This window comes from Aethalodelphis obliquidens, unplaced genomic scaffold (assembly GCF_003676395.1).
Source record: "Aethalodelphis obliquidens isolate GAN/ISIS:26980383/991018 unplaced genomic scaffold, ASM367639v1 scaffold3, whole genome shotgun sequence".
NCBI classification, from domain to species: Eukaryota; Metazoa; Chordata; class Mammalia; order Artiodactyla; family Delphinidae; genus Aethalodelphis; species Aethalodelphis obliquidens.
Window position 1 is genome coordinate 15,540,653 of NW_020837947.1, and position 288,358 is coordinate 15,829,010.

The 288,358-nt window shown below is 39.4% G+C and overlaps 8 protein-coding genes, 1 long non-coding RNA gene and 1 pseudogene across 18 annotated transcripts; 7 read left to right on the forward strand and 3 right to left on the reverse strand.

Annotated features, from left to right (window-relative positions):
- The first annotated feature begins 1,999 nt into the window (after positions 1–1,999).
- On the forward strand, positions 2,000–3,566 carry LOC113607830 (retinoic acid early transcript 1E-like). The gene is given in 2 exon segments (XM_027083545.1): positions 2,000–2,993; positions 3,255–3,566. Coding segments are annotated over 2 exon segments (705 nt in total). The 5' UTR covers positions 2,000–2,600.
- Positions 3,567–14,139: 10,573 nt separating this feature from the next.
- On the forward strand, positions 14,140–79,624 carry LRP11 (LDL receptor related protein 11). Of its 6 annotated transcripts, none has more exons than XM_027083617.1 (8): positions 14,143–15,091; positions 20,755–20,912; positions 34,740–34,881; positions 39,330–39,455; positions 40,316–40,522; positions 53,980–54,075; positions 67,548–67,642; positions 79,239–79,624. In XM_027083617.1, exons 1-7 carry the CDS (start codon positions 14,458–14,460, stop codon positions 67,604–67,606), a joined length of 1,422 nt encoding a protein of 473 aa, XP_026939418.1. In that variant the 5' UTR covers positions 14,143–14,457; the 3' UTR covers positions 67,607–67,642; positions 79,239–79,624. The 6 variants fall into 6 exon arrangements, with proteins under 6 accessions (XP_026939424.1, XP_026939418.1, XP_026939400.1 ...); XM_027083599.1 differs by lacking the exon at positions 79,239–79,624 and adding an exon at positions 68,305–68,487; XM_027083608.1 differs by lacking the exon at positions 79,239–79,624 and adding an exon at positions 68,310–68,487.
- Positions 20,920–33,108, forward strand: LOC113607907 (uncharacterized). Its single transcript, XR_003428138.1, has 2 exons — positions 20,920–21,504; positions 31,916–33,108. It is a non-coding gene; the product is annotated as an uncharacterized LOC113607907 (long non-coding RNA).
- On the reverse strand, positions 62,721–109,445 carry PCMT1 (protein-L-isoaspartate (D-aspartate) O-methyltransferase). 3 transcript variants are annotated; one of them, XM_027083637.1, is made up of 8 exons: positions 109,039–109,445; positions 90,457–90,561; positions 89,206–89,237; positions 79,684–79,788; positions 77,502–77,622; positions 75,224–75,309; positions 71,397–71,613; positions 62,721–63,513 (listed from the first exon to the last, which is right to left on the reverse strand). In XM_027083637.1, exons 1-7 carry the CDS (start codon positions 109,346–109,348, stop codon positions 71,434–71,436), a joined length of 939 nt encoding a protein of 312 aa, XP_026939438.1. In that variant the 5' UTR covers positions 109,349–109,445; the 3' UTR covers positions 62,721–63,513; positions 71,397–71,433. The 3 variants fall into 3 exon arrangements, with proteins under 3 accessions (XP_026939438.1, XP_026939437.1, XP_026939442.1); XM_027083636.1 differs by having other exon boundaries at positions 71,444–71,613; positions 109,039–109,295; XM_027083641.1 differs by lacking the exon at positions 71,397–71,613 and having other exon boundaries at positions 109,039–109,282.
- A 2,157-nt stretch (positions 109,446–111,602) lies between these two features.
- NUP43 (nucleoporin 43) lies at positions 111,603–124,007 on the forward strand. Of its 2 annotated transcripts, XR_003428129.1 has the most exons (9): positions 111,603–111,759; positions 112,072–112,194; positions 112,846–112,923; positions 114,287–114,467; positions 115,761–115,896; positions 116,922–117,073; positions 119,089–119,211; positions 119,333–119,609; positions 122,173–122,276. XR_003428129.1 is itself a non-coding variant. In XM_027083631.1 (8 exons), the coding sequence occupies exons 1-8, from the start codon at positions 111,640–111,642 to the stop codon at positions 122,400–122,402; spliced, it is 1,143 nt and encodes a 380-aa protein (XP_026939432.1). In that variant the 5' UTR covers positions 111,603–111,639; the 3' UTR covers positions 122,403–124,007. The 2 variants fall into 2 exon arrangements, 1 of the variants encoding a protein (XP_026939432.1); XM_027083631.1 differs by lacking the exon at positions 119,333–119,609 and having other exon boundaries at positions 122,173–124,007.
- A 4,629-nt stretch (positions 124,008–128,636) lies between these two features.
- On the reverse strand, positions 128,637–139,424 carry LOC113606344 (translation initiation factor IF-2-like; annotated as a pseudogene).
- Positions 129,187–170,794, forward strand: LATS1 (large tumor suppressor kinase 1). Of its 2 annotated transcripts, XM_027083564.1 has the most exons (9): positions 129,190–129,298; positions 130,147–130,267; positions 142,802–143,275; positions 147,571–147,718; positions 153,110–154,623; positions 157,336–157,918; positions 160,326–160,508; positions 160,714–160,820; positions 166,914–170,794. In XM_027083564.1, the coding sequence occupies exons 3-9, from the start codon at positions 142,934–142,936 to the stop codon at positions 167,421–167,423; spliced, it is 3,387 nt and encodes a 1,128-aa protein (XP_026939365.1). In that variant the 5' UTR covers positions 129,190–129,298; positions 130,147–130,267; positions 142,802–142,933; the 3' UTR covers positions 167,424–170,794. The 2 variants fall into 2 exon arrangements, with proteins under 2 accessions (XP_026939355.1, XP_026939365.1); XM_027083554.1 differs by lacking the exon at positions 130,147–130,267 and having other exon boundaries at positions 129,187–129,298.
- Positions 170,795–179,717: 8,923 nt separating this feature from the next.
- Positions 179,718–215,254, forward strand: KATNA1 (katanin catalytic subunit A1). The gene is made up of 11 exons (XM_027083657.1): positions 179,718–179,971; positions 185,824–185,998; positions 187,359–187,516; positions 193,306–193,486; positions 204,944–205,065; positions 206,708–206,813; positions 208,024–208,182; positions 213,172–213,298; positions 213,823–213,957; positions 214,332–214,458; positions 214,899–215,254. Exons 2-11 carry the CDS (start codon positions 185,837–185,839, stop codon positions 215,095–215,097), a joined length of 1,476 nt encoding a protein of 491 aa, XP_026939458.1. The 5' UTR covers positions 179,718–179,971; positions 185,824–185,836; the 3' UTR covers positions 215,098–215,254.
- Positions 215,255–216,895: 1,641 nt separating this feature from the next.
- GINM1 (glycosylated integral membrane protein 1) lies at positions 216,896–236,054 on the reverse strand. Its single transcript, XM_027083665.1, has 8 exons — positions 235,903–236,054; positions 231,447–231,506; positions 231,180–231,276; positions 225,733–225,884; positions 225,027–225,183; positions 224,350–224,483; positions 222,819–222,982; positions 216,896–217,632 (listed from the first exon to the last, which is right to left on the reverse strand). Exons 1-8 carry the CDS (start codon positions 236,020–236,022, stop codon positions 217,521–217,523), a joined length of 996 nt encoding a protein of 331 aa, XP_026939466.1. The 5' UTR covers positions 236,023–236,054; the 3' UTR covers positions 216,896–217,520.
- A 9,988-nt stretch (positions 236,055–246,042) lies between these two features.
- On the forward strand, positions 246,043–279,698 carry PPIL4 (peptidylprolyl isomerase like 4). Its single transcript, XM_027083679.1, has 13 exons — positions 246,043–246,198; positions 251,095–251,162; positions 251,250–251,314; positions 251,881–251,998; positions 252,597–252,739; positions 253,247–253,343; positions 254,093–254,209; positions 258,552–258,676; positions 260,167–260,233; positions 265,422–265,533; positions 268,266–268,362; positions 273,122–273,269; positions 278,900–279,698. The coding sequence occupies exons 1-13, from the start codon at positions 246,129–246,131 to the stop codon at positions 279,149–279,151; spliced, it is 1,479 nt and encodes a 492-aa protein (XP_026939480.1). The 5' UTR covers positions 246,043–246,128; the 3' UTR covers positions 279,152–279,698.
- The last annotated feature ends 8,660 nt before the right edge of the window (positions 279,699–288,358 follow it).

Below are 288,358 nucleotides of genomic sequence, written 5' to 3' on the forward strand. Positions count from 1 at the left end.
TTGCTAGAGAGAGTGGGTGGTGCCCTGCCCCCTCTGACTTGTCCTGGCCTTGATCACAGACGACATAGAAGGGCGGTGAGATTCATGGAACCGAAAGCGGGGAGGGGCAGTCGGAAGAATAAGTTAGATGTCCGGTGCCATGCACTTCTATTTATTTATTGTATCTATTTATTTAGCTGGACTTGCAATGAACGCCACCCAAGAACGGCTACCCTGTGGCCGCTGCCAGGTAGGTGGGGAGGAATGTCTGATTAGGAAGCGTGGGAGGAGGGGCGGGGAGTAGTAGAGTAGGCGTGGGGGGCGGGGCCAAGTCCTAGGAAATAGGGTGGAGCCGACCCGGAAGTCAGCCGGCTTCCGTGGGAAAGGCGCAGTGCAGTTGTAACCTGTCCTCTCTGAGCGGCTCGTGGCGAGTAATTGGCAAGAAGTAGCTGTCGGTCTCCAGTCCCGGGTCCCCAAATCCCGCCCAGGTTGGCAAGAGGAAGGAAGCTCGTGGTCGCCCCGCGTCCCCGTCCCTTCTCGGCGCAGAGACCTCACTCACCCGGCTCCGCGGCCCGGGTCCTCCCACGTCTCCCAGAGGCTGTTTGTTCCCGGCCCCGCGAGCCTCCCCGGAGCGCGGGAGCTCGGCCCGGGCTCCTCTTTGTAGCCGCGGCGGGTCCCGCTCCCCGCGACGCCGCTCGGGACGCAGCCGGCCGAGCTCTGGCCGAGCCGGGGGGGCGGGACGTCGGGGAGACAAACATTCGAGAGAAGACTGAGGGATTCAAACTGAAAACCCCGAGGAGAGAGTTTTCGGAGTCTTCTCTTGTGCTTGCAAACAGCGACAGTCTCAAGCTGGGAAAGCAACGTTGGGTAGACCGGGCAGGCGAGGACCGCGCCCAACCGATCGCAGGCGCTCGGCCCGGGAGACGGGTGAGAAGGGAAGGAGTGCGCGGCGAGTAGACCCCACGGCGGGTCCCCCAAGGGTTCAGTCCTATCCCGCCATCCCCAAGCCACCACCCCTGAGACCGCTGTGTTTAGGCAACTGCGCGGGGGATGGCCGGGGCGAAGAGGGTGGGGTGAGGGGAGAGATGTGCAGGACGAGGAGAACTGCCAGGCAGGAGAGGCTGGGGACTGATGGTCGATAAGAAAGGAATGAAATTCCTGCACCCTTGCTCTGAGCTTGTTCCTCCAGTGGCCTTGGAGGAGTTTGCAAGGTGCAAAGAACAGAAGCTAGTGATAGCGTCCCAGCTTTTCTTGAGTCTCGGCTCCAACAGGACGGTTGGACTCTATTGCGCATCCGCCTTCGGTGATAGACCAGGTGCGCTCTGCCTGCAGCTAGCTTGATTAACACTGGGGTGCACTTGGTGAGAGTGAATCTTAATCATTAAAGAGAAAGTTGGAGAGGTTAGGATGCAGACTGGAGGTGGGAGAAAATATGGGAAGAGGGAGGGAGAGATGAGAAAGGGAGGCAAAAGAGGCAGCGGGGAGAAGGGGGAGAGGAATTTCGTTGGAAGGTTAGAGGAGGAAGTGGTTGGTGGAATGAGGGAAGAGGAGATCATAACCCCCAGCAGTTTTGCTCACGCCACAAAAGGGGTTTTTTTTGGGGGGGTGAAGGGGGTAGGTTATTTAAAGTGAATTTTTATTTATTTATTTATTTTATTTACTCTTGGCTGCGTTGGGTCGTCTTTGCTGCGCGCGGGCTTTCTCCAGTTACGGCGAGCGGGGGGGCTACTCCTCGTTGCAGTGCGCAGGCTTCTCATTGCGGTGGCTTCTCTTGTTGCGGAGCACGGGCTCTAGGCGCACGGGCTTCAGTAGTTGTGGCGCTGGGGCTTAGTTGCTCTGTGGCATGTGGGATCTTCCCGGACCAGGGCTCGAACCCGTGTCCCCTGCATTGGCAGGCGGATTCTTTTTTCTTTTTTTTTTTGCGGTACGCGGGCCTCTCACTGTTGTGGCCTCTCCCGTTGCGGAGCACAGGCTCCGGACGCGCAGGCTCAGCGGCCATGGCTCACGGGCCCAGCCGCTCCGCGGCATGTGGGATCTTCCCGGACCCGGGCACAAACCCGTGTCTCCTGCATCGGCAGGCGGACTCTCAACCACTGCGCCACCAGGGAAGCCCTGCGGGCCTTCTTTTGCTGATACTGCTGCCGATAGAACCCAGGAAGACTCTGGGCATTGAGCATCCTGGGATCTAGGGACCTGGCTGGGGATGGGGAGGATGGGAGGAAGGCAGGAATGGAAAGGGCTCCACAGTGGTAGGCACCTGTCCACAGTGCTCTTAGGATGGTGAGGGTGTGGTTTAGCTGGACTGGCTGCCCCAGAGGTGTGGGGACCCCAGCCTAAGGCAGGGTGCCTGACCTGTGCTTGTGTGGCAGCTCTCCCTCTCCTGCCAAGTCCCACCTCCTACTCCAGGAAGCCTTTCCTGATGACCCGGGACCCATCGTGAATGTGGCATGTGTCATCCTATGGTGTCTTTTTTCCCTTTTTTTAAAAAGTCCTGTCTGTTCAGATAGATTTTAAGTCCCTGGAGTACAGACACTGTCTTGTATTTTTGGTACCTCAACAGCTGGTACATGACGCTAAAAAGATTTGTCAGGTAAATCCTCCTAAGTGCGCCCAAGGGGTCCATGGTGGCCTCAAAGTGTTTCATTAAACCTCAGACAGTTAAAGGTGAGGCAGGACTAAGGACGCGGCAGATGGAGGGGGTCTGGGATGGAGACCCCTCCCTCTGCAGCCAGGCCCCTCGTGGGGAATCTCCGGGGACACACCTGTGTTTTTCTCTCATGGATGCTTACTCTCTCTGCCTCGACCTCACTGTCAGAGCTCAGTCCAGACCTGGACAGCCCTGGTGTGAAGTCCAGGGCTCAGTGGACACAAAGCCTTTCCTCCAGTATGACAGTGACAGAAACAAGGTCAAACCTTTGGGTCTCCTGGCGGGGGAGGTAAATGCCACCAAAGCATAGACAGAATTGAGCCAAATGCTGGGAGAAGTGGGGCAAGAGCTCAGGATGGTCCTGCCTGTAATCACACTGGCCAAAAGGGAGACCAGGGGTAGGTATGCGAAGCGGGTGGGTAGCTGGAGACAGTCAGCAAGAGAGGGGAAGGAGCAGAGCACGTGCAGGGAAGGAGCTTCGTGTGAAAGAACGGAACACGGTCCAACCTGAGAGACCTGGTGGACCTGATGGGCAGGAGAGGGCAAGTCATGGACAGAAGAGCACAGGCCTCTAGATGTGCAGAGACACACTTGAGCTACGGGGGAGGACGGACTGTGGACAGTCCAGGATGCTTCTTTGTGTAGGGGCACAGATCCGCCCACGCTGCAGGTCAAGCTGTGTTGTCAGCACGAAGCAGAGCGATGCACTGGTGCATCCTTGCCCTTCAGCATCAGCAGACACACAGCCCTCCTTGAAGCGATGAACGTGAACCAGACAGTCATCACTCCTGGAGCCACAGGGGTCAAAGAGGGGTGGGAGAACAGCCAGGAACTGCCAGAGTGTTTTAGGAAGATCTCAGTGGGAGACTGCAGTCACTGGTTTAGAGAATTCCTAGAACACTGGGAGAACATGCTGGAACCAGAGCCCATGGGTAACTAACTGAGCAGGGTGTGGAGGAGATGGTAGCTCTCTTCAAAGGTCTAGTGCCTTCCCTGTGTGAATGTGAGCACATATGTGTGTGCAATTGAAAATATGGTGGATGGATAGAGTGATTGATCTCTTGGTGGACTTCCTGTCTGGAGAATCAGTGACAGGCATAGCATAAGATTTCCCAGCATCCTCCTTTCCTAGCCCACCTCCCTCAGCACAGGAAGGAGCCCTCTTCCCCATTAACCAATGACCCAGTCCTCCGGCACTGGTAGATGGTCCCCAGATCTATATACGTATTGTGCTTCCAGGCCTTCTCTCCTTCCTGTTGTAGTGATCCTTTAACCAGCTCAGATGTCACTTAATGAAGCCCTCACCCCTCCCCAGACAGAATTCAGCACCCCCAGATGTGTCCTCCTCAAAAAGGACTCCCCACAGTAAACAGGGCCACCTGCATGATAATCAGATGGACACTGGCTGTCTCCCTCAGCAGTAATATGAGCTCCGTGAGGACAGGGCACAACCCCTGTTCATCTTTCTATCCCAGTGGTTTCACATAATGGGTCAGTAACTTTGTAGGGGGGGACATGTGCTGTCTGGGGACAGTAGCTGCTGAGGAAGGTGTATTCTTAGGTTTCACACGGCTTTTGCTGTATTGTTTGTTTTAGAACCACCATTAAACGCCCCAAATAATGACCAGTCTGCATCTATCCATTAATTGAATGGATCATCCCATTGATTTTCACCTGCTTCGTCCTAATTGGCTTCATCGTCGTGAAACTTATGAAGAAATCAGGGACCACAGCCTGTGAGAATCAGGCTGGCCTCTGGCTCCTGGGCCTATCATGTTCTGGTAAGGACTTGGGAGAGGTGAGCCACGGGTCTCACCCGAGCACCTGTCCACTGATCCATCTCTACCTAGAAATGCTGCACTTTCTCAGTCTTGGGCCCCCACACTTCCCAGTAGGGCTGGGGATTACTCTGCTGTTGGGGTAGAAGAGGCTGGTATGGGCAGCAGGACAGTGCAGTGAGGGGAGGGGAAACCAGGCATCCACTCCTGTGGGGGGGAGGGGGCGGGCCGGGTCTAAGATCTCAAAAGGCTGTGGCGGGGGCGGGGGGTGTTGTCTCACTGAGATGGTACCCAGGGTTCCCCCATCCTCTGATGAAAACATTTTTTGTTCTCTGATGATAGAGTGATTTAGTTCAACAATTTACCTGATGTTCTAACAGCTGTTCCATCATCTGATGTTTCTTCCCTGGACCAGGAGAAGGTGGAAATGTTAGACCAACCCTTGGTGGAAAAAACTGACCCTTGATGACAGTCTGGCTGCTGATCTAATAATATTATCTTCTACTCAGAGGTGGGTTTACCGAGAAGGTAAAGAGCCCCTTGCTTTCCACGGCTGTTGATGAGCTCTTACGGCCACAGTTAAGCGGAAAGGAAACATGTCCAACCACCTTCCTGTACCTTTGGGAGGAGCCTCTCCACTGTGTCTCATAGGCCTTCCCGTCAAAGGGAGGGTCAGCCCCTGAAATAAAAGAGAGCTCTGTGTGCCCAGTTGTACCGGGCCGTTACCTAACACAGTGCACAAAAATGCACTCAGAATGGACAAAAGACTTAAATATAAGACCTAAAACTGTAAAATCTTAGAAGAAAACACAGGACAAAAGCTTCACGACATTCGATCTTGCTATGATTTCTTGGACATGACACCAAAGACACAGGCAACAAAAGAAGAAAATAGACAAATTGAACTTCATGAAATGTAAACATTTTGCACGTGGAAAGATAGTATCAAAAGAGTTAAAAGGCAGCCCACTGAAAGGGAGAAAGTGTTTGCGAATCATATGTCTGATAAGGGATTAATATCCAGAATATATAGAAGACTCCTAAAACTCAACAACAAAAACACAAACAACCTGATTGAAAAATGGGCAAAAGACTTGAACAGATATTTCTCCAAAGAAGATATACCGTAGGCACATGAAAACTGCTCAACATCACTAATCATTAGGGAAATAGAAATCAAAACTACAGTGAGATTTCCCCTCACACCCATTAGGATGGCTTCCATTAAAAAAAGAGAAAATAGCAAAGAACATAACGAGGTTGTGGAGAAATTGGAAACTTTGTGCATTTTTTGATGAGGATGTAAAATGATATAGCTGCTGTGGAAAACGATATGGCCATTCTTCAAAAAATTAAAACTAGAATCGCCGTATGATCCAGCGATTCCACTTCTGGGTATGTACCCAAAAGAACTGAAAGCAGGGTCTCAAAGAGATACCTGTACACCTATGTTCGTAGCAGCATTATTCACAATAGGTAAAATGTGGCAGCAACCCAAGTGTCCACTGATGGATGAATGAATAAGAATAATGTGTTATGTAGACACAATGGAATATTTTTCAGCCCTAAAAAGAAGAAGATTCTAAAAACAAAGAAAAGAAGAAGAAAATTCTGACATGCTACAACAGGGATGAACCTTGAGGATATTCTGCTAAGTGAAATAAGCAAGTCACAAAAAGACAAGTACTGTGTGATTCCACTTATATGAGATACTTAGAGTAGACAAAATCATAAGATAGATTTTATGAAAATAGAAAGGTTGCCAGGTGTCAAGGGGAGGGGGAAATGGGAGTTAATGTTTAACGGGTACAGAGTTACAATTTTACAGTGATAAGATCTATGGAGAAGGATGGGGGTAATGATTGCACAGCAGTGTGAATGTGTTTAATATCACTGAACTGTATACTTAAAAATAGCTAAGATGGTAAATTCTGTTATGCATATTTTATCACACAGAGAAAAATGTTAAGGGTGTCCACAGTTCCTGGCTCATCCCTGGTGCTGCATTCCTGGCAGCGAGCCTCTTTCCTGACCCCTCCTACAGGGCTCTGAGTGAACCAGTTTACAGCAGGACTGGCTCCAGAGAGAGGTGACGCTAAGATGATGATGAAGTGGGTGTCCACGGCTGAGCTGTGTTGCTAGGGTAGGGAAGGGTGGAGACAGCTCAAGAGTACCTACAACAGGGAACTGAAAATGTGAGCCTGGGACCTTACCTGAAGCTGGAAGATCCCTGTTCCTGGTGTGGGTTCCCCAATAGGTCTCCCTGGTCTTCAGAGCCTGAGAAAGGGGAGGAGATTGTGTGACTGATACTTTGCCTGAACTCCCAAAACTTTTGGCAGCCGGGACTTCCATGGTGGTCCAGTGGTTAAGACTGCGCGCTGCCAATTCAGGGGGCCCAGGTTCGATCCCTGGTCAGGGAACTAGATCCCGCATGCCGCAACTAAGCCCGCATGCAGCAACAAAGATCCCATGGGCCGCAACTAAGACCCAGCGCAGCCAAATAAATAAATAAATAATATTTTAAAAAAAGAACTTTTGGCAAGGACTGGAATTAACTCTTGGTGGAATGGAAGAGAAAGATGGTACTAGTCAGTGAACAGAGAGGTGATGGGAAAACAAAAGAAGTGACTCTCTCCCTGAAGAGGTGAGGAGGCCGGCTCTGGGCTGAAAACCTCTGTGATCTCTCTGGCCGGCCTCACAGCCTCACGTGGAGAGCTGCCCTCCCCACCCCAGACTGATGACAGCAAGGCACTGCAGTCTCTCTCTTCAAATATTCATACTCCCAGCCCCAGAGCCCTCCTTCCTAGGTCTTATTTTCTCAGGCCCTGGGCCAAGGTTCTCTTCTGGTGCTTCTGCCGAGGCCTCCTTAAATGAAGAGGACAGAGAAACCTGGAAGACCCTTGTCCCCACTCTGACTCAGACCCAGGTCTCTCCCCTCCGAGTCCTTCCCCTGCCTCCACCTCAGGGTTCATAAAGCTGCTGGAGCCTTTCACTCCGGTCTCTGAACAGTGAGGCCACCCTACACAGGCCATTCCATTGGGGAAAATGGAATAGGGGAGTTGGCACAGCCTCTGGGTTCAGACTCTGGCTGTGCTCTCACAGTAAATGATCAAAGGCTTAACTCTATCATTTTAGGCTTGTCGCTTTAATCAGCTGGAACGTCTCCCAGCAGAGCTGAGCTCCTTACAAGGAGCTGTGGGGTGTGGTCTGAGATCTGGAGAGACTTGGAACAGGCCAACCATGTCATGATGTGACCCAGGTCGCCTCAGCTTGGAGACACCAACAGGAAGCAACACACAACTGGTGTGAGTCACTTGTGTCCCTAATAGCTGAGGGCCTTGGCTTCTAGCCATTGCTCTCTCCCCTAAGACTAAGAGGAGCTGCGCACCCCAAGCCAACGTCAGAGGGCGCCATCGGCCAGGCTGCGGCTTGACCTGTCACAGCTGCTCCACTGGGCCCATCCGGAGCTTCCAGGGTGTCCAGAGAGATTTCCCCCCGAATTATCCCCAACTTCACCCTCTCTGCTGATGCTCATCCACACTCATCCGCAGCGGTGCTTCACTTCCTACCTACGTTACATGTCATACTGTCTTCCAGAGCTGCAAAGTAAATAACCATTTTACTGAAATAAAAATCGAGCCACCGGTGCTTTGTGACCGCCTGGAGGGGTGGGACAGGGAGGGTGGGAGGGAGGGAGATGCAAGAGGGAAGAGATATGGGAACATGTGTATATGTATAACTGATTCACTTTGTTATAAAGCAGAAACTAACACACCATTGTAAAGCAATTATACCCCAATAAAGATGTTAAAAAAAAAATCGAGCCAAAGTCAGAGGTGCCCATCCCTCCCCTCACCACTCCTTTCTGACTGTGACCTGGGTAGGTTGGCAGCCTCACTTAACCTCAGTTTCCTCGTCAGTCGCTCAGGGAGAGAAGCAGGACACTCTCACTAAGCAGTGAGGAAAATGATCACATTTGCAAAGCACTTGGTACCCAGAAGATGCTCAACAAATATCAGTTCTCTTCATTGATTGGGGAAGGCTTCAGTTACTTTTAAAATCTCCATGAACGCCCAGAGAGAAGCCCTCTACTCCTCTTCTGACTAGAGAACCCCAAAGCTCTCCCTTTACAGAAATTCTGATTTCCTTTCCTTCACTATTTTTCCTTTATTCACCTTGGTGCTTTTTCTTCTTGGTGGACTTGAAATACATTATTGTAAATATCATATTTTAAAATACTAAATATGCACATGGTAACACAATGCACTGTTTCTTTGTGCTAATAGTAGCTTATATTTTATTTTTTTAATTAAAAAGTTTTATTGAAGTATAGTTGATTTACAATGTTTTGTTAGTTTCAGGTGAATCACTGAGTGATTCAGTTATGTATTATATATATATGTATATATACCATATACGGATCTATATACCATAGAGATTATATGTATATATACCATATACCAATCTATATACCATATAGATTATTACAAAATATTGAGTAGAGCTCCGTGTACTGTACAGTAGGTCCTTGTTTTATCTATTTTATATATAGTAGCATGTATATGTAGTAGCTTACATTTTAAATGGAAACTCTGAGCTCAACATAAAAGAGACATAGGAATTTTTTTTTTTATTGGTTGTGCCACATGGCTTGTGGGATCTCAGTTAATGACCAGGGTTTGGACACGGGCCATGGCAGTGAAAGCACGGGATCCTAACCACTAGGCCACCAGGGAACTCAGGAAATATTTTTTTTAAATTGAAGAAGAGTTGATTTATAATATTGTGTTAGTTTCAGATGTACAGCAAAGTAATTCAGTTAAATATATATATATTTATATAACATACAGTAACATAATGGAAAATCTGAAAAGCTATATATACATTATAGATATATATAATTTATATATAGTTAATATATAATGCATTTATATTTAGTTTTTTATATATATGGTTTTTCAGATTACTTTCCATTATAGGTTATTACAAGATATTGAATATAGTTCCTGTGCTACAGAGTAAATTCCTGTTGCTTATTTATTTTATATATAGTAGTTTATATCTGTTAATCCCATACTTCTAATTTACCCCTCCCCTGGAAATGTTTTTTCTGGTCACCTTTTCTCTCATCCCTAAGCTAGATAGGAAAAAATTTTTAATATCTTTTAAAAATTAGCAAGTAGGGCTTCCCTGGTGGCGCAGTGGTCGGGAGTCCGCCTGCCAATGCAGGGGACGCGGGTTTGTGCCCCAGGCCGGGAAGATCCCACATGCCGCGGAGCGGCTGGGCCCGTGAGCCATGGCCGCTGAGCCTGTGCGTCCGGAGCCTGTGCTCCACAACGGGAGAGGCCACAACAGTGAGAGGCCCACGTACAGCAAAAAAAAAAAAAAATTAGCAAGTAAATAACACTTAAAATTTCTTTAGTTGTTAAACACAATTGGTTGTATTTTACATTCTCCATTACCTTACTACACTGTCCATCTTTGCCAGAACTCTTCTCACTGTTTCCTTGGCAATCCCTGTTTGCCTATGTATAATAGTTTCTAAAAATAGGGGTACCTGCAAAACAGTCTTTCCTTCCATTGCGGTTTTCAAACATATGTATTTCCCACCATAAACAGAGAAACAAACTTAATATAGGTTATAGAAATGCAATTTTCCCTTTAAAAAAGGAAGGAGAGTATGTATATTTTTAACAAATGGGATTCCACTGTGCACACATTGCTGCCTCTTCCGTGTGTCACTTAATGATGTATCTGGGAGATACACAATGCAAAGTATTCCACAGCATGATTATACCAAAATGTATTTAACCAGCTCTCACTTGTGTAGATTCAGGGTGCTTCCAGCTATTGCTTTTGCAAAAAAAATCCTGCAGTAACCATCTATACATACATCTTTCCAAACTTGTGTGAGTATATTTGCAGAATAAATTCCTGGAGATAGAATTACTGGGAAAATGAGTGTATTTTTAAAACAATTTCAAAATTGACCAAATATTATAAAATGTGAATCCTTAGTTTGGCAGAGTATGGAGGAGCTTTAGTCAGCAGAAGTAAAAACTGGTCCTGGAGGATATTTTGGCAAGCCATGTGAAAAACCTTAAAAATGTCCAACCCTAACCTACAGACTATAAGTTAATAAATTTCTGTTATTTTGAGCCACTACATTTGTGGTAATTTGTTACAACAGCAATAGAAAACTAGGCAGACATTATCAAAGGTGCTCAGACAACACAAATGGACAAAAGCCAATCTAACTTTCAAAAGGTAGATTTTGCAAAACTTGTACCTAAGAACAATCCTGGACAAGATTCTACAAATAGCTTTTAAGGGCCTATTTGGAGAACTCTGACAGGAAAACCGTGCTCATCAGTATGGTAAGGTAAGTCGCTTACTACATTTTCCAAGCAGTAGTACCCATCTGTTTAACTTGGTGTTGTAAACTGGGAAGTATGAGAATACGACGTACTGCAGCTCCAAGCTACTTGACAAGCTCTCATGATATGTTTGCAGAAAAGATGGAGAAATCCAGCTGAGAAAGAGCACCTGGGTGGATTGATAACCTAATAATCATAGTCAAAGGGTTCAAGTTAATGAATCCATGTTAACCTTGGGGTAAGTCTTTAAAGTGGGGTGCCTCAACACTCCCTCCTTGGCCTTCCCAGAGTCCATAATTTAAATCAGTTTCTTGGACAAAGACATAAGACAGGCTCGTCACTTAACAGATGATACAAAGCCAGATGGAATAGAAAGTGTTAGGTTTCAGGATCAAGATCTAAAGGCTTCATGATAGGATGGATGGATCCGTGGACGGAGAGCAGGGCAAATAGCCAGCAGTTGTGGACCCTCTACCTCGTGCTTGCCATTGTGGCAGGTGCTTTCACTTAATCCTCATGACAACCATGGGAAGTAAGGTTATGCAATTGTTTCTGTATTATAGATGAGTAATCTGGGGCTTGAAGAGAGTAGGTGGCTTGCCCCAGGGTCACAGTGCTTTTAACACTGTTGAATTCCGCAGGCAGTTTTTAAATATATGAAGGACCATCACTTGAGAGAAAGTATAGAATGCTCAAAGAGACGTCAAGAAAATGAACTACAAAAAATGCTTGGAAGCTACAAAACAGATTGTAACTGAATGTAAGGAACAGAGTTCTAGTCAAGAGTTAAGAGTTGCCCAAAGATGGAATCGCCTGGATGTGTGAAGCCTTGCATTCCCAGCCAGGATAACATGGTACACAGTGTGTGAGGGTGTGGTAACTCAATGATCAGTGTTTGTGTAGAACTCAGAACATTTACTGGCATCCAGGCACAGCCCTTTTTAAAGTGTCTCTTAAATTTGCAATAAAAGTGAATAGAAGTGTTTACGCAAACGCTAGGCATTGCCTTAGTCAAGTAGAAGATAACTTCTGGGGCCTCCCCCCAGCTCCCCATCACTGCGTTTCTCTCATTCTGCCCTCCATGGGGGAGGGAAGGGAGGCCGCGCTCACAGCCATGCTTGTACCTCATGACCTCTGTACCTTAGTAACAGCACCTGGGGGACACAGGACCCAGCTGGACTCATCAGAACCTCTCCCAAGCCTGACAGTCCATGGGCTCAGTTTCTGTGCGTTGCCGGAAATTGAGGTGAGGTAATCTCAGGCTTTGCACATGGAGGGCAGAAAATGCCAGACCCTGAGAGAATCCTGTGACCAGAGGGGTGGAGATGCAAGACTACCTGGCTCTGAAGGAAGAAGTAGCACCTGGGGACCAGCTGCTCTGGGCTGAGGGCCTCCACCCTTGGGTCCAGGCCCTCCTTCTGGCCCGGCTGCTCTTCCTGCCCTGCCCGTGAGTGACACGTCTCACATGCCAAAGCACTGTGGCCCTTATTCCTCATGCCACAGTGAAATGGGTTTCTGTTGTTTGCAATGCACAGAGATTTTACCAGGACAGCCCTCCATCACTCAGCTGCAAAAAAAAAACAAGCCCGTGCAGAGCATCCAAGGAAGAGGCCAGGGAGGCGCCCAGGGGAGCCGCTGGGCCTAGAAAGTCAGGCAGCCCCTGCCTTCACTTGCTCGCTCTCTTGGCACCGCGTGTAACCCGTGCTCTACGGGCCCCTCCTGCCTGCTCCCTGTGCCCCCTCTGCTGAGCAGCTTCTCTGCTCCATTGCCCCTCACAGGACTGTGTGGCTCCCACCTGGATTCCCAGCTCCACTTCCCTCACTGATTCCACTGTTCCTCGATTCTATGTTCTGTGTTCCTGGGAGACAGGGTCGATGGCTGGGCTCGGGCCAGGTGTTCATTACAGTTCCATCAGCAGTGGACAGGCTGGGTCACCTGGAAGCTGGGGCTGCCCCTCCAGGGATGCGGGCAGAGCAGATGCCGTGAAGGGGGTGAGGACGGGAAGGAATCTTAGTGTAATGACTGCTGACTCGCAGGTTGTAGGAGACTTAGGCTTCAGCTGGTTGCACATCTTCTAATCTTGTGGAAACTCCCTTATTTCTGTGGGGCCTGGTTTTTTTCCTGTAAAGTTAAAAGGTGGAACAAGAAATAATAATTATCATTTATTGAGCATCTTCCACGTGTCAGATGACCTTGTAAGGATTTTACACGCACTAGTTTAACTTATTGCCTGTAAAGCATTTAAGACAGTCACTAGGATGATGATCTCGTTCCAACCTTCAGTAAATTGACATATAATGTGCAAATCTCAATTTGCTGAACTTGTACCCTTAATGATCTTATGAAACAGAGACACATCTCCACCTATTCAGATCACAGTCCTGACATTTGTATCCTCACATAAAAAGTCTTCTGTCCATTCATAAGGTTTTGACGTTTAGGCTTTCAAATCAAAGATATTCTATTTCCAAAAAACTGAAAGGAGAAAGAATTAGCATATAGAGACACAATGTCCTACAAATTACAGACATTTTTAAATGTAAAATTCACAATGTTCAAGTTTCTAAAAAAAAAATTCTGGATGTGCTAAAAAGAAGGAAATGTGATTCATAATCGTGAGAAAAATGTCAATAGAAACGGACTCAGAAACAAACAAGATACAGAAGCTGCTCACGGGTAGCTAGAACTCTCAGGTGCAGCCTTCCCTGGATTGGACGTTTTCGTATACCTTATTAAGTCACGTAAAACACGATTCCTCTAGATCTTACACGACCTCAGCTGAAGGCCTCTGCTCACTCTGTAGACTGAACTCATCAGGTCCCCATAAGCGACTGTGTTCAGATTTCTAGTTAAGTTTGTGGAAAACTGAGTGAATGGGACTCCTAGTTGTGTATTTTCCCACAGCACTGCCCGCCTTCTGTTACCCAAGTGCATTTTGGGGACCTAAGATGGAAACGATCAGGGGCGCCGGAGGTGAAGGACTGAACGTGGTGCCTGGTAGTTCCCCAGGTGAGCATGTCCCTTCGCTAGAGCCGGCCCTGAGGTCACAGGGATTTGTGGACACCCCTCCTCCCCTTCTCCCCAGGTGTCCGTACCCCTTTGAGCTGACAACTGAGCAGGTCTGGCTGGTTAATAAAGCCTGGCGCGCTTAGACACGAGCCCCGCGCAGATGCGGAGGGCTCCGGGCGCAGAGCCCAGCTCAGGGGCCGCTACCCGCCTACCAGGCTACTTTCCGGGTCTGCAAACAGGCGGGTGGGGGGGGGGCCCCTGCGAGCGAGGGGGGGCCGGGGGGGGGGGGGCTGGGCGGGGCTTGACGCGCCCCGCCCCCCGCGGCCGCTTTTCATCACCGGCTGGTGATCCTTGTCTAGGCTGCCTCATCCTCGCGGAGCTCGCGACGGCTCGGGGCAGAGAGTCGCCGGGGCGCCCAGAAGCCCCGGGAAAGGACGAGGAGCGGGGCCGGGCCGGGCCGGCAATGCCTCCAGCTGCTGCGGTGCCCGCCGGTGACCGAGCGCCCGCGGCCTCGGGGGCGCAGCTGGACCCCGGGGAGGCCAGGCTTTGAGGCGCTGGGGCCTAGCGCCCGCTGCGGCGGCTCAGGAGGGCCACAGGGCCCGCGCTCCCCCGCCTCCCTCGCTCTCTGCGGCCCCGCCTCGGCTCGCTTCCTCCGCCGCCGACCGCTATGGCCTCCGCCGCCCGGGAGAGCGCGGGCTCCGGGCTCCGGCGGTCGCCACAGCTCCCGGCGCTGCGCGGGCTGCTGCTGCTGTGCTTGTGGCTGCCCAGCGGCCGCGCGGTGGGGTCGCCCTCCGCGCCGCTGTCCGAGCTGCACGCGCAGCTCTCGGGAGTGGAGCAGCTGCTGGAGGAGTTCCGCCGGCAGCTGCAGCAGGAACGGCCGCAGGAGGCGCTGGAGCTGGAACTGCGCGCGGGCGGCGGCCCCCAGGAAGGCTGCCCAGGCGGCGGCGGCGGCGGCTACAGTGCCATGCCGGACGCCATCATCCGCACCAAGGACTCCATCGCGGCCGGCGCCAGCTTCCTGAGCGCGCCGGCTGCCGTGCGGGACTGGCGGCAGTGCCTGGAGGCCTGCTGCCTCGAGCCGCGCTGCTCCGTGGCCGTGGTGGAGCTGCCCCGCCGGCCCGCGCCCCGGGCCGCCGCGCTCGGCTGCTACCTCTTCAACTGCACGGCGCGCGGCCGCAGCGTCTGCAAGTTCGCACTGCACCGCGGCTACAGCAGCTACAGCCTCAGCCGCGCCCCGGAGGGCGAGCAGGAAGGCCTGGAAGCTGGCGCCCCGGCCACCGCCCGGGCCTCGCCGCGGCCGGGTAAGCACCCCCCTGGAGGCCGGGGCCGGGCCGCTTGGGTCCTGCTGTCGCTGCCCTTGCACCTGTTGGTGGCTGCATCTGGGAGACTCGCCCAGGCAGGGCCGCTGGGCCCTTCTCAGTCAAGTCAGAAATGAAACACCCTAGATCCAAGTTAACGTAACTTAGTTGCGGGCATCCAGAAGAGTGGCTTTGATTTCCCATCCTAGGGATGGTTTCTGAGAAAGCCCAGTAGATTGAGCAGAAGCGGGCACGATGGGCTGCTTGTGGAATTTTTCTAAGCTTAGGGAGGTATGCTTATCTGAAAGGATTCGCAGAAATTCGATTTAATGGAGGAGAAAAGTTCAGGGGGAAAAAGTCTATTTGAATCTCAGAGGTTCTTATGAGGAAGGCATGGTTTGTGTCAGGTAAATTACAAGAGCAAAATCTAATTAGCTGCCGGATTGCTCATAGCGCACCCTTATTTCCTGGCTTGGCTCTCAGGATTCATGATTCCAGCTAACGTTGCTTTCATCAGATAAAAATAGGAAGAGAAATGTGTCAGGTTATTTTGAAGTGGGTCCAGCTGATTCCCATGCACTATGGTTCTCTTTTTTAAAGAGGTAAAAGAAGGGACTTGGTTTGTTGAAAACAAAGTTTAAGGCACCTCTCTTTTGAAAAGGAGCTAAAAATGATGCTTTTCATTGGATGGTTTTACTTTCTGGGGATGCTCAGGATGAGAAGACCAAAACAGGGGGAAAAAAAAAATGTAGCAGTTGGAGATTAAGGTCCCTGAGGGAATAAAACCTCGATTGGGCCTACCTGTGGTCGGCTCCGAGTGTTTGACTGCACTCTGTTGCTGTGTGCTTTATGATAACACAAGACTGAAACCATAGCAAGATTAGAGGGGCGTAGCCTCTGGAGTCTTCATGACCTTTAGGTCCAAAGAGAAGGGTCTGGAAATCTGTGTCCACAGTGGCCCACCTCCCTTCCCACCTCCAGGGGAATAAACATCAAAGGTCACCCTGCAACTGCTCAGCCTTGAGGCAGACGCTGGGAAGGACCCCAAAGCTTTCTCCCTGAAGTGGAGGCAGGAGGTACTTTCACCTGGACCCTCACCAGCATCTCAGCCCGCCCATGGGTGTTACACGCACATCCATCCTCTGCCCAAGCAGGGACTCAAAGATCCCAGCACCAAAGAAACAAAATCCCTTTCCCTTTATCTCACTGCACATCTGGAAGAGACCAACATTGCCAAGGAGAGCTTTCTTATAAGCCCGGGGAAACCAAAAGGAAATTAAACAAGGAAAGAATATGCCCATGGGAGAAAGAAACTTTAGTTTACTGTAGAAGTTTCTGAATCATTTTTTCTTCTACTTTGTTTCTTTGGCCTTCCCTTCCCTGGGGCCAGTTTGTCTAGGAATTCAGTTTTGTAGATGTTCAGAGGTACACACAGATGACCAGTGGGCTTGGTCCTTATTCTGGAAGAGAACTGCCTTGCTCACAGTTCTTTGGATCTCCAGTAGTATGGACACATGGAAGGGTGCTTCTTAGCCCAGTGCGCCAAGAAACTGTCTGCAGGTAGGGCAAACGTTACCCTACCCAAATGTCCTGTGTTTTCCCTGCCCAGATTGTTTAACCTCCTGAAGTTCTCTGTGCTTCTGAGATGAAGTTTTTCCTTCTTGAGTGTTTTTTATTTTTCTGAATCTTGTGAGCATGTGTAGTTTAAGGCCAAAGGAGCATGAAAATGGTTTAGAGAAGCTCTTGCAGAGAACTTGTTAGGGGTGCATTTGAGGTGAATAAGATCGTGAGAAAATGGTGGAGGGCCAGGTGGGATGGGACAGCACACATTTATAGTGGACCCCATCAGCCCTGTTTGTTGCTGATGTTCATTGTTAGATGGCAAGCACTATTAACAAGCTCCTTAGACAAGTGAACTCACTCTGTCCTCACAGCACCCCAAATCTAGGTTCTTCCATAATCCTCAGTGTACTGGAAGGCTTGATGAGAGAAAGTAACCTGCCTGAGGGTCTCATATCACCTAAGTTGTGGAGCTGTGTGTTGTGAGCTGTGTTCTGGGCCAGCTGGAATGTTTTTCACCAGCAGCATCGGGCCGCCTGGAAGCAGAGATGCCCTTGGTTGGGTTTCGAGGGTGGCACTGACTAGGTGGCTGCAGGGGATGATGGAAGAATGTGCGAAGGAGTGGAGGATGCTTAGAGAGGTGTGTTGAAATGACAGAATCTGCCTGCGGTTGCATGCCAAGGTCAGGGCTGGGGACTTGAGGTCCTGAAACCTGGGTTTGAGAGGCAGCTCTTCTACATGAGGGTCCCTGTTCATCCTCTTAGGACTTGAGTGCTTGCCTTGCCTTCCAGCCGGGCTGTCATGACGATCAAGGCTGGACATGCTTTGTGAATTATAAAGGTGGCATTTTTTTAGGAAAATGATCCATGCTAAAGAAAAAGTATGAGCAAAAAAGTTTATTATAGCATTATTTATGATGGTGAAAAAAATTGGCAACAAAATGTCCAGTAGTAGAGGTTAGGGAATCAAAATGACAACTGTGAAGTTTATGTAGTGACACAGGCAATGGTAGGATATATGAATAAATATCAAAAATAGAAAATAAATTAGTAGGTTAAATTCAGGATGTAACTTTATATTTACTGTAACCAGAATACACATCCAGTGCCCCCAAAGTATAGTGGAAAGGACAGAGCCTTTCAGTTTGACAGATCTGGGCTGACATCTGAACTGACAAATTTATCACTTGTGTGGTCTTAGGCAACTAAGTTGGCCAGTCTGACCCTAGTTTCCTCATGAGTGTGATGCAGATGACAACACTACCTCAGAGACTTGTGAAAGTTCAGTGACTTCACGGCTCAAAACACTAAGCATGGTGCCTGGTACAAAGAAATCACCCAACAAATGGTAACTATTAATTATTATTATCAGCAGCTCAGATGGAGAAGACAAAGAGTACACACCAGAAATGATAATCATGTTGGGGTTGTGAATCATTTTTTCCTAACGTGTTGCAATTAAGAAAAACACACAATGGAAGTAAAAAGACCACAAAAGCCAACAGAAAACTCAAGATGGATTTTAACCTGTAGTATCTAAGCCTCTTCCCTTAGTCTGGCCCTTCTTCCATATCCTCAGCCTCGCCTGTATCATTTGTACCCATGCAACAAGACCCAGATGCCAGACCTCTTCCTTGCCGTTAAGGCGTTGGTCAGAGCAGCGTGTTGTAAATCAGCGTAGCTAACGGTATACTTCTCTGTATAAAATGCCGCCTTGATATGCTCCATCAAAATTGGTATGAGTTTTACTTCGCCTCTGTGGATCTTACCAAGTGTGCTTAGTCTTCAAAAGAAATCAGTGTTTCCATAGTACTTAACATTGGCTTGTTCCATTTTTCTAACAAAAATTCCAAGTTACATTTAATCTTGTTCTTCATCGGCAAGTCAAATTTTTTGAATGATAGCACACTCCTTTCCTCCTCTCCTCATTTGTTTATTTTTAAGACCTGTTTCTGGCTTAAGCCAGCTTTGCCTGGACTTGAACTGAGGAGGAAATATAGCTCTATTATTTCAAATACAATGACCAATTTAGAGGGTATGAGGATTTCAACTGTGTTCATAAATCATATCTTTAAGTTTACCTAAAGAAAAGTATCAATAAATGACTAACGCGATTATTTTTTTCTTCCAGGAGGGCCAGGATTAGTTTTATAATATGTGGGATATTTCAGGGCTTACCTGATTTTTCCATCTTAAATCTTTCTTGGTTAAATCTTTAAGGGCCTAGGACTTCACTGGCGGTCCAGTGGTCAGGATTCCGCACTCCCACTGCAGGGGTGCACGTTCAGTCCCTGGTCGGGGAACTAAGATCCTGCATGCTGCGCGGCGCAGCCAAAAAAATTTTTTTGATTAAAAAATTAAGAAAAGAGAAGAGAGTGTGAAACCTTAGTGGAAGGTCAAGAAAAAAAAAGAAAAATTAAAAGCAACATTTAAAAAAAATCTTTGAGGGCCTAAAAATATATTATTAGTATCACTGCTGTTTATATCATATAGGTGTATTTTTGTTTACTTAAAAAGGTATTTTAACATAAATTTTAAAACAAATAGCTGCTAATTATAATGTATTACTGCTGAATTATAGGATTCGAGAATTATGGGACTCCTCTGGCTCTCCAGTGGTTAAGACTCTGTGCTTTTGCCGCAGAGGCCATGGGTTCAATCCCTGGTCAGGGAACTAAGATCTACAAGCCACACAGCGCAGCCAAAAAAAAAAAGGTTCCGGAATTATAAAGTGGTAAAACATTGTGTGGAAAGTGATGAACCTTCCAGAAGCAAAGGAAATTCTCTATAAAACTATAAAAGGGCCTATTAGTAATGCAGTTGTCATCTCTCTCTCCTTACCTGGGAGGAGCAGAATAAAGTCAACAGGCACTGGATCTTTGCTCAGGTGGAAAAAAGCAGATCAAGTGTCTTCTAAGGCAGGGGTCGCTTATGTGGCTGATTTAATTCAGTTACTAGTCCTCATTCTTTTAAATGACTGTAAAAATGGGACTCACCTTCTCAGTGGACACATGTACCCTTTGGCAATAGCAAGTGTGCTTATTCCATGTAAACTAGCTCATGAAAAAAAGAAAGTCATCTCTCTTGGAGGCTCACAGCAGCATTCTCATTCAGAAGAGCCACAGCTCTAAGACCTGCAAGCCCCTCATGTCCTCTGTTGCTGGGCGTTGAGAGGAGCGATAGATGAGAAGATAGAGCTGCACAGGTAGGTCAGGTAGGTCTCTGAACATCCCCTGAAGCAAGGAAATGACCCAATCAGGTTAGCATTCCGGAAGAGTCCTTCCAGCTGCAGTAACCACCCTTTGTTGCCTAATAAGAAGCTAATACGATTGCTGCTAGCCCCAAACCTCAGGCACTGGACGTCTAGATTGGCCCTTAGAAGTTTACTTGGCAGGCAACTTCGGCTGCGCAGAAAGAGACCAATGTCTTAGCAACATCATTCAGAATAAGCTAAGGAAGTCCAGGCCAGAATTCGGACCAAGTTTTGGAGCTGGAGGAGGGAGGAAATAGTGGATGCCAAAAAAGATGTATTACAAAAACCTGTAGGGTTTTTTTTCCCAGCTAAATTACTAAGTTTCTTTAAAATATATGTGCATTTGCGTAAGCTTACTAATAAGATGCTTAAATCTGTTAAAATATTCACAATTCTGCTCTTAGAAATATTTTCTGTATCTAATGGCTTCTATCAGTCACCACTGGAGCAGCTGTCAGTCACGTATTAATATTTAGTGAACACCGTGAGCCTTAAATTTAGTACCATGAAGAACAAAAGGTAAATACATACTCGTTCGCTATTTCAGGATATCTCAAACTCTGTGCCGGCTTCTCTTATAAAAACTAGTTAGAAACTGTGAACCTCTTGTGGTTTCCTAGATGAAAAATTGGATTCCAGAAAATTTCTATGTGAGTTTTATGTGAATCCAAGAACTTGCCTTAACTTTCCAAATTTAATGTATTACATTACAATGAAAATAACTTTCAGTTACTATACATCCTCTTGGCAGTTCTTTGCTGGACTACATCTATTCTAGCAAACAAGTTACCTCTCAATAAATTAGAAAAAAATAGGGAACATATGTCTTGTGAATTATTTATTTTCTTTCACAGAAAAGGACGAGCCTCCACTTAGCAAGGCCGGGCAAGATGTTGTTTTGCATCTGCCCACAGATGGAGTGATTCTGGATGGCCGTGAGAGCACAGACGACCACGCCATCGTCCAGTATGAGTGGACACTGCTGCAGGGTGACCCGTCAGTGGACATGAAGGTAATTCATGTCGTAATTGTAATGAAAACTAATGTTTCAGTGCAGTGGTCTTTCTACTTAGGTTCCCCAAATGTCTGTAAGTTGGCAGAAGTGCAAAATGGAGAAAGCATAAAAATGATTGTTGAAAAAATGTTATATGAATTTACTTTTCTACTGAGTTAACAGTGATCCTGACCATGTGTTTTGTTTTTATTTATTTATTTATATTTTGGCTGAGCCTCGTGGCTTGTGGGATCTTAGTTCCCCAACCAGGGATCGAACCTGGGCTCTCAGCAGTGAGTGCATGGATTCCTAACCACTGGACCACCAGGGAATTCCCTGACCATGTGGTTTGAAGCTTCCCCTCGTTCTTACTGCTTTTTTTTTTTTTTTTCCGGTACCAATAAGTCTTTATTCATTGTATTTTCCCAAGGAAAAGAAGGGGAAGGGAAAAGGGTCAGCATGTGTGTTACAAAATGATAGCAAATGGGAAAGGAAGTACCTGGCACAGCAAAATCAACCAACAAATAAACACTGCCCAGATGGGGTCGCCAAAGCCCAAGGGGGCTCAGTCTCCTGCAGTTCAGTAATGAGGGGAAGGGATGAAGAACAGGTACATGCTTTTCTACCCTCCCTCCCTCCCCATAAATTCAAGATTTCACACAAAGCTTTGGTTTCTAGCAGTAAACATGGAGTTACGTTCGTCTCCTGTTAAACAATTTTGTGGCCACTTTGACATAAGTTTCTTGCACCTGCATAAAAGTTCCTGAGTGACTTGGCTATACATTCATCTTTCCTTTCGTGGTCTCCCAACCCCACTTTCTACATGGAAGACCCCCTCATTGCTCCTCTCTACCCTAGGATTAGAGATTAAAGTAGGTTTTAATCCATCCAAAGACAGCAGTTTTTTGGCATGAATCAAATCAAGGAATGGTCATGACTCAGGAGATTGAGAACAAGGGATGGTGAGCTCTTAGCTTCTTCAGGATTTTTGCACAAATCATTTAATCACAGACACCCCACAAATTAAATGTATAGGTGTCTGGATTATTTTTGGGGAGGGCATGAAGGGGGAAAGAAGAGGGGGTAGGAATACAGTTCTTGCTGCTTTTTTGTTGACTTCTCCAGAACACAAAAATGCTTCAAGGAAAAAGACTCCTGCTTTGTTTTATTGACTCAGATTACTTTAAAAAGATTTTTTATGTCTTTTTTCAGTTCAAATCCAAGTAGAAAATTTGAAAACTACAAAGGAGCATAAAGAGGAAAATAACAGTAGAATGAACTTATTCTTCACATGATCCAGAAAGCAACCATCTTACCTCGCGTTAGGCCTGCCTGAGATAGTTGAGTTAATTAAGTGAGGTGGGGTTTGGAGTCAAGGGCTCCTATTCAAGCTCTCCTCACTGATTTTCATCAGGCTTATCTGGGCTGGAATTGCTGCCGATGGGAATGTGCCACTTACCCAGTGGCTGCCTGTACACAATTAAGATACAATTGACATGTAACATTATATGAGTTTCAGGTGTATAGCACAGTGACTTGATATATGTATATCTGATGAAATGATCACCACAGTAAGTCTAGTCAACATCTGTCACCACACATAGTTACAGTTTTTTTTCTTGTGATGAGAGCTGTTAAGATCTACTGTCTTAGCAACTTTCAAATATACAAAAGTGTTATTAACTGTAATCACCATGCTTGCTGTACATCATATCCCATGACTTATTTATTTTATAACTGGAAATTTGTAACTTTTGACCTCTTTCACCTGTCCCTTACCCCATGCCTCTGACAACCACCAATCTGTTCTCTGTACCTGTGAGCTTGTTTTTTGGGGTATTTTTGTTTTCTTAGATTCCATAATAAGCATAAGGTCATACAGTATTTGTCTTTCTCCGTCTGGCTTATCTCACTTAGCCTGATGCTCTCATGGTCCATCCATGCTGTTGCAAATGACAAGATTTCCTTCTCTTTCTTTACACACCGTATCTTCTTTATCCATTTATCCGTTGATAGACATTTAGGTTGTTGCCATATCTTGGCTATTGTAAATAAGGCTGCACTGAACATGGGAGTGCATATATCTTTTCGAATTAGTGTTTTTGTTTCCTTTGGATAAATACCCGGAAGTGGAATCGCTGTATCAACACAGGGGGTCTTGAGTCGTGAGGACAGTGGCTTTTTATTAACCCTGCCAGGACCCTTTGTAGTATTTCCTGGCTTAGGCAGATAAACTTCATCCAAATCACTGCAGTCAGAGGAGGTGGGGAAAATCTGTGTTGGTTTGCCAGGGCTGCCATAACAAAGCACCACAGACTGGGTGGCTTAAACAACAGAAATTTCTCACAGTTCAGGAGGCTAGAAGTCCAAGATCAAGGTGGCTGCAGGGTTGGTTTCTTCTAAGGCCTCCCTCCTTGGCTTGTAGTTGTCTGTCTTCTCCTGCCTGTGTCTTCACAGGCTCTTCCCTCTGTGCGGAAGCACTGACTTCTGTTTTCTTGGGACAAAGACAAGAACAATAGTCAGCTAGTCCCTCAAGACTAATTTAAACACACTGCCTTACCCAATGATTAGGCAGTCTTAGAACTGGACCAGACCCTCGACCAGCATCTTACCCAGCCTCCTATCCATACAAGAGCACCTGCCTTCACATCCCTTCCAGTGGTCATCCAGTCTCTGCCTGGTATTTCCAGAGATGAAAGCTCATTGTTTCACATCACGTCGCATGACATCTTCAATCAGCTCTAATTGTTGGGCCAGTGGGCTGTTACTTCTATGCACTGGTGTTGAATCTTCTTTTTGGAAAAGCGCTGAACACATCTTTTTTTCTGTGTATCAGCCGTTAAAGTTTTTTTTTTTTTTAAATGAGTGTCACCACTTGGGATGGTCTTCTCAGAACTAAACACTCTCAATTCTTTCAGATGTTCCTCATATGAATTGAGTTTTAGACTGTCCACCATCCAGCCTTTTTTGGATTATCTCAGATTCATCCGTGCCCTCCTTAAAATCGGACACCCCTAATTGAAACCCATACATAAACTGTGGTTCTTCCTGACACAGATATTACATCCTGTGATCCAGACATTGTCTCACTTCTATTAATGAAGATTCATTTACATAAACTACCTTAGTAGCTGCTTCACACCATAGGTTCATGTTGAGTTTTCCATTAGCAGGATCACCTAAAACCTGCTTCATCTTTCTACATGAACTGCTGTCCTGATGGCCTCCCCCATCCTGTGTTTGTATAATTGATTTACTGAACCTGAGTGCAAGACTTTATGGTTACCCTTTTTATATCTCAGTGATTGGGTTTTCAGCTACAACAGAAATAATTTTGAACTTTGAGGGTCATCCATCATATTTATTATTCTTCTGTGCATGTGTCAGCTGCAAAATTAATGTATCTTTACTGAAATCTCTGAGAACTAAGATTGATCAGGAAAGGTGCCCGGGCAAGCCATGGATCAGCCTGCAATGAGAGTTCCCTTGAGATGGACGCCGACAATTAATTAATTGGCACTCGTGGGATATATTTGTTCAAGCAGCTTCAAATCTGTCTCTATTATCATCTAGCTTTTCATAGTTGCTACTAAAGGCTCTACTCTGTAAACAATGAATTATATATATAAATGCTGAATAGAAATAATGCCGATGATTCAGTATTTAATTTATTGAAGATATTTATAAAGAAGTAACAAGATTAGGCATTTCTTATAGACTTTTAGGGCTGACTGTGATGCCATCAAGAGGAAAATGTGTGGGACTTCCCTGGTGGTCCAGTGGTTAAGACTCCGCACTTCCTCTTCAGGGGACACGAGTTCGATCCTTGGTCGGAGGAACTAAGATCCCGCATGCCGACCGGCGGGGCCGAGGGAAAAAAAAAAAAAAATTAGAGGAAAGTGTAGACTAATTCCCCAGCCAAGTGTATAACGGCGATGGCAGATAGACCTAAAGCTATAAAGCCAACATTTAAGTGACAAAGTCTGCAATAGAGGAGTCATTTGCTATCAAACTGCAACTGTCTTATAATGGTGTACATTCATGAATGCCCCCAAAGTTAACTCAACTCTCATTGGTCAGGCTTTCCGCTGAGTGCCTATCCCAACCCCTTCTTGAGCCGTCCCCTCTCCTCCTCTTCCCTTTTCTCCACTGTCTGCAGGGTCCTCACCTCCTTCTCTCATCTTTGGTGGTAGAACAGTCAGCCCTCCCTTTGTTTTGGGATACTTTAAGACCAGGTTGTAGGACTGTCCTTTCACATCCAAGTGACCCATTCAGATATTCAGAAAACAAAAATCAATGAGGTTCTCACCCTAAAAGGAATTATGCTGCCAGCTTAATTATGATCAAATTAATTGCTAACCTTTTTTAGCATCTAGTGTGTGTCCAGTACTGTACTAAGCACTTGTTTTTTTTTAATTTTTTTGGCCACGTGGCATGTGGGATCTTAGTTCCCAGAGCAGGGATCTAACCTGCACCCCCTGCATTGGCAGCGCAGAGCCTTAACCACTGGACCGCCAGGGAAGTCCCAGTACCAAGCACTTTAAATCGACTAAACATATGGGAAAGCTCATGTTCTGACTTGGTTTCCTCATTTATGAAGAAAATGAATAAGAGAGATGATTGGTCAGAACCAAGAGGTTCTGATTTTTTTTTTTGGCCACACCCAGCAGCTTGCTCTATCTTAGCTCCCCAACCAGAGATTGAACCCGGGCCTCTGCAGCGAAAGCGCCGAGTCCTAACTACTGGACCACCAGGGAATTCCCAAGAGGTTCTGATTTTAAAGTCATATATTTTCTGCCCTCTAACAGGATATTCTTCATCTATTTAACTGGGTATTATTAATCTATAATACACTCTTAAATGTAAGAAGACACATTTTTCAGGTAGTCCATTAGATGTCACTGAGTTTGATAATACATGTAAATCTGAAGTCAGAATGTAAAATATGATATTTAGGAACATGATAACAGAGTATGAGGACGTTCAGGGAGATTTGAAATTCATAAATCTGTAGATTGATTTCCATTCACCAGATGTGGAAAATTAAACTGTCTTAGAATACCATGTGTAATGGAAGCTTACTAAAGGATGGGTATTGTTTACACCAGTAACTTCATTATTAACTGAAAACCAGTTGCACATCGGTGTGCCTGCTGTACACACTTAATTTTTAAAAACAGATAGGTGTATTATCATCCACACTGAAACATGTTTGGGAATGAAAGGAGGTGGTATTAATAATTACACCAGGACCACAGAGATAAACTGAGACTGTCCTGAGCAAACAGAAACATGGGTCCTTCTTGATAAAACCCAAGTTCCATGAGACTGGATGGTCTATATTTCATCTCCCAATTAGTCTCCTTTTTAGACCACCCTCAACACATTAACGTAGTATTTTAAAACTGAGCCTTAGAGAAAAGGTTTTCTGGGCACGGAATATAAATAGAAAGAAGAATACTGGCTTTTCGTCATAGGGAAAGAGAACGCAAAATAAATGTTGAATTTCAAACTGCCTTCTGTCTCACGTAGGAGATGTTTTGTCATTTACTCCTCCTCAGTCAGTTTCCCTGGATATAATTTGGGTCAATACTGAAAATGCTCACAAAATGAAAGAATCATATACGTTAAGGAGATGATTAAAAAACGTATTGAAAGACTTTATAAAAATTTAGTAAGCAGAATTTTCAAGGCAGCCTGGTTGTTTAACCAATACACAAAGTACCAGAGAACCTACGGTGATCTTTGAAGATTAAAGGCTAACTGCATCTGTCTCCTGTTTTTCACCTATGATTGTTGATAACAGGTCAAAGATATATGTAAAATCTATAATATCACAGCAGAATTTATAAGGATTATGAAGGATTTCTTTAGAATTCTTTTCAGTGGGGGACTGAGTGATGGGTGGAAAAGGGATTTCAATTGTCTGGGATGCTGTCAGGATTTCTCCCCCCGCCTCTTTCCCTCCTCTCGTTCCTCTCTTCCTTCTTTCCTTCCTCCTCCCTCTCTTCTTTCTTTCTTCCTTTCTTGATATTTTTTCCCTTTCTCTCCTAAAGTCTAGAACTATACTTTGTACTTACTAGGTTTCTAATAGTACTTGCTAAGTTGATTGGTTCCTTTTTTAAAAGTGATTGACTATTTTGCTAACCTTTCAAAAAGTGCCCTTTTAAGCCTCAAGTTTTTATCATCCTTTCTAGCAAGGTGGGCAGGACAACATCTTTCTGCACTCTGGCCTCATATTGATGTTAGGAAGAGCTGCTAAGTGTTGTCTAACAATTACTTTGCATCTCATCAAGGGAGATCCTAGACACATATCACCTTTTATTTTTTCTTGGCTATTGGACAGTATCTAGTCTTCATGAAAACAAAATGTAAATCCCTTCAATAAAATTTATCCTAGATATTCGAGGCCATGGGGTGGGGTGGAGGAGAGAGGGTGTAGACTGTAAATTTTAAAAAGAAAGAAAAATGATAAGTAAGTAACTGAGAAAGCTTCGTATCACATTTCAACTATTTCCTTCCTCCCTCAGTGAGTCAGTTTAACAGTGAATGAAAGAGATCAAATAGGTAATACTTCTAGCACAGCTTCTACTTTGCTTTGTTTTTTTTAAATTTATTTATTTTATTATTTTATTTAATTTAGTTATTGTTTCTGGCTGCATTGGGTCTTCGTTGCTGCGCACAGGCTTTTCCCTGGTTGTGGCTAGTGGAAGCTACTCTTCATTGCAGTGCGTGGGCTTCTCACTGTGGTGGCTTCTCTTGTTGTGGACTACAGGCTCTAGGCACGCGGGCTTCAGTAGTTGTGGCACGTGGGCTTCAGTAGTTGTGGCTCGCAGGCTCAGTAGTTGTGGTGCATGGGCTTAGTTGCTCCGCGGCATGTGGGATCTTCCCGGACCAGGGCTTGAACCCGTGTCCCCTGCATTGGCAGGCAGATTCTGAACCACTACGCCACCAGGGAAGCCCTGCTTTGGTTTTTGAATCCTCGCTTCACCACTTCCTCTGTGCAAGATGGGAATAACCAAAGCCCTCCTCTCAAGGTGTTATTACTGGGATAAAAGGAGGTAATGCAAATAAGACCCCTGGAACAGTGAGCAGCACATAGTAAACAGTAAAAAAAGTACGTTATCATTCAATTTATTCTGAGATCATCTTTCCTTTGATGGTGTCCATGCCGTCCCTGGTAGCCTTGTCTTACACCCAGGCGGGCTGTGTTGGTGCCTGGGTAATGTTCTCTTAAAGATTCTCCCAAGGAACCCCAAACTCCAAATACTTATTCCATGTGCTCACCAGTGCCCAGAAGGCCTTTAATAGGGAACAAAACCTCACTCCTCCAGTGCCTACAGAGGAAACCCTTCAGAGTCTGGTCTGAGTCAAAAAAGGACTTTTTAAAAAAATGTATTTTTTTGACACTGAAAAACCAGAGGGTCTAGTTGTTTGCTGGAGGTGAGAGCAGAAGGAGAAGCAAAACAGCACCACACCCCAGGGCACCAAAACGGATCGGAACCTCTGCAAACTTTCACCTGCGTCACTGCCCATCAGTTATTTTATTCACCTGAAGCTTTGAATAAAGGACAAAAAGTTATGGCAGCCCACAGAACATTTTTGAGACACAGAAGATTATCAAGGCTGCAAATTTCCTGAATAATATCTGGGGATAAGTTGGTGCATATGGGGCTTCCTTGGTGGCGCAGTGGTTAAGAATCTGCCTGCCAATGCGGGGGATGTGGGTTCGAGCCCTGGTCCGGGAAGATCCCACATGCCACGGAGCAACTAAGCCCGTGCGCCACAACTACTGAAGCCAGCACGCCTAGAGGCCATGCTCCGAAACAAGAGAAGCCACCGCAATGATAAGCCCGCACGCCGCAACGAAGACCCAGTGCAGCCAAAAATAAATAAATTTATTTTGGGGGAAAAAAAAAAGTTGTTGCATACGAATGAATATTCCGTTGTGGCCTTAAGTATTTCTTTGTGTCTTGCTTCAAGAATTAAGGGTGTGGACTTCCCTGGTGGTGCAGTGGTTAAGAATCCGCCTACCAGTGCAGGGGACATGGGTTAAAGCTGTGGTCTGGTAAGATCCCACATGCTGCGGAGCAGGTAAGCCCGTGCACCACAACTACTGAGCCTGCGCTCTAGAGCCTGCGAGCCACAACTACTGAGCCCACGTGCCACAACTACTGAAGCCCGCGCGCCTAGAGCACGTGCTCCTCAACAAGAGAAGCCACCACAATGAGAAGCCCGCGCACCACAACGAAGACCCAACGCAGCCAAATAAATAAATAAAAATAATTTTTTAAAAAAAGTGTAAAGAAAAAAGAATGAAGGGTGTTATTTGTCAGGGAAAAAAACACAGCAAATCCTAGGACTTACTGCACCAATTAAGCAGGAAGACACTTGAGAGCATAATAGATGAATAATTCATACCAGTTGTGTTTCAGAATTAACCGTGAGCCTTGATGTAGACTGCCCTTTAAGCATGAATTCCTTTCACACAATAGCTCAGGGCCTTGAATGTTTAACTGCATTTTTTTCTTTAAGAAAACTACTTATAAGGAAATAATGAAAAATAATCTCCCTGGGAAAAAAAGCACGTACCTCATGAAAAATAAATCTGGGTAAATTGAGAATTTGTGAAAGCTCTATTCCAATAGCAACAGAAGCTTTGAAGTCTTTTTCCTGTTCAGAAACACTCAGCTTCCCAGACAATAAATTTATAGCACAATAGGCTTCCAGCGTCACAGGAATCTGCAGTCAGTCTGGGCTTTCAGGTCCCCTTGGGTTTAAACCTGACTTCCTGTTACTGTCCCTTCAAAGGTCCTGGCACTTCTATTTGGCGGTGGGTTGTAGGGTGGGGATGTGGGCGGGAGAAGCACTTTTAGAGGTTTTAAAGGACTTTGCGTGTATGAGGAAGTATCTTGCTTTTTCAGACCACAACAGCTAGCTGGTTTGTGTATAAGCTGTGACTCAGTGCTTTCTAGGAAATGATTCTTGGAATAAGGACCTGAAAGGCCTAGAGCTCTGCTAACTTGGAGGTAGAATTCTACAGTGGCTACAAGCATGGAATTTGGAATCATATGGCCTGGGTTCAGACTCAGTTTTGCTAATTCCCTTGTGGGGTGAACTTGGGAAAATTACTTCATTCTTTAAGCCTCAGCTTCCTCAATTGTGAAGAAAATAATACTACCTGAGAGTGTTCCACTGGGGGTTAAAATGGGAAAATGCAAATAAACTGCTTAGCACATTGCACAGCACAGAATGAGCACTCGTGGAGAGGTAACTATTATAGCTAATTCTAAACATCTTGGGATGTAAACTATTTGTGGGGTCTCTTTGACCAATAGTTTAACTGAACTACAGTAAGAATGAATTTACTCACTTGTATATAAACAAACAAACAAAAATTATGAGAGCCTTCTACTGGCAAGGAGCAAGGGAGTAAGGCCCTATGAAGAATTTGTAGGGTATTTGCCCTCAGGGAGCTGCCTCCCATTGAGGAGATTAGATGTGCCCCTAAATAACGATAATACCAAATAGAAGGTGGCAAGGCCAAAAGAGAATGTAGATGAAGTGCCCCTGGACTTCAGGGGGAGGGAGAGATTATAATCTAGCTGAGGGACATCAGAGAAGACTTTGCAGGTGCGAGCCCTGTGGTACCTGTCTCTGTACTCTTAATATTTTGACAGTAGGACTCATATCGACGTGAAAATTTCGGATTGAAAAGATCCACATTCTGTAGTGCAAAAATTTTGAACATGTGTGAGGGCTTTCAAGTTCAATGTATATCCTCTGATTACAGTAACCTAGGACCATGAAAATCAGTATCCTTTTAAAATGAGAACCAGGTTTGGCTTTCCCTGGAGGTCAGTTGCCCATTTGCCCAGTGGTCTGTGCAATAACATACTTTTACAAACTTCCTTGGTTTGGAAAGAAGGGAAGGGCAGTCGGAGAAGAAGCAAGAGGGCAGCAGTGCTGATCTTCTGTCTGTAGAAACTGCATATGGCCACAGGTACAAGAAAATTGGCTCACGCCCTCAGGGAATGTCCTGCTCTTGGTGGGAAGGATGGGAGCTTTAGTGTTACTCTCTTTCTCTGCTCTTGTTCTAGCTCTCTGTCATCTTCTTTTATGTCATTTGCCATTCTGTTCACTCTTTTGTTCATTCATTCATCAAATATTCATTAAGTTTCTAGTCTTAGAACTTAGGTTCGAAGACTGCTGGAGGTAAGAAGAGGAATAGGGCTTCCCTGGTGGTGCAGTGGTTAAGAATCCACCTGCCAGTGCAGGGGACACGGGTTCAAGCCCTGGTCCGGGAAGATCCCACATGCCGCGGAGCAACGAAGCCCGTGTGCCACAACTACTGAAGACCGTGAGCCACAACTACTGAAGCCCGCGTGCCTAGACCCCATGCTCCGCAACAAGAGAAGCCACCACAATGAGAAGCCCATGCACCGCAACAAAGAATAGCCCCCGCTCGCTGCAACTAGAGAAAGCCCGTACGCAGCAACGAAGACTCAACTCAGCCAAAAATAATAAAAAAATAAATTTATTTAAAAAAGAAATGCATAATAAGAAAAAAAAAGAATAACACAGAAGTAAAACATGGTTGGGTTGTAACAGGAAGAATAGGTTCCCTTTTCCTCTCTGTACTTCTAGAGGCTTCTAACCATGGCTGGTTTTATAAGTGGAGCGCTATTTACATCACACATTTTGAGAGAATTTGAAAAGTAGGAGAAAAGCCCCAGTCCAAAAATATTTCTCCCTTTGATTCCTGAAACCTCAAGATAAGCAATGTAATTCTGTCTTAATTACTGCCTTTTTGGTTCTGTTCTTTTGAGAATGATCCTCCTCTGGTGAGGATAAGAGAAATCCCCAACTCCTGAGGAAACGCTCTTAAAATCACCTTCCTGCACAATTGGGAAAGATGGGTACATCAGAGTTTTTTGTGACTATGATCTAACTCCATTCATTTGAGCATATATAACTAGGAAAGTACAAACAGTTGAATTCATTTTGCTTCTTTTTTACAGAACTTTGGGTCATATTCATGATGAAAAGTAAATAGAAAAAGGAACATGTAACTGAAGAACAGAACCTAAGCATGTTCACCTGAAGTATCTCGACAGCTGTGGTGCCAGTTTATGTTCTGGCCTCTCCTGATCAGGACAGCTGCCCTGTGTGTCTCCTTCACTCTCTGTATGTGTGCAGGGAAATGGCGTTGGATTATAACAAGGATCGTAAAGGCCTTCAAACCGCTATAGAGCTCTCATCCGGTTTTGCAAGTTGGATTAGTTGACACAAGGCAGAAGGCTAGAATGCGTTTGGGTTCATTGGTTCAATGGAGTTTCTTACTGAAATATTTTGTACCACGTTATCTTGTCACTACTTTGTAACTGACATATGCCCAATGCCTTATATACTTTAGAAGCAATTATGGGGGTAGGGGAATAGACAGGTAGTACTCATTTTGTAACTCAGTATATATAATAATCATGTATGTATGTGTGTGTGTGTGGTATATAAATAAACCCAAATGTGTATTCCTCACCACTAAATTACTATTTTAGGGAGGTGCAGTTGAGCCAGAATAGCAGTGAATTATACATTGATTTAGCCAGAGGCCAGCCATCAAAGGCTCTGTTACTGCTGAACAGGAGATCTTGGGCAGAGATTAGAAGCTCTTTGTTTTATTAAAGGTAATATCTCTCTCCAAGTTACAAATTGGGTATGTTGCATATACATTTATGTGTGTGTGTGTGTGTGTGTGTGTGTGTGTGTATTTTTTATCCTGACACTTGGGAGATGTTTGTAAAATACTTTAAATCCTTTCCAGTGCCATATAAATGTGAGGAGATGTCCAAAAAGATGACCTGGTGCTTGAAGGGAAAACGTCCGTCTTACAGTTCTATATATTCTAATATCTGATTTTGAGGAAAGATAGCATTTGTTAGCCAAATAACTAAACTGAAAAGGGCCAGGGAATTAAAAGTACAAATTACTATGTTTGAAATAAGTAAGCTACAAGGATATATGGTACAGCACAGGGAATATACCCAACATTTTATAATAACTATAAATGGAATATAACCTTTAAAAATTGTTTGAGTCACTGTGTTGTACACCTGAAACTTAACCTGAAATTGTAAATCAACTATACCTCAATTTAAAAAAAAAAAAGACATGCCAAGCTGTGTTATGAAAGGGATTAAAAAATCAAATCAGATTAATGTTTTATCTCTTATGGCTTCAAAACCTGAAAGTTTTCTGCATCCAGGAAATAAAAACACAGAGGGAAAAAAATCTTGAAATGATGAAATCCAAAAATCAAAGTGTTTACTTCCGTTTCTCACTGGCTCTGGGAGACTTAAGGTGAAACAGCAAAAGCTTTAAACAAATTACTGCAGAAGAAGGGGAGGGGAGCCTTTTGTAGAAGAAATTTCACAGGAGATTAATAGGACCTTATTGACTTTCTCAGTTATCAAAATAAGCCTCAAAGACCTTGGTATTAAGTTACTGTACTTAGTTTCTGCTCATAGAGGCAGGGCCTGCAGATGTGGACTGGTGCCGAACGCAAAGCCCTCTTCGGAGGCCCTTCGGGCAAGATCCATTCTCTGTCAGCAGCTGTCAGCATCTCCCTTTTCTGTTGGTGTCCAAATCCAGCAGCTCTCAGAGCTTTCCCACAGAGACAGTTGATCGTCATTACACCCATGGATAGCCGAGCCGCAAAGTCTGACAGAGCTATCCTTCCCCTATAAGCAGATTTTTCAAAAAAAAAAGGCACCAGGGAGGGGATATTTAATTTGAAAAGACCTAAATTTGAGTGCACCCAAGATGTTGAAGGTGCTTACCATGGTCTGGATCTGGATACGGTGTTTCCTGCATCAGAGAAGAGGTGCCTAGGAAGGCTAGAGGGAGACATCCACAGCCCAGGTGGCGGGACTGGCCCCTTAGACGAGGGATGCTGTGTCCTTCCAGACCCAGCGTTGGAAAGAGGCTTCCCAGGGAAGGCACGGCCCGCAGAGGTTTAGTTTGACACAGGCATGCTGAGTGTTGACACCCAGGAGCCTTCCCAGAGATATGACCGGGGCCTGGGTGAGGATGTCTTGCATGGATGGCCCCCACAGCCTCCAGCCTCAAGGCTTGCCCGGTCTCTTAAAATCTCCATTAACTTCATCTCAGCCTCACTCCTGTGGCCACACTCAGCATCCCCCTGTCGCACCCACCTTAAATCCCTACTCTGACTCAGTCCTACTATCTACCCTCTCCTCTCATACACCCAGGTCAGCACACCCCAAGGCTGCTGGCCTTCGGCAGTCTTAGGTCTACGTTCTGGCAGACAAGCTGGGACAGAAGACAGAGCTTCTCTCTCACACCACCCTGCTCAAGGCTGCAGGGCTTCACGTCAGCATGCTCCAGTGTGGTCATCATCTGCTCCCATGTTTCCAGGCATTCCTGTCTAAGTCCCAAGAAACGATAAACAGTGGTGTCACCTGTCGCATAGCTGCCACCTCGCACAGCCTGCCTGACTCTGAGCCAGAGGCTCCCCTCAGCCTGGCACCCCTGTGGCCATAGGAGAGGTCATAACTGACCCTTCCAATGCAACCATGTGGATGGGCGTGGGAGGGGAAGTTTCCAGGAGAAAGGGGGTGTCAGGCCCCAGTCCCACCGGAGCTCAAGTCTTCTGACCAATCTGCCAGAATTGTGTGTGATTAGTATTCTGCAACCTTGGACCAGGAGTGGAGAAGTGGGTCAGGGGACTGCTTCAAGGATGACATTGATTTCCAGTTCAGGATGATGCTGGACTCTGTGCCTCAGGTTCTTAACTAAATATGATGTTTCCTGTTTGGGTATCAGGTGCCTCAGTCCGGAACCCTGAAGCTGTCCCACCTACAGGAAGGGACATACACCTTTCAGCTGACGGTGATGGACACTGCTGGGCAGAGGAGCTCTGACAGCGTCTCGGTGACCGTGCTTCCCGTGGCCTTCTCCACAGGAGGTGAGAAGAAAGCCCTTCCCTCACATTCACAGTAGCCAACAGAAACCAGGTTATCAATGGAAGCATTGGTATTAAATTGGCATTTTATATTCTGACTGTGCATTACAGGGGCCCTTTCATTTTATTTTTGCTGTTGTTGAATGGGAAAATCTTTACTAAAAATATGATTGCAAAAATAGGCTGCATTGTATTTTGGGCTAAGTGACACTGCTGAATTGGGGCGGGGGAGCACTCCACACTCCAGGGGATGAGAGTAGGCTGTGTGAGCCACGGGGCCCGAGAGATGCTCCATCTTTCCGTGACTCAGTTTCGTGAAAGACATCTGGCTTTTCCAGGAGAGGATTTAAAGGAGGGTGGTCTATTTGATATGTATGTTCAAAGTATGCAGCCAAGGAGTACATTGAAAACAAATTAAAATATATGCATGCATGTGTCAATTTAAAAGGACTATTTAAAAACTGTCATGGACGCTTTACACAGATGCACAGATACGTTAATAACATAGCTCGACATATATATAATGCTTCTCACGTTCTGTTGCCCAATGTAAACTCATTTCTCTCATTTACCTGTTTCTTACTTTCCCAAACATCTACATTTCTAAGATTAGCTCATCAAGTTAAAAAAAAAAAATGTATATGGAACTCAGCAGCACTAAAGATACGGGGGTATGGCAGAGGGAAGCCCTCCCCCCAATTCACTCTGGAGAAGTGCTGAGATAGTGTATGTGTGAGGGTCCTGTCACTCGGTCAGCGGATGCCTTCCCAGCATCTGCGGTGAACGGGAACTGTGTGCAAGGCAGTGGGCGTGGCTACTGCACTCCACAGACCTGATCTCTGCCCATGTGTGGTGACCCTTCACTAGCCATGGCTCTAGCAGACTTGTAGCCTGTCTCCTACATCCTTGATTCCTCAGTGTTTAGATGGTAATCGAGCCAGCAGTTGGGAGAATAAGAATAAAAAGATTGGATTTACTTGTACTTTGACTGATCTTCCATCAAAGACATGGGTCAGTGTGCATATTGGACATGAGGAAGGAGACTTTAGAATCCTAAGAACTCCGCCACCTTGATAATTTGCCTTCCACAAGGATACAGCGTGTTAGGAACATTCACAATTAGGTTGGCTGACTCCTGTCCAGCCAAGGTTTAAGCTGACCATGAGGAAGGAGGGGTGACCGCCAATGGACAGGCCAGACCCCAAACTCCAGTGCACTCACCGCAGCACCGTGAGTCAGCCACGGGGAGTGAGCCCGGCCTGCAGCCCGACCCGCATTCAAGCAGTCCTTGCTTGTTGACTTATTGCAGCTGCACCAAAGAGCCAGTTACCCAGAACCTTGGAAAGCTGGCCATGTGCCAGGGCCGCTGCAAACAGCTGAAATCATCAGCAGTGGAAAACTCCTGGGCCCTGAGGGCTGTGCTCCCGGGAACAGGGCTCCCTGGGCAAGGAGCCAAGTCAACTGCTGGTTCTGGGAGAAAAGTGCTCCTGGGAAGCTGTCATCCCCTGCAGAAATTAGAAAAGGGTTGTTTTTATACAACTGAGGTGCATGGGAGGGAGAAACGGCTTGAGCTCATGGAGGCAAAGGGCTGACACCTCACCAGCTGCCTGTTGCTCTGGTTTACTTAGGCCAGTTTTCTGGGGCTCCCAAGGCCAGTTGCCAGTTGTACATTTCTGGCCTTTCTCAAGATGACGATAAAGTGTATTTGAAGCTGCAGAGAGTGAGTGATGTGATTCACCTTTGGTTACTGAAAGGCCAGCTGGGTATAGGTCTTACGTATGTAACTTTATACAGAAAATAAAAAGAATGCTATTGTATTAACTGCTGTCTGGAATCACTCACTGGTTAGACTGGAATAACAAACTATGAATTAAAGTTAATAAGATACTACATCGACACATTGAAAACAAGAGGTGGGGATTGAGAGAGTTTCTATTCCCTCTATTATATATACGCATCTTATGGTTAATGGCTAGCTTTCATGATAACCAAGGGTGACACCTTCTGGGGTAAACAGACAAGCACATACCCCTGCTTCTGTGATAAGTTGGTTCAGTTTTGGATATAGAGGCTGCATGTTTTCCAGCTCTGCAAAAAATAATCTATTCACAGAGCAAGCCAACAAACACCTCTAAGATGATCCAGATATGTGGTCTCCATAGAGAATCCCCAACAGACAGTCAAGACATTATTAAGATGGAAAAGAAAATACCAGAACTTATCTATTTTAATTATTTAATTAATTATGGCTGCATTGGGTCTCTGTTGCTGCGCGCAGGCTTTCTCTAGTTGCGGCGAGCAGGGGCTACTCCTCATTATGGTGCGCGGGCTTCTCATCGCGGTGGCTTCTCTTGTTGTGGAGCACGGGCTCTAGGTGCACAGGCTTCAGTAGTTGCGGCACGTGGGCTCAATAGTTGCGGCTCACAGGCCTAGTTGCTCCGCGGCACGTGCGATCTTCCCGGACCAGGGCTCGAACCCGCGTCCCCTGCATCGGCAGGTGGACTCTCAACCACTGCGCCACCAGGGAAGCCCCAGAACTTATATTTTTATTAATTTTTATTTTGTACGATGTGTAATATGCTAATATGGTGGCACATGCTTAGGATTTATAGGTTGGAGATAGGTGTAGTCAGACAGGCTTGGAGACCACTAATCTAGAAATAGATGGGTAGGTTGGAGATAGGTATAGTCAAACAGGTTTGGAGACCACTAATCTAGAAATAGATGGGTAAATTACTAATATGGATCTAGCTCCAAAACTACCAAGGAGTCAGGAAAGCCTCGAGATAGTTAGGATTTTCATGTCATGAGTTTAAGAAATGTAAGCAGAGGCTGCATCCTGCTTGGTGTCCACAGAGTTTCCCTTTACTTTTCCTCCCAATCCCTTCCCTGTGTCCGAAGCAGATTCTCCTTTCTAGGCCCAAGTTCTCAGCCATAACTGCTGGTTTCCTGCGTCCTCTTCTTTCTGCCACCATTTCTTTTCTTCACCTCTTCTTCCTCCATAATCAAGGTATCTTCGAATTGCCTTCCACCCAGATGGACTCCTCTCCCAGCATTTTAATTGAACTTCTTTCCAGTAGAACGTTTCCAAGACTCTCCTGGGCGTGTATACTGTGCTCAGCCATTTGTCTCAGAAATACCATCATGTACCACTCTCCCATGAACTGAGATAATAGTCTAGTCCATCTGTCCCTGGAGAATTACAGAATCCTTAAGACCTACTTTTAGCCTGATACCTTTAGTCCACATCACTTGTGTCAGCAGTTGTTATGTAGCTAACAACTATAAAGTAAAGTTGGCTTAATCTGGAGTTGGGGGGTGCAGGGAATGCCTTTCAAGAAAATACATGTAGCTCTGAGGGTTAAAAACTCTTAAGAGCTCCAAAATGAAGGGAATTTCATTATTTGTAGAAAATAAATTCTCACCAGCTAGTAGCTGAAGATTCTGTTTATTCTTTACAGCACCATGGATCTATGGTGGCCAGCAAACAGGGTTCAATAGTAGAAAGTTGATCTCAGTAAAAATTATTACTTAGGGAATGTGAATGCAAGAATAGCACGTAGAAAGTGGTGTCTATACAGCTGATCACAGACACATGAAGGAAGGAGCCCAGCTGAACTCAGCCTAAATCACCATGAGAAAAATAAATGGCCAGCTGATACAAAAAAAAAAAAAAAGCAAGTGGTGTCTCTGCTAAAACACAGTCAGCCAAGTACTGTGCAAGGGGTGAACCGGTGTGAAGTGGCCTGCTGGGGAGCTGATGGACGAACGGATGAATGCAGAGTGGGTCACCTGAGGGAGGAAACCCAGGGCTGGATGGGGAAGACCAGAGCTGCTGCTTCTTTGTTCTCACCTCTAAAGTATCATTGCCTTAGAGAAGGGCCCTAAGACCAAGAGCCGGGGAGGGTGAAGGGTGAGCTGGGACAAAGTGAGAGAGTGGCATGGACATATAGACACTACCAAATGTAAAACAGATAGCTAGTGGGAAGCAGCCGCATAGCACAGGGACATCAGCTCGGTGCTTTGTGACCACCTAGAGGGGTGGGATAGGGAGGGTGGGAGGGAGGGAGACGCAAGAGGGAAGAGATATGGGGATGTATGTATATGTATAGCTGATTCACTTTGTTATACAGCAGCAACTAACACACCATTGTAAAGCAATTATACTCCAATAAAGATGTTTAAAAATAATAATAATAAATAAGCCGGAAAAAAAAAAAAAAAGACGAAGAGCCCATGGTGATTCCTAAGAATTAAGTCAGGAATGTCAAGAAGAAACCCCCTAACCTTCCCAGAATCTATTGCTCGAGCACAGACTGTTAGGTGTTCCCTCATTATCTGCATCTCTTTATCCAAATGCATTTCACTATATGTGTAGTCTCTGTTAATCTTGACACGGCAGAAGTCTTTTTTTCCTGCACTCCTGTGACTTGAGACTTGTTTATGAACAGGATGCTCGAATGTTTGCTCACGCTACCACTTCTTTTGTGATGACGGCTGTTGCATTGACATCACGCTGGCTTGCGATGGAGTGGAGCAGTGTCCTGATGGGTCTGATGAAGGTTTCTGTCAAAATCGTGAGTTGACTGCATCACATTTTGGGGTAGAAGGGATGTCTGTATTGTCACAATAAATGCAAACTCAGTAGTGCTCTTTTTCTGCCTTGTTTCAGGTATAACTTCATGTGAATGAGCTATGCCTTAAATTAAATGAGCATTTACTATGTCTTTAATGCGAGTTACAAATGTCAAATTTTGATATCACTTACGTTTTTAAGAGATTGTTTTCAATTTTCTACAAGATTCTTCCCCATGCTAAAAATGCTGTTTAGCATATGCTTTTTTAAAAACTGAAATGAGGGACTCCCCTGGTGGTCCAGTGGTTAGGCTGCCCTGCTTCCCATGCAGGGGGTGTGGGTTCAAACTCTGGTTAGGGAACTAAGATCCCACATGCTGCACAGCCAAAACAAAACAAAACAAAACAAAACCAAAAAAAAAAAAAACTGAAATGAGCTAATGTTTTCTGTTGATAGATTTTTTAGAAAATTTATGACATGAGGGTGTGGTTAGTCTGAGCTGTAAATCAGTCTTATAATGCCACGTGTATAAATGCTCACCGCAAGAAAGGAGGAAGAGCTGTGGAAAGTTTAATGAAGTACTGGTTTGAGCAAGGATGACAAATCTCAAAACCTTAGGTTTAAGTTGTGTCTTTGTCTCTTTCTTTATGTGAACTTTCAGAAAGCGAATTATTAGAAGAGAACTGATTACTCATTTGAAAACAAGAACAAATAGTTTTTTATGGGACTCTTGATATATCTTAGATGAATAAGTTATCATTCCCAAATGTCCATGACTTTAAATCTACTGGCAAATTTAGTGGTTTTAGCCAAAGTTCAGAAAAGAAACCCAACAACTGATAGTAGCTCTTTCACCCTCAGTGAGCCTTGACCGCAAGATGGTGACCCACACGGTTGTGGCACAGCCTAGACCCACCGGACCAAGCAAAGATGCAGGCAGGGGCTCCTTGCGGGAAAAGTCCCAGGAAGCCACTGCCCCAAAACAGCCACCTGCGTCATCAGCCATGGAAAAGAGGAATCATTCTGCCTTTTGGGGACCAGAGAGTCTCATTGATCCTGGGATGCCAGGTAAGGGCTTGAGGCAGATTTTCACAAAGAGTCTCATTTTCTATAATGACACTTGGCTCAAAATAAGGTTCTATTTGAAGAGTGTTAAGGAAATATCTTAAAGGATGGAGTTAAAATGAAGAATTGGGCCAAAAAGAAAAAAAACTTGACATTTTTTCTGATTATTTATAGTAAGCAACACCTACCAAATACGTTCATACATACGTACGTATATACATACTCCAGAGGTATCAATACATTTATCTGTAAATAAGTTAGAGTTTAAAAGTTTCAACACCTGTGTTAAGGAAACTAATGCCCTAAGTGTTAAATTTTAGGTTATTTTGAGGCGAAGCAGCATAACCCCTACCTATTTATGTAAATCCTCTTCACACCAAACAAGTGAATGTGAAGAAAATATTGTATTATGTTGAAATGGTTGCATGTGCTAATATCTCAGTATTATGCCTCCAATTTAACTAAATCATCTTTTGCTTTTCTAAAAATATGGCTAATAATATTTTAAAATTCATGCATACTCCTAAAGCATTACAGGATTCTGTTGTTTAACAGTTTTTTACACATTTATATTTGCTTGATTGTATGACATAGGAGACATACTTTCTGTATGCTTTTGTGAATGTGTTTCAGTACTCAAACTCTGCGTACATTTTACTGAAATAATCTGTCACTATTTCAATAACTACTTTATGAAACTTTTTTGTTCATTATAGAAGATACAGAAGTTGCAAATAATAAAAAAGGAAATAACTTAAAATACCACCCCTTTATTGATGACAACTTTTAATATTTTGGTATATTTCCTTCCAATCTTTTATCTACTTTGTAGATTTTATTTTATTTTTTATTTTTTTTCACACTTTACAAAGAGCATCCTTTATTGTGCATAAAAGTCACTGAGAAAAATAAGGATCAGAGTCACTGGGATTTTCAAAGAGATGAAATGCACATAAACATAAAAAGGAAGAAAAGCCATCAAATATGGTCTAATATTTCTGTTCTTTAGGAACTATTCTGTTTCTGTCCAAATCAAGAAAGCTACTCTAAAAACACTTAAGGAGGGCTTCCCTGGTGGCGCAGCGGTTGAGAGTCCGCCTGCCGATGCCGGGGACACGGGTTCATGCCCCGGTCTGGGAAAATCCCACATGCCGTGGAGCGGCTGGGCCCGTGAGCCATGGCCGCTGAGCCTGCGCGTGCGGAGCCTGTGCTCCGCAACGGGAGAGGCCGCAGCAGTGAGAGGCCCGCGTACCGCAAAAAATAAATAAATAAATAAAATAAAAATAAAAACACTTAAGTAGTAGACATTTTCGTTCCTATATATATTAAGTTCTCAAGGCATTTTGTCTTGTTTGATTTAAATTACATATCATGATGTGGTCAAAAACAGACATATTTCTATTTTGAATTTTGAAAGTTAGAAAGGTCAAATAATTTCCAAAAAGAAACAGGTCAATACCAGAGTCAGGGCTCATAATTAACATTTTACTAGTTCTCTGTCTCAAAATTTGACCATGAATGTTATCCATTATAAAATTTGAAAAAAATACAATTGCCTTAGGTTGTCCTATTTAAAAGTTAGATCACAAAAATGACTTGTAAAAATTGAGCATTGAGGATGAAATGTAAGATAATTTTATTTCTTCACATTTCTGCTCTTATAAGAGCCATCTAAAGTGAGTATTTCTACAAGTCTCCATTCTGACCAGGGCACGTATTCTGGATAATGTCTCTATACATATATCCACTGTATGGTTGTATAACTTACTATTGATTTAGCATTTATTTAAATGTAAGCAATAAAGTACTTTAAATTGTTATAGTCAAAAGAAAATCAATAAGTAATCACCAAAGAAGAATATCTGTTCTACCCCCTGAAACAATATATTGTCTATAAAATGTATTTATGTTAGAAATCGAAAACTTGAGATGCTCTGTCTCTTCAAAGCTTCCTGTAAAACAAATGTATTAAATTCTTACTTATATTTCCCAACACATGTGCATGCTCACATATAGATGCACATACAACATACAGATGCACATACAAGCATTCAATAAGTAAAGGGAAAAATCACCTAAATAATCACATAAGAAAGATCTTTTTAAAGCCCTCAGAATGTGTACTATCACTATACAGGTTTGTGATTTGTTAAAAATAGATCTAAATTCACCAAGTAAGCAAGATAACTTCATGATCAGTCTTCAGAATAGTTCTTAGAATTTAAAATTTCCTATAAATAAAATGACTTACAGATCTCTGTGTTACTCACATCACTCTGTTATTGGTCACATCAGTCATACAGTCAACTGGGTCATTCCATCATTGGATGACTTGAATAATTTTTTTTTTTTTTTTTATACAGCAGGTTCTTATTAGTCATCAATTTTATACACATCAGTGTATACATGTCAATCCCAGTCGCCCAATTCAGCACACCACCACAACCACCACCCCGGACTTTGTAGATTTTAAAGTGCTTCAATACAAATATGTCTACAAAATATCCTACAAAAGGCTTTTCTTTCAGACAGTTTAGGTTAAGTGCCCTACGGATGCCTGCTTTTGTTTATTCCTTGCTCATACTGCCACCTAATGGGAGAATTTTGCCACTCCTTCCAAACCTTGGGATTTGTTTGACTCCATTTTCTCCATATGGAAGGTTTGTATGGAGAAGACAGTCACCTAAGAAACAGAGTAAGGGGAGACCAGGTGTTTTGGGCAGCAGGGATGAAGTTGACAGAGAGAACAGAGTTCTCGGAGGCCACAACGGGTGAACTCTTGCTCCGTCACCGTGGACGAGAGGCACACATGAACTTGAATGAATTAGCTGAAGGCAGAGTGAAGACCAAAGGCCAGTCTCCTTCGTTAGGTTCTAGTCATGGCTCTGCCTTTTGAACCCTGAGTAATCGCTTCATGTCTCTGGACCTCAGTTTCCTCATCAGTTAATAAGAGCTTCAACCAGATGACCCCTAAGGCCCTTCTAGCCTGGTATCTGTTTGGGGGAATATGAAACGCCTGACGCCCACGCAGGATTCCATCAGCACTTGTCTGTGCTAGATATTGCTCTGTGATCCCAGCTTTATCTCCTGGGGGTTGAGGACTCAGCCTCAGAACCCTTTTGCAAATAATGCTCCAGGCTGCCACCACCGGTTAATGATAGTTGACACCCAATCTGAAATATTTTTGCATGTCTATTTTTTTTTTTTAATTTTTGGCCTTGCTGCATGGCGCAGCAGCATGTGGGATCTTAGTTCCCCGACCAGGGATCAAACCCGTGCCCCCTGCAGTGGAAGTGCAAAGTCCTAACCACTGGAGCGCCAGGGAAGTCCCTGCATCTCTATTTTTGTTCTTTTTGATAATAAGCCTTTGAAGGCTATGAAGACATAAAGAATGGAGTTTCACAGATGCAGAGAGATTAATATCCAGTTATTATTTATTCTATGTATTATTTTTCCTAATCACTAAAGTAATATGTATTTACTGTAGAAAATTTGGAAAATATAGAAAACTATAAAGAAGAAAATTTAAATCATCTAGCAAAACTCACCATTAACATTTTGTTGCATTTTCTTCCAGTTACTTTTACTTATATACATACACACATACATTTATTCACTTTTAACAAAATTAGGATATTATTTTTACAAAACTTTTATTTTTCTCGCTTATGAGTATTTTCATACGTTATTAAATGTCCATCAAAAACACAAATTTTGAAAGTCCAGGGTGGGAATTCCCTGGCGGTCCAGTGATTAGGACTCTGTGCTTCCACTGCAGGGGGCACAGGTTTGATCCCTGGTTGGGGAACTAAGATCCCGCATGCTGTGCGGCACAGCTAAAATATTACAAAAAAAAAAAAAGTCCAGGGTAAAGAAAGTGGGAAAGAAAGAATAGAACCTTGAAAGTGTTAGAAAGGGCTCCCACAACACATGGTTTCTGTTTGGACAACATCCCCCTTCTCCCTCCTCTTCTGTTATCCCTGAGACCACCAGACTGGAATCCCCAGCCTCCAATTTCATGTGATTTGAAATTATGTTATATTCAGCATAACATAGTAGACTTAAAAAATGCATTATTGTTTGTGACCTATGCCTGAGTTTTACAAGGATTATCAGCTAGTACAGTAAATATGAACAAGTTCATTTTTCTGCTGCTTCCTTCCCCCGCAGACTTGTGAGGATAAATAACACTTAACTCATTGAAGAGACGCTAAAGAGATACTAAGATTAATACTAATAATGTGTACAGAAAGTAATGAGATGCAGTTTTTCATGTATCACATTGGCAAAGGTGAAAACATAATAATAATGCTTATAAGAGTACAGAGAGGGAGATACTGGTGGTCCAGTGGTTAAGAATCCATCTTGCAATGCAGGGGATGCCGGTTCGATCCCTGGTCAGAGAACTAAGGTCCCACATGCTGCGGGGCCGCTGAGCCCGTGAGCCACAACTAGAGAGAAGCCCGTGCACTGCAATGAAGAGCCCATGTGCTGCAATGAAGAGCCCATGTGCTGCAATAAAAGATCCCACGTGTGCAACTAAGACCGGATGCAGCCAATAAATATTTTAAAAAAAAGAGATAGAGAGTATGGGACTTCCCTGGTGGCGCAGTGGTTAAGAATCTGCCTGCCAATGCAGGGGACACGGGTTCGAGCCCTGGTCCAGGAGGATCCCACACACTGTAGAGCAACTGGGCCCGTGCGCCACAACTGCTGAGCCCGTGCGCCACAGCTGCTGAGGCCCGCACGCCTAGAGCCCATGCTGTGCAACAAGAGAAGCCACCGCAATGAGAGGCCCACCCACTGCAGCGAAGAGTGGACCCCGCTCACTGCAACTAGAGAAGGCCCGCGCGCAGCAATGAAGACCCAACGCGGCCATAAATAAATAAATAAGACTTGACCTTTAAAAACAAATCTTTAAAAGAAAGAGTACAGAGAAGCAAGTCTCACATACTTTTGGTGGGGTTCAAATTAGTACAGTCTTCCAGAGGGCAGTTTCTGAAGCTTTGTGTGTATGCCTTGACCCAGTTATCCTGCCCTTGGGAATTTATGCCAAGCATGTCACTAAGGATGAAGTTAAGGGTGTGTGCGAATATGCAGTTCCACCAGTGAACCCACACTGCGTCCTCTTAGAACCGTCGGAGCGGATCACAGCGTCGCAGCGGGGCTTGCGCTTCCTTGGGATGCAATAGCACAGTGGCTGCGCTGTTGAAGATGGTTGCAGTTGCAGGGCCTGTTCCTGCATGGCCCAAGTCATCCATTCCCAAGGCTGTCTGTCCCCTTGTATATGACCCAGCCGAAGGAAAGAAATCTGGTTTCCAGCTCTGCAGAGTGCTAGAAAAGTGGCGGTGTATCCACCTTCACACTGAATCTGCTTTTTTGTTTGTTTTTGTTTTCGAAATGAGAATTCACGTTCAGCCCAGCAGGTTAGCCAGATTCTTTAAGGATCCGGATTAAGGCATGGAGTTAGTAGAACGCACAAGCTTCTGTGTGGAGGTGAGGGTTTCTGCCTGCACGTTCTCGGATTCCCATGCCAAATACGCCAAAGCCTCGCTGTTCGCCCTATCTCTGGAGGTAATGAGCAAGCAACTCCTACCTTTGCCTTACTATGGAAAGTATTTTATTCAGAGAGGACATTCTCACAAAGGATATTTAAAGGGATTTTTTCACATGCCCCGTATTTCATATTTTCATTCCGTTGAACTATCTTTATTCTAACTGAGAAACCATTTTGAAACTATATAGCAACACCTCTGGGAAGGTGGTATGAATGTGTTGAAGTCTATTAAGCTGAATAGTCTATTATGTTCCAACATGGTGGCAGGAATCAACTGGATTCTCAAATGAATGGAAATCCAGCTAAAGGAAATGTACTTATCACAAATGAAGATAATCAGATGGTTATTTCCACAAACTTATTTTGAAGGGAGTCATCCTCTTTTGTTGACCTACTCACTTGTTTGGACAATGTCATCTAATGAGCTATAATCAGCAGATGGCTTTAAGCATACGCAAGTATTCTGGGGCACTGAGAGAAACGTTGGTCTTGGAAGAGGCACCTCCTACCTTCTATGAGGTATCAGTCTAAAAGCTTTGGTCACTGTAGTGAGGACTACATAATTTTATTATTTGAAATCTATAGATGGTTTATATAGTAAATTCTGTTTTGTGACATCTGACCCACTTGGGTCAGTCCCAAGGAACCACTTGGTTTTAAACAAAATGACATGGTTTATTTTATCTAGAAGTTAGTTGAATACCTCCAGCATTCTGCTAGGATTAAAATATTAACCTCCAGCCAAATACAAAGATGTTCGTAAACACTGATAGTTTTCTTAGCCTGCCTCCAAGAATGAACTTGGGGCTCCTTTTAACTAATTTTTGACAAGCTGTAGAGGCTTTTTCAAGGCTGCCTAGTACAAACAATATGAAAACAAGCAAAGAGAATGCCAATGAGTTTTATGACTGTAATGAGGCCTAAATAACATTTCCAGCATGAGCAGACCAACTGTCACTGGTTAGCTGTGCTCTCGTCCTAGGACAATGCAGAGCATTTCCTGAAGAGAGCTTCCTCTTACCTGTTTTGCAGACATGCAGTGTGGTCTACCAGTGAATAGTGAGAAAGGACAATTCTGTGGTCTGTGTTAGTTGGCAGGGGTCACAGGAAGCTATAGAACATTCTGGAAGGGAGACCCATATAGTAGCCACTTTCCCTGCTGGTTTTCCAACTTCCCTTTGGAACATGCCTGCCTGTTCTATGGTGACTGAAAATGAAATTAAAATAGCTTCCATCCGGCTTCCAACTCTCTCTGTGAATGCATAGCTATGCGTGATAAACATAACACAATAGATCGTTCAGAAGAGGGGAAAAATAATTCCCTAACCCTTCTCAAAGGGTCATTACCAAAATGAATTATTTGCATAAGTAAATGATGGAATTTTCTTGTTTTGTTCTGACTGCTGTGTTGGTTAGAGCCTATGATAGGATGTATGGAGGTGAGGCATTTTTCTGTGCCATTCCATATGCTGATGTCTAGGAAGAGTGAATCAGGCAGTCTGGAAAATTATGGTCAGTTCCTTCAAGAATATGGAAAACAGAAATTCACATTTCAAATACCAAGATGGCAGGGCAAGTCCCCTAGGAAATTCTAGAGTCCATGACAGTTGTGTCTTCTGAAGTCTCCTGTGTACACTGCCCTCTCCCTAATACCTGATCTCTCCCAGATCCTGTATCACTGGCTTTCTCTCCCCAGGATATGAAGGCATTTAAGAAAATACTTTTCAAATGTGACAACTGAAGATTCAAAATGAATTGTATAGTCTTTTAAATGAACCCATCTCCAAGGCAAGGTCTCCTTTCCAAGAAAAATTAACCTGTTTCTCTACTGCATCCCTAGTAGAGCCTTGTCCCAGACCTTCCTAAGGAAATGTAAATTTGTGATTTTGCCTAGATTTGAGCATTAATTTGCTAAGATATGAGTAAATAAATATGGTATCGACTATAAGTTCTCAGAGCTGTGACTTTGAGAGCAGTATGGTTCAGTGGAAAAGCTCCTGCTTTGGATCAGTCCTGGGTTCTAATTCCAGTACCACTGATTACTAGCAACCAGGTAATAAACATCACTGAACTTCATTTCCTTACCTGTAAGAGGATAATATCTTCTCACAGTGTCACTACAATGAGATATTATGTGTAAATATAATTTATGTCTCTCAGTAACTGCTAGCACTATATGAATTTTTGCTAGAACATTCAAGTCCAGTGGCGAGAGAGCTACAAGCCTATAAGATCGTTAATTCAAATCAAAAATGGAAACAGTGTAGGGGTGGTCCCAGTCCTGAGTTCCTCTCCAGAATTAAGATGAACAATCTCTCATCTTCATTGGAAAGAGACAGAGGGGGGAAATTGTGAATGCAGTTATAGGCATACCTCGTTTTGTTGGAGTTTGCAGATACAGCATTTTGTACAGATTGATGGTTCATGGCAACTTTGCGTTGAGTAAGTCTATTGGTACCATTTTTCCAACAGCATTTGCTTACTTCGTGTCTCTGTGTCATGTTCTGGTAACTCTTGCAATATTTCAAACTGTTTTTGTCATTATTATTATATTTATGGTGATCTGTGACCAGTGATCCTTTTTTTTTTTTTAGTTTATTGGGTTTTTTTAAAAAAATATAAATTTATTTATTTTTGGCTGCAGTGGGTCTTTGCTGCCGAGCATGGGCTTTCTTCTAGTTGCTGCGAGCGGGGGCTGCTCTTCATTGTGGTGGGCAGGCTTCTCATTGCAGTGGCTTCTCGTTGTGGAGCACGTGCTGTAGGCGCACGGGCTTCAGTAGCTGTGGCACGTGGGCTCAGTAGTTGTGGCGCACGGGGTTAGTTGCTCTGCAGCATGTGGGATCTTCCTGGACCAGGGCTCGAACCCTTGTCCCCTGCATTGGCAGGCGGATTCTTCACCACTGCGCCACCAGGGAAGTCCGATCCTTTTTTTTAGTTGAAGTACAATTGATTTACAATGTTGTGTTAACTTCTGCTGTATAGCAAAGTGACTCAGTTATGTATATATATATATACATTCTTTTTTTAATATTTTTTTCCATTATGGTTTATCATAGGATATTGAATATTGTTCTCTGTGCTATACAGTAGGACCTTGTTGTTTATCCATTCTATCAATATATATAAAAGCTTACATGTGCTTACCCCAACCTCCCACTCTATCCCTCCCCCAACCCCTCCCCCTCGTCAACCACCAGTCTGTTCTCTATGTCCGTGATTCTGTTTCTGTTTCATAGACAGGTTCATTTGTGTCATATTTTAGATTCCATATATAACTAATATCATGTGGTATTTGTCTTTCTCTTTCTGATTACTTCACTTAGTGTGATAATCTCTAGTTGCATCCATGTTGCTGCAAATGGCATTATTTTGTTCTTTTTTATGGCTGAGTAGTATTCCATTGTATATATGTACTACATCTTCTTTATCCATTCATCTGTCGATGGACATATAGGTTGCTTCCATGTCTTGGCTACTGTGAATAGTGCTGCTTTGAACATAGGGGTGTGTGTATCTTTCTGAATTGTAGTTTTGTCTGGATATATGCCCAGGAGGGGGATTGCTGGATCATATGATAATTCTATTTTTTGTTTTCTGAGGATCCTCCATAGTGTTTTGCATAGTGGCTGCACCAACTTACATTCCCACCAACAGTGTAGGAGGGTTCCCTTTTCTCCACACTCTCTCCAGCATTTGTTATTTGTTGGCTATTCTGACTGGTGTGAGTTGGTACCTCATTGTGGTTTTGATTTGCATTTCTCTAATAATTAACGATGTTGAGCATCTTTTCATGTGCCTCTCAGCCATCTGTATGTATGGCCAGTGATCTTGATGTTACTATCGCAAAAAGATTTCGACTCACTGAAGGCTCAGGTGATGATTAGCATTTTTTAGCAATAAACTATTTTTTATTAAGGTATGTACATTGATTTTTTTAGACATGTGCTTTCGTACACTTAATAGACTACAGTATAGTGTAAAAACAACTTTTATATGCACTAGGAAACCAAAAAATTCATGTGACTCAGTTTATTGCAGTAGTCTGGAACTGAACCCATAATATATTCGGGGTATGATTGTATTTTATATTTTTCCACTGGATGAAAGACAAGCCAGTTAATCTTCTGAAAAGAATTGGAGACTGGTAAATTTTGGTGTTGTTATTTCTGGCTCATTATTTTTAAAAAATTAGACATGAGTTCTCAGCCATGTGATCTTTCCACTTTCATATTTATTACTGGTGACAGTACTCACTGAGTGCCCGTCATTGTGCACTCCTGTGGTCATTACAGCAACCTAATGATGTGTGCAGATCATTACCCACATTTTTAGATGCAGACAGTGAGGCACAGAGGGTTTAAGACTTCAGACAAGGTCACACAGCTAGTAAATGATGAAGCCAGGATTTAACTTAACAGTCTTATACCAGCTCCAGCGGGAGGATAGCTTGTGCAGCAAGCCTTGCTGTGTGCTCGAGGACCTTCTGTCTTAGCTACAGAGCCAGGAAGCAGCTACAGCTCCATTGAGCCCTGCTTGTATGTACTTTCTGTTAGGGCATTAGAAACACAGAAGGAGGAGATCCATGAGCACTGGAGTAGTTGGATTGGCTACTTGTAGGGCTGTACTATGACTTTCTGGGCCCTAGGCACTTCATGGGCCCCTTCCTCCATTAAAAATAATAATAATAATAAAAATATGTATATATATACACACACATATATGTATGTGTGTGTGTGTGTAAAATTACTGTGTTGGTATAGAGATGAATATGACATGGGCTGGATTCACTATTATATATTATTATTATATTCCTGTTTTTTGTGATTTTCTTTTTTTTTTTTGGCCACACTGCCCTTGGCAGTGAAAGTGCAGAGTCCTAACCACTGGACTACCAGGGAACTTTCCTGGTTTCTGTGATTTTAAAAGAAATTAAAGGGAATTCCCTGGCGATCCAATGGTTAGGACTCAGTGCTTTCACTGCCGTAGCCTGGGGTCAATACCTGGTCAGGGAACTAAGATCCTGCAAGCCTCTCATCGTGGCCAAAAAAAAAAAAAAAAAGGAAAAGAAATTAAAACCTTTTTGTGGGCCCCTAAAAGTAAAAGTGCCATGGGCCCTGAGCTCTGTGCCCATCGTGCCTAGGGGACAGGTCAGCCCTGGCTTTGCGATGGCTGTAGGCATTCAGTCATGCTCCAAGGTATGGGTAGAAAGAATCTGAATAAATGGAAAGCCAAGATTTCAATTAATGGCGTGAGCAAATGGAACTGGGAATGAAAATGGCTTAAGCAGGGCACCCCAGCTGCCCACACTGGTGAGTGCTTGTCCGGGAGAGAAGGCAACATGGAGAGCCTTGAAGATTTGACCAAGGGATCTTGCACGGGCTGAGTCAAAAAGGATAATAACAGAATTTAGCGACTTCCGTACCCAAAGCTAGTTGAGAAGGAACAGTACCGTCCATGCTAAAGCTTTCATCCACCCGTGACAAAATGAGGAAAGTAAGCACAGTGTAGTGAGTTTTTTATAAGGCTAAATTTATTCGGTTTAAAGAACTATCCTTTTTATGTATTAAATCCTTCATGATTTGGGCTTTTAGACATAGCCTTACTTTACAATGAAGTGAAGGTGATAGCCTTAGTAAATGGTCATTTCTTTTAATATCTTTACTTGGCAAAATTAAAAATTGACAACCCTAAATTGGCCCCTAAAATTATTTTGAATTTTCATTGGTCCACAAAATCCGAAGGTGTTGAAGTCACCTCGCCATGTGGACAAGAGCCTAACTTTACTATGGCCCCAGTGCGACGCCAGCCCTATCATCTAGATTCAATATTCCCTGTCCCCATCTTACTGGGACACAGGTGTCCACAGCCTCAGGGGACAGTCACTTTCGTCCATGGACTGAGGAGCTCAGCCACAGTAATAGCAGTTCCCTGGCTGGCTGTTTCCCCTTTGGCTCGTCCATGGTCACTGTCTTCTTTTACAGTCTCACCCCGGATGTTCCTCTTCTTTTTCCTCCCCTCCCTATTTGGGAGGGAGTGGGGTTTCCACCACTACAGTAAAGTAGACAAGGGTAGAAATCAATTTGAAAGATACATCTGGTTCTCTAGCCTGCAGGAAATTGCTTATGCCTTACGCATCCCTCTCCTCGTTGGGCTCGAGTTTACGAAGGAAGCCCAAATTATTGGCTGTATTTAGGCTGGCACGCGTGGTCTTTTAGAGGCACAGTAGAATGCAGTGAACCTGCCGTGGCCTTGGCCGCGAGAAGCGAACATGGGCTGATCTAACTGCACTGATGCTGAGGGAGTGGGACGAGTGGCCTCTGCAGACACACTCCAGTAGGAATGTCTGAAAGCAGAAAGGCCAGGGACGACGCTCTTGCAGTTCCCGAGGCATAAGTGATGGAGACCTAAGGCTGCGTGTGGCCGAGAGGCAGAAAAGAGGTCTGCCTGACGTGGTGACCGATGGGATGAAGGGCTGGGTGAAAAGGAGCATTAAGGATGCCGTAATGAAATAACTGTATCGACAGCCCCTTCTGATTAACAGCACTAACACGTGACTACAATGGTCATTTTAAACCATTGCTTTTTCTGGCTCTAGTAGGTATCTGGAATAACTCTGCAATTTTCCATTTTGCAGTTGATTTTGTGATCCTTAGTGAATTCATGTATACTTCTTATTACAAATTACCAAGGAATTTTAGGTGCTACTTTTGGTGTTTTTTTGTTTGTTTGTTTTTTGCGGTACGCGGGCCTCTCACTGTTGTGGCCTCTTCCATTGTGGGGCACAGGCTCCGGACGCTCAGGCTCAGCAGCCATGGCTCACGGGCCCAGCCGCTCCGCGGCATGTGGGATCTTCCCAGACCGGGGCACGAACTCGCGTCCCCTGCATCGGCAGGTGGACTCGCAACCACTGCGCCACCAGGGAAGCCCTAGGTGCTACTTTTGAATAGTCTTATTTTAGTTGCAGGTGTTATGAACATTTCTGTTGATGCCATATGAGTAAAGAAGCTTTAATTTTTTTTGTTTGTTTCTTCATAAAATTCCTCATGTCAGCAGATCATTTCCAGTTCCTTTCCATTAAGCACTATATTTTGCAAAAATCTCACTTGAAATTACACTACAGCCCGAGGGTAACTCCTTCATTACCATACTGTCAATATAATAAGCCCACAAATGCTATGAATTCCTAGATGGCAAATAGTAGAATGACACAGCCATGGCTCATCAGAACCTGAGATAAAAATCCTGAGATTTGATCTTTCTGTATATTTGCTCTCAGTAGTATAACTGAATAAAACAGGTAAACAGTTAACAACCTGTCATTAAATCAGAAGTGCTGGTTTCCACCAACAAGCAGTTAGACACACCTGAGTTTAAATCTCAGCCCTATGACCCACTGACTACTTGAATGAACCCAGGTAAGCGCTGAACCTCTCTGAGTCTGACCAGAAAAAAATGCAGCTGTTAATGCCTGCCAAGCAGCATTGAGGTAAGAAAGTGAAGTAGCATGTCTGAGTGCCTTATGTATGCTCACTGTTCATTTTCTAAAGGAAGACGTGTCTGGACTGTTTCTGCATTCCATGGTATAAAGTCCAAGTACCGTTGACTTCTCTAGCTGAAGTCTTTCCCTCCTTCTCTGGGTCGGGGAGGAAGTGCTGGGACGGTGTGCTTTTTCCCCCATCTCTGTCCAGTGGTTTTTCACTAGCCTCACACTCTGCTTTATTAAGTTGGTCACATTACTTATCTCGAGTTTTAGTATCAAACATAGGCCTGTGTTTATTGGAGAAATAAAGCCCGTAAGTCCTTTCTTTAAGTGCATCCTTAAAAAATAAATAAGGATCTGTTTTCATGTCTGTTCCCTGAAGTTTCTGATGTACCTTCAATATGTTTTATTTATTTTCCACAGATAGTGGTTCCTCAGGGAAGCACAGAAAAGAGGAAAATTATATTTTTGAGTCAAAGAGCAATCGACGAAGAGGGGAACACCCAGCCCCAGAAGCAGGTAAACATTTACCTTGGAAATTCATTGCAGAGCAGAAACATTTACAGAGCCACATATCCTGTAGCTGAGGTTATTAGATGAATCTGCAAGAGTCCATGATAAGAACAGGGATCTGTGGGTCAGAAGAACTAGTATATTCTCATCTCCTATATCATACTTCATCTTGGGACTCTTGAACTAGTATCTTCACATCTTTGGACCTCAGCTTCCTGGATAATCACTACAGTCCCGTCCAGGTGTAACATTGTGTGGAACGAGTGATGCTCAGGACATAGTGGTTAAGAACCAGATGCCAAGGTTCAAATCCTTCGTCCATCACTAACTCGATGACCTTGGGCAAGTTATCTTCTCTCTCTGGATCTCAATTTCCTCATTGGTCGATGAACATAGTAACTATACCTGCCTCACAGAGCTGTTAGGGAGAATAAACGGAACGGTCATTATAGAGCATGCAGCATATCGCTTGGCTCATGCAATAAGCCATATAAATGATGGCTATTGTGATTGTTATTTGTGATCAACAAGGGCAGAGGTCTTAGAGTACCCAGTTCTCTCTCCAAGTGCTCCAGTGACAAAGACGGAAGACAACAGGAATGGTGAAAGAGTGTAGGTGGTACAGGGGATATTTAGTAAGTGGAAGAAGAATACTGTAATTTCATAATTTGGGTTATTTTTAACTAGAAAGAAAATACTTTCAAGATAGTCCTGTAGAAAGGTAAGTTTTAATCCTAAATCTCATAAACTAATTAATTAGTAAAAGAAAATTTAGGAGAACAAAATATGATTATTAAGCTATGGATCTAAACATTGAGAAAACTTTCTTTTTACACTAGAAGTAGTCTTTGTAATATCTGAACAATAGTCAAGTATCATTTTTAAATAATAGATGGGTAAAATAACCCAGGTATCAAGTACCTAGGTGCTGTCCAGGCTGCTGGCCTGCTGGACTTAGCCTGTCCCAGGATGTTTGAATAAAAACACCCATCGCCTTTCGACATACAGAGAGAACCGGGCCTGCCCCTTACCCCCATGCCCAGATGTATCCAGAGAGCCTCAGTTCTGATTGCCCGGTGCCTGTCCTAATTGTTACATATTTGAGTGTCACTCCCAGTCTTAGGAACAGAATACCCAATTCATCCCCTTAGCTGGTTTCTAAGAAAACTATGGTGATGTGTTTTAGAAGGGGTTGGGAAATTTTAAATCTCAAATTACCTAAACTAAAGAACACTGAAGAAACTATGCCAACTGAGTATTTAAAAGTCAAGAATAATTTTCAGTATCCTAGCAAGTATTTTTTGGGAGACTTCATGTTCTTTGTCATCAAAGCATTAATCAGGAATCAGATTTGACAGTTCAGCAACCTCATATCTGACTTTGGCAAACAGAAAATTCCCCTAGATTGTATGCGGTTTTATTGTTGCCATAGCTGCCTCTGAGCCCCAGACTTGGGATTGGGGTCTTCAGCCACAACAGCTCCCTTCCCCTGCAGCCTAAACGCTGGTGTTTTCAACAAGTTGAACTCACTTAGAAGGGCAGCCTCTAATCATTCTCCTACCCTGAACAAGCAGAACTGGGTCTGGGTATTGGGTTCCAGTTGGTAAGAAATGGTTTGGGGTTCCCAGGGTTTCTTTGGGGGTTGACCAAAGTCTCTTTTTTTGTCCAATTCCTTTGTAACATATCCGTCTTCTGTGGCTAGTGCAGGAAGATGCAGGGGGAACTGGCACCCTCAGGTCCAAACTTAGCCCTTTCAAAACTTCTTTCCTCAAAGTCGCCATTAGGAAACTGGAATGTATGTGCCAGCTCTAGAATCAAATTATAGACTGTTGGTTTATCGCAGATTTTTATCTTTCATAATTCTCTACGGGAATACTGGCCTCGCCCAAAAGACTGTCTTGTACCAAGAGTCGCTAATGCAACTTCCTTATCCCACCCTCCTGAACCCAGACTGAACTCTCAGACTGTTCCTGAGAATCTTCTTCAGGAGTTTCACCTAGGATTCCACAAATAAACCAGAGGTTGAAATGCCATTAGTATGTACTCAGCTCCAGGCCCTCTTGTCTTGGAGAGGAGGCCAGCCATACCTGGGACTGGTTTTAAGCTCAGAAAATCAAAGCTATCAGGAGTGAACTTCCTCAGTTACTTACCCCCAAATGTAAACACGTGTCGGTACCCACCCTCTCTTCTTTTCCTCCAGCATTAAAGGAAAAGGTGTCCCCTCTTTCCAAGGTCAGTCTCTCCCCCTGACCTTGATGCAGCTCCTTATCTCCTCAAGTCTGTTTCTCCATCATTTATTAACTCCCAGTGTTTATAATCTCTACTGGTTCATCCCCCTAGATGCATTCAGATCTCTAAAAACATATAAAAAACAAAACAGCATCCCTCAGCCTTCAATCTCCCTGTAAATGAATTCCCAGTTGCTAAGTGCCGCGGCCTCTCCAGGCTTCACCTCACTTGACCTCTCCTTAGGATTTGATTCCGCTGACCACTGGCGTCTTGAAATAGCCTCGTCCCTCTGCTTCCAGGACTCCCTTCTCCGTTGGTCGCCGACCATTTCTCTGACCTGTCTCTTCCTGTGCTCCTTGGTCCTCCTCTTTGTCCGCCCTCTGAAATGTTGCTGCTCCCTGGGGCCTTGTCCCTGGCCCCCTTCTCCCTTCCTCTCTGGCGGTCTCACCCACTTTAGTCCCTGCAACCATCACCTTAACGCTGAAGGTCCCCACATGTTCAGGCCCAAATCATCGAAGAGCCTAGAGAAAATTCCACCTGGGTTGGCTGTTGGCATCTCAATTTGAAACTGTGGAAAAATAATCATCTCCCTCACCCACCCCAAGCAAACTCCATCATACATCTAAGTCACTCGAGCAAAGACCCTGGGGACCAGGTACACGGCCCACTCCTCTTTATAGCTGTACTTCATGTATATTCTGTCATAGCAACTGTAATACTTTATTGTATCTCTGCATGTAAATGTCTATCTACCCAGAATTGAAGTCATTAAAAAACAATCTCATTGAACTTTTGGAGAAGTGGTATACCACAGTAGTTCTGGAACAGTACTGTCTGGGGCCATATCCTGACTCTACCATACTGAGAGAAGTCAAGTCACTTAATTCTCAATGCCTTAGTTCCCTCATTTGTGAAATGGGGATAATAAAAGTACGAACTCATATGGTGGTTGTGAGAATTAAATTACTTAATCTATAAAGCGCTCTTTATTATCTTTGATTACCAGTGTCAGGCACATGACTGTTAATTTATGCAAAATGAATAAATAAATGGAAGAAAATGTTATGAAATCAGCTTATGCAATGGAGGTTTTTGCTCCTCTCGTTCCACCAGTTGGCAAGACCCCTGTAGCTAAAAATAGTTCCACCATATCATCTCCAAGCCTGGCCTGACTCCAGAGCAGATCAGACTAAGAATAGACCCTGCTGAGCTTGATAAGAAAGACTGATCTGGGGTACACACTGTTCCTTCCAGACTCCTGAAAGGCTCTAAAAGCTGCTTCTAGTCTAGGTGTCTAGGATCAATCCCACAGGGAAGAAAACCTATGAAGGAGAACTAGCGATTTTTTTTCCTCAAGTTTTCAATAATGGTTCTACTGGCTGAGAGTAGGTTCTCTGGATTTAAGAAACAAAAATTTCTTAAAGCCCTAACCAGAGCAAGAAATCAGGAGTTAGTCCATACTTATTTTAATGGTGAATGACCATGTATGAATCCATAGATGTAAGCTATGACTGCAATGAAGATATTCCCTGTGGTCACAATGTCTTTACAGTTGGATATAAGGGTAATCTGACTGCAACGTTTGTACCCACTGATGGCCTATAAATTTTACAGGAACCTGGTACACAGTTTGGTTTTAAGGAACTCTTGGTTTGAGACCTAGACCTGCAGCTTACAAGCTATGTGCTCTTGGGCCAATTACTCAATCTTTCTGCACCTCGGTTAATCTGCAAGATGGAGGTACTATAAGTACCTACTTGAGTTGTTCAGATTAAATACAACAGTGCATGCGCAGTGCTTATCATATAATGGATTGTGGCTGTTATTGGTATTAACCACTGACCTACCCTGTTCATTTCCGACCTTTGCACAGGTGCAGTGCTACCCCTGGCCCTGGGTTTGGCTATCACTGCTTTGCTGCTTCTCATGGTTGCTTGTCGACTACGGCTGGTGAAACAGAAACTTAAAAAAGCTCGTCCCATTACATCTGAGGAGTCTGACTACCTCATAAATGGGATGTATCTATAATAAGTGTAATTTAAATAGCTGAGGGCAAGAACATGTTTCACTTATAATTTGTATATATTTTGGGTTCTGATATTTATAACCTCTTCTGTTTTTTGTTTTGTTTGTTTTTAACCTCTTCTGTTTAACTAAGAAAACTACTGAAAACCCTGAAGATTCTGCAAATACTAAACCTTTGTTTTTAGTTATTGATTTTCCTTGGGAAGTATGTGAAATATTTTGAAATTTAGAGAGGAGTCCATATGACTACAGACTTTTACAAATCTAACTCTGATTTACATAAGCTGCCCCTAAAAACAGAAATTTGCAGTTAGCCAAGGCAGAAAATTCCGAGTCTCTAGAGGTTCCTGGGAAAGGCAGTGTTAACTCTTTCTAGAAGCCAGCCATTGGCACTTCATACCACCCCACTTCCCTCGCCCTGTGGCCCTCCCATTTCTCACTTTAAGCTTCCAGTGTTCTCCTTTCTCTTCTCTTCAAAACCTATTTCTGAGGATGGAGCTCAAGTGAGTGTACACCTTCAATGAGATGTTATCCACGGCAGGAATATCTAAGTTATAAACCTAATGAACAGGTCAGTAAGGCCTAGGGAAGGTGAATATGAGTTCTTCCGAATGCCTGACATCGTGTCATGTATGTGGCTGCTTCATTCTCCCAAAGGAGAATGACTCAGACTTTGAATTACAAATAGCTCTAACATGGTCATGGAAGCAGAGAACCTGGCAGGTCAAAAATTTTAACAGAAACCTAGCTGAGGGAAAAATGAGCAAGGAGGATGATTAGTTCTTGTATCTGCTCAACACTGCTCATTTATATAGTCACTGGTTTTCAGCATTAGTATGTGTTGATGGAAGAAAAAAACTGCATTCAAATTGAAAAACAGAACACTGAATGGATTTCTGGGTACAGCTTTTGTAAAAATGTCACGTGTTTAAGTATCAGCGGTTCTTCCATTCAGTGGAGTGATGCCATTTTTCCGTTATTTATTTAATGCTCTAAAATGTTACAATGTCCACACAGCTAGTGCCAGGCTTATGTACTCCCAGAGCATAAGGGAGTTTTGCACAAATTCATCTTTACAGAAAACCAGCATCTAGCTTAGCATCTTTTACCTTTTAATCTGTAGGATTTTAAAGGCATATTATTTCCACCATTGCTTAATGCTGGGACTATGCACATTCTAGAAATTATTCTACTGAGAGGAATGTATAATGTGATGTTCCTAGTCACATGTTTTTTGTTTTTACCATAAGTGGCAAATCTTTTAAAATACTTGAAAACCCTCTAGAAAACTATTTTTAGACTGAACCTGATGTAAGTTATTCCTTTAGCAAAGACTTAATTTGGGTCAGAGATATACATTAACAAATGGATAGTTAGTTCTAGGAAAACAAAGAAATTGGTTATTTTTATTTCCTAAGAAACTCAAGCATGAATTTTAGAATTGAGCAAAGATTTAAATTTCTCCTTAAGGAGTTTAGAGAAATGACTGTGTGAATGAACCTAAGATGTCTGTACTCTGTATGTGATGCTGTGCAGTTTGTTTTTCTATAGAAGGATGTCACCTATAGCCATATCCAATAAAATAAAAACTGATGAGGCATGCATCTTTCAGCACATCTTTTATACATGAAGAAACTAAACACAATTTAGTATTGCCATGGTGTTGAAACACTTGATAAAAGATGTCCCATATCTATATGTACAGTATTCTTTAATAAATTTTATTATATTCCTAAGCCTTTTTTTACACCTTTTAATATAATCATAGCTGCTAGTACAGATGGTCCCTGACTTACGTTGCTTCGACTTACATTTTTTTTTTACTTTATGATGGTGCAAAAGTGACACATTCAGTAGAAACCACACTTGGAATTTTGAATTTGGATTTCTTCCTGGGCTACTGATACACTTACTGTACATCCTCTCTCGTGATGCTGAACGGTGGCAGCATAGGTCTTTTTCCCTAGAAAATAATCCTTTTTACTATTGATTTAAAACTGATACAGTAGTGTTAACAGGGAAATTCTGCAGGCTCTTTGATCCATAAGGTAATTTCTAGGCAAAATCCTGACAGGATAATCACCTAAAAATTAAAATAAACAAATAATGCTGGCAAAACAGATTACTCAGTGTGAGGCAGTCCTTTAAAGGGCACAGTAAAAAGTGTTCAGGGCATGGAATTCAAATACAAATGTCCTCAGCTGCCCTAGGCTGTTGGACTGCTGCCTCTTATGCTTAAGGTGCCCTCAGTATTGCCATCACCTGCCCTTTGACCAAAAGTGTTATTCTGTGATGCCCATCCTACTGGGACACTCCACCCAAGTGAGAAAGAGTTCTTGAGACCCAGCAGCCATAGAACTTCATCTAACGTTAGGAAAGAAAAAGGAAAGGCAAGAAGGGAAAAGGAAGAGAAGAACAGGAAGAGGGGGAAAGAGAGAATGAGGAAGAGGGGAGGGTTTCACCGGCCCAGCACAGCACTCTGGAGGCACTAAGGTGAGGGAGCACTTCTCAGAGTCCTGGCCCCAGCAACACAAAGTCAGTTAAAAAGATAAAGCCTCGGGCTTCCCTGGTGGCACAGTGGCTGAGAATTCGCCTGCCGGTGCAGGGGACACAGTGAGAGGCCCGTGTACTGCAAAAAAAAAAAAAAAAAAAAAAGTGTAATCAACTTTTTTTTTTGAACAACGCAGATTTCAAAAATTAGGGCAATGGGATCTAAAGTATTTGTACAATGTTAATGTATACTTTTAACCCAGATGTCATTTTTAAATACTACTTGGGAAAGGGTTGACACCCTCGTTAGAAAATAGAATTCTTAATTTAATTCTTAATTGAGAGCTAGATTTGGCTTTAATAAAATCAAATCTGTAAAAATCACCTTGTTTCAACAGGACCTCACTAGACTGGAACTTTTAAAAATGTTTTTATTGTTGTCCTTCATATTATGTAAAGAAGTCCTTCTAATAAGGAAAAATGAAATGCTAAAATATTTTAGAAATTATGAATACTAAAGATTAAAGAGACGTTTCTTCTCTGACCAAAACATATATTAATTCAATTCTTTTCAAGAGAAAAGTTCATAGATAGAATTAAGATTCATTATTTCCATCTTTACACATTTATTGATGCTCCCCTAAAATCCATTCCTCTTTATTCAACATTTAAAAAAATTTTTTTTTTTTTTTTTTTTTTTTTTTGCCATGCCACACAGCATGCAGGATCTTAGTTCCCTGACCAGGGGTCAAACCCGTGCCCCCTGCAGTAGAAACGTGGAGTCTCAACCACTAGACCGCCAGGGAAGTCCCTAAAAATTTTAACTCAAAAAGTTTAAAGTCCAAGAGCAATGCTTGGCATAGCATTTGTCTGTACCAATCAGATGCCACTTGGTTTGTCTTACCAGATTTATAAACTGTCCCCTCAACCAGACTACAAACTTCTTGAGAGTAAGGGCCTTTTTCTATCCCCAAGACCTAACAAAGGGACTTACGTAGAGTAAAATGTTGATAATAGCTAGGAAGGATACAGACTAGTGAATAAGTTGAAGAATTAAAGTCCTAAAGAATACTTGATGTTTGAAACTACCGCCCGCAAATGACTGACAGAGTCCTGGATCAAAAGGGTTCATGGCCTGAGTCCAGAAGCAACACTAACAACAGCAAACTGAAGCCAGCAATGAATTCACAAGTTTTGGCCACCAACTAATGCAAGTTTCCTGTGCCTAAGACCCTGCCCAAGAAGAGACACTGGTAAAAACATGCATGCGTAATTTTTTTAAAGCCATTTTCAAAGAAGTAATGTTTAAGACTTTAACTTAAGATGTGGGGGGAGGTGCCTCATCCCCTCACGAAGGATCTATTTGCCAGAATCATACACACTTCCACACAGCAGGGGGAAGGGCTTTGCTGGGAGTGCTAGTTCTGCTAGCTCTAGAGCTTATATCTCTTCAAGTTCTAGAACCCTTAGAGAGACTAAGATCCTAATAGAAAGGTATAAAATTACAGCATTTAAGCAAGATCCCAACGTGTTACTGCCTTCTTAGAAACTCATTTTACAGTCGTTATATTAATAAATCTATTTATAGGTAATGGATGGGTTTTGGTAAATTTATCCTCAACCGTGTTCTTTCTTGACATTAAGTCAGTGCATTCATTCACCCTTTCATTCATTCAGCATTTATTGTACATCTGAGGCCCTGTGTTAAGCAAAGAAAAATAGTAAATGAGGTGTAGTTCTTGTCCTTGAGAAACGTAGTCACATTCCACAAATGTACAGTTAGATTAATGCTCTTAACCTGCTCAGATTTCACAAAATGGAGCATCAGAGAAACCACCTTTTTCTCTGTGATCTTGGCATTGTGTACCTGGTGGACACGCGATTCTTCTATGTTCAAACACCGCCAATGCCTTTCACTTTTAACTTTATTTGGCAAAGCAGCACTGCATCAACTGTTCAGTGACTAGGACGCAGCTTACACAGCATGTTAAATCCATATACATTATGAGCAGCAAATCAGAAACAGAAAAACAATACTGAGCTCCTAGAATTTTTAAAGAGAGAAAGGAAGAACTATGTCAGTTATGTCCAATCTGAACAGCTGAGTGTTTTAAGGGACATCACCTGTCATCTTCTTAAGTTTTAATATTTACAAATGCTTAGCTTTAAGGTAACAAAGCAGCCGATTGTATCTACAACATGCTATTCTATGACACCACATCAAAAGCTTTAAAAAGGAAGCTCATCTCTATTTTCTTAGTAGCATCTAAAATACACCCAAAAACCAAGAATCTTAACTTATGAATGGTGGTGTTACCTGATGCACAAAAGCAATCTGATAAATTAACATCTGAACAGAATTAAGTGTCTAAGAAAAGAAAAACCACTCCTCAAAATCAATTCACAAACTATGTTTTCCATTTTGCAGAACCCTTCCTTTTAACATTTAAAGTAAAACGTGGGCATGTTAAAGTAATAATACACAAATTTATATTTGCATCCTTCTACCAATTTGGCTTCTGTGCCTCTTTGAAGAATTAGAAACCTCACAAAACCACACATTTTCATGCTGAAAATAGTGTAAGAAAGTCCAACACAAGCTGTGATGCTGTTGATTTTCAAAAGCTTTGAGGACTGAGATGAGCAATCCACTGTAATATTATATACTGGTCAAGCTGATGTTGCTTTTACAGTTCGTCCCTGGTGGGGGAAAAGGAGAGAAATATATAAGTAGGAGTTACATATTACAAAACTTGGCTTTCTAATAGTTTAGATACAACTAATAAATCAGTAAAAATACACTGATCCCCAAGCATTATTAAAAACAAAAACAAAACTGAGCAAATGATCCAAGTCAAAGCAAAAATGGAAATCAGCCATTTCAGACATCCTTCGTGCTACTCCAGAATGAAGAATGAAAACTAAAGGACCTGAATTCTTTATTTTTTAATTCAAAAGTAACTTTCTTCCTTCAAGACCAAATATTCAGAGAAATGGTAACTTTTAGATCCAGGATCTTGCTAATACTATGTATTGTAAAATAATAACGAGTAGTTAAGAGTTCAGATAATTCTTTACAGCTACATTCACAAAATTGGACAAAAATTTAGTCTTTTGTTTAGGGTATCTGTTAGCAATTGTCGAGTGCGTCAATCTCAACCCAAACTCTTTGTGAGAAAACGCATCATCTGTAGGTATAATATACCTGTCAGCTGATTTCATAAGACAGCTTTATCAGCTCCAAAAGAAACCATTCGCTCAGCCAGGTGCAGCACTGTACCAGCAACTGCCAGTGAGAGGAAGGAAGGAAGAAAAATGCAGTCTAAAATAAATTGTATGGTATATAAATTATACCTCAATAAAGCTCTTAAAAGTGAAAAAATAAAGCTACCAGAAAAGCCTAAAAGCTTCTTATTTGAGGGTAATCTGAGTAACAAAAAACATTGTTAAAGACTCAAGTACTTTAGGAGTAAATAAGTATGACGTTTGCAACTAAATCTCAAGTGACTCAGGAAAAAATGTTACATATATGTATATATATAGAGAAAGAGGGAGTGAAAAGGAATGTGGAAAAACGTTAATAATCCATAACTCTGGATGAAGAGATTCAGGAGCTCTTTGTACTATTCTTGCAACTTGTCTATAATAAAAATTTTAAAGTTTTTTTAAAAGCTGTTAAAATAAATTTGAAGGGAAGGTAAATAAAGAGCTAAAATTTCCCAGGTAAGTGGTGAATTAAGGGATTATTGGCCAGTACAGTATTTTTTATAAAATATGAATTTTATAAATTGTGCAAGAAAATATTTTTAAAATGACTTCTCCCATCAGCTGTCTTTGTCATACAGCACTGGATTATCTGTTAAATGATAAGTTATCAGTTCTTGTTCCTCTTCTTCCAAATAATTTAAGTACTGTAATTCTCATAAAACAGCTTTTACTTAAATTCATGCAAGCATTAAAGTACTTAATCTTCAAAGAGTTCACTTGCAGAGTGCTCTATTCATAAATTAAATTCACTTGTGCTTTTTAAAATATAGATTAAAGATACTATTGTTGTTTTTTTAAATAATTTTACATTTTATTTACCTGTTGCAAGGCATTAAGGATTCTGTCAATAAATATCCTTATTGCCCAGCAATACAGTATATATCCTCTCCATTTAAAAATTTTTTTGAAAAGGGAAAAGGATAAAAACTCTCAACAAACTGGGTATAGAGGGAACGTACCTCAACATAATAAAGGCCACATATGACAAGCTCACAGCTAACATCATATTCAACGGTGAAAAGCTGAAAGCTTTTCCTCTAAAATCAGGAACAAGACAAGGATGCCCACTCTCGCCACTTTTATTCAACATAGTACTGGAAATCCTAGCCAGAGCAATTAGGCAAGAAAAAGAAATAAAAGGCATCAAAATCAGAAAGAAAGAGGTAAAACTGTCTCTTTTTGCAGATGACAACTAAAATTAGTTGTTTCTATATACTAATAATAAACTATCAAAAGAAAAATTAAGAAAACCATCTTATTTACAATTATATCAAAAAGAATAAAATATCTAGAAATAAATTTAACCAAAGAGGTGAAAGAGTTGTACACTGAAAACTATAGAAAGTTAATGAAAGACACTGAAGATGATACAAATAAATGTAAATATATTCCGTACTCATGGATTGGAAGAATTAATGTTGTTGAAATATCCATACTACCCAAAGCAATCTACTGATTCAATATAATTCCTATCAAAATTCCAATGTCATTTTTCACAGAAATAGAACAATCCTAAAACATGTATAGAACCATAAAAGACTCCAAATAGCCAAAGCAAACTTTAGAAAGGACAACAAGACTGGAGGCATCACACTTCCTGATTTCCAACTATATTACAAAGCTATAGTAATCAAAACAGTATGGTATTTGGCATAAAACAGACACAGAGACCAATGGAACAAAGAAATAAACCCATGCATATATGGTCCATTAATTAAGGAGCCAAGAATATACAACGGAGAAACAGTCTCTTCAATAAATGGTGTTGGGAAAACTGGAGAGCCACATGAAAAAGAATGAAACTGGACCCCTATCTTACACCACACACACAAAAATTAAGTCAAAATGGATTAAAGACTTGGATGTAAGATCTAAACTTATTGTGGTGATCATTTTGCAATATATACATCTATCAAATCACTATGTTGTACATCTAAAACTAATGCAATGCTATATGTCAATTATATCTCAATAAAACTGGAAAAGATCATATTGTTAAAAAGTGTTTAATGATATGGGACAATGTTGATGACATTTTATTAAATAAAAAGAGATTACAAAATAATGCTACCATATGATCTCAGGATTACAAAAGAGATTTATATAGATCTATGGATAAAAGAAGAAAAAATCTACAAAATGTTAATAAGAGGTTACCTCTAGATTCTGGGATTATGGGTGACTTTTATTCTTTGTATTTTTTTCCTATTTTTACAATGCATATACATTACTTTGGTAGTCAGGAACAGTATTGTTGAAAACAAATAGAAGGCAATTTATAGCACCCCCTCCAAAAAAAACGGAAAAGAAATTAAGTTTACAGACCTGAGTTTGTAACATTTAGGGTGCCAAAGAAAACCAAAAATTTGCTGCCATGGCAAGTATAACCTTGTCACATCCTAAGACTCCAAATTCCATTAACCTTATTAATTTTTCCTAATATTTAAAATTCTACATAACCATATTTTTCTTTATCTGACTTACATGCATAGATCATTTACAATAAAAGAGTACATCCTAAATTTCTAAAAAGGCTCTTTAAAATTGTATATATGTGTTAATATTTCATTAGATTAATAACTAAATATTTGTTACTTTATTGTATAATAATTATACATAATTTAATTATTAGGTTAATAACTCTAAGTTACTAACATTTAGTATTATGTATGCTTTATCAAGAACAACTGAAAATATGTACTACCAGGAAATAACAATCAAAATCCATGAACATTTTCTAATCAATGGGCTTTCTGAGGTAATAAAAGCTTTGTACAATTAACTTTGTACAAAGCATTATGAGAGACATAAAAAGAATTCCAAAAGCAACAGAATACATTCTTGCCTTTAAGGATGTAAAATATGTCATAATGCTGTAACACATGTAAAGAAATTTAAAAAGCACATTATAGAACAATATGGAACACAGGATCAGCTGGATATCCTAGGACCTAAACTGTCAATCCTAGAAATGCCAGTCAATTCATAACATTTTTTTCATGTGTACATGGCACTTTTAAGAAGACATCGATAGACGAAGTACTTATGGAATGAGAACCCTGAAACATTCCTCAGTTTCACAAACCAGAAATGGACTTATTCCTTTGACTCTTGTGGCTATTAAAAACAAAAATAAAATAAAACTTACCAGAAGATTAACAAAATGTTGATTTCTAGATAAATAAAATAAATATACTTGTATAAAATAAAATACAAATTTAGAAATCATTAAGTTTACAAAGCAACCAATACAACTATTAAATATCTATAGTCTTGAACATCATACTACAGATTCTAAGTCTATAGCCTATCTCTCTGACATTCTCTCCCCTTTTATTAATCCACCAAAATTGCAAGGAACATTTTTCCAAGTATAAGGGGACAAAAGTCTACATTCAAGTTTGGGGCTTTATTTGGCACTAGAATTCAGCAGGCCCACTAAGTTCTCTCTCTTTTTTTCCATCTAGTTTCTATCACACCTTCCGATATAAGACTGGATCTCACTCTCACAGAGCACTCCAACTAGCTCTGGATGCCTCAGTCAGAGAAGGATGGAAAGCTGGTGAGAAACAAGAGAATGTTCGTAAGAAAGCACTAGGATGAGTTCTTGAATTAATCCTGAAGAAATTCTGAAAGAACAGAAATCATCTAGCCTGGCAGGAAACTGACTAGGGAGCTTTTTGCATAATTCTCATGTGAGATGAGAAAATGTAGGCAACCCTTTTTAACCACATTCTATCCTTACCACCACTGCCTTAATTCAGGCCACCATCACTGTACCCCTGACTTGCTACAGATACCTCCTATTTCTGACCCTAGTTTTGTCCCTTTCCAATCTACTCTCTACCCCACTGCCAGAATTATCTTTCTGAAATGGAATTCTGATTGCTTCACTGCCTGGCTTAAACAATCCCTCCCTACCACCCTCAAGGCAGAGCCAACACACCACACTCTAATTGCCTGTTTGTCTTGTCTCTACTTGACTATAAGTTCCACGAAAATGGTCAGTTTCAAATTTACAGCTGTGTATTCCTGGCCCTAAAGCAGTGCCTACATAGTGGGCACGCAAACACTTGTTGAATTAATGATGTATTAAGAAGGTCCTCACACTGAAAAATATTTAACAAATTTAACAACAGAACAAATTGCCAAAGAAAAGTATTAGATGTTGCTTTTCCAAAGGCAATTTAAAATAAAGGCTTTTTTCTTTTTTTTCCTGTCTAGGACAGTTTACGCATAGATTAGCCTGACGGGGATAGAAATAGGGCACACAAAAACTAGATGTCCTCTCAAATCTATTCCACACCTAAATTTAAAAAGCAGCAGACGGGGACTTCCATGGTGGTGCAGTGGTTAAGAATCCGCCTGCCAATGCAGGGGACACAGGTTTGATTCCTGGTCCGGGAAGATCCCACATGCCGCAGAACAACTAAGCCCGTGCACCACAACTACTGAGCCTGCGCTCTAGAGCCCACGAGCCACAACTACTGAGCCCACGTGCCCCAACTACTGAAGCCCTTGTGCCTAGAGCCAGTGCACTGCAACAAGAGAAGCCGCCGCAATGAGAAGCTCACGCACCGCAATGAAGAGTAGCCCCCGCTCACCGCAACTGGAGAAAGCCCGCATGCAGCAACGAAGACCCAACGCAGCCAAAAATTAATTAATTAATTATTTTAAAATAAAAAGCAGCAGAGGTATTTGCTGTATGGGAGGAAAGGGGAAGGAAAGAGGTGGTGAGAGCTGACTTCAGACTACATCTGGCACAGGGCCTCTTCCTCTCTGACTTCCAGTTAATTCTGCCCCATACGATGCCCTGGCAGAGAGAAGAGGGCGGGAGGAGAGAAAACTGAGGTGATTCATAGATGTGGGAGTAGCTGCTTCCCTCTATCACTACAGCTCCTGTCAGGGACCACACCCCACCCCCGCTTCTGCTGTCCCTGCTCTCAGTGGGTTCTAGTAAAATTGTTTCCTTACCTTTAGGTCTAGAGTGGTAACAGCTTCCTACTATCACCCTGGGAACCCCTGGTCCCTGGGTATGTCACATTCTTTACTGGTTCCCATAACCTTTCCCATATTTCTTTGAATAGTCCCTTCATTAAAGTCACTTCAAAATCCTAGCTGAGCACACTTTCTGTTTCCTGCCTGTGACCTTGACTGATAGTTTATGAACACAAACAGAAATAGCAACTTAGGGTCTCTTAATATTTTAAGTTGACCGTTGATGTTTTACCCTTTCAAACATCCTATTTTCTAGTAATTTCTTTCAGTACAAATTTTTTTTTAATGTGGCAGTTGTTTTTTTCCGATTTCATTTCCAGATTTTGTTTTACCTTTATATTCTTTAAACTTCATGATTTACAACTAAGTAACTGATTATCTCTGTAATTAGAACTACATCTTTGGATATAGGAAAATGTGTTTGAACAGAAAATTTGCAATAGAAAAAATTAGAAAGTCATCCTAGTACAACTAAAGAAAAGTTTCCAATGATGCATACATGTAAAATTGCTCGATGTTTTAAAAAGTTGAAGGCCCAAAAGAAAACCAAGTGTATATATATATTTAAATATTTGGTAAATGATTGAACAATTGTCCATAGATTTAAAAATTATTCTAAATTTAATACAAATAGTTTAGTCTTATCAAGGGTAAAATACAGGTGTGTGGAAGCCTGAAGCTTATATAATTGGGTAAGGGGGGAACCTCTTTATGAAGGAAAACAAAAAGGTAGGCTAAAAATAAGACTGTGCATATAAAATTTGGTATAAGGCCATGAAGGACCCAAAGCAAGTGAGGGACCTGAAGCTTAAGTTTCATTAGCTTCAAGCTGAGTCCGCCTCTGGTTATAAAAACTAAAATCCTTTTTATAATTCCTTCATCATTAAATTATGGTACTAATAATGTGTATAAAAGGAGAAATTTTAAACTTATTAATGAAAATCTGAACTCTTACTTGATACCAAATTTCAGTAATTTCAATGATATGTCTGCCCCTTTTATACAGCAATCATACAATTATGTAGTTATGTAACCAGACTAGAAGCAAAAGGAACTTCGTAACTATATCTGATTCTAACTGACAAGACTGATAGCTTTTTAAAACTTTTTTTAAAGAAGTGGCTGTGCTCCAGTTAGAATTCAAAGAAAATAGCTATAACTACATTAGGTGAAGAATTAAAATGCAATTCCTAGTAAGGTATCCCAGCAATGGCCAATCAAAATTAGTCAAAAGTAAAACTCATTTTTGAACAAACTGAGTTAGATTCATTACCATTTTTGCCATTACCATTCATTCAAAAGGTGCCTTTCCTCTTTCCAGAAAACAAAACTGAGAGGTCTATTAAACCTATAATCACCAGTTTACTTATTAAGAAATCATCTTAAAATAAGCACCTCTGTCAAATAAAAGTAGATTCTAAAACAAGGAAGCAGTAAGGCCTTTCTTATTCTGGCATTTAATTTCAAGTAGACTTGGCTAATGTCACTCTTACTTACTCATCTCACTCCCTCCCACTGGAGAGAGTGGGAAGGGAAAGAAGGAAGAGAGGAAAAAGAGAAATCTTGGCTTCAAACGAAATATCCAGATTATGCTGAGACACAGAAACAAAAGTGGGTGTTAAGATGAGCCATGCTGTACTGAAGATTATGCTACATGCTGTTGGCCCTTTGGGAAGGTGTGTGAGACCTGGGCACTCACTTACAGAATCCCCTCCCCTCCCCGGGAACTTAGAGTAGCTTAAAAATTGGCCAGCCTGTTCTATAAAATGGTGGGTTTCTTCCTTATAGTGGTTCTGAAATAAGAGTGGAATGTAAAACAGGCACAGGTTGTCAGACGTCTATGAACCTGATTGAAAGAGAGAAATCAAGCTGAGAGGGAGAATGTCCTCTCTGGGATTCTGACACCTTCGAAAACTGGGACAAGAGTATCTTTTCCCTTCTTTCTCTTTACAACAATGGTATAATAGAGATGAACTGGGGCAGGAAATGATGACCCCTTCTCTTCAGATGACAGCCTTTGTTTCCATGACCGTACAACAGCTATAAAAATGAGTTGCAAATATAGAAACAGAGTGGCTGATACTAAAATAATCTTAGAAAGTGTGGCTGAAAGCCTCTTTAAAAAGAAAAACACCTTTGTGCCAACCAAGTCTCACCCCCCTTTCCCAAAGATGAGTTAAATCAAAAGGACAGACCATGCAAAACTTTTCTACATTTTTAATGTAGTGAATTTCTGATGTTAAAATGGAGCAGCACAAAGGTGACAACCGAAAAAGCAGCTCTTGTAGTCTAATCTCTTAAAATCCACACCCTTTCACCTTGCATGTGTGGAAGAAGAAAGAGCAGAAGATAAAATCACTTCCACCTGGACCACTGCTTTTCTTTATCTGTTAAAGGCACGTATATCACTCCCATCAGAGGCTTCATTTTGACACTGCCATCCTGGAGCTTGTCATACTGCTCCAGCATCTGGTTTCCACCTGCAGGACCAACTGGCAATATCAATCTTCCACCAGGCTTTAACTGGTCTATTAGCTAAAAGAAAAAGAAGAGCACATGTACACCAAGCTATAGATTTTATGTTAACAGTCATTTTACATCACTATACACAACTTTCAGTGTCCATGGGCAGAAAGCAGAAATGTACTTTATTTAGTACATACATACTTCCACTGTTAAACTTGTTACTCAATTACCCACTCACTCATTTACCTACCGACCTTCCCTACTACAGTACAAATGTTCTGACGACAGGGACTGTGTCTTATTCATCTTTGTGCCCTTAGCATCTAACACAGTACCTGGTACAACTGCAATGCTCAAAATGTTTGAGTTGAACCACATAATGTAGGACTATCCTCTTGGGAAGGCCAAAGGCAGAACAGGAAATTTCAATTCCTGTATGCCTATTTTGAATCTTTATAGTTTGCAGGGGAGGAGGGGAAGTGTAGAAAATCAGCAAGGAATCCCTATCCTATCTAAGAATTTAAGGCATCACTGAACCAAAAATAAGGGAACCTTGGTTTTATGACTGAATTTAGGATTACTGGCACCATGACATGACGAAGGAAGGTAGGGCTGGAGTCTCTGCAGCATTAGAACGAGGACGCCCTGTCAATGAAGAACCAAAACTACTCAGTGAAAGCCCCTCTGGTCAGAAAATTTTTAAGTCGTATGTCACAATTTGAATGTAGCCTGACAGATGACCACTGATCAAAAACAGTAAGGAAGAAACCTTACTTTGGATAGTATTATCCCAAGGAAGGGTGTCCTTAAATAAAATTTTTGTTGTCAGCAAGTCTACCTTATTTTTTCCCTTTTAATTTTCTAAATGTCAAGGTTTTTAATGAAAAAATAGCAGGCTTCTTCCCACTACTCCAGTCTTGCTCCCTAAATCCACTCATTTTAAATCCTTTCAGCTGTCTTCTTTCGTAGTGCTTACTTCTAAAGCATGTCTTTTTTTTTTTAACTGAAATATAATTGGCATATAAATAGTGTATTAGTTTTAGGTGTACAATATAAAGATTTGATATATGTATATAATGTGAAATGATCACCACAGTAAGTTTAATTAACATCCATTACCACACATAGTTACAGTTCTTTTTTCTTGTGATGAGAACTTTTAAGGTTTACTCTCTAAGCAACTTTCAATTATATGGTATAGTACTAGTGACTATAGTTACCATGCTGTATAATATTTCCTCTTTTATTTCAAATTATGTGCTAGATGAGGACTAAGCTCTCATACATAAACAGCTGTCCCTCGGTATCCAAGGGGGATTGGTTCCAGGACCTTACCTCTGATACCCAAATCCGCAGATACTCAAGTTCCTTATATAAAATGGTATATTTGCATATAACCTATATATCCCATATACTTTAAATCATCTCTAGATTACTTATTATACCTAATACAATGTGAATACCATGTACATAGTTACCAGGTGTGACAAATTCAAGTTTTGCTTTTTGGAACTTTGTGGAATTTTTTTTTCTGAGTATTTTCGATCCATGATTGGTTGAATCCTTGAATGTGGAACCCTCAGATATAGAGGGCCAACTGTATTCTTCTCCTTTCCCCCAATCCAACCAACATCATAATTTTTTATTAAAACCATTTTCAGTTATGACTGTGTAAATGTAATTTGCAGCTGAGCCAAGAGGTACCCAATGATTGTTTCCTTTCTTATATAATAGCTGTTTTCCCTACAGTTAAAAACTGAAGGTTTTTCTTTTTTCATTCCCTTAATTTTCTTTGTAACTGTTTCTAAATCTTGGTACCCTCCCAGCTTCTTAATGAAATTTTCACGCAGTCAAATCTATCTAATTAGTGCCTTCCTTTTTTTAAATTTTTTTTTAACTGCTCTTTTTTCTTTTTTGGTAGGCTCGCTTCTAGTACCTTCCTCCTCTGCTCTAAATCTGGACTGGTTATTCTCCAGGCCTGCTGCATAGCGTTCATACTGGGACTTCCTTTGCAATAATCCTGGAATCCTGGGAACTCTTACCACCTCTCTCTTGAACAAAATTTCCTACCTTCCTAGATACCATGGCTGCTTCTTTTCAGTTTTTCCTACTCTCTCTCTACTCCCTCATTTTTTGATGATATAATTAAAGCAATTCCTCCAGAAGTATTCTGTGAAACAGTATGTGGAATATTTTTAAAGACAGAGATTGAGATCGGCAAATCTAAAATTATCTTTATTCTATGTATTTAGTGACGTGTGTGGGTATAGAATTCAAGATTGGAAATCATTTTCAATTCAGAATTGTGATGGTTTGCCTCTGACTTGTTCATTCTGATGTTGGTTTTCTATAGTCTGATGCCTTTCTGATTACTGACCCTTCAACGGATTATCTATTTTGCTTTTCTGGAAACTTCTGGAATATTCTCTTTATCTGTAACATTCTGAAATTTCATGGTGATATTGTGGCTCTTTTTTTTTTTTTTAAATTCATGGTACTAGGCACTCAAAAGATCTTTTCAAACTATAGAATTATGTCTTTCAGTTCACAGAAATTTTCTTAGGCCTTAGGGCTAACTGTTCCTCATAAAGACTTCCAAGTAGCAGCCCCGTTATTCATTTATGACTTGTACACCTTTCTACATCATGCTAATACTTCAATTAAAATATGTTAAAACCACTGGTTTGGTCTTTTTTTCAAACAGATAACAGGGCCAGAGAAAATAGCTGATTTTCCTAAGGTCATTCAGCCAGTGAATAAAAAGTCAGTGACCAGAACAAATCCCCTAACTTTCAGCTTCTCATAACTGTCTAAACACACAAAAAAAACCACTTGCAGGTTGGGGAGTAGATGAGACTGGGCAGAAGAGACAGTGTCACTTTTAGCCCCTTGCCATCTAATCAAGAACCATGAAAAAATCACAGGTAATAGAAACCTAAGCCAAGGAGTATTCGGGCTGACGTAAGTTTATCAGAGGCTTACTAAAACGAAAACTCAATTTTGTACTTAAATATTTCCTTGACTATGTAACATATACTACTGGAATATCCTTCCCTCTCACTGCAACTATGCAAATCCTACTATTCTTTAAGATTCAGTTCAAATTCTATTCCTATAAGAAGTCTCCTTGACTATTCTATGCATCATACTCTCCCTCCCTTGAACTCCTACAGTACATATTTTGTTTTCCCTTCAGTATCTATCATATGCTGATACATGTATGACACAGCTCTTCTAGAACATAAGGTTTGTGAGGATAAATGTATGACAAATACTTCCTGGTCTTACCCATGCACCTAACACAGTCTTGCACATTCTGGTAGTTAACAATACACCAAGTGATTATCAGATCATCAACTCCAGAGGGACTGTCCCAGTTCTATTGGTGTACTAGTTCTTAGCCGAATCAAATAGTGCTTTAAATAAGACAGCCATGAGCTGGGGCTTAGCAATTTTCATGTTATTTATACAACTGTCTGCATATGAAAAAACTGCCTACTAACTGCAACTAAAATGCACAGCGTTTCTATTTTTAAAAAGTTGAGCATAATTATCAACCAAAAAGAAAAAGCACAACGTAACATAGATGATATTTTGAACATCAATAGAAGTCATTTCCTATAAATTTTTAAGAGCTTTATTTGAATAAAGCAACAAACACAGAAGAAAACCAACTCACTGCCTGGGGCACAACTGGGGCTGCAGCTCCTACATGAATAGCATCATAAGGGGCTTCTTCGGCATATCCCATTCTTCCATCCCCCACTGAAAGAAAAAAAAAAAGCTTTAAAAATCTGTTCAGATAGAACTACCCAGTGTGAAGAATTATAGGAGATTTAAAGCAGGGAAAGGATAGATTTTTAGATAAAAGATGCTGTGACAACTGGATATTCAAAGAAAAATTAGATACTTGGACCCCTACCTCACACATACACAAAAATGAACGTCACAAAGATCAAAGGTCTAAATGTGAAAAGTTAAAATGATAGTGCTTCTGAGAACTAATATAAGGACATATCTTCATGATTTCAGAGTGCCTTAAACAGGATACAAAAAGCACTAGAAAAAAATTGGTAAGTCTGACTACATTAAAATTAAGAATTTCTATTTATCAAAAAAGTACAGTATGAGAGTGAAAAGGCAATTCACAGAGTGGGAGAAGAGATTGATAATATGTACAACTAGACACAGGGCTAGTCTATAGAAGTCCTACAAATCAAAGAAAAATATAAGTAACTCAATATCTGAATAGGCATTTCACAAAAGAGGAAATCCAAATGGCCAAACATATGAAATAGTGTTCAACCTCACTGATTAATAGGAAAATACAAAATTAAAATCACAGAGATACTGCCATACATTAAGTGGGCAAAAAGAAAAATCTAATAATACCAAGTACTGGTAGAGATGTGAAACAATAGGAACCCTGATACATTACTGTTGGGAATGTAAGTTGTTTCAGTCACTTCAAAAAACAGTTTTTGCAGTATCTTTGGTCACCCTATGAACTGTAACAACAAGCCTAAAGAAATGAGTGCATGTATGATGAGTGTATATAAGCACCTGGACTTACGTACATTGTGAATATATCTCCAAATCAGAAACAGCCCAAAATATCCATCTACAGTAGCATTAATAAACAAATTCTGGTAATGTTCCTACAATAGAATGCTATACAGCAATAAAAATGAACTATATGCAAAAAGAAGGATGAATCTTACAGACACAATAATGAATAAAAGAAGTCATTCATCATAGAATATATACTGTATGGTTCCATTTAGCTGAAGTTCAAGATTAAATTAAACATCATTTATGGAAATGCAATTAGGTAGTAAATGCATAAAGGTAATAATACCACTAGGGAAAAGGGAGGTAGTCATGATGAGGAAAAAGCAAGCAGAGAACTTTCCAGGTACTAATAATGTTCCATTTCTTTGTTTTGTTTTGTTTTGTTTGCGGTACGCGGCCCTCCCACCGCGGCAGCCCCTCCCGCTGCGGAGCACAGGCTCCGTATGCGCAGGCCCAGCGGCCACGGCTCACGGGCCCAGCCGCTCCGCGGCATGTGGGATCTTCCCGGACCGGGGCACGAACCCACATCCCCCACATCGGCAGGCGGACTCCCAACCACTGCGCCACCAGGGAAGCCCCAACAATGTTCCATTTCTTGATCAGTGTGGTGATTAAACAGGTGTTTGTTAAGCTTCACATTTATGTTTTATGCATATTTTGATGTCTGTTATTTTTCACAATATAAAATGTACTCACATGGAAATATGTCCATGCATACTGCTGAATGGAAAAAAGCAACCTAAAGGACAATATGTAGAGGATGAGTCAATTTAAAAACCATGTGTGTGTGCAGTTTATTCATATGTACATTTATATGTCTAAAAAACTTCAGGAGGAAAAAATGGGGCTTTCTTTTTTATCTTACACATCTCTGCACTGTTTAAATTTTTTATATTCGACAACTGTTACTTTGATACTACTTCTTAAAAAGCAATGAAGAAAGAACTCAACATGGCATTTTCTGAAATAGTTAAGTCATATCACCCATGGTCAAGGTAGAACCAGTGTAACATTTTAGAGTAATTGCTTTTTCTTGCTTAGTACTTAAAAGTGAATGTAAAGGGGCTTCCCTGGTGGAGCAGTGGTTGAGAGTCCGCCTGCCGATGCAGGGGACACGGGTTTGTGCCCCGGTCCACGAGGATCCCACGTGCCGCGGAGCGGCTGGGCCTGTGGGCCGTGGCCGCTGGGCCTGCGTGTCCGGAGCCTGTGCTCCGCAATGGGAGAGGCCACAACGGTGAGAGGCCCGCGTACCGCAAAAAAAAAAAAAAAAAAGTGAATTTAAAAAAATGCAATAACTAGCTCTGAGTATTATTTAGCTTGCATGGGATTTTTCTGAAAATAAAAATTCTCCAGAGAGGAAATTTTTAAAGTTTTCTGATACTTACCAACCAGTTGCACTCTCCCTGAAGACAAAAGCATTGGATCATCCTTTCTGACATTATTTACTGAGTCGTCTACTAGCTCTTTAATGTGGTCAATTCCTATGACTTTTCCACTAGGCCCAACCTGGAAGTGAAAGAATAATTCAGTAGTTCACTGGTTTATTTTTCTAAAGTGTCATTAAAGTATTTCTTTATCCAAAGTCATATTCTGCAATGAGAAATCAGGACAAATAAACAGCTTAAGCCTCCAATTAGATTGTTAAACACTCAGTTTATTATAAATTATTTGGCAAATACAACTTTCTCAACTATAACCCTTAAATGAATAATGATACTTCAGTAATTAAGAAGCTAGAATAAATTACAAAAACTTGTAATACTAAGAAAAATGATAGCTTTCTTCAATTTCTAGTTTTTAAATCCAGGATCTTGAAGTGGGACTCATCTGCCAATATTAAATTGTACTTATTAGTGCAACCATTTTTTATTTAAATTCTATTTAAAAGTGTGACTTTAAATATTAAAATGTTACATAAAAAAATTTTTGTATAGGGATTTCTATACCTGATTCTACTGCCACATGTGGGGAATATAAAAATACATAAGGCCCCAAGTATAAATATTAATTGTAAAATAAATTTAACACAATAAAGACTCTGAAGTCAGACCGCCTGTGTTCACATCTAGGTTTCACCACTTACTTACAACTCTATAACCTTGAAAAGTTATTCCATCAATCAGGTTCCTCAACTGAAAAATGAGGAGGAAGGGGGTACACACCTCATAAATCATGTGAGGAGTAAATAAGAGAATACAGGAAAAGCACTGAGAACACAGACTAACACATGGTAAATGTGTGAAAAACACTGATTAGTATCAGTTCCAAAAAGATAACTCAGAAATCTAATGATATTTTAAAAAATGATTATGCCTCTGAAACCATAAACATGTCAAGTATAGAGAAGAAGTCATTAATTAAATACCATTTCTAGTATTTAGTTACATCCCATTAGTGAGGGTTTAACTTGTACAAAACAAGTCAAACAACTGAAAACAAGTATCTGAATCCTTATTGTGTGCCTGGCACTGCTCTGGATGCCTAGGATACATCAATGAAAAAAAATCAGACAAAATTCCCACCTCTCTGGAGCTTACATTCCAGTAGTCTGCCAATTATATATGCACAGCAAATTAAACGGATTCTAGTCCTAAAGGATCCATAAATCCTAACTTAACTAAACCATACCCTTCCAAGCTGGCCTACAGGTACAAGATTTTTCATAATCAACCTGATTTGATTATCTGAACACAGATAAACCTTTACTTCAAGGTGCCTGAGTGGGCCTCCAGACTTATACTGTGGATAGTCATTTACCAGATAAGCCTCTGATGATAAAAATCTGAAGTATAACAAACAACGCTTTTTTTTTTTTTTTTTTGCGGCACGCGGGCCTCTCACTGTTGTGGCCTCTCCCATTGCGGAGCACAGGCTCCGGACGCGCAGGCCCAGCGGCCATGGCTCACGGGCCCAGCCGCTCCTCGGCATGTGGAATCTTCCCGGACTGGGGCACGAACCCGTGTCCCCTGCATCGGCAGGCGGACTCTCAACCACTGCGCCACCAGGGAAGCCCACAACGCATTTTTATAAGAGCATTTTTCTTAATGTAAAAAAAAGCTCTCCTTCAATTCCAATAAACCTGTAGGAGTGTTTGGAAATCAGGCTGTATTCTGTTCTGCCAGGAGAGTACTTGGAAGATTGAAGTTTGGGAGCTACTGGTTGCTTTGTGATCACAGAGAAGAGCATATCGGAAAACGAAGCCAACATGTGGAGGAAAGCAAAGTCAAACCAAGAACCAGAGAGAAACCCATTGTCCATAACAACATTTGATCTTCTTCTGAATCCAGCCATACAAGAAGTCAGATATACCTCTAGACTCTTCCATTAAATTCCCTTCAAGTTCTGCCACTTTGACTGAATGTTCTGTCACTTCAACAACAAAAAGAAATCCTAGGTGATACATATTCTAACTGCTATCTTAATAGAATTTAAAAAGGAACATTTCTTCCAAACATATTCACTTTATGCATATATAGAAAACCTTCAAAAACTGCTAGAGAAAAAAATACACAGCCAAATCATATAATATGCTTCTGTTGGGGCCAGAATGGTAAATAAAGCTCTTACCATACGTGCAAAACATGCAGTAAGGATTCCACTTCCAGATCCTACATCAAGAGCTTTAGCTCCTTCATGCAATTGATCAAATAGAAGTTCTAGTGCATATGCATGCTGCCAAAAGAAAACAAAGCAAGTATTCATTTTTTTTCAAGACTCTATAAAGTATATACACCATGGCATACAAATAAAGTTGCTAACTTGTCACCAAGTTTTCTACTATTGTCATCTACCAAAACAATGAAAACATAACATATTATATACTTATATCTACACAGGAATTACGTATAAGAAAATTCTTGTTTGATTAAAATTCTTGTGTTTTAGATAAAGTGTTCAGTAATTTTAGATCTCCAGTGTGCAAATTTTTTAAATTTAATTAATTCAAAGTCAAAAGCTACAAAAAGATTTACAGTGAAAAGTCTGCATCTCACCCCTGTCCCCAAACAGTCTCACTCCCTAAAAGCAACTAGTGTTACCAGTTTCTAGTGATTTCTTCCAAACATATTCACTTTATGCATATATAAGCAAATACATATGCATTTATAAATTTATTATATCTTGAAGGAGGTTCCTTATCACTATTTAAACAGTGTGTTCACTCTTTCTTAAGGCTGAAGAGTATATTTTTGTATGAATGTATTTTAGTAATAAATATACCTGATGAGAGATATTTAAGTTAGCTTCAATCTTCTATAACGAGATAAAATAATCTTAAAATGTGTACCTGTAAGATAATGTAGTAACCTTTTTAATAATCTTATAAAGTATATCTACAGGACAAATTCCTACAAGTGGAATTAAGGGGGCCAAACGATATATATTTTTATGTTTACAGTATATATAAATGACAAATCAAATAAAATCATGTTGGTTATGCTTTGGACCAAACCAAGAAATAAAGGCTTCTCTACTCCATCCTCTTTATAAACTTACATTTTAGTGCTCTTCCAAAATATGAGGTTAGAATTAATAAATGTTATCTCAACAGCTGCCCTTAAATGCCTGGTATATTCATTATTAAAAATCATCAGATCCAGTAGCAATAAGCACATTCACTCTCAGATCTTGGTTGACAAAAATACATATCCATGAATCCATAGTGACAGTAAGTAAATACATCCTTCTATACATACATAAATGGAGAACAAGGAGAAAATGTTCTCAACTGTTTTTAAATATAGATGAAAAGATGAACTTAGAAAACTGCCATTTGGCAACCATTTCAGTAATAACTGATTGAGGCAAAAATCACAAATGGATGCTAAAACTAGTGTATTATCATTTGATGAGTAACAAGATATTTACATACTCTCAAAGTGTTTGCCCCAGACACTTATTAATTACAAAACGTTAAAGTAGTAACTTTACAATGGAGTTCAGAAGTTTCTTGGTGGAGAAACCTGATTGACACGACCTCAGTCAGATGATTAGAGTTAACATCACCAATAATGGGACACTCTGACATCACATGACATCTGCTAAAATACATCACTTCTGGGATTTTCCAGGCAAATATGCATAACTCATATCTAATCAAGAAGAAACATCAGACAAACCTAAATTGAGAGGCATTCTATAAAATAACTGGCCTATAACGTTCATAAACATTTTCAAGACCATAAAAGAAAAGACTGAGGGATTGTTCCAGATTAAAAAGACAAGGCAATTGAATGAAACTCCTGACCTGCAACTTTCTTTTCCTATAAAGGACATTACTAGAACAACTGATGAAATCTAAATAAGGTCTGTAAATTGGCTAAGTGTTTAATCAATGTTAATTTCCTGATTTGGACAACTGCACTATGGTTATTTAAGTGAATGTCCTATTTTTAAAGGTAAAAAGTATTCTGCCTACAAATTACTCCTAAAGAGTTCATAAAAAAGGAACTATATATATATATATATATATATATATATATATATATATATATATATATATAGGGAAAGGGGGGGAGAGAGAAAGAACAAATGATAAAACAAATGAAGTAAAATGATAACATTTGGTGAGTATGGGTAAAAAGTATATGGGAATCATTTGTACTATTCTTAGAACATTTCTGTAAGTCTGAAATTATGCCAAAATTTTAAAAAAAAATTTTTTTTAATCATCAGAAACAGGTAACATTCAAAATGGAGGACAGAATGGAAACTCCCTATTGTGGAAAACTAACTTAGGTGATAAAAGCTAGAATACTGGTTACCTTGAGGATAGAGGTTGACTAGGAAAAGAGGCCTTTCTGACAGAGGGAGCCTTTTAGGGTGCAGGAAATATTCTGTATCTTGATTTGGGTAGTGGTTACATATATGTACACACGTAAACGTTCATCAAGCTGTACACTTAAGATGTGTGCACTTTATTGTGTGTATATTATAATTTAATAAAAATTTTTTGAAAATACTGTTTATTCCAATCACTAAAAGTGGAGAATCAGACATTTATGTACCTCCTGATGTGATGAACAGAAGAACCATTAAGGAGTTTTCTTGAAAAGAAAAAAAAAGGAACAAGTTAAACACCGCTAGGAAACATTTAACCAAGTTCAGAATATGGGAAATTCTATAGGATAAATGAACAAATTTTGTCAATTAATAAATGGCATTTTAAAAAGGGGGACTGTTAAAATTAAAAGAGACTAAAAAGACTAAAAAAGGCTAAAAAGGTACAATGTAAGGCTCTTGTTTGGATCCTGATTTAAACAAATCAACTGTAAAAGAATTTTTTGAAACACCTGGCCAAGTTTGAACATGGACTAAATATAAGATAATACTAAGGAACATTGTTAGTCATGATATGGTATTGTAGTTGTGCTTTTAAGTCTTTCAGATATATACTATCTGGGGGTAAAATAATATTAGGTTTGGGATTGCTTTAAAATATTTCAGCAAAAGAGAAACAATTATATAAGACAAGATTAGCAAATTTTTGGTAATTACTGAAGTTGGGTGATGGCTACTTGAGGGTTCATTATATTATTCTATTTGCACGTGTGGTGCTGAAAATTTTCCATATTAAAAAGTTAAAAAGAAAAGATGTTAAGGCTATCTTTTCTCACAATTAACATAAAAAGGGGAGACGGCCATTAATAGATGTAGCCTCATATAATCCAAGGATTTTCAAACCATGTTCCAGAAAGTCATAAAGGTTCCCCAGAACCCTTTAGGAGTAACACACAAATGTAGACCGGTGGTTGGTGTGTTTGGTAAAAGGGTAACAGAGAAATAACTAAAATTTTCAATTTTTCATATAGATTCTTTTGCAAAGAGCTTCTTGCCTGATGAATGGAAACCACTAGTACTATGAAAAAGAATCCTGGATTAAGTGTTCAAAGTACTGGATTCTACTGGTTCTGCATTTATTACCCCTTGACTCTGGAACTTATTTTTAGCTCATTGTTCCTCAGTTTCCACATCATTAAAATGGAGAGAAAAAAGTTGTTCCTATTCTGCCTTCTCCATAGCAGTACCACTGTGAGCAAAAGTGATGAAGTATGTAAGTACTTTATAAATTCTAAAGGATTTACGAATAAAAGGTATAATGTTCACATTAATGAAAATTCAACCATTACAGCTCAGTGACCTGATGCTGCTATTCTTTAAGGTACTTCGAAGTCATTTGTAAAGGTAAAATTAACAGTTAATTGATCTTTTACTTCCATTTAGTGTATTTTTGGAAAAACTCTCTCTTAGGAATCTTGTATATAACTGTCAAATAATCAGTGGCTTCCTCTTTTGCTTGGTTAGAGAACAAAATGACTTGGTTAATCAAAAAAATCTAGTTACTACCCTCCTTTCCCTTTTCTCCTGGTATCCTGTCCCATCCATTCCCTTTCTGAACAAGTCGATCCTAAAGCCATTAAGTTGGGCTGAGTAAGGTAGTTGCCCATACCCAGGTGGCAGAGAGAGTAGCTGCAGTGTCCAGTTAGAAGTGTCAGAGCCCAAGCAGGATGAGGAGGGCATCTGTGTTCACATAGGGAAGCAGATCCAAACAGGAGTCAGAATCCAAGGTAGACAAGGAGGATTTCTGCACAACACAGTGGACCAGTGCCAGGTGTCAGACATAAATGATGGAGGACGGGGTGGTATGAGAAGGGTGGGGGGAGAAAGTGACAGCAGCGGGAAATGGGCTATATACAGTCAGATTGATCAAATAAATAAATATATCAAGGAAAAAGGAACCATGTTTTTCACTGTTAGAAGTTAAATATGGAAAGGGAAAAGACAGGAAACCATGCATACTGATATAAATAAATAAATAAATAGGGAAAAGACACATAATCTCAAAGGACCCCCTCACAAAATAATTATTAATTACAAGAGCCAAAAACAGTAACTCTACAGCGGAGAAGGCTGGCAGACACCACCTTAATCAAGTGAACAACATCAGTAATGGGACAAATCAAAATTGTATTGTGATACCATGTAATGAAAACCCAGCATCACTTCTGTGATCTTCCCACCAAAGAGGCATAACCTGAATGGAATCATGAGGAAACGCTAGACAGCCCAAACTGAAGGACATCAACAAAATAACTGGCCTGACTTCTTCAAAAGAGTCAAGGCCATGAAAATCAAAGAAAGGCTGAGGATCTGGTTCAGATCGAAGGAGACTAAAAGAGCAGTGATTCAGCACTGGATCCTTCTGCTATCAAGGACATCATAGGGACAACTGGAAAAACTGAAAACGAGTTTGAAGATTAGATGGTAGTAATGTGTCAATGTTCATGTCCTGGTTTTGATGGTTATGTTGTGGTTGCATAGCAGAATGTCCTTTGTAGGAAATAAACTACACCCTGAAGTATTCAAGAGTGATGGGGCATCATTTCAGCAACTTACTCCCAAAAGGAGTAAAGAAAGGTTCTTGACAGTGTACTCGCAACTTTCCCATAAGTTTGAGATTGTTTCAAAAATTTAAAAAATATCTGACTAACCTTATCTTTCTTTGATGCTTCAAAATGATACAATGGAATACTATCTCTGAATCATCATTATGACCATCAACCAGTGGAACAAGAAAGTGTTAGTTAATGAGGTTTCTATGAGACACATTGGATTAACTTTTACTGAGGAAACTACTGGGGACATTTTATTTAGTCAAAGCTATTGTTCTTAGACAAGAGGCTTAGCCCGAAGAATGGAGTCTCTAAGAGAGAGTTCGTGAACTTTTTTCAGGAAGAAGCTTTTATCGGATTTTTCAAAACGATCAGTATCCCCTGAAAGTTTAATAATTTCCATTAATACAATAACAAGTATCATATTTGTATGAAGTAATCAAAGAAACAAAATAACTCCTTTAACACCTGGGCTTTCCTAAGTCCAAAACTGAAAGGACTAGAAGGGACTTCTTTAAGGTGCCAATCCCTAATCTATAGGCAGTACTGTCCCAACTTAATTCCAAAAGAAACTCAGGAATTTTTTTTCAGTACTACATTTGCATAAGATTTGTTTTTTTAAAGAGGGGTATGCTAAGTTATTATTAAAGTCCCATTCAGATTTAAAATGTCAAAGCCTTCAATCACAATTATTAGCTTTTTACATGCTTTTATCACTATAGCTAATATTCTTCTGGATAATCCAGGCTCATTTCTAAATCTAAAAATTAATTTTTTTTAAAGTTCATTTTTATAATTATGAAAAATTTCAAACCCACAGAAAATACAATGAACATCCTTTTCTCCTCATATAGTCACCAACTATTTATATTGTGCCATACTATTTTACCAAACCACCTGAAAATATGCTGTGGACATAATACTACACTCCTAAATACTTCAGCATGTATCTGCCAAAAAAACCAAACTAGGACATCTTCCTTTGCAACCACATCACCATTACCACACTCAAGAAACTCATTAATTTAGTATCATCCAACATAAACACCACACTCAAATTTCCTCAGTTGTCTCCCAAATCTCCTTTACAGCTGTTCCCCCCACCAATCCATTCAAAGTTCATGCACTGCATGTGCCAATCTAGAATATTCTCCCCCAACTCTGTTCCATCCACCACTTTCCTTTGTCTATCAGAACACTGACTCCTTTTAAAAGACCTGTCCAGTTGTCCTACATAATACCACAAACATTCTAGATGTGTCAATTTCCTCACGGTTAGATTTAGATCAAAGAACTTGAGCAAGAACAGCACACAGGGCTTGCAGGGTAACTCCTACTGCATCACATCAGGATGCACATAACATTGGACCATCTCACTACTGGACTTGCCAAGCTCAACCACTCAGTAAATGTGGTAACCACTAGATCACTCTATTTTCAAGGCATATTTTTCTCTTTGTAATTAACAAGTAATATGTTGAATAATAATCTGAGACTACATGGATATTTCTGTTCCCCAACAACTTTCCTCTTAATGGTTTTAGATTAATTGATGATCTTTGCCTAATTCAATTATTACACTGATAATTACAAAGAACTGATTTTTAAAATTCTATTATTCTTTCCACACATAAGTGGTATTCTTCTGTTTTTCATTTTTTTCCCCATCTTGCTATTTTATTTTTAAATCCCTATGGACTCAGAGATTTTTGTTTCTGAATTCACTGTGCTATAATCCATTGTCTTCACTATCTACCATTTTTTGATTCTCAAATTGTCTCCAATTTGGCTTCTGGGAGTCTCTTTAAACCTACTCCTATGTCCTCCTGACATTACCCCATTAGCCTCTGAGTACTTCTTCACTTTCTGGAATTTAGTCACTTTTCCATGAAGCTCTAGTCTCTTTTAGCAAGAAATAGAATTTGGGGTTCAATATCTGGATGCTAAATATGTTCACTGCTACCAGGATGCCATTTCATGTTTTTCTGTAAGTAAGACTTTGGAAAATATTCCAGGGTTGTAGTTGCTTCCAAACCTGTGACTTTGAGGTTCATTAAATGCAGATACAGAAATGGTCAATAAGCACGTGAAAAGATGCTCAACATCATTATCACTGGGGAAATGCAAATCAAAACCACAATGAGATATCCCTTCATAGCTACCAGGATGGATAAAATAAATAAAACATACAATAACAAGTGTTGAGAAGGAAGTGGAGAAATTGGAAACCTCATACATTGCTGGCAGGGTTGTACAATGGTGCAGCCACTTTGGAAAATAGTTTGGCGGTTCCTCAGAATGTTAAACACAGAATTACCATATGACCCAGCAGATTCCACTCCCAAGTATATACCCAAGAGAACTGCAAACATTTGCACACAAAAACCTGTAAACTAATGTTCATAGTAGCATTATTCACAGTAGCTAGAAAGTGGAAGGAACCCAGATGTCCATCAACTGATGAATGAGTAAACAAAATGTGGTATATCCATACAAGGTAATATTATTTGGCAATAAAAAGAAATGACATACTGAAGCATGCTACAACATAGATAAACCTTGAAAATATTGTGCAGAATATAAAAAGCAGTGATAAAAGGCCACATATTGTATTATTCCATTTATGTGAAATGTCCAGAATGACATAGAAACAAAAAGCAGGTTAGTAGTTGCCAGGACCTGAAGAATCAGGGATGGAAACTGACTGCTAAACAGGTATAGGGGTCCTTTCTGAGGTGATGAAAATGTTCTGAATTGAGATAGTAGTAATGTTTGTACAACTCTAAACAGACTAAAAACCACAGAACTGTATACTAAAAAGGGATAAATTCTATCTTAATAAAGCTATTATTTTTCTTTAAAAATGCACCATTTGCCGTGGAGTTAGTGCCACGTCTCATTTGGTAGTGAACTGGACACTCAGCACCACACTTCAGAGAAAAGAAAAATTTCATGCAGTATTTCCCATTTATCTGAAAAATACCCCTCCAGGCAATTTCCCAAACATGTTGAGTACCAATTCTCTAAAATAACTTTTATTATTAAACGAATACTTCTATATAAATTTTTCTTTTTAAGTAGCACTTCAAAGCGTATTCAGGGATCTTAAGACTACAATTTTTTTGTTAATCATTAATTTCTTTGAATAGGTAATGCGTACAAAAACCATTCCTACTCCATAACTAAAAGAAAAACTCTAAATACTCTTCTGCACTCTACTTCTGTGATGTTTCTTGAAGATCTTGCCATATTCGTATTTACATAACTTTATTCATTTCACTTCACAGTATTTCACTGTATGGATCTACTATAATTTATTAACCATCCACTATTAGTGGACTATTAGTGATTACTGTTATTTTTTTGTTATTATAAATAATGTGTTAATGAATATCCTCAGTTATTTTGTACTTGTGCAAATATTTTATGGAATATCTTGAAATAAAACTGGAGAGTCTAAGGTATATTCATCTCACATGTTTTAGCTATTGCCAAACTGCCTTCCAAAAACACTACCAATTTACTTTCCCAACCAAAAAAATAATTTGTCAGTTTTCCTTTTCTAATACAAAGTAATAAACTTTTGATTTCTGATGATAGGAGAAAAATGGTACTTTATTGTAGTGCTAATTTGCAATTCATTAAATATAAGTGAAGATGACATCGTTTCATTTGGTTAAATGCCAATGTCATTTGTATTTCTTTTTCTATGAACTACGTTCTTGTACTTTACCCACTTCCTTTTGGGCTTAGTAGTATTTTACTTCTTAATATATAGGATACACACATACACATGTGTATATATGTATTCCATATATGTAAATATATGGATATTTGCCCTATACTGTCATATGTATTTCAAATATTTCTCTCAGTTTTTCCTCTTTTGATTTTGTTTATATTTTCCATCTACAGAAATCCAAGATTTTAATGTTTCAAAATATTGAATATATCAGGATTTTTAATGGCTTCTAGGTCTTCTGTTATATTTAAAAAGTCATTTTTATTAAATATTTATAAATACATTGCCTATTTTTTTCTTCTAGTAAAATTATTAGTTCACTATGAATATACGTGTAGAATTTATTTTGGTATAAAGAAGGCTTTAAGTTTAAATAAGAGTTTCTCCAACCCCAAATACTTGCAGAGAATCAGAAAAGCTATTGTTCTTTTCACCAAAAACCAACAGAGTACTGATTCAAATAACTGACATTTAAAACCCAAGAAAATTCGCAACAGATTAAAAGTGCTAAGTAACTTAAAACAGGTCCTTCTCAGAGTTATACAGCTTCATAACTGCTATACGTGACCAGTCCCTAATGAATTATCCAAATAAAATATGAAACATTATTCAACTTGAGATTTCTTTAATATGTCTATTATATTTTTAAAATATTCTCTCCCTTAATTAACACACCTCTAAGTAAATAACCTTTTATATACAATTTTTACATGATTAGATACTAATGACAACCACCAAAAACTTTAATGAGTTTCTACCAAAAAGAGTTCCTTCTACACATCTTGTATTAAGAATAAGATTATTCTTATTAATTAATTACCAATTTACATAACTCATAGATGACAAAACTGATATAATTAAAAGTTAAAAATGTTCTTTAAACCATTTTTACTGAAGAAAGCACTCTTAGAGGAAAAATGTGATCCATTGGTACCCAAATGACCAAAGTTAACTTACCATGTGTGGAGCACTGATTGTTGCTTGGAACCCTGCAAAAGAAGAAGAGAACTACTGATACATTCAACTGTAAAAACACATGAAATACTCCATGTAATTCCTTTTCTAACATCCGTAAGTTGTTTTTCATAATAATTATTTTCACTTTTATGGTCTCAAGAAATAAAACTTTTATTTTGTACTTTACAGTACTGTCATGCACCGTTAAAATTAGAAAATATAATCATGCCAAAGGCTAGCATGCTCAGTGCAACAGTCCCACTATTTCCAAAAATTTCTTCTCCCATATAGTTAGTTAAGGAAGAATTTCATTAAGTTGAGTTGATAAATTTATGATGTTTTTTCTTTAGATTTATAAAAAGAAAATAAGCTTCCATATATCACAGAGTATGCAACACCCTTGCAAAATTAAATTGCTTCATATTTTTGGCACCTTAAAAAAAACTAGAACTGGCAATCAGAGTAGCTTAAGAGACTAATAAGCTACTTCAATTTACTCTTTACACTATCAACTAATGTTAATTAAAACAATCTTTTCTCCATTTTTAGCTTTTAGTTTTTTCTTCCAGTGTTGCTTTCTCAAAACTTATTTACCTGCTTCTGCGTCTGAAGCAATTTTCACTGAGCGGTGGTAGCAGGTGCCTTCGGGGTTCAGAAGCTCCCCAGGATCTTCTCTGCTGACTGTTAGAGTGCTTCAAAAGAAGGCAGCACGGCAGCTGGCCCACAAAATCCTGAGGCACTTCTAAGCCTCAAAGGCGCCCACTGCCAAGGCTCAGCAGTTCAGCAAAACCTGCTTCAGGAGAAGGAGTTAAATATGGAACTTTCTAAAAACAAGCACAAACCAAAAAATTCAGGGCAAGTGAAGCAGAGAAGTCAGCAATAACTTAGTTACCCATTCCCTTTAATACTGATTTTTAAGATTGATGCTAATGCAAAACCAACCTTAGTCAACACTGAAGACCCTAAAGAAAACTCAGCACATAGCTTAAACTGTAAGTTTTCATTTAAAGTATGTTTTAAGAATATTTTTATAGAATTCTTATATGTATTGTTTAAAAAATAGAAAAGACACTTCATATATTACATCATTTTATTAAACTGGGTAAGTTTGGGATTATGAAACTTACTAAGGCATAAAACTCAAATTAGCAAGGTACTAGATACACATCTGGGTCCCAGCCTATTTTTACTTACATAGATTACAGAGTAAATGAGTAAAATTTGTGACGTTTTCAGAAATCCAAAGCTTACCTATTGATTGTGGAGAATCCATATAAGGGTTACACTTTGCATAGTGAGAGCGGTCTGTGGCCAGCATTACTTCAAATACTTTATCTGTCTTGATGATTCCATTTTCTGAAATGAATGAAGCAATATTTTAAGCTGGAAGTGGCATAATCAGAGATATTTTAGAATAATTATTCTGGCTACACTGTAGAGACTAGATTGGAAGAGAGCAAAATTGAAAGTTGTTGCAATGGCTCAGGTAATCACAACCTGGTCTTTAATAATGAAAGTAAGGATGAAGAAAAGTAGAAGGATTTGAGTTATATTTAGTAGGTAATGTATACCTGACTGACTAGATTTGGAGGTGGGAGGGGGGTAATGGTTGAAATGTTGATGTCATATACTGATTTGCAAAATCCTAGACAAGGATCAGAGCTAAGGAAAAAAAGGACAAGTTATTTATTCAGTTAGGAGCTACTGACCATACGCATAGAGATATATAGCGGTCAGTTGGATAAATGGATCTGGGGCGCAGGAGAAAAACCTACAACAGAGATATAAATTACTAGTTGTATAGATGGCAACTAAACCAATGGCAGTGAACTAAAGTGGCCAGGTAAGAATACACAAAAGTGTACATTTAGGAGAAATGCAAAGGAAGTAGAGCCTTCAAAGATTATGACAAGGAGCAGACACAGAGGTAGATGAAAATCAAGCAGATATACTGTTACAGAGCCCAAGAGAAACAAATTTTTCAAGAAGGAAAGCAAGGTCAATATGCTCTTCCCTCAGTGTCCATAGGGAGCTGGTGCCAGAACCCCAGCAGATACCAAAATTTGTGGATGCTCAAGCATCTTATATAAAATTGCATAGTTTTTGCATATAACCTACGCATCTCCTCCCATATACTTTAAATCATGGTTAGACTACTTGTAACACCTAATACAAGGTAAATGCTATGTAAATAGTTGCCAAACATGTGGCAAATTCAAATTTTGCTTTTTGAAATGTTATGGAACTTTTTTTTTCTTCAAATATTTTCAATACACAGTGGGTTGAATCCATGGAGATAGAATCCATGGGTATAGAAGGCTGACTGTATATATTTGCTCCCCCAACTATCAATTCTTTAAGATTAAATATAATGTTAAACTTCAATAACCCTTATTAACCATGCACACAGTAATTATTCAATAAAGGCGTTATTAACTCACTCAGTAAGTTTACTGTCTAATACATACCAGACACAGTGCTACATACTTAGGGTGATAATAAACAAAATAGCATAGTTCTTGTCCTTACAGCTCTAAAATCTGTAAGATTAAATGTATCAACTTGACTTTAACAATCCAGAAATAAATTTTTTAATCAAAACATGCTTTGCTTTATTTGGCTACACTATGAACAACTTTTTTTTTCAGATTTCTTTTTTTTTAATTGAGGTATAATTGACACACAACATTATATTAGTTTCAGATATACAACATAATGATTCAATATTTGTATATGTTAGAAAATGATCTCCACAATAAGTTAACATCTATTACCATACAGTTACAGAATATTTTTTCTTGTGCTGAGAATTTTTAAGATGTACTCTCTCAGTAACCTTCACATATGCAACAGAGTATCATTAACTACAGTCACCATACTGTACATCCCCATGACATTTATTTTACAACTAGAAGTTTGTATCTTTTGACCACCTTCACCCATTTTGCACCCCACCTGCCTCTAGCAGCCACTAATCTGTTCTCTGTATCTATGAGCTTGGTTTTTTGTTTATTTTTTTAGATTCCACATGTAAGTCAGATCATACAGGATTTGTCTTTCTCTAACTTATTTCCTTTCACATAATAGCCTCAAGGTCCATCCATGTTACAAATGACAAGATGTCATTCTTTCTTATGGATGAATAATACTCCATTGTATATATACATCACAGCATCCATATCTATTCATCCATGGATGGACATTTAGGTTGTTTCCATATCTTAGCTATGGTAAATGATACTGCAATGAACATGGGGGTGCATATATCTTTTCAAATCAGTGTTTTTGTTTTCTTTGGATAAATATGCAGAAATGGAATTGCTGGATCATATGGTAGCTGTATTTTTAATTTTTTGAGGAACCTCCATACACAGTTTTCTGTAGTGGCTGCAACAATTTATACTCCCACCAGTAGTGCACCAGGGTTCCCTTTTCTTCATAATCTTGTAAACACTTGTTATTTCTTGTCTTTTTGAGAACAGCCATTTTAACAGGTATGAGCTGACAGTACCTCACTGTGGTTTATGATTTGCATTTCCCTGATGATTAATGATGTTGAGCATCTTTTCATGTACCTGTTGGCATTCTGTATGTCTTCTTTGGAAAAATGTCTGTTTAGATCCTCTTCCCATTTATTTAATGGGGATTGTTTGATTTTTTTTGCTATTGAGTTGTATATACTTGGGATATTAACCCTTTATCAAATATATGATTTGCAAATATCTTCTCCCATTCAGTAGGTTGCCACAGCTATTTTAAAATGAGACTTAAGCATCATAAGAAGTTTAAAATATTTATGCAAATGAATTTAATGTATTCATCAACTGTGGAGCCTCCAGGTTCTAGAGGGTAATGGTGCCCACCAGAATCTGAATTTCTCCACATAGCCATTCAAAAACCACCTAAACCTAAGATCAAGAAGGGGCATAAACAAAACCACACATGACCCATGCCTTCACATTACTAGGACATAGAGAATATCCAGACTTCATATTACTTACCAGTAGAAAAATAAACAACACATTCCAACAAAGCTTCTGCTATTGCTGCAAGCCTGTGGGTATAGAAAGCAAAGGTAGGGACTGAAGTTTAAAAGACTAAGTAGAAGGAAGTAGGGAATGCAGATGAAGCACAGACAAAACTATTCCCAGAAAGAGAAACTACAACACTAAGTACTAAAATAGTGAACACAGGTCTGGGACTTAGAAGTTCACTGTACTGGCTACAAGGAAGGAACTTAAACATCAGTAGGCTAACAAAGGTCCCAATACCATTCAATGGCGAAAGAACAGTCTTTTTCAACAAATGGTGCTGGGACAACTGGATAGCCACATGAAAAGAATAAAGTTCAATCTTTACCTCATATCAAATACAAAAATTAACTCAAAATGGATCAAAGATCTAAACAAAGAACTAAAATAATAAAAATCTTAGAAGAAAATACTGGGGTGAGTCTTCATGACCTTGGATTTAGCAGTGGATTCTTAGATATGACACCAAAAGCATGAGCAATAAGAGAAAAAAAATGGATAAACTGGATTTCATCAAAATTAAACACTTTTGTGCTTCAAAGGACATTATCAAGAAAAAGGTAGGGCTTCCCTGGTGGCGCAGTGGTTGAGAGTCCACCTGCCAATGCATGGGACACGGGTTCGTGCCCCGATCTGGGAAGATTCCACATGCCGCGGAGCGGCTGGGCCCGTGAGCCATGGCCACTGAGCCTGCGCGTCCGGAGCCTGTGTTCCGCAACGGGAGAGGCCACAACAGTGAGAGGCCCGCGTACCGCAAAAAAAAAAAAAAAAAAAGAAAAATGTAACTCACAGAACGAGAGAAAAATAATTTGTAAATCATACAACTGAAAAAGAACTTTTATCTAGAATATATAAAGAATTCTTATATTTCAATGTAAAAGGACAAATAACTCAATTTTAAAATGTGCAAACGATCTGAACAGACATTTCTCCAAAGAAGATATACAAATAGCCAATAAGCACATAAAAAGATGCTGGACATCATTAGTCATCAGGGAAATGCAAATTAAAACCACAGTGAGATACCATTTCATACCCACTAGGATGGCTATAATCAAACTGTCAGATAATAACAAGTATTGCAAAAATGTGAAGAAATCAGACCCTTATGCACTGCAAGTAGGAATGTGAAATGGTGCAGCCACTTTGAAAAACAGCCTGGCAGTTCCTCAAATGGTTAAACAGAGAATTACCATAGGACCTAGCAATTCTACTCATATGTGTATACCCAAGAGAAGTGAAAACGTATGTCTATACGAAAACTTGTACACAAATGTTCACAGCAGCATTATTCATAATACCCAAAAAGTGGAAACAACCCAAATGTCCATCAACTGATGAACAGATAAACAAAATGTGGTATATATCCATACAATGGAATATTATTATGTCATAAAAAAGAATGAAGTACTGATTCATTCATCCTATTATGTAGATGAACCTTGAAAACATTATGCTAATTGAAAAACTCAGTCACAAAAGCTCGCATATTGTATGATTCTATTTAATGAAATTTCCAGAATAGGCAAATCTATAGAGAAAGAAAATAGATTATTGGTTGCTTATGGTTGGGGGAATAGGAGGGCAAAACAGGGTATCTTTCTGAGGTGATGAAAAAATTAGATGACCATGGTAGCGGTTGCACATATCTGTAAATATATCCAAAACCACCGAATTTTACAATCTAAATTAGTGAATTATATAGTATGGAACTGTACTTTAAATTTAAAAAAAAAATTTAGTGGGACCAGGGATGGCAAACACAAGAAGCAATGCTTCTGGGGGAGAATCATACAGGCAGGGAAAGGATGGTGCCTCTTGATATGGCAATGTAGGGAAAGAAGGAAGAAAATTAAGGATCCTACAGAATCAGAAGAGCAACAAGATATGCCAACTCCCCCCCTTTTCTCACCACTATTACCAATATCATTATCCATTAAAGAAACTGCAAGTCACTATACTGACAGAAGTGCTCTTGAACTGTGTCCACTAAATGCCTAAAAATAGGAAAAACAAACAAACAAAAACTCCAGTCAAAGCTACTATAAAAAGTGTAAAAAGAAAACAATACGCAGGGCTTCCTGGTGGCACAGTGGTTAGAAATCCACCTGCCGACAGGAATAAAGACACAGATGTAGAGAATGGACTTCAGGACACATCAGGGGTGGGAAGGGTAAACTGGGACGAAGTGAGAGAGTAACACTGACAGGTATACACTACCAAATGTAAAATAGATAGCTAGTGGGAAGCAGCTGCATAGCACAGGGAGATCAGCTCGGTGCTTTGAGACCATCTAGAGGGGTGGGATAAAGAGGGTGGGAGGGAGACGCAAAAGGGAGGGAATATTGGGATATACGTATGCATACAGCTGATTCACTTCGTTATACAGCAGAAACAAACAGAACATTGTAAACCAATTATACTCCAATAAAGATGTTAAAGGAAAAAAAAAAACAAAACGTGAACTACCTTTGGAGGCTAGAGATTAAAGCAAAATGACCGTTTAAAAAAAAAAAAAAGAGAATCCACCTGCCAACGCAGGAGACACAGGTTCCAGCCCTGGTCTGGGAAGATCCCACATGCTGCAGAACAACTAAACCTGTGCGCCACAACTACTGAGCCTGCGCTTTAGAGCCTGCGAGCCACAACTACTGAAGCCCACAAGCCACAGCTACTGAAGCCTACGCGCACCACAACTACCAAAGTCCGCACATCCTAGAGCCTGTGCTCCGCAACGAGAAGCCACCACAGTGAGAAGCCCGCGCACCACAACGAAGAGTAGCCCCTGCTCCCTGCAACTAGAGAAAGCCCGCACACAGCAACGAAGACCCAACGCCACCAAAAATAAACAAATAAATTAGTTAATTAATTCAAAAAAAAAAGAACACTGTGAGAAAGGGAATAAACTTAAAAAAAAAAAAAGAAACCAATATGCAAATCAAAACATTTCAGCTGGGGGGGTCCAGTGGTTAGGACTTGGCGCTTTCACTGCAGGGGGCCTGGGTTCGATCCCTGATTGGGGAACTAAGATCCCACAAGCCGTGAGGCATGGCCAAAAATAAAAAAATAGAAAACTATCAGACTAAGTCTCAAGGCCAAAAAAATCAAATTATCTAATAAGAGTTTAAAAAAAAGGCAACCATTAGCTTTCTTAAGAGTAACGTTCAAAGCAAAGCAAGAATGAAGCAGCAGCGTTTTCAAGAAATTCAAAGAAAGAAAGGGCAAGCTAACAATTAAAAAGGAGTAAACTGGGCTTCCCTGGTGGCGCAGTGGTTGAGAGTCCGCCTGCTGAGGCAAGGGACATGGGTTCGTGCCCTGGTCCGGGAAGATCCCACATGCCGCGGAGCGGCTGGGCCCGTGAGCCATGGCCGCTGAGCCTGCGCGTCCGGAGCCTGTGCTCCGCAACGGGAGAGGCCACAGCAGTGAGAGGCCCGCGTACCGCAAAAAAAAAAAAAAAAAAAGGAGCAAACTATTGATATTCCCAACAACATGAACAAATCTCAAGAGCACTAATCTCAGTGAAAGAAGCCAGGAGATTTTACACTATATGAGTCCATCTAATATTAAATTCCCGAAAAGTCAAAACCATAGTGTCAGAGGGCCAATCTGCAGTTGCTAGGAGTCAGGGGTTAAAGGAGGAGATTAATTGCAAAGGGCACGAGAAAACTTTGTGGGTGAAAGGAATGTTCTATATCAGAGATCAGCAAACTTCTCTTAAGATCCAGACAGTATTTTAGGCTTTGCAGGCCGTATAGTCTCTGTTGCAACTATGCGACTCTGCCATTGAAGTCCAAGAACAGCCACACACAAGACATAAATGAATGGGTGTGGCTATGTTCAAATAAATCTTTATTTCTAAAAACAGGCAGCAGGCCAGATTTGGCCTGTGGGATGTAGTTTGCTCACCCCTGTTTTACCTCATTAGGGTGGTGGTTACACACCTGTATTTGTCAAAAGTTTCAAATCATACTCTTAAAATTGGTGCGTTTTTACATAAATTATATCTCAATAAAGCTGATTTTTTAAAAGTATAAGCCAAGGATTTTATATGCAGCCAAAACTGTTCTTCAAATATCAAGGTTATAGGAAAAAAAGTCTTGAATGTGCAAGAACTCAGGGAATGCTGTACACACAAGCCCTTCCTAAGGAATCTTGTAGAAGATGTGCTTCATCTAAACAAGGGATTACTAGGGATACATCAGAAAAGGACACATATCCAATTTTAGAGCAAAGACTAAAATTAAAAGCGTGGATTGGTCTGCCTTCAGCAAGAATCCTGTCAAGTTATTTTAGCCAGAATCCCCCATTACCCCTGATGTTTCCTCTTAGTAATTTTCCACCCACTGATGCCCACCCTGCTCCTAGGCTATAAATCCCCACTTGCTCATGCTGTATTGGGAACTGAGCCCAGTTTTATACTGAGGTCTCTTTTCCCCTATTGCAATAGTTTCTGAATAACATGTTTTTAACTCTTTTTAAATTATTTTATACTATTTTTTAAATAGGTAATAGTTTTTTAAACTATTTTTTTAAAAAAACTAAAACGGTAAAGACAGTGATGGAATAATAATACTTAAACGTTATTTGTTCTGACAAAATAGAAAGAAGGCAACTAAAAACAATGGGAAGAGGAAAAAAAGGGGAAAGTAGAATTAGATCATTGAGTCATATAGGTGACAGGAGGAATCAAAGGATACCACTTAATACTGACTGACCAGACAGTAAATAGTTAAGAAAAGGTGGTTTAAGGACACTATAAAAGGTATAAATACAGACTCTCCAAATAACAAAAGAATATTTTAAAAAATCAGCAAACAAGGCACACCAACTAGAGAAACACTTAAATACTCACAGACTAGGTTATATTAATAAATCATCCGTCCATTTGAAAATATTATAAACTTTGGATTAATTAACCCAAATAGAAAGTACTGTTTCTACACAAATAAGCTTAGGCAAGCTACCTGTAAAGGTCATTAAAATAAAACAGTGAAAGCATTTTTTTTAAAGTTTTAAAAGCAGCGTAATAAGAGAGATATTGGACTTCCCTGGTGGCGCAGTGGTTAAGAATCTGCCTGCCAATGCAGGGGACACGGGTTCGATCCCTGGTCCAGGAGGATCCCACATGCCACGGAGCAACTAAGCCCGTGCACCACAACTACTGAGCTTGTGCTCTAGAGCCGGTGAGCCACAACTACTGAGCCCGCGTGCCACAACTACTGAAGCCCGCCTAGAGCCCGTGCTCCACAACAAGAGAAGCCACCGCAATGAGAAGCCTGCGCCCCACAACGAAGAGCAGCCCCCACTCACTGCAACTAGAGAAAGCCCGTGTGCAGCAACGAAGACCCAACACAGCCAAAAAATAAATAAATAAAGAAGTAAATTAAAAAAAAAAAAGATATCATTTACTAAATATTTGTCATGTGCCAGACAAAATCCTAAGCACATTACATACACTATCTTTTGAGGCAAGAACTTAGAAATTATGAAACAATCTTATGCTGTCTCTAACAATCCTATAAAGTAAGCACTATTATTACTCCATCTTACAGATAAAATTGAGTTCAGAAAGACTAAGTTGTTCCAGATCACAGAGCAAATAAGGGGTAGGGCCATTCAAATTGAGATGTTAGATTCCTGTTGACCAGTTCACTGTACTGCTACTACCATATTCAAATAGCTTAGTGACTTCTACTAATTCATTTCTCAAAATACTTCTTGAGTGGGTCATTTGCCCCGAATTCAATTCAAATTCCAGAGGGGTGATTCATAGACTCTCAAGGTCAGAAGGGTCATCAAGTCTAACTTCTTCATAAATTGGTACCACGATCTCTACTTGAAGAGCTGCACTGATGTGGAACAGTTCTTTGCACATTCAGATCACACTAATTATCAGAACACTTCCGTGTATTAAGAGGAAATCTCCCTCTTTATAACTCACTTATATAAACCTTTAGTGCTACGCTCTGCAGTCACAAAGAATATGCTGAATTTTCTATCCAACCAACACTTTTTACACACCTGAACATATCATGACCATTTCAAGCCTTATCTTTTTCAGGTTAAGCAGCCTCACTCAATACATCCAATTACCATCATATTCACTTACTCATTCTTCTCTAGATGAATATTTGTGACATCTAAAATCAAACACATTGCTATAGGCACATTCTAAAAATCAAGTAAATTAAAGAGATTACTTCCCTTAAGCTAGATAATATACATCTACCAAACTGATTTCTTACTCTACAGAGGGACACAGAATTTACTAAAAAACCCTAAATAGTTTTAAAAGCATGTCACCAGTCATTTATTAAGAAGCTGAACACATAAGGCTCAGGATAAAGCTTCCTTAGACCATTATTGGGTGGTTTCCAAAATTTTCACTACAAGGTTCTTATTATTTGCTTTTTCCCAGGATTCCATATTTTGAAAGATACCTAAAGCAAGCTATATTTACTAAGTTATTAAATCATTTTCCCGTTTTTGACAATCTGACATATACAATTGCCAGTGCCCTGAAATATTTCTAGCAAACAGCAAAGTAATTTAACATTTCACTTTGCATGTATAGCCTAATTATGAGTAAACATGCAATTACCATTAGGCTTTCTAAATTAGTGAACAGTTTTAAAACTACCCATGCCCAATTTTCCTGCACCCTAAGGACCAAAGATCCTAATTAAATAATTATAATAATGGCTAATGTTGATCCAAATATGCAATGGATCCAAATGAGAAGTTAGCAGAATTCAAAAAGGAGAATGCAATAGAATCCAAGCTATAAACCAAATAATTAAAAAAACTTGAAAAAATTAGAGCCACGTTAAGAAGGTATCTGTTCCTCTTCTCAACCTGAGAAGTGGGAAGGGTGAAGAGGGAGATAAATTCCAGGAAAAAGACAAAAATACTACACAAGAGTCATGATTTAGGTAAGAAGAAACTGTGACATGATTTCAAGCAACTGATAAAGTGTAAAAAAAGGAAAAACAAGGAATTCCCTGGTGGTCCAGTAGTTAGGACTTGATGCTTTCACTGCTTTCAATCCCTGGTCAGGGAATCAAGATTCACAAGCCATGCGGCCAAAAAACAAAAAGGAAAAACATTTGACTATTCCTCCTCAATACTAGAGGAGTCTGTGATATTAGAAACAAAGAGCAGGGAATAAACTCTTGCATGCTACATAGCTCAGCAAAGTATTGACCCAGTCATTAATGTTTGTGATGATGGTTATTAATTTTCAACACAAAAATCAACAAAATGAAGATTTATTTATTGCTCAGAACAAAATGAAATGCTATCAACTCTGACAATATAAAAGAGCCCCTAGGGGCTTCCCTGGTGGCGCAGTGGTTCAGAGTCCGCCTGCCGATGTAGGGGACGCGGGTTCATGTGCTATGGAGCGGCTGGGTCCATGAGCCATGGCCACTGAGCCTGCGCGTCCGGAGCCTGTGCTCTGCAACGGGAGAGGCCACAGCAGTGAGCGGCCCGTGTACCGCAAAAAAAAAAAGCCCCTAATAAGTTGGAAAATGAGTACCCTTTCTTACGAAGTGGAAGGGTTAAGGGATAGTGTCAGTTTATAAATTATGGAACAAAAAATTGAGGTTAAAGTATATTACTCAAAGTTACAAAGGTAACCACAATAGAGGAAGCAAAAATTACGGTATAATTGTATGTGGGGAAGGGAGTAAGTTTAGAGGGTGTAAATACTCCTCCATCTTGGCAAGAAGTCAGTAGATGATGTGTAAAGTTGATAAAGAAATAGCAGTTTAAGCATATGCTTTAGAGACTGAAGACAATCACCAGAAGACCCAAATATGTAGTTAAAAGTGTTCACTCGAGGCAGTCTGGGAGCGGGGAGGAGCAGGGCAAGCAATTGTTATTTTTCATTATAAACCCTTCTGTATTATTTTATCTTTAAACATGTACACATGGTCACTCGACTGAAAATTAATCTTAATTGTCCTAACCTTGTTATCACAGATGGATAGTACCTATAGAGATGTATACACAATGTGTATTTGCTCTAGTGAGCAAGATGTAAGATGTGGCAGGGACTCCTTTTCTTTTCTTTTAATTTATTTCATTTACTTATTTTTGGCTGCATTGGGTCTTCGTTGCTGCGTGCAGGATTTCTCTAGTTGCGGGGAGCAGGGACTACCTTCGTTGCGGTGCACCGGCTTCTCATTGCAGTGGCTTCTCTTGTTGCGGAGCACGGGCTCTAGACGCGTGGACTTCAGAAGTAGTGGCTTGCAGGCCCTAGAGTGTAGGCTCAGTAGTTGTGGAGCACAGGCTTAGTTGCTGTGTGGCATCTTCCCAGACTAGGGCTCGAACCCGTGTCCCCTGCATTGGCAGGTGGATTCTTTTTTTTTTTTTTTTTTGCGGTACGCGGGCCTCTCACTGCTGTGGCCTCTCCCGTTGCGGAGCACGGACTCCGGACGCGCAGGCTCAGCGGCCATGGCTCACGGGCCCAGCCACTCCGCGGCATGTGGGATCTTCCCAGACCGGGGCACGAACCCATGTCCCCTGCATCCGCAGGCGGATTCTTAACCACTGCACCACCAGGGAAGCCCCAGGTACTCCTTTTCTTTCACAGTGGTAGAACTGGGTGCATTATCTAGCCTCTCTGTAGTTACGTGTAGCCTTATGGTTAAGTTCTTGTCAATGAGAACACAGGCAGAAATTATGTATGCAACTTCAGATAATGCCCTTAAAAAGAATGTGCATTTTCTCCTTTCCCCATTTTTCTCCCCACCAGCTGGAATATGGAAAGGATGGAGGTAAACTATCTTCAACTTTGTAGATGAGGGAAAGACTTTAGGAAGCACAACAAGAAAGAAGGAGCCCAGGTCCTCAAGACCATGGAACCACCATATTAGTTCTGAACTGCTTATACTTGGATTGTTACAGGAAACAGAAACTTTCACTTTGTTTAAGCCATTGTTATTTTGGTCTTTATTACAGCAGACGAACAGGTACCCTAAAACACAAGGTATCTGTAAAATGAGATCAGTCTGAAGAACAGGATTGGGTTGGAGCGTGGCAACAGGTTGTAGAAGACCCTTAAAAGGCCTGAAAGCTAAGCAAGACGTGTTTACAATTGATACAGTAAGCAATAGAAGTCTAGGCAGAAAAGAGACATAACAGAGAGCAGTACACTAGGACAATCAGTATAATGTGTAGAATGAACCTGAGAGGAGAGAAATTGAAAGTGTGATGACCAATCAGACACTTGAAGGCATATCACTCCAAGTGACAACTAAGAACCCAGGCTAGGATAGTATCAGTGAAAATACAGTGAAAGGGATGACTATGAAAGGTATTTGTAATGACTGTTGAGTTAATTTGGGGACAGTCTGAAAGAATCAATAACTATTCCAAGACTTTTGATCTGGGAGAATAGAAGACTAGAAGCAATCCTGGCAGAGATGGAGAAAGAAGAGATCCTGTGCTGGTATGAAGCACTGAAAACACAGGTAAGAAAATAAGCTGCAGATGGATTTCAAGTCATGTAAAAACGTTCTCTAAATTTCTGTAAGTAACTTGTTACAAAGTTACATCTCAATAAAAGAAATATTACATAATTATATTAGTTTTATGACTTGAGTGGTTGTTAATCATCTACTCTCTATTTCTTCTCCACTAACAAAATGCCAGGGGAAACAATAAGAAATGAACAAAATGGTCCCCTTTTATTTCCCATCTAGAATGATTAGGTGTGATAAGAGGTTAAGTGGAGCCTGAGACACTCTCCATACAGAAAATCTGAAAGGGATTAGTTTTAAATTCACACTATAATCAAAGAAGAATTTTAAGTGATGTCAAGTTATGATAAAGCATATCATCTAAGACCAGAGATTATTCAAAAATACATCTTTCTCAGGGGGGATGGGTGATGAATTGGGAGATTGGGATTGACATACATACACTATTGATACTATGTATAAAATAGATAACTATGGGCTTCCCTGGTGGCTCAGTGGTTAAGAATCCTCCTGCCAATGCAGGGGACACGGGTTTGAGCCCTGGTCCAGGAAGACAGCACATGTTGCAGAGCAACTAAGCCTGTGCGCCACAACTACTGAGCCTGTGCTCTAGAGCCTGCGAGCCACAACTACTGAAGCCCGTGAGCCACAACTACTGAAGCCCGCACACCTAGAGCCCGTGCTCCACAACAAGAGGAGCCACTGCAATGAGAAGCCTGCGCACCGCAACGAAGAGTAGTCCCCGCTCGCCGCATCTAGAGAAAACCCACGCACAGCAATGAAGACCCAACACAGCCAAAACTAATATATAAATAAAATAAAGTAGGTAACTAATGAGAACCTACTGTATAGATCAGGGAACTCTACTCAATGCTCTGTGGTGACCTAAATAGGAAGGAAATCTAAAAAAGAGGGGATACATGTATACGTATAGCCAATTCACTCTGCTGTACAGTAGAAACTAACACAACATTGGTAAAGCAACTATACACCAATAAGAATTAATTAAAAAAATACATCTTTCTCTAAACCATTATCATTCTTAATAAATACATGTAATTAACTATCTTGACACTATTTCTCAAAGGAGGATGTTCCCTGCACTCCTCACATCTCTGACAAACTAAAACGTTATGCAAAACTCTAAAATATAGGTAACCAAAAGTTAACTTCTGTGGCTCTCTCCTAAAACACACCCACCCACCCACCCCCAACATACATATCCCACAGGTGATTTCATGCAAACCATGATGTGATTAAATTGACAGAATCTTGGATTTGGAAGGGTCCTGAGAGGTCTAGTATACAGTGAAAGCAGATGACAAATCTCTTCCACAATATCCCTTACAGTGAAATGGTCAACCATTCTTTGCTTCAACATATCCAGTGACAGAAAACACTACTTTTCAAAGCCAAATCTTTGACTGTTAGGATAGCTTTGTGAATACTTCCTTATAATGAGCCAAAATGTGCCTCCCATTTGTCCTGGTTTTACCCTCTACTACATGATTTCCCTCAAATATTTAAACACTACTGCTCTCTGTAACTTTCTCATTGCTAAATCAAACCACCTCCATTCTCATCAAATCATCATATAAAATGCTGATGCTCTTGTCATCTTGACCACTCTTGTCTGATAATCTTCGGTTTTTCACTGTTATGCTTAAAGCATGTTGGCCAGAACTAAGTGCAACACTAATAAAAATATGTGGAACAGCACAATGGAACTAAGATCACATTGAATAGAATGTAATACAACCTATTATGTGGATTTAGTGCTGCCCAATAGAACTTCTTATGATAATGGAAATGTTCTACATCTGCACTGTCCAGCAGGTCAGCCACTAGCCTCGTGTGCCTACTGAGCTCTTGAAATGTGGTTGGTATGACTGAGGAACTGAATTTTTAATTTTAGTTAAATTTAAGTAGACACATTGATATTAAAATTCTCCCTCAAAATCTTACCTATTAAATCTTATTCAATGCACTGTAAGTTTACTTACTAGTATATACCCATAAGACTGACTTGATATAAGTTAAAATGAGGAAGTATTTTCTGCATTCTAAATGAAGCCCAAATTTCTGAAAAAAAGTCACTTAGGATCTTATTACCTGGCTATCTTTGGCCCATGAATGCACATGATAAAACTAATAGAATATTCTCTTTTCCAGTATTTATGCTACTAGTTGATAAGAACTGACACTCTAAATAGAATAAGAATAATTTCAATTTATTTGCAGAGATAAATAAGGATACAAAAACTATAAATTATCATAATGCTTACAAATTTAAGTGCCTACTGAAGAAGGTCTCCACTTTAATGTCTTATAAGGAACTCAAACCAAACATCTCCCCAAATAAACCCCTGCTCTCCCACACTTCCTTGCATCCCCCCACCCCCCCAAAATCCCTGCTGCTCACTCGTTTCCAACTCAGAAAATGGCAAATCATTCCCATTGCCCAGGTCTAAAACCTTAGTGTCATATCCTCGACTGCAGTCTTTCTCCTACACCGCAAATCCAAATCTAGCACGTTCTATTTTCTCTGTCTAGAATGCCTGTTCCCCAGCTCTACCTGCATGGCTTGAATTTCTTCCCCGTCACCAAATCTTTACTCAAATGACACCTTAGTGAGGCCTTCTTGCCTACAACTGCAAACCTACTACGCCATATGCCCTATCCTCCTTCCTTACTTTGCCACTTATCATGTGAACATATATTTTATTTGTCTGCTCCCACAAGAAGTAAGCTACAAGAGAGAATAGATGTTTGTTTCTCATTGCTGTATCCCCAGCGTCTTGCATATAGAAGATAGTCAAATATCAGTTGACTGATTTGACAAATTCTATATACATTATACATGCAAAATGACACAATCAAGGATGCAAAGGAAATATAAGTAGAAATAACTGATGGATTAGGGTAGTGGACTGAATTTTTTTTACAAAAATAAAATAGGTAAAAGAACAATTGTTAGCTTTGTTTTAAGTGGCCAGTACAGCATTTGAAGTCTGTTAAGAGTTCACCTTCCACAAACACTCTGGCTTGGACATCCCTGCTCTAGGAGACCACCTCTGTCAAGCTCATCCGCTCCTGCCCCCTTCTTTTCCTTTTACCATGGCGTGAAATTATCCCAACAAAAGTAGAAAATAAACTCTAATATAAACATTACTTGAATTGTCCCATTCCCTGGAATAAGTAGGCTCACAGTTGTTTTGAATTAAGTTAATTTGTTTCATGAGTACCTTATCAGCCTATAATTATAAAATAATACTTTTCATTTCTAAAGACCTGTAATGTCCAACATGTGGCTAGTAGTTAAATTTAATTTAAATAATACAAAAATCCAGTTCCTCAGTTGTGCTAACCACATTTCAAATGCTCAATGCCTCATGTAGCTGGCGGCTATGGTACTGAACAGCACAGATACAGACATTACAAGCAGCTCTGTTGGGCAGGACTGCTACAGACTTTTTTCCTAAAATTTTATTTTAAAGCATAAAACTGATTCAACTACAACACTGGCAGGGTTTAATCTTGTAATTTTCAGTTCTCTATGTCAGTGATTCTCAAGTGTGGTCCCCAGACCAGCAGGAGCATATTACTTAGGAACTTGTTAGAAATACAAATTATCAAGAGCCCCAGCAATCTGTCTTAATTTGTTTTAACAAGCTCTCCAGATGATCCTGGAGATTTTGAAGCATGCTCAAGTTTTAGACCACTGTTCTCAGTCACTTAAGAGCATTTATCATCACAACATAAGCTATGAGACATTATGAGATGTACCATTAGAGTCTAAAGTACTCTGTAAATGATATATCAAGTATGAAATCATAAACAATCATTTCTATTATGCTTTATAAAAGAAAAGCCTCAGTAGGTATTTTCAATAAAATAATTATAATAATATTAAAATGAAACCAATCGTGAACTTTATTTCGTTAAAAAAAATTAAAACTAATTTGCTTCCTCTTCCAATTTGCAGACCCTTTTTCACTTCAATATCAGCATAATCACATTTTAATCTTTTTCTAAAGATTTAGTTAGAAGTCTTAGGAAGAATACACAAGGGTGGAATAACCTGTAAAGAGTGAGAAATTTTCAATTTGTGCCAACTGAAATTCTCCCTTGAACAAATATTACTGTTGTAACAAACTAATAAATAAAAATGAAATCTGGGGCTTCCCTGGTGGCGCAGTGGTTGAGAGTCCGCCTGCCGATGCAGGGGACACGGTTCGTGCCCTGGTCTGGGAAGATCCCACATGCCCGCGGAGTGGCTGGGCCCGTGAGCCATGGCCGCTGAGCCTCCGCGTCCGGAGCCTGTGCTCAGCAACGGGAGAGGCCACAACAGTGAGAGGCCCGCGTACCAAAAAAAAAAGGAATCTATTGGCTAGAACCAATTCAGCAAGAAGTTGAAACTAAAGTTGCACAAGTGTCACAAAAGAAGCTAAACAATTTGAGCACTCTTATTTCCTCTTACCAATCATAGCTCTAGTATAAAATGAAACATCCACAATATCAACATCCATGTATGTTAAATATTTCTCATTAAATTTTCTGATAGGAAAACATCCTTAGAAATTTCAGCTAAGAATAGTAATGCAATACATTAAAGTAACTACAAAACCACTGGGAAAAGATCTAGTTTTGGCTGACTACAAATTTGGCCCAGAAAGGAGAGACTTTAAGAGCCTGATTGATTACAATTTCTGCCACAGCCAAGTGTCTACTGCGATAACCTACAGGTGGAAAATTACTTAATCACAATTCAAGTACAGAATGTTTCAGGTGTGTATGCTGTACTAGCAGGCACTAGATCATTTGAAGAAATTTTATTAAAATATTTACAACATATTGAGCTGCTGTTCGATCCATGGGAACCTAAATCACACTTAATATTGTCTCAGCACATAAATTTCCACTTCCAATCAAATATCCTTCCATAAAGTGAATACTGGCAATGCTTGACAGGATTTTTTAAATCTAAACATTCATTACTAAACGCTAAGGAAACAAGTTTTAAATACTGGTTAAAAAAAAAGTCAAATGACTAATATTAAGTATTAATACTAACCATGTGCCAGCCAATACTATTTATTTCTCTCACTAATCTTGGTATTCCTAGTATAGATCCAAGCATATAATATATATTTAATTGGCATTTATGAAAAAAGGAATGATTATTAAATTAAATTGTTTGAGGATTCAAAGATACAAAAAAAAAAAAGCCCCAGCCATCAAGGAGGTTACAAATCGAATTAAGAAACATGACAAACACATGAAAAGCTAAATAATCCATAACAATTAAAAATACCACGTGGCAGGATTGTGATTATTTGCAAAGTCAGTGCAAAGAAGAGTGCTATAAATTCTGACCAGAGTGAGAGTATGATGGACTGCCGTCCTTCTGGTATCCCGACCAGACGGCGACACTACATTTCGATTAAAATAAGAAAGTGACACAGCACTGGTCCCACCCTAAAATCATCATCAGAGGAAGGAATACAATTACTAAAGATAATGGTGTAAAAAAACTTCCATACAAGGCTTTTAAAGCATATGGTAGCCCTGAAAAAAGTTTGAACGTTCCACATACACAATCGTTTCCTGGATCCCAGGACCTCTAAAGGCTCCTGAAATACGCTGTCCCTCAGGAAGAGCATCGCCTAGTTATCTCTTCCTCCGCCCCCCACGAAGCTTTCCACTGGACAGCCGCCCCAGAAATTTCTCCCAGCATCCGCAATGACATTACTTTCATCTCCCTCTCCCTCCCCTCGCCAGTATCAGACGGTGGCATCTCCCGCCAGAGGAAAAAACGAAGGGCGGGGGAGGCAGAACCGGGGAGAAAGCTTGCAGCTAGGTCGACTGATATGACAGAGGAGGAAGTGAGAAGACGCGGGGGTCGAGGGCGGGGTCCCCTTAGTTCCAGCCCAGTCTCTACGAGCCCTGGCCAACAGCCCACTCCCCAAGGCACGCCCCTCGCCCGCCGGACCCGGACAGGGAGGTGGCGGAATCGAGTGACAGCCCCACCACCTGTGCCGCGCCCCTTTCCCCAGGCCCGCGGGGAGACGCCTGCCCCTGCCCCACTAGCAGCGGCCCCTGACTCTTTCTCTCTAGTTCCCGTGCATGTCGCCGATAAGTGACAGGTCCCGGGGGAGGCAATCGCCAGCGCTTGCCGTTCGGGACCGCTGGTGCAACCGCGCGCCGAAGCCCTCCAGCAGGCACAGGGGTATACGGAACGTTCCGGACGGCCCAGGGGATCCGATTCAGGCCTGGCCTTCCCCAGTTGCCCCACACCGGGCGGGGGTGGCACTTACTGCGGAGGTTGTGGATTAGCTCCGAGTGGCTGGCGCCGCCGGATTTCCAGGCCATCGCTAAGCACACCCGGAGCAGGTACAGAACCACCTTCAGCGCGGCGACAGTGCCCAGCAGCTTCCCCAAGAGTGAGACCACCTCCCACACGGTCACCGCCCCGCTTGCGTCCCCGCTGTAGCCGCCGCTGCTACTGTCGTCGCCGCCGCTGCCGCCACTGCGCGCTCCCGGCATCCCCCGCGGCACGCATGCGCTTTGTGACGCCGCGCGGACTCGGGTGCGGCCGGGTGGGGCAGGAGGCGGGGGTGGCCTCATGCGCTGCCGCCCGCGTGAGGGGCCGCTGCGGCCGCCCGGGAGTGGCGGGTTGGTCCCGCTGAGTCAGCGCCACCAACACCGCCACCTCTGAGTGGCCTTTCTGAGGCCTCGGGCTGCGCAACGCCTCCTTGCTGAGTTTGTCCTGTGGTCAGGCGGGGTGGGCCCTGGCGCGGTCGGTGGTGAGCCTCACTGCGGCTCTGGTCACCGAGCGCGGTGGCGGGATGGCAGGGCGGACCTCATTCCGCTGCTGCCGGTGGCTTCGCAGTCGCAGCTAGATCAGCTGTTGAGAGCGGCGGGTCTGCTCCTATATCTGTCCAGATTGTTAGACGGTGGGCTTCCTTCGTCCTGCCTCACCCAACCCAATGAATGACTTAATATTTAGGTTGGTTGGAGACAGAGCTCCCTATGGTGGAACCTCGATAATCTTAATAGAACTGGAGGGCAAAGGTCTTCTCTAACCCGAGTACTCCAGCCTCTGGCTTGTGACAAGTACGTTAGTGTTTCGTTAGCAGAGACTTTGGGACCCTGATTTGTTCTCAACTCTAAAGCACAAATTCAGAGAGTGGAAGAATACCGAGACCTGGGGTGGGGGGGTGGAGCGTGGGGAATCCTTTGCTCCTTAGGACAGCGCACTTGGTTAAAAATACTACAGTATCCTATGGCGAATGTGTTATTCGCCCAACACAAGTGTGCGTTTTCAGCTATTTAAGCCTCACAAATTCCACCGTTAGACTGGACACCAGGTTTGTTGCTATCAGCTGTGCAAGACATTGAGTGAGAAGCTGACAAGGAACATTTCCTGTAGCATCCAACTTGCTGACTCCTGATCAGAACTGAGACTGGAAGAATCCAGTCACATTTAGTCCAATACACTTTTAAGGAAGGAAACAAAGCTATGTCAAGACATCGATGCTATGCGTCAGCAACAATTTTCGTATTCTAACCAGACCTTAGCAAATGTGGTATCTAGTCTACTTCCAATCCTAAATATACTTATATATTATTTCCCTGTGTTCTGCGATAATAAATGAAACAGTATTCTTTACTTCAATATTGGGAATAAAATTGTCAGTTTGGGACTAATAATTTTCTATTTCATTTCTCTGCTGTTCCCTAATAGTCTTCCAGTTAAAAACAAAACAAAACGACACCAGTCAGCTTTCAATAAGAACCTGAAAACTCTCTAAAGCTGACCTAGATGGACTGCATTTCCATGAGGTGCCTCCATAAGCTGTGGCTAGGAAATAGGACTGCCAATATCAGTTAGAAAAGAAATCATGGCCCCTTTTAAAGAAACAAGCAACACAGTTATGAATATAGTATAAAAGAGTTTTTTTTTTAAGATGAATAAGTCATACCTCTTGTATGTAATAAGATTTACATTCAAATTGGGGAGATTTGCATCAAAAGAAAATTAGCAACAGGGGGCAAAATATAAGTGCTATTAGTGGTCTAGATATTAAGGGACATGTTTATTTAGATCATCATGGGCTGGAGTAACAGGAAAAGATAGAGGAAAGAACGGGTGCTTGAAAGATGGGCAGGATTCTAAGAGGAATTTTTGTGAAAGCAGGGGAGAGTGTATCATAGGTCTAATCAAAAGCACGAAGGAACCTAAGGCTCTGATTCCTGAGCTGTCGACGTCACAATTAAAAATCATTCTTAATTATATACATAAATGAATTGAGGATGGTCACAGAGGCAATGGGAGTCCAAATTAGAACTGGGGTCCTCAGAATTGCAACCCCAGTTTCTGACAGTGTGTATTAACAACGTTGAAGAAAAGGATTTGTTTGGGGGACGAGGAGGGAGAGGTTTTGAATAACAAATTGGTACGTTGACGGACGTACTTCCAGGAGAATTTATGAATTTTGAATATTTTCTATGCGCGGTGAAATGCAAGACAATGTTTAGGTGTGGCTACTAGGTCGTTTCTCTTGCATTGATTTTGTTTTGGTTTTGCTCTTAAATTTGTCTTACATTGCAAAGTTATTGCACAAATGTATTGTCTCGGTGTTTCTATATCGTTTGCAGATTAGGAGCAGGTCCTACAGCACAAGAACGGGAAACACCCTTGCCTGGGTTCAGAGCCTCCTGGGTGGGGCAGGGCGTCCCAGCTACCTCCCACTTGAGGGTTGGTGGTTCGTTCCCGCACTGCCTACAGAGGAGAATTGGCTCTCTGCAGCCACCGTCCCTCGTACGGTCCGTTCCAATCAGGGCTCAGCGGGAAGGGGCGGGATTGAGTGGCGCGCTCTGTGCCTCTTGCTGTCCCTGGCCTGGTTGCTTTCGGCATGGAGGAAATTTATGCTAAGTTTGTGTCACAGAAAATCAGCAAGACCCGCTGGCGACCGGTACCTCCGGGGAGCCTGCAGACCGTGGAGACTTTCGCCACGGGCTCTTGGGACAATGAGGTACCCCCGCTCCCGGCCTGGGAAGCCCCTTCCTCCTCCTTCCCTCCTGGAACCGAGCCCCCGGCCGCCGGCGCGCGAACTCTCTCGTCTTCTGGCTCCTCTCGCCCTTCTCTGTCCCCCAAATGCACGTTTCAGGCTCGGTTGCCTTGTACCTCAGAGCCATCGATGGCCCCGTATCTCCTCTTTTTTAATGATTATCATTCCATTTGCCTGGGATGCTTTTAAAGCAAGGTTGATTGAAGGCAGGGCAAATTTTAATTTCGGAGAGTTTGACATATATTTCATCTCAAGATAAAATTTTCTGCTTTACAGGAAAATTATGTTTCACTGTGGTCTATTGGAGATTTTGGGAACTTGGACTCTGATGGAGGATTTGAAGGAGACCATCAGTTATTGTGTGATATCAGACACCATGGTGATGTAATGGATTTACAAGTAAGTCTGTGTAATATCCAAAAGCTAACTTTTAAAAAACTGAGAGTGATCTTTACACTTAGAGATGTAAAGGACCTTAAAGTTTGTCTAGTCTCACCCCAGGTTTACAAGAAACTGAGTTCCCTATAGGTCATGATTTGCCAACATCATATAGCTGCTTAATGGCAGAATCAGGACTGGGGAAGGGGATGTGGAATTAATCCTAGCTTGTTTGTTTGCCTAATTGACCATCTACTATCTGCCAAGCACCGTTTACATAAGTTAATTTCATTCTCATCGCATGCTTGTTGAATCAAATACTGTTATCTCTGTCTTAATGAGAACACTGAGACTAAGATCTTTGGAGCATGTACTATGTGACAAATACTGTGTAAGGCACTTTACATGTTTTTGCTTTTTGAGTTCTCATAACAGCCTAGCAGGGATTAGTTCTCTGTTTTGCAAGTTTACCAAGGCTTAGAGAACTTAACTTGGCCAGGGTCTCAAAGCTGGTAGTAAGTGGTGGGAATGGAATTTTGACTCTCACATTTTATTTGCTTAGCATTTATAGGCTCTTGGCATTTTAAAATTGTTATACTACTAATTGAGTCAAACAAATGGCTTCCTCCCTGCTAATATTTATGAATCTATAACAAGCAAGAATTTTCTTAGTTTTTTGACCAGGAAAGAATTGTAGCTGCTTCATCAACAGGATGTGTAACAGTTTTCCTTCACCATCCGAATAACCAGGTAAAGAACTTTTGTTTGAAATCTCAATTTGCATTTTAATTTTTTTTAGGAAGGTTTAAAGAAGACTGTACTTAATAATGACACAAATAATAAAGTTTTATAGTCTTAAAACATGGAGGGGAAAAATCATTGTATTACCCATCTTTTAGTAGATTAATTCTAGAACCATGTTTGTGTGATCCTTCATTCAAATTGGGGATCTCTTATATCCTCTTAGGTTAGATTTAACAATATGGTATTCTGGCAAGTACTTTTCCTGTAATTCTCTTTTAAGATCCTAGTCTGGTCTTTTGAAGAAAGAAAGAACATTTTCTAGCTCAAGCATCATGAGAGAGAACAGGAACAGCTACTTTGCTTCAGATAGAACCTAGGTTTCAATTGAAAGAGAGGATATACTATATGAAGGCTTGACATTTTTTACAATGCCTTTCTTGTGTGTGCCAAAGCCTTACTGCTGATCTTCAGAGCACAGTGGTAAGGGCAGTCCTTTAAAATAGGCCCTCTTGAAGTAAAAGTTTTAAGTTGCGAGAAGAGAATGCTTACTTAGATTTGGGGATTAATCAAGGTCATCTTACTAATAGGCATGCCTAGTAAATACAAGAGCCAGGTCTAGTTAAATATTTTTCTTTTTTTTTTTACTGTTTATTTCAGCAATGCTTTTATTTTTTATTTATTTCTTTTTTTGGCTGCGTTGGGTCTTTTGTTGCTGCGCGCGTGCTTTCTCTAGTTGCAGCGAGCGGGGGCTACTCTTTCGTTGTGTTGCGCAGGCTTCTCATTGCGGTGGCTTCTCTTGTTGCAGAGCACGGGCTCTAGGTGCATGGGCTTCAGTAGTTGCAGCACACGGGTTCAGTAGTTGTGGCTCTCGGGCTCTAGAGTGCAGGCTCAGTAGTTGTGGCGCACGGGCTTAGTAGCTCCACGGCATGTGGGATCTTCCCGGACCAGGGCTCGAACCCATGTCCTCTGCATTGGCAGGTGGATTCTTAACCACTGTGCCACCAGGGAAGTCTTAACTATTTTTCTTAATGGAGTCATTTGGAAAGCACTACGAGATTTTCTCTTAAATGTAGGCCAGCCCCCTTAAGAATTTAGAGTTGCCTTTGAACACATAATTACCTGATACCTAAAAACCATTTCTTTAGTTTGAGATAAGTTTGGGATGTTATTAAAAAGCGTTTCTTTTGAATCTAATCCGGTATATACAGAGCTTTAATGGAAGTAGTTTCTAGACCTTAATGCTTGGAAATACAAAGGGAAAAGAGTTACTATGTTTCTAGAAAGGTGTGAGACACAGTTTTAGTTGGGGAAAGCTCTAGTTTTTTGGAGCTTTGCTTTGATTAATCATAGCCTCATTTGTGACCTGTAGACTCTGTCAGTCAGCCAGCAGTGGACAACAGCTCATTACCACACGGGTCCAGGCAGTCCTTCCTGTAGCAGTGCACCATGCACAGGTGTTGTGTGCAGCAACCCAGAAATTGTCACAGTTGGAGAAGATGGTCGAATAAATCTCTTCAGAGCTGATCACAAGGAAGCTATAAGAACTATAGGTAAGAAAAATCCTATTTCTTTAGTCTATTGCATAGTAATTGAGCAGCTACCATGTGCTAAGTAAATGCAATGCTAGGTGTTTGAGGGATTTAAATATATACAAAGCAGGATCCCTTTATCAAGACAGTATGTTGATAAGGCCTGTATGAAGGAGTGACTAGAAGAAAAAGAAATTTGTGGAGAGGAGAGCCAGAGGGGATTAACAGATAAAGAATTGAGGGGCAGGTGGCAATCCATTTAATCTAGGTTCCAAACCATAAATAATACTAAAAGGTGGCACACCAGATAAAGGGAACAGCATGGAGGCAGGGTAAGACCATTCAGAGAATGACAGAAAGTGTAGTTTGACCTGACTTTAGATATTTGTATAGGAGAAGTAAGAAATGAAACAAGAAAGGTAAATTGTGGTCAGGTTGTGAAGAATCTAATGCACAGCTGTAGAGGTTACGTTTTGTTAGGTGGGCAACTACGGAGCCATTGAAAGTTTTTGAGCAAAGGGGTGATGTACCCCGTGTCATGCTTTAGAAGGATTATTCTAGTGTAGTAGTTCTCAACCATACTTTGCACAGGCTTGCCTGAGGAGATTTTTAACAGGCCATGACTGTAGACTTCCTAAATCAGAACGTCTGGATTGAGCCCATGAATCAGTGTGTTGTGTTGTTATGATTTTTAGTTCTGAGGAACACTATTTGTTTAGCTTTTAGGGACCACTGCCTGGTGGCAGTTTGGACGAGGGTCACAAAACAATTTAAGTGTATAGTAAATTAAGTGGTATAAGTTTAAACACACTATGAAAAGGAAAAGGACAGTTAAAGCAATCAGGAAGGACTTCATGGAGGAGAAGAGAGCTGATGAGGATAAAGATGTATAGATTTGAGATAAGTCAGCAGAATAATATAGGTCAGAATGAGCTCTGTAGGAAGCAATGGTGTTTGGCTCAATAGAATGGAGGTTCTGTGTTAAGCAGTAGAGGGAAGTAAAGTTGGATATAAAGGAACCTGAACAGCTGTCTCAGAAATGGAGGGTAACAACCTAAAGTGGAAATAGAGAAATAAGTGAAAACTTAGCCCTCCATTTGGAAAACAGTTCAGATGTCCTGTGAGTGATATAATTTTTCTATTAAAGGAGAGTCCATTTTAACATGTATATTATTGCATTTTTCTATAGAAATTAAACTGTGACTTATTTAAAATTTCATTTGTAATATTTCAATCAGTGGAGGGAATGCAATTTAAAATTTTCATGGAAAAGGGGGACCTGTTAACACACAATGCTGTTTTCTTCATTTGTAGACAATGCAGATAGCAGTACACTCCATGCTGTAACCTTCCTTCGAACTCCTGAGATTCTTACAGTAAATTCAATTGGACAGTTAAAAATATGGGATTTTAGACAACAAGGAAATGAGCCCTCTCAGATATTATCACTGTAAGTTTTGATTTGTAATTTCAGTAGTGTGACACAAATTTGTTTGACTGTTTATAGCAACTGACTTTAAACCATATTGTATTTTAATTGCATGCTAAGAGAATAATCTCTGACTAAATTTGATAAAGCAAATACAGTTGACCCTTGAACAATGTAGGGGGTTAGAGTCACTGACCCTCTATACACTCAAAAATCCCTGTATAACTTATAGTCAGCCCTCAATATACGTGGAATCCTCTGTATCAGAGGTTCCACATCCGCAGATTCAACCAGCCTCAGCTCATGTAGCACTGTGGAAAAGTATTCATATGTAAGTGGATCCATGTTGTTCAAGGGTCAGCTGTATAGTTGGATGGGCTTGATAGTACCATGCTGCGTTTGGTAAATATTTGTTGTATTGATTCAGAAGTTTATATTAATCTCTTCGAAGTTTATGTTATTTAATGGGGAACTTCTTTTTGCTCATCAAATGATTCTATTAATAGTGGGAATATTCTATTAATATATTAATAGAATATTCTATTCTACTAATAATACACTCTAGATGTGATTGGGAGAAAAATACAATCCAAGATATTTTTTTGAGCAGAAATCCCCTTTCTATGTGTGCAATCTTCTCTTCTCTAATTAGAAAATAGCATGTGTCAAGCTGGAAAAAAAGTTATATAAACTAAGCATTAAATAAGGTAGAGTAGAAGTAAGGAATATGCTGTTTAGTTGATATATAATGTCTTTCAAAAGCCAAGAAATGGAAATGTTTTGCATATCTTACCATCAAATTATCTTGTTCCTTATGTGTCCAAATTGAAGAGAGAATGAATAACTCTGGCTTTTAATTCCCCCTCAAAATTTTAATATTTAGAGATATATTTAACGTAGTCAGTTTTTTGACATGATTTAAGTTTAGCCAGTAGCTCCAGCCACAAAATTATCGTTTCGTTACTGGAAAGAAACAGGTTTCATAGGTTATTCAAAGATAAATTATACTTTACAACTGTGTGAAGTCATTGTATCTCCCATTAAAGGACTGGTGACCGAGTGCCACTCCACTGTGTTGATAGACATCCCAACCAGCAGCATGTTGTAGCTACCGGTGGTCAGGATGGAATGTTAAGTATTTGGGATGTTAGACAAGGTACAATGCCCGTGTCTCTACTGAAGGCTCATGAAGCTGAAAGTAAGTATTGTGGTGATACATAAGTTTTTGGTGTGTGAGCTATACAATGTATTATAAGCAGCTTTCCATAATGATACCTACGGATCATTCTACAGCAGAGTTTTTTACTGAATTGTATAAATTTATAATAATTAACTAATCCCTTTTTATTTGAAATTTACATTCTTTAACATGTTTGATTATTATACACAAAACCGTAGTGATTGTCCTTACATATTCATCTTTATGTGCTTCTTTTCTTAGGATAGTTTTTTAGAAATAGACTTGATGAGTCCAAAAGTTTGCATAATTTTAAAGCTGTGATTCATGTTGTCAAATTGTTCTACATAAAAATAATACGCGTTTATATTGCCACACCAGTATGTGAGAATGTACTTTTCCCATGCAAATGCAGGCTGTTATTTTTTATATTTGCTAATCTGTGTGTTCTTCGATTTATTATTGTACTTCTTTCTTTTTTTCTTTTAACAAGAACAAAAGATATAGGCTCTTGCCTTGTTTTTCATGTTTGTCATTTGATTTTGGTGGAGAGTTTTTGGCTGAACGGAAATTTTTCATTTTATCACCACGTCAGGGTGGATTATAGTTTTAAATTCTGACTTAAGAGAAGTTGGTATTAATGCTTCAGTAAAACTATAGAAGAGCAAACATTATACCAGTATTGCAACTTCTAAGTTTGTTTCACATTATTAATACTTTGGAAAGATAAATGATTTTTAAGATTATATTTAAGAAGCAAATAGAAACTTTTTCCCTCTTCCAGGTATGGCTATGTCCAGGTAAAAAGAATAAAAAGAAATAGGTGTGCCCTTAGAGCCTGTTGTTGCTAACCTAGTGGTAGTTAGAACTACAAACTTTCAGATCTCTTCTCACCAGCCCATTTTTAAACGCCAGCCTGTATTGTTCAACAAAACACACAGTATAGTGGCTTGTAATGTATTTTGAATTCATCTTGACTCTTGGCTAGAAATAAGATGTTTTATAGAGGTTTGTTTTCTAATTTGAAAGTATATAAATACATAAGAATCCAGATTTGGGCAGTCTGCTAATGGCTGTATAGGCTGTTTTATTTTACTTTGTTTTAATAAAACAGTATGAATGTACTTTACACAGGGACTCACCAGCACACATTCCTTTCCGGAGGAAGGTGACCTTTTTGTTTTCTGGCGTGTTTAATTGTGGTAACTGTCAGATTGAAAATGCCAGCTTGCAAACATGTGCCTTGCACTTTTTATGCTACACTCTGAGCACTTTCTATGCTGCCTCTCTAAGGTTACCTAACCCAGAATCACGAAAACCCTTGTTCACAGACTACTGTTTCACCTTCATGCTGCAGCTGTCTTCCTAAGACGTCCTGGGCAGTCCTTGGCTCCCAGATACCTCTTGGCACACAAAGTTCCCTTAAAGTTTAGAGCTTGAGGAGTCCCCAGTCCCAAGCTGGCTTCTTAAGTCTTTCATTTGAAACCGGATCCAGATTTTTGGAGCATTTCCAGGTTTTGGTTTGCTGGGAGCTAGTTGCTATTTCTGTGATACAGGCCAGAAGAATCCAGAGTCTTGGCATGAGCCAAAATTGGACTATGTCTCTTAGAAATTCATTTGTATTCTACTTTTATGGTCTTCTCTCTCTTTCCAATAATATAACCTTCATGTGTTAATGACACAGGAATTGAAAATAAGAGAACTTAACAATTTTCAAAAAATCTTTTCAGAATTATTCCATTGTCATACTTTTCCATAGAAAAATTGTAATAGGTCAAATGACTAGCATTTATTTTCATTCATTTGCTGGCCCAATACACAAGTAGATTTACTTGACTTCTTTGTCTTATCTACATGTTTTAGCCATTTGGAGAGTTACGTCTTTTCTTTGATCCTGAAGCCTTTGATTTTTATCACAGGCTTGGAGTTTGAAGGTGTGTGATGGAGGTTAATGGAAGGTGATGCCTAGAGACAGGGTTTTGATGTTTGTTCAACTAATCTACACAAGAATAAGCTTCTTGGTTCTTATCTTTTAGTGTGGGAAGTTCACTTTCACCCATCCAACCCAGATCATCTATTTACTTGTTCTGAAGATGGATCTCTCTGGCATTGGGATGCCTCCACAGATGTACCTGAGAAATCATCACTCTTTCACCAAGGTAAAAAATTTTAATGAAGATTCTTGTGTGTAATTTTATTATATTTTTAAATACCAAATTAGAAATTCTCGTATTTTTAACATTAAGGAATGACAAAATGTTTCCATTCTCTGGCTTCAAGGTAAATTCTAGTATCACAGGGCTTGAAATCTGACTGTCAGCTACTGACCACTGTACTGCTGATGACTAGAAATGCTGTTAGCTGGCTAACTTCGGACAGCCAGGGGTCTTGTTTGTGAGTACATTGTTGTGGGCCCTCATGCCATAGGATAGGCATTGACAGCTCTCTTATACTACATTGTCAAGGGTGTATGGCAAGACCAAAGTTGATCTTTTATGTATTAAGGTACTGGTTTCTCCTCAGACTAAAAGGCCCTGTCTCCTGATTAAAGACAGAGGTAAGTAAAGGTCAGCCAGAAACTATACACTTAAAATCAAGAGGTATTTTTGTTTCTGTTTTTTTGCATTTTCTAACCTTCTTGTTTTTGAGTTTGTCTGTGGTTCCAAAGTTTATTTGTTCATTCATTCAGCAAATGTTTATCAAGTCCCTACCACGTGCTAGGCACTCTTCTAGGTGTTAGAGCCCATGACAGTGAGCAGAAAAGCCTCGAGGCTCATAGAGCAAATATTCCAGTAGACAGTAAGTAAGATAGATAATGTCTCAGTAAAAGTCCCAGCAGAAAAACAGAAACTACCCTGGATTTAGAAGGAATTGGTTTCACGTGTGTTAGAAGAGCTAGCAGAACAAAAGGGAATGGGAGGGATGCTGGAAGAGCAAATAGCAAAAAAAGAGGAATGCCAGAAATCAACAGTTGTTAATACCTCTGCTGTACTGTTGGAAGTGCTGTCCAAGTTGGTTCTGGATCAGCAGAAAAGGTGCCACCTCAGCCGGGGCTGGAATTACAGGCTGTGTTGTCGTTGCCAGGAACCTGGAGCCTTTTCCTTCCCCCACCCAACCCCGTCTGCCTTCCAGTCACCCACAGTAGTGCCTTCCAGTCACCCACAGTAGTGCCTCCCATGGGCAGGGTCTGCCTGGAAGGCAGATGGCAAGGGAGCCTGGAAAAAGGAGTTTGTCCCTGCGAGACATAGTAGAGCACAGCAAAGTAGGAAAGGAGACAGCAAGAAGGAAAAGATCTGGACCAAATACCCTGATGCCTATGAAGAAGAGTGAAGAGAACAGGAGGATGAAGAATTAGCGGAGGAGGGGCCGCTTGGCAGGGAGAACATTTGAGCAGAGACCTGAGGAAGTGGAGGCACGAGTCACAGGAATGCGTGCCAGGTGGAGGAAACAGCCAATTCCAAGGGCCTGAGACAGAACAGCAAGGAGGCCAGTGTGGCTGCAGTTCAGCAGGCCGGGAGTGTGCGGAGGTGGCAGGAGCTGCGGAGGACTCTGCAGACAGGGATGAGGGCTTCAGGTTCTGTTCTGAATGTGACAGAAAGCCACTGGAGAATTTTGAGCAGGGGAGTGGGGTGATCTGTCTTACGTTTCCAAAGAATCACTTAGGCGACTGTGTAGAAAATAGACTGGGGAGAGGGATGGAAAAAGCAGAAGCAGGGAGACCAGGGAGGAGACTTAGCACAGTGGTTCTAATGTTAATTTTCACAGTATTCAAGAGTAATATAAAATATAGGAGCAGTAAAAGGTAAACAAAAACTAAGAAGGAAAAATCTGAAACATCTCCAGAAAAATTCTGGAGAAGTGTCGCATGTGTAGAGCATGCAGCACGTCTATGCTAATAACTGCATGTATGGAGAAACTAAGAATATTATTAGTTTCTAATAAATAATAAGGATTAGCTAAGCACTTGGTTTTTTATTTCTTCTTCCCCTACCCCCACTATCTTGCCTTTGAGATTTTACTGTTTGAAGAACCTTGGTTAGACTGGAAAGAGCCATTTACTATATTCTGTGCCTAGTATCGCAAGAACAATATTAGACACTGTGAAAAGGTAAAATAAATATAATCTATACAACCTGCCCTTAAGAAATACTTAATTTAGTTATGGAGAAGGGGGCATGCAAAGTTAAATCATACAAGAAGTGTTATAAAGTAGTAAGTTATTAGTGGTGCGTATAAGTGCTGAGGGTTCCAGAAGGAAGAGAAGCATGAACTAGAGTCATCTTCAAAGGCTTCTTAGAGAAGGAAGTTGAGTTGGGCTTTAAGAATCAGCAAGATTTAAACTCACTAATCTTTAAGCTTCAAGATATGAGGGACTTTGCCTTGTATTCCCAGCACTTAGCACACCGCCTGGCATAGAGTAGGTACTCAGCCATTTATTGAGTAAATGAAATCTGTCTGTATTTGATCTGGCAGAAAGTTGAAAGGAAAGAAAATTTCAAATGAAGGCTAAAACTGAAATATACTGCTTCTGCCCCCACTTAATCCTGCATTAAATGAAGAGCACTGTCAGACATAAAAGTGTATAATCTGGTAGTGTTCTTAAATTCTACTTTTAAGAACATTTACCTGAAATAAAGGCAAAGAATAAAAGGAGATCTAAAGCAAGTTGATTATATTTTTAGACATATAGAAGTAAATATATTTTTAGAAATATTCATGTAGAAATACATCCAGAAATTTTCATTTTTTGATTATCTAAGAACTTTGATTTCCATATATTATCTACATTTATTCTACTTGTCTTCTAGGCATTTTGGTACATTTCTGAGACTTTCCGTTAAAGAATAAACAGGAAGACAGGGTCAAAATGAATCTTGTGCTTTGCTGAAGATTTCAAGTTTCATAGCCATATTATCCCATGGAAATTTGAGTATTTAATATCACTGACTAAGCCTTTAGTCAAAAATGGTGATGTGTTATAATGGAATTATCAGCCAGTTATTCTTGAGAATTAAAACCAATATATATTCATCGCCTTTTTTAAGTATTAGAATTTCAGATGTTTACTAGTATAAAATTAGTCTTGAAAGAAGTTTTCACCTTTTCTTTTCTTTTCCCAGGAGGAAGAAATAGTACTTTTTTGTCTCATAGCATTAGTAACCAAGCTAATGTTCATCAATCTCTTATAAGCTCCTGGCTCATCACTGACCCTGCCAAAGACCGTATTGAAATCACAAGCTTGCTTCCCAACAGGACTTTGTCTGTGAACAGTTTGGATGTTTTAGGTCCTTGTCTTGTTTGTGGAACCGATGCAGAAGCAATTTATGTTACTAGACAACTTTTTTCATGAAGATACTAAAAGAGTTCATGTAAAACATACAGTTATAGCCTTTCAAATTCCAGCTTCTCTATGCAAATTTTTATTATTGGAAATTTGCAGGGGAAGCATCCATAAACTATTGTTAATTTTGATGCCCAGTTTCAGCCTTTGTTAGTTGAATATTCTTCTGTTAGTAGCTAGAGTCTGATTAATGACTGATGGCAAAAGAATTGGACCGTGTGGAAGAACATCAGAGGGATCCTTGTGCTGATAAATGCACTGCCTTCAGCACAATTCTGGACAGCTCATGGAACCAACTCTTCATTGTTGATGTTGCAGGCCTCAAAAATGTCAAACCACCAATGGGTTCCTATCCTTTTTATCAACGGTGTGTGGGGTATACCCCTCCCTGGTGGCCTTAGCTAGTATTTATTCTTTTTTACCACAAGTATTTTCTTCAGTTCTTCCACATTTTATTTACTTAATAATTTTTGTAAACTTTTTTCAGAAAGAATTGAGAACAAAAATGGCAAAATTTTTGTAGTGTTCAAATTTTTTTAAAGGTAAAAATGTTTTGACAGTTTCCTTTACTGGAATGGGTTTGAACAGAACTCCGTCAGCTCCTTAGACCCAACTTTATTTCTCTTGAAAAGAAAAAAAGACAAGTACATTTTTCCTAAGGATTTTTGCTTTTATTTAGTTTTACAACGTAGTTGAAAATTGCTGAATTGGACACTGTGCAGTAAGATAGGATTTGACATTGATAAATGAGCTGACTTACAAACAAATTTGATAGGTAACATGCAGAGACTAGTATGATGATGTGGTAGGAGTACAGAGTTTTGCCATCTTTATCTTTAATGTTAATGATGACCTAACATGCAGTGTTTTAAGACAATTTTATGATATTGTCTTTCTAAAGTTTGTTAGATTAAATGCATTATTGAACTGTTAAGACCTTAATGACAAATCACTCCTATTACACAATTGAAGTGTATGTTTATTTACTTTACAATTCCAACAATAATTACTATGAAGTTTTGTCTTTCCGTCCCAATAAATATTTGCAGTTTTTTTATGCCACCTTACCTCAGGGTTTTTTGGATTTTGTTTTTTGTTAACATTTTAAAATGGAATACATATATGCATCTGCTGTTTTATATATATTTGGCTCAAAAATATTTGACTGAATGGACTTGCCTCGCGGTCCAGTGGTTAATGCAGGGGGCACAGGTTCGATCCCTGGTCGGGGAACTAAGATCCCACATGCTGCACAGCACAGCCTAAAAAAAAAAATCGACTGAAGATAATTAGTAACTTTGAATTCCAAAGAATCAGAGAAGGAAAGAAAACGTTGCTGATAGGAATTCTTAATCTGTTTATAGTTTTATTGCTGGGGCTAATTTTTAAAACTTTCTGTTATTACAAAAGTCATTCATTGTAGAAAAGACAGTCAAAAGAAAATTGTAAGTACTTAATCTCAAAGAGAGACAATTCTTTTCATACTGTCTTCTATCCATCAATGTATATAGTTTTTCTGTAAAAAAAAAAGAAATATACATGTTATATTTGTAGATGCACATTCTCTAGCAGTCAACACGTGAATTCAATAATAAAAATATAGCTAAGAATTTTCCTCTGACTTTATATTTCCCTTTGTATGAATGTCTTGCTGCAGCCTAAGCTACAGTGTCCCTCTCTTCATCCGGTACAGGCATCCTCCCATTCTACTCGGCAGGCTAACATCTTTGCTTTGAATGGCCCAGAGTTGAGCTCATCACTGGAAGACCCTAGCTCCCAGGTGGCACATTTTCCGTGTACAGTGAATGGCAAACTTGTTGTGCCTCTGCTTCGATCCGTATTATCTGCTGCTGAAAAGTTTGAAGGTTACATGTACGTTGTTAGCACCCTTCTCAGTTTCCAGCAGCAATGTATACAATTTCCCTTGATCACTACAGTAAGTAATTGGTAGAGGGGGGGAACCAGACATACAGGCTTAGCATACTAGCTTGGAATGGAAACAAGTTTGAAGTTTGAAGCTTTGATTTGATTTAAGGGTATTTGTAACCATAAGTAGAAGGAAGTACATTTGAATAGTGTAACATTTTCTATCAATTGAAGAGTTCTGCCAGGCTTAATAAGAAACATAGAAACTTCTCTATCCTTATTGATAAATAAAACCCTAATTTATGAATTTGTTAATTCTCACTGCTTTTATTCATGAAACTATCAAATAAAATTTCTTTTGAGGGCTGTAGGATCTCAGAGGTGAAAGATATCTTGGAGGGCATCTCCATACTAAATTTAATCAACTTCCACAGCACCCCCAACAAATTATCATCCAACCTCTACTTGAAAATATACCATGATAAAGTTTCCCATTTCCCAATGTAGCCTCCTTGTTTGGATAGCTGTAATTGATATTGCATTATAGCAGGGTTTTAGTGTGTGAGTGGGATCCAAAACAATCGTATAAAAAAAGAATCATTATTCTGGGTTAATGAAATGATCATGTGAACCTATGAGATGGAACCAAACACCATTTTATCGAATTTGCATTCTGTTGGGGCACTTTACTATAAGGTTCAACTAAATAAATGAATTTTCACATACTGAACTGAAATTTGCTTCCATTTGTCTTCTTTTCTCAGGAGCCACAAAAAACAAATTTAATTCTTTTCATCATATATTCAAATGTTCAGAACTACGTATTGTAGCTTCTTTGGGGTAAACTTTTAAAATCCCTTCAATGGTTTCTTGTGGGCAAGGTTCCCTTCCCCACCTTTCTTGCCCTTCTTGGCTAAATCCTGCATACCTTTCCGGACTCCTCTTAGGTGTCATTTTCTCAAGAAAGTTCTCCCTGGCCTCTGACAATCTGGGCTAAATTGTACTCGGCATCAAAAGCCCATTGTGCAGAGCTTATATTGTGCTTACAGCCATTTGCTAAGCAGCCTGTCTCCCTCTACTGGACCACAAGTTCAAGAACAGGGCCCATGGCTTAGTGTTGTGTGAACAATGTTTAACACAGTATCTGATACATAGTAAGCCCTGAATTAGCCTGAATTGAACTAAACTCACAATTTTGTTTTCCCTTTAAAAAATAAAGGCCATCATTAAAGTGTGACTTCCAAAATGAATACTTTTCCAGTGGTGTCTGCCTTGCTGAGAGTATGACAGAAATCTGCCATCCTGGTTCTGGGTACAATATTCCTTTGTAATGCTGTCTCAGCTTATTTTACCTATTCTGATATTTGTTCAATTGACTGCTGACTAGTTTAACTTAAACCCTTAATTTTCACACCTGATACTCCCTAAACCATACCTCCCTATTCTTGAGTTAATGCCGATGATTGTGATTCTTACTATAGGTCCTTCCTGTTTAAGAAGACAAATTTTCTTTCACTTTAGGAAAGAGCTAACAATCACCTTTGAATCTTTTCTGCAGAAGCTGATCGTTTTCAGAATTGCCCAGCGTGCTCTCATCCCATTGGTAAGGAGATAGGTTAAATGGACTTAGGCCCACCTCCCAATTATCAGTGACATATGAATCATTGGTATTTGGCTACAGTTGTTGAAATATTTATAAGCCAACCTAACTCATTGACATTCTGCCACATTTATCTTGTTCATAAGGCTATGTGAGAAAACACCTGTGCTACAGCTATCATCCTATCAAAATTTTGGCATAATTGAAAAATTCCTTGTCCTTTGTGAATAACACTTTTATTTCACAGTACTGTGGAAACATCCTTTTAATAATCCATTTTAGAATCTTGTCTAAGAAGCATACTAAGTTCATGAGTGTATAGTTTATATCAAGCCTTCATTTAAATTTATGGTATCAATATGATATCTAGCTCAGACTAATTAGATGGTCTGAAGCAGTAGCAGTGCTCTTGTTTTACAGATAATGTAACCTGGGGGGAGCCAAACTATGATACGCAACTATTTAAACTATTTCATTGGTATCATTCTGAACCACAATTAATGTTAAGTGGCAACACAGAATAATTAAATAACAGCCTAGACTACAGTCATCTTAGCATCAAAACAATTACAACATTTCACTATATTAGTAGAGGGAGAAAACCACAAAGGGGGTGGGGGTGAGAGGAGAGAAGTAGAATGACTAGAATCTAGCTGATCAGGTAATAAACTTTAATTAATTAAAAATAAACTAATGGTCAATTCCAAACTGTCATGACTACTGGACTTTGGGGGAACAGTAGCTGACAGACCAGCCTAACATAGCCATCAGACATGCATCAACTGTCAAAACAATTTTTGTACAGACCATGGTTATAAGAAGCTAAATTGTAATTAATACTAGACTGTAAAATACTAGCTGCAACAAATCAAAACACAGATCTTACTCCTGCATAGTATGGAATCAACTTATTAGCCAGAGAGATCCTACAAGCAAGGATTCCCCAGTAGCAATGAGCACACCAAGAACCCAGATTTGGTTTCTAATACCATTCTCCAGTAAAAGGAACCAAGGCTCCTTGGAGGGGCAGGAAATAAACCAGATAGTTTGGAACATTTTGTAGTCCCAGAAAGGAAGAAAGTTAAGGAAAAAAAAAAAAACCACAATGATGGGAGTATGTTATAGGGACACAGAAGCTAACTGGAAGAGCTCCAATAGCCAAAGCTGGAACAATCTGATCAAAAACAATACCCAAACTATTAAATAAATATCCATGAGTCCACATTGATAAGAATAAGTGTTTGAAAAAAATGGATGAGAGACAAATCTGCTCAGAATTCCAAATAATTTGTGTAGATTCTCCACTCCCAAGGAGGTGGAACACAATTCACTCCTAAGTGTGGGCTGCTCATAGTTGAGAGCCTTCCCCTAAGACAGTGTGAATTCCTGGGAGAGCCTGTGTTCTCAGGACCACAGTGCTCTCCAAACTTTTTCCATGTGTGCTGCCTCTGTTCCTACAGTCATCCAAGCATGAGACTTGCCCCTTACATCTGTTGATAAAAACAAAATGAGACAACCTACTATACATAAAATAGATAAGCAACAAGGATTTGCGGTACAGCACATGGAACTACATTCAGTCTCTTGTAATAACCTATAATGGAAAATAATATGAAAAATACATATATTTAGAACTGATTCACTTTGCTGTATACCTGAAGCTAACACAGTATTGTAACTCAACTAACAAAACAAAAACCACACAACTACAACAAAATCAAAATATCCCTCTTCCATGAAGCACTGAAGAGTTGAACAGGCTGAAGCTGGACCAACGGTTTTCCATCACAGCAACACAAAGACCTCCAAACACAATGGCAGGTATTGCCATTCTCAGACATCAGCACCCTTAGTAGGCATTTTCCTGGTCTTTCACCTCCACCCACTCCCAGTCTCAGCCACGTTTCATCCTGTTGGTTGGTTCTTCTATCCTGAACATTCCTTCTCTCCTTTCCCTGCTCTTTTCTCCCCCTACTTCACAGGAGTAAATCTCTTAATATATAGAGCAATTCACTGAGGTCCTTGAATTATCTAGGAATTCTCCCAAAGACAGTAGTTTTTGGAGATGCCCATCTTTAGGTTTAGAGAGATGAAGAGCTTAAATAAAGAAGTTCTGAGGGTTGGTGACAGAGGTGACAAGGTTTAGGCGGCAGTCTGCTCTTCCAGATACATAATCCATGTACAAAGGACAAGCAAGCCCGTGAACATATTAGATTCATATAATTCATATTAATTTTGAGGCTGAAAGATACCCTGCAGGTTACTTAGTTCTCCAGCTGAAGAAAGTAAGACCTAGAGCTATTAAGTCAGCCACTTTGGGCCATGTCTTCTACAGACTCTGTGATTGTGGAATACAAATTTTCAACCAAGGGCTCGTGGAATGTAATCTTTTAACAGGTTTTCACATTTGAACTTCTGGATACAGTAGCCAGCAACTAATTCAACATCAGAAAAAAGTCTTAAAAAAATTGTCTCTAGTAAAAAAGGATGAGATATTTGAAAATACTAAGTATATATTTTCTAGAGGCAGAATTGGCAAAGGCGCTCTTTACAATGGGTGGGCGGTACCTTTAAACATCATAAAACCATTGATCCCATCCCAAACTTCTAATTCAATCTAACAAGAAATAAAACCTCTTCTCGCAGTCACCATTATCCCAATTACGGCAATAACGACTTCCTCTTCTACCGAGTCGGCTGACATTAAAAATCTCTAAACTCCCTAATCTGTCCTGGTTCGAGAATATACTAATCTGGCTGATTCAGAAACTACTTACGGATTTACTCGGGTAAAGAGTGCTAAGCAAAAATCAATTTATTTCAAAGCGTCTAGAAATCCCGAATCCCGATGTCCACAGCGAGGTTCTGAGAATTAAACTCCTCCAAATGCGCATCTTTTATCCTATATTCGTCCATAGAAAGAGTTCAACTGAAAAGAGATAGACAATGAAATAAATGAGTGGGCTTGGGATGGGGGGAACCTGACGCCACCAGCCGGGGCGAGTCACCTGAGCAGCGCAAGGCAGGGGCGACGCGGAGCGACGCTCGCAGACACGCAGAGAAACGAGCGACTACGGAAAGCGGGAGGCCGCAGGCGACGCGCTCACTCCCCGTCGCCGGGCGGGCCGAAGCCCCCAGTCCTCGGCCCCCGCGCAAGCGACGCCGGGAAATGCCCACATCCGGGAAACCTGCAGCGGAGTGCGGCGGCGGCGACACCGAGTGGAAGGCAAAATGGCGGCGGCGGCGGCCTGGTGCTAAAGGGAGAGCCAGGTCCCCGCGACCCCCGCGACGGGCCGCGCTGGCCCGCGGCAGTCCCCCGGCGTCTCTGCCCGCCCTGCCCCACCGGGGTTACTCGGAGTCCCCGGGACGGCCTCCGGCCGCCTCGCCGCCCGCCCTCGGGCCCGTGGCCGCTGTCCAGGAGCCCCTCTCTCCCCTGCAGGTAGGTCCGAGGCTGGCGTAGCGGGTAGGGCGCACTCTCTTCTCCCGCGCCGGAGTTGGCGGGGCGGTGGCCGCCGGGGCCCACGCCCATCCCCGCTGGCGGGGGTCCAGGGGCTGCTACGGACTGGCGGGCCGGGCCGGCCCGGTGCGGGCCCGACTTGGCTGGTTGCACGGACCTGAGCGGAGCCCTGCCCTGGGGAAGCGAGGGTTGGCCGCGTCCGGGGCTGGAGGAAGAGCCCCGGGCTTTGCGGCCTTGGAGGTTCAGGTTGGGCTAGGAAAAGCCGGTGTCGCCGGAGGCCGTGCGCGGACTCCCTCGCACCTCCACCCTTATCCGCAACACGCACGGGTCAGCGGTGTTCAGGAAGGAGGGAAAAGCGAAGGGTGGGAAAAGCGAAAGGTAGTTCTGAAGGAAATTCGCAGTAACAGAGACGCAGTTCTTTCATCCCAGAGGGACCCGATGCTGGATATACCTTGAAGAAATTCTCGGAATTTCTACTTACAGTCCACTGTAAATAGGGTACTGTTCATAGCTGGAAGGAGTAGGAGAGATGGAGGGATCTCTGTGGAGTAGGCGTGTGTATGTAAATACAGAAAAGGAAGGAAAGGAAATTAAGGGAACATTGTTTATTATAACTTCAAAAAGAATTTGTATCACAAAGAATGACTCTCAGGTGACTTGATTTAACCCCATTCTCCAATTGAAAGTTCTTTTCTAAGGGAAGAAAATGTAATGTCTGTTGACCCATGTGTTAATATTACTCAAAATATATCGTCATGTAGAAGTTATTCATAAATCTAGTGAGAAATAAGTATAATCTCGCACAAATAATATTGTTTCATTCCGGTTAGGGAAATGAATTTGAATCATGTGAAGCTTGAATTTGAATCATGTGAAGCTTGTCCGGCCTTTATGGATTATATATTGAGGATTAAGAATTTTTTATCAAATTTCCTCCATGTGGAAGAAACGGTAGGACATTATAATTGGAATGAATGTTCTCTGCTAAGGTGTCTACGTTTGTGATTTAACTCAGGTTATTTCTGTGATAAGTTGACAGACAGGTAAAATGAACTAGTTGATTCCCTAAGGCAGTGGAGGAATTTGACTGATTTAACAGTAAAAGAAGTAGCATTGTGTTCCTCTGATCGGCTGCTCCTGCAAGAAACTAGATCATGGTACATGCCAGGGAAGGCGCATTTTTTTCTATGCCTGAATATTTATTGAATATGACTTGCCACTCTTCAAAAGCAAATAATAAAATACTTCTGCTACATATTTTTGATATCATGTGTGGATATCCTTCTGTAGGTTGAGTTTTTGTTTTTGTTTTTAATGCTTCTCCTCGTTACTCTACGTAAATGTAGTCTAGGAACAGTTTCAGTTCTGGTTATTTAGTTTTTGTTCTAGATGTTATATTTACATTAGTGGGGGATTTTTGTAGACCGCAAAAGTTATTTAGTCATTGATCAACATTTTTATCAAGTAGAAATGGCAGTCATTTTTCAGCATGAAGATAAAATGTGATTGTTTTCACTTTTGATAAGTTAATTCTTAGAAACTGAATTGGAGAAGATGTCATCAGTATGCAGAGATTCTTGAATATTGCTGTATGAACAACTAAGACTATGGTGCTAAGACAGTACATATTACTGTTGCTATTCTTATGACTGATTTAGTCAAATTTTGAGACAGGCCATCTTTCTTAAAAACCTAATTCAGGGCTTCCCTGGTGGCGCAGTGGTTGAGAGTCCGCCTGCCGATGCAGGGGACACAGGTTTGTGCCCCGGTCCGGGAAGATCCCACATGCCGTGGAGTGGCTGGGCCCGTGAGCCATGGCGGCTAAGCCTGGGCGCCCAGAGCCTGTGCTCCGCAACGGGAGAGGCCACAGCAGTGAGAGGCCCGTGTACTGCCCCCCAAAAAAAAAAAAAAAAAAAAAAAAACCTAATTCAATCTAAGGTAACACTGTGAAATCTTCTATTGTAATGGGATCTATTCTTCTTCTAAGCTGGACAGTGATATTTGTTTGGACTCACATTTTCACATTTGATGAAGGTCTGAACTTTCTAAGAAATGGAGGTTTTGTCTTTTCAGTCTAACCAGTTTAAGTATCTCTTCAAAGAATGTGAGTAGTTATAATCCCTTAGGAAAACTCAAGATGTAGGTATGGTAAAAAGAGCCCTGGGCTGGTTCAGGATGTGTCAAGTCCATTCCTAGCATGATGTTGAGATGCCTAAATGGTCTTAGGCAGGACACATTACCTCTCTGGATCCATTTGCTCATCTGAAATTATAAATATATGTATGTAGATATATAGGTAGATATATAGAGATAGATATACCTATCAATCTATCTGTCTATATCTATATATCCCCAAGACACCTATGCTCTGTCAATCTGTGATCTAGTAGGAAAAATAAGTTTTATTTGACTGTGCAAAGTGCATTTGGAGTTCAGAGGAGGTTGACAGCTACCAGTTCAATGAAAACTTCAGGAAGGAAGCATTTGAATGGGACCTTCAAGGTTGGGTATAATTTCTACAAGAAGAAATATGGCAGAGGGGCTCTTCCAAGAGTAGTGAACAGGAAGAGTAAGAACATGAAAGTAGAGAAGCACAAAGTACATTAGCTGAGAGCAAGTAATTTGGCTTGGTTAGAATCTGGGTAAGATAGTGGAAAGAGTAAGAAGATAATAACTAACATTTATTGAGTCGGGCACTTATTCTAAACATTTGACATGCATTAAACTTATTTAATGCTTAAAATAACCCTATTTAAATAGGACTATTATTGCGCACATTTGAAGATGAAGGAACTGAGGCACAGCTGAGATCACAAAGCTATTGTAGTTACTGGTAGAACTGGGATTTGTACCCTGCTCTTTGACCCAGATCTCTGACTTTAACTAAGTTAAAGGAATCATTGAGGGTTCTGGAGTAGGGAGGTAGCATGATCAGAACTATGTATTAGGAAGACTCATCTGGCACCAGTGTAGCATGGGTTAAAGAGGTAAGCTGTTTAGTGTTGAAGTGTTCTTCTAAAAATTCTCTTTACTTATTAGAGTTTTCACATATCAGTTTCACGTTTGTTAATGCCAGTGTCAACCATACCTTGTTGGAGGGATTGTAAATTAGTATACCTTTCTGGAAGACAACCTGACAATAAGTATCAGAATTTTAAATATGCATTCTCTTTGACCCAGCAATTCCACTTCTCGGAATTTATCTTAAGGGAAATGCTCAATAATGGGTGCACAAGAATTGTTTTTTAATGGATTGTTTAAATGGTTACAACTCTGTAAATATACCAAAAACCATTGAATTATACACTTTATTATTTAGTCAGTTAGTTATTTTTGGCTATACCACCGTGCAGTATGCGGGATCTTAGTTCCCTCACCAGGGATTGAACCCGTGCCGCCTGTAGTGGAAATCCCAGCACAAGAATTTTTATTGCCACAGTTTTTATTAACTAATTTTTATATGTAGAAGGAATATGTGTATACATGTAAGCTATGAAGCATAGTAAAATGAACATCCATGAACTTACCACCCATCCTCAGAACTAGAATATTACCAATACAATTGAAGTTATCACTGTTTAAAACATTATTTATAATAGCAAAAATTGGAAATAACCTAAAGGACCATCAGTAGGGGATAGATAAGTTATGATACGTCTACATGATGTAATTCAATGTATAGTTATTTTAAAAAGATGAGGTTGAATTGTCATATTTCCTCAGTTCCAAGACACCATTAAGTCTAAAACAAGCAATCTGTTTAGTAACAATTTTTCAGGGGAAAGAAAATAAGCATGGTTTTTAACTAACCTTCAATAGAATACATTTATCCATTCAATTGTATACCATTCAGTTTTTTTGAGTCTTAGCTTTATTCACATTCAGAATCTAGAATTCTTCTGATTTACTTTGGGCTTTGGTTAGTTAACAGATAGCATCATGGTGGCGTGCTGCTTTTCATAACCCCAGTTAATTATCGTGAACCTCTTTATTGACTTTATGATTGAGTATATGATTTTGAGGCATGTCGAAGAATACTGGAGTTTTGTCTTCCTTTCCTTTTGCTTAAACTCTTAGTTTTGTTTTTTCTCCTGAGTTGAGTGAGTTATTGTTAGAAATTAAACAGCTTCTTCTGAAGGTAACTCAAAAGGTTTGCCAGGTATTTGAGTGCTTGTACTTCATAAAAGACTTTTACCTTTGAAAATTCAGTGATCTCACCTGAATTTGGCAGTTGTTTATGCCTTTAATTGCATTGTCTTTTTTTTTTTTTTTTTTGGCTGCATTGGGTCTTTGTTGCTGAGCCCAAGCTTTCTCTAGTTGTGGTGAGTGAGAGTTACTCTTTGTTGTGGTGTGCAGGCTTCTCATTGCGGTGGCTTCTCTTGTTGTGGAGCATGGGCTCTAGGCATGCGGCCTCAGGAGTTGTGGCTTGCGGGCTTAGTTGCTCCGCGGCATGTGAGATCCTGGACCAGGGATCAAACCCGCGTCCCCTGCGCTGGGAGGTGGATTCCTAACCACTGTGCCACCAGGGAAGTCCTGCATTGTCTATTATATGACAATTTCTGAGTACATAATGCTGCATTATAGTGGAATCTTTTTGAAGACATTTGAGCATTAATCAAGGGTCTAGATTCAACCATGTGGTGCTGCCAGTGAAAATAATACAGTTGAAGTGACAAGGAAATTTGGCCTTTTATTTATGGTCAGGTTAGCTACGTGTGTTGTCTGCTATTCCAGAACTCCACTTTGGAGCTGGCAAATTCCTTTTAATACTGATTTTAAGATATACTCAGTTTCAGAAATGTTAAAATGTGGAAAAGCATGTATCTGAGAATCAAGAAAACACTATACTTTATGTCCTAGGAAAACATTCATAGTATTATGTTATTCTTTTGCTAGCATGTTGGGCCCTAATCAGCAGTAGCTAGATTCACAGGTCCTATGGTCCATATGTCCAGTACTCTCTTCATCAGGTCCGGATATAGCTCCTCTTGGCTCAGAGACCTTTGAAGTTATCTTCGCTCTCTGTCTCCCACTCACTCACCACATTACACAATAGTAAAACAGGGACAGGAGGGCATAATAAGCACTACTGTTAGAAAAGGAGAAGAATGAGAAATAGCAATTGCTGATAAAATAGTTTTAAAACCACCATAGGCAGATCTTGTGAAAGCAACCAGCGCTGGAGGAAGGGGAGATTCCTTTACTGGACCTTGATTCAGTTGTCTGGGAGGAACTCCCTCATCCATTGTTTTTTGTAACTGTTGGCCATTGCTCTCCAAGAACCTCCTGGGAGTCCTTTTTCCTTAATCATCCTTGGTCACCTATGAAGTGTGAGCTTTGGGGGAATAGTCCGTCTTTGGAAGGTGCAAATCTTTCTTGACTAAGTTACTGCTCGTAGGAGTTGAGAGCCCAAGGGTTTTAAATTTTGAATAGTTGAAGGGTTTTTTAGTTTGAGCTTGAGTGGTTTTTCAAAAAAAAATTTTTTTAACAAAACAGTTTCCTCAATTTAGAAAGCTTCTGATGTGTTTAATTCCAGTCAGTTGCATGTGTCAGTAACCATAACCAAAGTTCACATGTGTTAGTAACCTCATCCAAAGATTTGAGAACTCCCATTTCACTTCTCACTTGGTTATTTGAGGGAAGGCCATACCCTTAACGTTGGTTTTTGTTGTTGTTTTAAACCACTGAGGTACTTTAATCAGCCAAGAAGTTTCAGTGGGCACCTGCGCTCAGAATCTTTTCATCCTACCTCTTCACGTTGGGGTCTAAAAGCGAGCTGCTTTTCCAGTTCTGCAAGACTTTAAATTAATGAACCCTTTCTGTCCCTTTCTATTTTTGTTTGCAAATAAGCTGCTTTTTTTCATGACCTTGTCATTTATTTGTATTGCTTTGCCAAATAGCCAGTAGCAGCCAGCATACGCTTCTAAGATTCTCTTTTCTAAACTCTTGTCATAGAACTACAAGTTCAGTAGGGTGTTTGTTACCTTGTGAGTTATAACAGGCAAACCACTTTATCAAGTATTTTGCCACTGTGAAACATGGTTCTCCATTTTTCCAGCCTCCAGTATCAGTTCCCTTGAAGCCCTCAACCTGACCACTTGGCCGTACTGGCCTACATTATAGCGGCACCTCACTTCTAGGTACCAATTTCTGTATTAGGGTAATGAGAGACTACGTATACAGATAGACAATGGCTAGATCATATATGAAAGTAGAACTCTGACCCACAGTCTTAGTAGCAATAGTCCCAAACAGTCAAGTCTTGGTCAGTAGATGCCAGCTTCTCTCAGGACCAACAAGAGGAAACCAAATATACTTCCCAAAACAATCACATAGGATGTCCCACTTTTAGTTAGCTGGCCTCCAGCTTCCTCATGACAGCAGCCTACAACTAGAGCATACCTGAAGTCTTTTTCCGCTTCCCTGCCTGCCTTTGAGTCTCTGCTAAACACGAGTGACAGTGGCCAACTCCCTTCCAATGGCAAGCTCTGAATAAATAGACTCTGCTTGTTTTGACGGTCTTTATTGCCACAATAATATTAGGCTGTTTTGTGGTAACAAATCCCAAAATATCAATGACTTAACACAACAGAGATTTCCTATCTTGCTCACACACAGTCCAATGGGGGTCGTTAGTAAGCCATCCAGTGGCTTAGGGACCCACAGTCCCCTATAATGTGAAGCTACCATCTCAAAATGTGACCTGGATTGTCATTGAAGCAGGAAAGCAACAGATGGAGAAGCACAGTGGCTTTTAACTGCCTTGGCCCAGAATGGACACACATTACAGATACCTACTAGCGGGGCTTTGGCAACTAACTGGGAAATAGAGGGCAGTATGTTAGTGTAGTCTCTGCCACAGGTATTAATCAAAAGCAATTGGATGAAGACATGCCACATTTCCTCCATTTCACCATTTCTGACATCAGGTGATGCAGATCATATTACAATTGAAATGAACATTTAAACATAATGTTTCTGTTATTTCCCTTGAAAAGCTAATGTTGAAACAATATTGTTACATAGAATTAATGGTTTCTTTAAAGAAATCCTGTGTGTTTTAGTGTACTTTGTATTTGAATAAGAATAATTTGTAAGGCGGGGAGGGGAAACTGGGATGAAGTAAGAGAGTAGCATTGACATATATACACTACCAAATGTAAAATAGACAGCTATTGGGAAGCAGCTGCATAGCACAGGGAGATCAGCTCAGTGCTTTGTGACCACCTAGAGGGGTGGGATAGGGAGGGTGGGAGGGAGGCTCAAGAGGGAGGGGATATGGGGATATATGTATACATACAGCTGATTCACTTTGTTATACAGCAGAAACTAACACAACATTGTAAAGCAATTATATTCCAGTAAAGATGTAAAAATAAATAAATAAATAATTTGTAGCAGAACCATTCCAAGATACAGAGCGCTATAGTCATTTCATTTTCTTTATTTTTTTGCTTTTGGTTTTGGAAAACTCAAGTATACACAGAAGTAAAGAGAACAGTACAGTGAACTCTCATGTACCCATCACCCGGCTACAACAATCATCAGTTTATCACTTTTGTCTCATCCAAATCTCCATCCACTTCATCACAAAACCAAATTACTTTGAAATACCAGGCATCATATCTTATTCACAAGTATTTCTACATGTATATGAAAGAGCTAAGTGTAAACTAATCATTTATTTAAACCTATAACACATTATCACATGTATCCCAGAACTCAGTCATTTCTGTGACCACTGTGCACTCACTTGGATGTTAGGAATGTTAGTCAAAGTACAGAGTTATAGAATATAGGACTAGAGTGAATCTCACTGGTCCAGCGTTCTCTAAAGTATATTACATAGAGCATGAATCCCATAAAATGCTCTGGGGGAAAAAGTTCTTTGGTCAGAAAAGTTTGGTCAACACGACATTCTCTTCTTGTAAAGTCACATGATAATGTAAAAGAATGACATCATATTTTGTGTGTTACGATCCCATTTTGATTAAGAGTAATATATGTTAGAGTATGAAGTATTAATAGTGATTGTATTAGTTTTCTGTGCCTTATGTAACAAATTACTACAAAATTGAAGGCTTAAAACAACATAAATGTTTTCTCATACAGTTCTGGAGGTTAGAATTCTAAAATCAGTATCACTGGCCCCAAATCAAGTTGTTAGCAAGGCCACTCTCCCTTAGGAGGTTCTAGGAGAAAAGCAGTTCCTTGCCATTTCCATCTTTCTTTTGGCTGCCAGCATTCCTTGGCTTCTGGCTGCACCCTCTAGTCTCTGCCTCCATGGTCACATTGCCTCCTCCTATTCTGTGTATCAAATCTCCCCCGCCTCTCATGCATGTACTGCTCAACTGGATAATTGTTGATAATCTCCCCATTTCAAATTCCTTAATGACATCTGCAAAGTCCCTTTTTCCAAATAAGATAACATTTTCCGATTCCAGGGATTTGGAAGTGATTATCTTTTGGGATGGCATTATTCAGCCTACTACAGTGATTCTCTCTCTGTTGAAGGAGGGACTTATGAGGGACTTCTACTTTACATAATTATATAATATTTGAATTTTTCAGTAAGGTCCATCTTTTTATAATTAGAAAAAAACCAAGATTATATTTTCTTAAGAGTAAAAAGAAGGAATAAATCACCTGCGTTTATTAGTTTAACAGATATTTTTGCACTGCCTGCTGTTTACCAGTTTCTGTTTTAGGGGGATGGAAGGCAAATGTAGTATCTTGACAGAGAGAAACAAAACTATGCTTATTTTGGTTTTTCTTCTCTATCAAGGAGAATGATCTTGGAAGTGGTAAAATAATAATAAAATGATGGCTAGGGGGCTTCCCTGGTGGCGCAGTGGTTAAGAATCTGCCTACCAATGCAGGGGACACAGGTTCAAGCCCTGGTCCAGGAAGATCCCATGTGCCACAGAACAACTAAGCCCGTGCACCACAACTACTGAGCCTGCACTCTAGAGCCCGCGAGCCACAACTACTGAAGCCCTCGTGCCACAACTACTGAAGCCCATGTGCCTAGAGCCCGTGCTCTGCAACAAGAGAAGCCACCACAATGAGAAGCACGTGTACCACAACGAAGAGTAGCCCCTGTTCACTGCAACTAGAGAGCCCACACGCAGCAACGAAGACCCAGAGCAGCCAAAAATAAATAAATAAAATTTTTTTAAAATTTTAAAATTAAAAAAAATAAATAAAATGATGGCTAGGGACTTCCCTGGTGGTCCAGTGGCTAAGACTCCGCACTTCCACTGCAGGGGGCACAGGTTCCGTCGGGGGACTAACATCCCTTATGCCACACCGCCCGGCCCAAAAAAAAAAAAAATGATGGCTAACTTGGAGTTGAAACCCAAAATAAGTGAGATATTAAAGGATTGCCTAGATGCTATAAATTAAGTGCAAACCAGATACTGAGAGAACTGACATGTGACATTGCACAACCACTGTTGTTAATCCTTGATGATGGAGAAATGATAGGTTCTATACTGGAAGTGGAAAATATCTTCCCTTTTAGAAAGGGTAGAGAGTTGATTCTGCAACTTTAGACTGGTGAGCTAAGTGTTAAACCTAGAAAAATTCATTAGTAAGCATTAATATTCTGGGAAGGCTGAGGGGAAAAAATGCTTATCATTAGAGACCAGCTTTCTTCATAAAAGCACAAGATGTATCAGTCCGAATTTCATTTATGAAATAATTATCAGTAGATTGGGTCATGTTGTAGACAGACGTAACAGTGACAAAGTTCATTATTTTTGTTTTTACAAAATGGAGAAATGTGGGCTGCTTGTCAAGTAGAATTTGATTGATTCATAACTAATTTAGCAGTTGTACCACAAAAGTACTGATTATTGAGGTGAAGTCATCAGGAAACTGTGCCTCTAGTGGTCTGCTTCAGGACTTCATCCTGTCTCAGGCCTTCTGCAAATATTCCTGTATGTGTATATATGTAATTAATATCCATAAATATAATTTTTAAAAATAAAAAGGTTTATTTTTAACAGCTGTATGATACAATTTATATACCATAAAGTTTGTTCATTTAAAGTGCATAATTCAGTGTTTTTTGTTTTTTTGTATGTTTACAGACCTGTACAACCATAGTGATAATCTTTTTTTTTTTTTTTTTTTGAAACTGATATGGCTCTTATACTGGGCTGCATTGCCTTTGGGGCTGTTGCAGCCCTCCTGTTCTTTTTTTTTTTTTAATTTTTATTGGAGTACAGTTGCTTTACAACGTTTGTGTTAGTTTCTGTACAGCCAAGTGAATCAGTCATACGTATACACATATCCACTCTTTTTTAGATTTCCTTTCCATTTAGGTCACCACAGAGCATTGAGTAGAGTTCCCTTTGCTATATATTAGGTTCTCCATCACAGTAGTCTAATTTTAGAATAGAAATTGGCTTTTATTTTATACAAAGTGTTTTGAAATTTGCCTTTTTTGCTTAAGAATATTAAAGAATATTATGGGTATCTGTTCATGAACTGCATCAGTCTTTTTAACATCTCCTTCATCACGTTATATAGATGTACTATAAATACTCAATTACTGATGAGCATCTAGATTGATGACATCTATATTTGCTCTTATAGATGGTATTGCCAGGAGCATTCTACAGTTTTAAACATTTGTGTGTTTATTCCTGTAGTTGTATTGGGTTGTTCCTCTTAATCCTTGTTCAAGCCATAAGGTAAACCTTCTTACTCTAACCATTTTATGCCTCAGGAGGCAATTTTTGAGAGAATTAAATGCCAAAGTTCACATTGCTAATAATTAACAGAACAAATACTTGAATAGTTTTTGTTTGTTTGTTTTTTCATTACAAGTGCTGTGCTTTTCTAGCACCAGTAGGATTTTTACAAACTAGAGTGTATCCAGAAAAGCATGACAAGAATGACAAGAATTGGAGAACAGTTAAAGGAACTGGGATGTTTAGGAGACATGTTTATTTCATTTGTTTAACATGTATATTTATCGAGCACTCAGTATGTGCCAGGCTCTGATATAGGTGGTAGACAGACAGTGTTTATGAGACAAATAAGGTCCTGTACTTTTATGGAGCTTTTATTTCAGTGAGGGGAGGTTGACAACAAGTAAACAAGTAAGATAATTTTAGATAGTGGTAAGTATTAACAAGAAAATAAAACAGGGTAATTAGGTAACTGGGGAAAGGGTTTTTGAGGAGGTAACACAGGTTTATTGCCTCTACTTTGTAGATGAGAAAACTGAGGTTCAGAGAGTTTGGGTGAAACAGTTTGTAACTGGAACCATGGGGATATGAAACATTGCTAATTATCACCTATTTCTAGTCTCATTAAGTGTAATCACCACTCACATTACATGATGGTTGTTAAGAATGCAGACAAAGTTGTTTAGCATCAGCCTGTAATAGGCTCTGAATATGCACTGAGTGAGATTTCATGGTGTTGGATCCACATAGAACATTTCTAACAGTTGTTGCAGATCAAAAATGGAATGGCTTTCTTGAGTTAGTGATTTCCCTATCAGTGGGGATATTTAAGTAGATTTTAGGTGACTGTTGCTCCAGTGCATTGTAGAAGCCATTCATGCATTAAGTAAGGAATTAGACAAGTCCTTAGAGCTCCTTTCCTCACCTGTTGTTAATAAGCTTACTGTCTCTAGAGTCCCAGTCCACAGTTTGAGAAATAAATCCAAGCATCTGTTTTTGAAGCATAAAGGTATCTTCTGGACTAGTGATTTAAAAACCTTTTTAAAAGCGGCTGTTCCCTTTCTTTTAAAGCAGTTGTATACTTGAAGTCTGGTAGTAAAACCTAAAGTTGTAGCCACTAGATGAAGAATTTAATAATGGGAGGTTGCCCATTGTATTGTTCACTAGAAATCCTTTGCATTCGTATATACGGTTGACCCTTGAACATCGCGGGTTTGAACTGTGCGGGTCCACTTATACGTGGATTTTTGAATAGTAAATACTACTGTACTACAGGATCCATGGACTTGGAACTGAGGGTACAGAGGACCGATTATAAGTTACACCCAGATTTTCCACTGTGTGGTGGGTTGGTGCCCCAAACCCCTGTGTTGTTCAAGGGTCAGCTGTACTTTATATGCTTCCTAAAGCACTCTTGAAATTATTTTTTATCGTCATAACCAGTACTTTTGTAGATTAGGAAATAGGCACAACTAACATGTCCTGACTCTACAGTAATCCTTAATGGAGCCAGAACTATAACCTAGGTCTTTTAACTTATAAATCAGTGGGGTTTTTTCCCCCCAATACAGTGCTTTTGCCTTCCAAGGTTTCAGTTACCCATGGTCACTTGTGGTCTGAAAATATTAAATGGAAAATTCCAGAAATAATTCATAAGTTTTAAGTTGTGTATCGTTCTGAGTAGCATGGATGAAATCTTATGCCATCTGGCTCCATCCCACCGAGGAAGTAAATCATCCCTTTGTCCAGTGTATCCCTCTCATTAGTCACTCAGCAGCCGCCTGGGTTATCAGAATGACTGTCATGATATTGCAGTGCTTGTGTTCGAGCAGCTCATGTTTTACTTAATAATGGCCCTAAGGCGCAAGAGTAGTGATGCTGGCAATTCCGATACGCCGTAAAGTGCTTCCTTAAAGTGAAAGGGTGAACGTTCTTGATTTAATAAGAAAAAAAAAATAGTGTGCCAAGGTTTTAAGATCTACGGTAAGAACGAATCTTCTATACATGAAATTGTGTAGAAGGAAAAAGAAATTTGTGCTAGTTTTGCTGTCACACCTCAAACTGTAAAGGTCATGGCCACAGTATATGATAAGTGCTTAGTTAAGATGGAAAAAGCATTTCATTTATACAGTAAGATATTTTGAGAGAGAAATTATGTTCACATAACTTTTATTACAGTATGTGGTTATAATTGTTCTTTTTTTCTTTTTCTTTTGGCCGCAAGGCTTGTGGGATCTTAGTTCCCTGACCAGGGATTGAACTCTGGGCCCTTGGCAGTGAGAGTATAGAGTTCTAACCACTGTACTGCCAGCGAATTCCCATAATTGTTCTATTTTATTATTAGTTAGTTGCGAATCTTTTACTGTGCCTAATTAATAAATTAAACTTTATCATAAATATGTATGTAAAGGAAAAAACATAGTACACTTGACCCTAGAACAACTTGGGGGTTGGAGTGCCAGCCCTCTGTGCAGTTGAAAACGGGCAGAGATAACTTTACAGTCAGCCTTCCGTTCTGCATCTTCAGGTTCAACCAACCTCCAGGTCGCGTCGTACCGTCTTTTCAACTATTTGTTGAAAAAAGTCCACATATAAATAGACCCATGCAGTTCAAACCCATGTTGTTCAGGGGTCTACTGTATATATAGGGATGGGTACTATCCGAGGTTTCAGGCATCCACTGGTGGTCTTAGAAGGTATACCCCGGAATTAAGGGGGTGCCTGACTACTATACATGGTACTGCTTTATCAGTCACTTTATAGCTTTGTTTGTTTTTTTATTTAGGTCGTAAAAATTTTAACATTCCTGGGGACTTCTACAAAGGATCTTTTTCAGTTTTGCTCAAAGGAAAGCTCTGAATCTATCAAGTAGCTCTTAAAGAAGTCTTTTGTGTGAGTTATATATATAGATGTTTTCATGAAGAGGAGTGAAAAGCCAGAAGGATATAGACAAATGAGGCCTAAGACCTTTCCTGCCAGTAACTACACTGGCAGCAGCCGACAAATGCTGCAAGAAATTCGGGAATCCCTTAGAAATTTATCCAAACCATCAGATGCTGCTAAGGCTGAGCATAACATGAGTAAAATGTCAGCTGAGGATCCGCGACAAGTCAGAAATCCACCCAAGTTTGGGATGCATCATAAAGCCTTGCTGGAAATTCGAAACTCTCTACAACCATTTGCAAATGAAACAAGTCGGAGTACTTCAGACGTTAATCCACAAATGCTTCAAGACTTGCAAGCTGCTGGATTTGATGAGGTAAGAATTTTTAAAAACAAAAGAAAGGGTTTTCCTTACCTTACACTACATAACACTTTTTAGGTGACCTCCTGCCCAGATGTTTCCTTTGAGAGAATTTAACTATGTATAGAAATTTGTATATTCTATCAACAAAGAATGTTGTTTACAATTTCATTAATTATTAAAACAAAATAATTATTATTTCTTTAGTTTTCTCTGTGGTTCTGAGATTAAAAGGTCAAGTCATGAAGTCAGAGTGGAAGTGCAGGTGAGGAAAGCCACAAGTGAGGGCAGGGCAAGGACATCTGTCTGTGTGCGGTAGTTTCCCTGGTGAGGGTGAGCCGAGTGGCTGTTTTAGAAATGAGGGCCCTAAGGGGATGAAGTTTAAGCTTATACTACAGAGAAGGAAGAGCGGCCAGAGACATCATTCAGCACTTAACACTCACAGACCTCTCAGACTCAAAGCTTAACTTCAGAGAAACTAAAAATTTACTTGTTGATCAGTTTCCAAGAATATCAAGTTTTTTTGGTGAAATTTCAGTTTATGTCAATTATGCTAAGTCTTTAATATTTACTTTTAAAACTCATTTTTAAAGTTTTCATAGTCTATTATTTAATCATACCCATTTTGTTTAGGTTACTAATAAAATTTATTTTCCATGATTACATAGTTTAGATGAATATTTTAGATAGCAGAAATCATTTTAGGTAAAAATTGGCCATGGAAATTGTAACTAAATGTGAATAATCAAGCATTGATTACATTTTCTTTCAAAATGATAGTAACTTTTTTCCTGATTATAAAAATAATATCTATTCCCTGTTAAAAATTAAACCATATAAGGAAGAAACTAAAAATTAGCTCCACTACACAAAAATAACTACCCTTAAAATTCCTTCACCTTGTTAATATTTTAGTGACCACGTTTTCAGATATCTCTGTATTTAATTTTAAAAATGAGAACGTAAGTATGCATTATAGTAAAGGATTTGAAAAGGGAGATTTACTACTAAACTAGGAAGAAAAAAAGATTATTCTTTCTGGCCCATTCTCTTCACTTGATTATTATTATTTCCTATTAATTTTATATTTAAGTGTTCTAAATATATTGGATTTGCACCAGAAAATATATGGGGGTGGGGGAGGAGAGGAGATCCTGGGATGTTTTCCTGGTTAGTAGTTGGAGGATTAAGGAAATGGCTTGAATGGAGAGTCTCTTAAAGTACTTTCTTCCTAATCCTTTAGCCAAAAGGCAAAGAATAAAGAGAAGGCTGAATCATTGGTCTTATTCTTTCCTCTTACATATTGCTAGGGAAAAGGAGTTTAGAAAATCACATGGCTGTAAAGGCCCTTAAGTGGTAATGTGTATGTCAGATAAATCACATCAGTAAATATGTATTTATGGAGCCCTTACTGTGTGTGAACCTGTCAATCAGGATAGGGAATCATACCAAAGATGGTCTGTACCTTTAAGGAACTTAAAAATTTTTTCTAATGTAGACAGTTTTAAGAAGTGTAAGGCATTGGTCAGTGCCCTGTTCTTTATTTGTTGGCAATAATAACAATAATTGCTTTGCATTACAAAGATATGTTAGCTTTACTGCAATCACACATTTCAAAATTGTTTACCTTTTGACATTAATAGCCCCTTAAGCAAGGTTGCTTTACTAAAAGCATTTAGACATTTATCCAAATAACGAAGGAATGGTATTATATATACTCACAGTGATATAAAGAATATGGCAATTTTACTTCTTCTACCTCCTGAATCACTCATTCTGGTAGCTTCCCATTATGTTGCAGAATTTGTTCAAGATCCTAACTTGATACTTCAAAATTCTTACCTAGTTTTCGCTTTTTTTTTGCCGCACCACGCAGCTTATGGGATCTTAGTTCCCTGACCAGGGATTGAACCCGGGCCCTCGGCAGTGGAAGCACACAGTCCTAACCACTGGACCACCAGGGAATTCCTTTCACTTCATTATTTTTATCATTTCATAAACTCTAATCTGTTCTTTAAGTATGCCAAGTTCAAGGCAGTTGAAATTTTTTGAGAATGTTTCTGGTGCTCTATAAAATTAAAACCTTAAATATTTCAAGATTAATTTTCTCGTAGGAATAAATGTTAAAAATTAAGGATTGATGCATTCTTGGGGCGCATAAAGCTATAATCACTGCAGTGTATTTTTGTTTCTAAGCCTGAAGAACAAAAACATAGTAATGGGGACATAATGTTTTCTTAGCACATAAGACTTCTATTCCAAAGTTACTGATTTAAGGGTGCTCTTTTTCACACTGGCACTAAGACCCCCACTTAAGGAACACTTGGTTGATATTGCTACCGGTGTAAAAAATATTTTAACATATAGCAATAAAATTAAAAAATCAAAGCCAGCATAATCACCACCAAAATCACAGGCTGAAATTCTAGTGCATTTAACGATATGGTTCCTACAATGTTGAAAAAGAATGGTGGGTGTCAGTTTTCTTACCAACTGAGATAGCGCTGCCATGTGATATTAGCATAAATACAGTTACAGTTAACTTGGTTTAACCACTTTTAAAGTTAAGCACTCCCTGGTGAATTTTAATTTGGATGATTTGTATTATATTAAATTTGCACATAAAGTGAGACTTACTAATCCTTTGTATCTCACTACAAATTTGCAAAGTCTGATTGGCATAAAATGTGACCACACTGTACCTTTTTATCAGTTAAGGATTGAGTTTGGTTGCTTTTAATAAAAATCCAAATAATAATGCTTTAAACAAAATAGTGACTCAGTTTATACAGCTAGTATCGGTTCAGTCTCTTAAAAATATCAAACTGCAACTCTTAATGAATCTCTTGAATTTTCCTTCTTGGTGGCAACATGCTGTAGCACAGGTGTCATATCTATTGTCTAGGAAACAGGGTACAGGAGGGACCAGCACGTAAATCAGGGATAGCAATATTCTTCCAGAAATCCTTGGTTTTTGTCTCATTGGTCAGAATTTTCATGTGGCCGCTGTAGCTATAAGGAAAACTTCTTTCAAAAAATCCTAGTAACTTTTTCTAAAAAATGGAGACTAGGTCTTGAGTAAGCAACAAGTCTCTGCCGCAGCCTTTTTTTGCTTGGCCTCAATCATCTCCAGTCATTTTGAGTAAGAGGATCATCTATCAATAGCCTGGTCACCCGTTTGTCTTATTAAGCCATTTCTCATTTAAAAATATTGTTTGAAATACTAAATCCTCTAGGACAAGTAAGTAGCTGCCTCCCCCTTGAAAAATGTGTATCAGTATACTTTTTGCATGTTAGTGTATGATTTATGTTTACATATAAAATAAGGGACACGGAACAGAGCAGGAGGACAACCCATATCTGAGCTCCAGGCGCCGTGCTTTTACATGTTTTCTTGTTTAATCCTCACGTCAACTCTGAGTGTACTACAGATGAAGAAACTGAGCTCTGAAATGTTCAATAAGTTACCAGGGTTCACACAGTTCTAAAGTGGGGCACATAAATCTCCAATCACTGGAGTGTATTTTTGCTTCTAAGCATGACAGACAAAGCATAGTAATGCAGGGCTACTGGAACTCAACCTCTTTGGTTCCATTTGATTCCAAACTCCCTGTTTTTTCTTTCATACCATGTAGCCTCCTAAAGTCTTCATCAAATCATATAAAGTCTGAGTGTTTTTCCTCTACCATTTGTCCTATATTTGTGTCCTCATAAATAAAATTCTGTGAAAATGTAAACTCTAAGAAGGTAGGAACCAGAACTACATAGCTCTTTTACTAGTAAACACAATGATAAAGATGCTTAATAAAATACTTTAACAGTACGAAAGAGTGGTTTCCAGTATGTTGATTGATACCTTTTTAACAATCTGATAGTCTGTTTGTTTATATAAGAATCAAATTAAGAATGAGAAATTCAGAAGCATGTTGTTACGATTGTATCTGGGAAAAAACCCTAGAAGAAAACAGTAATACATTACATAAAGGTGAAAATATTAAAGAAACATTTGAAGAGTTTGAGGGTTTGTTTTCTTTAGTAATTTGAGATTGTATGGATTTTTATAGTTTTACTGTGCTGTATAGTATATCCTTGTAGCTTATTTATTTTATACATAGTAGTTTGTACCTCTTAATCCCCTACCCTTATCTTGCCCCTCCCCGCAAAGTAGTTTTACAAACAGGACATTAAATTTTGGCTTGGGGCCTTGTTCTTCAAAATTATGAATTTCTCCAGTGGAAGTTATAGTGTTGTTTCCTTCTTATTAATTATAAGATTTAAATTTTATTTCTGTTTTTAAAACTTCATACCAGGATATGGTTATACAAGCTCTTCAGAAAACTAATAACAGAAGTATAGAAGCTGCAATTGAATTCATTAGTAAAATGAGTTACCAAGATCCTCGACGGGAACAGATGGCTGCAGCAGCTGCCAGACCTATTAATGCCAACTTAAAGCCAGGTGATTAATCAAATTTTTTTCCTAGTCTCTTATTTTATAATACTTAAAAATATTTAAGTATATAAAGTGTTTTGTCTTAGAAATTGTTAGAAGCATCACGGTAAGTGAAAGCCTCAAGCTAGAAAAATAACATTATAGTGTTACACCAAAATGAATTTGCAGATGGGGCCCTAAAGTTCCATAGGTAACTCTGGTTGCAGTCTAGCAGTCTAGGTTGAGAACTGCTTGATTGCTTATAATGCAACTGAAATATTTTCCTTTTTAACCATAAATATAATTCAGACTATTCCTTTTTTATGTATATAATCTTATTGTAAAACATGTTCATCATAGATATTTGGAAAGTAAGTAAGCGAAAAAAACGCTATTAATACCCACAAGATTTTGGTATGTTTTGTTTCTCAGTCAAAAACTGGAGTGGGTTTATATGTGTGTATTTTGATTCTTATTGTTTAAGCAAAAAATGGGGTCATACTAAAACCTACTTTATTCACTTAGTATACCATGTATAACTTTCCTTGTTATTAAATGGCCTACAGAATACTTAGCTACAGTAAGGTAGACTTATCACATATGTTATTTAACCAGTCTCATTTTTTGACATTTGCCTTGTTTCCTTTTTTTTTTTTTTTTTGCCATTATAGACAGCACTGCAGTAAATTCCCTTGTACCTAAATCTTTGTACATTCCTGATGATTTGGTAAAAGTAAATTTTCAAAGACTTGCAAAAAGTTTTTCTCATAGGCATACCTCATATTATTGTGCTTCACTTTATTGCACTTCGCAGACATTTCAGTTCTTACAAATTGAAGGTTTGTGGCAATCCTGCATCAAGCAAGTCTGTCGGTGCCATTTTTCTTTTTCTTTTTTTTGCGGTATGCGGGCTTCTCACTGCTGTGGCCTCTCCCATTGTGGAGCACAGGCTCCGGACGCGCAGGCTCAGCGGCCATGGCTCACGGTCCCAGCCGCTCTGCGGCATGTGGGATCTTCCCGGACCGGGGCACGAACCCGTGTCCCCTGCATCGGCAGGCGGACTCTCAACCACTGCGCCACCAGGGAAGCCCTGTCGGTGCCATTTTTCAAACAGCATTTGCTCACTTCATGTCTCTGTGTCATATTTTGATAAATATCAAAATATTTCAAACCTTCCACCAGTAAAGATTATGACTTGCTGAAGGCTCAGATGATGGTTAGCATTTTTTTAGCAATAAAGTATTTTTTAATAAGATATGTACATTGTTTTTTAGATATAATGCTATTGCCCACTTATTAGACTGTAGTATATATATGTGCATATATACATATATTATATATATAAAGTGTAAACATAACTTTTATATGCACTGAGAAACCAAAAAGTTCACATGACTTACTTTATTGCAATATTCACCTAACTGCACCGAACCCGCAACCATCTCCATCCGAGGTATGCCTGTATTGCTGACCAGAAAGGTGTTGCCAACTTGTTTTGTCCCAGTCAGTTTAACATGAGAATGCCTATATTTGTAAATCCTAGGTATTATCCTTTTTGTATATTTAATGATTGTGAAAATACTATCATTTTACATTCACATTTCTTTGATCACTGGTGAGCTTAAATATTTGTTTATTATTTTTAAATTGACATTTTAATTCTTTCCTAATCTTGTATTTGTCTTTTTTAATTGATTTATAAGAGGCCTAATTTTTTCATTCTTTCAGCAAATTTTTCTTGATCAACCACTATTTCAGGCCCTTTGCTTGGCATTGGATATAAAGTTCTTGCCCTTTCGTGGAGTTGAGATTCTAGTAAGGGAGCTCAAATACACAAATACATGTAGAATTACAACTATGTAAGTATGAATGAAGAGGGGACAGTTATGTGGTACTATGGACTTATATAATAGAGGGATTTTTGACCTGATCAAGGAGATGAGAGAAAACCTTCCTGTGAAACTGATACTAGAGCTGATATCTGAAGAAAGACAAGGGTTAATGGGGATGGGTTTCATGAGGAGGAGTGTTCCTATGCATGGCTTGTTTGGCAGGTTTTGATGTCACATTCGAAGAAATGAAAGTGGCTAGAACGCTGAAAACAAGAGTATAAGATATGAATGGAGAAGTGCATAGGGGCCTGACTATGCAGGACTGTCTATTGATTTTATCCTGAGAGCAGCAGGAAGTTATGGAAACATTTCAAGCAGGGTAATGACATGATTAACTTTGTGTTTCAGAAAGATAGCTGCAATGGATGAGAACGGATTAGAGAGAGCAAAGGAGGGTGTCTGGATAGACTTGATAAGAAATACAATTCACAGGAAATGAAGGTAATTTGGACTAGGGAGATGGTGGTGGAGAAAATTGAATGAAATAAAGAGATAGGAGGAGTAAAATTGACAAGGACATGGCGATAGATTGCATATGGTGGGTGATAATGGAGTGGGATGACTCTTAGGCTTTTGGTGTATAAAAATGGATGGTGATACCTCACATTATGAAAGGGAACGCTAAGGGAGGACAGGATTTGATGGAGAAAGATCATAAGTCTGGTTTTAGACATAAGGTTTAGTTAGGTTCATTGAGTTATCCAAGCGAGGATGTCCCATTATTTTGCAGAACTTGTTCAGGATTCTAACTTGGTACTTCAAAATTCTTTCCCAGTTTTCGCTTCTTTTTTTTTTTGCCACGCAGCGCGGCTTGTGGGATCCTAGTTCCCTGACCAGGGATTGAACCCGGAACCAGGGTGATGGATGGTTCGTCCATGTGGATGTTGAAGTTATAGAATGTTGTCAGGGCTTAGGGTAGACTGCCAGAGTTATGGGTGAATGAGGGCGAGCAAGTAGGTGTTTATTGGGTGACCAGTAGAGGAATGAATGTGGCCTCCCACAGATAGCATGAGCTTCCAAAGAACTGGCTTTTTAAAAAGAGTTTGCAGAAATAACAATGATCTAGAAGCATAAATGGAGAGCAAAGAAGTGGAGTTCCACCTTTTAGCCCAGTTTATTTTTGAAGAAAACCTTGATTGCAAAGGACCAGCTTTAAGGACGTGGGGGGAAAGCTTGGAGCAGAGGTTAGTGATCGAGGGGCATTTGCTAGTTATAGAACAGAGTGTGTCTAGAGGGCAACAGTGGGAGGGTTTAGGAAGTGGAAGAACACAGAGAACTTTATGGGAGGTGCAGAGCAGTAGGGATGGCAGTGTACTTGAGGGTTGCAGAGATTTCGTCTTACCTGGTAAAAGCTGGGAGAGTGACTTGGTGCATTTGGCCTCAGCTGACTATCCGAGGAAGGTGACACCGAGCCTGTGGTCAGAGGACTTGTCTAGCTTGCCCAGAGTGATGACTTTCCCTGAAGTCATAGACCCAAGATGCTGCCCAGCCTAGATGAAATAGAATGTTAAACTGTACATTCTGAATATTTACCAGGTTTTTTTCATGTGTTATTAAATGTATTTTCTCCCAGGATGATGTTGACCCTTCAGATTTGTGGGTGTTTTCTTGTTTTGTTCTGAATGGTGCTAAGTGTTTTATGTATTTAAATCTATCAGTCTGTTACTGTATGTTCTCTACCTTTGTCATACTTGGGAAGACCTTCCCAGGAGGTACAAAGAGGTACCCCAATATTATCGAATGTTCACTGGTTTTCTCCTAGTACTTGTATGGTTTCATCTTTAACATTTAAATGTTTAATCCTTCTGGAATGTATTATTTATATGTATCATATCTTATACGAATGTATTATATATATTTTTTAAATGTATTATACTTTTCTTAGTGACCAGATTATTTTAAATACTTCGGGTTTTTTTGGTATCGTATGTTTTCTTGCCTGTTTAATTTATTTGGAAATTCCATTAAATAGAGACTTTGTAAATCTCTACCTTATTTAGTGTTCAGCTAATTATCCCCTACTGCCTTTTTTTGTTTTAAAAGCCATACTGAAATGTATTTAAAATTAGTGTTATATCTATGAAAATTACAAATGGACACATCCTTTGGCTCAATAATGCCATTTCTAATAATTTGTCTACTTAACATATATATGAAATGGTATCTGTACAAAATTCTTCATTGCTTTTTGTGGGGGAGGGGTAAAACAAAAGACTGGAAACAACCTTAACAGCCATCAGTAGGGAAACTGATTAAGTAAATTTGGGTACATCCATATAGTGAAAAACTGTAATAACATTTTTTAAAGGTAAAGAAACACTTTATGTACTACTACAGAATCTTCAGTTTTTTTAATGAAAAGACCCAGGCACAATAGTATATATAGGAGGTATACTTTTTTTTAATTTAAGTGTAGTTGATCTACAGTGTTAGTTTCTGATGTACAACAAAGTGATACAGTTATGCATATACATATTCTTTTCCATGGTTTATTACAGGATATTGAATATAAGTTCCCTGTGCTCTACAGTAGGACCTTGTTTTTTATCCATTCTGTATATAATAGTTTGCATCTGCTCATCCCAACCTCCCAATCCAACCCTTCCCCGCCTCCACCCACCCACCCACCCTTGGCAACCACAAATCTGTTCTTTATGTCTGAGTCTGTTTCTGTTTTTTAGGTAAGTTCATATGTGTCATATTTTAGGTTCCACATATAAGTGATATCATATGGTATTTATCTTTCTTTTTCTGACTTACTTCACTTAGTATGATAATCTCTGGTTGCATCCATATAGCTACAAATGGCATTATTTCATTCTTCTTTATGGCTGAGTAATATTCCATTGTGTGTGTGTGTGTGTGTGTGTGTGTGTGTGTGTGTGTGTGTGTTTTTTTTATTTTTTTTTATATATATATATATATATATATAATATATATATACCACATTTTCTTTATCCATTCATCTATCAGTGGACATTTAGGTTGTTTCCATGTCTTGGCTATTGTAAATAGTGCTGCTATGAACATAGGGGTGCATGTATCTTTTCAAATTATAGTTTTGTCTAGATATATGCCCAGGCGTGGGATTGCTGGATCATATGGCAACTCTATTTTTAGTTTTTTTGATGAACCTCCATACTGTTCTCCACAGTGGCTGCACCAATTTACATTCCCACCAACAGCATAGGAGGGTTCCCTTTCCCTTTTCTAGTACTGTTTACTTGTGTATTCCTAAAATATCTTACTGATGACATTAGTTACCTTCAGTGACATTGGTTGCCCAAGGGACGGGGTGGGTGTCCTTTTGTACTGCTTGAATTTTGAGCTATGAGAATGTGTTACCCAGTCAAAAATAAATAAAATTTTAAAAGGTAAAATAAAAGCACATACTCAAATTTGATTTTTGTGATTCTTGAAAGAGAATTATCATTTAGTAGTGTTAGAATTCCAAGCTAAATTTTTCGAAAGTAAGAGGTTAAAAAAACATGTGTTTTTTTTGTTTGTTTTTGTTTTATTCCCATAGGGAGTGTGCAACAATCAGTTAACCGCAAACAAAGCTGGAAAGGTTCTAAAGAATCCTTAGTTCCTCAGAGACATGGCCCACCACTAGGAGAAAGTGTGGCCTATCGTTCTGAAAGTCCCAACTCACAGACAGATGTAGGAAGACCTTTGTCAGGATCTGGTATAACAGCATTTACTCAAGCTCACCCTAGCAACGGACAGAGAGTGAACCCCCCCCCACCTCCTCAAGTCAGGAGTGTCACTCCTCCACCACCTCCAAGAGGCCAGACTCCCCCGCCAAGAGGTACAACTCCACCTCCCCCATCATGGGAACCAAACACTCAAACAAAGCGCTATTCTGGGAACATGGAATATGTAATCTCCCGCATCTCTCCTGTTCCACCTGGAGCCTGGCAGGAGGGCTATCCTCCACCACCTCTTAACACGTCCCCAATGAATCCTCCTAATCAGGGACAGAGAGGCATTAATTCTGTTCCTGTTGGCAGGCAACCAATCATCATGCAGAGTGCTAACAAATTTAACTTTCCACCAGGGAGACCTGGAATTCAGAATGGTAGTGGCCAGACTGATTTTATGATACACCAAAATGTTGTCCCTGCTGGCGCTGTGAATCGGCAGCCACCGCCTCCATACCCTCTGACCCCAGCTAATGGACAAAGCCCTTCTGCTTTACAGACAGGAGGATCTGCTGCTCCTTCATCATACACAAATGGGAATATTCCTCAGTCTATGATGGTGCCAAACAGAAATAGTCATAACATGGAACTTTATAACATTAATGTACCTGGACTGCAAACAACTTGGCCTCAGTCATCTTCTGCTCCTGCCCAGTCATCCCCGAGCAGTGGACATGAAATCCCTACATGGCAACCTAACATACCAGTGAGGTCAAATTCTTTTAATAACCCATTAGGAAATAGAACAAGTCATTCTGCTAATTCTCAGCCTTCAGCTACAACAGTCACTGCTATTACACCAGCTCCCATTCAACAGCCTGTGAAAAGTATACGTGTATTGAAACCAGAGCTGCAGACTGCTTTAGCACCTACACACCCTTCTTGGATACCACAGCCAATTCAAACTGTTCAACCTGGTCCTTTTTCTGAGGGTACCACTTCAAATATGACCGTTATGCCGCCTGTTGCTGAAGCTCCAAACTATCAAGGTCCACCACCACCTTACCCCAAACATCTGCTACACCAAAACCCATCTGTTCCTCCATATGAATCAGTCAATAAATCTAGCAAAGAGGAACAGCCGAGCTTGCCCAAGGAAGATGAGAGTGAGAAAAGTTATGAAAATGTTGATAATGGAGATAAAGAAAAGAAACAGATTACCACTTCACCTATCACCGTTAGGAAAAACAAGAAAGATGAAGAGCGAAGGGAATCTCGTATCCAAAGTTATTCTCCTCAGGCATTTAAATTCTTTATGGAGCAACATGTAGAAAATGTACTCAAATCTCATCAGCAGCGTCTACATCGTAAAAAACAATTAGAGAACGAAATGATGCGGGTAAAACCTCTTTTTAAAAATTTTTTATTTTTATTGGAGTATAGTTGATTTACAATGTTGTGTTAGTTTCAGGTGTACAGCAAAGTGATTCAGTTATACATATACATATATCCACTCTTTTTTAGATTCTTTTCCCATATAGGCCATTACAGAATATTGAGTAGAGTTTTGTGCTATACAGTAGGTCCTTATTAGTTATCTATTTAATATATAGTAGTGTGTATATGTCAATCCCAATCTCCTAATTTATCCCTCCCCCCTCCTTACCCCCCTGGTAACCATCAGTTTGTTTTCTACATCTGTGACTCTATTTCTGTTTTGTAAATAAGTCCATTTGTACCATTTTTTTTTAGATTCCACATATAAGCGATATCATATGATATTTGTCTTTCTCTGACTTCACTCAGTGTGACAATCTCTAGGTCCATCCATGTTGCTGCAAATGGCATTATTTCATTCTTTTTTTACAGCTGAGTATAAAACCTTTTAAAATGTCCATTTTTATACTTGATTATGTATTTGCTTGTTTATTTTAAAATACTGTGGTCCAGTATTTTTCTTTCTTTTTATCCTAAATATATTATCAATTATTTAAAAGTCAGTAAACATTAAGTATTTTTGATTATACCATTTTATTTTAGCATTTCATGATTTACTCAGAATTTTTTATAATAAAGTTGTAATAAATTAAGAAAAGTACAGTTTACAGTGTGTAGTTTAGGTATGCATAATCCCTTTAATGGAAATTGGAGCAAGGGTTTTTTTCTAGAGTTTACACATTATCTTACATTTTAAAATAAACTAGAAATATCTGGGTCCCATCTCTTGATAAACTTATGAAACATTTATTTTTATTTACAGTAGTTTTGGGGCTTGGGGGCTTATTCATTAGATTGGTCTTATTAGAAAGTGTCAGACACATCTCCTTTCAGTTATTTCCCCTTCTGATTTTATTTTTATAATGTACTAGAAAAATATGTTGAAATTATTAAATCAGACTACTAAAAAGGAGATCAGAATAATTAAACACTTTAGATTAATATCTGTTTTTGATTCCATGTAGATCTCTTCACTAGATATTACGGTGGTACTCTCATTATTATTTTTATCCTGTATTTACAGTTCAAAGGTTTGGCTCCTAATCTTACATCTAGTGCTCAAAAGCCAAGAGGCTTAAATTTATGTTAAACTTCCTTATGAAACTTGAGAGAGCCATTCTTTTAAAATGATTTTTCTAAATCTGATTTCACAGTATAGTTACTCCTGCTATAAATTGAATTTTGTGAGGTGAGAAATACCATGATAACCTGTATGACTTATCCATATTTAGCTCTTAGGATTTCTTACTAAAGTCTGTCTGTATGTATTTTCTTAGTTTATTTTTCCTTTTTCCTCTTCACTTTCACTAATAGCTGATTTAAACTTTTATGGTGTTGGAAGCTTTGCTGACTTCTGTAGCCTCCATTACTGTGTAGGCAAGTAAGATTTTTAGAGAAATAGTTCTGTACTAAGTCTGGCATGCCACCCTTAAAAGATTTTGCATGCAAACGCGCATCCTAACAGAAGCATGAGGTTGCTATATTTTAATTAGTCTTGCATTTCTAGAATTATACTCTACTTTTCAAATCAAATTCCTTTTCTATTTAGATTCTTTTTTATTTTTTTTTTGCGGTACGCGGGCCTCCCACCGCTGTGGCCTCTCCCGTTGCGGAGCACAGGGTCCGGACACGCCGGCCCAGCGGCCATAGCTCACGGGCCCAGCCACCCTGTGGCACGTGGGACCCTCCCAGACCAGGGCACGAACCCAGATCCCCTGCATTGGCAGGCGGACTCTCAACCACTGCGCCACCAGATAAGCCCTCTATTTAAATTCTTAAGTTAATTCTTCATTAACTAGTCAAAAATGAGCTATTCATTCCTTCTGAATCCAGGTATTCCATGTCTACTTAGACGTTGGTTTTTGTTTTATCTGTTTTTTTGGTATCTTCATAAGTCACACTGACTATTCTTTGAAACATTCCAAAATATCTAAAAGATACCTTGTAATCAAAAAAGTTGTCCCTTTTAAATAAGGTAGGACATACCCTTTGCATTTTGCATTAGTGGTGGCTGTGAGTCCTACCCCTACTCTAATGCCCTGAGAAAGATAAAAGGAAAGACTGACTGTTAATGAGTGGTTAGGTTAGGAAAGACATTCTTTTGTTCTCAATACATCAGTTTTTTAGAATAAATGAACCTGAAGTGGAAGAATTTCTTTTCATGAAGGATAAAATGAAAAGAAGACTATTTGAGGCATAGGCATTCCACAAAGAGATGCATATAATGAAAGCAATCTAATTACGTAGTTTGGGATGAATATGCATGGAGAGATAGATGAGGGTGCATGTTAACATGTTTGGCTATTGCACACTGGGAACGTGTTTTTTGACTGCATTAGAGAAGAGTAGAAAGCTGAACATTGATATCATCTTCTCCTTGCTCTCTACAGCAGACTTTGCATATACACTCACCTTGTGTATCCTGTTAACTATTTCTTACGCTGCACTTTTGATAATTAATTTTCTCTGAAGTATATTCTAGATTTCTAACATGCTTTATTAAAAATTATTATGCATTTAACCTTTAAATATATGCCTGAATTTTTTCCAAGCGATTTCTTAATATTCAGTATAGAAGATAATTCCTCATTTAATATTTAGTTTATTTGCCTAGGTTGGATTATCTCAAGATGCCCAAGATCAAATGAGAAAGATGCTTTGCCAAAAAGAGTCTAATTACATCCGTCTTAAGAGGGCTAAAATGGACAAGTCTATGTTTGTGAAGATAAAGACATTAGGAATAGGAGCATTTGGTGAAGTCTGTCTAGCAAGAAAAGTAGATACTAAGGCTTTATATGCAACAAAAACTCTTCGAAAGAAAGATGTTCTACTTCGAAATCAAGTTGCTCACGTTAAAGCTGAGAGAGATATCCTGGCCGAAGCTGACAACGAATGGGTAGTTCGTCTTTATTATTCATTCCAAGACAAGGACAATTTATACTTTGTAATGGACTATATTCCTGGGGGTGATATGATGAGCCTATTAATTAGAATGGGCATCTTTCCAGAAAATCTGGCACGATTCTACATAGCAGAACTTACCTGTGCGGTTGAAAGTGTTCATAAAATGGGTTTTATTCATAGAGATATTAAACCTGATAACATTTTGATTGATCGTGATGGTCATATTAAATTGACTGACTTCGGCCTCTGCACTGGCTTCAGATGGACGCATGATTCTAAGTACTATCAGAGTGGTGAGTAAAATCATAAAATTTGTTTGGACATTTGCATATGATTTATAATGCAATAAAATATAAGATGGTATTATCCCTGGATGGGAGCCAGAAGTCCTGGGTCAGGTCTTGACTCCACTGGATAAATGTGGGTGAATCCTTCAGACACTTAGATTTATAAAATGAAAGAGTGTGCTAGAATTAATTATTTCTAAATATCATTAACATTTTTGAGTTAATCTCTTTACATTTTATTAATTTGAAATATGTCAGACAAATAACAATTTGAAAATAATTTTTAAATGAAGCCCCATACCCACCATTCAGCTTAAGAACTAGATTATTAGTACTTTTGAAGACCCTAAACAATCACCTCCTTTTCTTTCTTCCATAGGAGTATTTCAGAACGCCATAATCAGTTCTTTACTTTTCTCTACACTCTTACCACATATGTATATATCCCTAAATAATTTATTATTTCATTTTGCCTTCTCTTGAACCTTTATTTAAATGTAATCATTCTATATGTAGTCTTCGGTGTTGACTTCCTTTATTTGTTTGAGGTTCATCTGTGTTCCTGCATATAACATTTATTTTCACGACTGTTTAGGCTTCTGTTGTATGACTGTTATACAGCTTGTTTAACCTTAAACACTTTATGTACATGATTCTGTTTAATCTTCACAACGTCATTGTGAGGCAGAGTGAAGAAACCGAGGCTAAGTTAGAATAAGAAACTTGCTCGTGGTCAGACAGAAGATAAGTGTAAGGGCTAGGCTTTGAACTGAGGTTTGTCTGCCTACAGGGCCCCTGTTATTTCTTCTATACCACACTGCCTCACCAAAATCCCTCCAAGCACTAATGGAAGTATAAGTCAACCTAACATTTGTTGGATACTCAATATGACTAGGTGCTTTACATATTTTCTGATTTAATGCTTACAGCAATCCTCTGAGGTAAGTATAAGTGGCCTCCAGTGCTTCTTGTGAACACAAGTAGATTGACATTAAATGGATAAAACTGAGATACTACTAGGAGTAGATCCTGAACCTACTTTAATATTCAGCTTAACATAATTTAATGTCTCCCCAGATTCACCTGAATTACTTGGGGTTCATCTTACAAATATGATTCTTAGGCTCTATTCCAGTCTTCTGATTGAAAATCTCCACTGAGGGTAGAAATTGTATTTTAATCAAACATCCTAGATGATTATTACAGTTAGGTTAATTTCAAATATTTTTTTTCCTAGATGGTTTCATCCAGTCATGGCTTTAATTACTAGCTCTACATCAATGACTTCCAAATCTCTCTTCCTCCCTTTCACAAGGATTCCTAATAGATCTTTCAAACTTAACATTGCCAATCAACAACTCTTACTTTCTCCCCCTCCATATTTGTTCCCCCTCCCTTTTAGTAAATGTACTACCACCACCCGTCCTTGATTCTTTCTCCATACCCTCCACATCTGATCCCTCAGTAAGTCCTGCTTACTCCACCTCTAAATATATCTTCAATCTGTTCACTTTTCTCCATGTGCACTGTTACCATCACAGTCCAAACTTCACTGTAATAGCCTCTTACCTGATCTCTTTTTCACCCTTGTTCCCCCTATAATCTATTCTCTATACAGCAGTTAAAGTTTTCTTTTTTAAACATTTATCAGACCTTTTCATTCTCTTGCTTCACACTCTCCAGTATCTTCCTGCTGCACTTCGAGGAAAAAGCAGACCATTTCTTTCGCTCGCACACCCTTGTGCACTGGCTCCTGCTCTATTTCCTACCGTTCTCCCCTTACGAACCACACTGCTCTTCTCTCTGGTGCTGTTGGGATTGTGTGGGCGCCTTGCTCTGGTTTTCAGATGGTTGAGTTCCTCTTATTTTTTTACAAATGTCACCTCAGTTGGTCTTCCCAAGACACCCTAGAACATTTGCCATATCACCACCCCATGTTGATTCTCTGTATGGAATGCATCACTATGTTTCTTATATATGTATTTGTTTGTTGTATTTCTCCCCTACCGAGAAGCTGCCTGAGAGGAGAATAGTGTCTTTATTATTATCGTTGTCATTTGCTGAATGAATGAAAGACAAATCTAATTTGTTTGAAACTTTGTCCAGAGTAGTATTGCAGAGCAGTCTGAGTACCAAATTCTCAATCCTACCTACTCAAATGATTTTTACCGTCATCACTTAATATTGAGTAAATTACTGCATCTTAGGCTTATTTTTCTTAGTGTAAAACTTATCCTATTGATATTTCAAGAGTGCAGCCTCTAATTATTAATAAACACCATCAGTGATTTGCTATACATTGTGTCTCAGCTTGTCAACAAGGGCAAGCGTTGTTAACTCTGAACTATGACGTCAAAAGATTAAACAGGCTAGGTTTACTCTTGTTGCTTTTATTTATTTTTTTACTATACAGGTGACCATCCACGGCAAGATAGTATGGATTTCAGTAATGAATGGGGTGACCCCTCTAACTGTCGATGTGGAGATAGACTGAAGCCACTAGAGCGGAGAGCTGCACGCCAGCACCAGCGATGTCTTGCACATTCTTTGGTTGGGACTCCCAATTATATTGCACCTGAAGTGTTGTTACGAACAGGTAAAACGTTTGTTTCATAAATAATCTCAGTATGCCTTTAGACCAGCTGAAACTTACATTAGAATATGGCTCGTTTCAGGCTTATAATAAAAGTATTAATTTTACAGTATAAATTGTTGATTTAATATTAATTTTGATTGTATTAATTCTGAGCACTTTTTAAAAAGTGCTTATGAATAACCATAACTTTGGTATCTTATTTTAGGCTATACACAGTTATGTGACTGGTGGAGTGTTGGTGTCATTCTTTTTGAAATGTTGGTGGGACAACCTCCTTTCTTGGCACAAACACCATTTGAAACACAAGTGAAGGTAAGGTGTAGAATCTATACCAAAAGAATTGTTATGAAGTCCCAATACCATACACCTTTATCAGTCCTTTACTTTGAGCATCTTAATCTAGAATTAAAGAAAGAACTTGTAAGGATACAGGAACCCACTAAAATTCCATGAGTGAACGCTTATCTCCATCATATCACTGTTCCTCATTCATACACTACATTCATATTTCATTCTCATAGAAGTTTTTAGTACCTTTTGAAGATGTATTCCAGTTTACTCTTACTACTGGCTGCTGGCTTTGTTTCCTTTCATGCACATTCTAGCCTCAAACTACTAACAAATGTCTGTATCTCCCTGGCACTTAAATGAAAAGTTGCTCACAATTTTGACCATAAATTGTCCCATTAAAAAACCCTTTAGTGGCCTTGTCTGTGGGTTAAAGTCCAAATTTGTCCTCAGTTCCTTTGTTCGTACCATTCCCTCTGTCTGGAATGTCCTTCTTTCTCTCCCATGTTTCACAACCTTCCCCCTTTCTGGTTCACTCCTGGTCATTTTAATCATTCTCTGAGAATGTCTTAAGATACCATATTTTCTATGATGCTCTCCTCAAGTTACAACTTCTGACATTGCATTTAATACATTATATTTAAAACTTCTTTTAGAATTTCTTTTATTACAGGTCTACTGGTAATGCATTCTTTCAGGTTTGTGTCAGGTTTGTTTGAAAGTGTCTTTATTTCCCCTTCATTTTAATATATATGTATATATGTAAGTATATGCATATGTATAAATACATGTATATTTGTGTGGGTGCTGTGCGTGTAAAAAATTGAATGCTTTCTCCCTAATTTCAAGAACAAGGCAAGGATGTCTATTCTAATGAGTCTTACTCAACAAAGTTCTTAGCCAGTGTAATACAGCAACAAAAAAAATAAAAGGCATAAAGATTAGAAAAAAATAAAAACTTGCTTTATTCACAGATGACATAATTTTCTATACTGAAAATCCCAGGGAATCTGTGCAAAACTCCAAAAAACTAATAAGTGAGTTTAGCCAGGTTGTAGAATATAAGGGTACTACGTAAAAATCAATTGTATTTCTATAGTCAAGTAATGAACAAATGGAAAATGAAATTTTAAAACAATACCATTTACAGTAGCTTCCCCAAAATGAAATACTTAGGTATAATATTGGGTCATATTATACCTATAATTCTATTAGGTATAAATCTAATAGAACATGAACAAGATCTGAATGCTAAAAGTTACAGACTCTGATGGAAAAAAACAAGATCTTAATAAATGGAGAATCATACTGTGTTGATGGATTGGAAGACTCAACATAGTAAAGCTATCAGTTCCCCCAAAACTAATCTACAGATTTCACTCAAATCCAATAAAAATTCCCAGCAGGAATTTTTGTAGGTATAGGTGCGCCAATTCTAAAATTGATATGGGTAGACAAAGAAACTGATAACAAAACAGGGGTTTTTTTTAAATTTATTTTTTATTTATTTATTTTTGGCCGTGTTGGGTCTTTGTTGCAGTGCGTGGGCTTCTCATTGTGGTGGCTTCTCTTGTTGCGGAGCACAGGCTCTAGGCGCGCGGGCTTCAGTAGTTGTGGCTCGTGGGTTCTAGAGCGCAGGCTCAGTAGTTGTGGCGCACAGGGCTTAGTTGCTCCGCGGCATTTGGGATCTTCCCGTGTCCCCTGCGTTGGCAGGCGGATTCTTAACTACTGCGCCACCAGGGAAGTCCCACAAAAACAGTTTTTTAAAAGAAGGACAAAGTTTGAGGAATCAACTACTTGATTTTAAGTCTTACTATGAAGTTACAGTAGTCCAGACAGTGTGATATTGGCAAGAGGATACACACACAGATAATGGAACAGGATAGTGAATAGGGAAATAGGACCACACAAATATGGCCATTTGTTCTTTGACAAAGGTACAAATGGAGAAAGGATAGTATTTCAACAAATGGTGATGGAAAGATTGGTCAGCCATATACAAAAAATACTGACTCAACATAAACCTCACACCTTACACAAAGATTACCTCAAAATGAGTCATAGATCTAGATAAAATATAAAGGCTATACTTTTTTTTTTTGCGGTACGCGGGCCTCTCACTGTTGTGCCCTCTCCCGTTGCGGAGCACAGGCTCCGGATGCGCAGGCTCAGCGGCCATGGCTCACGGGCCCAGCCGCTCCGCAGCATGTGGGATCTTACCAGACCGGGGCACGAACCCGTGTCCCCTGCATTGGCAGGTGGACTCTCAACCACTGCGCCACCAGGGAAGCCCCATAAAGGCTATACTTTTAAAAGAAAATGTAGGAGAAAATCTCTATGGCCTAGGCTTAGGTGAAGAGTTCTTAGAAATGACATCAGAATCATGGTTCATTAAAGAAAAGGTTGAGAATTTGGACTTCATCAAAAATTAAAAACTTTCAGTCTGCCAAAGACATGGTCAAACAATGAAAAGACAAGCTACAGTTTGGGAGAAAATACTTGCAGGTCACATACCCAACAGCAGGCTTATCTCTAGACTATTTAAGAATCAAAAGTTAAAGAAAAACAGCCTAATCCAGTGACTTGATAGAGGTTTCCTTAAATGCCTGTATCAGAAAAGGAAAGCATGTCTCTCTCTTTAAGTATTCCTGAGAGGGTCAAAAGAAAGGCAGGCCTCTGGACTGGTCCCTCAGGGAATCACCAAGACCAACCAAAATGCACAGCCTCAAATTTTTGGAAGGCAGGGTCCTTACTGCCTACCTTGGCACCATACCAGGAAAATGGGCTGCCCTCTCCATAACCACGGTGGGGCTGAGCAATGGTGAATGGTAGTTGGTTCATGCAGACTGCTATCTTACCAAGTTTTAGCAGCTTTTCCCTTCATGAAGCACTCCCCTCGTTGCTCTTAGGGTCAAGTCAGATTCCACAGTACCAAAATGGTTGATTATGATAAGAGTTGAATTTTTTTTTCTCAGTTTAATGGTTGTTTTTGTGGAGGGACTGACCACTGAGGCTTCCTATTTGCCATTTTCCATGAGATCTCACTCTACTGTGTTTTTTTTTTTTCTACTGTGTTTTTGACTATTATCTCTTTATATAGTTCTGTTAGAGGTTGCTCTAGTGATTACAAGATACATACTAAATTTTCATTGTCTACTTAGAATCAGTATCTTGCCACTAAAAGTTCAGTGTAGAACCTTACTACCATATAGGTCCCTTCATTCTCTACCCTTTGTGTCTTAGGGTTTTTTTGTTTGTTTTTTATTTATTTATTTTTGGCTGCACTGGGACCCCGCTGTCGCGCGCGGGCTTTCTCCAGTTGCAGAGAGCAGGGGCCACTCTTTGTTGCGGTGTGTGGGCTTCTCACTGCAGTGGCCTCTCCTGTTGCGGAGCATGGGCTCCAGGCACGCGGGCTTCAGTAGTCGTGGCTCACGGGCTCCAGAGCACAGGCCCAGTAGCCGTGGTGCATGGGCCTAGCTGCTCCATGGCATATGGGATCCTCCCGGACCAGGGCTCGAACCCGAGTCCCCTGCATTGACAGGTGGACTCCCAACCACTGCGCCACCAGGGAAGCCCTGTGTCTTAGTTTTTTATACATCACGTCTACATACATTTAAAACCTCATCCAGGAGTTCCCTGGTGGTCCAGTGGTTAAGACTTCACCTTCCAAAGCATGGGCAGCTGAGATCCCACATGCCTCCTGGCCAAAAAAAAAAAACCAGAACATGAAACAGAAGCAATATTGTAACAAATTCAATAAAGACTTTAAAAATGGTCCACATCAAAAAAAATAAAAAGCCTCATCCAACAATGTTACAGTTTTTGTTTTCAACCATCAACTTATTTTAAAGAACTCAAGATGAGAATAGTCATTTGTATTTACGCAGATAGTTAGCATTTTCCTTGCTTTCCTGCATTCCTGATGTTTTATGATTCTTTCTCTATCAATCCCTTCTGTCTGAAGAACTTCCTTTAGCAAATATTTTAGAGCAGGTTTGCTTATAGCAGATCATTTTAGTTTTCCTTCATCTAAGAATGTCTTTATTTCACCTTCCTTAGGATATTATCACTTGGTAATAGAAGTCTGGGTTTCAGTTCTTGCAGCACTTTAAAACGTATCCACTTCTGTCCTCCATAGTTTTCTGATGAGAAATCTACAGTAATTCAAATCATTGTTCCCTCAAGTAATGCATCATTTTTCACTGGATACTTATAAGAAATTTTCTTTAGCTCTCAGTGTTGTAATTAAGATTTGTCTGGGCATGGATTTCTTAGGGCTTGTCCTGTTTGGTGTCTCTTGACACCAAACAGCATCTTTAATTTACAGGTTTGTCTTTTATCAGATTTGGAGAATTTTCAGCCATCATTTCTTCAAATATTTTTTCTGTACCACATATTTTTTCCTTTTGGAACTCTGACACCAACATTAGACCTTTTGGTATAGTCCCGCAGGTTACTGAGGTTCTCATATTTTCAAACTTTTTTCTCTCTGTTGTTCAGATTGTATCATTTCTATCGAGTTTTCTTTAAGTTCACTGATTCTTTCCTCTGACATCTCCATTCTGCTGTTGAGCCCATCCATTGAGTTTTTGTTTTTTGTTTTTTGTTTTTTTTAAGTTTTTAAAGTCATGTTTATTCACGTTGAATTTACATTCAGTAAAACTCACTCTGAAATTTGACAAATGCAATCACCACCATAATCAAAGTGTAGAACAGTTCTTCAACACCCGCCCCCCACCCCCACCCCCCCGTCCCCGAAACCCTATGCACAAACTCCTCCCTGATCCTTAGGAATCCACTGATCCATTTTCTGTCAAAGGGGTCAAATTTAATCATCAAAATAATCTATTATAGAAAAAAATGTAAGCACAAAAAACCAAGTTTTTAAAAGGATACTTTGAAACATACAATGTTTAGAATAGTCAAAAGAATGGGATTTAGAACTAACCTTTGTAAATTAAAGCAGCTGACAAAGTTGTCTTAAGATAGTTGTATTGCTAGGATAGCTAGTCTAGTTACTATGTTGGGCTTCAGGCTGGGGCTGGTTGGCAGAAAAATGATTTTAAATAGTTTAAATGGAATTGAATTCTACAGAAATTCTCTATGGGGCAGATACATGTTCTTGCAGATATTTGGCACCTTTTCAGAAGTTCTCCCCTGCTACCACCATGAAAGGGACAGTAAGCAAAAACCTCTACTCTGTATATATCAATCATAACATGTTCAAATACATGTTATCTCCTCATAAAGCTTTCAAGCACTAGCCCTGTTTATCAGCATCTTGAACTGGACTGAGCCGAGTTACGCGCCAAGGCCTAAAGGGTCCGTTGAGTTTTTACTTTGGTTATTGAAGAGGGGGTTTAATTTTCTTCCCTACACAGCACTGATAAGCTCATATATGAATAAGGAAGAATGAAGTTCATTTATTTAATAAATATTTATGGAGACCTACCCCTTCTCTCCCTCCCTTCCTTTCTCCCTCCCTCATTCCAGTTTATTCAAAACAATAAGTGTTTATTGAATATCTATTAATTATGTGCCAGGCAATTTGCCAAACACTGGGAAATGCAAAGACAAAACATGGTCTATAGCCTTATGAAATTTTATACTGTAGTAGGACACAGACATAAATAGATACCACAAAGTATTAGAGATATTATGCTACAAGGAAATATATAGAACTGGGGAGGCACAGGAGAAAGTCATTTCTACCGTAGGTTGAAGGTCTTAACAGGGGAACTAAAACTTACAGTGAGTCATGTAATATGAGTATAAGTTGTCTAGAGAGGAGGGAATGGAAAGAAAAGTTATTTCCCACCGATTCATTATTAAAGGTGAGGAAAGTGAGGGAATTCCCTGGCGGTCCAGTGGTTAGGACTCACACTTCCACTGCCAAGGGCCTGGGTTCGATCCCTGATGGGGGAATCTAAGATCCCACGAACTGTGCGGCATGGCCAAAAAAATGAAGTAAAATAAAAAGGTAAGGAAGGTGAAATACAATGCAATTTATTTTAAGAAAACACTGATAGTCCAGTAAGATTTTTTCATTTGAAACTTGGAGGAAATTTTTGTTTTTCTTATTTCTTTCCTTCTAATTTTTAAAAATCTTCTTTAAAGGTTATCAACTGGCAAACATCTCTTCATATCCCACCGCAAGCTAAACTGAGTCCTGAAGCCTCTGATCTTATTATTAAACTCTGCAGAGGACCAGAAGATCGCTTAGGCAAGAATGGTGCTGATGAAATAAAAGCTCATCCGTTTTTTAAAACAATTGATTTTTCCAGTGACCTGAGACAGCAGTCTGCTTCATACATTCCTAAAATCACACACCCAACAGATACATCAAATTTTGATCCTGTTGATCCTGATAAGTTACGGAGTGATGATAATGAAGAAGAAAATGTAAATGACACTCTGAACGGATGGTATAAAAATGGAAAGCACCCTGAACATGCTTTCTATGAATTTACCTTTCGGAGGTTTTTTGATGACAATGGCTACCCATATAATTATCCAAAGCCTATTGAATATGAATATATTAATTCACAAGGCTCAGAGCAACAGTCAGATGAAGATGATCAGCACACAGGCTCAGAGATCAAAAGTCGTGACCTAGTGTATGTTTAACACACTAGGAAATAATTGTAATGAGGCTTTGCAATAAGGCCTGAAACGCAGGGGTTTTTGAAGCTCTGAGAGTAAAATTATGCAAATGTAACAGAGCTATGTATGTGTGCTCTGTGTACAATTTTTTATGTTCCTAAATTATGGGAAATCCTTTTGAAATGTTAATTTATTCCAGCCTTTTTAATCAGTAATTTAGAAAAAAATTGTTATAAAGTAAATTATGAGCTGAATATTATAGTCAGTTCTTGGTACTTAAAGTACTTAAAATAAAAAATAGTGCTTTGTTTAAAAGGAGAAGCCTGATATCTATTTGTACATATGCTAAATAATTTTTAAAAAAACAAGAATTTTTGAAAATTTTTTGAAAGACAGTTTTAGTTTTATCTTGCTTTAACCAAATATGAAATATACCCCACATTTACAAAGGTGTTTTTTTTTCTTCCCCCATAATTTGTTTTTGGAAAAAAATAAGCTATAGAAATGAAGCCATCATGGTGGTGAGTGTTCCTAGGCTAATGATAATCTGTATAATTCACATTTTGTAACTAAGAAATACAAGGTTGAAACAGTATGCTCATCCAGATGAAAACTAGTGCAGTTTATCTTTTTATCCCATCTGCGGAATACTTAATTTTCTAACATATCTCAGCAAATTACTGGCTTTGAAAGAAGCAAAGCACTACCATTTTTCTTTTCATATTGGTATTTTTAATGCTGCTTTCAGTTTTTAAAGGGAACAAAGCTGCCATAAATTAAAATTTTCAATACTAAAAGCTAATAAGATCTTTCATATTTTTACTTTGAAATTAAAAAAAAGTTCCACATCCTAAGCAGAGAGATCATTTTCAGCTTCATATGAAACTTTAATTAAAAATTATTTTTGAGTACTTACTAGAAAAGTACTTTTTCTATATAGTGACAGTTTTGATTATGTCATCAGTAATGTTATATAGTTTTCCTCTTTCAGAACAGAGATGCATACACAGATTGTTACTGGCAAAAGAAAATGTGGCTATTTGGCAATATTTTACCTGTAGGCAGAGATTAATTGGTGAAAAAAACATTATTTAATTCCTAATTAAGGTGGCCATTAGTAATTAGGAAAAAATACATAGTGTTCTTAGGAAAATTCAAAACCTCCTAACTTATTAAGGTTAAACAGTATGTTTTTCAGCATTACTGTTATATATAATACTTAGGTATAAGGACAACTTGTGGTTTCATACCAAAATACATTTAGCTTAACTTTTAGGAAGGGGGAAAGGGCTCTATTCTCACATTAGTAAAATTTGTATTTTATTTCCTGAAGCTCCACTGATAGGGAATTGTTTCATCAAAACAATATTTGTGGAGAAGAAGCATAATTTTAGTGATTTTTCAAACTTACAGCTTTCTTCAAATAAAAGCTAATGGAATCATGTATGCAAGTAAAATTAAAGGCAAAGCTGTTCTGGTTGAATTGGGGAGAGCAAAAAAGATTTATTAGCTCACACTTCCCTCCTTTCTATAGGTGGCCTTTCTATAGTTGGTCTTCTCAGCTTGTAAACCAGTGCATTAGCCACTATGTAATGGTAGGTCTTTGGGAGTCATTGGCCCTTCCAAGAATCTGATGAAAGCTGTGGCTTCTCTTCCCAGAAAAATGCACATCAACACATACGCACAAAATGTTGTATGCAGTTTAGCGATTTTGGATGTGTTGAAACCTGTCACAAACTCTTCGTTAGGGACCTCTGTCCTGCAAGAACACTGATATATTAAACTAGGAACTTTGCTGTAAGTTTACTAATTAGTACTCAGATTAGCACATCTTGTATAAACACTGATAATTTATGGTGTGAAAGGTCTGTACCATGTGATAAGATATCCTTAGGACTGCCTCTCTTGCTGGTACAGCACCAAGACATTTTAAACACACCCTTTTGAGGGCACTGAAATACATGTTTGGCTTGTTACAAGCTTAATAAATATTTCTGAAGGACTTCTACTCAGAGGATTGTAGGAAAATGCACTATATAAGATGGCAGTCTTCACTTCATGGAACGTTTGATTAGTCCTGTAAAATTCTATGCAAAACAAATTAGTTCAAGAACTTTCTAGCTCAGTACTCAAATTTTTAAGTTATCCCCCTTGTTCTTCAGGCTTTCTCAGTCAGATTTATTGCAATTTCCATTTAGTTGTTTTATTTCTGGACTATGGTGCAATACAGAATAAAACCAACTTTGTTACATTTACATTGTAGGAAAACTAAGGTGCTGTCTTCTCCCCCTCCCTCCCCCCAAAATCTGTGTTGCCCTTATTCCTCAAATGTAACAGACACTACAAATTTTGTATTCTTTTAAATTTCCTCTGACAGTATAAGCTTTTTGTGTTTATCTGAAGCAGTGTACAAGCCTTTCGTATCTGCATTTTTAGCAGTTTGGATATACTTATTAGCTGTCTTATTCCCAAACTATATCCAGATCTTCCAGTATAGAATCTGGTGCTTCCTGACCAAAAAGATGAGAACGATGTCAAAAATCTATATGCTCTCAATTGAAATGGAGTGAAAACATTGATCATGTTTTCTTTTTAAAATAATTTTCCCACTCATTAAAAAAAAAAACTTGCTGTCTTTCTTATACTCACCCCTTTTATGCATATCAGTGGTATTTATGAAATGTGTTCTATAATTATGTAATTGTAGATACAGTTATGTATTGTCCAGTGACGTCCTAAGGCAGGCCCTGTTGCTGTATCTTTTCTACCTTATTTGTAATAGAAACTATAGAATGTATGACTAAGAAGTCACTTTGAGATTGACTTTTTTAAAAAGTTATTACCTTCTGCTGTTGCAAAGTGCAAAACTGTGAGTGGAAATGTTTTCTTCTGACTTAATAATATGTTGAAATTAGAGAATACAGTGGGAGGATTTTTAGATATTGCTGCTGCTGTTACCTAAGGTACTTTAGAAATTTTTCTTTAATAAACAAAAATCCCTTTGGTATTTAAAGTGAAACATTTAGCCTGTTTGTTTTAATCTAAAACAAAAAGTAATTTGGATCAACATAATGGTGTATTTGTAAAGCGCCTTAATAGATCCCTTTGTGAAGGCACTATACCACAGTTTACTTTTATATTGTATTATGTATATAAGTATTTTGTATTAAAATTGAATCAATACAACACTACAGTTTTATAAAATAATGCTTTGTTAGGAAAAGGAGTTACAGCATTGCAATATAACTAAATTGTTTTGCATACTTCTGAATGTAGTAGATACGAATAATCAGCCTGTGTTCTTAATGAATCTATTTGTATTTCCCCAATCATTTTCTCTAGTGTAACATTTGCTGGGATCATAATAAAAAAAAAGCAAAATTCAAATCTTTAAATTATGTGTGGAAGGCTGACTTTTAGGCTGCTTAGTTAAGTAAGTTGATTTTTTAATTCAAAAATTTAATCTTTTTATTCTCAGAGAAAATTTATGATTAAAAATTTAAGGACTTCCCTGGTGGCACACTGGTAAAGAATCTGCTTGCCAATGCATGGGACACAGGTTCCATCCCTGGTCCGGGAAGATCCCACATGCTGCAGAGCAACTAAGCCCATGCACCAAAACTACTGAAGCCCACACGCCCTAGAGCCTGCGCGCCTCAACTGCTGAAGCCTGCGCATACTAGGGCCTGCGTGCCGCAACTACTGAAGCCCGCGTGCCTAGAGCCCGTGCCCTGCAACAAGAGAAGCCACCGCAATGAGAGGCCTGTGCACCACAACGAAGAGTAGCCCCCGCTCACCACAACTAGAAGAAAGCCCGCGCACAGCAACGAAGACCCAACGCAGACAAAGATAAAAAATAAAAAAAGTACTAAAGTTCTTTAAAAAAAAAATTTGATGCTTTGAAATTAAAACATATATAGCTAATGATAATCCCTACTTAAATTAAGGCAAACTAAAGTTAGTGTAGCCCAGTAAAGTTTTCGTTTTGCCCAGTATAAGTACAATAAATATTTCATGTTAAAGGCTCCCTTTAGATCACAGATTTTAAACCTTTTTTAATTATTGAACTCTGCATTTAGTATCATTTGAGCCCAGTTAGTAATTTTTAAAATGTGAAGTTATTAGCTAATCTCTTTTCCTTTATTTATAATCTTTTTACTTTATCACATGAACTGCCTACCAAATAAAGTATATATGTTGATGTTACATCTTAAATCAACTTTACAAAGATGAACAAATATTTAGGGTTTTTCTCCCCCTTTTTCAAGCATTACCATCATTTTTTTTTTTAATTTATTTATTTTTGGCTGCGTTGGGTCTTCATTGCTGCACCTGGGCTTTCTCTAGTTGCAGGGAGCGGGGGCTACTCTTCATTGCCGTGCACATGCTTCTTATTGTAGTGGCTTCTCTTGTTGCGGAGCACAGGCTCTAGGTGCAAGGACTTCAGTAGTTGTGGCGCATGGGCTCAGCAGTTGTGGCACACGGGCTTAGTTGCTCCAGAGCATGTGAGATCCTCTTGGACCAGGGCTCAAATCCGTGTCCCCTGCATTGGCAGGCAAATTCTTAACCACTGTGCCCCCAGGGAAGTCCCTACCATCATTCTTAGGTCTCCTTTTATCCTCTTGTTTGCACTCACTTGTAAAAAAATTTTTTTAATATTTATTTATTTGGCTGCGCTGGCTCTTAGTTGCAGCATGCGGGATCTAGTTCCCTGACCGGGGCTCGAACCCAGGCCCCCTGCGTTGGGAGCGCAGAGTCTTAACCACTGGACCTATAGGGAAGTCCCACTTGTAAATTTATATTTGGTCTATATGAGGCTGTTGTATAGCTCATGCAAACTGCATTATGCTTATGATTCATTTTACTACATTTTTTTAAGATTTCCAATTAATGTATTTATTTGTCCTTTTAGTTAGCATATTTTTGGTGGGTGAGAAGTGATAAGGACTCCATGGAATCCAATTTCCTTTTTAATTCTGATGATATGTTCCAGAGAAAATGTCTCTAATACATTGTGTTTGCCTTCATATGTCATCATCGTTGTCCAGGAGCTCTCAGCCAGGTTAGCTGTGGTTTCAGCAGACCTGCATCACAATTTAATTTCTTTCTTTGCCCAAGCTACTTTTCTGTGACTTCCACACCATCTTCTAGCAGATGACTGAATGGTGGACATACACTCCTGGTCCTGGAGAGTCTCCTGTTGAGGTGGGAGGCAGCTGCGGCTCACCCTGGGAACATAGACACTGGTGGCAGCCATTCTTTGGAGCTTGTTCTACTGCGTGGACCCTGGTGCTGACGGGTGCCATTGTGGGACCCTCCGTCTAGCTCATTGGCTCTCTCATTTTACTGCATTTTGGATCCATGTTTGGCATGCTTAAAATTGTGACCATACCTTATTATGTCAAAGGCAAATACACAGAAAATGTATCTGCTTTTGTGTGAAGGCAAAAGGGAGGATATCAAATTTATGTTTGAGACATAGGCAGTTGTCCTCCCAAATATCCAGTCTTTCCTTCTCCCTTACATAAAGTCACACAGAGATCCGGGACATTTTGGTGGATTCACAGTCTGGGTGGGACTTTGTTTTCCCTGGAGGAGGCTTAAATTTGTTCTGTAGTGAAAAGGGGGATTCTCAAGAGTTCCTAGCTCCCAGAGGGGTTGACTAATGACACAGGCTGCTCTTGTTCTCCAGCTTCCATTCTCTCAGTTTTCCTTTTACTAATAGAGCCCCCATCCCTGTTCATGTTTCAACTGTCCCACTAGAGCCCATGTTTCTCATATTCCCTTGTAATTAGTTGTGGCCACATGACTAGGTTTTGGCCACTGGGATATGAGCAGATGTGACACATGCAAATTCTACTTCAGGGCTTCCCTGGTGGCGCAGTGGTTGGGAGTCCGCCTGCCAACGCAGGGGACACGGGTTCGTGCCTCGGTCCGGGAGGATCCCACATGCCACAGAGCGGCTGGGCCCGTGGGCCATGGCCGCTGGGCCTGCGCGTCCGGAGCTTGTGCTCCACAGCGGGAGAGACCACAACAGTGAGAGGCCCGTGTACCACAAAAAAAAAAACAAAAAACTACTTCATACACCTAAAGTTGATATTGTTTGCCCTTCACTTGCTCCTTCCCTCTTCCCACAGGATGGAACATAGAATCATGACTTTATATTGACCCATAAAATCCAGGAAAATACCCTAGTGATGGTGGATTAACAAAATGAATAAAACCTGGCTACCTGAAAGATGGCATGAAGCAGGGCTGTCTGTCCAACTGCAGAATATTAAAAGGAAAAAAATTCATATATATATATATATATATATATATATATATATATATATATACCATTTGTTACTGTTGCTGAACTTGTACCCCAACTAACGTGTACTTTGTGTTCGTGTATAATCTGATTTGCAAAACAATTTGAGGTCATTTTATACTTTGTCTGTCTCCCATGCAATGATTCATGAAATTCGGTTATTTACCTGGTGCATTTTTCTCTAATTCATCATCTTCATCCCCATTGTTTGGTTAAACTAATTTGGTTAAGGCCCTCATCAACACTTTTTTTTAAAAAAAAAAACATCTTTATTGGAGTATAATTGCTTTACAATGATGTGTTAGTTTTTGCTGTATAACAGAGTGAATCAGCTATATGTATACATATATCCCCATATCCCCTCCCTCTTGTGTCTCCCTCCCACCCTCCCTATCCCACCCCTCTAGGGGGACACAAAGCACCAAGCTGATCTCCCTGTGCTGTGCAGCTGCTTCCCACTAGCTATCTGGTTTACATTTGGTAGTGTATATATGTCCATGCCACTCTCTCACTTAGTCCCACCTTACCCTTCCCCCTCCCCGTGTCCTCAAGTCCATTCTCTACGTCTGCGTCTTTATTCCTGTCCTGCCCCTAGATTCTTCAGAGCCAATTTTTTTTTTTAGATTCCATATATATGTGTGTTAGCATATGGTATTTTTCTCTTTCTGACTTACTTCACTCTGTATGACAGTCTCTAAGTCCATCCACCTCACTGCAGATAACTCAATTTCGTTTCTTTTTATGGCTGAGTAATATTCCATTGTATATATGTGCCACATCTTCTTTATCCATTCATCTGTCAATGGGCATTTAGGTTGCTTCCATGACCTGGCTATTGTAAAGAGAGCTGCAATGAACGTTGTGGTACATGACTCTTTTTGAATTATGGTTTTCTCAGGGTATATGCCCAGTAGTGGGATTGCTGGGTGGTATGGTAGTTCTATTTTTAGCTTTTTAAGGAACCTCCATACTGTTCTCCATAGTGACTGTATCAATTTACATTCCCACCAACAGTGTAAGAGGGTTCCCTTTTCTCCACACCCTCTCCAGCATTTATTGTTTGTAGATTTTTTGATGATGGCCATTCTGACCGGTGAAGGTCTTCATCAACTCTTGACTGAATTATTGTAATAACTTCCTAACTGGAGTCTTTGACTTCATTCTGGTCCTTCAAGTTTATTATCCAACTGTCAACCAAATGACATACTTGAAAGATAATTCTAGATTCTGCTTCTAGTATGACCAAGTAAGCTCCTGATGGATTGACTTTATCATATGTAACAACTATAAATTCAGGGGGAAAAGAACTAAAGATACAGAAGTGGAACCAAGAGCAGGCAGATTCTGGGTGGAAGTCAACACTTGGGAGAGAGGAATGGCATTAGATGAGTGTCTCATTTTTATGATATCTTGCCTGAGAATGGCCCAAATCTCTAGCTGAATCACGAACCACATACGTGTGGGGAGGAATCCAAGCATCCTAAGAATCAAAGAACTAAACTGACATTTGAGATGCTGCCCAACAGAAAGAAAATTAAACCAAGTTAATTGCTTGCTTAACCAAGCAGAACACCTCCAGAAGCATATCCCAGAATCCAGAGTGTAACTTAATATATCCAACATCCATGATACAATCCAAACTTACCTGGCATACAAAGAAATATAAAAATATGACCTAGTCTCAAGAGAAAACACAATCACTGGAGGCTGACCCCAAGATCTTATTTCCAACATCTGGAATTGGCAAAGATATTACAATGGCTCTTATAACTATGCATGACAATGTAAAGAAAAACGTTCTCATAAATGTACAAATAGGCAATCCCAACAAGAAAATAGAAGCTATAAGAAATTACCAAAAGGAAATTTTCCTTGATTGAAGACATAAACTAGCAAATTATAGAAAGCTCATGAGAGGTCTAATAAATTGCATTATTTAATTGCATGTATAATAAAAGTATCTCTGGAAGGTAGTTAACGAGTTTGATGTTACTGTCTCTGGGGATGGGAACTGGATTTCTAAGGTAGCAAGAATAGTAGAAAGACTTCCCACTATATAAGCTTTTGTATCATTTGAATTTGAACCATGTAAATGCATTGCCTATCCAAATATAAATTCATAAAATGGAAATAAAAAATAAAATCTTTAAGTTCAAGTGGAGGAATGGGGCTTAGACAAAGGAAGATACACTTTCTTTGAGACAGGAGGCAAAACCAAAGGGCAAGAGTGAGGTAGAGACATTTGTTAAGTTGGAGGGTCAAAGTATTGGGATTAGGTTATGCTGCATATGAAACCCAAACAACGACTGCTTAGACAGACAATATCGAGTTGGCAGTCCACACCTGCTATAACAGCTCCACAAGGTCATTCCAGACTTTGTCTGTTCAGTTCTGCTATCTTCATCACATGGCTTATATCCTAAAGGTCATTTATGGTCAGTAGTGGGCTGCTTATACTCTATCCATTTTTTTCCCTGTTCTAACCTGGTGAAAAGAGGGGATGATGTGACTGGAAGGGGGATCTTCAGGGCCTCTCCCTGTAAGGTACCTTCCTAAAAGTTCTATACAACATGTCCACTGGCCAGAAGATCCACGGCCACACCTAGCTGCATGAGAGTCTGGAAAATGTAGTCCTTATTCCAGGCAGCCCAATTTAATCAAGCTAGGTTCTGTTACCAAGGAAAATGTGTATTTGGTGGGCAAATGGCAGTCTCTGCCTCACTGAGCAAGTTGAGGGAATTTCAACCTGACAGCTTCTATTTTCTCTGAAGGTGGAGACATAGTGATCTGCTGAAAGGGCAGAAAGGGGTATGTGGCTGGCATGAGGACAGTGGTGAAAGTCTGAAATAACTAATTTGAAGAGTAAGAGAGAGAACTGAAGTGGAACATGCAGAAAAATATGTTTCAGGTGGGTTAGACATCATGCAGTTGTGGTGCATCAGTCTTCAAGGTGGTGTGATTTTTTTTTCCCTATGGCATTCAGCAATCTGGGAGTAGCAGGTCTGTGATGGAAGCTATTATTTAGGAAGAATGTGCATAAGGTTAATGAACAGCACTGAGGATCTGTCTCAGTTTGTTGCTGCAAAAACTGTGACATAATCTAAAAATTCAGCAGATTCTGATCCGCGGCTTGCAGGATCTCAGTTCCCCGACCAGGGGACTTACCTGGGCCACAGCAGTGAACACCTGGAATCCTAAGCACTAGGCCACCAAAGAACTCCCTCTTCTTTTTTTTTTTTTAGCAGATTCTTAATCATGGTTAGAATTTTCTAGTCTTATACATACTCTGTATCCCAAGAGATGGCTCAAATTTTTGAAGGAGGTAGAGGAGGACTGCCAGTTGCAATAACCAGGTGAGTGAAACTAGTCCTGAAAGTCCTTTTAGATTTCTCTGATGAAATGTAAAAAGTGTCTCCAAATTCTATTTTTTACTGATTTAATGTATTTATTCTACAAATATCTAATTAATGTCTGCAATATGCTAGACATTGCCCTAGTCAAATGGAGGAAGTATCTAACTTCATTAAAGTTTACCTACTGGGGCAAGAGAGACAGCAAATACATAATGTCAAGAAATGGTCTGCATGTCATTCCCTCCTGTGTAATTCCAGGAGTCACAACACTTCTTGCAAGAGTCGCCCAATCTATTCTCTCTCCCCTCCAAACCCTTCTACTCACAGTTGCCAAATCAATCTTCCTATTTCCTATCTAAATTATGCCTTCATTTGAATACCTTCAATGGCTCCTTTGTGCCTATTGAACAAAATTTAAACTCTTTACTGGCACCTACCTTTTTTTTTTTTTAATTTAATTTATTTATTTATGGCTGTGTTGGTTCTTCGTTTCTGTGTGAGGGCTTTCTCTAGTTGTGGCAAGCGGGGGCCATTCACTATCGCGGCCTCTCTTGTCACGGAGCACAGGCTCCGGATGCGCAGGCTCAGTAATTGTGGCTCACGGGCCCAGTTGCTCCGTGGCTTGTGGGATCTTCCCAGGCCAGGGCTCGAACCCTTGTCCCCTGCATCGGCAGGCAGATTCTCAACCATTGCGCCACCAGGGAAGCCCTGGCACCTACCTTTTTACCTACTTTTCATTAACTTCCCGGGATGTGTCCTATGATCCTGCCAAATTACTGTCACCATTCACCAGAAAAAATAATCTCCAATTTTTCTGAGTCCCAGTTTGGACACAATCATTTTAGAGGGATGGTGGTTGTAGAAGCCACACTGTAAAAGAAGAAATGACTAGTGTAGTAGTCATGAGGGCGGTACACAAATATTCTGTTTTTCCTTCAGGGCACACTGTAGAGCTCAGTGTCCCATCTCTTTGAAATCAGGCTTGGCCATATGACTTGCTCTGGCCAATGAAATGTGGACAGAAGTGGCACGTCTTATATCCAGGCAGAAGTTATGCAAGTTATCGCATTTTCTTTTTTCCACTGTCCAGGGTCCCAGTGCGCGCATCCACTCTATCATGAACATATAGAGTAAATAAGAAGAAAAAAATTCTTGGCGTTTGAAACCTCTTCAATTTAGAGAGGTTACTACAGGGTACCCTAGTCTTCCTAGACTAGTACAACTAGTGAAGAAACAGAAGTAGTAAATGTAAGCCACTGTTTGGAGGTTTTTTGTTTTTTAATTTTAAAAATTAACTTCATTGAGGTATAAATTATGTACAATAAAATGCATCCATTTTATGTGCACTGTTCAGTGTTTTAATAAACATATACATCTGCTTAACCACTACTCTAATTGAGATATAGAACATTTCCATCACCTCAAAACATTTCCTCATGCCTTCTTGCAGTCTAGTCCTTCACCTCACTTCTCCCAGCCCCCAATCCAGCCTCAGGCAAACACTGACCACCTTTCTGTTACTGCAGACTACTTTTGCCTGTTCTAGAATTTCATATAAATGGAGTCATGTAATATGTATTCATTATATGCCCTTTGAGAAGTTTTTAGACTATAAATTGCCTTTATAATTCAACATACCTTTTCACTCATATAAAAAATGAAGGTTGATTCAGTCTAACTAGGGTAATTAACCTGTACCTCCCTGAATTGTTTTTTCATTTCAAAAAGCTATACTAATTATACTTTCCTATACTAATTATACTTCACATTACAATAGAGTTCAAATCCATCATAGCGAAACTATTATTTTCTACTTAGTTGAGAATTTCACAAGACTTTAAGCTTCATGAAACATTCTATTTTGTTGACCACTGTTTACCCAATGCCTACAATGCTGTCTGGCATGTATTAGTTGCTCAGTAAACATCTGTGGACTGAATGGATGTATTTCCCTTGAATTGCCTTTATATAAGTCTGTGTTAAATTAATGGGATGTTTTAAAATCAGAATTTTAATTACCAAGCATTCGTAGAGGATAACGTGTCTTAAGTCCCTCTATGCCACCTTAGGTGGAAGTAGAGGATGGAGATCCTGGAGGAAGCATGACCACTAGTACTGTCGAGTAGGTATGTTTCTGTACATCGTGGAACATAATTTTGTTGTCTGGTTGCATTAATACGTTGACCAAAAAAATCAAGAATATAAAATTCCACCATCATTGTGTCCGAATACCTTTGTTTACCCATTCTCTATTTTATTCATGTTATGTCGTGACAAGCGCCTCAGCCAAATTCTGAGTATTTGGTTCTAGAACAGGATTTGTCACAAACGAATTGTTTGACCCTTGACACTCACCTGTAAAATAGACACTCTGACCTCCTAACCTCTGAAGAGAGTGATGAAAATCAAGCGGGAGGAAAAGTGAGGAAGCACTGCGGAAAACATATTGAGGAACACGAGACGGTAGCTCTAGTTTGGGTCATTACTACCCGCCCCTGCCCAGTCCGCGCGGGAGGCTGTGGCGCGGGACTGCGCAGGCGCTCCCCCGTCGGCCCCACCCCACCTTCGTCGGCCCCGCCCCACTTCTGTCGACCCCGCCCAACCGGCGCCAGGCGCGCGCACGCCGCCCGGCGTCCTCGCTCCCGGGGCGTAGCCCAGCTTGCGCCGGAGTCACCGAGGTTCCCCCCAACACCGGAAGTGACCCTGGCGGGTTTGCCTTCAAATTCTCGGAGAGTGGAAGCAGCGCCCCGAGACTGTTGACCAGGCAGTGCTGGGTCCGTGAGCACAAAACAGGGTGGTTGGGACAGGACAGGGCAGGGCCGTCCTTCATCGCTGCCCGGTGCCCCGCTCGGCCCTCCCGCTCCGCCTGCCGCTGGGCGGTTTCCCGAGGAGCCTCGGAGACACAGGTGAGTGTTGGCTCTCTAGGTCTCCTGGGAATCCCCGACCCACGTGGCCGGGTCGGCGAGGGATTCGGGAGCCTGTGATGCGATCCCGCTGCGCATTCTGCTGTGAACTTGCCGGTGCCTGCGCCGAGGTCCTAGGTTCTTGCTGTTGTCGCTGACACCTGTGGCTCGGATGACGGTTCCCCCTACCGGAGGAGTCTTGTCCGGCCGGAGACTTCTGAGGGCTCCTGCCGATCCCACTCTAGGCCTGTCTCCTTAGAGAAGTCTCCGGCCGAGACAACCTGTTTTTATTTCCTCGCTTTTTTGACGGGTCCTCTCCCGAATTCGTCCACGCCCCCGCCCGAAACCCTCTACCCTAAAAAAAACACCAAAAGCCTTGACTTTGGGGATGCAGCTTCCTTTCTTATGTTTTGTTAGGTAGGTGTGCTATTGTTGAGGATGTTCTTTCTTATTTAGTTTATTCTGGAGCCGGGCGTCCTCTGGGAGGCTATGGCCCTTTTTGTTTAGAGTCGGTACCTTTTACAAAACGTATCCCTCGAAACTTTGTTTCATACTGTATATTATACGGTGATGAAGTTAGCGATGAACGTGGGTCCTTAATGCTTTGCAGTGGATAGTCTCAGGCCCTTATTTACTCAAAAATAATTTTCTCTTTTAACTGCGAAGTGCCATTTTTATATCAGTTACTAACATTTATATCAGTTACTAACATTGCTCCTCTCTTGAAAGCACTCATTTGTCTTCCTCTTTGAAATCAGACCTTTAGATACTGCTGAGGACATTCCTAACGTTTTAGAATGTGTGCGATAAATCTTTGCCCCATAGTCACAATGCTAGAACACCAAGGTATTGAAAGATTCTTGTGATGTTCATACAGGCCTAAATATCTCAGTGTGCAGCCTTATTTTCTTTTCCAAAGGACATGGTTTTTGTAATCATTGAGTTCTCACACAAAGAAATAGTGGCAAAACTCTTTGTCTTGTATTAGTATTAATAACTTGTGACTTGTTTCATATCTTAAAAAAAAAAAAGGCAGTGCCAATCGACTTTCCAGCATTCTTAGACTATGAAAAGTTATATAAAGCTCCTTTATGGCATTGGTCATTCAAGACCTTTTTACATTTTATAGATTCAGTATTAGGCATATTATATAGTCTACAACGGATTCTGCATCTTATTTTGAAACTGGTATCACAATTCTGACAAATACTAAGGATTAGAGAATCTTGTAGAATTTACTGTATTAAAAACAATGTTGAATTTCTGTTTACAACAATGGTTCTGGATTGTTTGTTTTTTAGCTGTTTGACTGCTTAAAAAGATACTCTTTGTGGACCACACAGCATCGAATTAAGTTTGCTAGAAATTTTGCTGTAATATTGAGTTTTTAGTGTTTAAAAAATTTTGACTCTGTTACTTGAATTAAAATTTCATGTTGCATCTTACTTAGTTTAAATAAATGAATTTAGTCATTAAGATAAATACTCAGTACACTTAAGCAAAAGGGTGGTTCTGGTAGGAAGGATCATGTAAAGGAAAAGCTTGCTGTGAGATAAAGCATGCATCACCTATGCTTATGTTTATTTTTCTCTTTAATAATCTCTTTAAAAACCAACAGTGTGTTTTTGGACAGTCTCAGTTTTTATAATTTTATAATCTCATTTTTGTTCTATTAATTGAACCAACAGGTAGTGTTTACAGTTCACTGTGGTTAAACTTTGGTCTACAGGCTTTTCTTCACATATATTCATTTCTTCAAGTACTGCCAGATATTGTGTCAGGTAGACCCAAATTCTGTCTTCCTAAAGTGTAATTTTGGCAATGATAAGGATATATTCTTGAAAATTGAAGAATCTCATAAATTTACAGTGTTGACGTTCATTTGAGAAGAAGAATGTGTGATACTAAGAATAGGAAAATTTGTTTTTTGTCTAACATTTATTCATTGCATGGTATTTTGATACATTTTCAGTAAACACATCATTTCTTTGATAACCAAGAATTTTTCAGGTCATTTTTAATGTGGCCTTGGATTGACTTTACATTTGTTTGTTAGAAAATGTCGATTCATTGGCTCCTCAGGAATTTTATCTGACTAGAAAGAAGTATCCATAACACGGAACCTTCAGAGAAGGCCTGGAGTGACTCTGTGAATTTTGGAACATTGAGCCCTGGCCCTCAGAAATACAAAGGGACAACCTATATATAATCAACAATTTAGATTTTTTTTTTTTTTACTTGGGGAAAGGGAAGAAAGATCTGGAGGGAGTCTGTTAAGGAAAAGAGAGAGAGAAGGAAGAGACGTTAGAGTCTTGCTATCTGTGCTTATCCAGATAAGCGATATACTGCCAGCAGCCAGCTCCAGCTGTACCCTTATAACATTATTGCTCAGACTAGGCGTCACTGTAGGGCATATATAGCTTCAGAGCAAAAGCAGTCGCACAGTTCTGGTAGGGGTGATTTGAGGATCAAGCAGTGTGAGAGTGCTGAGGGTCAGAAACTGGACAAAAGTAAGAAATCTTAGTAGTTAGACAAAACCTGACAGTATTCATTCATTCGAAGATTTACTGAGTATCTGCTGTGTGAAAGGAAGCATGGTTCTAGATGCTGGGGATATATCCATAAAATAGCAGAGAGCCATGGTCCCTGACCACAGAGCTCTTATTAAGATGGAATATTATGGGCTTCCCTGGTGGCACAGTGGTTGAGAGTCTGCCTGCCGATGCAGGGGACACGGGTTTGTGCCCCGACCTGGGAAGATCCCACATGCCGCGGAGCGGCTGGGCCCGTGAGCCATGGCCGCTGAGCCTGCGCGTCCAGAGCCTGTGCTCTGCAACGGGAGAGGCCACAACAGTGAGAGGCCCGCGTACAGCAAAAAAAAAAAAAAAAAAAAAAAAAAGATGGAATATTATCAGTGGTCATGCTTTTCAGTCACGGGATTTTTTTTGCTTTTCTTTTGGACCCCAGGTGCTCAGTCTTGAATTACTTATAGACCTTAGTTCATAGCTGTATTGCTTCATGACAAATTACCCGAAAACTTAATGGCTTAAAACAACAAACATTCATTGTCTCACGGTTTCTTTGGTCAGGCTCTGGGCATAACTTGGCTAAGTGCTTCTGATTCAGGGTCTTGCACAAGCTATAGTCAAGGTATCAGTCAGGGCTGCATTTATCTCAAGGGTCAGCTGAGGGAGGATCCAACTTCCTGCCTCCCTCACATGGTTGTTGGCAGGATTCAGTTCCTCTGGTCTGTTGGACTGGGGGCCTCAGTTCCTCACTGGCTGTTGCCCTTGGGCCTCCATCAGTTCTTTGCCATGTGAGCCTCTGCACTGGGCAACTCACAACATGGTAGCTGGTTTTCCCTTAGAGTAGTCCAACGAGAGAGCAAAAGATAGTAAGCAAGGTGGAAGTCCCAGTCTAATCTCAGAAATGATGTTCCATTATTTTTGTATATTCTGTTTGTTACATGCTCACATTCAAGGGGAGATGATTACATAAGGGTATGGACACTAGGAAGCAGAGGTCATTGAGAGCCACCTTACAGGGTCTCTGTGATTATTGATGGATATAAGGCCCTTCTTTTGTTGTATTTATTTTTGGTTACTCCCCTACCCTCCATCCTCTTTCTTCATTCATATTTCCCTATCTCACCCTCCACAGACACTGTAATATATTTAATATATGTTCTTCAGTGTGTATGTGTCCTTTAAAAAAAAAACCATATATATTGGGTTGGCCAAAAAGTTCGTACAGTTTCCATGACATCTTACGGAAAAACTTTTTGGCCAGCCCAATAAATATAGCATAATTTTAAGTTTATAAAATGATCTTGGCACTTAGACCTTGTTCTATGTCTAAGTATTTTTTACACCTAACCCTGTATTTTGATGATCTATCCATGTTGCTATTTGCATATTTTGTTCATTGCTTCCATCTGCTACGTAGTATTCCATAGGGTGCATCCACCATATTTCCTTATCTATTTTCTTAGCAGGGAATAGATAGATTACCTCCAGCTATTGATTTCTCAAACAGTTCTGTCATTAACATCCAAAAACAAGTCCCTTTGTGGATCTGTGTGAAATTTCCTCTGGAATATTTACAGAAAAGTAGGGTTGCAGGGTCGTAGGATATATGCATACAGAATTTCTCTAAGTACTGCCAGATTGCTTTTCAAAATGATTATACCAGTTTCTGCCCACACATTGTATGTGAGAATGTCCTTTTTCCCAAATAATTGCCAATACTTAGTATTATTGGATTTATTAATTTTTTTAATCTGATAAATGTAAAAGGAGTCTCTCATTGCATTCTTCTATTACTAGTATCTGTACTTGTAACCATTTGGGATTTCCCTTCCATGAATTACGCTTTATGCCTTTCTGCGCTACCCATTTTTTTTTAATTTTATTTATTTATTTATTTATGTGTTGGGTCTTCGTTTCTGAGCGAGAGCTTTCTCCAGTTGCGGCAAGTGGGGGCCACTCTTCATCGTGGTGCACGGGGCCTCTCACTATCATGGCCTCTCATTGCGGAGCACAGCCTCCAGACGCATAGGCTTAGTAATTGTGGCTCACGGGCCTAGTTGCTCCGCGGCATGTGGGATCTTCCCAGACCAGGGCTCGAACCTGTGTCCCCTGCATTGGCAGGCAGATTCTCAACCACTGCACCACCAGGGAAGCCCACTACCCATTTTTGTATGATTTTGTATGAAGTTCTTTTGTCCGTTAGTGTGAGGAATTACAAGGATGGATTTTCTCAACTTAGATTATAATTGCATTCCTGTGTTGGTCATGGAGAGAGAGAGAGAGAGAGAGAGAGAGAGAGAGAGAGAGTGAGTATGCGCGCTGATACATTGTTAGTTAGCTAATCATTTTTTTTCTTTTTTTTAGTTAGCTAATCTTTTATTTAAGATTACCACATCATGTTCATAAGTGAAATAGACTTTTTATTGCTGTTAATTAGTTTTGAAATTGAGGCGATTCTCACCTCATAAAAAGTTGATCAGTTTTCCCCTTGTTTTCTGGGCCAATTTTTATGTAATTGGAATTAGCTTCTGTCTAGAGGGTAGGTAAAAACCCACCTATAAAAACCCCATATCCGTATATCCACATCCTACTAAGTACAAAGACTATGCTTAGTTCTTGTATATGGAAAGTTTCAGGGAAGATGCATTCAGCATTTATTGAAGACCTACTCTTTGCCAAGTACTATGGTAGGGACTCTAAATAGCCATTTATTTCTTCTAGTGCAACTCTTGGAAATAGTTACTATCCCAATTACGGATTTAAAAACTAAGGCTCATTAAAGTTAAGGGGCTTGACAAAGGTGGCAGAATTACAGTTCCAACCAAGATTCTTCTAACCTCAAAACACGTGTGTTTTCTGCTGTGTCACAGTGTCCTCCAAAAAATGATCTAACATTCTACATTTGTTCTGCAGATGTTCAATAAGACTTGTATGTCACGCACTGAAGTTACCATCTCAGACCTTTCCTCTGTAAATCCTGCTCTAAAAGAACTTAGAGATTCAAGGTAGACAAGTGCCTTGAGATGAAGGCCCCAGTAAAGTGCCAGGGGACTTTAGAAGGGGGAGGGCTTATTTTGAACTGGGAAGTTCAGAAGGTTGACATACTGGGAGAATTGCCATCTGAGTGGGGTTTTGACACATAGGTAGGGTTTGACTGTGGGAACCTGAGAAATTTCTTTGAAGGAGTGGAAATTAGCATGAACAAATGTATAGAGATGGAAAGTACATTGTGAGTGTCTTCAGGGATCCTTGGAAAGTATACTTTTAAAAAACTCTTTGTAGTACTTATTTTTAAGAGGTAATATTAAATGTTTCTTTCTTTTTTAGCTTATAATTGAGCATGAGTCTTCTTATGATTAGTGAGAATGTAAAATTGGCCCGTGAATATGCATTGCTGGGAAATTATGACTCTGCAGTGGTCTATTATCAGGGAGTTCTTGATCAAATGAACAAGTATCTATACTCAGTCAAAGATACATACCTCCAACAGAAATGGCAACAGGTAAGAAACATGACTGATGTTTGTTTTAATAGTTTAAAATACTCAGATGTAAATAGGTAGTGCTTTTGCAGCTTTACGTTAAGAGTGTATAATTTATTACATGGATTTGTATATAATGTTTCTTAAAACTTGATTATTATATTAGTCCATATTCGCCATCATCAGTATGATGAGTTCTCAGTTATTCTAATTTTTGGAATCTAATAGTAATGGTTTTGGCATTTTTTTCTAGATCACATTTTTACCTGGTAAAATTAGAATTGACTTTATTAAGCCATTATTGAAACTGCAGATGACACCTGAATCTCACAAGTACCATATTCTCTATAGAACATCATAAAGCAGACCATACTTGCATCCCACTTGAGGAACTTCAGTCACTGAGGACCAGTAGAAGTTTATAGGTAGAAACTATAAACAGGTCCAGTTGAATATGGCATTTATAATAGGGTTCAACAATGTCACAGGAGAGAAATATTATAGAAATTAATAGTCTTTTTGTGCTGGTCTTTTAGGTAGAGTATTATCCCTCAGATTCTACTAAACTGCTTTTTTCATAGTATTCCATATTTGTCCTAAATTTCTTTAAAAGAGAGAAATACTCTACCTCTTTGAACTTAACCTCTTTCCTTAAGTCTGCCTCTGTGTATTTTACATTAGAAGGGGAAAACACTTTATTTCATAAAGAGTCTTAAATTTGTCACTGAAAGACTTCTAAGACCTTTTGTTCTTAGACCAGCAGCTTTTACTTAAAAAGTCTGAGCTTTTTTATAAGGATATTTAAATCATTTAGTTTTAAAACCAAATATTACTAACTTCATTTCAGTGTTTCATATATGTGTGTGTGTGTGTGTGTATAGTTTTAAAATTGAGTCAAGGCTGCTTTTAAAAAAAATATATTGGTTGTGTGTGGATTGAGCCATTTATCCTCTGAAGCTTTATTTTTCAAACTGTGGGATGCAGTTATGAAATTAGTGGATTCTGATCAGCATTTTTAAAGTCAATTAAGTAGCATAAGAACCATCAAAGCGCAACTTGCAAAAGTATTGTTTTTGCCAAACTTTGAAGTTACAGCTAACTTTTAAATTTGTTATGCATTTTGAATAAGAACCATAAGTCAGTCATGATGGCTTCATTAGCCAGGATACTTAATTCATTTTATCAGAATTAATTTTGCAATTAGAAATAAAGAATTCATGAACCATTATTAAAATTTCAACAGAATACTTTGGTATGGTTTCCTGGATATCTGATGTCAAAATGGAGGCTTCTGACATCTTTAATAAATGGCCCAACTTAATCTTGGCAGTGATTTATTAGTTATAGAAATTTAAAGCGCCATATTCTCCTTTGAAATCAGGTTTGGCAGGAAATAAATGTGGAAGCTAAACACGTTAAGGATATCATGAAAACACTAGAAAGCTTTAAACTAGACAGCACTCCATTAAAAGCTGCACAGCATGAGCTTCCAGCATCCGAGGGAGAAGTCTGGTCCCTGCCTGTGCCTGTTGAACGAAGGTAAGTGGAGACCCTTTAAGAAACACACTGGCACGGAAAACTGATAGCATTGGTTCTACCTAGGAAGAGAACTGGGGACTGAGAGACGGGAATGGGAGAGGGTTTTTTACTGAATACCTTTTGTAACTCTTAAATTGTACATCATGTAACTCTGCCTCATTTCAGTAAGTTAAATTTAGGTAGACATAGACCAAAAATATGCTTTTGTGAATGAGCTTAAAGTAGTGGAGGCACTGTTATCTTATGGAAGGAACATGGGGATGGAGATTGAAATATCTGGGCTCTAGGTCTGTATCATTATTTGTAGCTCTGGGAAAATCATGTAACCTTTCTAGAGCTCAGCTTTTTGTTATGTAAAGTGAGGGAATTAGACTAAAACAGTGGTTCTCAAAAAGCTATCACAGAATACTGCCATTTATCAAGCTATACTGCTGCTAAAATTTAAAAATGGGCTTTTTAGTTCACAGAAAAAAAGAAAAGATAAAATGTTCTCAATTATAGGTTTTTTTCTTTGGTATTTTTATCCCCAGTTTCCTCTTACCTGGTGCCAGCAAATGAACAATTAGTGAAAGTTGATATTTACTGAAATGCAAAAGAGCCAATTATGCTTAGTTCCACTGCATATTTTTTAACTGACGAGTGTGCAAGTGGGTGTCATTTATCTATTTTACTCACATAATAGATTTCCTAGTTTATATTGTGGGTTTAAATACATTAGTGTAAAATAGCATTGTACAAAAAACACTGACTTTCAGGTTCTTTGTCCCTTAACCAGTTTGAGAACCTTGCATTAAAACGTTGCTCAGGTGTTTTTCAGGTGTTTAAGATTCTATCATTATAACTGTTAATTCTCAATTGTATTTTATGATAGGTGCTAGATATTCAGTGCTCACGGAGTTCTGAGCACTAATATGGGATACATGTGTTATTTTATTTATTTCTTACAATAAGCCTTCCAAATAAGTCATATTTTTTCTGTGTTTCAGGTAAGATAGCTGAGGTAGAGGGAAGTTAAGTAACTTTTTCCAGTTATCACAGAGGTAATAACTGGTGGAGCTAGGATTCGAATCCAGATGTGTTTGATTACAAGGCTGGCACTCTGCCATACCAGTCATTCCCAAACTCTAGCATACATAAAGATCTCCTGGGATACTCATTCAGAATGTGGATGCTGGGGCTTCACTCCCAGAGAATCTGGTGTAATAGCAGGTGGAGCCCAGAAGTCTTCAGGTGATTCTGATACAGATGGTCAATGGATCACACTTCGAGAAGTACCATACCAAAGTGTTCCCCCTCCAGTTTAAAATTAACTGATGGATATTGATTGTTTCTTAGCCACTTTGATTTTCTTCAGCTCCAGATAAAAGTACTAATGTTCTATTATTGACTCTGATACCTTCTGAATATTTACTAAATTTTACCCTTACTCTAAGTACTTTTATGTATATTTTCTGTTTTATTTTAGAATTCACTAAAAATTTAAAAAAAAGTACAGCAATAGGCTCATTAAAGAAAAATAGGAAAATGCATAAAAGTAGGGGGGAGATCATAGAGTCATCCTAGTGCAACTTCTAGTCTTTTATGCATTGTTTATTTCATAGTTGTAGTTGTGCTATATCCATAATATAGAACCTTGTACCCTGTTTTTTTAAAAAAATCCTAAAAGTAGACAACAGTTATCATACACTTACCAAATACCGTGTTAATTGCTTTACATATATTACATATATTACTTAATTCTCAAAACAGTCTTAGAAGGTAGGTACTAAACTTGTAGCCCCAATTTCTGATAAGGACACTTAAGCTTAGATAGGTTAAGTAATTTGCTCTTCATATTGTAAACATTGATAATTTATAAGCCATCTTAGACCTTATTCTCTGCTACTTTTAAAGGGTTGTTTGCTACTCTTTTGAGGGATATAACCTACGTAGTCAATCATGCTCTTCTTCATTGTTTCCTCTTTTTTTTTAAAATTTTATTTATTTTTGGCCACGTTGGATCTTCATTGCTGCACACAGGCTTTCTCTAGTTGCGGCGTGTGGACTTCTCATTACGGTGTTTCTGTTGTTGTGGAGAACGGGCCCTAGGGCACGCGGGCTCAGTAGTTGTGGCGCACAGGCCTAGTTGCTCCGCGGCATGTGGGATCTTCCCAGACCAGAGATCACACCTGTGTCCCCTGCATTGGCAGGCGGATTCTTAACCACTGCGCCACCAGGGAAGTCCTCCCCTTTTTTGTTGTTATAAATAAAGTGAATATTTTTCCACATTTATGATCACTTTTTCTTAATTTCAAAAGTAGAACTAATAATAGATGAGTCAAGTTGTGTTTTTATTTTATTTTACCTATGAATATGTCTTACTCCTACTTTCTTTTTTTTCCCTCCTTCTGGAGAATCATCATTTGGCCCTTGTATTAGTCTACTCTGGCTGCCATAACAAAATACCACAGACTGGGTGGCTTAAGCAACAGGAACTTGTGTCCTCACATGGCAGAGGGAACAGCAAGCTTTCTGGTGTCTCTTAATAAGGATACTAATTCTGAGATCGGCCCCACCCTTTTGATCTTATTTACCTTTTTTTTTCTTTTTTTTTTTTTTTTTTTTGCGGTACACGGGCCTCTCACTGTTGTGGCCTCTCCCATTGCGGAGCACAGGCTCCGTACGCGCAGGCTCAGCGGCCATGGCTCACGGGCCCAGCCACTCCACGGTATGTGGGATCTTCCCGGACCAGGGCACGAACCCACGTCCCCTGCATTGGGAGGCAGACTCTCAACCACTGCGCCACCAGGGAAGCCCCTTATTTACCTTTAATTACTTCCTTACTTCAAATGATCACATTGGGGTTTAGGAATTCAACATAATGAATTTTGGAGGGGTACAAACATTCAGTCTATAACAGCCCTGTAACTCCTTTATCAATTACTGGTAAGAACTTTCCAATGAATAGATGTGCCCAGTGATTATTCAGTTGATTTCAAATTTAATGAACTGTTTGGTTGCCACAATCTAATATGTGGAGGCAGGAGGCTTCTCTCTTAGGGGTAATGGAAAGTTGAGTTAAATGAGTCTTTCATCTTGAAAAGTCTATGATGATGAACCCTAGTGTCCCTCCTTATTGCTTCTGGCTTTTCTTCAATATTTTTTTCTGTCTCTGATTTTAAATGCCCTGGATTACTATTAACTACAAAGTTCTCCTCTTTGACTTTATTTGCTGCATCTTTCTATTTCTTTCTGTAATTTATTTTACTTGCTTCCTCAACTGAATATCCCTCAAAACTCTTTATTTTTCTGTTGGTCTTAATCTGTACTCATGCTTAAGAGCGCTTATTCTTTCAACTCCCATGGTGATTCTAACCTTGACATTGCCTAAATTTTAATCCCATTTGAAGAACAGATTTAACTGATCCAGCATTCTAGTGCTGTGCACAAATATGTTTGTACAGGAGGTTCATTGAAGCCTTTTAGAGGAAAGATTAGAAATAGAATAAAACTTTTTGGTATGATTCTTTTAAAATGTCTTTTAAAAGTCAGCTGATGTCCCTCAAACATCTTCTCGTCTCACTGAATAAAACCCAAAGTTTTCAGTATGTCCCTCAGTGCCACCCTGTGAGATCTGGTTCCCTGCCGCCTCTGTGACCTAAGTTCTTACAGTTCTCTCCCTCAGCCTTCTTGAACAAGTCAAACACAAATGCTTCAGTTCTCTGCACTTGCCTTTCCTTCAACTCAGATGTTTGATGGCTTGTTCTCTCACTTCTTTCAGGTCTCTACTTAAATATCACCTCAGAAAGGCCATCTCTGATCACCCTACCTATATCATTCCGTAGACCCTACCATTCTTTATTTTCTTAGATAGCATTTAGCATCATCTGATGTACTGTTTATTTCTTCACTGAAACCCCCTCTGCCCACACACACACTTGAATGTGAGCCTGTGAGAGTAAAGGCTTTTATTAAAGTTATTTTAAAAATTTTTTTACTTTAAATGCAGAGTAGTGCCTGTCAGTAGTAATAGTTCAGTAAATTATTTTTCGGATAAATGAATAGCAGTAAGAAGTGGATAAAGGGACTTCCCTGGCAGTCCAGTGGTTAGGACTCCATGCTTCCACTGCTGGTCAGGGAACTAAGATTGTGCAAACCACAAGGCGCGGCCAAAAAAAAAAAAAAAGAAGTGGATAAAGTGTGCCACATTTTATGTGACTGACTGCCAGCTAGCCATTAAAAGTCATTTATGAGGTGATGATAGAGGAAAGAATACCGGCAATGCCTCATGATATAATGAGTAGAGAAAAATAAGAGCATATGTGTATATAATGGTTCCAATTTTGTTTGAATGAAAGGCAACCGTAAGAAAATAAACTAATATGTTAAGTGGTTAACTCTGGATAGTGGGGTTAAGGTGACTTTTTCAAATTCTTTATACTTTATTATAATTCAGTGTCTATTTTATATTATTTTTCTTAAGAGGAAAAATAAATATATATTTTAAAGCAGAATCCCTACTTGGCTATCCAAGTTTCTAAATCCAAAATTGAACCCTCATCATTCCTTTCACATATATATTGGTTTGGCTTTATCATCCTCCCAAATTCTCATTCTCAACCTTTCACATCTAAGAGTATCTTTTTTCATAGTGTCTCTTAGATTTTTATCATTACTCCTTGAGCTAGGCCCTCATCTCATGCCTTGATAACATCTCCCTGCTTTTTCTGTTTCCTTCATCAGTGTATCTTATTATTAGACTGATCTTTCTAAAACCTTTTCAGTGGCCGCCAGCTAAAAACCAAGCCTCTTGAACTGGCAGTGTTTAGATCTACTTACTGAACCACCTTATCTGTTCAGTATCATGTTTTAATGTTTACCATTGTCTTCACAGTTAGTAACTTTATAACCTTTACGTAGATTAAGCTCATCTTGCTTTCTTTGCTTTTCTTCACTGATTTTCTTGTCTGCAATTGTACCATCTTGTTTAGGTCAACTTCTGTGTTTCCAGGTCCAATTTACTTTGTCTTTAAGAGGCCACTCCCATTGCCACAGTACTAGATCTCTTTCACACTTTCTAGTATACTTGCCTAGTCTTATGTATCTTCTTCTTTCTTAACTATACTTGAGGTGTTTGAGGATAGGACTCCCCTGCCTTTTTTTATTGCTTATTTTACTGGCCCCAACCAAGTCTAGAAGTGTAGTAGGAGCCTAATAAGTATTTGAGAGGTCTAAATCCTGCCACAGAAATAAAGATGAAGTGATCTACATAGAGGTAAAGCACTGTACATGAGTTCTTGTAACTGTCCATAGCCAGTGCTTATGTCAGGTTTTTTTAATGGGAAAATGATTAAATTTTATTAATTAAAACAGAACTGTGATACATTCTAAATAAAATGGTACCAAATTGCACATATATCAGTACATAAGTGTGAAGTCTACACCTGTGCTTTGTTCTTGCTTTTTCGATAAAACTCCCTTCTCTGATTATTGTTCTCTTTTCAGTTTCCAAGAATCAGACTAATTTTTCATCTAATCCGATATACAATAGCTATTTCCTTTTAAAAGAGAGGTGATGATCAGTTGACTTCTATTATTTCTACCATAAAACCATAATGCACCACAGACAGCTATGCCCAGTTTAAATGCTAGACCTTAGATTTCAGTGACCTCAAGTTTGTTTTATCTTGTGTTCAGTTATGCCTTTGCTTCTTTAGTTCATAAACTAACTTACACACTATGTGTGTTCATCTACATATGGACCAACTCCAAGAGTTGAGTATGATTTTCATGATCTTGTATTTGATTAGACCCTCACCAGGACCTAGAAAACGCCAGTCGTCTCAGTACAGTGACCCTAAACCACAGGGTAACCGTTCAAGTACAACTGTCAGAGTTCACCGTCCATCCGCACACAGTGTTCACAATGACAGAGGGAAAGCTGTTCGTTGTCGGGAAAAGAAAGAACAGAATAAAGGAAGAGAGGAAAAGGTAAATGTTACTGATATTCATAAATGAAAAAGTTATTTATTAACCTTAAAAATGAAGACTGTACAAATTTTAATAATTTTTAGTAATCAAATCTGCTACTATAATAAAACCATAGTCACACTCCACCTAGGCTAGGATTTTTCCTACTCACTATTCAACAAATAATTTTGTTTTTTTTGTTTGTTTTGTTGTTGTTGTTGTTTTGCGGTACGTGGGCCTCTCACTGCTGTGGCCTCTCCCGTTGCGGAGCACAGGCTCCGGACGCGCAGGCTCAGTGGCCATGGCTCATGGGCCCAGCCGCTCTGCGACATGTGGGATCTTCCCGGACCGGGGCACAAACCCATGTCCCCTGCATCGGCAGGAGGACTCTCAACCACTGCACCACCAGGGAAGCCCTATTTTGGTTGTTTTTTGTAACTTTCTATCTTGATACAATTTCAGACTTGCAAGCAAGTTACAAGAATGGTATAAAGAACTTCCAGTGTGATGAACTGGGAGATTGAGATTGACATGTATACACTGATGTGTATAAAATGGATGACTAATAAGAACCTGCTGTATAAAAAAATAAATAAAAGAAAAAAAAAAGAACTTCCATATATTCTTTCCCCAGTTTTACCAGTTATTAATATTATGTCCCTTTTGCTTTATCATTTACTCTCTGTATATACTTTATTTTTCCTGAAGCATTGAGAGTAAGTTGTAGAAATGAAATCATGCCCTTTTACCCTTAGATGTTTTAGAGTCAATTTCCTAAATACTAGGACATTGTTTCACATGAAAACAATGTAGTGATCAAAATTCATAAATTTTGCATTGATACGGTACTGTTATCTAATACATAGACCTTTATAAAATTTTGCCAGTTATCCCAATAATGTCATTTATAGCTCCCCCTGCCCCCCGTGCCAGGACCCAATATAGAAGCATACATTGCATTTGGTTGTCATGTTTCTTTAGTCTCTTTTATCTTTTTTTATTTTATTTTTTTAATTTATTTATTTTTGGCTGCATTGGGTCTTCGTTGTTGCATGAGGGTTTTCTCTAGTTGCAGTGAGCAGGAGCTACTCTTCGTTGCAGTGCGCAGGCTTTTCATTGCGGTGGCTTCTCTTGTTGTGGAGCACGGGCTCTACGTGCAGGCTCGGTAGTTGTGGCATGCAGGCTCAATAGTTGTGGCTCGCGGGCTCTAGAGCGTAGGCTTAGTAGTTGTGACGCACGGGCTTAGTTGCTCAGCAGCATGTGGGATCTTCCTGGACTGGGGCTCGAACCTGTGTCCCCTGCATTGGCAGGCGGATTCTTACCACTGTGCCACCAGGGAAGCCCTCTTTAGTCTCTTTTAATGTGAACATTTCCTCTGCCTTTATCTTTTTTGGCCTGACTTTTTTAAGAGTTATTTTGTAGAATGTTCCTCGGTGTGGATTTGCCTGATGTTTCCTCATGATTAGATTTAAGGTTGTGCATTTTTGGCAGGAATACCACTGAAGTGAAGTTTTGTTCTTCTCAGTGTATCATATAAGGAGGCACAGGATGTTTATTTGTTCTGTTACTTGTGATAAATTGGATCACTTGGTTAGGGTGGTGCCTGCCAAGTCCCTCCACTATACAGTACTCTTTTTCCCTTTATAGTAGTTTGTGGGGAGGTACTTTGAGGTTATATAAATATTGTATTTCTCATTAAAGTTTCAGTTACTTGCTTTAGCATCCAGTGATTCTTGCCTGAAGCAGTTATTCCTCTGATAATTGAAAAATCATTTTCTAATGCTATTATCTCTTCTACATTAATTACTTGACATTGAACTGTAAGAAAAAAACTCTGTCTCTTCCCCTTTATTTAATTTTATCAGTATGGACTGGTGGACTCTTATTTTATTCAGTGAATTAGAATCTATTACTATCTTTTTGATGCTTAAATTGTCCAAGAGTTGAGGAGTGGGAGACCCTTGAAGCTGGGTCTTAAGTCTTTTTGACACATATTCACCATTCTCTGAGCATTTCCTCATTTTCTGGCAAAATAGGATGTTCCAGGCTCTTCGTGTATTTACCCCATTTCTCCAGGAAACCCTGGTTCCTATTAGTGAGGAATGAGATTTATAAACCAAGATTTCAGTACCAATTATTATTTGAGGGCCTGTGCTCTCTTATAGTAAGAAATATATGGGACTCTGAGAACCTAGTTTCTGTCCTCTCTACTTCCACCTCCCCAGTCCCTTGCCCCAGGCACATACCTAGTCTATGAAATGGTAAAGTACAGGCTCACTTCTTGGCTTGTTGTACCAAAAGGACCCCCCCACACCACCTGGGCAAAGTGAAAACTGGGTTAAGCAAATGTAAAGCCCCCAGTGCTGCCCATTCAGTCCTTTTCAAAACATCATATCATGGGCTTCCCTGGTGGCGCAGTGGTTGAGAGTCCGCCTGCCGATGCAGGGGACACGGGTTCGTGCCCTGGTCCAGGAATATCCCACATGCCGCAGAGCAGCTGGGCCCGTGAGCCATGGCCGCTGAGCCTGCGCGTCCGGAGCCTGTGCTCCACAACGGGAGAGGCCACAGCAGTGAGAGGCCCGCGTACCGCAAAAAAAAAAAAAAAACCATCATATCAGCCCGTACTTCAAGATCTTTTTCCTAAATTTGCAATCTAACTTTGTAATTCTGCTTGAGAACCTCATCCAGTCACCAGCCAAGCCACACCTTTACATGTAACCTTCCTTGTTGGTGTAGATACAGACGTGCTTTTAGCTCTTTATTTTGTGTCATCACCTTTATTCCCCGTCCTCCGCATTTCTGGAGGTCATTTGCCCTTGTACATCTGGATAGTCAGTTCCCTTGAGTCCCTCTCACCATTGTTCCATAGTCCTGTATTTCTGTACTTTCAGCAACAGCAGTGCTATTGTAGTTCCTGAAACAAGGAAGGGTATGCGGAAGGTGGCTAATGCCTCTGGCCTTAGGCAGTATTATCAATACGAAGGTTGCCCTTGCCTATCATCTAGGGTGTGGGTTGTAAGCCTTTTAACCATCTGTGGTTTGTAGAGCTCAATGTCCTATACCTTTTTCACTTTATATCTATACTTTTATACCCTGAGAAATGATGTGTAGAACCTGAGGTACTATAATCAGCAAATCAGTTGTATAAATTAAATTGAATTAATATGATTTGCTTGTTAAAACAGGAAGATATAAAGCTTTTCAAAAATATAGCATGGTGATTAAGAGTATGGGCTTTGGAATCATGTAGACTTGTATTTCAGCACCATCCCTGCTGTTTCTGGATGTATTACCATAAGCTACTTGGGCTTTCTAAATTTTATCCCCTCATATATAAAATTACTTTAACGCCTGTCTTATAGAGTTTTTGTAGGATAAATAAAATAACTTTTTTAAAAAAAATTTATTTTATTTATTTTTGGTTGCGTTGGGTCTTCGTTGCTGTACACGGGCTTTCTCTAGTTGCGTTGAGCGGGGGCTGCTCTTCGTTGTGGTGCGCGGGCTTCCTCATTGCGGTGACTTCTCTTGTTGTGGAGCATGGGCTGTAGGCACACGGGCTCAGTAGTTGTGGCTCGTGGGCTCTAGAGCACAGGCTCAGTAGTTGTGGCACATGGGCTTAGTTGCTCCGCGGCATGTGGGATCTTCCTGGCCCAGGGCTCGAACCCACGTCCCCGGAATTGGCAGGCGGATTCTTAACCACTGCGCCGCCAGGGAAGCCCCAAGATAACTTTTTTTTCTACCTAGTGTGTGCTCAATAAATGTTAGCTATTATTTCCCAAACATTCCAGGTAACTGAGATTTTTGTTACATATGCTATTGACTTGAACAGTTTCACCATTGCATTTTTTAAAATTTTAATGAAATATCTTAGAGGTTGATGACTACATTCAAAATGCTCTTTAATTTATCTAAATGCAAAAGTAGAATTATTAGGTTAAAAGTAGGATAAAAATAAATTCCCCAGAAGGAGGCTCACTTTGAAAAAAAGTTCTTATTTACCAATGGAAGTATTTTAGCCTTCAGTTTAAAACAAATAGTGTTTCTATCACCCTTTGATTCTCTACTGTTTCAAGAATAGGGCAAGAGGACAAAGTATAATAAATAAACATAAAATCAGCTACATTAAGAGGAGATCTTAGGGGCTTCCCTGGTGGCGCAGTGGTTGAGAGTCCGCCTGCCGATGCAGGGGACACGGGTTCGTGCCCCGGTCCGGGAAGATCCCACGTGCCGCGGAGCGGCTAGGCCTGTGAGCCATGGCCGCTGAGCCTGCGCGTCCGGAGCCTGTGCTCCGCAACGGGAGAGGCCAGAACAGTGAGAGGCCCGCGTACTGCAAAAAAAAAGAGGAGATCTTATCTGTGTCTTTGCTGAGTGTAGACATGACTTAACGTGCTAAAATCCTCAGGACTTGACAGCCAAAGAACAAGTGTATAGAATAGATTTTCTTCCCAAATCAGCCAGTGTGTCTTTGTTGGTAATATATGCCCAGTGTTGAGAAACTTACATTTGGGGAGATCAGAATAATATATTTCAAACAATTATAGAACAATTAGATGTTAAACTGGTGGTAGCTAGTGACTAAAAATAGCAGAATTCTTAGGAGTTGGTAGTAGTGAGAAAGCTTCATGGAAGAGATAAAGCCATTAAGTCATACAGAATGAATAAATTTTTTTTTCCTATTTAAAACCTTTTGTTACCTATTCACTTAGAAAATCAGAAAATAGAGCAAATGAAAAAAGAAAACTCAGACTCACATTCTTACCCACCCAGAGTTCTGTTAATCTCATGGTATATGCTTTTAATGCTTTTCTATTGCGTGATTTTTTTTTTTTTTTTTTACCGTAACTGGAATCATAAAGTAGCCTGTTCTTTTTGATTATCAATGTATCCTAACAGTCTTTCTATGTTGAGTTGGTCTATTCCTCTAAATAGTAGCTGTACAAATGACTAAAGAAAAGGAAATAAGAGCACAGAAACAAGTGTCTTCAGTAAAATGTCTCTCTTAAGTCTATTGCCCATTATGCAAATGAGTTTTTTTTTAGTCTTGAGTTTTGAGAGCTCTTTATATAGTCTAGAGACTAGTCCTTTGTCAGTTATGTATTTTGCAGATAGTTTCTTTAAGTGTGTAGCTTGTCTTTTCATTGTTTTAGCAGGATCTTTCACAAGGCAAAAGATTTTAATTTTGGTAAAGTCCAACATTTCCTTTTTATAAATTGTGCTTTTGGTGTCAAGTTTGTAATTCTTTGCCTAGCCCTAGATCCCAAAATTTTTTAATTTTTTTCTTAAAAGTTTTATAATTTTATGTTTTACATCTAAGTCCATGATCTGTTTTGAGTTGATTTTTGTGTAACGTGTGAGACTTAGGTCAAGGTTCATTTTTTGCCTATACATGTTCAATTGCTCCAGCACCTTTTGTTGAAAAGGATTTGTTATAGCACAGAGAACTACATTCAATATCCTGTAATAAACTATATGGAAAAAATATGAAAAAGAATATACATGTATATATATATATATATATATATATATATATATAACTGAGTCACTGTACTGTACAGCAGAAATTAATACAACATTGTAAATATACTTCAATAAAATAAATTTTTTACACCTTGGTCAAAAATTATTTGGGCATATTTGTGTGGGTCTGTCTATGGGCTCTCTATTACATTTCATTGATACATGTATCTGTCTCTCAACCAATACTCCACACAGTCTTGGTTACTATAGTTATATACTGTGTTATGTACATAGTAAGCTTGAAATTAAGTAGACTAATTCATCCCATTTTATTCTTCCTTTTCAAAGTTATTTTAGCTATTCTAGTTCCTTTTTTTTCATGTAAATTTTGGAATCAGCTTTTCTACATCTACAAAGAATCTTGCTGATATTCTGATAGGAATTATGTTAAACCTATGTATCAGTTTGGGGGAAATTAAGATCTTTGTTACATTGAGTCTTCCAATCCATGAACATGTTATCTCCTTTAGATCTTTGATTTCTTTCATCAGCATTGTGTAGTTTTCAGCATACAGGTCTTGCATATATTTTGTTAGATTTTAAACCTAAGTATTTCACTTTTCTAAGTGATTGTATCAGTGGTATTGTATTTTTTATTTCAGTATCCACATATTTATTGCTAGTATATAGAAATACAAGTGACTTAAAAAATTCTTTTAGGGCTTCCCTGGTGGCGCAGTGGTTGAGAGTCCGCCTGCCGATGCAGGGGACGCGGGTTCGTGCCCCGGTCCGGGAAGATCCCACATGCCACGGAGTGGCTGGGCCCGTGAGCCATGGCCGCTGAGCCTGCACGTCTGGAGCGCTCCGCAAAAAGCCCACAACAGTAAGAGGCCCGCGTACCGCAAAAAAAAAAAAAAAAAATTCTTTTAAATTGTGGTTTAAATATGTATAACGTAAAATTTACCATTTTAGCCATTTTTAAGTATGCATTTCTTTCCTTTTTTTTTTTTTTTTTTTTTGCGGTTTTTGGGGCCCTTTTTGTCCTCTCCCCTTGCGGGGCACAGGCTCTGGACTCACAGGCTCAGCAGCCACGGCTCACGGGCCCAGCCGCTCCACAGCATGTGGGATCTTCCTGGACCGGGGCACGAACCCGTGTCCCCTGCATCGGCAGGTGGACTCTCAACCACTGCGCCACCAGGGAAGCCCTAAGTATGCATTTCTTAAAGTGCAGTTGAGTACATTCACATTGCTGTGGAACTATCACCACCATACATCCACAGAACGTTTTTAATTTTGCAAAACTGAAACTCTGTGCCCGTTAAACAGTAACTCCCTGATAAGGAAAACTCTAGTTTTCTTTCTGCTTGCTACTTGCAAAACACTTCTGTACTCCAAATGTGTAGGATTTTTTTTCCACATCAAGCAATTCTTTGACACCAGTTGTGTGTCCTACAGTCTAACTCAACTGGCATCAGATCCACAGGTTAAGAGTTCAGTTGCACAGGGTGCCTCCACATCACATGCCAGTTGCAAGTCCAGCTTGTCACCTGTGCTTCTGACCAACTGGTATAAATCAGAGGTTACCAAAACAACCCCCTTGGGTTTGATAATTTGTTAGAGCAGCTCACAGAACTCAGGAAAACAGTTTTCTTACTAGATTTACCAGTTTATTACAAAGGATGCAATTCAGCAACAGCTAGATGGAAGAGAAGCCCAGGGCAAGGTACGTGGGAAGGGACGCAGAGCTTCCATGCCTTCTCCAGATACGCCACCCTCCTAGCACCTCCGCATGTTCACCATACCCTATCCTTTTGGGGTTTTGTGGAGGCTTCATTACGTGGGTATGATGGATTAAATCATTGGCCATTGGTGATTCATTGAACCTCCAACCTCTCTTTCTCCCCAGAGGTTGTGTGGTAGCACTGTAAGTTCCAACCCTCTAATCACAAGTTTGGTTCCCCTGACAACAGTCCCCATCCTGTGATTAACTAGGGGCTTTCCAAAAATCACCTCATTAACGTAAACTCAGGTTGAGTTGAAGGGGCTTGTTATGAGTATCAAAAAACACCTCTTTCACCTTTACTGCTCTGGATCTATTTCAGGAGCTGGGAACAAAAACTGCATATTATAACAAAAGATGCTTCCATTGCTCTTATCAGTTAGGAAATCATAAGGGTTTTAGGAGTTATATGCCAGGAATAGGACTAAAACTAAGTATGTATTTCTCGTTATAAATCATAATATTGCATTCCCTGTTCCTTCCCCCTGCCCACAGGCCCTGGCAACCACTATTCTACTTTCTGTCTCTATGAGTTTGATTCCTCTAAGTACCTCACATGAGTGGAATCATACAGTATTTGTTCTTTTGTGACTGGCTTTTCCTACTTAGCATGATGTCTTCAGGGTTCATCCATTTGATAGCATGTGTCAGAATGTCATTCCTTTTTAAGGCTCATATTCCATTGCATGTATATACCATATTTTGTTTATCCAGTCATCCATCAAAGGACACTTCGGTTGCTTCCACCTTTTGGCTATTGTAAGTAATGCTTCTATGTCACGGGTATATAAATGTCTCTTCAAGACCCTGCTTTCAAGTCTTTTGGAGATATATATATATATATTCATATACAGAAGTATTCGTGTATAATTCTGTTTTTAATTTTTTGAGGAATCACCAAACGTTTCCACAGTGGCTGCATCATTTCACATTTCTACTAACAGTGCACAATGTTCCAATTTCTCCACATCTTTGCCAACACTTGTTATTTTCTTTTTTTAAAAAATAAATTTATTTATTTATTTATTTATGGCTACGTTGGGTCTTCGTTGCTGTGCGTGGGCTTTCTCTAGTTGCAGTGAGCAGGGGTTACTCTTTGTTGTGGTGTGCGGGCTTCTCATTGCAGTGGCTTCTCTTGTTGCGTAGCATGGGCTCTAGGCGCGCAGGCTTCAGTAGTTGTGGCACGTGGGCTCAGTATTTGTGGCACGTGGGCTCAGTATTTGTGGCTCGTGGGCTCTAGAGTGCAGGCTCAGTTGCCCCATGGCATGTGGGATCTTCCCAGACCAGGGATTGAATCCGTGTCTCCTGCATTGGCAGGCAGACTCTTAACCCACCAGGGAAGTCCCTGTCAACACTTGTTATTTTCTGTGTGTAGTTTTTTTAGTTAGTTAGTTAGTTTGTTCTAGTTTTGTAATAGTTTTGTAATAGCCATCCAAATGGTGTGAACTAGTATCTCACTGAGGTTTTGATTTGCATTTCCCTAATGATAAAATTGACTTTTTACGTATATTTAGTATCTTGCCACCTTGCTGAAGTCATTTATTAATTCTAGGAGAATTTTTGTAGATTCCTTGGAATTCTCTGGGTAAACATCATGCCATCTGAAATAGAACAGTTTTATTTCTTCCTTTTGGATTTGTATGTGTATATGTCCTTTTCTTGCTCTGTTACACTGGCTACAACTTCTAGCACTATGTTGAATAAGTGTGATGAAAGTGGACATCCTGATCTTAGTGGGGAAAGCATTCAGTGTTTCATCATTAAATATAATGTTAGCTGTAGAATTTTTTTTTTTTTTTTTTTTTTTTGGTACGCGGACCTCTCACTGCTGTGGCCTCTCCCGTTGCGGAGCACAGGCTCCAGATGCGCAGGCTCAGCGGCCATGGCTCACGGGCCCAGTGGGATCTTCCCGGACCGGGGCACGAACCCGCGTGCCCTGCATCGGCAGGCGGACTCTCAACCACTGCGCCACCAGGGAAGCCCGCTGAAGAATTTTTGTGTGTGCTTCTTACCAAGTTGAAGAAATTCGTCTTTACCACGAATGGATGTTGAGTTCTGTCACGTGCTTTTTGGCATCTGTTGCATGATCATGTAGTTTTCCTTCTTTGCCTGTTAATATGTGGATTATATTGATTTATTTATTGTTTGAATTTTGAACTAGCCTTGCATCCTTGGAATAAACCTCACTTGGTCATGGTATATAATTCTCTTTATATCTTACTGAATTCTATTTGGTAATATTTTGTTAAGGATTTTTGCATTTATGAGGGATATTGGTCTATAATCTTTTTGTTTTGTTTTTTAATTCTCTTTGATTTTGGTATCACAGTAATAGTAACTTCATAAAATGAATTGAAAAATGTTCATTCTTCTGGAAGAGATTGTGTAGAATTGGTAGTTCTTGTTTAAATGTTTGATAAAATTTTCCAATGAAACCATCTGGGCTTGGATATCTTTTTTGGAAGTTTTTAAATTATGAATTCAATTTCCCTAGAAGTTGAAGGGCTGTTTAAATGATCTTTTTCATAATAGTTGAGTTGTAGTAGTTTGTGTTTTTCAAATAGTGATCCATTTTGTCGAAGTTGTCAAATTTATGTCAAATTTATTTTGAGCACCAAAAAGGAGTCTACATTCTTTTTAACCTCTACTGCTTTCTTTTACCTCCTGGTAGTTGTTAGTATTTTCCCTTAGAAATGTCAAAATTTGAAATTCCATAGCTCCCCTTGGCCGACCTATTATAGAACTGTTTCTCCTTTCTGCCTGTCTGAAATTTGTTTTGCTTTGTCTGCAAACATTCCCTCAGCACTGTGTTCTATGGGAGAAAATAAGGTGAGAACTGCTGATAAAGTGCCTTATATTTGTGTTTCCCTGGGCTTGCAGTTTAAGTTTCTAATAGGAACAGTGTCTTCTTTCTATCCCCCGCAGCTGCTCGTACAGAATAGATTAGTATCTGTGAATGAATAACAACTTCATAAATACTTAGAAGAAAAGATAACCTCCTCTTTTAAATGTTATACAACACCTCCCTTGAATCTTTAATGTTCCTATTGGATACTAAATATGTAAATTGTGAGACAGGCACTTATTTGGTCATCTAGTGTAAGACTTTGAACGTCATAAATATTGGTTAAGTCTAGACATTAGTACTGACTTTAGACAGCTCCAGTGACAAAGAAGTCATCATGTTATGGGCAAAAAAATGTTATGGATTTTGGAGATGGGGGTAACAATCCTAGTACAAGACCAAGTAAATGATTATTTACACCAATATAAAGTTTCATAAATTTTCTTGGCTTATAAAATTCACGACTGTCTCAGCAGTTTTTTCATAGCACCTCTAGGACAAAAAGAATACCCATCCATTTGAAATTTGGTTAAAACAACTCTTTATGTCCCAACAACACCTTTTGGACACTGTACAGTTTCTCAGACCTTGGAGTCACAGTGGACATTCCACTGTCATTCCTCTTCCACATTGATTTTTCCCGGTATATGTTTTATCACAGCAACTGCCAAAAATCCAGCCTCACAAAAAATACGGGATTATTGAAAGGAATGCAGCAGTCTTCACGGAGAAACTGAACTACCTCGAGCCGGTAGTTCACCCAATGTTCAAACAGGTGTTTTTGTATTTCCCTCAAAAATCTGAAAAATCCTGCAGCACCCTGTGAGTTCACTGTTGTGCCTTGGAGTGCTTTAGTGTGCATCTTGCGGCCCTAATGACTGTCATCACAGAGGGTGGGAGGGAAAATCTCTCTGAAGGACTGAGGTGTCTTTTGGAGGGATGTGGGAATAGTGAAAAGGGATGTTTTGGGAGCATCAATGGGGACTGAGTACATGTTAAAGATTGACCCATAATCTTAGCTAAATAAACCATCTGTCTATAACCTTATCTCTTCTAAAGTTTTGAGATAAATGCCATACATATCTAATATTCACTAGGGACTACAGTTTATCTCAATATTAATTTTTACTATTGTCAGTTCATATGCATAATATTTTTATTTTTCTTTAATACCGTTGTCATACTTTTTATGTAAAAATAAAAATTCTGTATGAAACTCTGATGTTGATGTAGAAGGATGACTTGTAGTCTTTGATTCTGTCCTTATTAGTTGGTACTATTACATTAGCTTTTTAAAAAATGTCACCTAAGTCCAATCTTTGTTTCTGACTCATAGAAACAAAATATAATTTTTGAGTCAATCAAAAGCTCTTGTTTTTTCTCTCTGTTTGTGTAGAACAAATCACCTGCTGCAGTTACAGAACCAGAGACAAATAAATTTGATAGTACTGGATACGATAAGGACTTAGTAGAAGCTTTGGAAAGAGATATAATTTCTCAGAATCCCAATGTTCGATGGTAAGTTATATCACAACAAAATAATTGGGTGTTGCTTTTTGGAACAGAAAATGGAACAAATGTGGGCATGTACTGAAGATCAGTCCTTGAGGATAGAACCTGAGGACATACAATGTGAGCATGACACGTAATGAAAAACTTGACTTTGGTTCAGGCTGTACCAGTTTTTGTCTGAGATTTTTTAATTTAATGAAATAATAATAAAATTCTTATTAAATTAAAAATTCTACATACAGAATGGGAACAAGATCACAGAAATTACATCTTTTGGGGACATTCTCCAGTGGTAAAATGGCAGTGATTCTATGCGTGTGTATTACTTGTTATCTTTAGGTTTATACAATATATGTTGCTTTTATATCCTATTAGAGCAGTGGTTCTCAACTTTATTCCTGTTATATCTAAGGGATAAGTTAGGAGTTTGGGATTAACATACACACACTGCTATATATAAAATAGGTAACCAACAAGGACCTACTATATTAGCATAGGGAACTATACTTAATATTTTGTAATAACCTAAAGGGAAAAGAATCCCTTTGGAATAACCTAAGGGAAAAGACTGAAAAAAAAAATAGATGTAGTTGTATGTCTAACTGAATCACCCTGCTGTACACCTGAAACTAATACAAAAGTGTAAATCAACTATACTTCAATTAAAAAAATAAATATTATATCTAATCAAAGAACTGTAATTTATCACAGTGAGTTATAAATCTCCCTTTCCCACAAAGTTAGGTACATTCTGTTATACGTTTTTTGTTAAAACTTTAATTATTTTTAGGTATAGTTTTGAGGGGTATTTTCAAATATATTATCATGTCATATATCATAATATATTATCATGCCACGTGTACCGGTTGTTGTAGTAGTAGTTGTGTTCTAGTGGTTGGAGATGACTTCACGGCAATCTCTATGATACTCTTTATTTATTTTTTATTTTTTTATTTTTAATTTTTTTTCTATGATACTCTTTAATCTTGGTGTCTATCTCTTGATAGGGTTGGGGGCAAAACAGCAGTTTTGCAAGCTGTATCTGCTTTATGCCCTTTTTATTCTTTATGGGTTTTTTTAATGGGCTCATTATTTCTAAATCATGGAATTTATGGAATGAGCATTTTAAGAGCAGAACTTTAAAATGAAATGGCATAATACTTAAATTGTAGGCCTATAGACCTGTGTTCTCATTCACCAAGCTGAAAATCATTACTCCCAAGAATTGAAGATTCAGGGACTTCCCTGGTGGTCCAGTGGGTAAGACTCTGCGCTCCTAATGCAGGGGGCTCGAGTTCGATCCCTGGTCAGGGAACCGGATCCCACACACTACAACTGAAGATTCCCCACACGGCAACGAAGATCCCACGTGCCGCAACTAAGACCTGATGCGGCCAAATAAATAAATATTTTAAAAAATTAAAAAAGAATCGAAGATTCAGATTGTGCTCTTCTATATACTGGTTGGTGTGGCAGGCCTCGTCACAGTGTGTTAGTTCACTAGTGCCTAGGAAGAAGCTTAGCATTCTGTCACCAACGTAAAATCATGTGCTTTCAGTGATTCTCAAGAATGACTACATAGAGTTAGGTTGTTGTAGTTAGTTTATCAACAACTACAAGGTTGTTGATAAAATATCTTCTCTTTCAGGGATGATATTGCTGATTTAGTAGAAGCTAAAAAGTTGCTTAAGGAAGCTGTGGTGTTACCAATGTGGATGCCAGAATTCTTCAAAGGCATTAGGAGACCATGGAAAGTAAGTGTATTACTGTAACGGCATTGTCAAAGCAAATGGCAAGTGCATTGCTATAGAAAGCCAGTATTTATCTGTGTTGGGGGAAGTGGGAGGAGAAAATAGAGCAGGTAAAGAAAGTTATTTTAAACTATGTTGTGTTATTCAGAACTTTGTTTAGACCAAGAGCTACTGCAAGGTTTCCAGAATAAGAAATAGGTACAGGACTTCCCTGGTGGCACAGCGGTTAAGACTCCACCTGCCAATGCAGGGGACACGGGTTCGAGCCCTGGTCCAAGAAGGTCCCACTTGCTGCGGAGCAGCTAAGCCCATGTGCCACAACTACTGAGCCCACTATGGAAGCCTGCGCACCTAGAGCCCGTGCTCTGCAACAAGAGAAGCCACCACAAATGAGAAGCACGCGCACTGCAACGAAGAGTAGCCCCTGCTCACCGCAACTAGAGAAAGCCCATGCACAGCAACGAAGACCCAATGCAGCATAAATAAATGAATGAATGAATGAATGAATGAATAAATAAATTTACTAAAAAAAAAGGAATAGGTACAATGTGAATATTTGGAAAGTTGGACACATAGCAGACTTATAATGAGCTTACATTCGCAAATATGAACAGGTCACCTAATGCAAAAATACTCCATTTTACGTGTTGTGTTGCAGAACTTACATCTATATTTCTTGGAATTGTTCTTAAGAAACTAATAAGATATATCTGTATCTAATGAGTACTTTTTAAAAGTCATGTGCTGATATGAAAAGAGACTGTCCAAAAAACTTGGATTTGGGAAATGTGCTAATGGCTAACTCTGTACTTATGTTTTAAAATTCTTGAAAGGTTAAGTGATAAGCAAGATACAAAATTATGGACATACAGCTATGTAAAAAAAAAAAAACTAATTTGAGCAAAAAGACTAGCAGGAAATATATCCAGATACTAATGGTACCTGTGTTAGGGTATGATATTATATCAGTACTATAATATTGATTATATTATTTCTCATCTCTTAGTTCCAATTTTTTAATAATGTGTAGTTCCCCTACTTTTGTAATGGAAAAAGTAAATTTGTGATAAAGTATCCTTCTGTTTATCTTTGTCTTTTACTTGTCTTAATATTATGTGTCAGTTGGTTGAAAATTGATCCTTAGTAACGGAATTCTTGTGAATTAGAACAATGGCACATAAATCCTTTGCTGATGCTATTATATTCCCAACAGGGAGTGTTGATGGTTGGCCCACCTGGCACAGGAAAGACCCTCCTTGCTAAAGCAGTAGCTACTGAATGCAAGACAACATTCTTCAATGTCTCTTCATCAACTCTGACTTCCAAATACAGAGGAGAGTCTGAGAAGCTTGTTCGTCTTCTGTTCGAAATGGTGAGTGCTTGAGCTAACTCTAATGATTCTTTACCTCTAGAAGGGGAGAAAGTGAGTTGTAACTACAGCATGTAGAATCGCTAGGCAGGATGCTTTTGTGCCCAGAGTGTGATTCCTGTGCTCTTGAAGAAAATTTTTATTCAATACTAACATGAATAACTTGCATTTCTCTTTGACTCCTTTTCTCTGGATGAAAGGCTGTCTCTGTTAGCTTATGGACATGCTCATGTTACGGGATCTGCATTACTGATCTGCTATAGGAATGTGAAATTATTACGGTTTTTAAATCAGGCTTAGTTATCGTAAATGCAGTATTAGAACAAAAATGAGAAAAGGTGAAAATCATAAGTAGATATGGAACTGAGATTACCTCCAATCTATTAACTATATCAAATACCCTGAGTTTAATGACCCAGTCTTTAGATTAAGTTCTTCGCTTCTTTGAGTTTCTTTTTCCTTCTTCCACTGCCACTCATCTGAGTATCAGTAGAAGAAATGTAATTCAACAAGTTCTGCTTGAGTGTTTAGGTTGAATTCAACAGCTTTTTAGACTTCAGACTTTGTTTCACTTACTGTTTCCGTCTTACCTCATTTAAGAAATTGTGTAGTTATATGCATGAGGACAGAGTTATGTTTATTATATAGATAGTGAAAAAGATTTACATTCCTGGTCGTGGTGGACAAAACCTTAGATGACCATGCTAATATTATACCAGATCTTCCTTCCTAGGCTGAGAATAAACAAACAAAACCCTCACAATTTCATGTTATCTGTTTTCTGTAAAGGCTTCTTCCTGTTTCGGTTCCCATTTTCTTTCTCCTTCAACTTCGATAATTCATAAGGCAGGATGTAAATTCTGACAAGTTCTTATGGATTATTAATAGTCCATCCCACAATAGGAATCTAATGGAGAACCTCTTAGATCCTTTTAAAAAATTAGCTTGCTATTTGCTTCAGGGGAAAAATTATATTGTCAGTATTCCAGAATAACTAGGCCTTTTAAAAATGTAAGCTAGGGGACTTCCCTGGTGGTCCAGTGGGTAAGACTCCACGCTCCCAGTGCCGGGGGCCCGGGTTCGATCCCTCGTCGGGGAACTAGATCCCCCATGCGTGCCACAACTAAGAAGTCTGCATGCCGCAACTGAGACCCGGAGCGGCCAAAATAAATATTTTAAAAATTTTATTTAAAAAAAAAGTAAGCTAAATAGGGTGAATGGGGACTTCCCTGATGGTCCAGTGGTTAAGACTCCACGCTCCCACTGCAGGGGGCACAGGTTCAAACTCTGGTTGGGGAACTAAGATATCCCGCATGCCAAAAAAGAAAAAAAAAAAAGTAAATAGGGTGAATGGCTAAGTGTGGCGTCTTTAGAGTCCGGTGGCCTGGGTTAAGACCCCACTTCTGTCACTTTCCTAGATGGCTAACTGTGGGAAAATTCCTCTCCTGTCCCTCAGTTGCTTTATCTATAAGAGGAGGACAGTAATTTAGGACCTACCTCTGTAATGTTTGGAGGGTGAAATCAGCCAATACATGTAAACTGCTTAATACGGAGCCTGACTCATAAGGACTCATAAATATTAACTGTTACTGTTTAAGAGTTATCTGATTTTTTTTTAATGTAGGGTTTTATATTAAGGAAAAAGGACTATTTTCTTCTATGAGGGAAAGCCTCTTACAAAGTAGTAATTTGCAATATTTTTGTATACTGCGGTTTATAAAGACATATCAAACAACTTATTTTTTACTGCTTCCCTGGTATTGCCCAGGAGAATCTTAACCATCTTTAAACAAGTCCTTGCTTATCTGGAGCGAGCTACTTTGAGTTGCCCACTTGAGCAGGGGCTCAGTCACAAACCAGTGCCTGCAGATGGGAGCTTCTGCCTTTCTGCATTTCGGTTAGGGCTCATTTGAAACCACCTTGATTTGCTTCTGTTCATATGGACTCTCTCGAGTAAAACTGTACTGCCTCTCATATTTTGGTTTTGACTGCTCTACAGATGACTGCCTCTCTCTTGAGTGCCCCTCCCCCTGGACCTCTCAAAGTGAGCATTCCTCAGGGCCTGTATTTTGAATAAGGCCACTTAAATATTATAAAAGTCTGTCCAGGGTTTTTCACATGACATGGTAACAAACACATATAAAAACTTAATTGTATAGTTTTTGTTGTATTGTCAGGAACTTTCATTTTCAAGTGTCAGAAACCTAATCAAGTGAACAACAATCTCAGTTGTTGCAGCAAAATTCCAGAGATTAATGTTTGGTCTCTTTTCAGTCACATGCGTATGCCTGGACCCTCCTGGGACTCCAGCAGAGTTGGCCTCTCTTGAAGTAATGGAATAAGAATGAGAGAGAGATGATTTACAAATGAGAAAGAGAGCTTCTCTTATCATAAGGAGCCATGCTGTGCAGGCAGAAACAATTGGTTTCCTCTCCAAGTCTCTCTACATTACTTTCTCAGGTCATCCAAAGCCAATTTTAAATGTGCCACATAGCCTCTGCTTTAAGTCAGACCTTTCTGCACACCCTCAGTATTTGGGAAGACTCAATCTAGTAATTTTTGCTTGAAATTTAATTTTTGTTGTTGGTTCTGTTGGTAGATGGTTGCTAGCTAGAATTTCAATTATAAATTTTCTTGCATGTTTGCTTTTTTCTTTCTTTCCCTCCATCCAGTTTATTTTTCTCCCTCTGTTTCTTGAAAAGAAAGTACAAAAATGTTTGTACACAGTACCTAAGATCCAAGTAAGGATACCTTATTAAAAATGTATTATTAGGGCTCTTGGTTAAGAATCTGCCTGCCAGTGCAGGGGACACGGGTTCGATCCCTGGTCCGGAAGGATCCCACATGCCACGGAGCAACTAAGCCCTTGCGCCACAACTACTGAGCCTGCACTCTAGAGCCTGCGAGCCACAACTACTGAGCCTGCATGCCACAACTAATGAAGGCTGTGTGCCTAGATCCCGTGCTCTGCAACAAGAGAAGCCACCACAATAAGCCCGCACACTGCAACAAAGACCCAACGCAGCCAAAAATAAATAAATAAAATTTAAAATTATTATTATTATCTTACTATCCCTTTGGAGGCAGTAGATGACTTAGAATTCAAGTTTTTAACTAGAAAAGAAAGTGAGATTTAACTATTAGGATTTCCCAAGTGAACAGACTAAAACTAAATCTATACTTTGGAAGCACTGTGCTTTCAACACAATCACCTCTTAGAGGATACTGAATTATAACCTCATGGTCCAAAGAATTGATGAACCCAGTACAATTGCGTGTTCAAATCTGTAATGTTCACTTGCCATTGTGGACTTGCATTTTACGTTCAAGCTTTCTTGTGCAGTGATTCTGTAAGTTTGGATATTTTGTTTAAAAAATGATTAACGATAAACATTAGTTACTATAATAAAATGCTTCTTATCAACTATACTCCAATTTTAAAAAAGTCTACTAAAAACAATAAGTAAATAAAATTAAATGCCTCTTCAGTCTCCTTAAGAAACGGGTGATACTATTGAGTCTTACACAGCTGTTTACTAGATAATACTTGACTAGATCTATTAGTTAAGGGATCAGTCTTCCCTGTTCTTTGGTTTGGGGAAGAAATGCATTTAAGGTACAAAAATAAACTTGGGGGATATTATTCAGCCATAAAAAAGAATGAAGTGCTGAGACTTCCTGGTGGCTCAGTGGTTAAGAATCCGCCTGCCAATGCAGGGGACACGGGTTTGATCCCTGGTCCGGGAAGATCCCACATGCCATGGAGCAACTAAGCCCGTGCGCCACAACTACTGAGCCTGCATGCCACAACTACTGAAACCTGCGTGCCTAGAGCCCATGCTCTGCAACAAGAGAAGCGACTGCAATGAGAAGCCCGCACACCGCAACGAAGAATAGACCCCGCTGTCCGCAACTAGAGAAAGCCTGCACACAGCAACGAAGACCCAATGCAGACAAAAAAAAGAGTGAAGTACTGTACATGCTACAATATAGATAAACATTGAAAACATGCTAAATGAAAGAAGGCAGACACAAAAGGCCACATATTGTATGATCCCATTTATTTGAAATGTCCAGAATAGGTAAATGCAGAAAGACAGAAAATAGATTTGTGATTACCAGGGGCTAGGGGCAGGGAAGTATGGGTTATTTTTGGAGGCAGTGAAAATGTTCTGGAATTTGATAGTGATGATGGTTGCACAACATTGTTAATATACTAAATACTGAATTGTCACTTTAAAATGGTTTAAATGGTGAATTTTATGGTATATGAATTTTATCTCAAAAAAAAAACTAAGGCCATTTAAATTGACCTCTAATTGACAACTTAAGAGGATAAAAATCAGTTGACCCTTGAACAACGTGAAGGTTAATCTGCATATAACTTATAGTGAGCCCTCTGTATCCACGGTTCTTCCACATCCTTTGGTTCAACCAACCGCAGACTGTGTAGTACCGTAGTATTTACTATGGAAAACTATCCACATATGAGTGGACCCATGCAGTTCAAACCCGAGTCGTTCAAGGGTCAGGTGTACTTGTATTAGTCAAATGAAAAATGGCAATTAAATTAGAATCCCTTAGAGGGAATCTATGTGATTTTATTTAAGGTAATGGTTCTCTTTAACAAAAATTTTTCTAGAACTTTAGAACACGTCAGTATCTGTAAATGTCTTCCCACCATTGTTGTCCATATTATTGTAGTGTACAGGATAATCCTGTATTTATATGACTCATAAACAAATACATGTTGAAGATAATCAGTTATAGTATTGAATAGTATAAAAAATGGCCATGTAAGATTTAAGTATATGATAGGTCTATATTAGAAGCTGTATTTTAGCTGTTCCAGTTCTATCCTCTCTCCCCAGTATTAGGCAAAGAGGGAGAGATGCACAGGGTGGCAGGCTCCACAGCTCTTTTCTAATTGCTGAACTATAGATGACTTTTCAATGAAATAAAAACCTGGTGTTGCACGCTTTCTCCCTTCAGGCTCGATTTTACTCTCCAGCCACCATATTTATTGATGAGATAGATTCCATTTGTAGCCGCAGAGGGACTTCCGAAGAGCACGAGGCAAGCAGAAGGGTGAAAGCCGAGCTGCTGATTCAGATGGACGGTATGCCTGTGTCTCTGCGTGAGCTGAGCAAGCCCCACTCATAGTGCTGAGCAAGCCCCACTCATAGTGCAGCCCCAGGGACGCGGGGCTGGCCAGTCGGTCCTGGAGATCGCCAGCGGTAAACTGGGTGCACTGACAGTGGCGACACACCAGCAATTATGGCTGTTTATTCACAGGACACCCTCTGTCATACACACTGATCTCATTTTTAGCCATGAAACTGAAACAAATGCCGATTAATTGGCCTTAGAGAGGGATATGTATGGTTTTGAAGAATTTCTAAATTGCTATGTAGTTGTGCTGAACTAGTCTTTTGATCAAATCTATTTTGAGTCCTATTTTTTGCACACTGCAAAAACTCATTTTTCTTGCACCACAAATTCACATACATACCAGTTAGCTTTGTAAGTCTTAGGGAGGCTTGACGATTACCCTGCTTTTAATGTTGTGCTAAATATCTGATGATCTTTAAGTAGTTGAGCTTTGCTTTTTATTTTTTTACTGTGTTCTTATCCTTCCTAAAGGTGTTGGAGGTGCTTCTGAAAATGACGACCCTTCCAAAATGGTTATGGTTCTGGCAGCTACTAATTTTCCCTGGGATATTGATGAGGCTTTAAGACGACGTCTTGAAAAAAGAATCTATATTCCATTGCCATCAGGTATCTTTATTTGAATCAGAAAGGTCATGTTAACTCTTAGGTAGTTTTGCTTAGAAATTTTAAAATTTGGTATTAATTAACTTTCCAAGACAAACGTAGGATGTCTTTCCTTATTTTAACTGGTTTGGCTATATTTGGAGCCTAAAGCCTTGATACTAGGAAATTTAAAATTCAATGAAATACTTCAATTTTAAAAAATAAAAATTAATTAAAATTTTAAAATAAATGCAGTAAATTCAGTAAGGAATAGGTCTTAAATTTTTTAAGCAAATGAGCTCGAAGAATTGGAAAACAACTTCTCAAAGTAGACTGGAGAAAAATAAAACATTGTTTATGTTGAAGGCTTACATTTTTAAATTTGTTTCTACCAATAGCAAAAGGCAGGGAGGAGCTATTACGAATAAGTCTACGTGAGCTGGAATTGGCTGATGATGTTGACCTTGCAAGTATAGCAGAAAACATGGAAGGTTATTCAGGTGCGGACATTACCAACGTGTGCAGGTATGAATTATTTTGGAAGCATAGGTGTTTTTTTTCTTTTTTTTTGAAGCATAGGTTTTTGTGGGTATAAGCTTCTATTATGAAGTTTTTATGCTGAATTAAGACAGATGAAGAATAAAGACCCACGTTATAATCTAGTCAGAGACACAAGTTTTGGTATTACGTTAGTGTTAGCTAACAGCCTCTCTCCTGTCTCTGTGATGCTTATTCTTTATATTATGGTACACTTTTAATAAAATTGAATTGCTATCTTATTATATCCTTTTAATTCTTCTTGGGCTTTTTGCTCAGATTCAACTGCTAAAAAAACAAGTCAAAAACAGGCCTTATAGTCCAGTACTGGATTCTATGCAGTACTACATATGTATATGTAATAAGATAATTACAGAATAACATATGCACTGAAACATTTTTTTTGTTTACACGTTTTTAAAACCTAGGGATGCATCCTTGATGGCAATGAGAAGGCGTATTGAAGGTTTGACCCCAGAAGAAATCAGAAATCTTTCAAGAGAAGAAATGCACATGCCTACAACTATGGAGGATTTTGAAATGGCTTTAAAAAAGGTTTCTAAGTCAGTATCTGCTGCAGACATTGAAAGATATGAGAAGTGGATATTTGAGTTTGGATCATGCTAAATTCTCACATGTAAACTGTGAGAAACCTGCATTAAGTGTTTGAATAATAATTAAAAGTAGTATGTCATTGCACCAAGCGCTATATTTTTTTAAATTTTCATAATGGTAAGAGTGAAAAAAAAGTATGATTCTGAATAAAGGAAATTTTTAAAAGTTACAAGCAAATATGTTTTACTTTAGCATTACTGTATTTCTCTTTCACTGACAACAAATGTTGCGGCACAGATGCCATTACTTAGCTTGGAAAACTGTCTTATATGTACATCTAAGTATACTATCTTCTCTTCCACTGCCTGCGGCTGCTGTTCCTTCTAAAGAATAAGACTGGCTCTAGCTCCACAGGTGCCCGTGGATAGCTGAAAATTCCTGAACATTTTTATACAAGTAGCCATTTGATGCATGGACCACACCCAGTGTGCTTTCCTTCCTGCGTGGTGTTATGGTAACTTCCCTCCTCGTCCTGAGAGAGCTTTAAAGGCCCTTCATTTTACTGTGCATTTAAAAGGAAAAAATATATACATCTATATAAAACCTTGCCTGCCTGACTTTATTCTGCCTGTGTAAGAGGCTGCACTGTAGGCGAGTAGATACTTTCAGCCCGTGCTGCTCACTGTATTCCAGTGAAACGCATTAACCCATCACTCATGGACACAAAGCATAAATAAAATACGTAATAGTTAATGGTGGAAGTAAAAGTTAATAAGTGAAATAAAGGTTAATGGTATAAAATTTTAGGTAAGATTTTTGTTTATAATTACTTGTAAAAAACACTGTGGCATCCCAACCATAGAAAACAGAGCCTCAAGAGGACTGAGTGTCTTGCCGTGGTCCCAAGCCTCACAGGTAAGGAGAGAAGTCAGGATGGGAATTGCTGACTGCAAAGTCTACACTCTCCAACAAAAGCCTCCTACATTGTTCTCCTCACTACAATCTTCAAGCTTATGCTTAATGGATGAAATAAGACCCTGTCATCACTTAAAGTTAGAACTGGTGATTTCTAGCAACTGAGAGAGTGAGGAGGACATAAAAAAATAAAGTGTTACCAGCTGGGTGACTTGAGGATCAAATTGTAAACCTCATACTATGATTTATTCGCCTATAATATGTAGATAGCACATTACAGGGCTGTTATTCCTTATTAAAAGCACCTAGGCAGGACTTGCCTGGTGGCACAGTGGTTAAGAATCCGCCTGCCAATGCAGGGGACACGGGTTCGACCCCTGGTCTGGGAAGATCCCACGTGCCGTGGAGCAGCAGCCCTGTGCCATAATTACTGCCCGCACGCCTGGAGCCTATGCTCTGCAACAAGAGAAGCCACCACAATGAGAAGCCCGCAACGAAGAGTAGGCCCCGCTGACCGCAACTAGAGAAAGCCTGCGTGCGGCAACGAAGACCCAACCCAGCCAAAAATAAATATTAAAAAAAAAAAAAACAGGCAGAATGAAACATCACTCCTTTACTGCCTTCATCTTTCCTCCACACATACTTCCATTTAGCCAAAATCTAAGGTGGTTGGTCTTAAAAACGAGTCATTTCTTTTTTGAGTAATGTGTTTTAAATGATGGGTTGCAATCAAAAGAAGAATTTTAATAAGTATTATATGTCCTAGATCACATTGTAAAATATACGTCAATTTGGGTGATGGTTAAACACTATTGTAGGGTAAATAAGATTATATTTAGAACCACAAGAGCAAAGGCACGTTGTAATTCCCTGATATTGATGGACTCATTAACTGATGTGAGCCTTGGTTTCAGCCAGTGTTATGTGAAAGCAGCTATTATATATAAGTAACTCGCACGTGAGCAAAATTTTTATTCCAAAAAGATTGTACTTTTTTCTTCAAAAAAATTTATTTTTAGAGTGAGAACATGTCACTGTTTTAAAATCCTGGTTCATTCAAGGTAAGTAGTCTTGGTACAGGATACAATTAAATCATGATATACTTCAGTGATTTTATACTGAGTCACATACTTAATATTAAGGCACATTGTACTCAATAAAAAAATAAGTGTTAAGTTCTTGAGCTTTTAAATTAGAATTTCATAAAGTGCTTTTCATAAAGTCTTATATATTATAGCAATTAAGTGTATATAATTTCATTAACAAAGGCACCTTGAAAAGTATTGGCACATGGCATTTTGTCTTGCCTTTTTTTTTTTTTTTTGGTAGTTTCAAAGTTTCTTCACATCTTCTCTTCCATTTCATTTAAATTTTCTTTAATAACTCACCATCTGAACAGCCAGCCCCATTAATAAGGTGAACTTCAACTATCACTTTAAAGGTCAAGTTTTAGGCAGTTTTAGGAGTTTAGCAATTTCTTTACTGTACAAACTGATTCCTAACGATTTAAAGAAAATTATATTCGAGTGGCAAATTTGAACCAATAGACTAATTCTGAGTCCATGATTTGAGATGGTGTGTTAAACACATGTTTTATCTTCAGGGTTTTCTGCTGTTTTCTCAGTACCATCTGGATATAAGTTGACAGCTGTCACAGGCATAACATTCACTTTATCCAACTGAAGAATTCCTCTGAAATAAAAAATTAAAATTAAAGTAAGATAGGGTTACTTCGAGGTTATAATTAAATATATACCTGATGTTAGGTAATTTTGCTTCATTTAGTTTATGATGGTTATATAAATCCTAAGTCCAAAGTTCACTTTAACCAAACTGACTGAGGGAACAGAAAGGAATAAGAGGAAGTTCTTTACCTGGTACTGTAGGAGATGACAGGGTAAGTTACAGATCTCCAAGGCAAACAGAGTCCTAGATTTGCACAAGTTGGGCAAAAAGACTAGGCCCAGGCATCTTTCTAACCAGTACTCCAGTGGAACGCAACCTTAGATCTTTAGACAGCATTTCTCCTTCTGTTACTAAAATACCTGACCAGGGAGATCTTTGGATTGGATCCAAAACCCTGTATTGCAAGCTCAGTATTACCCTAATTGGAATGTAAACAGAAGTTGTTTATAGACCTGAACAAGCTGATTCTGAAGTTCACAAGGGAGAAACTGCAAGAATAGCTGTCCCATTTTTTTTAAAAAGAACAATGCAGAGAAGAGACAGTTGCCCTAACCAGCTAGCAGAGAATTTATTAAAACACTTTATTAAATTAAAACCATACCATGCTACTAAAAAAAAAAAAAAAAAAACTATGCTACTGGCACAGGAATAGACTAGATCACTGGAAGAAGAGAGTCCAGAAACACGGGAATTTAGTTCATAATATAAGGTAATATTCCAAGTCAATGGGCAATAGAACAATGGCCTCTCTGGGAAGCAAAATCAACTAGCTCAAACAATACACAAAAGTGATGGTAAAAACTAAGTTTTAAGAAAACAATGTAATTTTAAGATGGGAAAGGTCTATTTGAGAAAAAATTAAATCCTAGAAGCCATAAAGGGAAAACATGAATTGCCCTGACCCCAAATTTAAAATTTCTGCATGACACGGAATACCATAAATAAAAGCAAAAGACAAATCATAGTCTGGGATTTAAAAATATACATAAAGTCTCCCTGGTGGCGCAGTGGTTGAGAGTCTGCCTGCCGATGCAGGGGACGTGGGTTCGTGCCCCGGTCTGGGAGGATCCCACATGCCGCGGAGCGGCTGGGCCCATAAGCCATGGCCGCTGAGCCTGCACGTCCAGAGCCTGTGCTCTGCAACGGGAGGGGCCGCGGCGGTGAGAGGCCCGCGTACCGCAAAAAAAAATAATAAAAATATACATATACATATATCTGCAATACATATCATGTATGTATAACAGACAAAGGAGTCCTACATGTTAATGATTACAAAAGGCAATACAACTGAAAAATGGGCAAAGGTTCTAAACAGGCATGTCACAGGAGAAATATATACAGCTAAGCATCACAAAGATGCTAGACTTAGCTAGACCTAGACTAGTAAAGATGGTAGTAAGAAGAAAATGGAAATTAAAATGAGATTTTTGTCCACAGTATAAAAAGCAAAAAAGATTGCTATCAGGTGTTGAGAAGATGTTAAATACATGTACTCTGACCCAGTAATTTCACCTTTTAGGACTCTATCCTACATAAATATACATGTGCAAAGAGACATATGAACATTTAAGAATATACACTAGAGCATTATTGGAAGTAACATGAAATTGGAAATTACCTAAATGTCTAATGGAGGAATGGTTATATTATGGCATACCCATACTGTGAACACTATGCAGCAATAAAAAGTAAGTCCATATATGTATTGATAGGAAAAGATCTTAAGCCCATGGTTACCAAACTGCACTGAGACCCCTGGCATGGCTCACAGAGGTGCTACAGAATATTTAAAAATTTCAAGACTTCTTCAAACAGAGAAAGAGAAATATCGTGTGATATTGCTTATATGCAGAATCTTAAAAGAAATGATACAAATGATCGTATTTACAAAACAGAAACGGACTCACAGACTTAGAGAATGAACTTATGCTTACCGGAGGGGAAGGGTGGAGGGAAGGCACAGTTAGGGAGTTTGGGATTGACATGTACACACGGCTATATTTAAAAAGAATAACCAACAAGGACCTACTGTATAGCACAGGGAACTCTGCTCAATGCTATGTGGCAGCCTGGATGGGAGGGGAGTCTGGGGAGAATGGATACCTGTATATGTATGACTGAGTCACTTTGCTGTGCACCTGAAACTACCACAACATTGTTAATCGGCTATACTCCAATATAAAAAAAAAAGTTAAAAAAATTCAAGGGCTTGCCTGGTGGCGCAGTGGTTGAGAGTCCGCCTGCCGATGCAGGGGACACGGGTTCGTGCCCCGGTCCGGGAAGATCCCACATGCCGCGGAGCGGCTGGGCCCGTGAGCCATGGTCGCTGGGCCTGCGCGTCCGGAGCCTGTGCTCTGCAACAGGCGAGGCCACGACAGTGAGAGGCCCGCATACCGCAAAAAAAAAAAAGAAAAAAAAAGAAAATTCTAGACTTTATGTGTAATACTAGCTTGATGGTAGTTCACGATTTTAACATTACATTGTACTACACATTCTTTTTTCAATGAGGTCCCATCTTTGCAAAGCTGGATTTTGGACAGTTATTGTGATAAAAAGCAAATACAGTACAAAAAACTAATGTTGAATGGGAAATGAGGGTGGCAGTGTCCAATCTGATTCTAAGATATGAGTATTGTGTAGTGCCCTGTAGGTACACAATCCCATTGGTAAGTTAAGAAACAAAAAATATTTTTTCTTTCAATTTTATTTCTGGCCTAGCTAAGGGCACCAAGAAAAAATTCCTGGCACACTTGAGTGCTATGAACCAAGAAAGTTTGGGAACCTCTGTTATAAGTGAGTAATACAATTTGTGGGACAGTTAAGAGTCTAGATTGATAAACAATTATAAGTATCTAGTATACAATTACATCAATACACAGAATTTGGATAAAAGATGCATACCCAAACAGTTAACAATTACGACCTCTAGATACAAGAATTAAAGAACAGGGAAGTGAAAAGGTACTTTTAACTTTCTGTATTGATAAAATTTCTACTACCAGAAAGAATCCTCAGTACAATTGCCAATGATAGAGTATACTGAAAATTAGTTTTTAATTTTACATTGCATTTTTTCACACAGAGGAGCCCATGATAAATAAAACATTTGGTAAAAGAACCATTTAAAAATTTACAACACTGTTTTCTATGTAGATTTGCATAATAAAGATAAAAAAAAAAGTCCTGAGCTTCCTGGCAGTCAAAGGAAAAAGGAAGAAACTATTAAGTTATAGAATTTTCATTATCAGGAAGAAATGGGAAATGGGAATTCTCCAGGGGAAACACAAACTAAAAGGTGGGAGGGGCACTAATATTTCTTTACTCTCATTTGCTCTGTTTGTATTATGACTTTGACCTCTAACAATCCTTTAAGGGAGGCATTAGCTCAGTGTTACACATGAAGAAATGGAAATTTTGAAGACCTCTTGACAAGCAAGTGGAAAAAAAGCAAATGTTTAAATTGGGTCTATTTTTTTTTTTTTTTTTTTTTTTTTGCGGTACGCGGGCCTCTCACTGTTGTGGCCTCTCCTGTTGCGGAGCACAGGCTCCGGACGCGCAGGCTCAGCGGCCATGGCTCAGGAGCCCAGCCGCTCCGCGGCATGTGGGATCTTCCCGGACCAGGGCACGAACCCGCGTCCCCTGCATCAGTAGGCGGACTCTCAACCACTGCGCCACCAGGGAAGCCCTGGGTCTATTTTTTTAAAAAAATAAATCCTATGGTCTTCTCCACATAGTCCAATGTAATTTAGCTAAGCCAAAAATTGTGGTCATCAAGCTTCCCTGGTGGTGTAGTGGTTAAGAATCCACCTGCCAATGCAGGGGACATGGGTTCGATAACTGGTCCGGGAAGATCCCACATGCCGCGGAACAAATAAGCCCGTGCGCCACAACTACTGAGCCTGGGCTCTAGAGCCTGCGAGCCACAACTACTGAGCCCGTGTGCCACAACTACTGAAGACCGCGCGCCTAGAGCCCGTGCTCCGCAACAAGAGAAGCCACTGCAATGAGAAGGCTGCGCACCGCAATAAGGAGTGGCCCCCGCTCGCTGCAACCAGAGAACAGCTCGCGCGCAGCAAGGAAGACCCAGTGCAGCCAAAAATAAAATAAATAAAAATTTAAAAAAAAATTGTCATCTCTATTGAGATTTACTTCTAGTAAGACTAAAATGACTATTTAACTTGTAAAAATGCCAACAATAAATTCATAAAATAATTTCTTACAGTTAAAAAAAAAAATCAAGCTGTACAGAAGGGGAAAAAGGGAAGGTTCTCTCCACTCCTGCTCTCATTCTCACTTATTAGACACAACATCTCCCTTGTCATTCTGGAAATCTTCTGTGCATTTATATACATATACACGTACTTTTTTTTTACCCAAATTGGATGATACCATTAGGCAACTTTTTTCCCCATCTAATACATCTTGGACTTCTTCCTTTTATTTATTTATTTATTTATTTATCTGCGGTACGCGGGCCTCTCACTGCTGTGGCCTCTCCCGTTGTGGACCACAGGCTCCGGACGCGCAGGCTCAGCGGCCATGGCTCACAGGCCCAGCCTCCGCAGCATGTGGGATCCTCCCAGACCGGGGCACGAACCCGTGTCCCCTGCATCGGCAGGCGGACTCTCAACCACTGCGCCACCAGGGAAGCCTGGACTTCTTCCTTTTATAAGCCACACAGAATCCCACTGCATGTGTGAACCATTAGCTATCAACCTCCACCTATAAACAGTTCAGAGGTTTCCTCTTTTGCTTTTGTTTTTTGTTACAAGCAGTGCTGCCGTGAATATCCTGTTAGTCTTCAAAAATTTACTTCATTTTAAATTGATACTTTGGGGTTGAAAATAGTGAAGCCCTCGTTTCATTTCTTTCTTATTATACACATTGCCATTTTCCATTATAGAGATTTGTTTCCTTTCTCTCTCTAATAAACTAAGTTCTTACACAGCAGAGTTTGTCCTATCCACATATGAATTCCCAAGACAAGTGTCTTGACCATAATAGGTATCTAATAAATGTCTTTTAATTTTGCTAACGTTGAAAGATGGGCTAGAGCAAAAAACGATGTTATTTTCCCTCCCAATTCTCTTATCCTTCCTAATGTTTATATTTTCCACTCTGAAATAGAGTAAATACAACTACTTTTTAATCATTAAAAATACTAAAATTGATCCAAAATAAGAAATACTTACTTGTATTCACAAACTGGGAAAAGCACCTTTAAGATGGTTATTACTATAACTGCTCCTATAATTCCAACCACCATGACATTCAAAAACATAAAGAATACTGGGAAAACACTACACCAGAACCTGCACAGATCTTTTCTGAACTTTTCCATCCACTGACACATCACCTTTAAAAAAAAAAGGGTTTTGATTAGATATGCAAGTTTCATTTGAGCTCTAAGAAACTTTAAAAATTATGTTCTAGTTTTGGGTGATGATAACATTATATACCTTGACTGTGGTGGTGGTTACATGGGCGTCTACACTTGTCAAAACTTATCTAACTGTACATTTTAAGTGGGTGCATTTTATTTTTAAATGTACCTCAGTTATTTACAATTTAAAAAATTATGCAAAACAGGCACAGAAATGTTGCTATACTTTACAATTATTTACACTGCTGTCTAACTGTAAACCAAGTGAAAATAATTGCTAATTGACAAGAAGAAGGCTAGTCCACTTACATAAAATGGACCCGTCATCTATGTGTTTCCAATATTTGGAGGACAAGAGACGGAGAGACAGAGAAACATATCAGTCGCTTTTGAAACAGACGGGGCATTCACTGTGCACAAAACCTATTTCTGTACTTAAACAGTGACAGAAGAAACTCAGGTGTGCTTTGACGGCATGGGCTTTGAAGAGTCTGTTCTTGGGCTTCCTTGCTCTGAAGGAGATGGGGCAGACAGTGAGGGCGCTAGAGTTCAGGCAGCACAAAGTGACCCCACGTAAGCAGTCCTAACCTTCAGTGAGAATCTCTTCAAAGAATCATTTTGACTAACCACAGATCCTGCTCATTTAAATGTAGATTATTCCGAGTGAGGGGCCTAGCTAACATAGAGATTCCAGGATACTCTCTCTGAACCCAGAATATCTTCCCAGTCAGCAGTATAAGGTCACTAAGAATATACAAGTCCCTAACGGTGCCAGCGCGTATTTACATTTGCACCCATCCTATTTCAGTCCTCACAACAACCTGACGAGAAAGGCATCACTTTACGGACCTTTGTTGTACGGATAAAGGAAAAGGTTAGAGAGGCTAGGAACTTGTCCAAGATGACACAACTAGTGAGTGGCAGAAGCAGGATTCAAACCTAGGCAGTCTGATTCCAGAAAGTACACTCTTAACCAAGTGTGCTTAGTCACTGCACACGGTCCTGAGGGGACCATGCATGTGTGTTTGTGTTAGAAGTCACAGAATACTAACAGACAAATGGGGACATGAGAAAGCCTCTGAAACGGAAGATCCCAAACAAAATGAAATCTAATGCCTTAATCATCATTATCTGACTACATTACTAAGTGAAACTTGAAAAGGAAGACAGGAATACCTAAAAATACCACAGTAAAACAGTGCTGAGTTCATTATTAACAACATCCCATGGATCCAATCCTCATGGTTTCCACCTCATTTTAAATGCTGACATTTATTTTCTTTACCATAATCATAAATGCTTGTAGTATGTATAAAGAGAACCCCAAACGCCCGATTTACCTTATACGAAGACGGAGGCTCTGCTCTGAGAGGAGTTTCAGGTAATTTGCCAGGTAAAGCATCTTCATTTACAGTGGTTTCCACATTCCTGATAAGATACTGGCTGGTGGTCTGCAATGAACTAACACTTTCTCCTGAGGAGGAAGAGCCAGGTTACCAAAATGCTAGGCATATGCTGGTGTCCCTCCCACCAGTCCTAAGACTACTACACCAGTAACATTTCAGATAGCAAGAACACACATTTTTCCAGGGGAGAAAAACAAACATTTGATTGTTTAGCTTTAAATGCCAGAAAGGAACCCCAAATTTAGACAGTTAACAGGGAGCTACAGCAGTTATGATTCTGTCACACAGAAAGTCAAATTTTTTCAAGTTCTGTGTTTCAGTGGGAAAAATGGATACTTCCTCCTCTAAATGAACTTAAATGAATGACATTCTTATTATGTATTTTGTGATGATTACCCAGAGTAAGAGTAGATAGATGATTACAGCAAAATGTCACTCTGTAATCAGCATTGATCACATTCTGCCAAGTCCTCAAATGGATATATAAAGCAATACATGTTACAAAGCATTTTTAAGAGAAGCTTACTTCGAAACATATTAATTATGATTAAAAAGTTACCAACTAAAGAAATAATTACCTTAACACTTTAAATAATGGTATTTTAAAGTACCTTTTTTGGAGAGGTTGGGAAGGGTAAATAAAATGTCACTGTCTCGGGAAATCGAGTACAGCATGCTTTCTTCCAAAGGCAGGGTGTAGTTTGAACGTCTGAGTATTCCCTGATTCTTAACTAAAATATCTATCTCAGTAACGTCCTTCTGTTGAGCCTATGAGAAAATATAAGCAACTCTTTACTTTAAATAATGGCACAAGCTGGTAAGAAACTAAGACTGAATTTTCCTCCCTGATTTCTGAAACTAAAAACCTTGTCCTAGTCACACACAATTCCTCTTTCTCCCCCCCCCCACTTTAAGGCATTTAATTTGCAACTTTAATCACACTCCTGTGTGCTCACTATTAGAGGCTCGCTCTCAGTTCCATTTCATTGACTTAGAGAGACTTAGCCAGAGGAAATGGCAGCAGAGCTACGAACCAAATTCAATCTCTTCACTTACTTGCTCTGTTTAATGATGTTTACTATATTTTAAAGTGATATAAACATGTATGAATAAACATGTATGAATATGATCTTTTTTAAAATTAAGACTTCAAATGCTAAACAAGTAAAAAATTCTGAGTGACTGGATACACGCAACACTAACGTAACTTTGTTCCTTATTAAGTCAGAAATAAATAGTAAAATAACTGAACACATGCATAACACCGAGCACAAATCTTTATAATTTAATTCTCAATTAGTAAGCATACTATCTTACTTGTTTTCCATCAATCTCTACTACCTCTTCTTGAACGACAATTAGTTGCAAACTGGAACCAGATGTCATAGGCCACTCATGAACTAAAATCCTTACACTGACAATTCCAGAATATCCTTTTTCCTCCAAATTTTCCAGATTTTCATTCTTCACTATAAAAAAAAAGTAGTGACAGCTCTGAACAAAAGTTGCCACCAAGTCAGTTGCTGCATTTGATTATTTTGATGACATTTACATGGAACGAGACAGTTGTATACCAATATCTTTGCCTTTCTTCATCTCTGACCTCATATTGATGCTTCAGATCTATGAAAACAAAGACAACTTGACAAATCCTTACAATCCTTATACTCATTTGAAAAGGGGAAAATGCTTGATGGCCTTTAGGTTTTGTACCGAACTCCACACTAGCCACGTCCTTCCTATTCTTTTATATACACTGTCAATGAGGAACCGACAAGGCGTTAACTATTTACAAAGCAGGCCAGAAGACACAGACAATCCGATGTTTTAGCAAAGTGAGCACGTTCATCCATCCAGTCATTCGTTCACAAAATCCAGTGATAGAAGGGGCCCAAGCAGTAAGGACACTTGAGGCTTTTCTCAATCCTGTCTCCAGTAAGCGACTCGTTACTGTTGGAGAGGTCAGGAATGGGGAAGAGAGTGGGAGAGCCCTTAATGACTCTCCACCAATGGACGATGGGGTAGGATCAGCTACCGGCCCTGCTCCTCTCTAGCTCAGAATCCCCACCCCACCCTGGCAGTGACGGGGTGTAGCAGTTGCAGCTGGCTTATAAAGCCAAGAAAGTGAAAGAGACAGAAAAAGATAAATCAATAGAAACCAACGAAACTGCTGCAAAAGAAGCATTTTGCTTCTATTCCTCAAATGTTATTGTCTGAGAATTACTTGCCAGAAAGGAACCCAGATGGAAATTCTGCATGCATATCCAGCTATTTAAAGTGATGCTGTGCCTTTGCAGAGCTGTTCCCTTGATCTAGAATGCTCTCCATGGGCTTCCCTGGTGGCGCAGTGGTTAAGAATCCGCCTGCCAATGCAGGGAACACGGGTTCGAGCCCTGGTCCGGGAAGATCCAACATGCTGCGGAGCAAGTAAGCCCGTGCACCACAACTACTGAGCCTGCGTTCCAGAGCCCACGAGCCACAACTCCTGAAGCCCAGGCGCCTACAGCCCGTGCTCTGCAACAAGAGAAACCACCGCAGTGCGAAGCCCGCGCACCGCAATGAAGAGGAGCCCCCGCTCACCGCAACTAGAGAGAAGCCCGCGCGCAGCAACTAAGACCCAACACAGCCAAACATAAATAAATAAATTAAATAAAGTTTTAAAAAATGTTATAGAATGCTCTCCATTATTCACTCTCCCCCCATACATTTTTAATAAACTCCTACTTGGGTAGTTCTAGATACCGTATCCCTACAATGCTGAGTTCATGCCTTTTTTTTTAAGCACTAACTTTCTCGTAGTGTAGCTCTTAGTTTAGAAACCTGTCTCCTCAACTAGGCTGAGTTCTTTGAGAGAATGCATGAAGTTTATTGTTCTACAGCCTTTGTGAATCAGTGATTCCACCCAGAATTATAAATACATAATTTAAAGTAAATATCCTATCATAAATTGTCAATAATGTTCAGACACCTGGTTGAGTGGTTCTAAATCCTAACTATGCATCAGAATCACCAGGGAACAGTATAGATGCCAGAGCCTCACTCTAATCTTAATAAATCAAAATCTCTGGGGGGTATAGACTAACATTTGTAATTTTTTAAACAGGTACAGATATTTTTTTTGAGAAACAAGTGGCCTAACCCTTGGTCTCAATCTTCCTTGACTTCTCTATTTCTGTTAATAAACCCACCCTTCTCCAACCTACCAAGGACAGGAATTACTAGGTTACCTTTGACTTCTTCACCCTCATCCTCTGTATCCAGTCAGTTGCTTCCTTTGGACCATTCCAAAGTATCTCCTATATTTGTCCTTTCCATCTCCACCTACCTCCCCACCCAATGTCTAGTTCATTAGCTACTTACTATTATGATACTTACCTATTCTCCCCTTCTGTAACCCCTCCCCCCTTCAAACCATTCACACCACAGCACCAGATTAATCTTACCATGACATGGTTTTGATTATAGTCTCCTTGTGCAAACGCCTTCAGCAGCGCCCCCATGACCTCTTTAGTGGTTCTCTGCCTGGTCCTCCTTCTTCAGGCTCGTTACAGTGTGCCCTCTCTCTAGTCTGCCTAACTTCCCTCACATCATCTGAGGCTCCTAACTGGAAAACGTCCCTTCTCTCGTGGTCCATGTCAGTGTTTTCACTGTTTACCCATCAGCCTCCCTCATGGAACAGTGGGCTCCTCGTCAGCCTAGTTGTATGCCCAAAGGCCAGTGCACGAGGACACAGATTCAATGCATGAGAAAATGCAGTCATATAAATACATCAAAGCAGGGACCCTTCAGGCTCCAAAGCTGGTACTGCTGCCGTAGAATAAAACTAATAAGAACAAAAGCCCTCCATATTCTGACTTTCCCTACTGAGGTAGACAGCTTTCCCAAAGGGCTCTCAATGACCCTTGCCTTCTGACGTTCACGCCCCTGTGTAACTGCCCCCTGCCGAGTGTGCGCTGGACCTAGTAACTTGTTTCTAACAAACAGAATACAGCAAAAGTGTTGGAACGTCACCTGTGTGATTAGATTATAAAAGACTCTGACTTGTGTCTTGCCGGTACTCTCTCCCTGACACTGTCTCTCGTACTCTCACTGATAAAGCCAGCTGCCATGTTGTGAGATACTCTACAGAGAGGCCATGTGGCATGGAAATGGGGGAGGCCTCCAGCTAACATCTTGTGAGGAACGGAGGCCTCAGTCCAACAGTTCACAAGCAACTACATCCTGTCAACAACCATGTGAGTGCGCTAGGAAGCGGGCCTCGCCAGTCGTGCCAGAGCCAGAGAGCCCAGCTAGGCCAAGCTCAGATTCTTGCCCTGCAAGAACTAGGAGATAATACTGACAAAGACTACTAACTTGGGGGTGAAATTGTTACACAGCAGTATAACTAATGTATCTACAAAGAAGAAATTTTTTTTAAAGAATTAAGCATAGAAGACTTTTTGTTGTAGTTGCATTTAATGTTTTAAAGATTCTTGTAACTGATAAGATAGGCTTTTACTTCCACTTTCAAGGAAACAAACCCTGTGCAACTGGGATGACTAGAAAGATGACTATAACAAATAAAGCAGCCAGACTGCACTCCACGTCAACTTCCTAATAAATATAGCATCAGTGGAATATTCTTCAAGCCAGTAATGGCTCTTCCTCTCCTAGCTATGATGGATTAGCTTGTAGCACACCAAGTCTCTCACTGAGAACCACTAGAAAACATGTAAAAAGATAAACACACAAACAGACACTCAAATCTGCACTAAAAAAATACTAAGGGGAATTCTTTAGGCAGAGGGAAAATAACCCCAGAGGGGAACACTGATATTCAGGAAGGAATGAAGAACAATGGAAAGGGTAACTGTGAGGGTGAACATAAATGAATACTGGACTACAGAAAACCATTAAGTATAATTATGTTGCTTAGTGTTTAAGAACCCAAAGAGTTAAAATGCATGACAATAGCAACACAAAAGCAAAAAGGGGGTAATTCCCTGGAGGTCCAGTGGTTAGGATTCAGTGCTTTCACTGCCATGGCCTGGGTTCAATTCCTGGTCGGGGAACTAAGATCTTGCAAGCCACGTGGTGCAGCCAAAAAAATAAAAATAAAATTTAAAAAAGCATAAAGGGAATCAATGGACTTTACATTTTCTAAGGGTCCTACATTGGTTGGGAAATGATAAAAGTACTAGTTTACTGATCTCAAGGGTAACCATTAAAAGAATAGTAAAATAATATAAAAACCAACAAGATAGAGGGGAACGATGAAACAAAAAGTAAATAACCCAGAAGAGGGCAAAAAAGGAGAAGAAAAAGAAACAGAACAGGTGAGACACAAATAGGAAACAAATAATTAAGAGAGAAGATCTAAATCCAAATACATTAGTTACTACATTAATGTAAATAAATTAAAATTCCAACTAAAGACAGATTGACAGCCTGGATTAAAAAAAAAAAAAGAAAGAAACCACAAGTATATGCTGCTTGTAAGACATTCACCTCAATTATAAGGACCCAGGAAGACTCCAAGAAGATGGAAAGATACCACAAAGCAATCCACGTCCCTCCCCCATGCCTGGCCAAAAAGCAGTGATTAGTAAAATAATACAGATAAAGCTGATTTTAAGGCAAGAACATCACTAGAGATAAATAAGGACATATTATAATGATAAATGAGTGGATTCACCAGGAAGACATAACAGCTCTAAATATGTATGGATTTAGTAATATTGTGTCACAATATATAAAGCAAACATTGACAAAACTGAAAGAACAGACAAATATACATAGTGGAGATTGAACATACCATTCTCAGTAATTGATAGGGCAAGGAAAGAAATAAACAAAAAAATCAGTAATTCCATAAAGGATTGAACACGATTAACAAATCTGACCTGACATATATAGAACATCATATCCAACTAATTACATAATTAACTTTTTTTCAAGTACACACAGAAAACAACATTTACTAAAACTGACCATCTGCTAAGCCATACAGCAAGTCTCTAACTTCAAAGGGTTAAAATTATACAGATTATATCTCTGATGACAGAGGTGGAATCAGAAAAAAAAAAAAAAAAAAAAATCCCAAAATGTTTGAAAATTAAGCAATATACTTCAAAATGACCCACAGGATAAGGAAATATCACAGCAAATAATTAGAAAACACCATGAATGGAATGATAATAAAGATATATAATGAATTAAGTATGGGATACAACTGCTCAGAGAAACATTTACTGCCTCAAATGCATATATTAAAACAGGTAATAGGAATACTATACAAATTTTTCATATCCTTTATTTCATTCAAATAATGGCACATTCCAATGTAACATATTTGCTTGTTTTTAAACAACTCAAGATTTTAAAAGGTTAAAAAGGAAAACATTATATGGACATAAAGGTGGAAGAATCAGAAAGACAAATCACTTTTCTCTTTATTTTTTACAACTGTGATAAGCACTCCTCTGAAGATTTTGTCTCTTGCTTGTAAATCTCCGTTTACTACCTCCAGGCACATTCTTACATTGTTATCAACCTACCAGACGTGAAGTTCCAAGCAATGCCAATCGCATGACAGAGAAAATGTGAATATGCCAGAAATATAAATATAAAGTAGGAAAAGAGTACACACAAGTGTTATTATATACTCTAGTAATGATGTGTAGTATTAATTTGAAATGGAAATATTTAACATCAAAGAATTGTGTTTCACTAATTTAGTATTATTAAAAATAGAACAATTACGGAAGTAATTTAGCAGTACTTACCTATCAAAGTCTGACAGCTTATTCGGGTTACACCACTATTTACAGGGAAGTCATTTACATATACCTGTCCACTCTCATAGGTTATGTTAAGAACAACCTTAAAATAAAGCAGCATATACATTAATTCCAATGGTTTACAAATGATGACAAACTCTTCATGTCAAAAATACATTATCTAACTAAATTGGATATATAGATAAAAAATAAAATAGGCTGCATGATACTTAGCTAAGTGATATAATAAAAACATAACCAAAAGAGACAAACCTGTTCTTTAGATGCCTCCCCATCATCTTCCAGGGTAGTTACATTAATTCTGATGCTGTCCTGCAAAACAAATATACAAATTGGGCAGGTGTGCGTTTCACAAACTGAGAATAACTCAGTTCTTTTTCTTCTCCCCTCAGTTATACTTATTGTATGATCACTTAAGGCAACATTAAAAGACCACTTTTAAAAACTCATCAATTTCATCCTTACAGCCTTTTAAATACCCTTCACAATTCCAATTTTTTATAAACTATATACTTTTCCACTTAATTATGAAATATATCACATATCTGAGCATATAAAATGCAAATATAGAGTTTAAAAGAAAAGATTAACACTCACATACTTACTACCTAGCTTAAAAACTAGAATGTCATCCACACCTTAGAAGTCCCCTGCATGACCTTTTCTGTCACATTCCCCTCATGCCCCTCAGAAGGAATCCCTATATTGTCTTCTATGTTAACATTTCTTGCTTTTCTTTATAGTTTAACTATCTGTATTATCTCTCTCTAAACAACATATTGTTGTTTATATGAGTGGAATAATATAATGTATTCTTCTGGAACTTCTTTCATTTAAAACTGTTATGTATGCAGCTGTAGACATTTATTTACAGCATTGTGTAATATGCCATCAAATTGTTACCGATTTACTTAACTGTCCCCTGTCAGTGGACATTTGAAATGTTTCCAACTCTATTGTTTTCATATACAAAGTTTCTCTAACCCTTCTTACATGTGTCCCCTAGTGCCCAAGGACAAGGTCTTTCAGTGCACAGCTTCAGTGCCTCTCAAGGTATGCTCAAAAGCACTCTGCTCAAATATTTAAGTTTACTCATGGCATGCTTACTACAGACAAGAAAGCATTATTCTAAGTAATCAGGGTCACAGGAACTATGATTTGTTATCTGTAAATCAAATTCTTTCCTAAATGTATTCACAGACAGACATTGTTATCACAGAATGAAAACAAGACTCCTCTTAAATACTTTTTTTGTGAGGGTATTCTTAATTTTGAAAAGACAAAAATTATTCCAAACATCAAACCAATATACAAGTGTATTTCTTGGCACTGTGCGCAACTCCAATACTTTATATATTTCTAACAAATGAGAGACCAAGACTGAGTGATTTTATGAGATTGGCTTGATTCCTGGGACAACCTGAGGAACAGGATTCTAACATGTAAATTCATACCATTTATTCAGGATGACTTTGGTACACTTCCCAACTCCCATAGGAGCCCAGGAAGCTTTAGGACTAGTGATTCCTCAGATCCAGCCTGGCTTTCTCCTGGCCCACGCTTATCTAGAATTAAGTGTGGGCTAGAACAAATAAACTCATCTCTAGAACAAACTAACATTCAATAAATCATCAAGTTGGTGGCTATATTGTTTTATGCCCAAATTCCAGCCAAGAATTCATTCCTCTTTTCAAACTAGAGGATCTGTTTGAAAACTGTAGACTATAGTGCTCTTCTAATAGCCCAGAGATAACCGTCCACTCATGGTGTTATGAGAAACCTTTTTATAGCTTCTGCCTTTCAAGTAGAGAACATACACTATATTGTGAGTAATTTATTGCACTTACATACATCATTTGCCCAGTAGAAATATGCGGTATGTAAAAGACAATTAGCAGACTGTATAGCGCACTATATTTTCCAGAAAACTAACTTCAATTAAATTCCTTTTGACCCTCTTGAATGATTTCATATCAGGGGAAACTCTCATCCCTTACTGCCTCCTGACCCAAAGTTCAGAGCCAGCATATTTCTTGTTCTTCCTGAGAGCCTCTGACTGAACTGAAAGTTCAGGCTTGTCAGCCAGGGCAGTGTATGCTTAGAAAGTGAGTGGCAGAACTGAAGTTTCTCCCCACTCATTTTCAATTCTCCTCTAATTCCTTCACTCACAAGTGCCCATCTGGAACAAAATGGCTTCCTAAGGACAAAGGTAATAGATACCTGGTTTAAAATAAGTCTGAGGGAAATACATGAAATACTTACACATATAAGAAAATAAGTGTCCTCTGGATGCCTCCCTCTCTTTGGGGACCAAGTCATTTTAATATTAGAAGAATGTACTGTAAATTTTTTTTTATTTCACAATCTTTGTAACAACTTTTCCCCAAATTTTTTAAAATTTCACAATCTGTGTAACCTCAACTTCTGACAACTACATGTGTAAACAAAACATAAAATGCGGGACTTCCCTGGCGTCGCAGTAGTTAAGAATCCACCTGCCAATGCAGGGGACACGGGTTCGAGCCCTGGTCTGGGAAGATCCCACATGCTGCGGAGCAACTAAGCCCATGTACCACAACTACTGAGCCTGCGCTCTAGAGCCTGAGAGCCACAACTACTGACCCTGCGTGCCACAGCTACTGAAGCCCGCGTGCCTAGAGCCCGTGCTCCACAACAAGAGAAGCCACTGCAATGCAAAGCCCGTGCACTGCAACGAAGAGTAGTCCCGGCTCACCGCAACAAGAGAAAGCCCGCGCTCAGCAACGAAGACCCAATGCAGCCAAAAATAAATAAATAAATTTATTTTTAAAAAAACACAACAGAAAAATGCTTATAACACAATAAATATGAGTCACTGAAGAGATACAAGGAGAATTTTTCTGACTTCAACCAGTTTTCTTACAGTTAGGTCAGGCTGGATACAAAGATGAACAAATGAACAGATGTGTGTAGTAAAACATAAATGGTAGTTTAAGTTGGCATTATTCAATACGGTATCCACTAACCACATGTGGCTATTCATGTTTAAGTTAATTAAAACTAAATAACATTTTAAAAACTCAGTTCCTCAATCACACTGGCCACATTTCAAATACTCAGTAACCACAGTAGTCTAGTGGCTACTGTAATGGGGAGAGCAGACATACACCATCACTGCACAAAGGTCAACTGGACAGCTCCTATCAAATATGCATGACCACTGTAAAATTCTTTCAAATGTTCTGTACATTAAAAATTTTTCACAGTAAAACTTTGTGAGATCAAGAGGCCTCAGTTTCCCATATACACCTTTCCAAGGAATGAGATTCTCCTTCTAGTTGCACACCATTCATTTAACCTATGAAATTCTGAGTGTAGATCTGGACCTTCCAAAAGTAGAAAGAAGTCATAAGGAGAACTGAAATGATGAACTCACTACGAGCCCCACGGTGTGGTGTATTTTCAGCTTGCAGTCTAAATGCATTTTTTTTTCATATTATAGGAACAGACTCAAATGTCTTTCGGGTTCATAAATAACTATGATGAATCTTTAAAATCTGGAAAAGGGAAAAACAATGTCTCTATTTCCAGAACTCTAGGAATTATTTCATTTTTATTTGGTCTCTTGATCTCACAACCATATTTCTGAACAGCTGCAACTGTGGTCCACATACTTCAGATATAAGTGGTTCTTAGAGCTTGGGATGCTGTGGCTTCTTGGAATGTCCCAAGAGAACTGAAACTAAGATATGCTATTATTCTACCCAGGAAGGGTAACGTCGTAACCCTCACCCCTGAATTTTGAGCATTCAAGTCTTGATATAGTAAGAAAAGGCGCACCTATGTCATTTCTTTTCATTCTGGGAAAATCGCATTTTAAAGTCTTCAGACGCTTCCCTACCACACATTGAATTAATGAAAGGCAAATACTGGTTAATTCCACCCGGCCAAAGCAGTAAGAACCAGCCACCCTTCAGGACAAGCATGCAGTGGTCCCTAAACTTTAGCCGACCTCGGGATCACCTGGAGGGCTTGCAGCAACAGACCGCTGGGTCCCCACCCTAGAGCTTCTGATTAGCGCGTTTCTGCCAGGTTCCCAGGGGATGCTGGTGCAGCTGGTTCCACCGCGCTCGAAGATCAACTCCTCTAACAACTCCCGCCAAAGGGACGACGTCGGGGTCAGCGTTGGCCTGCAGCCTCCCTCCCTCTCCGGCCCAGCGACCCGGCTGGCGTGCACCCGGAGCCCTGCACGCCGGGGGAAGGCAGGCATTCCTTCCCGCCGCCGGCCGGGGCAGACAGGTGGCCCGGAAACGCTCGCGCTCGCTCTCAACTGAGCAACTTCCACGTTTCCCCAGCACTTCAACACTGCCTCGCCCCAGAGCCCGGCTCTTTAGGCGCCATTACAAAAGGCTGAGATCACTAGTGATCCGCTACTTTCGACGGCACACCCCCATCAGGACTGCAACTGCCTGGACTGCCGCAACAATCGGGTTCGCTGCGCCGCGCTGAACCTCAAACTGAAGAGCCTCTTTTGCGCTCTCGCCTCCCCCATCCCCTGCCGCCTCCATTTCCTTGGCTGCTTCTCCCCACTCCCGCTTTGGGGGCCCGGCCCCCAGACCACGGCCTGCCCGCCGGAGGTGGGAGGCGTCGATGGGGACGCCGCAGTCCCACGTCCCCGGTCCCGGCTTCTCCTGAGGATCCCGGCAGAGCCGCGTCCGCCGTGCCCTACCTTCGGGGCTCGGGGCAACAGCGTCGGCTCAAAGGTGCCCGTCGTCAGCCAGCCGGTGACTGGCAGCGCCGCGACGATGAGCAGCCGGAGGGCGAGCGGCGCCCGCGGAGCGCCCTCCATCTTGGACAGGCCGGCGGCGGGCGGCTGGCGTTGGGGGCGGTTCGGGGGCGGCTGGGAGGCGAGGGCCAAGCTGGCCCGAGGGGCGGGGCCTTTACGAGGGGAGGGGATTGGAGGGGCGGGGCGGGGGCGGGGAGAAGGTGGGGCGGGACCCGGAAGGCTCCGAGAGCTGCGGAGGTCTAGGCCTCCGGGCCGCGGAGCAACGTTCCGGGGCGGAATCAAGTCAACAGAAGGTCTGATTCCGTCATTAGACCGGCACTCTGATTTGGAGAGAGTTTCCTCACCTAAAAGAGTGTAAACATTTTCATTGCCATTACTTTTGAATCAGTATATACTGTATGTGTACATAGGTATGTCTCTGTGTGTATATATTTACATATATCTACAAAGTGAAAATAGTGGTAATGTATCAGAACGCTGTTGTACAAGAAAATAAGGTATATCACGTTTAGAGGGGCAGATTTATTAAATCGGTACTTCTCACCATGGTTGCACTTGGTAATTGCCTGAGCACTTTTAAAAATTACTGATTCTGGTATCTTCTGGGACACCTGAGTTTCTGATTTACTTTGGGCAGCTACTTGGGCACTGGTAGTTTTTAAAGTTCCCCAGTGATTTACTGTGACAAGGTTGAGGATCAACCCCACATTAAGTTCAACACTCAGCGGATCGCTGGAGACGCGAGGGAACAACACTCCACTGGAAGCCAGGCCACCTGGGCTCTCAGGACTTTTCTAGTGAGCTTATTAAAATCTATAAATTGAAGATGATAGATTTTCTTCCCTCTTTAAGATTAAAAAAATAATTTTCTTTTTGATGAAACCCTCTAAAGCAAATGTGAAATGAAATGAAAGAAACCCCATTTAAAATAAAGTCTGGGGCGTCCCTGCTGGCGCACTGGTTAAGAATCCACCTGCCAATGCAGGGGACATGGGTTTGAGCCCTGGTCCGGGAAGATCCCACATGCCGCGGAGCAACTAAGCCCGTGCACCACAACTACTGAGCCTGCGCTCTAGAGTAGGCTAGAAGCCCACATGCCACAACTACTGAAGCCCGCGTGCCTAGAGCCCGTGCTCCGAAGAGTAGACCCCGCTCGCTGCAACTAGAGAAAGCATGCGCACAGCAACGAAGACCCATCGCAGCCAAAATAAATTAATTTTTTAAAAAAAGAAAAATAAAGTCTGGGAGATGGGGGGAGGGAGAATAGGATGTAGGCAGTTAAAAGGTACAACATCCAGTTATAAGATAAATAAGTACTAGGGATGTAATGTAAAACATGATAAATATAGGCAACACTGCTGTCTGTTATATACGAAAGTTGTTAAGAGAGTAAATCCGAGGAGTTCTCATTACAAGAAAAAATTTTTTTCTATTTCTTTAATTTTGTATACATATGAGATGATGGATATTCATTAAACTTATTGTGATAATCACTTCATGATGTATGTAAGTCAGATCAGTATGCTGTATACCTTAAACTTATACAGTGTTGTATGTCAATGATATCTCAATAAAATTGGAAGAAAAATGACAAAATTAAATTAAAAAGTTAAAAATAAAATGAAATCTGGAAGGACTGGAGGAGCTCTCATGCATGATCACTCCTTGGTCTGCAGACCCCAGACAGAAAGAGAGAGGTACCATGCATGTCCAGAAGGAAGAGGCTTACTGAAATACTCCAGCAGAAGGAAGATTTTATCTTTACCCAGCAGTAGCCTGCCAATGAGAAACTGCCACATTCAGCCAATGAGAAGTTTGAACGCCTGCCCTCTTCCAATGGATTTCTACTCAAAACAGTCCCTCTTAACCTCCCCCCTTTTCTCTATAAGAGCAAGTCCCTCTCCTTTGTCCTCCAACTTAACCTATGGTTCATCTAGTTTTCATGTCCCTTACTGCAGTTGCTCTGCTAGTCCTGAATAGACTCATTTTGCTGGTAAAATAACTGGCTTATTTTTAAGGTTAACACAGAAAATGCCAAGAATTCAGATATTTCAGGTTAACAGGATTGCATATTGATTGAGAAGAACTTGGAGATGTTGCCATTCAGGGCGAGTAAGAAACAGTCTTTCTTTAAAATAAAACTTTTGAAAAAAAATAGTAAAAAAAAATAAAACTTTTGACAAGAAAAAGAAATCTGTTTCTCTCTTAGCTCCTCTTCCTCTTTTATCAACCCCTCCCCCCATGCCTGCGTTTTTAGCTAGAGTAAACTACAAAATCTTTGGTCAAAATTGTTGTATGGTAAACTACAGTCATTCAACTAATTTCTTGCCTACGATGAGATACCCAACAACATTATTAACTGGCAAGTGGTTTCTGCAATGAAGCCTCACCCACTGGTGGGTTTCAACTGCAACCACTGGCCTTTTCATTGTTTCAGACCTCTGGGATTAAAAACAAATCGAAACTGGGACTTCCCTGGTAGTCCAGTGGGTAAGTTTCTGTGCTCCCAATGCAGGGGGCCAGGGTTCGATCCCTGGTCGTGGAACTAGATCCCACATGCATGCCACAACTAAGAGTCCTCATGCCACAACTAAGACCTGGTGCAGCCAAAATAGATAAATAAATAAATAACCAAATCGAATCTAATGGTCAGAACATATGACATATGTGGATCTGTGTAATTTGAATTAGTAATATATGTATAAGTTTCCAAAATACATTTGAAAGAAAGAGTAGTTGGGGAAGGTGAGTGACGTAGTCTGTATGTCACTCACAGAGCCCTCCCCTTTTTCTGACCATCCATTATTCTTACACTTGTTCGTCTCCAGAAGAGTTCAGTTTGCCTATAGAAACCCAATGTATTTCTGTGTACATTACATGCTTTATGTTTCTTTCTTTTTTTAAAAAAAAAGACATTTCTTTTTTTTTTTTTTTCTTTTTGCGGTACGCAGGCCTCTCACTGCTGTGGCCTCTCCCGCTGCGGAGCACAGGCTCCAGACGCGCAGGCTCCAGACGCGCAGGCTCCAGACGCGCAGGCTCCAGACGCGCAGGCTCAGCGACCATGGCTCACGGGCCCAGCCGCTCCGCGGCAGGTGGGATCCTCCCAGACGGGGGCACGAACCCGCGTCCCTTGCATCGGCAGGCGGACTCCCAACCACTGCGCCACCAGGGAAGCCCCCTGCTTTATGTTTCTTGAAGATAATCTTTCGTATAGCAGAAGATATTGTTTAAAAAATTTGATACATAGATAACTATATGAGGTATAAAAAATACGTCTTTATTTTCACGCAAAATATTACTCTTTGACTCCAAACTTTGACGTATTTCCTTTTTCAACAACTGATCCTAGGGACTTCCCTGGAAGTACAGTGGTTAAGACTTCACCCTCCCATTGTAGGGGGCACAGGTTTGATCCCTGGTCAGGGAACCTGCATGCCGGCACGGTGTGGCAAAAAAAAAAAAAAAAGCAAAAACTACTGATCCCATTGTTTTTATTATTCTCACACTCAGAAGTTGAATTCCTCTTTTTCTGTAATCCAAAAGCAGGCTTGGCACCAAAGAGAAGTCTGGGACATAATCTGTATCTGTTTCCAATTTCTGGGAGAGAGTGAATCACTGCATTTCTGTTGCAACACAGTCTACTCCATTATTTCCCAGAGTTACTCAACTACACATTTTTGAACTTCCTGAATGCCCCCAGGAGATGATAAAAAGGAAATCAAGAAAGATATTCCTTTTACATCTCCAGAGCCATTTACACATTTTACCTTATTTTTCTCCTAAGATATTTTAAAACTGTTTTTACTGTACCCTTATTCTCTGTGTATTTATAGAGATTTAAGTTTTTTGCCCGGAGTTACAGGATACTAAGTGATGGAGCTGTGGTTTTTAACCCTGGTATTCTGAATTAATACATTCTGTTGGTTCATAGAAGTTGTTTAAAAAATAAAAGTCATAATTTTCTTTGTTTTTATATGTTTATAGAGATTATTACAAAGTGTTCTGTTCAATTGAGTTTCTAAGAACATGATGTGGCTTGAGAGAAATGAAGAAACAGGAAATTGTGAGAGATCTTTGCCTCTTTCTCCACCACAACTGTAGCCAGAGGGGCCCCAGGACAAAGAGGCCGTCCCTGCTTTCTGCTCCCCCAGCTAACTGATTCCAACAACCTGAAAGCATGCAGAGACATCTGTGTCCAAGGATGTTAAATTAGTTGTAAATCAGTGTTTGATTTGTATTCTGATAAAAATTCTGGAAATAAAAGATTAAAATAAACATCCAAAATATTTAAAAATACTATGCGATTTCAAAAATATAGGACATCTGTGATAAATATTGCAGGAAGAATTCAATGGTGGAGGTAGAAATCCTTTTGAGAGTCTATTTAGGGATGATTTCATATTCAGTAACACAGCTAAGTAGGTAATATTTTGTGGTAAGCCTGCATTTTTTTTTGATTTTTTTAAGACTTTTTTTGAGGTTTGTTTTTAAAGAAACTGCATACGTCATTAGAGACAAAGAGTAATTTAAATACCATGCAGTTTCTGTATGTACAAAACCTAGGCCATAGAGATCCAGTTTAATTTGTATTCTATTTACACTGTCTTCCTCATACAGCTGTTGTCTGTTAAAGCAGAACACAGGAGAGTGCTCTGATACAAAGACAAGCTATGTACAGACACCCGAGAAGCAAAAGCCTGCATTTTTTATTTGTCTTCTTTGAACTTTTAAGACTTTTTTAGGAACGGAAGGGGCCTCCATGTGGAAGCAGAAGCAGATTGCAGGATGTCTTTTCTCCGCCTTCATTGGGCTTCCAGTGTTGGGGAGTGCATTTATTTCTTTTGAGTCAAGCTTCACTCTATTTGAGTCCCTAGAACACAGGAGCCGCACTTTATCATCTTCTACCGCATTTGGTGGCAAAATTATGGGCAACTTCATAATCTGTATGTATTAACTATATTTTCTTATTTTCTGTATTCTGGATGCTCTGTTGTCTGGGGCCTGGCTGACCCAAGAGAGACTCCCAGGGCTAAGCTAATTTCTAGAGTTAGTAAACTGCTCCCCTGTGAGCCTGCCTTTCATATGTAAACCAACCAATCCAGAGCATATACTCCAGATCACCTCCACTATCAGGCTTTTATTAAACTCCAGGAGGCAATATTTCTCTGCCCTAATCATCCCAGGGCCAAGTGCCAGAAAACTAGAGATAGCCTCCAACCCCCAGAGCCCACTGAAATTATTCAAACCAGACAATGCTAATCCTGCTTATGCTCCCTTGTCTTGCCTTCTCCAAAGAAACCACAGTAAAGACTTCTGTCTATGCTTTCCTCTTGCTCCTTCTGCCTCCTGACCCACCCTGGTGCTTTCCTGTGTGGTCCTTCACGGCATGGTGTGTCCCCCCTCCTCTTGGGATCTGTTGTCCTCACCACGTGTGAATAATACTAAAACCCACATTTCAAAACATTATACCAATATCTACTGAAAAGGTCATGCTAAAATAATCACAATAAAGAAAGAGCCGTTAGTCATGGAAGCAACCTAAATGCTCATTGACAGATGAATGGATAAAGAAGATGTGGTACATATATACAATGGAATATTACTCAGCCATAAAAAGGAACGAAATTGGGTCATTTGTAGAGACGTGGATGGACCTAGAGACTGTCATACAGAGTGAAGTAAGTCAGAAAGAGAAAAACAAATATCATATAGTAACGCATATATGTGGAATCTAGAAAAATGGTACAGATGAACTGGTTTGCAAGGCAGAAATAGAGACACAGATGTAGAGAACAAATGTATGGACACCAAGGGGGGAAAGCAGTGGCGGGTGGGAATGGTGGTGTGATGAATTGGGAGATTGGGATTGACATGTATACACTGATGTGTATAAAATTGATGACTAATAAGGACCTGTTGTATAAAAAAAATAAATAAAATTAAATTAAAAAAATAAAATGGCAAAAAAAAAAAAGAAAAGAAAGAGCAATTAAAGTCTTTGACAAGGACAGGCAGACGAAGAAGCAGGTGAAGATTGCTCCCAGAGAGGGCGGAATGTCCTGCTTTCCAGCCAATCAAAATGTTCTCAAAAGCCCCTGGATCTAAGCCCCTGCTATAGTAAGTTTAAGATTTTTATATGAGTGGGGTTGGATAGGAGTGGAAGCTTACTATCTCAGGGGACTCAATATTTAGAGATAATCATGGAAAATATAACCATAAAACAATAAAATATGTTAAGTGGTATATATGTAAAATTTAATATTTAGGACTGTTTATCTTTTGAATCACTTAAGTAAAAGTTGAAAATGGTAAATCTTTTTTCTGTATACACACTTTTTTTAGAGCAACTTAAGGTTTAAAGAACAATTGAGGAGAAATTATGGGGAGTTCCTATATACCCTCTCCTCCATCTCCCAGTTTCCCCTATTATTAACATATTGAATTAGTCTGGTACATTTGTTACAACTGATAAACCAATATTCATACACTATTATTAACTAAAGTCCATAGTTTATAATAGGGTTCACTCTTTGTGTCATACAGTTATTCAGGGTTTGGCAAATACATAATAGCCACCATTATAGCATCATACAAAATAGTTTCACTGCCCTAAAAATGCCTGTGTTTCAACTACTCATCTCTCCCTCATTCTGCCAGAAACCTGGCAACCACTGCTCTTTCTACTGTTTACATAATTTTCCTTTATCAGAAAAGGAATAGTTGTCATATAGTTGGAATTACACAGTATGTAGCTTTTTCACACTGGCTTCTTTCACTTACCAATATGTATTTAAGGTCTGCCATGTCTTTTCATGGCTTGCTAGCTCATTTCTTTTGATCTTTAAATAATATTCCATTGCATGGCTGTTTATTCCAGCTTGTTAAACCAGGTTGTTTATTCATTCACCCATTAAAAAAATGTCTCAGTTGCTCCTGAACTTTGGCAGGTATGAATTAAGCTGCTATAAACATTTGTGTGCAGGTTTTTGTGTGGACATAAGACTCAACTTATTTGGGTAAATACCTAGGTGAGTGATGGCTTGAATTCATGGTAAGGTAATGTTTTGCTTTGTAAGAAAATGCCAGTGGAAAAGGCCACTGTCTTCCAAAGTGGCCGTACTATTTTACATTTCCATCAACAATTGCATTGTTATTTTAATTTGCATTTCTTTAATTAATCACCAATATTCATTCATCAGTAAATAATTATTCACCTATTATGTGGCAGGCTGTCATAGGCACTAAGGATAAAGCAGTAAACAAAACAGACAAAATTGGCTCTCCCTCTGGAGTTGACATTCTAGTAACAACATACAAATATAAACAAATTCCTAACTAGCACGTTAGATGGTAAAAAGCACTATGTAGAGAAGTAAAAGTGTATGTATGTGGGGTTAACTTTTTTTTTTTTGGCTGCACCACGAGGCATGTGGGATCTTAGCTTCCCCGATCAGGGATCGAACCCGTGCCCCCTGCAGTGGAAGTGCAGAGGCTTAACCACTGGACCATCAGGGAAGTCCTAGGTTAGCTTTAATTATAGTGGTCAGGGAAGGGCTCACTGAGAGGTGACATATGAGCAAGGGACCTAAAGGAGGTGAAAGAGAGCTATGCAAATAGCTGGAGAAAGAGGGTTCCAATCAGATGGGACAGCAATGCAAAGGGCCTCAGGCAGAGCCCCTCACCCCATCCCCTCCCCCATAGTGTTCAAAGAATAGCAAAGGCTAGTGTGACCTCATGGGACTAAGAGTGAAGACAGCAAGAGGGGTGGCAGAATGTCATGTAAGGCCTTGTAGACTATAGAAACTTTGGTTTTTAGTCAGAAATAAAGTTATTGGAGGTTATAAGTGTGTATAAAATGGCATGAAAAAGAATGGTCAGCTTGACCAGGAGAGTTTCGGGAATAAACTTTTCATGGAAACCCTCAAAGGAAGACAAAAGTAGTTTCATAAGTCTTCTAAGTTAGAGTGTCGATGAAAATATTAATTAATAGTCAACCTATGAAAGAAATGGAAAATTTTATTTGAGCCAACCTGAGGATTATAACCTGGGAGATAGTCTCTCAGAGAGCTCTGAGAACTGTTCTGAAGAGGTAAAGGCGGAGGCCAGTATATATGTGATTTTGGTGAAGGGGTACATGAAATCCATCACCTTAGTAGGTTACTGCTATTCGAGAGAAACAAATATCTTAGTTAATGGTTCTAGTGCTTTTCTAAGTGTGAGAAGATGCAAGAAACCGGGTTCATGAAATTTTCTCCTGTAAATATCTAACCGAGGGCCAGTTCTGTTAGTTTTCCCAGAGCACAAAGTGTCTCATCCTGACCTTCGCCCTGAATTCCTTTCAAGGTGTATTAGAGGCCAGTGACTGCAGTGGCCGATGACTTGATTCTTGTAGAACTGGATGGTGGGCAACATTTTTAAATTTTACAATCCCTTCCCTTTAGGTCTTAATTTCAACCAAGTTTTGCGAGGCATTTCATGACCAATCTATCCCGGGGTGCTAGGAATGCTCATTTCCAGGTCAAGCGAGGATTTCATTGATAGGCCGCTCAATGTGCTATGACTGTACTAGACCCTGTTAACAGTAGCCCAAAGCCTCTAGACCACCTGTCTTACTAGTCCGTTATGGTCCAGGAAATGTTCCCTATTGTTGCTTCTTCTCACATTTAGAGTTACACTATTACAATCATTGATCTTGAACTTCTCTGTCTTGTCTTAAAATTGTTTTCTCTTATTTCATCAAGATTACTGATAAAACCAGCAAAGATACAGGCTGAAGCCTACCATCTTTAGCTTGTTGCACTAAGGACCCACCCACCATCTGCTGCTGTAACAGGTATAGTCTTTTCCCTAGACGCAATTAGCCAGGAAAGAACTGCCTGTTAACCATCTTTCTGGGTAGCAAATTCTGCCTTTAAGGCCTAAAGTTTCTGATTCTGGGAGATAAAAAGAGACCAACTAGGAAACTCCGAGTGGTTGTCCCAGCAGGTCAGGGGAAGGTGGCGCCGCGGTCCCCCTCCCCGCCCACACTGCGATGAAGGGAGGGCCTGAGGAGCATTAAAGAAAGGTCCGCCCCATTCTTTATTTTTTTTTAACATCTTTATTGGAGTATAATTGCTTTACATTGTTGTGTTAGTTGCTGCTGTATAACAAAGCAAATCAGCTATACATATATCCCCATATCCCCTCCCTCTTGCGTCTCCCTCCCTCCCACCCTCACTATCCCACCCCTCTAGGGGAACACAAAGCACCGAGCTGATCTCCCTGTGCTTTGTGGCTGCTTCCCACTAGCGATCTATTTTACATTTGGTAGTGTCTATATGTCCATGCCGCTCTCTCACTTCGTCCCAGCTTACCCTTCCCCCTCCCTGTGTCCTCAAATCCATTCGCTACGTCTGAGTCGTTATTCCTGTCCTGCCCCTAGGTTCTTCAGAACCTTTTTTTTTTTTTTTTTAGATTCCATATATATGTGTTAGCATACGGTATTTGTTTTTCTCTTTCTGACTTTCTTCACTGTGTATGACAGACTCTAGGTCCATCCACCTCACTACACATAACTCCATTTCGTTCCTTTTTATGACTAATATTCCATTGTATGTATGTGCCACATCTTCTCTATCCATTCATCTGTTGATGGACACTTAGGTTGCTTCCATGTCCTGGCTATTGTAAATTGTGCTGCAATGAACATTGTGGTACATGACTCTCTTTGAATTATGGTTTTCTCAGGGTATATGCCCAGGAGTGGTATTGCTGGGTGGTGTGGTAACTCTATTTTCAGTTTTTTAAGAAACCTCCATACTGTTCTTCATAGTGGCTGTATCAGTTTACATTCCCACTAACAGTGCAAGAGCGCCCCATTCTTGAGATAGAGCACAAAGGGTCACAAATCCTTCACAGAAGCCCCTTTGAGTGACAGGTTTCCGCGCCAGTCGCCAAGGGCTAAGAACGATTTTCAAAAGGGCCGCGCCATGGGCAGGACCCAGGGCACCGCCCGACAGCCGGGGGAGGCGGGGCACCGACCAGATCCGCCCAAAGGAGCCTCCCGGAAGGGGGCGTTGTCGCCGGAGGGATGACGTAAAAGGCGTCGCGCCGAGGGTGACGCCTGGCGTAGTTGACGTCGGGCTGAGCCTGTCACCCCTGGGGCTTGTTGCAGAGGAGGAGCGGGCGCCATGGCTGTTCTGCTGGAGACCACCTTGGGCGATGTCGTCATCGACTTGTACACGGAGGAGCGGCCGCGCGGTGAGGCCCGGGCCCCGCTCACCTCTCCGCCGGGCCGCTATCTGCCTTCCCCACTTTGCCTTTTCTGCCAGGTCCCCGTGGACTGGTTGGAGCTTCTGGGCTGATGGTGCCCGCGACTGCGCTGTTTTATTAGCGGGCCTTGGTTGAAAAGTTTTTTTGAGGAGCAGCGCTTCTCCGCATCTGGTGCTGGGTCCGGGTGGCGGGTGCTTGTGGTTATTAAATGCGTGTGTGTGTGTGTGTGTGTGTGTGTGTAATGCAGCATATACAATGCCCATAGCTTTTGCGGCTTTACTGCTTTTCACTAGTCAGAGGAACGCAAGCAGTATTCCTTGGTGTGTAATCAGTATATCCTGATGAAAGCAGGGAGGATGGGCTTGGAGCCGTGAGTGTGGGCATCCCTCGTGGTTGGAGGAAGGGCTGTCCAGAGGTGTGCACCCAACCTTAGCAAACACTCATTGATCGTCCACTATGCGAGACTTTGTGCCAAGCCGTAGAATGGGCCTCTTACCCTTGAGGGTCTAATTTTAAATTGGTGGAAATAGGCGCCGCAACCCATTTAATTTCTTAAGCGTTGTAGTGGAAGAATGTGTAAGTTGCCATGGAAACCAGAGGAGGGTGTAATTTTGGCAGGGGGTGGGGAGAAGCAAAGCTAGCAAAGAATTCAGAGCCCTTGAACTAGCTCTTTGAAAAATGAGTGGGAGCGAGGGTTTTCTTGTTTGCTTGAAATTTAATGGAAATAGCAAGTAGATCCGCGTGGCTTGACAGTGGAATGGCCGACTGCGAGTCTGGTTGTACACGTTTTTAGGTTAGGTCAGGTCGTGAATAGCCTTAAGCCCAGAGTCTTTGAAGGGATTAAGAGCAGGATGGAGGCATGGCAAACTTCTTGTTTTAGGACGATAATAAGTAGCAGTGTGGAGAATGTTTCAGAGTGGGGAGAAGCTAGAGACCAGGAGAGTTTAGTTACAAGCAGGGTCCTTCCCCCACGGAATGCAGTCTATGAAAGAAGATGAAACAAGCTGCAGTATGGTACCTTGAGTGCCTTCCGACGTGCTGCACTTTATCCCACGCTCACTTATCGCCACCCCTCAACACTCAGCCATACCTCTATGCCTTTCTCATACTGTTGCCTCTACCCCACATTTCTCTCCGCTGTTGTCCTTTTGGCAAAGTTCCTGCTTATTATTCAACTTTCAGATCAAGCATGATCTCTTCTGTGAAACTCTCCAGTGTCCCTAAGTAGAGTTCGATTGGTTTCTTGTGTTCTGTCTCAGGTCTTTTATAAATCACAGTACATATTTTGTTATACATTTACCTATTTTCCTGGAATTAATTTGCAAGTCCTGGGCTCCTCTCAAGAATGTAAACTCTAAGAGAATAGGGACTGTGTCTTAATTATCTCTATATCCTGAGCATCTACTGCAGTGCCTGACACTTTGAGGGCATACACCAAAGGTTCATTATATTGAGTAATGCAAATATATGTGTTGTATTAAGATTCTTTGTGCAAGTGATAGAAACTCAACACAAACTGGCTTAAAGAAAACAGTTGATTGCCTCATGTTACTGGGGTAAGCTTTAAGGATGGCAGGACCGGGGGTACACAGGATTTTTTAGGGAATTGTATTTTTCATCTCTTGGATTTGCTTTCCTTTGAGTTTGACACTCTCCATGTGGAGCAGCACCTGGCAAGTTTGTGGGCCTTTTTCCATAGAACTATGAGAGACTAAAGGGGAGGTAGGGTTATCTCACCTAATTAACACGGACAAAATGGACAAGCAATGTTTCTGCAAAGATAGCTTGGGACACTAAAAACATAAGTCCACCCTATTTGTATATATTTGTAAGCAGGTGATTGGGTATCTACTTCTATATGTAACTACTTATCAATTTATAGTAAGTATATCCAGACTTATTTTTCTTTTTTCCTCCCTCCTTCTCTCCCTTCTTTTTCTTTTCTTTTTCTTTTTTTTTTTGCGGTACGCGGGCCTCTCACTGTTGTGGCCTCTCCCGTTGTGGAGCACAGGCTCCGGACGCGCAGGCTCAGCGGCCATGGCTCACGGGCCTAGCCGCTCCGCGGCATGTGGGATCTTCCCGGACCGGGGCACGAACCCGTGTCCCCTGCATCGGCAGGCGGACTCTCAACCACTGCGCCACAAGGGAAGCCCTCTTTTTCTTTTTTTTTAAACCTTTTTGTTATAGAAAACTTGAAACATACACAGAAGTAGAAACATGTAAATGAACTCCCATGTGCTGATGATCAGCTTCTGTTTAACAGTTGTGAAATGTTTCATCTATAGCCCCACTCCACTGGATGTTTAAATTTTTTTATTTTTTATTTTTTTGCCGCACCCCTCGGCTTGGGGGATCTTAGTTCCCCCGCCAGGGATGGAACCCGCACCCCCTGCATTGGAGGCGCAGAGCCTTAACCACTGGACCGCCAGGGAAGTCTCTCTTAAATATCTTTTAATCTGTAGGTTCTCCCCCACCCCATTTTAAAATTAAGACTTTATTTTTTTTAAAGCACTTTAAGGTTCATAGCAAAACTGAGGTAAAGGTACAGAGATTTCCCATATTCCCCCTACACCCAGCGCACAGGCCTCTGCCATTGTCGTACCTCCCACCAGAATGGTACATTTGTAATACATTTGTAATGTTTCTACCATGTAACATTGTACATACTTTACATTTGTTACTACAGTGGTACATTTGATGAACCTGTATTGACACATCATTATCACCCAAAGTCCATTATTTATGTTAGGGTATGCTCGTGGTGGTGTGCATTCTGTGGCTTTGGACAAATGTATAGTGACATGTATCCACCGTTACAGTATCATGCAGAGTAATTTCACTGCCCTAAAAATCCTCTGTGCTCTGCCTGTTCATTCCCCTCCCCTGCATCTCCTGGCAACCACTTATCTTTTATTGTGTCCATAGTTTTGCTTTTTCCAGAATGTTATACAGATGGAACCATACGGTATGTAGCCTTTTCAGATTGACTTCTTTCACTGAGTAATGCATTTTAGGTTCCCCCGTCTTGTCATGGCTTGATATCTCAATTCTTTTTGCCTTGAATAATATTTCATTGTCTGGTTGTACCACAGATTATTTATCCATTCACTTACTGAAGGACATCTTGATTGCTTCCAAATTTTGGCAGTTATGAATAAAGCTGCTATAAACATCCGTGTGCAAGTTTTTGCATAGACCTGTTTCCAGATGCGTTGGGTAAATGCAAAGGAACATGATTGCTGGATTGTATGATAAGAGTGTGTTTAGTCTTGTAAGGAGGTCCATATATTATATTGGTTGATACATCTCTTAAATATCTTTTAATCTGTAAGTTCCCCCCGCCCCCCTTTTTTCCCTGAAAAATTTTTGAGAAAGAATCTGGGTCATTGATAGATTTTTCTCATTTTGGATTTGACTGATTTTATCCCTGTTGTATCTTTTAATATATTCTTCTATCCCTTCTATTTCTCATGAATTGCTACTTAGATACAGAGCCTTGATCAGATTCAGGTTTAATGTTTTTGGCAAGAATATTTCATATCAGGTAGCCTGTACTTCCAGCTGCATCACATTCAGGAGGCACTCGATGTCTGGTTGGATCTTTTTGTGATGTTAAAATTGGTTAGTGGTTCAGGCCTGTCTACCTGATAATATCTGTTATAGTGTTCCCATAGCTTTTCACCTAAAGATTTTGGCAACCATTGTTGATCACTACTTAGATTCATTATTTTTGTTTTCTAGTTAAAGGACTACTCCTATATGTTTAACAGTAACTCCAGGAATACATTTGTTTTCTAGAAAAATGATCAAAAGCCTGATATTCAAGAACCTCCAATAACTTGGCTCCATCTTACCTCTCCAGCTTTTTAATCCTCTGTTCCTCTGTGTCACTGGAGAAGTTATAGAAGTTAGACTGGTCTCCTGGACCCTCCCCAAAACATTTAAATTCCCACTTCCAGGGTATTTCATAATGTCCTCCCAGCTTGAAATGCCCACTCTCTACTCTCTGCCAATCCAGTTCTTTTAGTGCTCCCTTAAGCCTCCAGGAGGTGTTCTCATTTCCCCAGCCAGAAACAATCTCTTTTCAACTTGTGTGGCATATTTAAAAGCACTTTTAAACTTTGTACCATTTAAGTGCACAGATGGTATTATCAGGTGTGCCCACTATTGTAACTATTTGTGTTCAGGTGAAAGGACCCTAGTTTAGTATAAGCTCCTTGAGGGCAGGGACCACCTCATATGTCTTTCTGACTGTTTGGTTTCTAGCTTAGTGCCTTGAGAAGTTGTTAGCATGTTTCTCTACAACTAGACTGTAAACTTGTTAAGGGCAGAGATCGAGATTTAATGGCATTTGACCTAACAACAGTGACAGGTACTTAGAAGATTCTCAGTCAGTGTTTATTGGATAAATGAGTGAATTTATTTAAAAAACATGGTACATGATAAGTATATGGATTTTTGTGAAGGGCTGTTTAATCATTGTGAAAAAAATGGTCCCAGATATTTTGTTTTCTCTAATATAAATAATCTGTACCCATTTTCAGATACTCTGCTAGATCCTTTGCAGTCATAGTGTCCTCTTCATTTTTTCTTTCCCTTACAAAATCAATTCATCAACAAATGATTGCTTATCCCAGATAAGTTTCAGTTTTCTATACAGTTCAGATGCCCAAGAAATCCAAAGAAAAAGAGAATAAAATGATAATTTAAAACATATTGCCTTTTTCTAGGATTACTACCTTTTTCAGTGGCTTTGGACATTTGACCATTTGGGGAAGTTTTTGTATGGTAACTTAGAAATTAAACTATACTAACTGTGCTTTTACTTGGTTAAAAATATATTTGTGAACTACTGTGATAAATTTACTATTTACTTTCTTTCAGCTTGCTTGAATTTCCTGAAGTTGTGCAAAATAAAATATTACAATTATTGCCTTATTCACAATGTACAGGTGAGTTGGTGGATATTAGTCATGTTCTTTGTTATTGGAACTATCTAGCAAGCTCTCTGAATTAACAAAGTATCCTATATATTATAGAGGGATTTTATCATACAGACTGGTGATCCTACAGGGACTGGCCGTGGAGGAGAATCAGTTTTTGGGTAAGTTCTTTTATTTTCAAATGAGTAAAAATAGAATTGCCTCGGGCTTTCCTGGTGGCGCAGTGGTTGAGAGTCCGCCTGCCGATGCAGGGGACGCGGGTTCATGCCCCGGTCCGGGAAGATCCCACATACCGCGGAGCGGCTAGGCCTGTGAGCCATGGCTGCTGAGCCTGCGCGTCCCGAGCCTGTGCTCTGCAACGGGAGAGGCCACAACAGTGAGAGGCCTGCGTACCACCAAAAAAAAAAAAAAATCTATATATATATATAGATTTTTCCCAAGTTCCATAAATGTCTATAGCAAATAAAAGGAATATTTTGAATCATAGTGGCATTTCTATAAAGAAATGGTAACCTGGGACTTCCCTGGCAGTCCAGTGGTTAAGACTCTGCCCTTCCAGTGCAGGGGGCATGGGTTCCATCCCGCAAGCCATGCGCACAGCCAAAAAAAACCAAAAACAAATGGTAACCTTATATGTTAACCCTAGCACCCTATATGTAACCCTAGTAGTTTTATATTTCATGTTGAGTATACTTATATTTTATAACCTTATTGTATGTATTTTTAGTCAACTGTATGGCGATCAAGCAAGCTTTTTCGATGCTGAAAAAGTGCCAAGAATTAAGCACAAGAAGAAGGGCACTGTGTCCATGGTGAACAATGGCAGTGATCAGCATGGATCTCAGGTAAGGAAATGGGTGAGGAGATGAGTTTTGCTCTAGGGAACCCACAAAATTATCTTTGTAAATATCTAGTAATGAGAGAATTTCAATCAAAGATATTTGTTAGAAGAAAAAAATGACACTATTTTTTCCTATGTTAAAAAAATCCTTATTATTTTGTCCTTTTAAAAGTAAAGCATGTCCATTGGGAGGAATTTAGAAAATACAGAAAAGCACAAAGAGGAAAATAATATTGCCTACAATCCCACCATTCCTGGAATATCACTGTTCACAGTGTGGCCCGTTTCCTTTCAGTATTGATTACTTATTTCAAAACAGGTCATGTTGAGCACCTTTCATTCATTGTCACAACAGCCCCATTGGAGTAGATGGTTTTTTTCCCTCACAGTTTACATGTGAAAAAACTGAGATTTGGTTTGTTCAAGTGTTTTAAACAATCAGAGCATCTGTATTTATTGATATTTTATGTTTAAGCTTTGTGCCTTATACTTAGTAGTAGTGACAAGTAGGTGAGAATTCATGCAATTAATGTAGTCTTTTGTAACTGATTTCAGTTTGAATTATATATATATTTGTATTTATTCTATGTCTTTCTATATAGTTTCTTATTACAACAGGAGATAATCTAGATTACCTTGATGGTGTTCATACAGTGTTTGGTGAAGTGACAGAAGGCATGGACATAATTAAGAAAATTAATGAGACCTTTGTTGATAAGGACTTTGTTCCATATCAAGATATCAGGTATGGTTATAGTTTACTGTTGAAATGTACTAGAATGTTTTATATGTGATGTTTGACAGGTAATGGGGATGGCATACATAGGACTGGTTTTTGGATAATTCTAAAATGTGTGACTATAAGAATCTTTATAATAGAGAAGACCTTTATTTAAAAAAATACTTGTACTAATTATAAATGCTTATGTTGGGAGGAATTATTAATCCTTTAGCTTTTAAAAAATGCAGATTATTGAGAGCTATGACAAAATTACTAGGATTTAGTCATTTATATTACATCTTAGCATAATGCAGAGTAATAAATATAATATATAATATCAAACAATCAAAGACAGTAACACTAATTGTGAAAGTATACACTAGTAATATCCTTGTGCAATAAAATTTAAGAGCTTATGGTTTTTTTTGGTGTTAGAGATACTTAAGATATTTGTTATAATTTTTATAAAAAGTAAAACATGGATTCTGAAATGACATAAATGTAACATTTGACTTGGATTTATTTTGTAAGGATAAATCATACAGTGATTTTAGATGATCCATTTGATGATCCTCCTGATCTATTAATTCCTGATCGATCACCAGAACCTACAAGGGAACAACTAGATGTAAGTAGAGTCTTCTTGTGATTGAATGTATATACATATTAATGTTTTGCATAAAATTTGCTTTTTACCTTATTAAAACTTATTTCTTCAGAATGATTATCTTGCTTGATCAGTAATACTAGGACAAGTTTAGAGTTCTTTTTTCTCTTCCAGGGAGATACTCATTTTTCTACCTATCTTTTTATTTCCCTAATATTCTTTCCTTAGCTCTGGAAGCTTATATGAATACCTTGGGGAAATATTTCTCTTATCTCTTAACTCTAGATAGGAGTGTAGCTTTAAGGCTAAATTAAATTATCAGCTTGTGAAGGAACTTTTCAACTGGGGATACTTTTGAGCCAGGCTAGAACCCAGAAATTTCTGTGGCATAATGGAGACTTTTTCCCTCAGATCTTTTGAGGTAAAAATTTCTGCATATGAGGCTTCCTCAAAGCTGAATTTATCTTTATAGTTGGGATTTAATGCTTAATTTCTAAGATCATTTATCTTCTGTATTCAGCACTTAGTTGGATACCAGGTAGTTCCTATATAAATGTTTATTTTGATTTCAAAATAAATTAGATGCCTAGTCTGGCTAGTATTATTGAATTCATCTAAATCAATTTTCAGAGGTTTGTAAGTTTGTTTCACATTTGTGAAACAAATGTTCTAACACATTTGATGGAACTAAGAATAAAGCATAATGTCTCTCATATTTCTTAGATTTTTCTATTCTTTAAATATATATATGAGTAACTTCTGCCTTACAGAGTGGTCGAATAGGAGCAGATGAAGAAATTGATGATTTCAAAGGAAGATCGGCTGAAGAAGTAGAAGAAATAAAGGCAGAAAAAGAGGCCAAAACTCAAGCTATTCTACTAGAAATGGTAAGATAATTACTTTGTTCGAATAGTTTTTCAGCAATATATTTAATACATACTCATTGTGAGTTTATTTCTGACTTTTTGATAGTCTTTAAAATATTAAAAAATTTAGCTAAGAGTTTTTTTTTGGATTAAATTTTGTATGACATAGTAACACAAATGAAAGTAAACAGATTTGATTCCACTATTAATATAGTGCTAAGTGCCTTTTTAAAAAAATGGGAAGTGGATATCCAGCTTACAAATATTAATTGGGTTTCAGTTGTTTATACTCATCTCATTTTTAAAGAGTTTCTTGGACTGAATTTTAAGTATATTAGAGAACAATTCTTTGTACGTCTCAAGTATTGAGATTAAATAGTAAAATACTAAGTACAGGATAAAACCTGGGCAGAAATTGAACACTGTAAAGTATACTCTTTTTTGTATTACTAGCAATATGAAGTCATTTGGGGAACAGTTATTCAGTACATGATTAGTTGACCTACTAGGCATTTTTTCCATTTCTTATTTTTGTGGAGTAGGTATACCTTTCACGTAGTAGGTCATCAATAATATTGGAATGGATGGATAATAATTAAGTTTTTATTACTATCATTATTTTATATAGTAGAGCTTTCAGGTTCATTATGTTTTAAAATTCGTATTAGCATCACTAGTCTGAAGGAACAAATACTAAAGATTATAATTCAAGAAAACTTTACTGAATTGAAAAAAAATTAAAAATATACAGTTTAATGAGCACACTGTGTTATCTGAGAATATTGACCCAGAATAGCCAACACCAAGACAAATTCTAAGAAAATTACTGGACTTAAAAGAAAAATCCTTTGAGCACCTGGGCAGCAAGAGTAAGTGATTTATAAGGGAAAGAACATTAGCTTATCATCAGAGCTTTCATCAACAAAGTATAGAAAGTTTATGCCAGAATAAGAGGAGTTGACATATTCTTTAAACTTTTTATTTTCAGATAATTTCAAATTTACAGAAAAATTACAAATAACGCAGACAACTTCTATATACCTTTTACCCAGATTCACCCATTTTTAACATTTTGCCACATCTGCTTTGATCGTTCATTTTTTCTCTCTCTCTCTCCTCTCCCTCTCTGTCTCTGATTATACATGCACATACGCACATACTGTTTTGGGGGGACCATTTGAAATTGCGGTGCAGATATCTTTTCTCTTTCATTAGTGTGTATTTCCTAAGAGCAACAATATTATCCTACATATTCACAGTATAGATATCAAAATCATGAAATTTAAAATTGATAGAAATTACAGTCTACCTTCCAGTTTTGTCAGTTACTTCAGTAATATCCTTCATAGCTTTTTTTTTCCTGCCAGTCTAGAATCCAGCTCATGATCAATCATCTGTTGCATTTAGTTGTCATGTTGCTCTAATCTCTTTAATCTGGAAGAATTCCTTAACTTGCCTTATTTTTCATTACATTAACATTTTTGAAGAATACAGGTCATTTATTTTGTAGAATATTCTTCAATTTAGGTTTATCTGCTGTTGCCTTGTGATTAAGATTCAGGTTATACACCCATAGCCAGAGTACTACATAGGTGACATTGTATCCTTCTCAGATGTCACATCTGTAGGTGGATAATATCCATCTGCCTCTCATTGGAAAGTGTTCGTTTTGATCACTTGGTCAAGGTAATCCATTGTCTGGGGACTCCACTGCATAGTTTCTGTTTTCCCCTTGCAACTAATAAGCCATCTGTAGAAAGGCACTTTGAGACCTTCAGATATCTTATTCCTTGTCAAACTGTCCCTCTGGATTTCTTAGCCATCCGTGACTATTGCTTGAACCAATCTTGACTCTGATGGGTGCAAAGTGGTGATTTCCCAACTCTGCCCTTTTTTCCACACTTGTCAGCCTGCCTTTTGTAAGGAAGAGCACTCCTTTATTATCTCTACTTATCATATATTCATTATCTATATGGACTTGTGGATTCCTTTTCTTGTTTTGTTTTTAATACATAGAATTTATTTTATAGAGTAGTTTTAGATTTACAGAAAAATTGAACAAGAAGTACAGAGAGTTCCTATGTACTCCCTTCACCCTCCCCAACTGTTTACCTTTTTAATTAGCATCTTCCATTAGTGTGGTACATTTGTTACAATTGGTGAGCCAATATTGATAAATTATTATTAACTAAAATCCTTAATTTACATTAGGATCCACTCTTTGTGTTGACAAATGCCATGTATTGTACAGAATAGTTTCACTGCCTTGAAAGTCTTCTGTGCTCCACCTGTTCATCCCCCTAACTCCTGACAACCAGTATCTTTTTTTACTGTCTGCATAGTTTTGCCTTTTCCAGAATGTCATATAATTGGAATCATACAATGTGTAGCCTTTTCAGATTGGCTTCTTTCACTTAGCAACGTATACTTAAGGTTCCTCCATGTCTTTTCATGGCTTGATAGCTCATTTCTCTTGATAGTTACATAATATTTCATATGGGTCTACCACAGTTTGTTTATCCATTCACCTATTAAATATCTTGGTTGCTTCCAAGTTTTGGCAAATATGAATAAAGCTGCTGTAAACCTTTGTGTGTAGAATTTAGTGTGGACATAATTTTTAACTCATTTGAGTAGATACCTAGGAGCACAATTGCTGGAGTGTATGGTTTAGCTTTGTAAGAAACGGCCAAATTCTCTTCCAAATTGAATTACCATTTTGCATTCACACCAGCAAGAAAGACTTCCTGTTGTTCTACATCCTTGTTAGCGCTTGGTGTTGTCAGTGTTTTGGGTTTTAGCTGTTGCATTAGGTGATCCTGTGTCCTTTCAATTCTCACAATTAACAAGTTTCCTCTATTTTCTAAGAACATCAGTTTCGCTTTATTTGTGTATAATGTAATGGTAATTCAGCTAGTGTTTTGCAATATTGTTTTGACCTTCATAGCTTATGAATATTTTAAATTTCCTTGCAGTATTTTAAAGTTATCTTTGACTAAGTAGTATAACAAGTTCTTTTTTAACTCATTAACTTTTTTTTCTCATTTGTGCTTCCATTAGATGTATTTCTGCCATTATAGGTGCCTTTTGGGATTTTACTGATTTGCTCTTCCCCATATATGTTGTAATGCTGCTTATTGGGCATAGGTTATTGCTATCTTTTGATAGACTTCAGAGACACTGAGCAGATCTTACTGGCTCAGTTGCTTCTTACTGTTTATGATTTCCAAGATTTCTCTCTCTTTTTTTTAATGTGTTTGTCCAAGAGGAAACACTTTATATAGTAATCTTACCTGAAATCATCTCTGAGAGTTTTTGAATATATGTATGAAGGTATATTGTTTCCCCATCTAAAGGCTCATGGTCAACATACTTTTCCCACAAGGAAAACAACACCATCATTATATCATATCATTATATCATGGTTTTCTCTTACTGTCACCCTCTCTAGTTCTTTAGTAGGAAGTGGTAGGCTCGGCTCAGCACAGTAGTTGACCATGAGGTTGACTTTGGTTTGACTGAAGTAGAAGATGATAGTGAGGGTGAGATTAAAAAGCTAGAAACACTCTCCAGGAATTGTTGGTGTTCCATACTGAGCAATAATGTGGAGAAGAATTGGGCATTACTTATTGCCGAAGGCTAGATTCAGCATGACAGTATTTTGCAAAAGTTTAAAAACAAGTAAAACTAAACAATATGTTACTTAGGGGTATATACTTATGTGTCAGAACTCTATAAAGATCTGTAAGGGAATGGCCAGAAAGGAAAACCAAAAAGCTCATTCGTGGTGAGAGAGGCAGAGGGATAATGGGATCAGGGGACATTTTAGTTCTCAAGCTAGTTGGTGGCATCATGGGTGTTTTTATTTTCATGCTTCATAACTTAGATATACTTACATAAGTTCTTTCAAAAATATATTAAATACTTGAAGAAAGAAAAAAGTGGAGATAAAATTGGGACTTTGAAGCCAGGTAGACCTGGGTTCAAATCCCAACTCTGTTGCTTACAACTGTGTGACCCTGGGCAAGTTAGTTATTTAACCTTTTTGAATTTTTACTCATGGAAAAGTAAAATGGAAATTGCATGGTTGTTTTAAGAATTGGCAGTAATGTATATGAAGTGCCAAACATGGTCTTCACACAAAGTAGGGGTCTGGTAAATATTTTGGCTATTAATATTGTTACTGCCAGGAAGCATGGAGTTTTGAATCTTGAAATCTATTAAGATTTCTTTTGCTGAGCCTGTAGTTTATAATGTAAATTTAGATATTTCAGGGAATCAGCATTGTGGGCTAAATATGGGATATTTAGAATGCAAATTAAATAAAGGAGTTGATTTATATTCTTGTTTATTTGTCATTTAGGTGGGAGACCTACCTGATGCAGATATTAAACCTCCAGAAAATGTGCTCTTTGTGTGTAAATTGAATCCAGTGACCACAGATGAAGACCTGGAGATAATATTCTCAAGATTTGGGCCAATAAGAAGGTAGTCTCTAGAATTAGTGAAAGATTTAGAAAAACTAGGTATTAGTTAGTAGTTTTCTAATAACATTTTTGACGAGTCTGTGAACTCAAAGTGAATTTTATACTGGTGAGTTTTACAGATGAGTCTGTTGGACAGTAGGGAAGAAAAACATGTATGTAAATGTGTATGCGTAGATATATGTGTGTATATACATTGTAATGTGTGTGTATGCATTATACATTGAATGATTCTCTCACTCCCAGCACAGACATTTTCAACTCTAAAACAGGAAGTGAATGGAACAGTTTAAGTCTAGTTCTGTAGTATTCTTCTTTAATATTTTAAATATCTATCTCATTTAAATTCTCCCTAGAATTACCAGCAACCTATGTCAAAATTAATTTGAATCTAAGTTTTCTAAAATTTTTCTTTTGGTTAATTTTCCTTGTATTATTAGTGCAAAAGTTTATGAAACTAGTGTTTCTGTGAGAAAGGGGAATATTTTGTAATTGATTAAAAAATATTATTTTAAGTTTAGAATTTCCTTTCATTTCATGTTTTTTCTTCTATGAAGCCATTCTTTATTCTTCCTATTGAAAGAAAAATCTTCCTATAAAAGACTACCTGCCTTTATTCCTCTACTCACTTATAATATATCATCTTTACAAAAATATTTCCTATACTGCTACTTCTTATTTTTAAATTGGAGACATTATGTTCTAACTTCTTGCTAAGGAAGATGAGGATTCACGTCTATTTCTATCCTGCCCTCTTCATTCTCCCTGCCTACAACTTTGGTTGTATCATAATTTTGGTTAGATCTTTGTTCAATATTTACATTTTAATGTATACTTAAATATTGTAGCAGCTGAACCATATGCTATAATGTGATTACTTTTCGTTTCTCTCACAATGTTTTATATCCCTGTTTCATTTCATGTGTTTAAAATGAGGCTTGAGATACATGAGGAAAAAGGATTAAGCCAGTTGCTTTAAATTCCATCTTATTGGCCCTTTCATTTGGTTAAGATGGATTAGTTCTGTATAATAGCTAGACTTATGCGATTACATTTGAGCTTGGTTTATATTAAAATTCAAAACCCCCAAATCGTAAGTTTATTAAACATATGTATATGTATGAATGTGTGTGCATTATTCTACATTAGATAATCTGTAATTCATCTGTATTTGGACTACAAATAAATTACGATTTAAAAGGATTTTTAGCAGTAATTTCCCTTTGCCAAAGGAAAATTAAATATTTTTATCTTATTCTTCCTTCAGTGTTTTGGGAATGTAGGATTGTAGGCTTAGCTAGGGCATTTATAGTAGAATCTAAATAATTTAGTTTCTAGACTGGTGAACTATTTTTAAAAAAATAGTTATTATTGAAGAGATTTGGAGAAATATACTTCTGTGAATTTAACTTTGGCTTATTTTGTTTTTTACTTTTGAAGAGTAAGAGTGAATGCTTTTTCTTTAAAGTCACTTTTTTCCAAACTATTTTTCAGTTGTGAAGTTATCCGGGATTGGAAGACTGGAGAATCCCTGTGTTATGCTTTTATTGAATTTGAAAAAGTAGGTCATAATATAGATATATTAAATATGTATTTTTTTTGTTCTATGATATTAAAGTGTGAAAATGTATAGAACTTTTTCTAGTCTCTAAGATTAGAAAATTAGTTTGCCCTTTCTTTAGGCACCCAAGAAAAATAACTTTGTTATATTCAAATAGGGGATAAATTTAACATCTATCAATGTTAATATATGTATCTTTAATTTAGGTTCAGTTTCAACCTACATGAATGTATCTTTAAAATTTTTAAGTTTTAGGTAAGGTTCTTCGCATTCTATAAATAATTTTTCAGTGCTATTTAGGTAGATATAATAATTGAGTAATAGAAAGAGAACCAATCTGGGGGTTATGATCTAGATATTAATTTCAGCTCTATCACTGACCAGCTGTTCTATGATATTTGGCAGTTTATTTAGAATTCTTCTTTCTAGGCATTATCTTCCTTATAAGTAAAGCTTGAGTATTAGGTTAGATGGGTACTTTCTAGATCTATAATAGGAATGATAGCTTATGTTACTCAAGTAATTTTCTTTAAGCAAGCATTATGCTATTTGACCTGCATTTAATCCTCACAACTCTGAGATAGGTACTGTCCTCCTTCTCCAAATAAGTAAACTGAGACACACAGTGGTAGCGTGACTTGTTTAAAATCATGTACCTAGTGAATGTCATAGCCTTCTGTCCTGCTGTTTTATTTTCAAAGAAATAGTTAATAACTCAATTAACATTTTATGTAACAAATATAAACTACCACCCATATTTATAAAATTGTTCAGATTTAAAACGTTGTTAATACTCATAAATTTAGTGTAATTCTTTTTAAAAAAACCATCAAATTTAAATGTGACTTATACAGTGACTAGGAACATTTGTATTAATTCTATTTCTTCTTTGCACTTTTCTTCATCTGATAAATAAATACAAAAGCTTGGGCTTTCCTGGTGGCGCAGTGGTTGAGAGTCCGCCTGCTGATGCAGGGGACACAGGTTCGTGCCCCGGTCCGGCAAGATCCTGCCGTGGAGCGGCTGGGCCCGTGAGCCATGGCCTCTGAGCCTGCGCGTCTGGAGCCTGTGCTCCGCAACGGGAGAGGCCACAACAGTGAGAGGCCCACGTACCGCAAAAACAAAACAAAACAAAACAAAAAAAAGCTTGTATTTGCTCTTAGGATTTGAACTTAGATATGTCTGATGCTGTTCCCAATGTGTTTAGCCATTTTGCTAGGCTACGTTATTTCTTTTTGCAGCTTTGGACTGAAGTATGTCCAATAGTAGCTCATTCTTAGTTATAGTTATCCCAAAGTACTTGTCGAACACCTTTTATATTTCAGGCACTGCAGTAGGCCCTAGGGGTACAAGATGAATAATGGAGGGTTGAGGAAGACAGACACATAACACATTATACCTAGACACTGTGTCAGGTGTACCAGAAATAATATTTACAAGGTACATTGGTGTCAGCAGAAAGGAGATTTCTACCTTTAGTTTGCTATGAATACTTTTTGTCAACTTGACAGTGTTATTCCATCACTGAGCATAGATTATATTGTTTATTTGCTTACAAACATAATTTCATTTTGTTTATGGCAGATTGACTAATATCTTCTGCACGTATCCCATTTGCCATGAATACATAGTTCAGGTCAACTGTAGAGCATAGAGTGGTTCTAGAATCTATGGATTCTTTTTTTTTTTTTTTTTTTTTTCCCGGTACGCGGGCCTCTCACTGTTGTGGCCTCTCCCGTTGCGGAGCACAGGCTCCGGACGCGCAGGCCCAGCGGCCATGGCTCACGGGCCCAGCCGCTCTGCGGCATGTGGGATCTTCCCGGACCGGGGCACGAACCTGTGTCCCCTGCATCGGCAGGCGGACTCTCAACCACTGCGCCACCAGGGAAGCCCTAGAATCTATGGATTCTTTATCATGATTCAACATTTCAGTTTTTGAGGTGAATCTTTTATTTATTTTTGGCTGTGTTGGGTCTTCGTTGCTGAGCGTGGGCTTTCTCTAGTTGCGGCGAGCGGGGGCTACTCTTCATTGCGGTGCGCGGGCTTCTCATTGCAGTGGCTTCTCTTGTGGAGCACGGGCTCTAGGCACGTGGGCTTCAGTAGTTGTGGCACACGGGTTCAGTAGTTGTGGCGCACAGTCTTAGTTGCTCCGTGGCATGTGGGATCTTCCCGGACCAGGGATCAAACCCGTGTCCCTTGCATTGGCAGGCATATTCTTAACCACTGTGCCACCGGGGGAGTCCCTGAGGTGAATCTTTTGTAGCCTTTCTCTTTTCTTGAAAATTAGATTAAGCTATATTATTCTGCTTCATGATTCTCATGAGCGGTAGCCTCTTTGTAAGTGTCCATTGCTGAGTCTTTTTTGCATGTTATGCAAGTTCTCTATGCTTTGGATAATCTGATCAAAATGTTTTTAAAACTGAGGAATGAAATACATGCCGAAAACGTGCAGCTCATGAGTGAACAGCTTGATGAATTAATCACAGTTAATACACCCATGTAAATCACCACCCAGGTCAAGGAATAAAACGCCAGCAGAAAAAACATTACCGGAATCCCAGAGGCCCCACCTGTGTCCCCTTCCACAAACTTCCCCATTGCTGCTACTTCTGATATCATAGATTTTGTCTAATTTTAAACTTGATATCAGTGTAAACACAATGTGTGTTTTTGCTGTCTAGCTTCTTTTACTCAGTGCTAAACTAACATTTGTGAGATTTGTTCGTTACTGCATGTAGCTTTTAACTTTTTTGTTAATTTTCATTGGAAATACGGTATTTTATGTGTGCATGTAAATTTTCACTGACATATAGTATTTTATTGTGTGTATGTAAATTTTTGTTGCCATATGGTATTTCATTGCGTGTATATAACATTATTTAGATTTCCAGTCTGCTGTTGATGGACGTTTGGGTCTTTCCCAGTTTTGGCTACTGTGAATGGTGCTGCTCTAAACCATTTCTGTCATGTCTTTCAGTGTACAAGTGTATGCATTTTTGTTGGGTATATATCCAAGAGGGAATTGCTGGGTCATAGGGTAGGTGTAGCTTCAGGAGATAATTCCAGTCAGCTTTCCAAAGGGATTATCCTAATTTTCACTTCCACTAGCAATGTATGGGAGTCCCTATTATTCTGTAGCTTTACCAACTCTAGGTATGGTCTGTCTTTTAAATGTTATCCACTCTGGTGGATGTGTAGTGGTATCTTATTGTGGTTTTATTTTGCATTTTCCTGATTGAGCCCCTTTTCATATGTTTATTGCCATTTAAACGTCCTTTATAAAAATGAAGTACCTGTTCAAGACTTGGCCACTTTGGGATTGGGTGTTTGTGCCTTTTTATTGATTTGTAAGAATTCTTTGTACTTCCTGGGTACAGACTGTTTTTTTGGTTGTATGTGTTGCAAGTATCTGCTGCTCAGTGGATTGCCTTTTTCCCTTTCTTAATGGTATCTTTTGATAAGCAGAAATTTCTAATTTTTAGTTCAGTTTGTCAGCTTTTCTTCCTTATTGCCTATTTTTAAAGATGTTTGCCTACCTGAAGTCATGAAAATATTCTCTATTCTATCTTTAGAAGCTTTGTTGCGAAATTATCTTTCCCATTTAGATCTGAAATTTGATTTTTGTATATTATGTGTTTCATGTTAAATTTCATTTTTCTTGCATAAGATAGCCAGGTGACCCAGCAAAATTCGTTAAAAAGGTTGACCCATTCGCATAGCTTTTCAGTACCGACTTTGTTATGAATCAGGTGTCCACATGTGTAAAGTCTGTTTCTGGATGCTGCACTGTTGCACTGGTCTATTTGTCTGTCCTTGCACCGCTCTCAAATTGTGTGAATTACTATCGCTTTATTATGTCTTGATATCTGGTAGTGTGAGTCCTCCAACTTTGTTCTTCTTAAAGATTTTCTTGGATATTTTTGTCCTTGGCATGCATTTCCATATGTGTTTTTTATAATTTTTAATTGAAGTGTAGTTGATTTACAATGTTGTGTTTAATCTAAATTTTGAAGAGATTCCTTAACTATTGTTTAGGTATAAGTAAATTGAGTATTTGCAAATACTATCCTCCTGAAAAAAAGTATCTGAGAACTTTCTCTTTGGGGAAATGGCACAGTGATGGAATTATGCCTGCCTAGGGGTCATCAGTCAGATTTATCAAACATGCACTGATTGCCTACCATGTGCCAGATGATGGTCTAAATGATGTAGATTCAAAGATGAATAAAGTTTTGTCCCTTGGAGTTTATATTCCATTTAATTCTTGACATACATTGTAAATAAATGATTATAACTAGTTCTTTTATCTGCTTCTCTTTGGATTGTTTCTAGTTGAGCTGTGAACAGACCAAAAAATAAGTTTCCAGGGACCTAGGAGAAAATTGATCAGTGCTGGATTGAAATGTGTCATTTCTAGTCTTCAGATGTCAGAAATGGGGATGTAGGGCTTGCAAAGTTACTGGCAAGGATTCTTATGTAACATAGACCTTGGTATCATAGGCCCACAATCCATTATCCAAAATCCTTGGGAATAGCTGTTCCCATTTCAGACTTTTTCAGAATTTAGGAATGTAATACTGCGTGTTTGTGTGTGTGTGTGTGTGTGTGTGTGTGTGTGCGCAACACACATATCTCTGGATTACGTGGCACACTTCTGGGTCAGCATTCCGTAATCACAGAAATACTTCCGCTGTGAAAACAAATGAATATTCATACTAAGTAGAATAAGTTAAGGTTTATCATTCCATTAGGTTTTGCTGTCACATGGATTTTAACACCAAATTTATAAAAACAGTTTTCAGGATATTTTTGGGTTTTGAGTAAAAGGGATTATGGATTTGTATAACACAGTTGGTAAGTATATGTATGTGCACTGCAATCAGACTGCCTCGGTTCAAATCCTGGCTCTCGCCCTTGCCAACTGTGTGCCCTCTAGCAACTTCTGTACCTCTCTAAACCTCTGTTTTCTCTTTGACAAAATGGAGGTAATAATAGGTAGTACCTCATAGGGGTGTTATCAGAGTTAATTGAGATAGTAGATGCAAAGCATTTAACAGCATTTGGTGCATAGTAAATATTCAAATTTTAGTTTTAGTAACAAGAAACTTTTTGTATTTTCAGTATTTGTTCTAGCTGCAGAAATCTTTTCCATAAAGATTTATGCTTGAGTTTTTATAATTACTATCAGGAAGAAGATTGTGAGAAAGCGTTCTTCAAAATGGACAATGTACTTATAGATGACAGAAGAATACATGTGGACTTTAGCCAGTCTGTTGCAAAGGTTAAATGGAAAGGAAAAGGTATGTTGGTTCATCTTCCTTTGTTTCTGTTCTGCTTTGCATCGTGTTTGTGTGTGTGTGTGTGTGTGTGTGTACCTCTTTTGACAGTGCTGTTAATTAGAAATGTTCAGTGATGTAACTCCTGCTATTTGATTTTCCCTAGCTGCTATCTAGTATATAAGATGGGGGTATGTGTGTGTGAGTGTGTATATTTGTATTTTTAAAAATTTTAAAATTTTTACTGAAGTATAATTGATTTACAATGTTGTGTTAGTTTCAGGTGCACAGCAAAGTGATTCAGTTATACATATACATATATCTACTCTTTTTTAGATTCTTTTCCCATGTAGGTCATTACAGAGTATTGAGTAGTGTTCCCTGTGCTATATCGTAGGTCCTTACTAGTTATCTGTTTTATGTATTGTAGTGTGTATATGTCAAACCCAGTCTCCCCATTTATCTCACTCCCCCATCCCCGTTAACCATAAGATTGTTTTCTGCATCTGTAACTCTATTTCTATTTTGTAAACAAGTTCATTTGTACTATTTTTTTAGATTCCACATATAAGTGATATCATATGATATTTGTCCTTCTCTATCTGATGTATATGTGTATTTTAAACTGATGATGAATATATTTTTTGCTTGACTGTATTATAAATTACTTATAATTACCCATTGCAGACATAACATGTTTCCAAAGTAATTATCATTTGGTGATTTGGCTCTTCTAGATGCAAAACTCTTAAAAATTCTTTTTTCTGGGGCTTCCCTGGGGCGCAGAGGTTAAGAATCCACCTGCCAGTGCAGGGGACATGGGTTTGAGCCGTGGTCTGGGAAGATCCCACATGCTGCGGAGCAGCTAAGCCCGTGTGCCACAACTACTGAAGCCGGCGTGCCTAGAGCCCGTGCTCCGCAACAAGAGAAACCACCGCGCTGAGAAGCCCGCGCACTGCAACAAAGAGTAGCTCCCACTCGCTACAACTAGAGAAAGCCCATGCACGTCAACAAAGACCCAACGTAGCCAAAAACAAATAAATTTAAAAAAAAATTCTTTTTTATAAAGTTTGTTTTAGTTGTCATATGGTACAAAATTAAAAGATCTTCTGTGTACTAGGTCCTATCCCTACACATAATGACATATCCCACATGTGCATATATATGTCAAATTTCTGCTAGTGGTACCATAACAAATTTAAGGTTGAATCTGTGTATACTGAAATACTACGGGTTTTTGATTGCTGATGCAGTGTTTTTATTTATTTATTTTTTATAACTTTATTTATTTATTTTTGGCTGCATTGGGTCTTGTTGCGCGCGGGCTTTTCTCTAGTTGTGGCGAGCGGGGGCTACTCTTTGATGCGGTGCGTGGGCTTCTCATTGCAGTGGCTTCTCATGTTGAGCATGGGCTCTAGGCGCACGGGCTTCAGTAGCTGTGGCACGCGGGCTCAGTAGTTGTGGCTCGCAGGCTCTAGAGCGCAGGCTCTAGTTGAGGAGCACGGGCTTAGTTGCTCCACACCATGTGGAAACTTCCCAGACAGGGCTTGAACCCGTGCCCCCTGCATTGGCAGGCGGATTCTTAACCACTGCACCACCAGGGAAGCCCGGCAGGTGGATTCTTTTGTTTGTTTGTTTGTTTGTTTGTTGCGGTACGCGGGCCTCTCATGGTTGTGGCCTCTCCCGTTGCGGAGCACAGGGTCCGGACGCGCAGGCTCAGCAGCCATGGCTCATGGGCCCAGCCGCTCCGTGGCATGTGGGATCTTCCCGGACTGGGGCACGAACCCGCGTCCCCTGCATCGGCAGGCGGACTCTCAACTACTGTGCCACCAGGGAAGCCCCGGCAGGTGGATTCTTAACCACTCTGCCACCAAGGAAGTTCCTGAGATAATTCTGTATATTATGGATTCACATTTTAAAAAATTGAACATACCTTGTGTACCATTCACAGTGCTAAGTACTTTTCCTTATAGCCTTGTTTAATAATTCCAACAGCATTGTGAAATGTTGATATTATTTTCAGTTCCTAAATGAAGAGAATGACTTTCAGAGAATTGAAGTGTCCTACCTAGGACCTCCCACTGGAGTCAATATTTGAATCCAGAACTTCTCACTTGGATCTGTTGCTCCTTCTACTATATACCATAACTGCTTCATCCATAGTGAGACTTCTAATGGCAGGCACATGGCACATATTTTTCAGTGATGAAATGATGCCTGTTTTTTACAGTTACCAGTATTTTAACTCTTACAGTTGTCTGTTTCACATTTATATGAAACTTTGCCTACTGGCCCTTTTCCTTTACAGAGCTTCTGGAATTGCCAAATAGATTCATCTTGTCTTTGATTCTTATAAGCCTCTCAGATCTCAGACGCAGGTCCCAAGCTCTCAATTTCCTTTGGGCCTAATGTTCTCATAGACTTAATGGCTCTACTTGAACCCTGAATTATTTTCCAGTGATTGTATTCACTGCGTAATTTAGGATTTGGAAGTTTGGTGTTGTAATATTCATGTATGTCATTAGGGGGCAGCATCTGGCTACCTAGCAAAATGGATATCTGATTTCAGTTAAAATAGTGGTGGAGGATGAATTACTATGATTCTTTTGTTTTCTTCTCAGCCTTTTTCTATCCCGTGATATATATGCCACTTATAAATAGTTCTTACATATTATACCTCTTATAAAATAATTATTGTTCTTGATGAATCAGGTGATTTTATTACTAGGTTGTTTCTTCTTTTTTTAAATAAATAGGTGGGAAGTACACCAAGAGTGATTTCAAGGAGTATGAAAAGGAACAGGACAAACCATGTAATTTGGTTCTGAAAGATAAAGTAAAGCCCAAACAGGAGTATCCTTCACAAGAACCAGTTGGTCAATACGTATTGACCATCCAATCTGGAGAGTTGAGTGTGATACCTTATAAAAAGGCTATAGAAGACAAGTTCCTGAATCCAGATGGTTTGTGAAGAAATCACTTAGTTTATTGTTATCTCTTTTCACCATTTTACGTTGTATACCTTGCTTTTTCAGTATATTCTCTATTGTATGGAGAAAGTTAAGGTTGAAAGAAGTTTTGAGCTTAATTCTTTTACCTCCCTACACCTAGGTTAAGGTTATCTCTTATTCTCAGAAGATCTGCAGGTAAGAGTTGTATTTTCTATATATAATCTTAATGTTTTAAATTTCTCATAATCAGAAATTTCTTTGTTATAGCTAAGCTAAACTCTTTGTGTTAACCCTTCTTATATGTTTAACTTCTTTGGAGTTGGTGAATATGTAGATAAAATCCTGTTGTTGTTTTGTGTTATTAGATTGCTTCTTTCTGCATAATACATTGTCAGTCTAGCAACGAATATTTATTGGGCTCCTATTGTGTACAAGAGTTGACTTTTATAGGATTAAAAAGAAATCCATTGACTTGACCCTTTAGTTTATAGATTCTTTCAAGTTTTAGACTGAGACAAATAAGAAGCAATGAAACATACTTCTTATATTATGTCATTTTAGTTTCTTCATTGATATTCTCATTATAAATCTATCACTCCATACATGGCAAAGGTTATTTCTTTTGTGATTCTTTCTCGTAAGTAGTTTCTTTGTTTCCTAGTTTCTGTTGGTGTTTTAGGGATTCTCTTTGCCCATACTATATAGACATTTTTTTTCCAAGTATTCATCAGGAAAGATGAATATCAGGTTGACCTGTTAAATATTTTTTATTGTATTGGCTGTCTAATGCACAAAGCATTGTAAGGAGTTAGAGTTGGATAAAGTCTGGAGTATACTGACATAATCAGCATGAAAAGAGGCTTTCACATACAGGCAAACCAAACAGTAAACTAAGATTGGTCTTAAAACATGGACATTAGAGGGGGTATGATTGAAATCTTAGAATCATAAAAGGTGTGGATGGAATACACTTGAGACTTATTCACCAAATCTTTGAAATTAAATTGAGGCCAACCACTAGAAACTGCAGCTGGAAGAAGGGAAGTGTGTAGGACAAATGAAAGGAAGGTCAGCTGTGGAGTATGAAGTAGGAGGAGGCATCTTCCCCACATAGCGGGTGTTCAGGCTGAAAAGGAAGGATACCTAGTATTAAAGTGTTTTAAATTCAAGATGATAGACTACTGAGAGTTAAGAAAGGAACTCAGTGTGTTTGAGAATCAGTCTATAGGCCAGTGCTGTCTAACGGGACTTCCTGCAGTGATAGAAATGTGCTGTAACTCCACTGTCCAGTATGGCTGCTAACCACATGTGGTTATCGAGCTTGTGAAATGGACTGAGGAACTGGATTTTAAAACTTGTTTAATTTTAATTAATTTAAATTTAAACCACTACCCATGGCTAGTATTGAACAGTGCTGCTTTTAACCTTTTGAAGTTGATGGAGAAGATAGGCATGTCCTGGTGCAAACCACTATTCATTATTCACAAACAGCATACTGAACAAGAGAAAGGAATTTATGAATCTGACCCAGTAGGATGATCTTTACATTCCTGGTAGTTGATAGGTTTCATTTTAGCAAGTCATTTGTAATCTACAAATTATAGGTACAGTTATAGAGGGACAGAACATATATCTTCATATGTAGCACATAGATATATATTTTCACATACATTATTACCATGGTGAAGAAAGGGGATTCTGATGATAATCTAAGTACAGATAAGCCAATTAGAAAGACATGGGATGTACTTTATAGGTCATGAGAGAGAAGGTGCTGTTAAACCATTAATAAGAAGATTCAAAAATAGAAGTAGAAGAGAGAAGTTTAACTTGGCTGCACTAGACCTCAGGGAAGTAATTGGGGAAAAGAGGACAGGGAGATCACAAAGTAGGATTTTGGAGAGATTTGACATCTTCTAGAAGTCTTGATTGTAGTGGTGAGTAGAAGATAGTGGATGAGCAAGGAAGGAAGAGATACAACAAGTGTCTTGGTGGTATTACAAGTAATCAGCCGATACTTATTTGGCATCGGTTACATGCCCAGTGAAGTTTCGCAATGAAATGTAGCCTCTGGACCTTAAAGACATTAAGAACAGACATTAAATAATCACCATTAATTAAATACGTCTAGAGTGTTGCAGAGAAGTGCATTTGTGGGATATGGGACTCATAATAGAGGTAAGGGGTCAGAGGAACCTCAAGTAATACTCTTAGTGACATTAAAGCTACAGCTTGAATATGGGGAGAGAGGAGGGCTGAGGTGGGATACTATCAATATTTTCTTTATCTGTGATCCATTAAATACAGTTTACATCTTGACTCAGTACAGTCCAAGTATATAATCATTCTCACACACACACACACACACACACACACACACGTAATTGAAACAACAGTGTTATAAAATAATATTTTCATTAGATGCCGTGTACTCTATTTTCTAGTCTATGTTATTTTAAAATGCTGGCTTTTGGTGACCCACTAACTGGATTGATGGATTATGATCAGTAGTTTGAAACACTCTGAAGCACTTTTTTTGAATAGTTTATTATTATTTTAAATATTTATTTATTTATTTAGTTTTGGCTGCATTGGGTCTTCGTTGCTGTGTGCAGGCTTTCTCTAGTTGCGGCGAGTGGGGGCTACTGTTTGTTGTGGTGCGCGGGCTTCTCATTGCGGTGGCTTCTCTTGTTGTGGAGCACGGGCTCTAGGCGCGCGGGCTTCAGTAGTTGTGGCACATGGGCTCAGTAGTTGTGGCACACGGGCTTAGTTGCTCTGCAGCATGTGGAATCTTCCCAGACCAGGGCTCAAACCTGTGTCCCCTGCATTGGCAGGCAAATTCTTAACCACTGCACCACCAGGGAAGCCCCCTCTGAAGCACTTTGGACAGAGAGCAGCATGTGTAGAGCAAACACTGAGGTGAAATCATAGGCAGGGACTATTGAATTTGTATCTGGAGAAGGAGACCATCCAGAAGGTACTATGGAAACATTGCGACATGGTATAAAGGAGAAAAGAAGTTGGAGATAATGGAGTAATAATAGGATGGTACAGGCTGATCAGCTGTCGTTAGCCGTCTTGTGAAAAGCCAGAAGTTGCAGTGTTTTCCTACTGAATGAGAGACATCGCTGAGGAAGCATAGAGCTGTAGCCTGGCGAAGCCCTAGTCCTGAGGGAAGTGTGTCTACTGTTACTCTAGTCCCACACGCCACTGAAATAGCTCTGCGCTTTGGGCTTCCTCCTAGCCTTTCTTTTGAAAACCACTGTTCTAGTCCTTGTCAGCCTTCCTCAGAATCTGTTTTAGAGTTTAAGATTCTTTTTAGAAGAGGTTCTAATAGTCTTACATTTTCTCTTATTCTAAGACATTATAGTATATTAAACACTTATTTCTGAATTAAAACATATTATTACAATTTTTATAACATTTATGTGAAATTTAAAAATGATTCACTCATAATTCTACCACCTGGGCAAATGATACTTTTTATTTCTCCTTGTTCCTCTCAAGCCTTGATCTTTTATAAAGCTTTATAAAGTTATAATCACTGTGTGGTATATACAGTTTTTGCTTCAAGCTTTTTCCACTTTTAATTTTTTATAAACACCATTCCAGGTTATTTAATAGCATTCATTTGTCATTGTTAATAACTTCCTTTATAGTAATATATCAGTTGAAATACCCTGATGTATTTAAGTATATCTTTATTACTAGGCTGTTTATTGTTCTTAATTTCTGTATTAAAAATAATCCTAAAAAAAAAATTCTGTTATGTATACAGTCAGCCCTCTGTATCTGCAGGTTCTGCATCCATGGATTTCCAACTGTAGATGGAAAATATTCAGGAAAAGTATTCCAGAAAGTTCCAGAAAGTGAAACTTCAATTTGCTGTGCAGGCAGCTATTTACTAGCATTTATGTTGTATTTACAACTGTTTACATAGCATTTACATTGTGTTGGTTTTTAAGTAATGAGATGATTTGAAGTATAAAAGAGGATGTGCGTAGGTTATATGCAAACACTATGCCATTTATATAAAGGACTTGAGCATCTGCAGCTTTTGGTATCCTCGGGATCCTGGAACAAATCCCCTGTGGATAATGAGGGACAGCTGTGCTTATGTTCATTTAACTTACTGTTATTTTATAAATTCTTATTTGAATTTAAACATGATAACTATTGATATGCATTGCTAAATTTTCTCCTATAGGACTGAACTAATTTACGCTCAAAAGAAGAGTCACACGAGTGTATTTTTCATCTATACAGCTTCTCTGGCATTGGGGTTTATAATGTCTTAATTTTTTCTAGTTAAAAATGTGCCTCATTTTCTAAGTTTAAGTTTTTCATTATTGACAAATATGCTTCCTTATTTTTTATGCTACTTATATTTTTCATTTTGTTTTTTTACTCTCTATATTTTTGGCCCACTTACCAATTTATAACCGTTTATTAAAGACAGGTGTTCTTTCCATTTTTCCTGACTCTGTAATGAAGTAAAATATGAATTAGTTTTGTTTTAGAAATATACTCTATGCTTCTGAGATGTTTCTTGCTTTAAAAAGTTACCTTTAACCTCATGGCCTACTTTGTTTACCAGATTCTTATGTTTTGATGTATTACCGGTGTCAGTTCTCATGTTTGTCCTTAACTAGCTGCTGCAGTGCAAAATATGATCTTATACTAGATGAGCAGGCAGAAGACTCAAAGTCAGGTTACTCACACACAAGTAAAAAACACAAGAAGAAAACCCGCCACTGCTCTGAAGAAAAAGAAGATGAGGACTATATGCCAGTCAAAAATACAAATCAGGTACTTACTGATGTTCAGACTTAGCTGTAGAGAAATAAATATTTCATCCATTTGTAAATTACATCTTAATTTAGGAGATAAGGGTATAGTCCTGAACAGGGATGGATGTGTTCCTAACTCTTAAGATGTAGAATGGTTTCACTAGGGTAATGAACTTTAATTTTCAAGAATATATATAACAGATTATAAAAGATTGTTTTTGAAATAACTTAATATATCATATAGTTCCACATTGTGAAGCAAGAGTGATTTTCATACCTGTGGACACTCACTTATTCCCACCAAAAACAAGTGTGGTTATGGTAAAAAAGTTCTTATAATGTATCATGTTAATTTATCACCAAGTGTTATGTACAGCACTTAGAGGTCTTGAGGTTTTAGGACCTGAAAAACGTTTATGCCCTTCCATATGGTATATATGAAATAAAAGCAGCACTAATAATTAGCTTGATCATCCCCAAAGCTTTCTTGAACAATGCTTTTTCTAAGACAATGATAATAAAAATTCCCCAGAGAAAATTAATTATAAAGAGAAGGAATCATTTCCAGCCTGCATTTTGACTCTCAGTTAATTGAAAAGCAGATTATGTTATGTTCCCTTGCTATGGTTTTTGCCACGTAAGGGCATTTCAACCTGGGCCCTGGTAGACGAGGAGGCTTTCAGTTGGCAGAGGGGACTCAAGACTGTGAGAATGTTAAGCAAAGACACTGAGATGGAGAGATGTAGTGTGATTGGCAAAGTAAAGGATTTGCTGTCAGAAAAGCTGGGTTTAGATTTCTACGTTGCTAATCATTGATGCGACCTCATCAAGTTATTTAAGTTTTTTGAGCCACAGTTTCCTCCTCTGTGAAATCGAGATAATATTTATTGTCCAGGCACGTTACGATTAAGTGAAAAAGAAAAAAAATGTGTGTGCAAACATTTTCTACACTGGCTGTTACTGTTATTTTTACAGTCAAATCATTGTGTTTTAAATCACTTGGAATCATTTCTCTGGTAAGGCCATTAACTGGATTCATATTTAAATTAACTTGTTCTTTTTGATGTTTAAGGATAGCTTAAAATTTTTTCTTTTGTTTTGTCATTTAAAAAACTAATTGTATTGGGGCTTCCCTGATGGCGCAGTGGTTGAGAGTCCGCCTGCCGATGCAGGGGACGCGGGTTCGTGCCCCGGTCTGGGAAGATCCCACATGCTGCTTAGCAGCTGGGCCCGTGAGCCATGGCCGCTGAGCCTGCGCGTCCGGAGCCTGTGCTCCGCAATGGGAGAGGCCACAACAGTGAGAGGCCCGCGTAACGCAAAAATAATAATAATAATAATTGTATGGTTCCAAAGTAAAATCTACAAAATGGTACGTATAGAAAACCTAGCTTCCATCCCTGTCCTTTCCCCCTTTTCTTCTTTCCCCAAAGGTAACCATTTTATGTATTTTATGGTTTATTCTTCATTTTAAAAATTGTCAGCAAATGCATTTTTTTTAATTTATTTATTTTTGGCTGCGTTGGATCTTCGTTGCTGCGTGCGGGCTTTCTCTAGTTGCGGCGAGGGGGGGGCTACTCTTCGTTGCGGTGTATGGGCTTCTCATTGCGGTGGCTTCTCGTGTTGCGGAGCACGGGCTCTAGGCGTGCAGGCTTCAGTAGTTGCAGCACGCAGGCTCAGTAGTTGTGGCTCGTGGGCTCTAGAATGCAGGCTCAGCAGTTGTGGCGCACAGACTTAGTTGCTCCGCGGCATGTGGGATCTTCCCGGACCGGGGCACTAACCCGTGTCCCCTGCATCGGCAGGCGGACTCTCAACCACTGCGGCACCAGGGAAGCCCCCTGCCCTCAGTTTTTAAGTTACATCCTTGTCAATCCTTCAAGTAATCCTCACATGAATCAGTAATAGTAACGTCTCTGTGTCCTTATAATGCGAGGTGGATACTATTGTCTCCATTCACAGAAAAGAAAGTAAAGAATAAAGAGGTTCAGCCACTTGCCAGTGGTTTTTCACAGCTAATAAGTAATGGAACCACAATTTAAATTTGGACTTGCACCCTTACTGCTGTTCCTCTTACTTGGAATATATTTCTGTCAGTTTCTTTTCTAAATCTTCTTACCTGGAATATATTCCTGTCAGCAGTTTTCCTTCCTAACTCCAGTTGTTAATTCTAATATAATTTGTCTCATAGTATAATACTCCAATGTCATCCAATAGGAACATCTCCCTCTTAGTTTTTATACTCTATTAATGTAGCCAAAGGTCACCCCAGCATCTTTTTAATGGCGCCTGTATCACACTTCTGTGAATATTTAGCAGGTTTTCCCCTAAAACTCCTTAATCCCCCCACCCACCATGTGTTGCTTATAGCTACAGCTGCTCATCCTGCGCTTGTACATGGATTCCTCGATGAATTTAGGCCCGAAATACACATTGGTGTGTTTGAGATAATCAGACATCTTTAAAAACTCCAAAGACTGGCTGCATTTTAAGTCTGTGGTTCCCACCCTTGCACCCCTGCCTTTTTGTGAATCTTTTTTATCTTGCTGTTTGATTACTTAAAACTTTACAGCAGCAGTAGCAAATGTCTTTCTCTTTCTGCAATAATATTCTAACTTTATCTCTCCCTTCGAAGTGTATTAAAGCAATTGTTTCTGATTTTGTACTTTGATTTAATAATATAGCTGTACTAATTTTCTCTTCTTCCTAATGAAATAGCATCCATTTTTAAGATTTCAGTGGGCCCAGTTTTTTCTGTTATTCTGCTTTTTATCCTTTTGATTTTAATCTCAAAAACATAATCATTAAAGGGAATTTTCAGTGCTAGGGAATTTTCAGGTATAGCTCAAATTTTCCTGTTCGGTGGTGTTTTGCTTGGTGAGCTTAGTTTCCTAAGAATGTCTTAACTTACTTCTTCAAGGGCTTTGTTTTTTATTGAATGACAGCCTTACTGTTCAATTCGAAATCTCTGTTTAATTTTTCCACCACATGTCTTAATTCCAGAGCTGGTTACTGTGTTCTTGAGGTTTGAGTTTTACTGGGGTTACAGGAAATGAGTACTCGGCCGTGGGCTGCCTGGCTGAGAGGTACTCAGACTACTTGCCTGTCTCCTCTGTGGTTTTCATAGGTGTTCAGTGTTCTTATAATTTGGGACTTTTTGTTGTCATTTTCATCTTTTAATATTATTTTAGTGATTTAGATGTAACTAAACCTCTGATTTACTCCCAGAGACCTCAGCAAGGTCAGTTTTTGGTTGATTTTTAAATTTTTTGACTACTAAACGTGAAATTATTGGCTCGGTTAAGTTGAGTGCCTTAAATTGAACATTTTATGGTGTTCTTTTTCTTTCTTTCTTTTTTTCAGCTGCTTGTTGGTTTAATCATCTTGTCTTATGTCTTAAATGCATAAAACAAATAGAATTTTTAAAAGTCCATACTGGAAAGGACTTAGAGCTCATGTGATTTGTTTCCCTCACCTTAGATATGAAGATCCTGACCCCACGAGCCCATGGGCCTTATAGTTTCGTGGGAGGACTGGAAGTTTAACATTTATTTTAATTCAGTTGGATGTGGTATTATTTTTTTCATTACTCTATACCACCCCCTTTTCAATTTTATATGTAGAGTTACTGATCAATGAAATAATTATCTCCAACCTATGGGGATCTCCTGAGTCTCAGTTGCCTTATATCTGGAAGGAGGATAATACTGTACTCCAAAAGCACTTAGCACTGTGCAAGCACATACTTAGATCTGTTCTAACATGGCTTCATCCAGCTGCCTAAACTTTTCTCCTTCATACATACAGCACTCATTCTTCCTTGCTTTTCAATTTTCACTTAACACTCCTTGCATTAGCCTTCTTGAAGCCATTCCAAGCCCTAACCCACTCATCCTTTGAGGCTCATCTCAAGTCCATTATAACTTCTCTATGAAACCTTCACTGATAAATCTAACCTCAAGAGCATTTCTTGTTTGACACGTCTAAATGGCAAAGACCATTTGAACCTAGAGCTGCCCGACTTCAAAGCTTGTGTAGCTTTGAAAACTGTGCCAAGTAGGAGAGGTTTTTAAGGTTTCAGTCCATTTCAGATTTTCAGCTTAGTCAATTTTTTCAAAGAATTAAATACTGCACAATCTTTTCTCTCTCTCTCTTATTTTAAACACTCAAAGCATTTAAGTGCCTGTTTGCATAATAATGTGCTGAAGACTTTATAGGATTATACATCAGCTAAAACAGTCTCTCCATTTAAAAAGTTTCTTGCCTCAACCAGTACAGAAATAAGTACTAGGTGTACAGTCAGAATAGTACATAGATATTTACATTTTGTGTATGTTACAGGAAGCACAAAAAATTCTTTTATCTAGGGATGTCACATTTTGCTCGAAAATAGTTGATAAAAGGTTAAGCTGAACTACCTACTCATTTTCTACCTCCAGGACTCTTATAGAATGACAAGAACTATTGGTATTGTGTGGGAAATCATGAATCAGTTTATAGTGAGGTATTCCACAAACACTGTGGAATGTAACAATCACGTTAGGTCTGTTTTCACATACTGCAATCTCTATGCCAGACGTAACGTACAGTATCTATAGATAGTATATGGAATCATTGTGAATCATTTGCTTAAAACCCAGTCCTTAACCGTGGGTTTTCACCACTTGGGTTTTAAACCTTGATATTTATATCTACTATTATAATGTCTAAGGTGATAGAGTTGGGCGCATGGGAGTTCAGTCCTTAGAATTTTGCCTTTCCTTTGAGAAATCTTTTAAGAAAGTTGAATTTTATGAACTATTCTTAAAAGAGCATTGGCTCTGGCATCTTTAGATTTCAGCCACTTGTGGAGGTACTCATTTTCATCAGGGATAAGACACAAGCGGAGATAGAATTGTGTTGTAACTAGCCCTTTTTTGTATATGGAAATGTTACTACTGCTCCTTAGTTATTGAGAATAGAACTAAATGTACCCACTTTGTTCTCTTTGGGGCAATGAATTATTTCAGTGTTTCTTAACTCATTTTAAAGAAATATGTCAATAATGATTTAAAAAAAACCATTTATCAGCTTAGTGTAAACCAGAAAATTTATTTAGAGATTTAGAGAGGAGCTGTCACAAAAAAATACTTTAAAAATAATTGCTCAGACCCAAGTATTCAGAATCTGTTTTCTCTTCTCTTTAGACTGATTGATCTGTCTAAAACGTCTTCTGGCTATGTTATTTAAATGATGTCTTCTTTATAGGATTCTTATCGGGATTTTAGTAGTTTCACTGCAGATCAGTGATGGAACCACATTTTTGGGGAGTGGAGAGGGGGAGGTGGAAATGTGACCACACATAACCAGAATTCTTGGTATTGCAATTTCACCCTAAAGGCTTCTTATTTCAATTGGGCTATTTCAGTTCCTTGTTTTTGGATCTGATCTTTCAGTTCAGCTGAAGTAGTAAGTACAGAATAATGAGATCGATGAGAAAATGGTTAAGTCTTTTTCTGAATTATTCTTGCGTTTTAACTTACAAGATTCTTGGCCTTAGTGGTAACGTTCAAATTTGAGCTGTAAAAACCGCTTACTAATGGAGGACTTGTCTAAGTTTTGTTGATAGTGTGTACAAAATGATTATTTTACTGATTCACTTTATTCCTTTGACAGGATATCTATAGGGAAATGGGCTTTGGTCACTATGAAGAAGAAGAAAGTTGTTGGGAGAAGCAAAAGAGTGAAAAGAGAGACCGACCTCAAAACCGAAGTCGTAGCCGATCTCGAGAAAGGGATGGCCACTATAGTAATAGTCACAAATCCAAATACCAGACAGATCCCTATGAAAGAGAAAGGAGTAAAAAGAGAGAACGAAGCAGGAGTCCCAAGAAATCCAAAGATAAAGAAAAATCTAAGTACAGATGAAAGTTGAAGAATCAGACATGAGTGGCTAACATATTTGCTCTTGTATAATTTCGAGTACCAGACGTTCAGATTTTGTGTCAAAGCAGTTAAAGCTTTGCCTGTTATTTTTTTTTCACAGTAGGATTATAGCCCTTTTAGATTAATACCGATTGTACGGGGCACTGAAAGAAATAAAGAATTGAACATTTTCTTTGTATACTTTTTTACACTAATTTTATTGTTATACATAAATAGTAGTCTTCATTTTTAAAGTCTTTCATATTTTTCAGTCTTTATTTTTAATGAAGTATTTCATGCCTACAAAAATACACAAATGTATATATATAGGTATAAAGAATAATATCTGCCGTGTACCCATTGGCCAGCTTAGGAAATGAATATTACTGGCATTTTAAAAGTACCCTCTCCTTCTCAAATAATTATTATTCTGTATTTTGTGTTTGTCATTCTCTTGCTTGTTATTATCGTTTTACAACATATGTACGTATCCTTAAATGAAATGTTAAGTTTTGTATGTTTTTGAATTTTATATAAATGGTATAAAGTACGTTTACTTCTGTGACTTGCTTTTTTCAGCTTAGTGTTTTTGGAAAGTCATTTTTTTTTTTTTTTTTTTGCGGTACGTGGGCCTCTCACTGTTGTGGCCTCTCCCGTTGCGGAGCACAGGCTCCGGACGCGCAGGCTCAGCAGCGATGGCTCACGGGCCCAGCTGCTCCGCGGCATGTGGGATCCTCCCGGACCGGGGCACGAACCCATGTCCCCTGCATCGGCAGGCGGACTCCCAACCACTGCGCCACCAGGGAAGCCCCTGGATATCTTCATCTTTATAAGATAATGCCAAGTTATATTCTGCAGTGGCTGTACCAGTCATATCCCTACCAGCACTATATGAACTACCTTTGTTTCATAGCCTTTCTAATACTTCTTAATTTCAGACTTTTTAATTTTGCCAATCCAGTGGCTGTTAGGTGGTATATTATTGTAGTTTCCAGCAAGAAGACTTCTATTACTCTTACATTTGTTCTTCTGTATGAAACTTTTTTTTTTTTAATTTAGTTTTGGCTGTGTTGGGTCTTCGTTTCTGTGCGAGGGCTTTCTCTAGTTGTGGCAGGCGGGGGCCACTCTTCATCACGGTGCGCGCGCCTCTCACTATTGTGGCCTCTCTTGTTGCAGAGCACAGGCTCCAGACGCGCAGGCTCAGTAGTTGTGGCTCACGGGCCCAGTTGCTCCGCGGCTGTGGGATCTTCCCAGACCAGGGCTCGAACCCGTGTCCCCTGCATCGGCAGGCAGATTCTCAACCACTGCGCCACCAGGGAAGCCCCTCTTTTTCTTTAGTTGCTTTTAAGGTTTTTCTTGATCACTGCTGTTAAGCACTTTGATTATGATGTGCTTGGTGTAGTTTTTTTTTCCCCCTTCATGTTTCTTCTGCTGGGGCTCTTTACCTGTAGATTTATGGTTTTCATCAAATTTGGAATTTTGGAGGCTTTTTCATTTATTTTTTTCTGTCTCTGTCCTTCATTTCTTTCCCTGTGGGACTCTAATTGTATGTTAGGCTACTTGAAAACTGTCTCTTAGCACTCTGGTGCTCTGTTTTGTTTTATTTTTCTTTGTCTTTTTATTTATTTATTTATTTTTCTGTGTTCCAGATTGGTTTCCATTGCTATGTCCTCAAGTTCATTAATGTTTTCTCCTTAAGTATCTAATCTCTTGTTAATCCCGTCCAATGTATTTTTTACCTCATACATTATATTTTTAATCTTTAGAAGTTCCATTTGGGTCTTTTTTATATCTTCCATGTCTCTCCTTCCAGACTCCTGCTTTCCTCTCTTTTTTGGAACATCTGACTGAACATTACTGTTTCAATATACTTGACCATTCTGTCATCTGTCATTTCTTGTCTGTTGCTATTGATTGATTTTTTCCCCTCATTATTGGGTTGTAATTTCCTTCTTTGCACACCTGATAATTTTTGAATTTTACACTGTTGGGTGCTGGAGCTTTTTGTATTCCTTTTAATATGTTGAGTTTTGTTCTGGGACATAGTTACTTAGAAATAATTTGATCATTTCATAGCTTGCTTTTATACTTAATGAGATAGGACCAGAACAGCCTTTAATCTAGGCTAATTTGGCTCACTACTGAGATAATACCCTTCTGAATAATCTTCCTTACACGTGGTTTACTATGAGATTTCTCCACTCTGTCTATTGAGAGCGAGAACCATTCTGAGCCCTGTATGAACTTGAATTTTACCACTTATTCTTTTCTGGTTCTTTCCCACCTTGGGGTAGTTTTCTGAAGTGCATACACTGATTAGCCGAAGCCTCAGGGGAACTCTCTGTAGATCTGGAATCCTCCCTCTGTAGCTCCTCTCTCCAATACTCTACCCTACAGATTTTACCTTGGCTCCCCTAAATGCTCTACCCGGGGAAACGCCCAGGCTCTCCCTGCATTAAGCTTGGGCAATGGTAGGACTTTCCCTGTTTGTTCTCCTCTCAAGAGTCACTGTCCTGCACAGTTGTCCAATGTCTGAAAAACTTTATTGTACATATTTTGTACGGGTGTTTCGTTGTTTAATATGGGGAAGGGAAATTCTGCCCCTGTTACTCCATTTTGGCCAGACTGGGAATCTCATTGTTTGAATGTGCGTTTCCTAAATTCTAACAAGGTTGAGCTGCTTTTCACGTATATTATATTCATTCCTGATTGCTCTCTGTGAAAAGCTTATTTCCTGTCTTTTGCCCATTTTATATTACGTTGCTGCCTTTTTCTTAAGGAGTTAAAAAAAATAGATTGTGGATACTAGTCCATTTTTACTGTTATATGTTGTAAACATTTTCTCTCAGTTTGTGGTTATTTTTTCACTGATTGATGCCCTTGGGAGGGCACAAGTTGTAAATGCCCCCCAACTTTTTTCCCTCAACTTTTTAATATGAAAAGTTTCATACATGTGTAGCAACACAGAAACATAATGAACATCCATATATATTCCATCCAAATTAAACAGTAACATTTTGTTGTTGAACAATTTGAAAGTAAATAGAAAACATGATATTTCACCTTTCAGTATTTCACCATGCATTTTCTAAAAAGCAAGTGTCCTATATCACCACAATATTATTATTACAAACAGTAATCTCATAATATGTAATATATAGTATAAACTCAAATTTCTCCCATTGTCCCAAGGATGTCATTTTTATATGTTGGTTTGTTTTTAAACCCAGACTCAACCAAGCTTCATGAACTGCATGTTGTTTTGTCATTTTATTCTCTTAATCTAAAAGAGTTTCCTACCCATCCATCCACCCCAACCACATGTTTTTTAACTTTTTTTTATGACATTGACTTTTTGAAGAGTTCAGGCCAGTTGCTTTGTAGAATATTCCACATTCTGGAATTATTCGACGGTATCTTCATGGTGTCCTCCATCCTCTCTACTTTCTGTAAACTGTAAGTTAAGTCTTGATGTTTGATTGAAATTAGGTTATGCATTTTAGACAGAAATTTTTAAGTTTAATGTCAAATTTATTAGCCTTTCCCTGTGTGTTTTGTGCTTTTTGTATTTTGTTTAAGAAGTCCTTAATAAAGATGTTCTCCCATATTCTAAAGGTTATAAAGCTTTCTTTTTTACATTTGACTTTAATCCATATTAAATTGTATGTGTATATGTGTATGGTGTGATAATAGGAATTCAAATTCACTTTTTTTTTTCCACTTAGGGATGTAACCAACTGTCCAAAATCTGTTATGAGTGGTTCATCTATTCCCCATTGATCTGTCATATAAGTTTCTATATATATGTGGGTTTTGTTTCATGGGCTCTCTACTCCATTGGTTCATTGTTTATTCCAGCACTGATACTAAACATCTACATTTCTGTGGCTTTATAGGAAGCCTTGATATTTCAGTAACCCCCCCACCCCACCATCTGTTTCATTAGGAATACCGTGGCTCTTTTTTTCTGTGCAATTTTGGAACAAACTTGTTAGGTTTCCGAAAAAATTCTGTTGGGACTTCAGCTGAATTTGCAATCAAACAGTAGATTAGTTTGTGGAAACAACATCTTCATAATCTTCCTATTCATAAAGATAGCATACCCCTCCATTTAGTTCTTAGAAGTTTTCTTTTAAAGCTTTTGAGCATCTTTTGTTAGATTTACTCCTTGCCTCTTTATCCTTTTTTTTTAGAAGAGTAATGTTATTTATCTTGTTTATTTATGTATTTATTTTTTTATGTATTTATCTATTTATTTTTGGCTGTGTTGGGTCTTCGTTGCTGCGCGCGGGCTTTCTCTAGTTGCAGCGAGTGGGGGCTTTTCTTCCATGCGGTGCGCGGGCTTCTCATTGCAGTGGCTTCTCTTTGTTGCGGAGCGTGGGCTTCAATAGTTGTGGCTCACGGGCTCTAGAGCGCAGGCTCAGTAGTTGTGGCGCACGGGCTTAGTTGCTCCGCAGCATGTGGGATCTTCCCGGACCAGCGCTCGAACCCATCTACCCTGCGTTGGCAGGCGGATTCTTAACCACTGTGCCACCAGGTATGTCCTAGCTTCTTTATCTTTTATGTTCTATTACAAATGATACCTTAAAACATTTTTTTTTCTTTTTCCTGACCTAAGAAGTTATATTTTTGACTACTCCTCTTATATCCAGTCATTTTGCTAAAAGTCTTATATTTAAAATTTATAGGGTTTTCTTGTTTTTTTGGCCATGTTTTGTGGCATGTGGGATCTTAGTTCCCTGACCAGGGAGGGAACCTGCACCCACCCCCTGCATTGGAAGCATGGAGTCTTAACCACTGGACCACCAGGGAAGTCCTCTTGGGTGTTTTATGTGGACAATAAATGATAGTGGTGTTCTTATAGTGCTTGCTGGCTAAAATTTCTAGTACCGTGATAAAATTGGCCTATAATCTTCCATTTTTGTGTTGCTCTTGTCTGGATTTGATGTCCATGTTATAGAATAACTTAGTGACTGTTCTCTTTTTTTTTCTATTGAAATAGAAGAGAAAGATTTAAATATCTTCCTTGAATATTGGATAGAGGGTGCCTATAAAATTGTCTGACATTTGTGTTTCTTTTGTGAGAAAATTTAACTAATGATTAGATTTCAATGATTATAGAATTGTTAGCCTTTCTATTTCTCTCAAGAGTTTAGTCAGATTGGGATTGACATATATACACTAATATGTATAAAATAGATAACTAATAACCTGCTGTATAAAAAAATTAAATTAAAAAAAGAGTTCAGTCATTTTTGTTACTACATCTTTCTGTGAATTTGTCATTTTCATTGAAGTTTTAAATTTATTAACATAAAGATGCTCACAGTACACCTAGTAGATTTTTTACTTCCCTTTTAATTTTGTCTTACTTGGTCCTGATGTTTTAGTGTGTCCCAGAAACAGCATATAGCAAATTGGATTATATTTAATCTAATCTTAACCTTAACTGATGAGTTTAGTCCTGATTATTTACTGATATATTTAGATTTATTCCTATCACCTTATTTTGTGCCTTTTTTGTTTGTTTTTGCTTTCCCTTCATTTTCCTTTGGATTAATTTAAAACATTAAAAAAAAGAAAATCTAGGGACTTCCTGGTGGCGCAGGGTTAAGAATCTGCCTGCCAATGCAGGGGACATGGGTTCGAGCCCCGGTCCGGAAAGATCCCACATGCCGCGGAGCAACTAAGCCCGTGCGTCACAACTACTGAGGCTGCGCTCTAGAGCCCACGAGCCACAACTACTGAAGCCCGTGTGTCTAGAGCCTGTGCTCCGCAACAAGAGAAGCCACTGCAATGAGAAGCCTGCGCACCACAATGAAGCGTACACACTGCTTGCCGCAACTAGAGAAAGCCCACGTGCAGCAACGAAGACCCAAAGCAGCCAAAAGTAAATAAAATAAATAAATACATAAAATCTACCCTCCTTCCCCTCATCTTTGTTTTGGGAAATTGCTTTTGAATTTACCATCCGTACTTAAAATGTAATGGTAATATCTTCACCTTCCTCTCTAATTGAAGATCTTAGAAATCTTTAAGTTTCAATCACCCCTCTTCCAACTTTTGTGCCATAATCCTCCAGTATTTTAGTCTAAGCTTGTGATTTTTAACCTTAGCAATTAGACATTGTTATTTCTCTTTTTATATAGGTAGTTGTTAGATTTACCCATGTGTTAATCATTTCTTTACTCACCATTCTTGCATCTCAGATCTTCCACATAGGATGTAATTTTCCTTCCTTCTGAAACACAACATTTGATATTCTTCAGTGACAGTCTGTTGATGGTGAACCCTTAGTTTCTGCTTATCAAAAATGTATTTAGTTCACCTATGTTCTTTAAAGTTGATTTTCTACATACACAATTTTAAGTGGACAGCTATTTTTTTCTCACCACTTTGAAGACGTTCTACTATCTTTCGTTATTGCTGTGGAGACGCCCATTATTATTCCTAACGTCATTACTTTGGAGGTAATGTGTCTTTTCTTTCTGGTTGCTTTTGTTGCTGTTGTTGTTGTTATATTTAGTATAAATAGTCTTTATTGAACTGCACTGAGAAGATTGCATCTACATAAGCATAAGTTGTAACATTTCACAACTTCTAAAAAGAATGTCAACAATTATAGTGGTCTATAATCACATTTAAGAAGCATATTCAACCATTTCTAAAGAAATGCTTTAACATTGTTATATTTGTTGTTATTAATTAAACTTTTCATGTTGTAGATTCACATGCAATTATAAGAAATAAACAGATGCTTGTACCCTTCACTCAGTTTCTCCCAGTGGTAACATCTTGTAAAACTGTAGTACATGGACTTCCCCGACAGCCCAGTCGTTAAGACTCCGTGGTTCCACTGCAGGGGGCACAGGTTCGATCCCTGGTCGGGGAGCTAAGATCCCACATGCCGCACAACACAGCCAACAAACAAACAAACAAACAAACCAAAAAAACTGTAGTACAATATCACAACCAGGATATCGACACTGACACAGTGAAGACGCAGAATATTCCCATTACTACAAGGGTCCCTCCAGTTGCCCTTTTATAGCCACACCCACTGCCCTGCCTCTCCTAGTACCTCCTTAACCTCTGGCAACCAATTAATCTGTTTTCAATTTCTGTAATTTTGTCATGTCAAGAATTTTATATAAATGGAATTACATAGTGTGTATCCGTCTGAGATTGGCTTCTTTGTCATTCAGCCTAATTCTCCAGAGATTCTTACAGGTTGTTGCATGGAATTCAAGGGAAAAAAATGTCATGAAGAACCTAGGGGTAAGACAGGAATAAAGCCACAGACCTACTAGAGAACGGACTTGAGGATATGGGGAGGGGGAAGGGTGAGCTGTGACAAAGCGAGAGAGAGACATGGACATATATACACTACCAAACGTAAGGTAGATAGCTAGTGGGAAGCAGCCGCATGGCACAGGGAGATCAGCTCGGTGCTTTGTGACCACCTAGAGGGGTGGGATAGGGAGGGTGGGAGGGAGGGAGATGCAAGAAGGAAGAGATATGGGAACATATGTATATGTATAACTGATGCACTTTGTTATAAAGCAGAAACTAACACACCATTGTAAAGCAATTATACCCCAATAAAGATGTTAAAAAAAAAAGTTAATTTGTTTTTATGGCCAGTAGTGTTTCCTGGTATGGATGTACCACAGTTTAACCATTCACCCACTGAAGGACAGTGGGTTATTCACCGTTTGGAGCTATAATGGATAAAGCTGTTATTGATTTTTGTGTGAACAGGAATCTTCATTTCTTTTGGGTAAATGCCCAGGAGTGCAATTGCTGAACATATAGTAATTGCTTGCATAAATGTTTACAGACTGCTAAACTGTTTGCCAGAGTGGTCATACCATTTTACATTTCCAGTGTATGGGTGATCCAGTTTCTCTGCATCATTGCCTATTCGGTATTTTCACTATGTTTTATTTTAGCCATCTGGTAGATATATAATGACATCTCACTGTGGTTTAAATTTGCATTACCCTAATTGCTAACGAGGTTGAACATCTTTTCATGTACTCATTTTGTCATCTTCATATATCCACGTTGGTGCAATGTCTCTTCATGGTTTTTTGCCAATTTCTAATTGGATATTTTACTTTTGAGAGTTCTTTGTATATTCTAGATACTAGGTCTTTGTTGGGTATGTTGTTTGCAAATACTTTCTCACAGCGTATTGCTTGTTTTTTTCATCCTGTTAACAGGGTCTTTGTAGAACAAAAGATTTTCGTTTTATTCAAGTTCAGTTTATCAGTTTTTCCTTTTGTGGACCGTGCTTTTGGTGTCAAGAATAAGAATTGTCTAGCCCTGGATCCTGAAGTTTTTCTCCTACCTTTCTTTTTCTAAAAGCTTTGTAGTTTTAAAATTGAAGTCTGTGATCCATTTTGAGTTAATTTTTTTTTTTTTTTCTTGTGGTACGCGGGCCTCTCTGTTGTGGCCTCTCCCATTGTGGAGCACAGGCTCCGGACGCGCAGGCTCAGCGGCCATGGCTCACGGGCCCAGCCGCTCCGCAGCATGTGGGATCTTCCCGGACCGGGGCACGAACCTGTGTCCCCTGCATCGGCAGACTCTCAACCACTGCGCCACCAGGGAAGCCCTTGAGTTAACTTTTGAGTAAGAGGTAATACTTAGGTTGAGCTTCTTTTATGGATATCCACTCACTCTAGCATGATTTGTTGAAAAGGCTCTGGCAGCTTTTAAAGGTTTTTCTTTGTCTTTGGTGTTCTAGAGTTTCACTATGATGTGTCTAGGTGTGGATTTATTTTATTTATCATTCTTGGTATATAATTTCTATGTTTGATGGCTTCATACTTTTCACCATTCTGGAAACTTCTCTATAATATTGCCTCTCGTCTATTCATTCTATTCTTTCCTTTTGCAATTCCAATCAGTTTTTTGTTAAACCTTCTCATTCGGTTCTTTGAATCTTAACTCTCATTTTCCATATGGTGTTTTCTGAATAATTTCTTCAGGTCTATATTCCAGGTCACTGATTCTTTCTTTCTTCCTATAAACATAATCGGCTATTTAATCCATCCAATGAATTTTTGATTTCAGTGATTCATTTTTAGAAGTCCCATTTAATTCTTTTTCAAATTTGTATGCTTATTTTTATTTATTTATTTTGATAGGTAAGAAGCGGATTTATTTAGAGAGAAACACTCCACGGACAGAGCATGGACCATCTCA

Excerpts from the sequence above, each read along its gene's own strand:
- GINM1 (XM_027083665.1), bottom strand. The coding sequence starts at position 236,022 with ATGGAGGGCGCTCCGCGGGCGCCGCTCGCCCTCCGGCTGCTCATCGTC. Across the intron at positions 225,885-231,179 it reads AAGCTGTCAGACTTTGATAG|TGAAGAATGAAAATCTGGAA; the intron begins GTAAGTACTGCT and ends TTTTTTTTATAG. Across the intron at positions 222,983-224,349 it reads AGCCTCCGTCTTCGTATAAG|GTGATGTGTCAGTGGATGGA; the intron begins GTAAATCGGGCG and ends TTTTTTTTAAAG.
- LATS1 (XM_027083554.1), top strand. The coding sequence starts at position 142,934 with ATGAAGAGGAGTGAAAAGCCAGAAGGATATAGACAAATGAGGCCTAAG. Across the intron at positions 143,276-147,570 it reads AAGCTGCTGGATTTGATGAG|GATATGGTTATACAAGCTCT; the intron begins GTAAGAATTTTT and ends ACTTCATACCAG. Across the intron at positions 157,919-160,325 it reads TTCTAAGTACTATCAGAGTG|GTGACCATCCACGGCAAGAT; the intron begins GTGAGTAAAATC and ends TTTACTATACAG.
- NUP43 (XM_027083631.1), top strand. The coding sequence starts at position 111,640 with ATGGAGGAAATTTATGCTAAGTTTGTGTCACAGAAAATCAGCAAGACC. Across the intron at positions 112,195-112,845 it reads GTGATGTAATGGATTTACAA|TTTTTTGACCAGGAAAGAAT; the intron begins GTAAGTCTGTGT and ends GAATTTTCTTAG. Across the intron at positions 119,212-122,172 it reads ATCATCACTCTTTCACCAAG|GAGGAAGAAATAGTACTTTT; the intron begins GTAAAAAATTTT and ends TTCTTTTCCCAG.
- KATNA1 (XM_027083657.1), top strand. The coding sequence starts at position 185,837 with ATGAGTCTTCTTATGATTAGTGAGAATGTAAAATTGGCCCGTGAATAT. Across the intron at positions 213,299-213,822 it reads GCTGCTGATTCAGATGGACG|GTGTTGGAGGTGCTTCTGAA; the intron begins GTATGCCTGTGT and ends TCCTTCCTAAAG. Across the intron at positions 213,958-214,331 it reads CTATATTCCATTGCCATCAG|CAAAAGGCAGGGAGGAGCTA; the intron begins GTATCTTTATTT and ends TTCTACCAATAG.
- LRP11 (XM_027083577.1), top strand. The coding sequence starts at position 14,458 with ATGGCCTCCGCCGCCCGGGAGAGCGCGGGCTCCGGGCTCCGGCGGTCG. Across the intron at positions 40,523-53,979 it reads CATTGATCCTGGGATGCCAG|ATAGTGGTTCCTCAGGGAAG; the intron begins GTAAGGGCTTGA and ends TATTTTCCACAG. Across the intron at positions 54,076-58,171 it reads ACACCCAGCCCCAGAAGCAG|GTGCAGTGCTACCCCTGGCC; the intron begins GTAAACATTTAC and ends ACCTTTGCACAG.
- PCMT1 (XM_027083637.1), bottom strand. The coding sequence starts at position 109,348 with ATGAGGCCACCCCCGCCTCCTGCCCCACCCGGCCGCACCCGAGTCCGC. Across the intron at positions 79,789-89,205 it reads CAATCAGTGCTCCACACATG|CATGCATATGCACTAGAACT; the intron begins GTAAGTTAACTT and ends TTCTTTTGGCAG. Across the intron at positions 77,623-79,683 it reads CTGCATGTTTTGCACGTATG|GTTGGGCCTAGTGGAAAAGT; the intron begins GTAAGAGCTTTA and ends TTTCACTTCCAG.
- PPIL4 (XM_027083679.1), top strand. The coding sequence starts at position 246,129 with ATGGCTGTTCTGCTGGAGACCACCTTGGGCGATGTCGTCATCGACTTG. Across the intron at positions 246,199-251,094 it reads CACGGAGGAGCGGCCGCGCG|CTTGCTTGAATTTCCTGAAG; the intron begins GTGAGGCCCGGG and ends ACTTTCTTTCAG. Across the intron at positions 251,163-251,249 it reads GCCTTATTCACAATGTACAG|AGGGATTTTATCATACAGAC; the intron begins GTGAGTTGGTGG and ends TATATATTATAG.